The sequence below is a fragment of the Echeneis naucrates genome, chromosome 5 (genome assembly GCF_900963305.1).
Source record: "Echeneis naucrates chromosome 5, fEcheNa1.1, whole genome shotgun sequence".
Taxonomy (NCBI): Eukaryota; Metazoa; Chordata; class Actinopteri; order Carangiformes; family Echeneidae; genus Echeneis; species Echeneis naucrates.
The window spans coordinates 9,531,671-9,775,463 of NC_042515.1; the positions used below are offsets into that span (position 1 = coordinate 9,531,671).

A 243,793-nucleotide genomic window follows, 5' to 3' on the forward strand; every position below is an offset into this window, starting at 1 on the left:
TCAGTGTTTTTGTGACAGCTGCAGTGACTTCACCTCTATTTGTCATCGCCCATTTTATTCAAAATAGTTATATGGCCAGATAGTCCAGCATAACCGGCCAAATAGCAACAGCTATAGAGATAACGTCTCCACTCTACTTTTGAGTGTTGGCATTATCCCTGTCACCACTATATGAAAACCACCCATAGTCCCTGTGTTTCACTCATCTCCCACTTCCCAACACCACCTGCCCTTCAGACGCTTCACTCTTTTCGGCCATCAAAGTGCGATCATGGATAAAATGACACAAAGAGCCCCAGGTGGGATAACAGCTCAAAAAGTCTCATCTGAGTGTAGCTCAGTACTTGCCTGAAAAAGGCAAGCTGAGACGGTTTGGTGATATTCTTAGCTATTTGCTTGCAGTTTGGAGCTGTGATGTAACCCTACTCTCCCGGTCGTGTTCAGATTTTAAGATTTTATTTATGATGGCCCTTTTAGTGGAGGCAGAAATAAATAGATAAGCTGCCTTGAGCGAAGGTCGGGCAGCCATAGTGGGGGGATAATATGCGAGCACAAGAATAGTTACTAAATAAATGCAAACCTTTGAGAATATAGTTTGACATTTTGGGAAATACACATGCTTTGCTTTCTTGTTGAGGGTGTGATGAGAGGAAAGATACGGTTCAAAACTGCTGCCGCAATAAACGCAAAGAACTAAGCTGATAGAAAACCGTTCGTATCCTACAGGTCATCATTTCTGCACTCTCTGTATTCAAACTAATCAGTTGAGATATGGCGCAGTGAGCTTTGGAAGTGCTGTCTAAGGCTACCCTTAAACTGAGCCAGAGAGCCTGTTATCTGCTGAGGCGAAAAAACTGCAAAATCGTGATATCGCTGCAACATGCTGAGGGAATTTCTTCAAATTTCTCAAATAACATTCCTTTGGACTCAAATATTTCACACCACGTCGGTGTTTCATCAAAACTGGAAAGCCTTGAGACAACAACCAAAGGGAATCATGGGACAGCTCTTCATTTTCAGTAAATTACAAGACACTGTGGATTTGTTTACTCTCTGCCATCACTCTCTTGCATGCTAAGTCAAGCACTCCTAATTCATTTGATGTTATCCACCTGTTTCCTCCTCTTAGGGAGGGATGTATGTGTTCCAGCTGTTTGACGCTTATGCTGCCAGTGGGATGTGTTTGCTCTTTGTGGCCATATTTGAGTCCATATGCATCGGCTGGGTGTACGGTAAGAGAGTCGAGACTCCATTTAAAACCTAACAGGAGATCCTGAAGCAGTGTTCATCTAACTCCTGCCATGAAGATGTTTGTCTTTTTCCAGCTGAGTAACTGATCCAATTGTCGTTCCAGCACAGGAATACAGAGCATTGCACAAACCTTGTGCAATTTGTTCATCCTTCATGTAACAATAATACATCTTCTCTGCCCTCTGCTGGAGAATGGTCTCAGACACATGCAGGATTTACTGCTAAACACGGCAAACGATTCTTTGTACTGATGTGCTAATGACAACTTTATTTTACTACAACAATATGAAAGATGGCCATTCAGAAAGAGTGTTTCCTTTTCCTCATTTAACGTGCCAAACTTTCCTGTAATGTATTCATTTCTTGGAAGTCGTTCATGGGTATAAAAATCAAAACATTGAAACGATTTGCACCTGATTCTATTCTCACAGTTCTTTCATTCATTCTCATTCACCAATGCAGACTGATTGAGTCCATGAGACAAGCATCAGAGTAGGTCTTTTCCACATCCAGTCAGCAGCTCTGTCTAGACAACTACACTGATCAGGAGACATCAGTCATGTCATTATTTTGACAATCAACGCACTGATTTACATTTCAGGTAGTGACAGATTCTACCTAAATATTGAGGACATGATTGGCTACAAACCTGTCTTCTTCATCAAGTGGTGCTGGATGATCTTGACCCCGGGCATCTGTGCTGTGAGTCCGCTGCAGACACAAAACTAAGTGCAGCTGTAGCATCAACAACAGTGCATTGTGTCTTTGTTCTTTGTCTTATCTTTTTTGTGTGTGAAGCTATGGATCAAAATAATTTTGATAAATCTTCATTTATATTATTTCTCACGTTTTGTAAATATTGCTATAGGACCAGTTATGTAACAATTTCAGTTTGAAACGTCTCTTAATGCAAACAAAAACACTGAATATGCATCCCAAATGTAGCTTCAACTCATACCTGAATGGTAGTCATATATTACACAAAGCCCTTTGGCCTTGGTTTTAAATTCAGTAAATCAGTATCTGACTGTTATTGATCAAACCTGCCTTTCTGAAAATGTACACAACAGCATTTATAAAGAGATCATTTTTGTCTTCCAAAGGGAATATTCCTCTTCTTCCTTATTAAATACAAACCACTGAAGTACAACAACGTGTACACCTACCCTGACTGGGGCTATGGCATCGGCTGGTTCATGGCCATGTCTTCGATGGTCTGCATCCCTCTGGGCATTCTGTGGATGATCTGGAAGACTCCTGGCACCTTCTCTGAGGTACAAACACACAAATGTGAAAATTTACTCAAATAATGAAGAAAGATGTTGGTCGAGTTAATTGTATAACGCATATAAACCCTTAGCTATTAAATTTGTCCAATTCATTGTAAAACTTGTTACAGTACTCTTACAGCCATGGTAAATAGATGAGTGACATCCAACCAACCATGGTAGCTTCTTATCTTCAGTTGAATATCCTGTTCCACAGAAAGTTTTTATTCAAGGAACAGCACCTCCTTCCCATTTCGTGACAGAGAACTAGCCCCTTTTTTACATCATACCAATGGCATATAACATCAAACATGTAAAAACCCGTCACTGACATCAGGTGCCTCTTCATCTCCTTGTGGCTCGTGCGTTTTTCATTCAAAACAACAGCACGTCTGCTCTTTCTCACTTTCACTTTTGTTTTGGATTTGGGAAGGATTTTAATTTAACACTTGCCAACTTCTGATTGAATGTGCCTCATGAATCCAGTCGTATGATACGTGGCATCTAACTTTCTCAAAAGGCCTCCGGCACAATTGAATGCACTCTCATTGTTTGCTTCACGGCAAGCAAATAAAGACACTCCAGCTTTCTGATAGAAGATAATCAGTGGTGGCCCCTCGTCTTTGTTTGACCCGAGGCATGGTGAAAAATAGACAGCATTCATTATGTTTCAATAAACTAGATGAGTTTATGGATTCTAAGTAAGTATAAAAACTATAAAAATCACTCTGATGTCCACACAAATGAGGCATTGGTCAGTTGATGTTAAGGTAATTTAAAGAGCATGTTTGTTGTAAATATCAATCTAATGTTTGCTGGCGGACACATATGGATTCATATTTGGCTTTTTTTTTTGCCGCTGTGATTTTAATCTGAATATTATACACATGATGATGAAAACGAGCTCAATGTTCTTACTAGAAATAACTTAAATAACAGCCTCTTTTCTGGCGATCTTATTTCCGACTCTGCAGAGGATGAAGAAGTTGACGACTCCCAGCCCAGACCTGAAAATGAGAGGGAAACTTGCCGCCCTCAGTCCTTATGCTGCCAATGACGCAAAACTCAAGGTCGATGGGAAAATATCCACCATCTCAGAGAAGGAGACGCATTTCTAACTGATTGCCTGACTAGCCGACCAAGCTGCCTGCAAACAAAAACTACAGCAAACAACAACAACAGCAACAGTATCAACCACTACACAAAACAGGAAACAAATGACTTGGAGCGTTATTTTTCATTTTGTAAAAAAAAAAGCCGAAAAAAAGGGAAAGGTTATCACGTCATTCTGTAGTCTGCTTCTGTTTTGCACAAACTTTGAGTAACACATTTGTGGTTTTCAGTTAATATTGTGACTAAAGGAGCTGTTTCTTTCTTCTTCTAACCATTAATGTTTTAAAATCTATTTGGTGACATACAGTATATGGTTAAAACGTTTCCTGATACCTTGTCAGTTCTGGTCACACTAGTGTTTGTGCCTTTAGAACGATACCGAGGTATTGTGCTATGAAAGGTACACTGTACATTTACTGGCAGAGCGCTGCACCTCTCTCTTAGGTACTAGGTACCCAAATGTGACTATCTAAGATGTGGCAGCTTGGGGACCATTCTAAATTTCTGTGTGTTGAGAGAGGATACAGTAGCATGTCTTTGTTCTGAGGCTGAAGGAGTGCACAGATTTATCCTGTAAACAAATCTTAATGGTATATAAAGAGTTTTGCCATTGAAATCTGAGACGCTGTCTGAAACAGCTGTGACTGTGAGGGGTTGGGATTCCTTTTAGGCCTTTGGTGATTTTTATTTACTTGAACCAATTGTGATTTTGCAATTGAAGAAGAAACTCTGCTTACTGGATGTAACTGATTGATATCAAAGTAGGATTTTTAGGGTCTTTTGGTCTTGGCAGATTTTTTTATGGCATAACTCTTTCTAAACAGCTGGCGGTTTATAGTAAAAAAAATTAAAGGGAAGATAAATATATAAAAAAAAAAAAAGAGTCCAGGTTTTGAAAGCTGTAAAATAGATCCCCGCAGTTTTAGGCACCTGTAATTTTACATCTGTTAGGTTTGAGCTGAAAATCTGTACATGGCTACGAATAGCAGTGAGCAACTCGCAGGCTGAGTCTAAAAACACACCTCTCTCTCTCTCCTCTAGCCGCCCTCCTGTAAGTCGTGGATATCTGTTATTTCACAGTAATTATGCTGAGCCTAACACAGAGTGACAGACAGACGTGCTTCCACCCCTGCTTTTTTATTTCCTGCTCGCCCGTAGAGGGGAAGACGGATGCCCTTCAGATGAACATTTCAGAACCCATCTGTCTCCTCGTGCCCCCTCTTTTCGTTCTGTCCCCATCTCTCTTTTTTTCTGCTGTCCTTCCATCATCTCAACCTGTACTTGTCCTCCCCCTCAACTTCTTATACTTATCTTTTTGGCTTTTCTTCATCACTTGTCGGGCTTTGAAAGGGCCTCATATGAAGCTGTAGTGCCACTAAATGCTTTGTATTTCAGCACACATCCATGATCACCACTGGTCTTGATATTGATTAGTGTTTTGACAGCCTTTTTCTCCTCACATTGTAAAGCATTAAAACAATACAGCCTTTAATTCTTCTTAGTCGCAGCAGGGGTGAAAGCCTTCTGTCCCTAGAATCCATTTCATTGTGGTTAAGAGACAATGAGCTGGTCTCAATGTTCAGATTGATCTCAGTCCATTACAGTTTCATCCAATCAGCACCTGAAAGACACCTGAGTTGTCCTCTATTCCTTCCTCGCTTTGTCCGACTTTCTCGCTTCCCTTCCTGTCTTTCCTCTGTCCTTGTTTCCAAATGAAAATGCAATCAGAGGAGAGCATCTGAGGGGATGAAATGTGGAAGATTTCTTCTTGACAGTTTTTCAGGAGGAGGCAAAGAAGGCAGGGGAATAAATAAGGAATTGATGAGCTGAGGAAGTGCATGATCGAGTAAGTAATGAGGGAAAACGAGGAAGTGATTAGTAAACGAAGCCCCTCCTGTCTAAGCCGTGACATCCTCTTAAACATGTGATTGGTCCCTCTGGTGTGATTGCATTATGACATTATCATCTCCTCACTGATGTTTGTGCAAGTTAATAGATGTGTGCATCAGATATTCTAGCCTGCTGTTTAACACTGATCGTGCTGATACATATTTTTACATCTCTTTCTAGAAATCTGTTTTATTTCTTGAGATGAAAAAAATGTTTAAAAAGAAGCGCTGTAATAAAAAAGAATACATTCTCTGTTTTGTCTTTTGATATGTCAAAAGATCTTGTTATAGAAATATAATGAAGGGTGTTTTACTGTTCTGTACTGTTCTCCACAGATTTTGGTATTCACAGGACACAAGAACTGTCTGCTTACTCATTTTTAAGAATAAATATTATAAAGAAACTGAGTGCTGGCTCTTGTTTTGTTTTTTTTTTTGTTTGCCACTACTCAAAAGGAAAAAACTTCTCAGCTATATTTTAAACGTGTTTGTGATGAAAGCTAAAAATATAGGATGGCATTTTTGTGTCTTTACACAGACTCTTTACAAATCACATTATAGAAGAATGTCTGGGCGAGATGTACACGTATTAGGAAATACACATTGTACCTCAACATGTCTGTTCTTCCTCTGAGTGCGTAGTAACTGGATCTCAGCTGCACCTCCCTCTCCCTTCTGTCAAGTTCGTTGTAGCCGCTTTAGCAAGACAACTCACATTGTTAATGATCTGAAGAAAAGGTTTGAGTTTTGTGGCATCACAGACTGGACCTCCATCTGACTCGATGTCTCTGTAGGGAAATACACATTTTTAGCCATGTCAGTACAGACAAAGCATGTGTCTGAATAATGCAATGAATGACAGATGAATTTCATTCAGCTGCTTCAGATTCAGGGACCTGGTAAAGTATTGTGACTGCTGACTCACCTTCACACTGTCAGGATTTAATGGAAAACTTTTGCAGCACGGTTATCATTAATGTTAGTAATTCCTTTACAACGATAAGTCAAGAATGTCTGCTGTGAAAAAGACCCATTAAATGCACAGGGTAAGGCAGACAGTGAAATCTAACGATAATTATTGTAGTTATCTGAATAACTTGTAAAGAGATAAATTAACGAATTACAGCTGCTTCAATAATCCAAATGGATTTTCAGAACTTTATTTGTTCAGTTCAAGCTGGAGACCTTTGTTGTATGAACTTCAGCATATGTTTTTCTTTACTGTCTCCATCAAGCAAAGGCAACATGCCCAGAAAGAAAGGAAAAAAAAATGCTATATTTGTTGGTCTCTGTTATTTATGTGTTGGTTGCAAACAGCTGCTCCATCCGCCCTGATTACAAGATAGATGAATGTCAGTCAATATCTCAGACTCCGTTTACTAATAAAAAACACAAGATAGCATGTTTTTTTTTTCTTTTTCTGTGAGCTACACTATTAGAGGCCATTTTATATCACTGTCAATACAATCCCAAATATGTTTCTCTCTGTGTGTGCAGTCGTGCACTTACATCCAACTGCCACACATCAGCTTTACTTTCTTTGCTTTGTAGGTGACATCTCGACTTGATCCCATCGCTGTTGTGGAGTCAATCGTCCTTTGTTGTTGTGTCACATTACCACTGCATGAAAAATATAAACATTTTATGGCCTGAAGGCTTCTGGCCTCCTTAGATAAACCTGTTTTGAGTATTGTGAGGGTTAAATGGCTGTCTTGGGAACAAGCAGCCTATTTTTTTTTTCCCTTGCAGAGATAAGCTTTATCTGAAAACTTTATCTAAATCAATGTGGTTGGTTGATGGACCAATACTGTCTTTATTTCCAGAGGCATAAATGTTTTGAGTACAGCTAACTTGTTAGGAAAAACAGCACTGTGATGAACCTAAATGTTAGTTTTATCTCCGTGAGCAGCTTTTTAAAGGTTCTTTCTTGGGCATTTATCAGATTGGACAGTGAAGACTGGCAGTAAATTAAAGGACAGGGAGCTGGAGAATGTCATCGAGCAACAAGTCTGACGATGATCAGACAATTTGCACCCATGTGGTACACTCCCTAAGCACTCAGCAATCAGGTCGTCATGTAAAGCTTTCTTTAAGTAGATTTGTATTGAAAATATTGATGAAATTCAGGTTCAACTCATTAGCTCGGATTAACAGGAGTGTTGAGACAGATAAATGGACCTCAGCAGCTCAGCCTGAGACAACAATAAGATAAGAATCTTTTACCTCGAGACCTGGCAGTTAGCCTGGCCATGCCAAGTGAGAGGCAGAGAAACAAGCACATCCCATAATATAATGCAGAAGCAATTACAGATTACACACAGCACGAACAGGCAGCGTAAAATAGATGCAGTACAGGTGCCATAAGACAGACGAGCACACACGAAGCCAAAGAGCAGTCAGAGGGGGGGGGCGCTGCATTCTGCCCTGCAGTTATGGAGAAGGCATGGCAGATTAGTTGACTCACACACGGTGTTCTGGGGCATCACTTCAGGGCGAAGACAAGGTAGAAATGCAACACACCAAAGCAAAGTCAGCCTTGACTAAAGATCATAGCAACCCAGATTTACCTCCTGATCATTTGATAAAGAGTGACGAGGGGGAATTGTGCAAAAAAAATAAAAAAAAAACTGTCACCAGTGTTTGTTTAGTAAAGTTTTAATTTTTTTTTTTTTTTTTTTTTTTTTGGGGGGGGGGGGGGGTAGATATTAGTATGAGGGGGAAAATGACTTTCTGAAACTACTAACCATAGAACAGACTTCCTGACTTCATAATGGTGCGACTACTGCTCCTTCTATCTGCCTGTCCAAGCGTCCTTGGGCAAGGCACAACACCAAAAATAGCCTCTGAAGGGCAGGTCAGCACCTTGAACAATAGCTTGCTGCCATTTGTGTGCGTGTGTGTGCATGGATGCCGTAATGGGAAGCAAATGGCCCTGTGTGTTCTTCTTATCTTGCACTGTTGACGTGAGGCTCGACATTGTCAGCAAAGTCTATGAGTGAGATAGAAATGGAAAGAAGAGACAAATTACTTCAGTGGAGCAGTAATGTCGAGTAGGGGGTCAGTGACACCGTGATTAAGATCAGTACGAAAGCAGGAGTTCATTAAATATCTCATATGAGGCATGCAGCTAAAATCGTCCAGAGGCCATATTACTGGTGCTTCAAAAAGATTCTGCTTGCTCTTTTAATTGAAGAGTTTTCTGGTTTCTTTTGATCTCATTCTGCTGCATTGTGAGGCTGGAGTTATTCCTATAATTTCAGCAGGGGGCAGCAAATTCCAAAACACTGTGACTGAGCTGCCATCATAGCGGGTTTAAAAAAAAAAAAAAAGAAAAACACAGTACATGTGTCCGTGTGATTGTGCATGTGTGTGCAAACATTTCTGCATGTGAACACGTTTTTATGAGCAGGTGTGTAAATGTGCAAGTATGTACGTGCACTTGTAGGCGTGCGTCAGTATGCAAATTTTTCTACATACACGTCAATATGTCTGTTCATTTCTGTTATTGCTAAAACAGTAGCTTGCATGCTCCCCTAGCTTGACATGGCATTATGTAATATCAAGAATAGTTCATCATCTGCACGGTTGATGCCGTCAGCCGTCTCCTCCTTGGAAACTGGGTCAAGTTCATGTTTTTACACATACATGTATAAAGGGTGGAAAATGGACATGAAACATTTTCTGTGTATTTTTCTTGATTTGACTGTTGGTAACCGGCCGTATCATAGGACTACAGGCTTGTCAAAACAAAATGAGAGTTGGCTGTCTGGAAAGTGGAAGGCAGGTGGGAAATAGAAAGGTGAAATGAAAAGGCAAGAACGAAATGAAAGAGAAGGGCCGCCAAAGGAAATGGATAGGGGAGGGGCGTCGGTGAGAGTAAGCTGCTATGTTATTTGAGGAACACAAAGAAAATGGTTTCTGAAACTGGGAGGAAGAGAGTGGAGAGACGGGGCAGGAAGCTCAGAGAGAGAACAATGTCCATTGTCCTTTGTATGAAATCCACAGAAGCTGCTCCAAACAGCAGCTGATTGGAAATATCTGCAGTGCACTGTTTTCAGAATAAAATATCAAATTTAAACATACTGCTCAATAAAAAAAAAATCATTACTCTCTCAAAGCTCAGGAAATTCACTCATGAGACTTTGCTTCATTTTTTTTTTTTTTTTTTGCAAGCCAGCAAAAAGTTCCATCAATGATCTCGTTGCGGCCATTGTTCTGTCCGATGCTCGCTTGATATTCAGTACAGCCAATCCTGAAAGTGGTGACTGCCAGGACCTTCTGATCTTAACATCATCTACATTTTCATTTATGACCACATCATCAGCACCACAGAAGACTGAAACCTTTACTGCAGGTGCTACATTTTCCCTTATCGGCAGGTGAATTCCTACCTTTAGAGCTCTACCAGCTTTGCATCTGTGTGAGTTTAGTAGTTTAGAGTTCAGGAGTACAAAATCATGAGAGCAGTGTCGTTCATCCAAGGCGAGTGAATGTCAGTCCTGTTGTCTTGTAATGCAATCTAATTTTCACAAGAGGGAGAACTACCAATAATAAAATTAAATAGAGATTTGATCATTGGTGTTTCTGGCTAAAAGACTCAGCCATATATATTTTCCTCTGTGTATTTTCCCTTCAAAGCTCTCATAACAAAACACACAAGTCACTCATAGAAGCCTTCCCAGTACCTCCACAGAGGATGCCTTAATCATTCAAACCAAAGAATTTATTTGATTTTATTTTTGTTCTTGTTTGTGTACTGAACATACTATCTCTTTTGATACTGTGTAGCATTTTTGTTGTGCAGCATGATGCTAACTTAGCGACCGTGATGGGTCTAGTTAAATTACTTAAGAGTTTTGTTTTTTGTTTTTTTCCATTTGAAGAAAAAAGAAAATCATATTCAATATACTGGGCTCCTGTGCTGCTCAATTTTTAACATGTATATGAAAGAGGGAATTAGAATTCGTCTCTTCATTTTACTAACAGATTATTCCGTCAAGCAGTCAGTCGATAAACCAATCATTCTACTTTTACACAAATCAGTTCAACAGAAATGAAATGTCACTGTGCGGGGTCTGTTGTGGAACAATGAATGTTCTGCTACAGTGTAGTGTAACACATTCAGATAATTACACCTTTGTCTTGTCTGTGTTCATGTCCTGTGCTGCCTCTGTGTGTTCTATAATAGACTCATTCATTTCTACTGACATTATTAAGAGTCAATGAAAAGCTATTACACCGCATGGTGAACCTTGACCCACCTGTCAACATTTTCTCTGTGTAATGACAGTGCAGCACACATTAGCGTTGTGTGTGTTGGGCCGGGATAGAGAGGGATTGGAAATGTGCTAAAGGGCTAAGGATGTCAAATGGGACCCCACTTGGCACCTTCTTTGAGGTCTCAGTTGATGGGTCAAAGGACAAGACGCCTGAGGAGACCTCTTTCTCTCTTTTTATTGGCCATAAATTGAGAGCAACCTAAAATACTCAGCCCGATGCCATCTATTACTGTCATCTCCAGTATCTTGCATTCAATTGCATTTATTTCTCAATAAATGCAGTTTACTTAACTAGCCAAAAAGTGATCTAGTGATAACAGCAATAAGGATTTTTAAGCAGCAAACATTCCCGTTTTTATTTGCATTTCCTAACCTCCCTGTTTTTATTTTACTGCGGTCCTCACAATTTCATAGTCTGACGTAAATGACTGAAAACCAGGCCTTAATTTTCAACCTGTGTGCAGCTAGCGTGGATGGATCACTGTGAAACAGGCACGTGCCTGCTGTGAAAGGTCAAATTGAGCTGTGGGTGAATGTAGGAAGGAGCGAATGGAGGTGGGTCAGAGGCAGTCTGACTGCAAGGCTGAACATCTTTTAGAGAGCTTTGGTTTCTTCATGCCTCGTTGAGATCTGCTTACAGTAGAAAATTATATTATATACCTAAAAGCTTTGGAGTCTTTAAACACAGAGTTGATTTGTTGTGGCTGATCCTTCATAATAACGGTGAGTGAGCCGACTGTCTTAGCTGCTTTACCTTTTCATTTCTAGTTTAAATCATACAGAGTGAAGAGAGGACGTTATAACTGAGCAAAAAATTAAATAGAGATGTATTGGTATAAAATATATTTGTGTGATGCCTTTGCATTGCTCCCTTGTGTATAACAGGCCATACTCTATATAAACACATACTGTATGTTTATGTGCTTCAGCTCATGTCTGTATGCTCCATGGACTCATTGAGCGGTCGACACCCATTGGGCCAGATTTGCACGGTTCTGCAGTAATGGGTTTTGGCAGCTGTGTAATTTTTGTTGATTCGCCCCTGACCTTGGAAAACTCTTCTTCTGTGGTGCAGGTGCCATTTGTAAGACACATAAACACACTCACACATTTAGCACACAGATAGTATATAAGAAACAAACAGAAACAACACTTTTAAAGGACACAGTTACAGAATTTTCCTGTCTGCACATGCATATCCACCAGAGGGTGGATGTGGTTGTTCACACACACACACACACACACACACACACACACACACACACACACACACACACACACACACACACACACACACACACACACACACACACACACACACACACACACACACACACACACACACACACACACACACACACACACTTTTAGTAGGTCAAGTCACCATTCAGGTTTCCAGTTGCACTGTCAAGTAATGTTGACCGGGGAATGGGTCACTGGTTAGCTGTGCCATCATAGTAAAGACTAATTATAACAACACTAGTTGACCTAATGCCCTGATTACTATGATTACTACTTTTATTTATGCTCCCTTTTGCTTTTTCATGTTTGGTGTTGATATCATAGCAACAGAGAAACCAAAGTTTGCTGCATTTGTCACTACCATTATCCATTTTGAACACTGTTAGAATTTACTAGTATTGGACTATGGTTGTATTGTTCCACTGCTTTATCTCTCCCACTCACTCCTCACTCTTTTCTGTTATTGACCACTGGAAAAAGTCAATAACCTCCTGTGTTTCTACCATTATCGAACATCTCATAGCTTGAATGCCATGTGTGTCAATGTGGCCTGATAGTTGGCACATACTTGAAGTAAAATGTGGCAGCATGCACTTTAAAATGGAGGAGACTAGATGAATGTAGAGAATATAGTGTGAATGTAGAATGCAGAGGAATCAATAGTTAGCATGATGATGCAGCCCATAGTGCTATCTGGATCCATCTATAATTTACTCAGAGACTCCCAATAGGTTACGTGATTGAAAAAGAGATTCATTAACAGAGACGTTTCGGGGTAAATCGCACCTGGACCCTAATTATATCATTGATATCTCATTCTTCATGGGACTGTCAATAATCAAACTAAGAAGCAGCAAACTTTTCTGTGCTGCAGTGGAGACGGTGCTCCACAACCACAATAGTAACACTCACACAAGTGACACTGTGTCAGTCTGATTTACAGCCATCACTGCCCCTTTTTAATCCACAATACAGGTCAAGATGCCAAGTTAAGTCAAAGGATTCCTTTATGAGGCCATTAAATGTATAGCTGTTTGATATGTTGCATGTGTACGTGTGCTCCTCCCACCGTTTACTCATCTAATGCTCTTTTTATGGTACTGCCATCCAGCCCTCATAAAGCAGCTGTGACTGCCCATTGGATTTTAAGTCATTAGTAGAAAGTGTACAGTAGTTGGGAAGTTGTTCAATGCATTTCAATAAAATTTTACTATCCTTTCACAACAGCGACCGTTGGCAAGAAAAACACAACAAAATTTAACAAACCAGAGCCGTTCGTCTGTTTTGATTGAGGAGTAAAAGCTGCTATCCATGACTTGAGGCATTTTCATGAGTTTTCTGCATTTGCAGTGTGTTTCTGTAAAATGCGCGTATTGTCAAACGGGCAAAGAAGTTCCCTTCATTAGCGTGTAACCAGCTAAATATTACCAGCGGAGGGTGAACAGGACGGAACTGGGATGGCAGTTGTCACATACGACACAAGAAATTCTTAAAGAAAGAAAGAGCATGAAATTCTGAACCAATCTTGAGGAAGCAGACACGCATAACCACAAAAGACTAAACGGTGCTGCTCAAGCGGACTGAGTAATCTGAGGAGGGGTGAGAGTAGAACAGGCCTGAAATACTGCTGGCTCGATGCGATGATGGAGATCAGGTGAGATGGCTGCAGCAGTGAGGAGGACGTCTGGAGTGGAACCAGGGAGGAGCTGCAGCAGCACGCCACACTTCAAGAAACACATGGCGAGGGGGGAAACTAGAGCAGACAAAAGAAGAAAGGGGGATACATTTAACACCTTTACGCTAAACTATGACAGATCACTAAACAGTATAACAAGTAATGAAATTGGCAATTAAATTAAATCCATCTGAACTCAGGCTGAACAAATGTTGGAATGTCTTACTATCTCACCTTTCAAGGTGTTCTTGTAATCAGTGTTAATACAACAGATCTGACACGTGCAGGGAGTTTGGCTGAAAGCTCATTTTCGGCCTTTGACTGATTTGTGGCTGCACGCTCCATCCACACAAATACATGTGAGGTTTTATACATTTTGGCGTTTGCTGGTGGATTAAGCTTTCATTAGCTGACCATGCAGCACCACAACTTCCCCTTTCTGGTTTGATTTACATTAAGAGGACAGCATAAAACATGTTGGGGTTTCGTTGTCACTGAGAAGCTTCGTAGCTCTGGGCCCTTTACAGACAGCGCACATATTAAGAGAAGGATTCCTTGTATTGTTGTTCAAACAATCAGAGGTGTAGGGTCACATGGTGATGATGGTTGAAGAGTGAAAGGGGAATGACAGAATTAGTCAGTGTGAAAGAGAGAGATATTATCTGTCCAGAAACACCTTCGGCTATTCTAAAATGAAACTCTTCACCGTGGCTGTGACCTCTCGCCTCTGTTTTAGAGCACAGAGTAATTGAGGTTAACAATTTCATTCGACCTATGAATCTTCTGTGTGGATTTCAGCAGAAATTTTTCCTGTTAAACTGTGAAAACATAAAGAACCCCCCCCCGTTTGAATATGCTTATCTTTAGCTCCAGAAATATTGTAATGTGAGGCAGCGTATTAAAGTTACACCACAGAGGGAGAACGTTGCATGGAGGACAGATAAAGCGTTTTAGAAAAATTAAATGGACTCTGAACTCAGCGATTTTACTGGTAACTCTTATGATGATGCCACTTGATCTCACACATTAAAGGGCCGTCAGTGGTTTGAGCTAAAATTAGCTCCCCTCTGTAAATACTCATATCATGCAATGCATCACATTTTTTGGGCCCCATTCATATTTGACTGCCTCCCAAGAAGGCATATTCAACTACTGCGGGCATCCACCTTTCAGATTCTCCGGAGAACAGCGGTGCAAGTGCCTGGGGTGCTACAAAGCTACAACACAATACAGGGAATGGCTCCCGACACCTAAATGAACGAAAAGGAAAAATGGCAGCAACACCCAGCCTGAAATGTATTGCACAAAGAACACACATACAGACTGACACACTGGCACCTTTCGGAGTCCAGGGACTTGAAAACATGCATGTCAATGAGTTTGGCTGCAGGCATATATGCCTCCCTCTGAGTCACTTTTACTGCCACCTCGTCCCAGTGCTGTACACCTACTGCTTAGAAAGGTCACAATGTAAAGCCAGCAGCAAGAAAAGAAATGAAGTTTTTCCATGGGGTGACTTCAGTCTTGAGGTGTGAGTATGTGCTGTGGTTTGGATTGTGTCAGGATGTTTCTCGCTCTCTCTCCCTCTCTCTCTTTCTGTGTGTGTGTTTCTAATGGTAATTTGGGGTAATTTCATTGTGATAACCAAAAGTTAAGTTCATTGAATATTTTATAATAGAGGAAATATGTCTTTGGTAAATTACAGTCTAATTAAAGCAGCAATAGCGCTTATAATGTGGTCTAGATGGGTTTTAATAATAATTTAATTAATAATTGGACAAACCTTGTAAAAGTAAACATGGGTTTTAATTGTTAGCCAAAATATTTATCTTAAAGGTCCTATAGCTTTTTGTAAGCACAAATTCGAACTTGAATATTTTTTTCTTATTCCGTTTGATGAGTATAACTAAATTTTATATTTATGATGTATCTTAGGTCTGCCTCCATCTTTTACACCCAGTCCCTCTTCTACAGATAGTTTCTTCTTTCTTCCCCTCTGTTTGTCTTACTGTCCTTCTCTCTTGCTGTCATCATATTTATATCATTTTTTTCCCCTTTTCTGTTTTCTTCTATTTATAGCCCTCCCTTCCTCTCTCTGAGTGAAATGTGAAATCAAATTAATATCAAGGAGAATCCTTGCATCCCTGCAGCCTTTGGCCATCTGATAAGAAACTGCTTAAACTTTAAGAGAAATATTTATGTCTGATTTGTTGTAACATGAGGTGACACGCTCTGTGGCAGTACTAATTGCAAGAAACAAAAAAATGGTTGTAAAAGTTCTCTCTCACGTGATTGAAAATACTTTTAGCAGTTGTTAAAAAGATGAGCATCATTGCGTAACAATTTTGGATTTCTATACCAACACACGGCTCATAAATGGATTTACACATTAACGTGTGTCAGACAAATTAAAAACTTGCATGAGAAACTTCTGAAATATTTCTTAAGGGGCATTAATCCTGTCTTTTGGGTGATGAAACATCAAAATGAAGTCTGTCGGTTGTAGACAGAAGCTTTCTGTCCGCCCACAGTGCCTGTGCATAATCCAACTATTATCTGGGAAAAAAAAGATGGAGGCAAGACGGTATGAGTGTGTTTGCATGGGAGAAAAGAGAGAATTGATAGCCTGAAGATGGAGTGCCTCCCACAGTTATTTCAGCCACTATAAAATCATTATGCATACAGTAGAGCATCTGCATGACCATAATTATATGCAAAACACATACACATGCTGTATTATAGTTTAGATTGGAACAAGCTGAGTTTTATGGGACAAAATCTGTGAAATATTCATGATCAAATTTTTACCGGCAACAGAGATTGTTGAGCTGGTGAAGCAATTCAATGTGCCAGCACATTAAAGAGAAAAGCTAATTCTGGTGGCTGAATGCTTTAAATGCCATTTAACTTTACCGATATGTCTCTGGCGAGCTGGTGCAAAGGTGCCTCCAGTGTCAGCACAGTGAAACACATCTGCAGGTCAGGGAAGGCACACCAGGATGGCAGCATCAAAGCTTTCCCCTCTTCTATAAGTTCTTTTTAAACTTAGTCTAGTTCTCTTTCTTGCTCTGACATGTATCTATGCCCCCCCAACCATTCCTGCCTCCCTCCTCCCTCCTGTCCTCTGTCTGTGACATTCTCTGTCTCCTTCAGTAATTTTCCTGTTTTCCTCCCATCGGATTGGGAATCACACCATGCAGTTAATAGTGCTGTCATATGAGTACTCACCTATGCTCATCAAATCACAATACTGAAGGTTATTAGTCATTTTTAACAATGCCTCAGCAGTGTACTTTCAAAAATGGCATTACATGTATAGTTCATAGTTTTATCCCTAATTTTTTCCCTGGCTCTTGCATACATCTCTTAAGATGGAGAAGTCCATGAATCTACAAATCGTGGTATAGGACATTACCCAAATTCCCTATGCCTAATGGAGTGTCAACATGGATAGGCTATTAACGTATAATGATGTGCCTTGCCATAACGAGTGGATTATTTGGTTTACTATGCCATGAGTGGCTACACGGAAATAACGCAGGGGGAGAAGAGAGGAGGCTAATTCGGTCCTAATTCGATGCCCGAGGCGATCTGATCCGTTTTGTTATTGTATGTATGAAGTGCCTCTCCTCTCCTGTGAGCGCAGTACGGTGAAAAGCTATTTTAGAGGCTGTGGATGCAGTGAGAGCATCACATCCTTTCAGAGTTCCTCAGAACACATCAGATAGGACAAAATATTTTTTCTGCTTACTCTCTGCATACTACATGCATCAGCAAGTCGCCGCCTCTCTCTCTCTCTCTCTCTCTTGTGTGACGTTATGTTTCATGCTCATTAATGTGCGCTCTAGAAGACTGAAATTTAACAAATCAAACAGCAGTATAGATTCATTTAGTTTAGGCTGTCGCTGCTGTTTCACATCTCCAGCATATTTATTTTAATGTGGCTGCAGCACACTTGTCTTATGAGGTTGATTTTACTGAGTTGTAGGTTGTCTTTCCACTTACAGTCAGGAAAAAGTAAAATTTTTCATTTTGACCTTTAGTGGTAAAAAAACAAAAAACAAAAAAAAACCTAGTCAACCACAATGTGAGTCACATCTTTTGTTTTATTTACAGTATCTGAAATGATTTAGAAATGTGATGGGGGATTGTGTGTGATGTATTGATAAACCAGCTTCCATCGTTATGGCAAAGCTAGTGGGGGTATATTGAAAAAAAGGAATCGGTGATCAATTGATTAAGAATTTGTCCATTCCTGTGTATATATTATTGCATGTTCCTAGAGAAAGTCGGCAGGCAGGCACAACATGGCTTTGGAGGATGACGACAATGCCAAGTATATCTCTGATCACCGAAAAGATTTCATTCATATTTACAGTAACGTGCTACAATGACTTCACACAACATGTCAGAGTTAGAGACAGCTATTGTAGTAATCGCTCTCCTTGAGGCTATTCTTTATCCGTTGCATATGCAGCGATGCAATGGTGCACAAGAATGAAATGGAAACATGCAAATTTTGCATAACCTCCATCATTTGCATATCCAGGCATTTTTAAATTTCCATCTGCACGGGTAAATGCGTGCTCAGTTATGTGATGCGAGGTTGGTTGGGAAGGCTTGCCCTATAAAAAACGGAGGCGAGGCTACTTTATCGAGGTATAGCGGGAAATCTAAGTAGCTCCTTCAATTTTCCTGTGACAAACATAAAACAGCAGGAACAGCTCTTTTCAGCTCAAAAAACCACAAAGTGACTGCATCATCTCCAAGTCCTGTAACCTTTCTCAAATTTGTAAAGGAGCCTGCATTCACCAAGTAATCATGCAAGTCAGTAACCTTTGATTCGGATCCATTTGCAGCTACAGATGAAATTACAGTATATACATCACATGAGCAAGTGAGGCATGAAAATTGATTTTTGATCATTCTATAATCACTTTTAAATTCATTCGTGATGTGAGGGAGAGGCAAAACGATTCCCAGTTGTAGCCAATCCACCGTCAATCATCCAGCAGAAATTAGCATTGAGAAATTGATCCACTGTTAAAATTGGAGAACATATGAATTGATTGTGGGCTTCCACGGCATTGCTGATGCTTCGCCAGAGGCTATAGACCAAATTACAGCATGCCTCAGACTCTATGCTGTCAAGCTTTTTGTCAGAGAACAATGAAAAGAAAACATCAAAAGCTATATAAGATTTTCTCTCCTGAATTAATTAACTTTATGGTAGCTCATGTAGTTCAAGGAACTCTACAGAAGCTACTTTTTTTGTTGTTGTTCTAAAGGATGTTTTTTTTTTTTTCAGCCATTTCTAAGACACATATTAGCATACATAAAATCATTAGCATTACATAAAAGGCCTACATTATATGTTGGCCTTATATGTAGGCCTTTTACCTTTTAACTTTAACTTTAGTTAAACCTATCCACATGCGACACAGTATTTAGAAGCAATGAGTGAGGGATGATTTGTTACTTGAAATATGATGCAAACAACATAATACAAAAATATTTCTAAAAATGCATCCACAGTAAAATAAATAAATAAATAAATAACAAATAGCTTCAAAGCAACTTTTCACTTGGTGATTTGATCAGAAACGATACCAGTTTTCATTTGGTATCATATATGACCCCTGAAGACGCCAATCAAACAGCATACTATAATGCAGTCATCATGGGGGCCCACTGTCCTCTTCTCACCCTTCATAAATGGCAGTTTACTCCAGGACTAATGACGCAGCATCAGATAATCATCTGCGTGCATTTAAAGTCTCCATGTCATCCCGACGTCCCTTCATCCGATTTCTCTCCACCATTCCTCCCTCCCTTTCACTCTCCATTCTTTCCACCTCCTTACTTATGCTTCTTTTTCCTTATTCGTTCACTTCTGTCTGTTCCTCTTACTTTCATTTCTCCTGCTTGCTGCTTATGTCCACCTCTCCTCTCCTCTCCTCCCTATGCTATGAGTAAATCATGCCAGTCAAAGCCTAGTAGGCACAACTGTCAGTACTGCTCATGGTAACCTTTCAGTGATGTAGACATGCAATAGTTAAGCCAGCAGCAGTGCCGAGCTAACGTACATTCTCAACTGCCTGTTCCCCCTCCGACCCGCTCTGCAAGTCTCTGTTTCCATTCGTTGTCATTTTATCTTCCTCTTGTGTCACATGGCTGCTTTTCTTATTCCATTTTCCTACTCCACTTAAACAAGCCTCCAAATTAGAGAGGAGTCATTAAAGCCCCTTTCACGATAAAGGTCAGTGGCACGCACGTGGTTGTGGTTAATTAATCCGCAGAGAGGAACCTGAACCCAAATAACTGCTCTGCTCAGTGAGCCTCACTTCTTACAACTAGACCAGAAGAGGAAATAGTCCTTTAGCTTTGCTGAAACATGATGTGCGCAGATCAGCATAACATTCCAGCGACTACAGATGATCACAGATGGCTATTCTGTGCACTCAGTCATGGTTGTGGCTACACAGTAGATCATCGTATAACACTATGAGGTTGTTAAGATCTGACCTTTAAAATACTTGTCTTAATACATTCCCCATTAGTTTAACACAAAATTCTAATTTGGGTATCCATGTAGACTAGATGGTCATCAAAAGACTGAGATTTTGCTTTTCGCACCACACGCATTATCTCAGGAGAAGTGGAGGTGTATATATATATATTGGGAGAGGTGTAGATGATCACCACCTAGCCCACACAGACAGCAGAGGTTAACACCACTCATGCTGGTTCTCACACTCCGTATACTGCGCAGAGGTGAGTGAGTTTCAGAATCACCGTACTGCTGTTGACGTTATTTTTAGCTGTTCAAACTGCAGGTAAAAAGTTACTTTGCACTTTACGTTGGATTACTTTTATCTATATAATAGTGATGGAGCTCTCAGCAGCTAGAATTTGTGGTGCAAAAGAAACAACTTTGGATGCAAATGACAAAGTTGAATGTATATTAAGGTGACTTGAACAAATTTCCTTATGTATTTGTCCGTTTATTGTGCATATCTGTCATGCAGTCTTCTGTTTTGCATACGTCTACGGCAAACGTGACTTTGTATTTGACACAATCTGGGGAAAATGAATAACATGTCTATTGTCTCATATCTGATGTACCTGCTCCCTCTAGTATAAAATAAAAGTCACTGATCATATATAAACAGTGTAAATCAGTATTGTGATTTATTTGAAATTTTGTTTCTTACTTTTACATTAATTTAATGAACTCAGTGTTGTTATCTGTCACAAGACATTACACAGTCTGGCTGGACCCCTTTATAAGCCTGTGGGATCTTCAGGCAAGGTTAGCTTGGTCTTCCTGTGTGTTCTGCTTCGGAGGGTGGCTCAGCCACAAAACACCCGCTAGAAACTTTTCCCTTGTCATTGTCAGTCTACATCACAAGTTAGCCAGGCAGACAATAATCCTGTGAGCCATGTCACAACACATCTGCTCCTCAAACTAAATGTCTATTTGAGAAGTTCTGATATAAAGAAATGCTAGTGTTTTTGTCGAGACAGCCCGGGTTTCTCTCTGGCATCGACATAGATCTCGCGATTGTCTTTTGTTTCTGATGATAGAAAAATGGTACAGCGACTCATCTGTTTTGCCACAGGGGTGTGATGTGCCTTAATGCAAGCTGTCATCATTCAAAGGCCTCGACTGTTTTTGGAGGTCATTAAGACACTGAAGATCATTTCTTAATCCTTTGTTTTGCTGTTTAAAATTTAGGAGTGTCAGATGAATAATTATTCATCAAAATGCAATGTAAAAGTTTTTCAACACTGAAGAAAAATGGGAATCAAAAATATCAAGAAAATAATCCCACCATTACACCAAAATGGTTACTTTCTGCATACGTTATTATATTCCTTAGAAATGACATTTATATATATATATATATATATGAAAATATGGCAGCCAGATGAAGATCAAAGAACCAAGTTTCACACCAATTATCTTTTATCTGTGTCTTGATGTCTCTTTGCCATCAGGCTATTAGACATGATCACAGACATAGAGCTGAATCAGTGATAAGACTAACACTTCTAAGTATCCAAGTGCAACTTTCTGTTTGATCATGCTCTTTTCCACACTTGCTATTTTCCAAATTGTCTCTTTAGAAGAACAATTGAAAATTGGGAATTATTTAATTTACTGTTTCCCTCAAAATAATAATAAAAAAAAACAACTAAAATTCTGCAGAAAAACTGACAGAAAACTGACTGAGAAAAATTGTTGTATTGTAATCAGTTATTCAGCATTTGTAACTGAATTTGAAAACTGTATTCACGTTGACACATTCAGGACTATTGGAAAAAAAAGCTTCTTATCTTATAACTTACAACTAGATGCCCAAACACTTGCACCTTAATTATAAACAAATTCATAACTCAAAACTAACTAATGTACATTGGATTTTTTTCTCCCTTTGGATCAATAATCCATATCTCTTTGTGACCACTCGCGTTCCCCAGGTTGACAACTGCCTCCTACAGTCCATAATTATAGCAATGCATAGCCATTGACCTCTGAATGCACATAATGAACACTGCATTGTAAAGATCAATATAGCACCCTCATATAGATTTCCAAATCATCATTAAGAGCAGCACTATTTTTGTAGACCATTAATATCAGGAGGATACTATAATGATGGGACAAATCATTTATACAGAATTAGGTTAGAGCTGTATTGTATGTTCTTCATTGAAGAGTACAAATCAGTCAGTCTATGGTAGAAGAGTTGTTATGTGTCAAAGAAATCTTGCTGCATCACCACAATTTTTTTTTGTGTCTGTCTTTCTGCTTCTTCAGAGTTTAGGTTGAATTGATCTGCTGATGGATGGAGGTGATTGCATGTTGGTGTGCGAACAGACATCCTAACACAGCTATCAGTCATGAATCTGTCTGGAGTCTCCACACTCTAATTGTCACATATACTGACAGAGACAAGCTGTCACATTAAGGACAGTGATTTACTCCTGGGAGGATGTGTGTATCACTACAATTCCCTGTCCTCACATGAAAGACGGTAATCTGTTCCTTCCTGTATGTCTATCAATGAAAAAGGAATATTGCTTTATTTCGACAAAAGGTGAATTATAATTCAAACAAAACACAAACCTAACTAACACTGCATTTATTTCAACATCTGACTAAGATGTAACAGTTCAGAAGTGCTTAAAAGTGAAGGCACGGTCCTGACATCCTGATATCAGAATATTCTGTCATTGTAAAATCAATCACAAAGCATTTGTGATTGAAGTTTACAAGCCACACCAGGAGTAAAAGACAGGCTGGCAAGACATTTTTAGAATTCAGAATCTCATTTTCAGTTTCAGCAACTATGTTCATGCCACATGTTAAATAACAAACAATATTATGAGCAATCAACAAAAAGGATTCTATGGGGAGCTATCAAACAATTGAAACTGTTTCAGCGGCACGTTTCATTGTACCATTCAATCAAAGTGAAGCTGTGTCTCCATAAAGCAGTGAGCCTGCCACCTCCATCAGATATGATTTACGACTAACTGGCTGCTGTGAGCAAGTTGTACTGAATCAACAAAGCACTCATCATAGTGATGCACAAACGCTTATTCATCATGAGGCAACACCAATGGACATATGAACACCAAACAAGAACCTTGAAACATGATATTATATCCCAGAACTGAGAAAAGCGACTAACATCCATGTACACAGGCTCTCGTTTAACAGGCTATGAACACTAATCTCAAAACCAAACATTAATCATTTGCTAGCAATTACCTTAATATTTTAAGATTTCCCTGTATTTTCTGCCCCACAACTGATAATACATCAAAAAAATAGCTGGAACACCCATCAACACCTCTGCACATGCTAATGTATCTCGTTTTATACATGACAATGACTTGATATTGTGTGAAGCCCATATCTCTGCATCTTTGTCCTCAGATATCAGAACTTTTTAGGCATGCTGGGTTTACATAATCCCAGATTACAGTGACATAACTCACAACAACTCTGTTACTATTGAACCAACAAAGCCAGTTCAGCCGGAGGTGGAGCTGTCCACTTCACTGTAGTGCTGAAAAGATATGTCATGCAGAATTGTGTTGCCTTGTTTTTTCATTCATTGCTACAGACAGTCAAACGTGCGCTTGCTTCGTTAAAAAAATATTTTGTATAGATATGAATTCTGTAGGGTCAGAAATCATGACTTTGGGTTTCAGAAGGAGCTACACATCTAGAAAAATATGGCTTGGTAAAACAGGAAAAGGAAGATAACAGTACAGGATTGTAATTGAAGCAGACATATAGCTAGCAATTTAGCAAATGTAGCATATTGTTTTAGAATGGTATCATTAAAATTTTGTAAGACAGACACGCTTTAAAGTTCCAGCTGTTGCTCTCCTGAAACGTGATTTACCCCAAAGAAAAACATGAAATATTCAGGGTGTAACTGTACTTCCTCTAAGAAGCGAGCTTCCTCATAAAGAGTGATTCATGTGTAACGTCTTGGGCAAATATTTCTTGTTCCAGTCATTTTATTTATTTTTTTCTTTTTTCTTTTTTTATGTTTAAAAATGTGGTGAAACTGGAGACCAAAAGGTTTTCTAATCCCTCAGTGATATGTTTCATACATCCCAGGTTTTGTTCAGTCTTAACTTTCTATTATTTCCTTGAGCGGGTGTCCATTATGAGACCAATGACTGAAGGATTGGCACCAATCAGCCATGTGGCAATCCATCCATTCATCACCATAGAAACAGGCCGGGTGAATAGGGGATATTTTGGGGAACATGGGGAGATTGCTGACACCTGCTCTCCTTCATTTCCTATCAACACACAAACCCCCACACACACACACACACGCACACACACACGCGCACACACACACACACACACACACGCACACACACACGCACACACACACGCACACACACACACGCACACACACAAGTTAATATGTCATCTAGTTTTATGTATGCTATTAAGTTATAACACAGAGTTTTAAAGCCAGTGTTCAAAATACAAAGAAAAAAATTCTACCACACTGACCAATTCATGCTGCTGCTTTTTGCAGCCGAACATAAAATGTTCACTGCTGGTGGTCAGCAAATGTTGCAAGGTATCCCACAGAATGTAATGTAACTTTTCACTAAGCGTCTGTCTTTCTTTAAAAAAAAAAAAAAAGTCCCTTCCCTGAGGTGTGCTTTTGTTCCACAACAAATAATTTTAGACCTATTTTAGACTTAGCTATTAGAAAAAAAAAAAAATTCTAAAAATTGCTTTCTGAACATTTTTAAAATAAATCTACAACTCCCATGAAAAGTTCACAGTGTGTCCATATCCATATAATTCACCAAATAGCTCCTCCATGTCCTCATGTTTCTACGACATGTCTGAGCAGACCTCAACACCTTCACTGCTGGGAAATAACAATCAGTTAGCATCATTTAGATATAAATAATAATCTGCAGTAGATGCTGCTGAATCAGTCCATAGCAATGCTAACAGGCAATCATCCAATTTTTGGATTATTACTTATCAGCATTATGAGAAATGTCCCTGGGATTTTGTAATTTTCTAAATTTAATTCTTCTACACGAAAATCATAGAAGTATTTAATTTTCATCCAGCTGTAGCCACATGAAAGTGGAAGCACGAGCTGACACACACTTGAATGCCAGATGGATCAAATTATGTTCTGATCCACCGGAGCAGAGTGGAACTGCATTCACTTGATTATATTAAACAAGCAGCCACATTTGCATGATAGCAGATCACAAAAAATGTTTAAACTCAATGTCACCTTAGCATGCACGTCTCCTTTTAAACTATACTCTTATAATGAGTAAAACTGCAGGAGAAAAAAGCTCTGAAGAGTCAGTGGTGTGTAGTAGGCGCTCGATTGGATCATTACACAGCCAGTTATGCTGAACTAACCAACATCAGATATCTGAACAGAAAACTTCTGGTCCTGTGAAGGCAATAGGTGCGGGAGCACTGCACAATGCATTAAAAAAAACACAATTTAGAATCTAGAATTTTCTATTTTTTACATGAACACTGATTATAATGTGTTGAGCCACCCTGACTACCTAAGATGTGTTGACATGTGCCATCTACATGATTTTTAATCGTTGACTAACCCTAAAATTTGTAAATTGTAGGCAGCATTTGTGATTTCAGCAATTCTGAGACCACAAAAGCCTTTTCAGCCTTTAAGCTGAACAACACAAAGCGTTTATATGGAGCACATTAAATTGAAATGAACCCCCATAAACCTCATCTGAGGACACATAATCCACATTCAGTGAAAGTTAACACAGCTGTCTTAGCAGCTGATGCAGGAGTACCCGCTCTGACTCTGACTGCAGCCCCGTCCTCGTCTTCAGATCTCTTTCTAACTACCTGGTTTGCTCCTCTGCCTTAGTCCTTGGCCTTCAATCCAAAGATTAGAGTTAACTGTCTCCTTTACTCTAGAAGCCTATCTTTTACTTTGCTGTCACCTTTTTCACACAGTTTGGTTGCAACTTTAATTGAGATTTCATCTTATAGAGCTTCAGTCCATCAATGCAGTGCCCATCTTCCCAAAAACCAGTCAGCGCTTCAAGTCCCAGAGCCATCTCTGTCATGATGCAGCTGCCGCTCGCCAATATGAAAACCTTTTTTTTCCTCTGCAGTCATATAGCAGTTAATTATCAAAGAGATTTTTTTCCAAATCCCAGTCCCTCTGCATAGCCACCTCTCTAAAGACATTGTTATCAATGACCTTTGTCCTCATGCTGGTCCAGATGGATGTGGTCAAAAGACTGAGACCATTAAAGGAAACAGCTCACCGCTCTGTTGCCTAGCAACACATCAGCAAATATTCCATACATAGTAAAGCAGAGATTTACATTTAAACGCGTGTGGGAAATGAACTGATTCATTTTTTATTAAACTGCAGGCTTGTTTAAAAACTTGTGAGAGATTAAGTATTAATGTTGTTTTTTTTCCATAGCAGATTCAACCAAAAGAACTTTTCAACTTGAACCCCAATTATTTCTGATGATTACAATAAAGGTCAATGTAATCCACCACACTCAACAGCAGAGAAGAGGTGGAAGAGAAATCACCACCTCCACTTTTTCTACCTTCACTCTTTAGTTTCCCCTGCGGAGTTAAAAATCAGACAACCATGTGAGGAAGGTGCAGGCGGCAGCAGATGCAGATTCTCAGAAAGCCATTAAGTCTAAATATCAGTCTTGACTTGTGCATCACAGTCTGTCAGCTTCACTTACACTGACTGAGGGTAACTACCCATAAAACGATTTTGGGGGTTGAAACCACAGAAAAGATGCATCTACAGAGGATGTTATGCTTTTGTTTAAGCGGGGGTGACACAGTAACACAGTAAATTTACTTGAGTACTGTACTTAAGTACAGTTGTTGACTATCTGTACTTTACTTCAGTATTATTTTGGGGGGATACTTTTAATTTCACTTCACTGCAGTTGAAGAACAAATATTGTACTTTTTATTCCACTACATTTCTACTGATGTTCTCCTTGCTCGTTAGTTTTGCTCTAGTCTAACATTACTCGTTCATTTTTTTTATTATAATGTTGTTTTTGTAACACACACACACACACACACACACACACCTCTGTATGTGTTCCAGGTAAGAACATGGCCACGATGTATAATCCTCATCCTACCTGGATTATTTCTCCATAAAGATCGGCTCATTCTACATTATATATTTATTATTCATTATACATCGTGGCCGTATTATTACCTGGAACACGCATTGTATCCAGAGTTTGGATGTCTTCTGCGGACATCACTTATAACAACACTGTCCAACTCCTCATCACAGAATACAGGTCTGTCTGCCTGCACACACACACAAAACCTTAACAACGAGTAATGTCCCGGTCCTTGTGTGTGTTGTTGTGTCTGAATCGGTGGAGTACTTCTACATTTGCGGTCAATATCTTTGTGCGGAAATAAAGCCAACAAGTTAAATAAATTCCTCTGCCCCCCCCCCACATGTCACTTTCTGTTACCTGACTGTAAGTGGAGCCCTCTCCTCTCTGTGTCTTCCTTTCTGATGGAGCTACCAAACTCAGCTGTTTCTGTCAAAGATAACGTTTTGTGTCGGGCTTTAATACAAGCTAGGCTAATGGACTAGCAACCAACGAATGGTTAGCATTAGAGCTGGCCAAGTAGATTACCTTACAAGCTAACTGTGCTGTTTCTTACCTTGCTCTGCGTTTCTGGTCCCAAATTCACCGTCATCACCCTTTTCTAAATATTTGTTTAGAAAATTTCTTAACCCTTTAGTTTCTTATTCTCTTTTTTTTTCCTTTCTGATCACCGGATTTATGCGGACCGGTGTGTTAACCGATTTGGTTCCCCTTTACGCTGATTTACTGCTGAATCGTGCGTACTTAAGGAAGAAACGCAAATAGAAACACAGCTGGGTGTACGGAAAGCGAAATGGAACAAGCCACGTGTAGCCATGTGTAGGTTGCTGGTATGTTAGTTATTATATAAAAACATAAAGAATTCATTTGTACGGCCATTCATTGTCAATTTTTGTGTAAATGGATACCAGCTAGCCTAGCTGTGGGAGAGTAGCCTTCGTTAAGTAAACCTCACTGCCGGATCACTTACACTAGTTAGTCGCTTCGAAATGGACTGCTAGCTAACTGGTTAGCATGCTCGACTGACGCACTGATGACATTATTTTTGACATATAACGTTACTATTGCTTACCATTTATTTGGAAATGGACGGAGCACCAGTAAATGACATATTTCTGCTCCTCGGAAACACCCACCGGCTAGTGTCCGTATTTTTCATAATTTCATAATCATAATTTATAATTTCATAATAAATAACGAACTCGTTGAACACACGTTTGTCCATTTTACCATAATGAACATACACTCACATGACAAACGCTCATCCTGGCCGCCCTTTGGGAAACTGGGTTGGGAATTAGTTTATGTCCTGGGTTAGTTCAAAGTAAGTGCGTGATTTATACGAAAGTCAATGATCCATTCACTCAACACTTCAAATATTTTCAAATATAATTGTCACTGTGATGATCGACAAGTTAAACTGCAGCGAAGAAGAAGAAGTCACGTGGGGCGCTGGAGCCAATAAGAAGAAGTCACGTGGGGCGCCGGAGCCAATCCCAGCTCACTCTGGGTGAACACGTCATCACGGTTAGGGCAGGTGACGTAAATGTGACGTGGTGAAATAGCGCAAATGACTGGGGCAATTCCAGCAGCGCTGTAGCGCAGCGGTAACGCTGCCGACCCGCACCTAGGCGGGAGGGGTTCGATGCCCGGCTAGGTGGGGGATGTAATGTAATGTAATGTAACCCCGGGGTGATGTATATGATGTAAATGTAATGTATGTATGTAAACATAATGTATGATGTAATGTAATGTATATGTATGTATGTAGGGTCCATTCCCGGTGTGGGCACCTGAACATGTCTACGGAGTTAATTGGTTGCGAGTATTGGACTGGGCTAATGCAGATACGGCGCCCCCCCCAGGACCTAGGCCGAACCACACCAGACTGGTGACGGCACCCCTCCAGGAACGGACCGAGACGAGACCGGAGACCACAGACTAGACCAGTAAAAGGGCGAACTGAGATGATTTATTTTATCGTTAAAACTGAAATATGAATATGAGTTACATAGGCCTTCTTCATAATTGTAACCCCCAGCCTTCGCTAAGCCCCGCCCCCCATGGTTACTGTTGCTATGCTATGCTGCTGTTGTCTGTAGTTCGGTAGGAAAATGTCCGGTCAGCATCAGTCCGGTGATAAGAAAGGAAAAGAAAAAAGAATGAGAAAATAAAGGGTTAAGAAATTTTCTACACAAATATTTTTTAAAAGGTGGTGACGGTTAATTTGGAACGAAAAACGTAGAGCAAGATAAGAAACAGGGCCGTTAGCTTGTAACGTAAGCTAACTGTCCAGCTCTAATGCTAACGTCCATTAGCCTAGCTTGTATTAAAGCCCGACACAGAAACAGCTGAGTTTGGTAGCTCCATCAGAAAGGAAGACACAGAGAGGAGAGGGCTGCAGCTGCAGTCAGGTATGAGAGAGTGCAGATGAATTTATTAAAATTGTTGGCTTTATTTCTGCACAAAGATATTGACTGCAAATGTAGAAGGAGTACTCCACCGCTTCAGACACAACAACACACACAAGGACCGGGACATTACTCGTTGTTAATGTTTTGTGTGTGTGTGTGCAGGCAGACAGACCTGTATTCTGTGATGAGGAGCTGGACCGTGTTGTCACTGATGTCCACAGAAGACATCCAAACTGGCCACCTGAGAGGAACATCCCTGTGATTGCTCCAATCATTGAATCCTCTCTCAGACCAGCAGGCTCATTCATCCCAGTGATTTATATTTCTGTAGCTTCAACAGCTACAAGGAAATCAGACTGAAAGAGCCCCATCTCTGTTCAGCTCTGACGTTGAGCAAACAACAGCAGATTGATGTGAAACATTAATACAGATGTATACAGAGGAAACCTGTGCAGCCTGTGGTTATGCTATAATCACAGGCTGTGGTGTATTGATATTCCTATAACACGATCCAGCAGCCCTCAGGACAAAAGAAAGAACATTTTGTTTTGATTTTTAAGGGTAGGGCAATTAGTTCTGGTGTCTCCAGCCAAAATTGATAAAGATTGATAGTTTGACATTGAAGCATCCTCTTTGAGAGAAATACTATAATCTGGGTTATTTATATTTTATTTTACAATATTATGTTTATATTCAACCCTAACTCACGAGGAGAATTGGTGGAATTTGTGTTGATTTTTTTTATTTATCCTTTTAATGTGTTAACATTTTTATTTAATCATGTACCCACCTTGTGTCATCATGTTATATTACTTTAATTTTCTATTACAATGATGTGACCCACACACAATATGTGGTTACTTTTTTGTAATCTAATATGATGTATTATTTGTATGAAAACAAATAAAGTATTATTCAAGATGAGATTAGCACGCTGGTAAGTCACTGCCTGTAAAGATATCAGCTAACATAAATGTTAACATGGCACAAGAGTCATGGCCAATTGGTCACCAGAGAATCGAAGCCCTTCGTGCTACTACATAGGAGCTGCTCATTGCCTTTTTGGAGTGTATAACGAATATTATCCAGATAAGATTACACATTCAGCCAAATCAGAGCTAACGGGAGCTGTCTTCACAGAGAAGGTAAGATTTATAGCACCAACTAATAATAACAAACCGCCAACAACGCAACCCTAACCTCAAAAATGGCTGCAGAGAACCAGTTTGACTTATCTGACCAGGAACAAAAAGTTTCTGTCAAAAGAGCAATTTTGTCGCCAAGGAGACTGAGATAGAAGCAGTGGAAGATTTTACAAAGAGCAAAACTCTTGACAAATATTGGTTTCGATCATATCTCCAAATCATGTTCAGCCTTGCAGATGCAACAAGCAAATATGGGAAAAACGGGACAAGTCCTCAATGTTTACCAGTCCCTTGGGCTTGTCGTGAAACTGCCATGTTTGTTCTTATGAACAATATTTGATTTCCAGTAAATACAGAAGTTGCTGCGAAAACTATTTGGCCTGTTCAAGTTTCCAAATGCAACACACTAATCAGGGCCAGAATCCCACTGAATGCATGTTGTGGCGTATTTATGCTGTACTGACTGCATAACCTTTTGGAAAATCAGTGCAGAGCAGCCTGCTGTGTGAAACAGTGCAAAGCTTTCTCTATTGCCAATAGGCTTTTTTTAGAGCAATGTTGACCTCGGACTGATGTCAAAAGCTTTGTTGGCTCTTACTAGATGATGGTTATATATTTAAATGGTAGAGTAGCATATATTCCAAGACTGAGAATTCTAAAGCTACTGCCAATTCCTTATGTAATAGTACATTTCTGATGCTGGCAAGTGGCTGTCAAAAAATGGCTGGATATAATATAAAAACAGACATGCAGGTTTGTTTCTGAAGACACAGGGCTGCTCACACATTTGTTCCTGCATATAATTTGTCAATGAAGCCTTATGGCTTCCTAAAATATATTTTGGGCAAACTGGGGCCATTTTGCCATGTTAACGAGAAATTATAAGTGTTACTGGAGCTTTGAGAACAACAAGTGAGTAGTTAGAATATTAATACACAGATATTAAATTAGCTTCCTAAGAATGTTTAGAGTTTTTACAAAAGGCGGACAACATGCATTAGCTCCCTATCAAAACTTATCAGTACGAACAGATTTTCATTCACAATAAAATTTCATTTTATGTCCTTCCTATTCCACATCTGCCCAGATGATGGGGTCACCTCTTGGAATGAGCAACTACATAAAATTTAACTGGCTTTTTCAGCATTTCAGTGAAACACAGTAACCTGCAAAAAGCGCTATGGTTTGAAAACAAAACAGCAGATTGAACTGAGGCCAACTGCAATTCTCCTGCAATACACACATATGCATCTGTATGTTGAATAAATTCAAGGCTACACAACTGATCCAAATTCAGTTTGTCTTGGTGTCTCCAAGCGGAGTCACACGAGAGCTGGCGATGAATAAACAAATATGTAAATCCACTTTAATTACCATCCTGATGTCTCATCAGTTCATTCATGCAATTTTTTCACAAGCGTTTAATAAAAGCATGTAAGTGACATAGACGTGGCCACATAATGAGCATGTTTTAAATATTTTTTGACACACTCGTAATTCTAATTGAGATTGAAATAGGTAAACTTTAATGCAGAATGATTTCCTGCAAGGAAAACTGGTAAAGATGTAAATGGTACAAAGTGATATAAATAATTTGATATGACATTACATAGAAAGGCTGTCATTAGTCATGGAGAGTAAGTGTTCCTTTCCTAAGTGACCTTTAACCTTGTACCCTGGGAATGGCATGTTGCATATTCATCTACTGCACCTAGATAACCTTTTGCATCACCTGTCATTAATGTTGGAGTGAATTAAGACTGAGGCCAAATAATGTCACAGCGCAATTACAAACAATACATTATGTGTCTCATCACGTCTTTACGCGTCATTCAATCTGACACATCTCTGAAAAAAATAGGTGAGGAACAACTCAATTTACAACTGCCATTGGTTTAAAATTACCTTCCATTCTGGCATTTCTGCACAAATATTAAGTGAATAAATCTCTCAGCTCCATTAGAAGAGCTATTAATCTGAAAGTGGATGCAGCATGACAGTAAAACCTGAGTTTGATTTTGTTTTCCTTTTACACGCTCTCCCGTTGCCGGCTCCATTTCTCTCTGGCTGTGAGAAGAGTGAGGGAGGCATGGAAAGGGGCCAGTATTTGTTTTACTTTGCTGCTTTGCTTCCACCCTTCCCCCTTTTCTGTTTTTTTTTTTTTTTTTTAGAAATGCACCCTGGGTTCTTTTTGTGAATCACCCAGCAACAGACACATCACTTTGTCTCCATCTTTTCACTGCAAGCGGAAACGTGGCGTCGAGGCTCTTCTGGAGAGGCCTAGCAGCGTCCTACCTGACTGACTTACAAATGAAGAGCCAGACACATTCTATGGGTCTGCAGCGTTACACATAACTGGTCCTGACAACAGTCCCTCCCTCTGTGCACCGCCCGAGAAGAAGAGAGGATTCTTAGCTTTAAGAGACCTGAAAGAGCTGCAGTGCATAGGGTTCTTGCTCCCTCTGTCTGTTTGTTGTTTGCTAATATGTCGTTCTGTTTTTCGCTGTTTCTTTCTCAAATACACCAACACACACAAATTCACGCAAGCACAGACACACACACACCCTAACCCTTAAACTCACAAGTCCACGGCCAACTTATACCAATGCAGTAATAATTAGTAATGCAGTAAAATGTCTTCTTTCTACAAATTCAGGCTGCTGAAATGCTAAAATGCTTTTGAAAATGAATTGGGATGCCTATCTATCAGACCCAAAGCCAGCATGACCTCACTGTGCTGCCATAAGACCACAGTATAATGCAGCTTTTTGATAAGAAAACAGAAGCAGCCTAGCCAGACTCTGACCCTGTTTGGAGTGTCCTATAGGTCCAAAAGCAAAAACTCAACTTAGACCCAATAGACTGCTTGTGTCTTTTTTTTTTTTTTTAGTCATGTTTTTATTTGTTTATCTTATCTAATCTGCAAATTTGCTCAGGTTTTTAATTGCACTGCTCTGGTCCGAAAAAGCTCATCAGCTATTTGATGACATTTGGGCTGGTCTTTCATTCCCCTCTCCTAATTGACTAAACTCACTTCAGTGAGCCCAACATTTCACGAGCACAATAAATTAACATATGTCCCATATGATGGTTTATGACAAACAGGACTACTGACATTCCCATCAGCCTCCGCTAGACTTTTGATATGGAAAGCATGGTAAACACATTAAACATCAGCATGTAATATTGCAAATGTAAGCGTGTCAGTGTGCTGACTGCAGCTGGAAGTACAACCCCATGACCGTGTGTGTTAATCCACATTTCGCTTTATGAGTATCCAGACCAACTCTAACCCTCACCCGACTCAAGTTATATTTCTCTGAGCCACATGTGGGAGGCTGTCAGTCACGTTGATGGTACACAAATTTACATTGCACGCGAAAAAGTTTCACTACATATGTAAATCCCCGCAGAAACTGAGAGCGAGAGGCGAAATATGTCTAAAAGGCTCCGTACATATGCTGCCATTATAAAATGCATCTGTCATCATTATCACTTGGTCTCATCGGAATCATCATCTGCATCACAATTTTGTCTTTCCCACACGAGCGATAATCTGTTCTGCAGTTTGAGAGTATCATTTTTGTCCCCTGTGTCTGAGCAGTAGGACTGACAGGGGGACAGCTGTCTGCCTGTGTGTTTGCTTGTATTCCGCTCTCCATTACTGCCACCTCCTTCTGTAATTACAAGCTCCACTGCACACAGGCCCACCATCAGGTGGGGCCGGGGCCGTGAGCGCGGCGCCACGAGTTCTCATCAGTGTGGCATTTTGAATTCCCCACACAAACCCCCACCAACCCCCTCCCCCAAAAAATCTTGTGTGCGCGCTGCAGGCCAACAGGAGGCTTTTTGCACATCGGAGGTGCCTCAGCCTGCGGGCTAATCAGACAGTTGGGATCAGAAATGCTAAATTTTGTTTTGTATCATTAGAAGGTTAGCTCACCCCTTATTGATTCACCATCTGGGCATTCTTTGCTTCACTCTCAGTGGTTTGGCTTGTCACTTCCACTGCATCAGTGCTGCACAGCCCTACAGCAAGGCGGACGGAGATCAAATAGATGGAAGGAAACGATTTTTGTATATAATCACAGGGAGTGAGGGGGCAAGGGCAGCTAGGGAAGAGAGAAATAGAGAAGGTGGGTTGGGGTGGGGGGTGCAAAGTAAGAGGAGAAAATGGAAACAGCTTTCATTTTACAGTCACATTCATTGCATCTGATGCTACAGTATTCATCACCTGACAATAAAATGGCACCAACATTTTAAAAAGTCACAGTCACCTGACGGGTTAAAAGACTTTCCACTGCATTCAATGCACCATCACGGCTTTCATCAGTGAGCTGTCTGTCATTTCCGACAGCCAGTGGAACATTTGTAACATTGGTTTAATGCTCACACATTGTCAAGACTCCAACTTTATCTGCTAAACCCTGCGAGAGTCTAATCTCCCGCTGAGACCCTAATGATTTATCTCGATGTGGGTGAGTCAAAGTCTGCTTTAAGACTGCTCGTTTGGGATGCTCCACAAGGGTATTTCATTTTGGAAGACAGCGGGCTAAGAAGATTATAAGCACAGTTTTCAATTTATCTCACCCGCCCTGACTCCCATTATTGGCTGGGACCCCCTTATCGTGTTTTGCCAGGAGCTGGAGCAGCCACTGGCATCTCCCACTGTATCTGCTGCTGTGGAGTGGCTGCATTTGATCTCATGTCACTTTTGTGGCCTTTTTCCGCACAAACCGTTCCACATTAGTTACCCAAATGTCAGACAGAGGGAAGTTTAGAAAAGGAGTCTCATGACTCAAGTGTCAAAACTGTGCATATGTTTTATATATGGGCACTTGATGGAATGTAGTCGTCTTTAGAAATAGCTGCATCAGAGGCAAGTAGCCCATAGAAGTGTTTTATTACGCATCAACTGGTCCATGAGTGAGTGGGAAAGGAGGACAGAGAGAGGGAGACAGAGGAGGGGGGGGGGGGCAGAGAGAAGTTGCTGATGCAAAAAAAAAAAAAAAAAAATCTAAGGATATAAAACCCTGAGACAAGAGGATGCTCCTCTCTCAAACCCGCTGCCATCTGAGTGGTGGAAATGTTGCAGTTGGGGAGGGTCGACTTTGAGGTGACATTGACGCGCTGTGGATGAGAGTGAGGCTCTTTGCGCTCCATGTTACGTCCCTGCTGGTCTGCGCTCAGACGGCGGCAGCTCCTTTCCCCGTCTTCTCTCCCCTCCTCTCTTTCAGCACCTCTCCTTTAAGGACAGCACCTCGCTCTCAAAGACGCATTTGTCCTCCATCCTCTCCCCCCCCTCCCCTCTCTCAGGATCATATATTCTGTCTTCTCACCACCGTTGGATGCAAAGTTTTTCCACTCTGGTTTTATTCAATAAAAGTGCGAGGAAGTAACTTTTTTTTTTTTAATTCGGATTTTACCATCGAGGAAACAATCTGGGCAGGAAAAGGATTTAACTGTAAGTGTTCTTTTATATGCGTGCATTTCATATACACAGCAGAGCGATTTGTGCTCGTCCATATACTTCTTGTTTTTTTTTTTTCCTTTTACAAATGACGGCCATTGAGGAATTTGGTTCAGTGTGAAAATGAGCGCTGATGTGCGGCTGCACTTCACCTGATAAAGACGCAGACTTAATTATAAGAGCCGTTGGTGCATTTGATCATTTACTCCCTCAACTACATATTTTAAATGTATAAAATATAAATGAGTCACGTATGTGTTGGGGGGGCGCGTGTGTGCGCGCGCTCGCTGTTTGTATGTGTGTGTGTGTGTGTGTGTGTGTGTGTGTGTGTGTGCGTGCGTGTGTACGCATAATTCTTTGTTCCTTGAATGTCAGTTTGTTTTGAGTTTGTGTTTCTTTGAAGGCAAAATATGCCACACAGAGAAAGTATGAAATAAATTCAGTGAAAATCTAAAAAGATTCGGGACATTAATCTGAACATTAGCGTTCTGTCTCTTATTTCTCCGAACAATTACGCACACGAGGTGACGGACAGTGCTTGGCGCGCAGGCACTCCACGTTTCTTAAGCAGTAACATTTTAGCTTTTTCATCTCTAAGTTAAAATAAATATAAATAGATCAAAGATGTTTTAAAATAATACAATTCTGCTTTTAAATAAGCATTGTGTCTAATTGCGTCCCAATTAATAGTGAATCGATTAGAGTGAGAAATCAAAACGGCATATTTTGTGTCCTGTAGGTATTTGATAAAAATGCCCACCTTGGCTGTAAACTGCGATGAGTTACTGGACTCTGTGGGTCATTCATCACACATGATCGTCGAGTCTTCCTCTAAATGCATTTAATTGCTCTCCTCTTGTACCCAAGCAGGGAGAGGAGGGCACTTGAATTTAGAGCGTAATGAATCAAGCACAAGAGCAGGCTCTAAATTTCTGCTAACATGCATTCACTGCAGGCTGTTAAAAGTGATTCTTATTGCCTGACAAGTCTTGATTTGATCCCGTGGGGTTCACGGATCGTAGAGCAGATTGTGTTTCTTTCCCCCCCTTTCTTTTTGTTTCTTTATTTGTCTGCTTTGTTTTATTTTCCCTTTTTTTCCCCCCAACCCCTGAAGAAATGCAATTCAATTAAAACGGACGCATGCAAAATAATTCAGTAATTATTTTGCATGCGACATAGTTTGGTCTAAAATAAGGATTTTTTAAAAATACATATTTAATAATAATGATTAAAACACAAATTAATACTTATATTATATTACTTATATTAAGTAATTCCATTTTACGTAGGTTGAAATTCAGAGATTTGTTTTCACTGTGAAAAAAAAACCCAATTACACCAACGAATTTCTTGTTTTTGACACAAATTTTCACTTAAGCACGGGGAAGACGTAAAATTTTTCAGATTAACTTCTTGTTGCCTTTTTTTTTGTGTGTGTGTGTGTGTCTCCAGTGTGATCTTCTAACTCTGTGCACGTCTGTGTATATTTGCAGGGTCGCTGGAGCGCCGCTGAGGAACCTCGCTTTGCGCCCCTGATCGCCACAGGTCCGATCATCCGTCTCCGCTCGGCTGCTGTCAGGGAGCAGGGTGCTGAGGACGGAGAAGCTGCTGTCTGTTTATCTGTCTGTCTGTCTGGACCAGTGCTGAACCCCCCATCACCCCCTTCCTCCTCCTCCTCCTCCTCTTCACTTGTCGGGACTAACCCCGCACGCAGAGTGACCATGGCCACCAACGGGACCAAAGCTTCCGACGGACACGTCTTAACGGAGACGGTGAACGACGCGCCCAGCTCCACGCCAAACGACAAACCCAAAACCTTGGTGGTGAAAGTGCAGAAGAAAAAGGAGATACCCGAGAGAGAGACGTGGGCTGGGAAATTTGACTTTCTTCTGTCTTGTGTTGGATACGCAATCGGACTCGGGAATGTCTGGAGATTTCCTTATTTGTGTGGAAAAAACGGAGGAGGTAATCAGGAATTCTTGGCAATTTTTCCATATATCCATACACCAAAAGGAGAGTAAAAGGTCCCGGCATCAAAACCTTCCAGTTTGTTCCCGGAGGTTTCCAATTGAAATAAATCTTAAAGTGTATTCGCGCCCCATCTTAGCCATGCGTAATTGCGCGCAAGCCAAAGCCCCGTGCTGAGATCTGGGGGCAGGTTGAAATAACTCATCTGGATTATGTTGAATGTGAATACTTTGCCTTCATTTATAAGCCTTTACATGTCACTTCTCATTCAGGGGCCTTCTTGATTCCCTACTTTTTGACCTTGATATTTGCTGGCATGCCCCTGTTCTTTCTGGAGACGGCTCTCGGTCAGTACACTTCTATTGGAGGGCTCGGAGTGTGGAAACTGGCCCCCATGTTCAAAGGTAAAGGGACACTTTTGATGATAGATATCTCTAAGGCCAAAAACTGTGTGTTAACTGTGATGTTAATTTACTGCTTCATGAAGGCCAGGTTCCATAACAGATAAGGGAAAACTGCATTTTCACTTAATAAGGGAAAAGTATATCCCATGTCAACTGTAATTTATGAAACAACTTGGAAATGTTATTTTTCTCGCTTTATTTTAAGAAACATTCAACAATTTAACATGATGCCTATACTCTCCCATTGTTTCAGGTGTGGGTCTGGCTGCTGCTGTTCTCTCCTTCTGGCTCAATATCTATTACATTGTTATCATTTCCTGGGCTATTTACTATCTGTACAATTCCTTCACTTCTGTGAGTATTTGGTATTTACATTCATGCTGTTTGCAAACAAAGCAAACAATCAATGTTCCCTGAACGTGATAGGATTTATAAACTATTTGAAATTTTTGGGAGGAGAATCCTGAAGTGGTCTTGTTTTTTTTTTTTTTTTTTTTTTTTTTGGGGGGGGGGCGGTCCCACAGAAGAGGCCCTCACAACAAAGCACAGGTCTTTCTTTCTCTTTTCCCAGGTTGTATTTTTACATAAACCTTTTAGTTATGTGGCAGGTTGTATCTGCCAGCACCTCTTATCCAACAGTGCACAGCCCTTAACAGAGTATGACATTTATTACTTCCTTTCCCACATAATTAGCGCCTTACACAAGGTATTGATAAACGCATTTAACGATGAGGCATTCACTCCTCTTAGAAAAGCATGAAATCACAATGTCCCGAATAAGTATCATGGTCTTGGCTGCTCGACAGGGAGAGAGAAAGGGACCCGGCGGTGGGAGAGTGGTCCAAGTAAAAAGAGCTGTCTGTGCGATTTTTTTTCTTCTTCTTCTTCTTCTTCTTCTTCTTCTGTTTTCAAACCCCTTAATTTTTTTCAGGATCTGCCATGGCAGAGTTGTGGCAATCCCTGGAACACAAATTTCTGCTACACCAACTACAGCGTTGGAGACACCACAAACCTCACCAGCGCTGTGGTCGAGTTCTGGGAGTAAGTTGGACATAAGAGTGATTTTTAGATCGCAAGGATACTGCTCTGGTTTGAACAGTTTAGCTGCAAAGAAAGCTCATCGCTTGCTCTGTGGATAATGAAGGGTCACATCAGGTGCCAGAGACTGTTTTGTCCATTTGCATGTGAACTCTAACCTTCATTTAATATTTATCTGAGCCAGGTTATCATTAGCTCAGAAAAAAAGGGTCACATGCCCTGAATGGCCTCAAACAAGTCTGAAGGGGGAAAAAAAAAAACATTTGATGAGTGGAAGGAAATTTCGCGTGTAGACATGCATGCAAGCATGACTTTCCCCAGCTAAAAAAAAAAACCTTTAGGGGTGAGAAAAGAAAGGCTCTTTGTGAATACCCGGACATGTGTGTGCATATTTGTGCATGCACCCATGCCTGCTGCATGTATGAAAGCTGCATTTGTCTATTGAAGTTCACTTTACTCCTTCCCTGCAGACGTAACATGCACCAGCTGACTGATGGCCTGGAGAAGTCCGGGGAGATCAGAATTCCACTGGCTATCACACTTGCTATCGCATGGGTGCTCGTCTACTTCTGTATCTGGAAGGGGGTCAGCTGGACTGGCAAAGTAAGTAGAAGGAGAGGACAAAGATGAGCCTAAAAGGAGACGCTAAATCTGATTTGGTTTGAATTTGCATCATGGCAGTTGTAGGATTTTGCAACACGCCTTCAGAGTCACCACTCAAGGTCACAGAACTGGCACAATGGATTATCTTTTAAAAACAGGGATTTGTGATCACTTAAACCATTAGTTATGAATTTTTAGTTTGTTTTAATTCCCTTTTGGTGCAGGAGTGTTTCAAACTTAAGTTCAGGTTACAACAATTTTCCATTTAATATGGTTTACTCCCATAAAATATAAAAAAAATTCATGGACAATTATGACAACTCTCCAAGTCAAACATTCCCGGGACATATAGCATCAACTCCTCTACGCCATTTTACATGCCATTTCCCTTTAAATCAGAATTCAGCACCTATATTTTCTCTGATGGAAGACAAAAGCCAATGCTCAGTAAAGTGAGCTACAAACCTGTGAACTATGACATTCGCTTGGCTTTTGCTCGTTCTTTATATCGATGTTGGTCTAATTCTATTAATGCTTGTCAAATTTCTAAATGCAAAAATCAAGTGTATGACTGTTGTGACAGTGTCAGTCGCTCTCGATCTGTCGATTTTTATCATAAATCATCTGAAAGATGCTGATGGTGATAGTACGGTGTGAAATTATTTCATATAAGCAGGGAAACAGCACGTGGGGAGGGTGCTCAACCCAACCACTGTGGGGTCATCTTGCCTCAGGGGTATAGTTGACTAGGTCACTATGCTGTGCTGTGCTGTGGCGATGGTGCCACGTTAACACTGCTTAGTGTTGAGTAGAACAACTTTAAAGCTTTCTTTCACCTTCCTCCTCAGTTTTGTTGATTGCATGACTAATATTCTACTGACTGAGAGCTGTGTGTCTTCAAATGTTAGCTATGGCTTTGTCATACGTGTCCCACAGGTGGTCTACTTCTCAGCCACATACCCTTACGTCATGCTGTTCATCCTGTTTTGTCGTGGCATAAGTCTACCAGGTGCATATGATGGGATCCTTTTCTACATCACACCAGACTTTGACAAACTTAAGCAGTCTGAGGTATGTGCTCTCCTCCATCTCCTCTTCCCTTCTGTTGGTCCATTTGTTCTTGTTGACAAATATGTTCAACTCATTATCATTCACCAGGCTAAAGGTGGCTGCAGAAATTAAGGCTGATATTTTTTACTTGGCAAAGTTGTGCCTAATGCTCGCAGGCCCCACTAATGATATTGTCGTTGTCTCTTACCTTCTAAAATCTAAAGGAATTAATCCCTCTATGCAGAACGTAACTTTACATGACCAGTTTCTGAATAAGTGCACAATCAACACTGCAAAATAACATCTGTAACAATCCCTGCTAAGTGAATGGCTAGAAAATAGAACAAAGGATGTATATCGCCACATAGCAATAAAAAAAAATACAATTATTTTATTATTACTATATTATGTTAGTGTATTTTCTAACATTTTCCTATGAGCAACGGAACAAGCCTCTGAAACGTAGACTTTTTCAGATGGACAGAAAATTTGTTAAGTAGGGGTTGGCAGGTTAATTCAGGATTATTTAGTTATGTGCAGAAATAGGAAACGTGCTTCATATGATTGGCATATACATGATGCCGTGAATTGCCCGTGAATATATGACTTAGCTACACCGTGAAAGTTCAAGGGGCTCTTGAGGCCAAATCAAGATGAGATTGTGTAAAAGCATCAGAGTGGAATAGGACTGAGACAATTTTCTGTAAGAAATCCCAAATTTGCATCCTCATCAGTCAAATCAGTCAAATAGGCTCAAAACAAGGTCATATCATCAGTTGAATAAAATCAGCGTTTCTAATCGGCATCAACTTTTAGATTATGTCTACGCTTTATTCTTTATTTCTTCTTTAAAAAAAGTCTTTTTTAAATCTCTGTGTGCTAGGTATGGCTGGATGCTGCCACTCAGATCTTCTTTTCCTACGGGCTGGGATTAGGTTCTCTGATTGCTCTCGGAAGCTACAATACATTCAACAACAACGTATACAGGTAGGTGATTCATAAAATGTTGCAATTCAGGTTCATCTACGACATGAGGTAAGCACTCATTCAGAGGAAATGTTATCGTCCTTTAAAAATCAGCGCAGACACACCAGCTTTCCTGTGGTTTTTTGTTTTGCTTTGTTTTTTTTAAGGGTGCCGTCTCCTTGGGATTATTTTTGGTGTCCAGGCAACATAGTGTCTGCTGTAACATCTATTTTTGGACTATTTGAGCCTCCAGCTTGATCAGCTTGTTTTATTTCTGCTCTCTCCCCTGTTTTACACTCATAGGCAAAGAATTTGCTTTAGCTCGACCAGTGTTACGCAGCAAGATATTTGGTGGGCAGCGGCCCAGCTACTATACATGCACTTTTGGCTCCAACTATTTTTAAACTGCTTTAGCTCACTGCCATTTTAAAAGATCAGGTCAATATAAATGTATTCATCTTCAGTGTTGCTGCAGGATGCAAAATGGCTGTTCAGCGTTCCTCCCCACCCCCATGCCTCTCGACAATGTGTGACGGGTTGATAAGGAATTGATATAGGCGTGACAATGGCTGCCTTGTGCTTTGTCTCTTCCCTACAGAGATTCTGTCATTGTCTGCTGCATCAACTCCTTCACCAGCATGTTCGCTGGCTTTGTCATCTTCTCCATCGTGGGATTCATGGCCAATGTAACAAAGAGACCCATCGCTGATGTGGCAGCCTCAGGTAATTGCAATCAATGTTGAAACTTGATAGTGACAATAGGCACAGAAAAAGAGGTATTTGCAACCATGCAGAAATTAGCCCTTGATTTTTCTTGATGGGTTATTTGCACAGTCAGAAGAGCAGAGGCTTTAGCTTGTCACAATCAGCTCTGGTTTCTGGCTATATTAGAAATGACAAATTGCTCAGTGAGTTTGTGAAGCACTCTATCCTTTCAGAAATGAAAGATTAACCTTCTGGATTTAGTCTTTTTCTCTCAAGGACAGACTTCTTCTTGCCTTATCAAGTATTGCAATTGTTACACTCCAGTCAAATATGTGAAAGCAAATATACAAAACCAATTTACATGAACTGAACTGTAGGAAATCTCATACAACTAATCTCTTATTTGAGTCCTATTTGAAAAGATGGTCAAAATACACATTTATGTTTTCTTACCAGGACCTGGCCTGGCTTTTTTGGCTTATCCTGAGGCTGTCACCCAGCTGCCTATCTCTCCTCTGTGGGCCATCCTGTTTTTCTCCATGTTGCTTATGCTGGGAATCGACAGCCAGGTAAAGACAATCAGCCAAAAAAATAAAAAATAAAAATAAAAAATCAAATCAGATCAGAGTCTCAGATACGAATTTTGGACTCCAAACACTCCAACCAGTCAAGTAAAATGTATTGCTTCTGGGTGGAAACCTTTACAACTGTTTTATTAAAGTACAATGTCATTTTGCCTTACTATGACTCTTTTCATTCATGCAAGTTCACAACTTATCTAATGTTTTCATAGTGACAAGTATATTGCATAACACAGTTTCAAAGTGACTCTGCAATCGTTCCAGTTCTGCACTGTGGAAGGCTTCATCACTGCACTGGTTGATGAATTCCCTCGGGCTCTCCGAAACCGCAGAGAGATCTTCATTGCAGCTGTCTGCCTCGTCTCTTACATTATTGGACTGTCCAACATCACACAGGTTCAGATTTCTCTCTCACAGTATTATCTGACAAGTCTCTCAGTCTCTCTCTCTGTGCCAAGGTGTCACTGGCTTGCTTATTTAAAAAAACACTCACAGTGGTATTCTTACTCTTACAAGAGTAAGAAAAAACAAAATGGGAGGCAAATGAAAGTCGGCCAAAAATGCTTCTATGTTTCTCTACTCGGGAGTTGGGAACGATGAAATCACATGTTTGCCTGTGACACTTGAAGTCTCTGCACTGTCCCTCTACCTCTGCCACAATGGATTCCTATCATGCCTCATGCGCAACCCCGTAACACTGATGCGGGTACCCCAATAACTGCTCTGGCCAGTACAAAGAATATCGGGAGTTGGATTGGACCAACTGCAGCAGCTCCCTTTGAGCTGAGCCCATTATTTGTCTGATTGACTTGGTGTCTTTGAGGGCATATTTGATTGGCACCAGTCCTGTCTGCATCCCAAAAATCACACTTTCACAGTCCTTGAGGGAAGAGGGACTAAAGCCTGGGCACCAATTCTGCCTTCGCCAATGAGACGTCAATAACACACACAAGCCGCAGCCACTGGTGATCTTGTTTTTATTCCACTTGAGCGGTTTGGTGCTGTCCTGTATATCCAGTGCTATAATTGGCTCTGTTTTTCTCCTTTGTTCTTCATTTTTTATTATTTTTCATTTCTTTCTTCTTACAGGGTGGACTCTACGTGTTCAAGTTATTTGACTACTACTCAGCTAGTGGAATGTCCCTGCTCTTCCTGGTCTTCTTTGAGTGCATCTCAATTTCATGGTTCTATGGTAAGCCTCACTTATGTTTCAATGGTCTTTTTAATATTTTTGTCATTTGAAAATGTCTTGGTGAACAGAAACATAATTACTTGTGAACTGTATCTATATTTACACAATAAACTGTAACATTGCCTTCTATTTGGTTCAAGGGGCGAACAAATTCTATGACAACATTGAAGAAATGGTTGGCTACAGGCCCTGTCTGTGGTGGAAGGCCTGCTGGGTTGTTTTCACTCCACTCATTGTGGCTGTAAGTGTTGTATATAGGTAGCATGCAGGATTTAATCAGCATTGTACAGAGAAAATAAGAGCCCACCAAAAACAATATTTAGGCCAATATTTAGGCCTTAATCTAAATTGATGACTAGATGACTTGTGATCTTTGTAACTTCAACTTAATGGCCATGTGCATGCAACCAAAAGCCGTCCCAAAAAGTTTCCCAATGTGGCCAAGAATCCTTTAAAATGTAAACTTTTTAAAGCATTTCCTCATTTAGCTAGATCTGATAATATGAAATCCAAAAAGCCAAATTAAGTGGTCCATGGACAGGCACGGATGACGATGATGAGATCCACTTCTCCCATCTTTTTCAAATACAGGGGGTGTTCCTGTTTAGCGCAGTGCAGATGGTTCCACTAACCATGGGTGACTACGTGTTCCCAGCCTGGGGTCAGGGCGTCGGTTGGTGCATGGCCCTTTCATCCATGATTCTCATTCCTGGATACATGGGCTACATGTTCCTCACACTCAAAGGCACATACAAAGAGGTAAGGTTCTGTGTAATAGTTAATACGTTACACTTCAGAGAGAATACATACCTGCACTACGCTGTACAGAATTTATTGTTTTCCATTCAAGGAAAGCAAATATGGAAAAATGCTTATCACAAATTGTAAACATACAAAAAAAAAATCAATATATATGTATCCAGAAAAAATATTATTCCACTTGGTTGGTTTACTGGGGATATATGACCACAGATTACATACAGAATATGCATCCCTGTACCCACTTCTAGGCATTAGATACTTTGAATTTTAATGCGCAGCCAGCAGCAAAGTAAGCTCTGTATTTAAAAGTAAGAGTTTCAAGTGCATTGTTAAGTGTGCAATATTTTTTTATGTGTATTTAGCTCAGGAATATTACTCCATACTGGATACTGCAGGCCAATTGAGCACTGGGACACAGTGATGTATGTAGAGGACACTGATGTTGTGTGCAGATAATATAATATATATGTGATAGACAAACCTTTGGATTTTGCAGAGGAGATCACTTTTGAGCTTAAGTGAACATTATGGTCACTCTCTAGATTTTATTTTTCAAACCAACTGTCTTAAATATGGTGAACTAAAGTAGACTGATCCAGAATCATTCTTCATTTATATTTACAATATTTACATATGGCTGACGATGGAAGGGGGGCCTAAGATGTAATTCAGCAGCTTCGCTCTGGATGTGAAAATGTGCCGGCTTAGCCCAATGTGAATTTGCTCTGTGCATTAAAAACTGCAGTGAGGTACCGTGAGTGAATGGTGCTGTAATGAGCAGCACACAGGCTTGCTGTATAAAAACGTGATAAATTGCCGTGAAAAATAGAGTGGTGATAAAAGGATTAGTAAAATAGTTTCTAATTAGTTCTCTTGAATAATTTTAGATGCCTTTTTGCCATAACAACCACTGAGTCCTTTGTGAATGACATTCATTTACATGCAGCACAATGGTGCAGTGCATTTTTATTGGCCTGACGACTCAAATCAATGGCAGATAATAGCTTTTCCAGCATGATATTTACATTAAGAGCTTTTTGATTTGTAGCCATCCACAACGCATACAATAATAACCTTACATCTATACAGCCCTTGGTGACAGATATAGCTTTATAGCCACTGCTGACAGAATAAATGGACCATAATTACAGACGGTGGAGCAGAGGCTGTGAGAGGCGATGTGCAGGTGTCAGATCCAGCAGTACCATCAGATGGCTGATTGTCTAATTGTAGCAATCAGCCAGCTGATTAGTGCTCTGCACCCAGGCTGACACTTGGTTTCCCAAACACTGCATGTCAATGTCTAACGTGTCACAGTCCAATAATATCCGCAGTTTACAAGATTTACCACATTTGAGATGTTTACATTTGTGGGTGCAGAAACTTTGGCAAAGGAAACCTTTGTTAATGTTGTGAATAGGGGTCTTTAACATACTGTTGGATCACATGTGGTGAAATCTATGCACTGTGGTGTATAGATGATAGCCTGAAGTTATGCATTCATCAAGTTTGCTGCTGTGAAGCTGGTGTGTTTTGTTTCAGCTTATGAGTTCAATCACAAACTTTGCAGCTGTTTCATGACAGTCTGTCATTGTAATATGAATTTTCCGCACTGTGGTATCAATGGTGTTAATTCTCCCCTCCATGTTTTTCCCCTCTCAGCGTCTGCGAATGATGATCAAGCCGGTGGTACTGATGAAGGCTCAGGAAAATGGCCCCGACCAGCAGACAGAAAATCAGAACCAGAACCCTGCTAATGAGGAAGCCTACATCTAGAAACCTCCTCCTGTCTCTGTCTCAACAGCCAGACTGGCACTCTGTTACAGAAGAAACGTAATCACGGTTGGGAACGACCACCAGACTTCCACGTCTGCTTTTATTCACCTACCTCCTGGGGACACGTGAGACCAACCTGATTACACAGTTATTTTTAGGGGTTTTTCTGTTTGTTTATTTGTATAATACAGAGTTATAAAACTTAAAATGAAAAACAAACTACCCAGCAAAGTTGTTGTGATATTATGAATTTCATTATGCAAAAAAGATCGTCTTTTTAGAAAAGGAAACGTGACTTAGAAAATTACTGTATATTGAATATATAATTTAAATTTGGAGGCCCACGTTGATTCAATAGTAGGTATTGTGCTACTTTGAAAATATTAATTCATCTACTAAACTATAATTACTGTACAAAGAAAAATATTGGTTAAATGCATTTTGCTTGTACATGAAATAAATATATTAAAACGAATGCAGTGTAGTTGGGAAAATGCAATTTGAAAGTTTTGTTGAGTGAAAATTGAATATTGACCAATTTAAGGCAAACACAAATGGGAATGTGCAACAGGTAAGGCCAAATCCGCTTGTATGTGTAAGATATATTTTAGTCAGACTATCACTCCCTTGCAGAATCCTGCAGTTCGCCTGAAATGTTTACCACCCATGTCTGGGACTACCTTTGAAAAGCACAAGTAAAGTTTGAAATTTGAAGCATCCAGTTTGACTTGTTTGACACCTGCGACCAGAGCAAAAATAACTTACATAGGATTACATAGCAAGAGACTGTTATAATTGTTTCTTTATTTTCTAAAGAACAATAACTTTGTATGTTGTCTGAATCTTTTTTGTAGGATCATTTATAGGTCATTTTCTATATGTGAGCATGAGAAGGACCAAAATAATACTCAATTTTAAACATTTGGTGCAAATATTTGACCTGCTGATTATATCTGAATTAAATCAAGCATCCCCCTTTTGTCTCACTAGAACATCAGGGTAGTAAATAGCACATCCGCCTGCAAACACAACTTGGATCTGTAAACTACCGTTTCTAACCATAAAAGTGTAGCCGATACAGAAATCCCATATTTGCACTGTACGTACAATAATTCTATCTAAGGGGGATTAATTGTAAAATGTCCATTTTCCTTCTCCTGACAACCACTTGAGTGGAAAGAAAGTGTTGTATTGCAATAAGCCAATGCAAATTCAGACCCAGACGTTAAACTGTGAATGCATAGGTTGCAGTAACTGCAGCATTAGAAACTATATGATGGATTTCTACGATAGCTACCAGTATTCTGAATGGAACCGTTTACTTGTATATCTGTTTAGTAACCCATTCCTCAGGAACAAAGGTGGACGTGACCAAATTCTCTCAGATACTACCATGATACACTGAAACAATTAATGCGATGCTTAAAAAAAAAATCTAATTTCTGCCATTCTCTCCCAATAATCCAACATGCTACGTTAGACAACACAACAACACACATCAGATATAAAAAGTAAAACAAAACACACATTTTTGAGCTTATCCAAATTATTGCATCTATTCAGCATCACATTGTTTTCAGTGTAAATGAACTGTGATGGCCTTCCCTCAGTAAAAGTAGAAGCCATAGAGTGTTTCTATCCTGTGGCAAGTGCAGATTTCCAGTATCAGAGTCGGAGAGAGAAATTTTGACTCAGTCAGAGGACAAAGCTGGCAAAAGTACTGTTAACAACAGGACATAGCCACATGCTATATAGGCCAACACCACTGAAACTACTCCTTTTCATAGGGTAAAGGAAAACCTATTATTACATATCAAGTTTGCTCAGCAATATAAGAATATAACTGTATAAACTGATTTTGTGGCTGACCACAGATATCACTGTAATACTATGAAGAAAGATTACGAAAATTTGCTTCTGTGGCAGCTACATGCGACAGGAATCAGGTTGAATCAGTCCCCTTTCTTTTATTTTATATATGTTTTTTTTTTTTTTTAAAGATATGTGAATTAAAATGTGCAATGACTAAGGGTTCCGTGAATTTTGTATAAAGTTACCATACTGCAGTTTTCTCTCTTGAATGATGTTGTAAACTGGATTGTGTAATACATGTATCTGTGAATGTCCGTACAACCTGGGTTTTTCTTTTCTTTTGTCTAAATGTTGAACAAAAAATGTGATATTATTTGCTGTTTTCTGCAATAATATTATTATCTCAGAAACTAAAGCACACGTCTCTCTCAACTGTAAAAATTATAATTACGATAACAGAATAGATTAATAATATAAAGAAGATGATAATAATAATGTAATAGAAACGTCTAGTCAGAGAATATTGTTTTGTATATTTTTAGCTGTTTCATGGGCCTAATGTAAAATATTCAATGTAAAAAAAATATATAATAAATGTCTTTAGATGGTGTTATATGAAAAAGCATGATTGCAATATATGTTATCTGCAAAAATAAATAAAGACCTATAGATTATAATGTCACTGTCGTGATCTCTCTGTTGAGTGAGTTGTAAGTCAGTTAGGGGATAACATTGATTAAATAGGGACATGAGGTAAAAATATAAAGATCATTTTATTTGTTAAATGGCTGTGACTCTTTAAATGTCTATAAGTGCTGACACAAAGGGAATGATTGTCAAGTATGGTTTCTTCATTGTTAAGGGAGGCAGCTGTGTATGACTCTGACCTGCTCTTTATTATGCTAATCATTCATTCATTCATTAGGCAAGAGGAGATGAATATGCTACTAGCTCAATCACAAGATGCTCTCTGTAAACTTAGCTGATTGTTTCTTACAGTCACAATACATCCACGTCCCTCCTGTTATGATTCAGTCATTTCAAACATGAAGTGCTGTGTCTTGTTAGTCTGTCTTTCTTCAGCTCCAGTTGGTGTCATGCGACCTTCAAGGAGTGGATGTTCTTTTAGCTCAATTTAGTGAAGATTATGGAAGGACAGCACAAAAAATCCTCCCAGGCCTCACTGTGCTTTAAACAAATGACTTTAAAATTTAGTTGATCTATCCAAAGGGATTTGGGAGCATATAATATTTGTTTAGTAATTTTAATATGTGCTTTGTCTCACAGTTTTCTAATGTTTGTCCTCTTGTACACCCAGAAGGATGTCTCAAAGATATTTTGCATCTTTTTACAGCAACAACTGTTTTCAAGAAACTTGATGGAGCATATGTGATTAGGAAGTGGCGATGATTAGAATTTCCTAAAGCAAAATGAAGGGCCAGTGTCTGGTTCAAACTAAATGCTAACAACATCTAAAAGACCCTCTCTAATGACAAACTGAAAGCGAGACGTGTCTCACAGCTTCTAAAACAAACAGCCTTTAAACTACAGTGATCAGCTGGTCGTACAACGATGTGAAAGTAGGTGGTAGTTTGATAGAAAAGCCATAATTGTCAATGAGAAGAAAATGTCTGACAGTGCAATTATTGCTATCCCTATTTGCTCCTTATCTAAGATCACAAAGTCGTGCAAAGGTCAGAGCACTTGAAATGGAAAGGTTGTATAAAAAGAAATATTATTGTAGTAGTATTGGCATCAGAAAATCGTAACCAGACGGGGGCATATTTACGATGCCAAAAAAGGTAATTGTATTTCGTTACAGTTACAGAAAATAGACGCAATCACATCACAGGTACACTTTGTAAGACTTTGCATTGTTTATCAGGAATTAAACTTTTACACATTTCATATTATTTTATCATATTTTATCATTTAACAGCGGCGACGGAGATAAAACAACACGCATGCGCACACACTACGACGCAGCACCGTTACCGGGGAAACGTTGCGCCCACAAACTTGGCCTCTAGAGTCAGAAAATGCTTTTCCGGGTGGAAATATCGCCAGTAATTTGTGTTTCCAACAGAAAATCGGAACAGTACGACCGTATGGTGCAACGCCTGTCTTCCAATGGTGACGCTGATGTTATCCTCAAGGGACTCGACTTGTGGACATTTACAGGTAAGGCTGCTAATGTTAGCTAAAGTTAACGCAAGTTAGCTAGCGGACCTGTGTGGGGTGGCGTTCAGGGACGGGAGGGATTTGTTATGTTTTGTTTTGTATTGTATTTTATTGTATTGTTCAGTTAAAAAGTAGCTCTGGTTTGCATGCTCTGGGATGCTGCTGCTGTTGATATTACCAGTGTAGCTTTGAGTTTTAGCTTGCCTCAAAACGTTGCTGGACGACAGATGCTAGATGTTGGACCAGACCTTAATTTGAATTTCATAAAACTGCTGACTGAATTTGTGGGTTTCCGCTGTCGCTCGTGCATTTGTTGTTATTTTGAAAGTTAAGCATGTGGACGCCTGAGTAGTTAAAATTGTGTGACTGCTCTTCGTTCTAAACAAAGACAATTTTGTGTTTACTGTGAAGGGAGCAGACTGTGAACTGGTTGGTGGTGACCCGGCTATGCCTCTTTTCTCGGACAGTCGCCCATTCGCCCTGACTAGATCCCGGCTGCTCTGGGAGCAGCTATCCGGGGGGCGGTGGGGGGGCTCTGGGTGCTGCTCTGGGTCGGCCTGCTCCGACTGCAGGGGCGCTACACTGGCATGAGTTGCACCATTTACGGCGCAGAGTTCATTAAGTCTCACCTCCGTATCCACAGACAAACTGCTTCCATGACATATACAGTTAAAGAAGGTAGAGGAGTAACTGAACATGAACCTCACAGAGCAGGAGAAAGTGAGAAGGAGAGAGAGAGAGACGCCATTGCTAATCGGCAAGTTAGCAGAGCTGAAGAGTCGCCTGAGAGCTGTGCGAAAGCTAAATTATTTCTTCTAACTGTGAATTGGGTGACATTTTACTGTCATCAGATTTCACTTTCACAGATTAACCACAGAAATAAACACACGGAGATAGGCGACAGGAGTTCAAACAATACCCCCAGTGACCGGAAATGACGTAGCACGCTTACCTCAGCACGCGGACGTCCACCCTTCAGTTTGGAGTTCATTCACTGCCTGAGTTTACTTTATGGTTTTCATTGTCTTTCATTTGTTTGGCCTTTGTCGTTGAAAAATTTGTAGATGAACTCTGGATTTGGTTAAACCAATAGTATGCGTGCTTTTAAGCCATACTGTGACCTAAACTAGAGCCATGTAATAGGAGCAGATTTCTGTTTCTTAATAAATTGTACTTTGTGGCTCATTGTAGGGACTATAAGCTAGTGCTTAAATTTGGTTTCCTTAGTTTCTTTTATAAGGTTACATTGTTCTGTTGTTTTACAGAATAAATAAGTTAGTCATTTTATTGATATCTCTTTCATTTTGTCTTCATTATCATATTTGGTATTGAAGTAATATGAAAGTAATCAAGTTAAATTACTTTAATATTATGGTACTTGGACTGCGTTATTGACCAAATTTTTATCAGGTAACTAGTAACTGTGTCAAAATACAATTTTGAAGTAACCCTTCCAACTCTGATTCTAACAGTATTTACTTAAGAAGTGTTGTGTTGACACACATCAGATCAATTGAATAAGAAGATTTGATGGTGGCATCCCTCTAAATATTGCAATTTACACAATGCTAAGCACCAGAAACTATATGTCAGGTATGTAGAAGCACTGGTCTGCAGACATAGTACATATATTGTGAGTGCTGCTATTAGTGCATGGCTTAGTTCTACACATTGTTGTGGGTTTAATAATTTCTATCAACAACCCTAACCCTACAGAATAAAAGTAAAGTCTTATCCGTTTGGGCCTGGATGTTCTCCTGAAAGCAAAAAGTAGCAATCATGTGTGTTGCTAAAGAGAGAGAGAGAAATCTAGACGGGACAAGAGAGGATGTGATTTTATACCTGTTCAGAGCCTCAGTTGTACTAAAGTATTGATGATGATTGTACGGTTTAAACCACAATGAGTCTGTGATTATGTAAGTGAGTCAGCATGTCTTTGCCAGTATGCATCTGTGTGCACACAAACATAAGTCTATGTCTGGTCATGTGCGTATGCAGCAGTAGTGTGTTAGCAACTGTGGTGATGACACAGACATGAGCCAAGCAGCTCTGACAGCTCTAGTCTAGCAGACGTAGTAGCAGCTAGGAAGTCGGCTTCAGGGCCCTAACAACACACATACTGTGGAAATGGTAATATGCTTTCCCTCCCCGCCAGCTTGGCCAAGGCTCCCACTAGCATACATACTCTCCAATTGCATCACAGTAAGCGGGCACTGACATGCACAGCACAGGAGGGAAAAAATTCTAAAGAAAAGACAGAAAAATTAAAGGGTGTATTTTTCCTGGGCAGTTTAATGTGAATCATGCAGTTGGTTTATGCAATAGAAGACAGAATATAATACTGAATGGGCAAACTATTGCATGTGTTTGGCCTAAATAAGAAATTACAATCATAAAAATAATATGTACACTATCTCTTCACAAGTTATCTAGCTTCAACCATGTATTTGTCATTTTAACCATGAACATGAAATGAATAGTCATTTATCCTGTGTTACTACAAATGGCTTTCAAACATGAACGTTAACCCCAGTGCCACAAACGCCAGCATGCTTTTTTTTCCTAAAAATAACAAAAACTAACTTAAAACACACAATAGCATGAGTCTGATTTATCTAAGGTAATGTTTTCAGACAGTTCAGATAAATGTTGTCTTGCTGTCAGGACAGTTAGAGCTGAAAAGACATTTGTGTTGCTTTTAAGGACATGGAAAATGGCACTATACAGTATATAAGTGATTGATATTGGGAATAATTATTTTGGAGCAGGTAGAACCTGACCATGTAAAGGCTATCTAGTGTACACTGCCAAGCCTTTCCTTCACAAAGGATCCCTTTTTCTCCAGCTGACCAAAGCTGAATCAGCCATGAGCCTTCATGGCTTCCCCTCTGTTCACCTTTACAACAGGCTACTGATAGCATATCTGCTACCAGCAGACTGACAGACAGAGAGGCAGTGAGAGGAGCAAATGCTCTTATCACTGCTTGCCATATGATGGGATTAGCTGGAGTGTTGTCTAACAAAGCATTAATGAACAGTTTTAATTGCCTGCATGTCATACCCTGCCAAGCAGTGCCTGAACTACACACAGACGCACACAGACACTCCCTAAACAACACAGGGTTGTGACTAATATATGTCCCATCTGAAATGGTGTCCAGCGTGATGCAGACTTTCTATTCATCAAACAGACCACTAATGCTGTCATAGCAGTCCACCGGTGTACAGTGCCAGGGAATATTGGTTTGACATTATTTAAGTTCAAAGTCCATTCACTTCCTCACACAGTACAGGCTTAGCCGAAATCCATAGATGTTTATGGTTATGTAGTTTTGCCACAGTACTGTGGCAGCTGCCTGGGGACCACAGGAGTTCAGCACTGCTGCAACCTTGGCCTCCCTGATATTAAAGCCTACATAACGTCTTCCAGATTCCCAGACTTGTATGTCACACTGCTTAAATTACTGTCTCGTCATAAGCTATATGTTGTATATCAAACAAAAATCTAAATCACACAGATGGTCCAACGTACTGAGATATTTGGCGGCTTTTCAACTAGTCTTTTGGCCTAAAAGATAACTAGACATACAACATGGTGAAGCAGAGGTGCTTTGTATGTCACACTAGACAGAAGAGGAAGTGCCCTGAGTTCTCAGGAATACAAGGATCTAAGGGCTTCAATGACCCAAGCTACCCTTGAGCCTCTACTTAAAGCTGTCTACACCATTCATGTATCTACTAGCAAATGCGTGAAAGCATCAAGTACCAAGAATGATATTTTGACTGTGAAAATTGTTAGTAGCCTGTCCAAGTGGGTATTTCTGAACTGTAACAGGCCACCATTGGAGTTCACTGCACAAAGTTATGTAAGGACATGGTTGGCAAAGGCATGAGACCTGAAAATGAAATTGAAACTGAAACCTCTCACCGTTCAGCAGTAACTGACCCCAGAGTATGCTGGAACATTTTTTTTAATGCAGGTTAACGTCTAATTCTCTTATCATATTTATTAGATGCAGAATATAATTTAACATTAATAATTATTTGATCTTTTTGGCTACGTGTTGGTTTTCATTTCTCTCTTTGGCAATGAGCACTGGTCGTGTTTTCTGATTATTATAATTAAGTGTAATTGGCGACAAGTGATGCACTGGTTTAATTTACCACTAATGTTGGTATCCTCCCTGAGTTCCTCACTGTGAACAATTTTTTTTACTTGTGTGTCTCTGTTTTCCAGCTTCTGCCTGGAAAGAAGGACAGATATTGATGACAAAGCAGTCAAAGTACCTGGCAATTCTATTCAACCCCTGAATATATTATTGTCTTATTACTTATTCTTTCACCTCAACTAATATTTTTTCCTAAAGGGGGCAGTGTCAAACCTGGCAACACAGCGCACCTACGGCATTATTTACAACACAGTTACACTTGGTGATGGGAAAAATATAGATTGATTAAAAAGAAAAAAAAGGGCAAAACCAGCACGAAAACCGGGCGGACAGACAAACAGCATTGTAATGAATAGTGAAGTAGTGAGGATGAATAGTCTGAGGAAGCAGTAAACGAAAATCAACTTGAAGACGCCGAAGAGGGGATAAGCAGGCAAACGTCAGGTGTTCCGAGTTAAAAAACGTGTGGCTCTCCCCTTGACTAGGCTCTGCCAGTGTGGCTCTTGTGAAAAAAATAGTGAAGATCACTGATTTAGAGGGTCTACTCTCAGTGTCTTTGTGTCAGATACTACGTATCACTTTCACAGTTCTGAAAGGATTTTATGCCTTGATGGGTCAGGGCTTTTTTGGTAGTAAAGGAAGGCTCTAGATATTATCAGGTAGGTGGTCATAATGTTATGGCTGGCAGTGTATATTTGTAAATAGGCCACAGTATGAGGCTTGAATAAAATGGTGTTTGCACACCCTCTCTGTGTTTTAGTGATGAATGGAGACACAGGAGGTCTGTGTGACAAAAACAGGGAGCGTGACTTCCAACTGGAAGCAGCTCCTTTCTCCTGACACAAAAGATAAAGAGCACTAAACAGAGTACAACCCTCATTTTCTTTGCTCCCTTCCCCTTCCTTACTAAGTCTCTTCAGTCTATTCCCCACAAATCTCTTCTCTTCTCTTCTCTTCTCACCAGAGCCTCAAACCAATGAACAAATTTCATGTCTTCTAATCTCTGGGGCCTTTTGCCACGCCACATTTATTGCCAAATGTACCAGGAGCTCGATGGTGCATTGCGTCTCAGAGGCAGCCCCATTGTGGTATTTTCATCCACAATGAAGCAGAGAAAACAAAATGGCACATGAGGAAGTGTAGTATAAACGATGCATACTGTTTATTCCACCTGGGAAAGAGATGTGCTAAATGATGAGCCTACATTAGAGGTCTCAACCGAGTCTGAAATCTTATTATTGAAGGCTTAATTACTGTTCCATTTGTCAAGAAGCATCATCTCATCAACTCAATGCTGTCTAACTCAGCCAGGTTATTAATGGTCCAGAAACATTATGTACTTGAGACTATTGTCTGTTGAGAACAAGCCACATAACTGAAATAAAGTGCAAAACTGCATGTCTTTTCAGGATGACACAAAGCAGATAAAATAAATAAAATATCAGAACAAGGCAGCAAAATGTATGAGCTCTAGTGCCATCTATGAAAGAGATGTTGTAATATACTGGAAAAGTGAAAAACAACTACCTTCAGCTCAAATACTAGTGTGGCTAAAATGTAGATACAATGGGTAGCTGTCTCGGACTATGGGCTGCAAGTGACATGGCTACAAAAGTAGTATACAAACCAAATTTTAGGAAGAAAATACAATTGCTGAAAGATGACCCTTGAATAAATGTCATCTATGCTGCTGCAATTCATTGTTCAAGAACACGACAACCATCAATGATGCATCATATGTCAACACCCCCCAGCCTGTCTTCCTCTCTCTCTCTCTCTCTCCTTAATGCTGTTTATGCAGACAGGGGAAATCTGATGTCATGCCTGCCCGCCCTCGGCTGTCAAGCCCTTTGACACACACAAACACACATACATACACAGACAAACGTTATTTACAGTTTAATTACTTCCATGACAGTTAGGATGCAAGCCCATCACTCAGTATTATCAAACTACTGAGGCGTGTAACAGTCCATATATAATACGGATGGAAAAATCTATGAGTTCTGTCACAGATTCGCACACATACACCAACGATACAGCCTCTATAATCCTTCTTATTTCTACATTTTAACATTTCTGTCTCTGAAATTGTTAATGGTTCCTTCCTTTAAAGAAAAAAATCCTAAACTCATGGGTTGAATTTCAATAACAGAATAACCCAACAGGTCCAGATTTTTTCCGTTTTTGTATATCAGGAAAATCAGGCGGGAATTTTGCAGGAAATAGTGTGCAGGTGAATTTTATTTGTGAGTCTGAAGGCTATAGTTACTATGCAAATATGGTGTAGATGATTGAGTGATTGTACTCTCCCATCCTGCCGCTCTCCCCCTCCCTCCCTCTCTCGCTCTCTTAACCTGTGCCATTGGAGCAGAACATGCACTTGTCATTGCATCATGCTTCAATTTTAACTTTGCCTGGGGGCATGCTGAGAGAAATTGATTGTAATTAGATGGATGTTTGAGAGCCAGTTGGATATTAACATGGGTTTCACCACACGACATGGCGTTGAATGCTAGACGCGGAGCTCCTGCAGTCACTTTATGTTTGCAGGCAGATGTTCTTTGAAGACCCCCGCCCTGTCATAAAGTCCCAGGATGTAAGCATTTGGTTCCAATGTTGATAATATGGTTTCTTCTTGCTTTGGGCAAAGGTTGGTCATAAAAACCTAAATGCCAGAGAAATGCACCTTTATAAGCCACAAGAAGTCACTGTTTGTTTCTCATGTAAAAACAACTCTATTTCATTTATGCTTGATCTTATGACAACTTTAACCCTCTGTTTATTGTTGTGAAGACAAAGCTCTTCTTACCTTAAGGAAGTGCATCTTGAAACCTCCAAGCCTACCGTAACCGTACATTTTTACAACAGTTTGCTACTGTTACCATGACAACAAAGGATTAGGTTGGTTTATAGCAAATATAATGTTCGATGTTCATTATACAGTGGTCAACATAAATTACACTGTGTATCTCATAACATATAAAACCAACAATCATCAGCTAGGTACTATGGTTTGTGATGGGAGTACGGCTAAGAAGACAACAAGACTGAAGAACCCACACAAACACACACAAACTCACATAAAAAACCCTGAACAGGACATGTTTCGAGGAAAAATGGCAGAGACGGATTACAGATTAAGCGTGCCACATCCAGCTCTCTAACTCTCCTCTCTGTCTCTTTTCTCATGGTAAATGCTTTCCTTTTCTCTGTTCAGAGAAAGTAGTTGGAAACAGTGAGTCAGGCTGGAGTGCTGAGAGGTGGACTGGACTGTTAATATGCCTCAATGAATTAAGAGTTGGTTCTGCTGGTTTACCATTTGAATGACTGGGAGGCTTGGGAAGTTGGCAAGCTTTGGACACAAAGAGATGCTTCACAGCCCGAACGCACTTAGGTTCACATCTACATGTCTAAATATTTGCTTCCACGAACACAGGAAGGATGTTGTGCATATCTAGAAGTACATTATACTGTACACAACAAACAGAAAAAAAAGTTTCATTTTAAATTGTTGTCACATCATCTATTCACAAGCGGTTTAATTATCTTCATTCAGATTTTATCAGAAAAATTTAAAACAGTCTCTTGGACAAACTTGTAATTTTGTTTGCTTTAAGCAGTACTATGTAAAGAAAGGCCAAATCAAAGAAATACTTCCATATGCAATAAGCTAAGAAGCCTTTCTACTTTAGTAAAATAAAATAGGGAACTATTATGGGCCTGGATGAAAAACTGCCACTTTTAACTGACCTATTTTATTAAAAACACATTAATGCCTCTGAGAGTTTCTTTCCCCTGAAGCTGTTTTCGCATCTTCCTCCCAAGCTGAGTATTGCCGAATTCAGGTGCTGATGTCCACCATGTTCCTGCTGCTGGTTGCTCACACAGTGGCTCCACCGGGACATCTGCACATGAGACAATTGGTGGTGGTGGTTCGCATTAATTGAAGTGATACAAGTCTGCTTTTTGTCCACTCTGAAGATAGTTCCCCATTAACTCTATATAGTCTATTAAAGAAAACAGAACCAGCTTATAGAACCATGGGGGAGATATATAACCATAAATTCTTTTTTGTGATTTTTTTTTTTTTAGGTGCTGATTGTGGGATTTGGAAGTAGAATGGCTGTGTGATTGGAAAAATGAAAACTCAATGCAGGTGAGGACTTTATTTCCCAATAGGCGCTTTGCTCACCATCAGTGAGGCAAGCCGATCAACGAAGTCCTTGCTACAGAGTGAGCACTTTGCTGCTGCCTTGTATGAAACCCACTGACAGTGCTATATATAGCACACAAATGTACAAGTCACATTTCAGTGTGCCTTTTCAAAGTTTATTGGGGAGATCCAATGGTCAGTGTGATGATCTCCAAGTTAACCGTAAAGGCCATTCTCAACATGAAACCTGCATGTATTTCATGGTTAATAAAAAGGTGGTAGGCCTATTATACAATTTTTATCAAATGCACATCATCGAATAAATCAGCTGCAGCAGCTGAAGACTCCACAAACACCCGAGCTCAATGGGCATGCTACTTATTTTAACTTACATAATTTGAAGAGTCTGTGAGTCTGTTTATTTTGATATTTAATCAGATAAATTTTACTTCATGCAAGGATAGTGCAAGAAACAGTGGCAAAACATATACTACACACATATGGGACACGTGTTAATTCAATATTTATTACGCAGTGGGAAAAAGTAGATAAAAAAAAAGGCATAAATAATCCCAAGAAGCAAGAGTGTGGATGATCAAAATAGAGAGGAACTGGTTGCATCTGCTAATGGCACAATTAATCAAACTGGCCACTGCATGTGTCACATACTAGAACAACACATTCTTTTCATTTCCACGTAGCCAAATATTCCCCTCTCCCACTTCCCTTGCACTCCTTTCTGCTGCAGGAATATCTCCATGCAGCCTCCTAAGACAATGCCACACAATTACCCCGAGCAAAAAGCTCTGTGGCACTGACAAATTTAGTTTTTACAGAGCAGCAAACATTATGTTCTCACATCAGAGTTAAATACCTCCTATTTATCTTAGCCAAGGCAAGGGAGAGAAAAGAGCAAAAGGGAAAAGGAAGGCAATAGGGAGTGAGAAAGGCAGAGCAATCAAGACATACAGAAAGTGGGGGAAGTAAGCCGTGGGCTGTGGAGACATAGCAAGACGGTCCATGACAACCGAGCAGGAGAATTCTGAACCATTATGTCCTGTTACGAATGTCACATACCAAGTGAGGAATTGCATAGTTAGATGGTGCAGCTGACCTATACCTTATTTCTCACACAGAGATAAATGGTCCAGGCTATTTTGCGCAGCTCATCTGAATTCCAACTGTGGGAGTTCAGAAAGCTCGAAAGACATTTTCATTTCATGAGTGGAGTGTAAAGGTTTTGTCCTGAAAAGTCTCAGCATTGTAACATGGTTCATTTCTTGCATGGGTAAATTCCAATCTAATTTGAAGTTCTTCAGAAATAAATAAAATTGTTTTTAAGGTAATGAACTTTAATGATGAAGCATTTAAATCTGCTAAGGACTAATACAACCATTAAAACAAGTCCCAGGATAGTAATCACATACAAAAAGCTATAAAATACACACATTGTGAAGCTAATAGAGGCAGCAAACTGGCACATACACAAACACGCCAAATTACAGCATATAAATGCTATTTAAAAATGTCTATTTAGACATCACACTTCAATGATATCCAGCCAATACAAATGAAGTTGATTTAGGGAACAGGCATTGCTTGGGTACCACAGTGATGGAATGTATTTGTCAGGACAGTCAATTCAAATGCAGAGAAGAAATAACCTCATGGGACTTTATGAAGTAACACTGAGCTCTAGAAAAGCACTACAAATAAATATGCAAACCACATCCCCATGGTGGCAGATTTTCTTTAAGTTTTTGTTGTCCAATTTGAAATTCTAGGGAAAAGTTTCCTCAATGCAATCATCATGTGTGGATGATAACATGTTTACTGGGGTTGACCTACTGCCCTCTTCCATACCTCCTGGCTCATGAATCAAGGTGTTTGTGGTGACTGAAGCTATCAGTTTGGAAATGGGTCATGTTGGGGGTCATGGGCCATTATTTTTTGCTCTGCCTCTTCAGGCTCTGAATTATAGCTTTCCTTGGTCAAATTTGGACTGCTTCCGTAAGCTTTAACTTGTACATAGAAAGACAAGTGAAATGAGTGTTTCAAATTCTGTATGCTGCAACAAAATAACATTCCCTAATATTATCCTTACACGCTACCTAGGCTCACTACGGACGTATACATTCTACATTGTAATTTCAAATGTCATTTAATTAACAGGAAACTAAAGGCATCTTGCAGCGCCTCAAAACAGGTAACATCAAATTGAATGTCACGCTGGAGGGCATGACTCGATTTTCTGGAGCTACCAATTCCCCAGTGTAACAATAACATTGTGTCTTTGTGGTCTTTCATTTGTGAATGTTATTGAAATAAGACTGAAATGCTTCCCAGACATGCTTTCTGTTTGTGTGTTTGGTTGCTCTCCAGCAATCAGACATGGTCTTTCTCTTGTCTTCCTTTCATTTCTGAACCCCAGCACTGATTGTTTAAGTCTGGCCCCAGGAAATCACTGGGGGGTCACTGCAGGTTCAAGGTCAATTAAAGCTCTGAGAAAGGTTGAATGGGAAGCCTTCAGCCCTATCTCAGCTTTACCAAGCGCCCTCTGTAAACGCAGCCTCTCTGATTGCAGATAATTATGTTTGCAATGTGTTTTTTGGGCAGGGGTTTACTAGTGTGCTCACACTTATTTTTTGCAAGTGCTTCCTGTATTTGCCCAGTTCCTCTCTCTTCTGCGTGCCATCGTGTCGTTAAGATCATGTATCATGAGTCAAATACTCAGCCCTTGTCTGAAATCTGAAGCCAATATGATGTTTTGTCATTTCACATTTCACTGTGCAAATTGTAGAACATGTTCTTAATGGAAGAATACTATTTCACCCTACTGTGATACAATACTTGTGTATTTTTTCAATTTTTACTCTATTTTTACACAAGCAGCTTTATTTACATTGTTGGGTGCTAGCAAATATACACTATCTAGTCCCAGGAAAAAACTGACATTTGGACAATAGCAAGCATTTTGCACAACGGTAATCTTCAGTACAGAAACCCGTCTTCCAATCTCTGTGTCACTGCGTCAGAGTTTGTGAGGCTCTTGGGGCTTTCTGTGAGCTGAGGCATAACGCAAGAGGAAGCTGAAGGCAATGGGTATTTGAAAAGAAAGCTCTGATAGTATTCAGTCTTTAGCATTTAGAGCATTTCATAGTGCAGTAGGCACCAGGGGCTGGAGGAATTAATCCATGGCCCCTTTTATAAAGTTAGTGAATGCCCTAAGTGGCGCTTGGAGAAAAGCACAAGGCCCAGCATCGTTGGGAACTGATGATCCATGATGCCTTTATGCTATGCTGGTCTGCATCACTATGGCTTCTTCGTCTCCTTCTTCGTCTGTTGGAGCTTTATCTGCTGATGGAGAGAACCTGACTGCACTCCATGAATACAGAAGAGCTGTCTTAGTTATTTCCAGAAAGCATCTGCTCAAAGGCCCTAACAGCTCAAAATCCTTTGTCTTTCTTTCTGTCTGATGATCACAGCTTACTAATGCATGATGTTGTTAAGTGTTCACAATGACTTGCATTAGCCTCACTGGAAACACTCCATAGTACAGTAACAATGCAAACTTGAAGTTACAAAAGAGGCCTCAGGGGCGTTTACAATATGCCAAAGTGTGAAAAGAGTGAAAGCAGGTGGAAAACAAAAGGAATAAATTGACAAAAATGTACATGTATTGACAAAATGTAGATAAGTGTAGAAAAACCGTCAAAGGTAAAATAATCTCTCTTGGCAGAAAAACAAAAAACAAAGGATCTCCAAAATCTGTGAAATGGCAACATTCGGTCTCAGTGGGAAGTTCAACACAGTAAATCATCACATCATATAAATCAAATAAAATCCAAGAGAGTAAAAGCTACTCTCAACACTTGATTTAACATTTTCAGTCAGTGCTGAGTTAGTAGCAGTTGATAATACTTGTATTATCCCAAATACACATTAAAAGGTGTATTTGGGAGTAAAGAAAAGTTTCAGTTAATCTGTACCTCCAAAGATCCAAAGCTATGACATCACATTTGGGCTATTGCATTGTTCCAAACTTCTTCTTCTTGAACTCAATTCTCTCATTTGTCTTTTCCTTTATTGAGTTTCCTAAAAACTGAAGCATGTTCTTTGATATTATTTTTCACATTAATCAGCATCCCCAACACCAGTCATGAATTGAAGCCTGCATGAGAATCATAAAAATGACAGTAAAGATATACTCTGTATACCTAACATCTTTCATCAAGTTAATTTCCAGTCCTTGTAGTTGGAATTTCTGCACTTTGACACAGTAAAGCATGCTCATACTGTTTCAGTGTACATAGTAGACATTTTGTTCCAAGTCTCTAAGTGTTTCTCTGTCTGAGTGACCTCCCTCTCTTCATGAGACCCCCCATGAAGACATACTCGGTTAAAGACTTTACATTACAAATTCACCAAGTTCATTCAATCCTCTGCGTGCCTTTGATTTTCGACATTGTTGTCACAGAATGATCTGCGGTCTTATGCCTTCTGTAACATTCCCTCACATGGACATTACTCAATATGGAAATAAGATAAATACTATATTGGTATTTCAGTAAGCTGTGCAGTTCTGTCAGCCAGCATCCACAGCTATCTCAGGCTTCTTCTGCAGCCTCTCTAATTTCTCTGTACCTCCTGTAGGCTCGCCATGTCTGGTTGCTTCAGCCATCCCTTTTATCTTGAACACTGCTGAACCCTACTGCAACCTATTTTTATATTAGAAACACAGCTGAGAGGCTCACAATAGCTTTAATGTGCATGTGTATTTTGTGTCCCAGTATGCTGCTTTAAACACAGATACTTTCCCCATTTTTAGAGCCATTGACCAATTGGCAGTGGATTCAAAAAATACAGAAGCCAAGACCCTTTCCTCTGCTGAAAGGTTTATCCTCAGTGGAATACAAAGTGTCTTCCCAAACTGATAGCCTCCATTACAAAACGCACAAAGAAAAACACTCCCTTGGACTCTCAATGCCCATGGGCAGAATTAAGATGATATTAGATAAGAGTCCGTTGTGTTAGGCTTTGTGTAACTCAAGTCTACACCAGTCAACAGTGCTTCACTCCAGGAAACACTTCTTTCTAATCTAGAGAACACGATTTGAGTTTGGTGGATTTGTTAGCTGACATAAGCCATTTCTTTCATCTCAACGGATTTCTGAAGGTTGTAAACCAAACATATCATAAATTACTTAAATGTGGAAATACCAGAGAAAGGTTTTGTCATCATGACAGACAACCTTAAGTTTAAAACATAATTTGGGTGTAGATGCTGAAAGTCTCATTAAGATCCAAAGTGTGATATATTAAGTACTTAATTGTCTTTACACACTAGTACTGAAAGCACAGGCAGGTTTCTCCAAGAGGAATTTGGTCTCACCGGAGGACAAGTCAATTAAAAGCCTGTTACGCTTAGGCAACACACATCAGTAAACCTGTTTTATTCAACATATTAGGCCTCATGTGGTGAAAAGCACAAAATAATTGTTTCATTTTTCCATAATCACAAACTATCAAAAGTGACAATCACAGTTTTCTAATTTACAGTACGCAGACATAATCATGAAATCAGTAAATGTTGCTTCACAGCACCTGAGGCAAAGTCAGAAGCAGTACTGTTCATTTTAATGATCTCGTGCTGCAGTTAACTCATTACTCTTATTAATGTTTGCAGTCTGCTGTGTGTTCCACGCTCACAGGACCTTTGCTTTAGGCCAGTATACGAAAACTGAACTAGTTGGAAGCCATACACAGTATGGCATGGAATGGATGTGCCACACAAAGTAATGTACATATATCCAGTTAGTTGTTGCTGGTCAGGGCAGATATTATCTCAGAGACAAAATGACAAAATGTTGTGAGTCACCAAAGAGTTGTACAAGGTCTGTCAGTGGACATTCTCCCTAAATCTGTGCTGCTTCAATCTGAAGTAAATCCAAAGTTTTGTATGGAGTAACTTACAAGTCAGATGTGGAGCCAGGCAATAAGTGTCTGGTCAGTTCTGACTCAACCACAGACCATGCTCTTTTCACTTGTAATCATGAAAGAAGAAGTGTTGCTGAGGTGCCAAAATATGAGCCATGTCTGACAGATATTACAATGACATTTAATGCAGGAATCATGTCTTAGCCAGCCCATCCTCATGATTATATTTTTAGTCCACTTCATTAGTACTGTGCCTGCCAAACACTTCCCTACTGTAAGTCGCATAATATGACAGGACATGTGAAATATGATATTGGTAGATAGAGAAGAACATCCAGGGTGCAAAGCATGCAGTAACAAATGGAAAATAATGAGATGTGTATCCTGTTCCTCTACCAGCCTTTTACACACATTGATGTCAGGAATCTCATCATGGTGTTCATTTTACCCCTGACACCAATCATTCACTCAATACTACTGTGAGAATTTCGAGGTACATCATCCTAAAATAAGTAGATGCACCTGCTACACTGTCTCAGTAGTAAGAGCCTATGGGGACCATTGTTTGTAAGAAAGATTACGACAATTTTCCACTCTAGTGGACAGTAAAGTATTCCATGCTCTTCTCTTCTTCTACCATGTCAAATTCATACCCTACGGCAATGCCACGCTGATTAAAGGATCTGGAGCTTTAGTTTATGTTATTTCTGACTTACTCAAAATGCATAATAAATGATCGTTTCAGGAATACATATTTTTTTACGCCAAGAAATAATGCAGTTATGTTCAAGAGCTTCAGCATTTTCCAGTCATTGTGATATTTTTTGCAGCAAATTACCTTTTTTCCAAAAATTCATTTGATTAATTCTCAATATATGAAGCCCAACCCAAACCAAAATCAGTTTGAATTTTTTCTTCAGTATTGCAGCTAATATAGATAATGTTTTGCTTGATTGGCCTGACTGAGGACATTGTCAGGTTGTATATTACCACCAGCAAACTCCACACCATTGGGTCCCCCCCCCTCAAAAATAAAAATAAATGTCAGAGAAGCCTGTGCTAGATGACCTAAGGGTGCTTTAATAAAATGGCTGGATGTAAATGAAAATATCCAAAGTAGCTCACACTACCTGCTTACTCAGTGAACTCTTGCCGAAGAAAGCCGTGAGATATAAAAAGGTGAAGGCGCTCGCTGTGCCCTGGGCCCACATCAAGTCTCAGACCTTTGATCAGCTTTGTCACGTCTTGCCTGGTTGAATCTACTTTTGATTATTCACATGCTAGTAGCGGCCTTTTCACGGTGTTTCGTGCTCACCATTCACTCACTATAACAAATAGAAGCAAACACGTGCAACTAACCACATATAGTTGGATAAAGAAAAGTTGTGATATAGTACCAGTATATCCATATATCCGTACAAAGACTGAAAGAAGTCATTGTACAGATTTTGGGGTAGACAGGGTTTTGTTGGCCTGCTGTGAACAGTTAACTTGAAAGAATGGGTGGACTCTCAATTTACAGCAATTTTACATCAAAAGATGTCAATTTTGATGCATGTAGCAGCCCTCTGTCTGTTGTAGAAGAGCATCTATCTGTTAGTAGAATCATGAAGTGAAATGAAGGGTTGTCACTGCCAGAAGAAAAGGAAAGGGGGAGCCAAGAAGGAAAGACAAAAAAAAAAAAAGTTGTCTGTCTCCACAGACACAGCTAAATGCTAAAATAAGTAACATGGTTGCCAGTTACGGATCAGGTCAGTCAACACGCATAACGCACAAACAACATTCACAAAAAGCTTAACAGCTAGTGACAACATGACTCACTTGTCCATAGGCAATACAGAGTTATACACATCTTGTTTTTCAACTATTTAAACCGAATAAACCTTTTTGAGCCGAATAGGCATCGCTGTATGATTTTGTGGTTTGTGTGATGTTTTCTTAGTAGGTTCTTACACAGTTCATTGGTTCCATCAACAACATTTGTGTCCAGCTAGTCGAACCGGTCTAGTGCCCTCTAGCTAACAAGGAGGGTTAGCCTGCAAAGTAAACAGTGTGGCCGTGTGTGACAACAGGGGAGCATGGGTTAAATTCATAGCCTGAATTGTCCTCTTCCTGATTAAAACTATACTGTATGTGACAACAGTGATTATGAAATTGTTGCCAGACTGTGTTCAATGCAAAACAAATATAAAAATGTGCTTTCTGTGCCATTTCTCAACATTTAAACACAAGGGGGGAAAAAATCATGTTTCGATGTCTCCCCAACATTTTACTGAGTATGAGCTTGTTACTGCTCTGATCATTTGCTGGAACAAGCAGACAGTGAATACACAGTGGGTGATAGGAGAAGATGTCATGGTGAGCAGTGCTGCCGGAGTATGGTTGACGAGAGGAACTGGGGATGGGGTTGGACTTAAATAAAGACATAAAAGAGGATTAAAGGGTGGGGGCAGGGCTCTGTCATGAGTCAGGCTGTAGTGTCAAACATCTTTCTCTCTTCACATGAATGATGCTAATCAGAAGCTTTATGTGGAGAACTGAACTAATGATGACTGTGCATGCTTCTGAGTGCCACACAATTAAGATGAATTGTACTGATGTGATGTAGTTAAAACCAAAAATAAATGAAAGGGCTGTTGACAGACAAACCAAATTCTAAATTTACACTACATTGCCCTTGACATGCACATCAATCCCCATACCAGCTCATGACTAGCTCACTCAGCAATATGGGTCACTTATTGTAAACTTGTATTCTTACCAATTGGATGTATTTTATGGAGTATGCATGTTTATGTACTGTAGCACTAAACATGTAGACAAGCTGGTTCTGCTGCTCTCAAACAAGGCCGTGTCCGCTAGTATCAACTGTGTGTTTGTCTGTTAGGTGTAAGTCTAGATGGAGTCTGGTAGAACTGATTCAGTCTCCAGTGGACCAGAGTATCCAGACTAGCCTGACTGCCTCTGACTCATGGAGAGAGAGTATAGAGAACATGACCTCAAGTTTCCCCTCCATCCATCTCTCTCCATTCATCCAACCATTCTTAATGAGATACTCTAACCTGGCTGTTTAACACACATTAATGTCATGGCTTCCCTCAGCTGGAAGTTTGGCTTCGGAGGCTTTTGGCCATAGTGGTCTGTTTGTAGGGAATTATTATATTTCTTTGGAATGCCATTTTGTCGGTTCTTTTTCATTGATGTGAAATGTCTGTGGTTGTGGGAATTGTTGTGAGTAGAAAATGTAGCTTGGTTCTGTAAACAGTGTTCACTGTGGCTAGATGTTGAACTACAGCATCTCAGATCAAAAGAAATGCAAGTCAACAAGGCGTTCCAAAGCCCAATAAAAACAGCCCCTAAACATGCAATAAGAAGCACAACTGAATAAAATTACCTTGCAAATACCAGACACACCAAAAAACAGGGTAGCCATAACTATCAATATCCTCTGGCATTACTGTCGCAACCACTAAGCTGGTAGGAAGCCACCTTTCAATAACATTGGACTGTTGGTACCCATCTGCACAAATGATGGTGAATACTTCATAAACTTTAACACCCCACTGGCTCATCAGGAGCAGGAGTTTCTGTAGCTACACAGTAAATGGTATGCAACTGTGTGTGATATAAATATTTATGGAAATAAACAGTGGAAAAATTCTGGAAAAAAAAATTTACATTTCTGGTAAATATTTTAGGTAATTTGGGACATTGTGAAAAAGCGATTAAAATGAAGTACAACTGATAAAAAGAGAGGGCAAACATCTGTGTCAACACAGAACCACGGTGTTTTAATGATTTATGAACAGACTTCAAATTGATGCTAACCTTTCAGATTATCTGTAATAGCAAGCATTGGGTCAGATGTAGTAAACGAGCCTATTCTAGTCATTTTTAAAGCCAAATCCAAACATTTTTAGCATGTTAAAATGTGCAAATAGTTACAAGTAGTAACTAGTAAATGTAAACTAGTTACAACAAGTAATTCAGCCTAATCAAGCAATATTGGTGTCCACTAATGCAAGTGTAGCCTCGAGAACCTTCGTTCATTTACTTAAGTCTGTGGTTAACCTCTATCCGTGGATGATTTATGTTCCATCGCAGCAAAGAATTTGACCCAGGAACCAGGCAGCCACAATGGGGGGGTGCAAAGGACTGCTGATATGGTGCCTCCAGATCACTGCAATATAAAATAGGTGAAGGCTGTTGGTGTTAATGCTCTCATAACACAACATACCTACAATTGCCTACAAATGGAAACAATCCAAGCCTCCAGTATTAGAAAGGAGACACACTTTGTCCATGTTTGAGGCAGAGCCCCAAGTAAAGGGAAGAGGAACAGGGGAGGGTGTTGTGTAAATTATGATAAGGAAAATCTGAAGCCATCCATCCAAACATTATCCATACTGCCTAATGGACAACATTGGGTGAGGGCAGAGTACTTCCCAGACAGAAAGCTGAAGATCCACTAATGATCATAAAACATCCATTGATGCCCTAGTGTTAATATTCTCTCTATCAGTGCCAACCTAAATCATTACAATGTACATATTTGAAATAAAAAATGATAGTTACTGAGTAATTTTCCTCCAGTTATATCAACCAGCCTATATTCTCACAGCAGCCAAATATTTATATTTCTTTCACAAAAAGTGTCAGTAATGCGGTTGAAAATATTTCTAAAAAAAATGTCATGTTGGCATTGCTGTGAAGAATTATAAAGTAATAAAAGAAATTCCATATAAAAGAGCACATCCTACAGGAAGCACTGAGGCAAGATACATTTCCATGTTTGTTTATGTATTAATGATGAATATCCATTAACTGAGCACAAAATGAAATGAAGTGCTGTTTGACACTGAGTTCATTAATCTGTAACGAGGAACAGTAGGAGAGTGGTTATTGAGAACACGACTCCCCGCTGCTAAGCAGTTCTGCCTGGCAGGCATAATGATGTTAGTTTTACATTAACTTGATAATATTCTGCCCCAGAGGCACTACAAAATATGCTTCCATCAGGGAAGATTGTGATGAAATTAATTGTGTGATTGCTGCACTGGCAGCAGTCACACTATTGTTGTCCCGGTCCGCCATGTTTAGTTTGTTTGTTTGTTTTTTTTCTTCTTCTTTTTCTTCTTCTTATTCTTCCTCTTAGCGTTTTTTTGCGATTTGCTTCTTGTCCTGCAGTTACAAATGTGAATACAAAGACAAAGTCTTTAAAACTGTTGCTTATTTTACAATTTTGTTTGACGTATTCTGAAATGCAGAACTAATGAAGTAAAAACATTTTTGTCAGCTCACAAAACTCCCTTGTACACCTTTGTCCACACAAATTGCTGCCTGGGCTTTATTTAATTTCGATCTTGGATTCGTTGTTTTGGTCTGCAGTTCCCCTTTTCAGCTCACATTTGATTAATTTGAAACTTTGACCACCCTTCAACCACCCGTGGGTACAGATACTCTGGTGTATTCAGGGTTAAGTGGAAAGCAGCAATTACTCTGTCACTTTCAAAACAAGTCCTCTGTATATCAGAGGGGCCAGTGAGTTGCCACAACGCACCCACAATGCACACACAGGTTTACACACCCACACAGATACAAACCCCTCTGCTGCTTCAATGAGGTTACCTTCTATGAGCCAAGCAGTTAGAAATGTGTGTTATTGTTCCAGAGAGGCAGCGGCTCCCCTGGAGGCCGGGCTGAATGGCTCCCTTTGGCTTACAGCAGGTTGCTGCTCTCGTCTCCTGCTGTATGATTAATGGTTTACCACCATAAATGTAGGTCACCAATGACAGCGCTATTATTAACATTTTGTGAATTGATCTGCATTTTTGCTTTAAAAAAATGAGTTGCCTCTCAGGGAATACTCAACAACTAATACTAAATGACACCATATTTTCTAAAAAAAAAAAAAAATATGACGAATAGAAGTGAGTGCCCAGACGTCTGTGGGATGATTTATTTCAGTATTGCTTAGAATTGGTTAAATCTTGCTTCGCTTTTACCTGTACTTAGAAATAAATGTGAAAGAATTATGCAAAAACATGGCTACCCTATGTATGTACCTGTTCTGTGTTCTGTGCTCTATTTGTGTCCATGTGATTTTGGGGCATGAAGACAGCATTTTAAACGTACAAAAAATTCTTACTAACCACAAATTATATGAGTTTCTATTTTCCATTCATAACTCAAGATAAATTAGAGTATTTTGATATGTCTTGTCATTTTAAGGCAGCTAACCAATGTACTGTGAGTAACATTTTCCGAAAACCTCAGCCGAGTTATTGAAGAAAAAAAAAAAAAAAAAAAAAAGCAGGCAGGTTGTGAGCAGCATAATACCAGAAGTTCTCAATCATACTCAAGAGTCTGCTGGTTTCCGTTGCAGCCAACATCCAACACTATAGTCGCTGATTTCACTGATTAGAGTTTCAAATGTGTCCCATGTCACACGACGCCTTTCACTACGTGGATTTAATGGCATTGTTGATTCTGTTTTAAATGTAGATTTTCTTTCATTTAATGATAATACACCACATTACCTAATATTCAGTCAAATTAATCAAAGGTAAGTAAAATTGTGTGTGTGTGTAGCTCTGTATGCTCAAGTTTGACCCTTTCACAACACGAGAAGTCAATGGCAGTCATGATTTTATAAAAGCTGTTTTTACATTTATGGTTAAGGTTTAAACATTAAGATTAATCAAAGTGAGAATATGTAGATTTAAATAATTATTCTATCTTAATTTGAAATTAAAGCTACATAGACAGGCTGTCATAAAGTACATCAAATGTTGCGTGACTATGTTCACTTGGTGTTTCTTGAATGGAAGAAGAATCTCTATTTTGACACCATTGCTTTCCTTGCCCTCCTGCAGCAGATGCTCATGTGGTCTCTGACCTCAGGCCATGCTGACCATCACATTATTTTGGAACCAAGAAGGTCGGGACATAATTTTACCCCTCTCTTTTCTAACTTGCAGGGCCTCTGTCACTACTGGTCATGTTCATTAAAAAAAAAAAAAAAAAAAAGCCTGCCCGCAGACAGCATATCTCATTGTTCTGTCTTTAAAAATAACAGCACAGTCCAGTCACGTCATTAGGCCCCCACATCAGAGCCAATGCAGTGACTCATTACCTGCACACTAAATAGGACATCCCCTCTCAAGTACAACTTTTAGTTTGCCAAAGATACTTTTCCCTTCAGAATATTAGTGTCCACTGTTTATGTCCCCCTGGTCTCCCAACCACATCTTAGAGGCCAGCTGACAATAAAATGAAAGTGTGGGCCATGACGAGCTGTTTGCACACACAAACTTGCTTCTGTTGCTCATTGGAGACAGAGAAAATCATGAAATGATGCACCATATCTATAGTTCACACCAGCCAGAGAAGGTTGGACAGCAAAAATTGCTACCCAACAGGGAAATGAGGGGAAAATTGTGCATTTGCAGTGCCACTTTCATATCAATGCAAAAGACCAAATTAGTGTAGCTCAATGACTGGAAGAAGGAAGAAAGTACAGTAACTGTACTTTGCAATGTAAGCAATGTTTCTAAAATGGTGAATCTTTAGGAACTTGTGTTTCGCTGACAAACACAATCGAGCCAACTTTTAAAATTCATCTGCTGTTGCAGAATCTCTGGATTATTTCTTTACCTTGTCAGCACAAGGTCAAAATCTATTTGAATAATCTCAATGCTATCATTTTCTTCATTATTATGATAAATAGTGAATGTAAAATGTGCTGAACACTATAATGAATAGCCCATGGGGGGGGGCATTTCTGGATGACAGGGCCATTGTCAAAGTGGAATAAAGCTCTAAAAGGTAATAACTGTGTGCTTCCTTCTTTTTCTCAGCCAAGAGCTGGGCTCAAACCCATGCACAACAAAATGCTATAAATCAAACTGTCAATCCGTAGAACAAAGATGAATTTGATTGCACAGTAAGGGTCACTGCCCCCGAGTCTGTAACACGAAGAGAGCAAGAGTGTGCTTCTTTGTGGGTCTTGGGGATGAGGTCATGTGATATATTTTGGTCTGTAGACGTATGCGTTATATGGCGGGTTGCTTGCTTGTAGATGTGCATCTCCAGATTTGTATTTAATCATTACACAATGTGGCCACACATTTTATTATTATAAATCAGCCACTGATGTTGGGAGATAAAATCTGGCACACAGTCAGCAGGCAGGTGTTGGATTGGTCAGGGCTCCAGTTTTTCAAGTCCAGCATGAAAAATCCTAATCATCATCAGAAGATGGAATAGGTGTAACGGGACTGAATATTCACAACTTCTACTGAGACTGTAGTCCTCAATGCAGATAATAAAACATGTTGGAGGAGCAGCAACTACTTCACCACTTCTGTTATTCATTTTGCAACAGTCGTCTTATGTCACCTTGTCTCTACGCAGCGTTTCAGATTAAAGTAAATTCTCATCATAGTTATTTCTCTGATGCCAAAACTTAACTAAGTTAGAGAGAATGAGAGCGTGGGAAGGAAAGACAAAAAAGAAGGGGGCAATCCTCAATGCACCAACAATAACCACTTTCTTGGTACATATGTGCATATTCTTCTCTCAGTCCTTACAGAATAATAATCAGTAACATGTGTTATGATTATCTGTCATGTTATTTGTCACAGCACTCTGCCAAAACATTGCATTGCTTTTTTTCTTTATCTTTTTTTTTTTTTTCTTTTTTGCAAATGCAAAGAAAATCTTTTTCCCCTCCTTTTCAAACATTACTATAATGAATTGGCATGAATGGCATCAAGGCAGTGTAGTGGGAAGCTTTCTTGTCTCCATTAGCAGGTCCCGTGTTTCCAGAGAGCATCAAAAAGAGTGGCACTGCAGAACGCTGGGGAGGGGAGTGGATGGGGCGGGGGGGCAGGCTGTAAGCTTCAAGCTGCACACAGAGATAAAGCCCAGACATATCTGTATGTGTGTGTGTGTGTGAGAGAGAGAGGGAGGAGGGGGTTTGGTGGGATTAGGTCGACTTTGGCTGGCTCTTCTCCACTGTGACAGCAGCTCCTCGGAAGCTGCACACTGCCACATGATGGACAGGACTTGGAATTGCAAAGATAATGTATGCATCCATCCCTCTCTGTCTCACACACACTGTCTCACTCTGTCTCTCTAGGGTCTGTTTGATAGTGTCTCTTAGCCCAAGGATGATCAAGCTTTACATATTTGTGTTACGGAAAAAACATGCATCATAGACACTGAAGGTCATGTCTATTGAAACTGTGCAAACATGTCGGTTTGGTGAATTGTGTACATGTGCGAGTGTGAACTAGAAAAAAGGGTGAGACAGACATGAAAAAATGTGTGTTTTTGCTGTGTGTGCCATGAAAGGGTTAAGATGAAGAAGTGAAAGGGAGAAAATGAAAATCCAGAGAGGGGGAAGAGGTACAGTTTGAATAGGAATGAGCAAATAACATAAAAAGAGGCATCCAAAGGTAAAAAGCAGCCCTAATGAAGCCCCTTCTTCGAGCATTAGATGTTATTATACAACACGGTTTCAGGGGTTTCAGTTGTGCTTAAGTTGGAATGACATAAGCTTGTTGTCCCTTTCAGAGTTTTTAATGTTTGACTAAAAACCCTCTGCTAAGCCCTACTATGCCTGACCCTCTTCATTACCTTCATCACAAAATGAAATCAACTGGGACACATAATTCTTCCATCTAGGTGCACAAGTTGTGCACTGAAGCCTCATTGCTTCTTCTTTCTTCTTGCGAATTCCCATAATAATAGGGTTGCTTTTCCTAATGTAACCTGAGTGTAATGAATATGAGCTTGATGATAAATGAGCCAAAGAATATAGCTGTTTGAATAATTATTTTCTGGTGTACTGGTGTTGAGTGCTGTGATTCACAAGTTCCATTGGCGATGCACCATGTTTATTAATGATTTAATCTTTAGCCGATCTGATCTCCGGTTCATCTGTTTACATTTAAAAAGTTAGTTGTTACTGATGCATAGCCAATGTCGACATTAGCAGCAGTCTGTTTACTACTACAGGAGAAACTGGTTCAGAATCAGATTTCCTTTACACAACAACTATTTCTCTGGAAGCTGGAACCCAGTCCAGCTGGACAGTCAAACTATCAGAGCTGATTCCTGAAACAAAGAAAATTGTCAATATATCAGTGAGATATCAGAGGTTAGCCCCAGTGTCATGTGCTTTGGCCTTGTTAACTGTTGTACTGTGATAATAAGGTGAAGGCCAACTGGGAAAAAAAAAAAAATGGCACTCTCACCATCCAACAAAATGTGGCATGGCCACAAGATACACATATTTTATTGGATAGCTTCTGTTCGATCCAATCGTTCAGATCATTTTACAGATACCACACTCAGCTGCTTTTTTAACTAGCCAACTGGAAAATGTTGAATCCCTCCCTTTGTATGAATGGGGGGGGGGGGTTCAGGGGAAATCAAACAATTTATCATTAAAATTGTGTGAACAGTTAATGTAAAGTGCTTTCCAAAACTGTTTTTCTTTAACTCAACTGAGAACATCAAGAGGTTACGAAGGGAAGGATGTCAACGAGAATTCATAAGGACGCTTCAACAAACTGCACCACGCTCTTACTGACCTATTGGTTTGTGAGTTGCCTCAAGTTTGTAAATTAGTCATCACCGTGTTGGTTTTTTGAAGCCCTACTTGGAGGAGAGAGAGCCTTCAAGGTGCTCTGAGCTCAGAACTGCAGACTCTTTGCTTGAAATCACAATCCTGCCTGCCAGCAAGAAATTAAATGAGCGTTGAGAGCAATCGAGTGCCATTAGCATCACCAGATCAAGTCACCTTTTGCTCTGATGCAAAACATGAACATGTGTACAGCTTAAAAACAAATTAATAAAACGATTTATCACAAGATGGTCATTAGTGCCAATGAATAATAAAGTAAAAGCTCCTGTTTGTTGCTCAGCAAATTGTCTGTTCTTGATTTTACGGCTGCCACTACAAAATTTTACTGCATTAATCACTCAGTCACTGAATTGTAAAGACTCAAAAATAAGAGAATTATTATTTGTTCTATCACATTGTTATCAAGGTTTTTGGTTTTTTTCCTCTTCCTCTTCAACCACTAAAAAGTTTCATGAATTTTAGACACGAGGACTTTAAGTTTGGGTTTGGGTTTGTTTTTAACTCAGGGCAACGAGTTCGAAGTCACCCCAAAGAAACGTCACAGCTGTTGTGCCTGTTAAAGACCGAAGTGAAGAAACAAAAATGTAACTCGTCTCTGTACAACATCGAAAATATTTTTACAAACCCCCACCACCTTCTTACATCCCCAATAAGATTAAAAGGAATTATAACTGCTTTTCCCCAGTCGTCACTTTTCGATTCATGGATGATGCTCTTTCAAAAGGCAATGACATGAAGCAGCAATGTTTTTAATGTTTCATTTTTCATCCCAGCCAGCAGCAGGTATCATGGCTCAACCTATCAAAAATGGTACTTCTGATATGCTTTCATATAGAGGAGCTCTAAATGTGAAATAATGGGGCTGTGTGTGAACTATAAAGCCCAGAAACTGTTAATGGGGCCTGCAGGGTCTTGCTGTATGCATCAGTTGACATCTGTTGTGGGTGCATGTGTGTTCAATGCACGGCTGTGTGCAGCAACTCATGTTTGCCACTTTGTGTGTTTGCGCGTGTTCGTGTGTGAGAGGGCGAGGCTTTTGTCTGTGTCCAGTGCATTGCATTATTCTTCATTAGAAACAGATGAGTGACTCTGTCTATTTCAGGACTGCCCCTGGGTTCGTGTCAATCCACCACCCAGGCATCTGCGTGCACACACACACACACACACACAGTCATAGACATTCAGTTATGCACAGTGCAGACAGACAAGGAATGACTCAGATGCTCAGTACAAATACGCATTTTAGCTGTCTATCATTTCTGCCAGTTTTGTCGTAGTCAATAAAAACACAATATAAAGGAATATGGACATTTCAATGAACTTTCTAACTCAATAACAGTTTATATGGCTAGCAGACCATTTTAAATGTTCAACTTTGTCAGCATTGAAACCTTATCATAAAAATGTTGCTTAGAAATCCTCTAAGTAATTAAAGTCTGGACATTATCTTGTCATTATCTTGGTCTTTGATCATATTTAAAGTTTAAATTTAACACCCCCATCATATTTGGACTTTTTAAGTAGCCTAGGTGAAAAATAATCTCAAAAGAAATTAGCTTCTTGCAAAAAAAAAAAAAAAAAAGAGCAGAAATTAAATTTAAATGCAGTTCATATACTTTGAAAATACGATTCCTGAAGCCGCTCAATCAGCATGTTTTCATTCAGACCAGGTTTTCCTGAGGTGCATAAATATAAATTGAATTTCAGGATGGCTAGACTTGTACGATGAGCCTCTCCGCTATCTATCAGAAGGATTTGACTAAATATTGCCAACCTCAACATTGCTGGCTATTTGCTGGGATGGAATTATCCAATATATGAACACCCTAATATTTCTGCCTAGTCAGGGAGGATGAAGCTGTTGGTATCTCTGTGTGATTGCCCAGCATATAACAATGCATGTGACCATGTGACCATAATACCATAAACTATTTGCATAATTACGGTCGTGTTTCAGAACAAAAAAGTCTAACTGCAACCTCACAGATGAAATAAACATTAAAGGTAATTTGTGCCTGATATATTTGACTGACAGGCAACCGAAAAGGCAGGTTTACAATAGGCAAGGCAATTCAGCTGTGTGCATGAAAGTGATAGTAAATGATGCATTTCCAACAGGATTCCTGTTGAATTTGACTTCTGTAGCTTCCACATCAGAGTCAAATTTATGGCACTTTCAATGAAAGACAGACAAAGGAAGAGCATACTGAGTGAGCAGGTTACATAAGTCCTTCACCTCACATGCCTGGCTATGTGACTGCAAAATGCCCAAGAGACTCAGGGATGAAGGAAGGCAGCGAGAGGAGAGGGAGGTGGGGGAAGTGGAGTAAATTGGAGAAAATTAAGTAGAAGAGGGGAGAGAAGAGGGATTTGAGAGCAAGCCGTTTGAGCGAGAGGGAGAATGAGCCAGATAGAAAGAACGAGAGAAATAGAGAGAGAGGGCGAGGTTGATGAGAGGTTTATAAAAAGGAAACTGAAGATGATGCAGAGGGCGTATGGAGAGGGCCTCCGTCATTCTAGTTAATGCCCGTCGCCTCGCTTCAGTGACGGCAAAAAGGCTGCTGCCGCTGAAGAGGGCTCTGATATGCAGCCTGACAAAAGCACTTATCAGATGCAGCACAGCTCGAAAAAAACTGCTGACGTGCCAACTAAATGGTGAAAACAAGTCCATTGGAAAGCAGACTTGATGACCTTATTCAAACTGTCTGGCTCACAGAATGCATTTTGGAATCTTTTTATTTATTTATTTATTTATTTTTTACTCAATTTTAGAAACTGCTCTATCCTGCATATTTCAATTAAAAAGACAATTTAAGTGATGTGATGAACAGAAAATCTCCATATTCCCTTTGAGCTCTGAGTGGTTCTCAGGAAATGCGTCATCTAAATAAAATGACTACATGCTGAATTAACATGTATGAGATCTGAGTGCAGTGACACAGCCATGGCCACAACCCAAGTCACTGGTGCTGGTGAGGATTAAGTGTCTTCTTCAAGGACACTTCTAAAGGACATAGTTTTTTTTTTTACCAGTTCCCCTGGCTGTAAGACAAAGTCACTACTGACAGTCCAATGGTCCCTTTAGTGTTTGTATTTTTGTTACATTTTGATTGTAATGTATAATTTTACACGAGTACCATTTTCATTCCGGGATATTATTGTCTCACTAAAGTCAGTTATTTGGGTATGTTTACTTAAGTTAAGACTTTGAAAACATCTTTTCAGAAAATCTGATGTCAAAGTTTTGGATAAATCAACTGTCTCAATTGGTGCGGCAGGACAGAGCAGTTGCAGTCAAAGGGGTGAAGGGGCATCTAAATCAATTAATAAATATAACTGGAGAGGGCGAAGACGGGATGGTTGAAGGATGAGAAAAGGATGGGAAGGGGGGAAACCAACAGTAACAGAAGAGTAATGGAAGGAAGAGGAAATTGAGGTCAGCCACATTTGAGTAGATATAAAATGATGTCAACATCCTTTGTCTGGGTGTAATGACTAGATTCTCCTCCATGAATGATTTTAAGGTCAACCTCAGATTCAGTCTTAGAAAATATGTCCAATCAGAGTGTTGGTAGCAGAATAAATCCCACATGTGAAGGGAGATTATCTGGAGATTTTCTAGTCAAATGCATTTTCAGAGACATCGATCTACTGGTGAGTGTGAATGATGGTGGACATTATAAGACTGGCCGTCAATGTAGGAAGTGTTTGCAGAAGGTTATGTGGATACCAGCGACTAAGAGCAGCTTTGATCCTTTTTATTCTGCTGCCTCTCCTTTATAGCACATTGGAGCCATTATAAAGTTGACCAGTAGATGTCCCTGTTGACTTTCAAAACAAACAGGACTTTTTCTGCAGGGCTATTGCGAAAAATAAAATTGTAAAATTATTTAGGGAAATCATAAAACTGATATTTGACCAAAGATGTATTTGCATCATGAGGTTAATTTTAACGACATCACCCTGCAGAATAAGGCACTGAAACTGGCCCGTGTGAAGAAATCTGAAGTATTCATTTAAACACACTCAATTTCACTGTGTGCACAATCACTGATTACACTGAGTCTTTTCATTAAGATCCATTCAAACTGCTCCATCATCATGGCCACAGAGCAAACCTTGATGGTATTTGTTGAAAGCGAGGATTTTCCTTAAAGCGTTCCAGGAGTTCATTTTAAGAAAACCTTCTTTGGCTTTTTTGTTGACAGTTCTTAGACTCAATTTTGGCTTCCATTTCCTTTAAATCTTATCATCTCCTAGGGTGCACACAAACACACAGACTAAATACACAGAAAATTCTGGTGCCCTTCCTCCAAATTTCTCTGAACTTCACTTTTTCATCCCATCCGTTTTCTCCCTGTTTCCTAGCGCCCTTTTCTCCTTCCTCGTTATTTCCCCTCTCCTCACCGACTGCTTTCCCTGTAAACAAGACCAGGCATGCTCATAATGCTTTATCCATATGCAGTTTAACGATTTTGCTGGCGCATCAGCTGCTTGTACTGTAACAGACAATATAGTTGTTGAAGGTAATGAGCACCAAAAGTTCTTGTGCAAGAGCCTCAACTTACATAGCTGATGTGTCTGAGTATACCACACCAAATGTGTAACACTTTACACATGCTTCATGCATGTTAACAGTGACCCAGAGCCACTGTTAACATTTCCACCCCTCAGCTGTCTGGCAGCAAACTGACAGCGGCCACTGTTGTGCTGGTGATGTGTTGTTTTCACAGAATTTGAAGTGTCGGGCAGAAGTTCAGCGGGGTGCTGTTTGGTGGTTCGCAAAGGTCACCAAACTTAAACTACCACCAAAAGGTAGAACAAAACAAAGGGTGTGAGACTGAGGATTGGGCTCTGTACGTGGCCACATAGTCCCTGAGGAAACATCTGATTGGTCCAGAATAACAGAAAACAAATGTGTGGGAGTGAAATTGATCAGTTATCCAAGAATCAAAACAGCGTCAAAGCGATATTACATCTGACACTGATCAGCAGAACTGTAAAAGAGAAATTGCTGGCTAGAAGGCTAATTCAAACTGTTGCCTCTTGGCAAAATGTTAAGGCCATGAAATCAGTGATGAAGCCTGAAAACATGAGGGAGCATGAAGCAGCTGAGAGTTTACTGGACCAAAGCTACAGCATGCTAATTAGGAAAACTGACGCGCGTTAATGCAAATCTGTGTTAGTGATTCATGACATGGACAGCATGACAGCATGGGCGTTCATTATGGACCTTTAGGAAAATCATCCAGAACTCAAGTGTTCGTTTGATACCTTTTTAGTGCTTTCAGTCTTCTTCACCTTGGTCACATGTCGTCCGAGCAATACAGCTGCTTTGGTGTTGTCATTGTGATGTGATAGATTCTGCCCTCTAATTCAGTTACCAATCTGCGCGTCCAATCATTCTCCTTTTACAAGATGCAGAAAAAATATGAAAGGGAATAAAGTGATTCCCGCCAGTATCCTACTTTGACAAGACTTGAAAAAAATCCCTCCCCCTGAAATGATCGTCACCGCCGCTTTTACACACCAGCCATTATCGGGGAGAGCTCAGGAAAACCATTTGTTTGTTTTCCCAGATAATGGATTCATTATATCTGTTCTCAAACTAATAGGCTGCAACAGTATTATGACATAACCCAGCTGCTCCCTGTTTCCTCATCGCTCTGTACCATGTGCTTTGGAAATACATCCAAGCAGTTTTTACATGAAAGGCTGAGCAGCTATAGGCGTATCACCTAATGCCTGCAGTAAAACAGATAAATGTACCGTATGTCACATTAAAAAAAAAAAAAAAAAAAAAAAAAAAAAGGACAGAAGTGCAAGATAATAATAATTAGGCGTGTTTGTTTTTGTCTTTATAATCTCATCCATTTTTAGTTTACAACCATTCAAATTTCAAAGTATGAATCTCAAGCTGTGCAGGAGTGCAGCATGTAAAACCAGCATGTTTCAGAGACTGTATACTGAAGGGAAAACCTAACGACCTTTGTTTTTGCACCACCATTGGCTGAAGTTTTTATTTGACCTTCATAGACCTATAAAATGTCACACACTTCACATTGCACTTCACATGATCCTGGATGTCGCCCACCATGTGACTCTCACCTCTGAGGGCCTACTCACACTGGTTAATAAACATACATCACAGTGCCTCGGCATTTCCTGGATGCATAATAATCCAAAAAGGAAGTAAAGCTCTGGAGTTTTCTGACCCAATGGCCTTCCCTCTACAGGAGCACACATCAGACTTCCGTTGACCATGTTGCAATTTCACAATGAATCTGTGCTCACAGCTGGCCAGGATGAAGTCCAAGCTAATCCTCAGAATCAGCTTGCTGGTGGGATCATCAGCAGCCTCATAGTGCCCCTTCTATGACATGTGCTGCCTGTGATTTATTATGCCCTCCTTCAAGAGTGCCCATTGTTCTTGGACAGAGAGAACAGTAGAATTTACAATCCGCAGATGTCTTATCAGCTCAAACAAAACATCCTCTAAAAGTTAATTTGGGGTGTAAAGCGTTTGGCAGATTGGTTGAAGAGTGACTTTCTTTTAAGCTGGCTGTTACTGATAAACACTTTATATATCTGCTTCAATTCAAGGGAGTTTATTCAGTTTAAAAAAGGTGCAGCAGAACAATGACACCTGAAAACAAGTGTCATAAAGCACCATGGTGAGGTCAGGCAACCCTCCCTCTCGTCCAACCTTCACTTTCACTGCTAATGAGCAATTCCACCGCTGTTGCAGGCTAATTCCAGATGCCTTCCCACGCAAATGCATCTGAATCCAGCCTCACATATCGCATCTTTTTAAATGAGGTATGACTTAAATCTAAAACAGACTGATGCCAGACACCCAGTTACGCACACACATAACTGCTGCTGGTGGACATGCTGCCTGTAAGAGACCTGATGAGTCACATGCTGGAGACTCCTGAAAGGACGCTTTATGCTTCAACTGAGATTACATGGCACCTGCTTACAGGTCTATAAGACGGTAGTTTGTTTCCCTTTCTTCTATAAAAAACAACCATGCTGCATGGCAGATGTCATCACTCTTGTTGGCTGCTGTCATTTGAGGAACTCTTTGTGTTACAGTGGCCCCATGTTGCTGCTGTCAGCTGCATTTACTGATGCAGATCCCTGCGTCACTCTCTTTCATACTGAATTTCAGCCTTGAAACTTCAGCGTTTTAAATTGAGTCCAATTGCAGTGATCTCCACGCACAGAAGAGGTTAGAGTCCCTCTCTGAATCCCACACACTGAATCATTGCAGTGGCTGCAATGACGCGCCGCTCCATCATGTGAAACCCCCACAGTAAGAAGGTGTGTTTGTTTTTTATGGCTGCATCTCTTCAAGTGAAGTGTGTCTCCAGCCCTCAGAGGGAGGGGGAGCGGGGCTGAGAGCTGGACAGAGCTCGGTAGAAGGAAGGACTTGTTTCTTTCTCATGTGAAATCCCTCTGCCTTCTTCCACCTTCCCCCATTTTACACAAGCTGGAATGAGCACCGTCCTGGATGTTTACGTTCAGTAGGTAAGTCGAAAAAACTTCCCTTTTTTGCTCACGCACTTTGCTTTTGTTTGTACACTACCAAAAGCCTCTTCCTAGCCTACGTATTCCGATAAATATTTTTGGGACGCTGTTTCCGACCATTTGAAAGCCTAAAAGTTGTATTTTACGCGCGGCGCTCAACAGGTGGATCTGTGCGCACCGAGCGGAGCGGCGCTCTGCTCGCAGACTCCAACACAACCAGCAGTCGTTACAGGTAATCATGTTGTACAATTAGTGTTGGATAAGTATCATATCCTTTTCTGGTGCGATATGCAGAAAATGTGTAGCAGGTCTTTGTGTGTGTGTGTGTGTGTTACTCAGACCTCTTTAGCCTGTTATTCTTTGAGGATCTGGTGAGTAATGAGTCTCTTAAATATTTGTGTTGCGGAGGCAGTTATTGTATAAACACAGCGGCTGTAAACGGAAGGAGGGTCACCCATTTCATCTCATAAAAAAAAACAATAAGCATGATAAATCTGAATTGATCTATCACATGTCCTGTTTCTATTAGAGCTTCTGATGCGAGGCTAAAAATATTAGTCAGCAGAGAGGTAAACACTGCATGTACATGGAGGTTTGACATCTAAATAGTTTTTTGTTGCTTGTTTGTTTTCCACTGTTTTCACTGTGTTATTTTTGGAATATGCTGCTTCTTGTCTCCACACCTATTGAATGGCTTTGAATTTACCCCAAAGCTGGCAGGACTTTTGAAATATCTTTAAAAGCCATCATGAGGCATCCATTGGTTAAAGCCATAGTTTATTGACTTCCTTTTAAACTTTCAGGCTGCCTGGATTATTGGTTTATGTATTTACTATTTACTAACCCTAACCCTGAATTGGTAAAGGCAAGGAGATATACAAATGAGAGAGCCTGCGCTAATAGGAAATGATCAGCTGTCCAGCATTACCCTAATATGAAAATCATGATGATGGAGTGAGTCACTTTCTGAGGATACACTGCTAAAAACCTTTCAGCCCCCATTACAGCTGTGAGTTGCTTGGGGGGCGGGGTCCATAACCAGAGAGATAGATAGATAGATAGATACATACAGATGTAAAATTGCCTTTTCCATAAGACTGTTGGTGACTCTTTTTGTTGTTATATTGTAGATGGGATTTGTCATCCTCCACTCATGAGTGATAAAAGAAGGCAGCAGTGCAGTGAAAGAGAAAAGGCCAGTCAACTTGGCCCATTGATATTGAATATTCAAACCTACAAAGTAAACACACTACAGGACATGTTGAGTGTTATTTAAATATCCTGAATAAAAGAATGTGAAGTTGTGGTATGTCTTCACCATGTGTGCGTGCACTGATATATTTGCACAGCAAATACAGCCATGCTGAAATGTTCACATCATGAAACCTTTGATTAAGGAAAAGACCGAAAAGTGTCCGATTGAGTTGCCTAATCTGTGATGTTCTTTTTGTTTCCCAGGTATTAACTGTTCGGATTTATATGTCAAAGGGGCTAAAGGTCAACACAATCCAATCTGATTTCCTTCTTCTGGCTGGCAGTTATCCTTTAAGGTTTGGATCCAAGCTCAGCTGAAAACGACCTCCTAGCTCATCATGTTCTGGCCTAGAGTTGATGACACATTGGTCTACAGTTCTCCAGAAAGTGACTGGATCTAGAGGTGGAGATCCCATCTACCATGATGGAGCCTTATCCGTCACCTTCCACAGATCTGCACCTCAACACCAGCATCCACGTCAGCAACAGCAGCTGGAGTGGCTTCCCTGATGGTGACTCGCTCATGATCAATCAAACCCTCACCATCCACATCCCCTTCCACAACGCTCTGCTGGGAGTCTTCCTGGCCCTCCTTTCTCTGCTCACCATCATCATGAACCTGCTCGTTCTCTATGCCGTGAAGAGGGAGAAGAGCCTGCACACCGTGGGGAACCTCTACATCGTCAGTCTGTCAGTAGCAGATCTGATTGTAGGGACCACAGTTATGCCTCTGAACTTGATGTATTTATTGGAAGACGAATGGAAGCTGGGGCGGGCTGTCTGCCAATTTTGGCTTATTATGGACTATGTGGCGAGCACAGCCTCAATTTTTAGCTTGTTTATTCTTTGTTTGGACCGGTACCGCTCCATCAGACAACCTCTTAAGTACATAAAGTATCGAACACGGGGTAAAGCCAGTCTGATGATTTGTGGAGCCTGGTTGCTATCCATGATGTGGATTATTCCAATATTAGGATGGAGGTCTTTCACACACGTCGACCTTAAACCTGAGGAGGAGAACAAGTGTGACACAGATTTCCGCTTTGCTACGTGGTTTAAGGTTATCACTGCTGTTTTCAACTTCTACGTGCCCTCAGTTTTGATGTTCTGGTTTTACATGCACATCTACTTGGCTGTCAGGCAACACCTGAGGGACAGAGAGAAAATCATACATCCAACAGAGTTTTTTGGGGACAATGAAAATAGTCAAAATGTTAAAATGCTTGAAACAAATGCCAGGAAGAGGACAAAACAGCTTTTGCTGGACCAGAACACTTTAGATCAGGTGTATTCCCTTGAAGACACTAATAAAGCAAAAGCTGCTCAATCACGCTCTCAAAATAAAATTGGTGTAAAGTACCAGCAGACGTCATTGCTTTTCATCACAAGAAAAAAACTGAGAATGGCACAGAAGTCCAAAAGCTGCTCTTTGTCTCCAGAGGACCAGCAGCCAGATACAGAGATTGCCCTGAGTCAACTCTCAGTCCCACAGGACGTCATCTTCTCGGAGAGGAACAACGAGAACAAACTACAAGCATCTTTAAATGAATGTCCCATCGCAGGACCAAACTCAGTCAACGGCGTTTGTGATATCAATCAGGTTTCGGACATGCAGGGGTTCACGTCTGCACCCTGTGATAGCTTCGGCCACGGCCGCCCGCCACCCTGGATGGACGAAGGGGCTGAAGACGCCCAATTGGACCCAGCTAATGCAGTGACTCTGAAAAAGACGTGGCAAAAGTTTATTGTCCAATCACGTCAGCGCATCCAGAGCCTGAGGATCCAAAAAGAGCACAAAGCGGCCAAGCAGTTGGGCTTCATAATCGCTGCTTTCTTTTTGTGTTGGATTCCCTACTTCATAGCTTTTATGGTCATGGCATTCTGCAGAGAGTGTGTGCACCATGACCTTCACATGTTCACCATCTGGCTAGGTTACATCAACTCTACTCTCAACCCGTTCATATACCCGCTCTGCAATGGGAACTTCAAACGGGTCTTCAAAAATATCTTTAACATTCGTTTGTGACAGAACGTGACGGGAAAATATACTGAACAAAATCAGAGGTGTTAACTGATATTAACTAGTGAGGACAGGACAAAAGGCAAACAGCTGACTGGCTCTAAACATCTTAGACCCTTTTAAAATGTAGATAAAACGTTGCATGTGAGTTGTTTGTGTTTGTTCCTGATCCTGTTTTTGTAACTTTAATGCACTTGTCAGATTCATGGCAGCAGTTGAGTATGATGCTGGAATGTAATGCTATTTGTTTTGTCTATTCTGTGCTACAATAGTAATGAAGTGTGTTTTGAAAAAAAAAAAAAAAGGTCTTAACCTCAAAGATGTTTTATCTGAAGCCAGGGAGACGGTTTTCGTCTGTTCCAGAGTGGAGAGGAAATGCTCAGAAAATAGTCTTTTTTAAAGCTATTTAGTTACATAATTGACGTTATAAAACAGGACGCTGCATGCCGAAGGCCCTGCCATGCATTCTTAAGTATTTTTGACACGTTTTCACTGAAGCAGGATATCAGACACCAGTCAGCCCAAGAAAAATATAAACCTTGGCTGCTGTCTGAGCTGATTTGGCAATTCTCTTATTTAAGGTTTCTAAACATAAAAAAAAACAAACAAATAAATTCCATTATCTTAAAAAAAATGTACATATATAACCTATAAAAATCTTCTACTCCGTGTGTTTGTTTGTTGTATCATCTCTTTGCTGTCATCAGAAAAAAACCTGAACTGTCCACAGAACAGAGAATTCCTGTAAACAGATTAAAGTCTCTGCTGTGGTTTAAATTTGGCTCTATGTCTGAAAACAAACACGACTGTGCAACAACTTAAACCCTGTCATCAAATCACAGCTTGTTTTAAGCTTTTCACTCTCACCTGTTTTGTGATGCGGAACCTCTTTTCATCTCATCAGACAGAAGGCATCAATTATAATTTCACAATGTTTTGGAAAGACAGGCATAAATTAGAGGGCCAAATAATTTGTATTGATCACACATTTGGAACAAACACATAAAGCTTTTCCATCAGACTCTGGTTACAAAACATCACAGCAGTGACGCTTAATCGAAATAATTACTGTTTCTGTCAGTACAGTACTGTTACCCTTACTGACAAGAAAATGGGGCATGTTATTATTACTGCATTTATTAAACTGTTGTCACTGCAAACTCTGTCAGTTGAAGACAAAGATTTCAGGGAATTGTTGTCTGTACATGTTTTGCATTAGGTATCCATTTCAATATTGAATGGTACATATACTATATATATAACAGTCAGTTTTTTATTATAAATAACTGAATAAACTGTTGAATTTAAAGTTCAGATATTGGAGAAAGAAATCTTATGTCTCTTCAATGGTGGTAAATTTTCAAAAATGATGAGGTAATTGTTTCTTTCCCTTTCTCATTTATAACTAGTTAGCAGGGAACTCAGTGAGTAGTTCGGTTAATGTTTGTCGTCACTAGTAACTATAACGTTTGCTTTTTTAACGTAACATGCCCGACAGTGGGTGTCAAAAATAAAGACCAGGCTCTGTTGAAAAAACAAAGGCAAATGATGAATATTTCAACTTTCCTACAATATAAATATTAATGCATTCAGCTTTATAAGAACACTTTACTTTGATTGTTCATTTTAATATGTGAGGTATAATAGTTGAAATAGAGGTCTTTGTCCTGCTTTTATAAAATGTAGATCAAGACACGCACAATCTTTCCTGCGCAGAGTGAACACAGAGAGGTTGTGAGTCGCTACTTAAAGACCTGCGGCGTCAATTATGCACATGCATCACCATCCTCATATCCGATACCTTTTACATCATGCCACTGGGAAAAAACACAATTTGGTCACTTCAATACGACTGAAGAAATGGCAACAGGAGGCACCAGCCTTATGCTGTTACCATGGGAATAATAAAAACAATGCTAGCTCTGGCTGAAGGGAACTTAAGCACCAGTTGGGCAAATAAAGCTGACATGTGCCAGTTTGCCAAAACCAACACTGGTAATAAAAATGTGGAGAGGGAAAGCGTAATTATGGGCTGCACAGTATTCCCAGCTGAACCACAATATCCACTGCAAAACGGTTTGATCCAGATCCCCAATGGCTCGTCTAACAGTGTAGTGATATATTTACTTGGAAGTGGAATGAAAAGTTTGACTTTTTTCACTTTATTCCAAAGATTGTAAAGGGTAGCATGAAAAGAAATGTTTTGAACCCACAGCCCCAGCATGAACATAGTGGCCCTTGACCAAAAAAACATCACTATATTTCATTATAATGAATGTTATTGTACAAAAGCCTGCCAGGACCCAGAACAACACTTACTCTCACACACACACACACACACACACACACACACACATTGTTTTCAGTGAATGGCTGAAGGAGGACTTTTGCACTTTGTATCTCTTCATCACGTTTATTTGGTTGATTTACTTTAGGTGATTAAAAAATATGGATTCATGCTTGCTAAAAGCTAAGATGTTCATCATGTGTCATCTGCTGGAGACATTTTCTTTAAGTCATTGTGTTGAAACGGTTCGCTTTCAGCAACTTTTAAGTATAAAAAGGGATTTTTAAAATCTGAATCCGACGACCCGCAGAGACATTTCTCTACATCCCTGGTGTTGTAAAAATGTCATGGTGTGTTTATGATTTTTTTGTTTTCCGTGCGTGTGAGTGTAGGTGTGATGGGAGGGGCGCTGCTGTTGGAGAGTGACTGGGCGTGTCCTAACTGCTGCTGGAGCCCCGCCCATAATCAAGGCATCTTTTTGAATTTCCCGCCTGTTGGCTGTCACACAGAACCGAGGGGTGTGGTTGCTCTTGAAATTTCTGACTTCAGCTCACGCTACAGGTTAACTCAGAAGAGAAAAAAGAAGTTTGGCATAATGTCACCGTTAAAAAAAATATGTGCAGCAGCCATTTATGTTTATTTTTAATTTCCGAGTTTGACACCTCAAGAGCTCATTTTTTCCCAAGTTGCTTAGAATGCAGCCCTGTTCAGTGTTTGAAAGCCGTGCTTTTTCAGTCATTACTCAAATGACAGCTACAGCGCCGCACTGGTTCCAATGAACGAAATGAACGAAAGATTTGAAAAAAATGAATGAGATTTAAAGACCTTAGTCAGTAAAAAGATCCGAACTTCCCATCACTAATGTGAGGCAGTGGCTTGTTTCACAGATTTCCCAGGTGGATGTCATAGGATACTTTTACTGAATAAATTAGTTTTTTTTGTGTGTGTCAAGTATAAATAGGAGTTGTATGAGGGAAATCTACCAGACACAGCATTGCAGACCATTGCTATTCCTGCCAGTTACTGTATTTAAAACAGTCTCTAAAAATATATAGCTCTCCTGCAAGCCCAGTTGCTATGAATGACAAATCCTACTTTTCTGCATAAGTTATGCTGCTTTGTTTTGTTTATATGGCTTTGTGGAAGGTAATGATGACAGATGTGTGTGCAGGAATAGGAGCAGAATTTGATTTCCCGCCCATGGTTCAGCAGCAGTTTCTGGTTAGTTTAATTTAAACAATTTACCAATAATACCTCAACCTGATCAGCAAAAAAAATATTCAGTTAATAATTCATTTCTAAAAAACAAACAAAACACCTGGCAACGTTGAAATACAAGCAATACACGAAATACAATTGACAGTGTACACATGAAGCTCACTGTCAATGTGTTGCCTTGTTTCACTCAATCACTCACTCACTGGATGTCAGTGGACTTCAGATGAGAAATGAGTCCATGTTCAATAAATTCACCACTCATGATTTTTAATCTCAAAAATTCTATCCTTAATTTTCCTTCCGACCACCTTCACCTTCACAAACAAACAAAAACTTACTTTTGCAAATAGCTTATGTTTCATGTGAAGAACAGTGCAAAGCTCAGATATCTCCAGTTTTCAATAGCTTTTTGACCCCCCCTCAAAAATAAATAAATAAATAAAATCATGCAATCTTACATTTGAGAACCTAACAGAACACTTGGATGAACGCTTGGATTATTATTTTTTTTTATTAAATATTGTGATCAAAATATTTTCATTCAAATCAATTTTCAGGCCTACCTATCTGTTAATATCAGCCAATGCATTACAATGACTTTATCACTAATTGTCATTCACGATGTTCATGAAATAAAACTTTCCTTGCTCAACACACCTGACGTTTTTTCCCCAGTGGTGGAGTTTAGAGACGGTCCCTTACTCATACAGGCACGGTGGGATCTCCGGATGGAGGAGCACCTGATGTCCCTGAAACAGTCCTGGAGAAAATGAGCTCCTCGTATTTTCCTCGCACTCCGCGAACAGTAGGCTGTTAAGTTAGTTTTTTGGCTGGAAGTGTGTTTGGTCTGTGATTTCGCCGTTTGGTAGCTGGCTGAGGTGGAAGGGGGTGCACAGCTAACACACAGCGGCAACCTGCTTCGGCTCCGTCCGACATGAAGAGAAACGGAGCCTACAGGTTTCTGTCTGTATTCTCCTGCTTTGTCGTTTGTGTTTTCGTGTGCATATTTTGGTTCTTCATATTTTACTCTATGGTGCTTGCGCCATAAAGCACAGAGTGAAAACAACTCGGGACCGGCTAACGGAGGCTAACCGGGTAGGCTAATTACCCACAGTGCACCGCTTTGTTGACAAGCCTGCGCATGTCACATGACCAACATCACCAGGAAGTAAGGATTTATGGTAAGTCCACAAGTTTGGTAAAAGAAAAATTGACACAGAAACGTGAAATCTGGGTGTGTTTGACTTTAACCCGGACCCCCGGGGTTAGGATACAGTTTTTCATATCACTGTTTCGTGCGTTGCCGAGTTTGTTGCCAGTAAAATCGTCAGTAAAAGCGTCAGAGGAAGTAAAGCTTCTGCTTTGATTTGTCTGTGTTAACTCCCTCTGCAGTAACTTCACCACAGTTAAACTATTTGCCCAGAAAATGTGTCAATATGAATTTAAACGTACATTGACCTTTTTGTGAGGCTCCAAAGAGCATCATGAGAAGGTCTTTTAAGGTTCCTGCTGCTGTATTTCCCCAGCAGTTTAAACATGTTTGGGAGGACTTCACTTTATATTGTTTCGTTTATTTTAACCACAAAAAAAATAAAAAGTACTGAGGTGTTTTATATTTGTAGTCTTAGATCATTAAATGTTCATATTACTCCTCCTCTAGTGTGAAGATTTTCTATTTATGTCTAATTTATGTCATTACAAACTGAACTTGTGATATGTTAAAAAGAAAAAAGTCTCATGTACAACTTATGAATTTGAACGTAACTTTTTAGGTTTTGAGAGATTGCAGTGTCTGCAACAATTTAATTTCAGAGCAAAGTGCAGCCAGTAAGATTGTGATGGCATCTAATACCAGTGGAACAGAGTCTGCTGCTGCAGAGCTCAAGCTGCAGTTCGCTCCCTTCAGCAGTGCTCTAGAGGCAGGTTTCTGGCACCAGCTTACTCAGAAGAAGCTCAATGACTACAGGCTGGATGAGAGCCCCAAATGTATCAAAGGATACTATTACAATGGTGAGTAGTGTTGCCGTATGTTAAAATTGTAATGGTCACTTTTTTTTCTGATAAGTTTCTGTCCTCATATATTTTTACTATGTAGTGACAAATGCATAAAAACAAGTTACAAAGCCAATTTCAAAAGCCAATTTGTAGATCTTAATTAGTATTTTGTAGAATACTAACATTTCTCTTCCATAGGTGACCCAGTTGGTTTGCCCACACGTCTGACTTTGGAGTACAGTGCATTTGATGTGTATGTATATTGCAGCCCTACCTAATTCTAATCTTAAATATTTTTGTTTGCTACAAAATGTAGAAATAGAAACATGCCACCAACAAAACACCTGAACTTTTACATTCAGATGGGGTCCTTATATGAAGCAATTAAATCTAATGAATCTCATTAATCTCCAGAGCTGTGAGTTGCTCATTTGTTTAACTCAAAGACACTTATTGTCGTCTTACAATGATCACATCTGTTTTAAAGGAACATGTGTTTATACTTAGTAAATATGTTTATGAAAAGGTGTGCAAAATTTCATTGTGCAGCAAACAATTAGTGGCTAGGTAAGGTTCGAAGAGAATTTTTATTTGCTTACATATCGGGAATTTGTAACACTGCAACAAAACGACTGTGGAATATCTGTTGGACTTACATTTGCATAAATGTAAATGTATTCACGTTCCTGTGTTTTTGTTCTGCTGTTAGGGATGGTCCAACTCCAGCACGTTGCTGTCCAGCTGTTGGAACTCTGTATAACACCAACACACTTGATGCTTTTAAGGCCACTGACAAGAAAGCTCTGCTGGAAAAGGAGGCCAAAGAGGTAAAATACATCTGGTGTAAATTTGCTCAAAAATAAATGCACGTATTTACATCAAGTTGGAAATTATCAAAAATTGGATGAGTGAATGAGTGCATTTAAATTTTTTTTTTGTAGATATGGGATGCCATACAGTCTGGGGCTGCGTTGAAGGACCCATCTGTCCTCTGTAGATTCATTCTGCTGACCTTTGCAGTGAGTATAAAAGGTGTATTATAAATGCGTTAGTTGCATAGATTAATGTGTGGCTATCTTGCTGTCATTCAATGTTTTTGTATTTCGTTTATCCTTTTCTTCCTATAGGATCTGAAGAAGTACCATTTTTATTACTGGTTCTGCTTCCCGGCACTCTGCTTCCTTGAAGGGATAAAGATTGTCCAGCAGCCTTCTGTACTAGACCAGGCTTTGTCAGCAAAACAGGTTTGTTCTTTGAAAATAAACTGGAATAGTACTTTGAAGTTTTAGCGCAGGTGCATTCCTCATTCCCTTTCTGAAGTGGGAATTTAACGGATTGCTGTTACAAAATTGTTGATGCCTAGTACTTTTTAGCTGGAGGTTAATGATAAAATGAAACGGATCAAGGAGTGCCTCATGCCTCATTAAGAGAGAATCAGAGTGAATAATGAATAGTGTGACAACAGTTCCGGGCCGCAGATGTGATTTCTCCATTCTCCTCCCACTCACCGAGTCTGTCTCGACAAATAATTTGTGTTCCATAACATTTTGACAGTTTCCTAACAGAGATTTGGAAGCTACAAGACAACCGGTGCACCTGCCAAAGTGGTGCAATGTGGACTGTGAAAAACTTAAACAAATGCAAATACTGCAAAGACATTCTCCCAACCAGATGGCCTTGTTTATTTAACTTGTAAAAATATACACTGTAAAAAAAGTCATATTATGTCAATTAGAATTCACAGCAAAGGTTATCCATGTAATGCGTGCCATAATTTTTCCTTATCATTTGTTATATTTCCAAATAAAGAATCACAGATCTATGCCCTCTGTAAACATTATCTATACCCCAATGTATTTTATATATACATGTGTGTGTATAATAATTTAAATAAAAATCCAACATCTGCAATTGTCATTGTTAATGTACTGCACAGGGGGTTGGTGTAGATAGCTGATGGCCTCGTTATTTCTGTCTCAGATTTCAGCCTTGCAGGAGGCCTATGATGGACTGTTCAAAAAGGGGACCGGTGTAGTTCCATATTTCCTCATGAAGTACACTGATGACACCGTTCATTTGGCTCCACTTGGGGACTGGGATACATTCTTCACTGATAACAAAAAGGTAATGTTTAAATATCCCCAAATGAGAAGTTTGAAAATATATTTATTTTATATTTCATGCTTTATATTTTTAATATTTGAAAAATTTACATTGATACACTAAAAACACCATAATTAAATCTGCAGATACTCTTAAAAACTATTTAGAGATTCTATCGTGGTTTAAAATATTCGAAAGAATTTGGTCTTGCCTATTTTTATTTCTCATTTTATTTAGATTTAAGTGGGAATGTTAATAGGATTACAGTGTCTTATCTCTTCCATTAGGTTAGAGTGTGATCTATTACACTCGCACACAAACACATGCAGACACACTACTTGTAATGTAAACACACTTTGTTTGGTTTCTCTAGGTTACTGTGGGTGTCTATGATCCATGTACTCTGTCTCAACATCCGGGCTGGCCTCTGAGAAATCTACTGGTCCTCTTGGCTAACCGGTGGTAAAACCCTCTTCTCTCTCTCTCTCTGTCGGTGTGTGTGTGTGTCTGGGTGAAGTTTTAAAGAGGTGTAGATCTTTAATGTGCATTTAAAACACGTTTTTATAATTTTAATTCTGAGTATTTTCCAGCTCACATTGAGTCCTTTATTTAGGCACAAAACCACAGTGTTAAAGACAGGAAATCTCATCTTAAGTAATTTCCTGACCGTTAAGTGTAGGGAGGAGGTCACTGACATTGCTTGATTGTGTTACTGATATCAGCTTCTGAAGTTGAGGGTGTTCGGGAAATTCCTGTGTAGCTCACTGAAAAAAATCAACAATTTAAGGTTTTTCTGTGATACTTGGACTGAAAAAGGACTGTGACTGCTGCTTAATCAGTGAGGAAGAGATAAAAGTGATTAATTCCGCTTGTTCCTCTAAGGATCACATGCGGAATATGATTGATGCTCTTAAATATCACTACATCACTATTAGAATACACTATTTTGTTGTCTAAGGAGTCTAGTAGTAGAGAAGGAGGGATTCATAAAACTCTAGCAAACCCATGTACTCACTTACAAGGAAGAGTTTAGCTGCTGCACCATAGCTGTTTTTATACACCACCATATACAGAGTATGGGTATTATCTAATGTATCAGAACATGGACACATCCAGTATTAGTGAACTGCATAATAGTGTTGCAGGTTGGAAGGCAGAAAGTGTTGGCTGACTCATGTTGCAGAAATGGTGGTAGTGTGTAGATGCTTGTTTATGTTTTGTGGAGAGATACATTTTACGGAAAATGGTGAGAAATATTCCAACGTACCAGTGGGGAGTGAAGGGTGCGTCAGATTTATTTCTAAACATTTGAACCAAGCATCCTTATTTAAACATTTTAAAATGTTAACTCAAAGCTTAAAAATTAGTCACTCGGGCATTTTAATTCCATCCGGTGAGTTAACCATGAAGAGTTTTTCCCGTGATGTGATGAAATCTTATTTTTCAACTTCCACATTTGAGGTTTGATGGAATAAGAAATAAGTATTTAGGCCCAAAGGAAATTTTATACATTTATTGTATATAAGTTTTACCTACATTTAGCACCATTTATTTCACACTGCATTTAGTTTTTCTTTTTCTTTTTTACTCTCCAGGTAAATGCTTATTTTTATTACAATAAATTTTAGAGGTAGCCAGCTATCTATATCGCTCCAGCTATAAAAATAAATGGTGCAGGTACAAAACTAAAACATCATTTGGTTCAGCAAAGCATGGACACAGAATGACCTTTTGGCAGATATTGAGTGAGTAGCTGTTCTGACACTCTTTGAGAAAGGAAAAAAAAAAAGAACACTGGGTATAAATATAACAAGAACATGCAACTACTATAGTTATCTCATTCTTCTGTATGGGAAAAAACCAACACAAAAAACTGTGTTGCATATTTCATGTTAGGTTTGTTTTGAATGTTTCATTCTCAGTTTGCTCAAGCAACAATTTAGGCACCGGGGTCAGAGGTTTTATCCAATGCAAACCTCATCAGTCTTCTATTGGACTGCGCTTTCTGTCAGTGATAACACAGACTCTTGATTTGGGCTTAGATTGGGCGAACATAAAATTACAGCAGGCCACCACATTTCACTTGTTCAGTAGTTACACATTAGTTATTAAACTCCAATTTAGCACCATATTAGGGGAAATATGATGGTATTTGGATGTGTGAATTTTGTTGTTGTGAATGTTCATTCATCTCTCTGGCATTTATGGTACTCCTGGGAGAGACAGAACATTTCCAGTGTTACTGCTACTAATATCTGAGAGATTAATTATGTCATATTTTTTTCTTTGTAGCTTTTAGTATAATTGATGCATCACTTGGGTGCCATTTTCAATGTTAGTCTTTCACATTGCCTTTGTGTGTGTGTGTGTTTTTCAGGGGATCTAAACTAGACACAGTGGAGGTGCTGTGTTTTAGGGACAGAACTCTCCAGGGAAGCCGCTCCATTCAGCACAGTGTCATCTTCCAGGTCAAGCTACCTAATCTTTCTGACAGCTCGGGTAATCTTGTTTCCTTTCTATGTGCTTGTGCAGCTGATATCCCAATTGTCATTGCAGAATCTTAGTTCACCAATGAGTCATTGACATCTTAGTTCTCCAATAAAGCTATATGCTTCCTTTTCAAGCCACACAAATGTCACACAGCTTTTTCATTATTCCTTTCCTTGTTGATAGAAGGATGAAAGTACATTATTTTATAATAGCAGGATAAGAAAAGAAAAGTGGATTCATGATCTGTTTGGAGTTTTGAGTTCAGATGAGGTTTCTTTGTTTACCCTATTCTCCCTCTTCAGATCAGTTTTAATTAATTCCCAGATAAAATGCTGTTGTAGCAACAATCAATCAAGCTATTCTGCTGGGTTTTGCATAGATAATAATATATTAACTAATCCACTTTGGCCCAGTATTTCAGATACATCACACTCAGCTCCTTATAAATATATATCTTGTGTGAGTACTATCCATGTTATTTGGGTGACTATTAGATGTTTTATTATCTTGTTTTCAGCTTTCTTTACATTTAGTATTTTTTTTTGTTTGTTTTGTTAGTTTTAGTGTGTTTTAAACTGCACTAACATATGTACAGATTTTTGTACAAATAAAGGTTCAATGATTATTCAATATACTGTAAAATATTAGAAATAATATGAACATTTCCTTGTAGGTTAATATCCCCAGATATATAGTACAGGCCAAAAGTTTGCACACACTTTCCTATTCATTTGAATGAGAAGGTGTACTATAAATGAGAACAAAAGAAGTGATTGATGTTTTGTAATTTAGGGGCACTGACATTTCTACCACACTGTTTAATTTGAATCTCACTCTGTAATACAACTTGTACTTATTTTACAGTATTTATTATTTATATTGCAGTGTGTCCGAAGAGCGTGGGCTGGGAGAAGAACTCTAAAGGGGCCATGGGACCCAGGATGGTCAACCTTAGTGAATGTATGGACCCTAAAAGGTAACCACAATTAACAATTACGTAATTAAGTAACAGAAGCTCCTTTTACAGTGGCTATTTTGTTTGCCTCTCGGCTCAGTCCGACACACACACTTGCTCAGAGCGTTTTAATCAAGCATCTTTTATCTGCAGGTTCTTGTTCTTATAAAAGTGTCTAAGCCTCCCTGTGTGATCATAGATCATAGTTTCTTTTCTTTCTTCTTCTTTCTTTCTTTGTTATCCCCAAGCCAAGCAGAGCCACAGTGCTTCTGTGTTAACAACATAGTTCTGGAAAAGTGATGAAATAAGCAAGGCTGGGTGGCACAGTGGATGAACACAATACAAATATGTTTGATTACTGTGTGTGTGACTGGGATAACTGGATCTTTTGGAGCAGATATTCCAACTATATATATATGCTGAAAATTATGACAATAGGGGCGGTTAGCACTGTTGCCCCACAACAAGAAGGTCATGGGTTCGGTTCCCAGCCCTGGGGCCTTTCTGTGTGGAGTTTGTATGTTCTCCCCTTGCTTGTGTGGGAGTTTCCCCAGGGTACTCTAGTTTCCTCCCACCATCCAAAGACATGCATGTTCAGTTTAGCTTGTGACTCTAAATTGTCTGTAAGTCTGAGGGTGAGTGGTTGTTGGTCTCTGTCGGTCTCTGTGCGGTGGGCCTGCAATGGACTGGCGACCTGTCCAGGGTGTATCCCGTGCTTGACTTTCTTAATTTGTTGCCTCCAGGCTTGCAGAGTCATCAGTGGATCTGAACTTAAAGCTAATGAGATGGAGGCTGGTTCCTTCCCTGGACCTGGACAAGGTGGTCAACACAAAGTGTCTTCTACTGGGAGCCGGGACTCTGGGCTGCAACGTAGCCAGGACTCTAATGGTAACGATGGGAAAAGCAAGGAAAGGGCAAACAGATGGACAAAAGTTTACTGTAGTGCTGCACATTATTATTATTTAGTAAATTATAAATGCATCCTGAGCAGTGTAACTATGGTGTAATGTTTTGATGATCTTTGCATTATCAAATTAATTCTTCCATTGTTTTTATATAATATCAATAATATAAACATAACAAGCAATAGAATTCTAATTAGAGCAAGAAACTTCTGTTTTGTGTGACTGTGTCTGTTTCTAGTGTCAGTAAAACTAGAAAACCTTTCTAAGGAGCTTCTTTAAACATTGACTAACATTTAACTATTTTATTTGGCCTGATGTTTGATGGGATTCTCATCTATGGTGTAGTGTAATTGATAATGTGACTAGACTTCCTATTAACAGAAAGAAAAGTTTATAAAAAACAGCTAGTATAACTTTTAACAGTTTTACCTGCACACTGATACATAAGATTATTTCAAAATGAAAATGAGACAACAGTCTCTATTCATTTGGACACACACCCTGGTTAGAATAACCTCCCTCTGATTCTTAATGCCAAAAAACTTGTGGTATTTCAAGTAGGTTAAAACAATGTCATTTGTTTTTATTTTCGTCCATGCTCCCAGGGCTGGGGAGTGAGACACATCACATTTGTGGACAATGCAAAGATCTCATACTCAAATCCAGTTCGGCAGCCGCTCTACGAGTTTGAGGACTGTCTTGGTGGAGGGAAGTCCAAAGCCACGGCGGCTGTTGACCGACTCACCAAAATCTTTCCTGGCGTGGTGAGTACTTCAAGTCAAATAAGACCATTTAGACTGAGGAATATGATTGATGTATTCAATTTCACCTTGTATGGCAGAATTACTTCCTCCTTTCATATTGACTCTGAAATATTTGGGTTTAGAGTCGGCTCAGAGTAGAGCTGCTGCTCCTTTGCATTGAGAGGAGTCAGTTGAAGTGGTTCGGGCATCTGGCAAGGATGCCTCCTGGGCGACTCCTTTGGGAGGTGTCCCTGTGTCCCTGGCACGTCCAGTTGGGACGAGGCCCCAGGCAGACCGAGGACCAGGTGGAGACAGTATATGTCCACTCTGCCCTGGGAACGCCTTGGGATCCCCCAGTCAGAGCTGGCCGATGTGGCCAGGGAAAGGAAAGTCTGGGGCTCCTTGCTGAAGTTGAAGTTCAACCTTGAATGAGTGGTTGGGGATGGATGTATGAATGAAATATTCAGGTGTTGAGTTTTTCTCTGTGGGTTTTTGCAGACTCTTAAAAACTGTGCATCTCCACTGACATTAGCAATCTGAATTAGTTTAATCTTATTCCTCCTTGATTGATTGTATCTGAGATGGGATTGCCAAATAATGTGGGAAATGAAGGCTAACCCTAACATCTTCCATTTCACTATATAACTGAAAGCAAAAGCAAAAGCAGCTGCAACCTCAGAGTAAAGCACTGTTTTGGTGTGAAGAAGAGCACCCATATCACGTTAAACCAGTCAGATAAGCATTAAATGAATGCATATTTATAATGTGAATCAGGTGCATGTTAAATTCCAACAGAAGCCATGATTCACTTTTTCTCTACTTTCCCTCCCAATATTCTGTGAGACTAGGCTTCAGGAGATCACAAAAATTCAAAAGGTTTGGTTGTTTGGTAAGTCATTTTTTTTATTTGTACTGTACGGCAGTGGCAGGTATCACACGTCTCATAAACCTACCTAACACTCTAAATACCCTACTGGTGTAAATCCCAATAACTAATACTTTCTAATAACCAGTAATTGCAATAAATGGTAAGCTGTGATGTAATTTGCCTTGAACTTGGTAGGACTGAAGTATCAATTTAAATATACTGACCATGAGGTTTGTTCCTAAAATTAGCTTGGCCTCCAGCTGGTCGAAAAGAAAAGAAGACACGCTTAAATGCATCCTCCCACCTACACAAACAGTTGTCATGATGTCATCAACTTGATATCCAAGCTCTGCTCACTGTTTGTGTTTCCCTCTTGTTTTTACGTGACTACACTAGAAAGTAAAGGATAGAGGAATAACTCTTGACGGATGGCCCTGTGCTGTCATGATGTGTCTTGACGCTTTGTCTGCTCTCTGTTCAAGCTGCATCTGTACCGACTCTCCTATTTTTGTCGTTGTGGCCATGTGTCTGCTTCTTTCTCCCTCATGTTTTTTTCTTTCTTTCTTCTACAAATGCGGGGGCCTCAGGTGTGAGTTTGAAAGAATGAAAGAACAAGAAACCGGCTGCAAGCACACAAATTAATTAATTCAATTGTTTAAATAAGGTCGCTGTGTTGAAAATGTCAAAAGCAGATTTAATCTTTTTTCAGGGGACAAACACTGTCAAGTGACATTTCCAGGATACTTTGTAAATGCCAACATCAAGTTCCTTTTGTCTCCTTAAATTTTGTCAACGGTCAATTTTGAGCTGGTTAAAGAGATCAACAGTGGCATTGTGGAAGTCAAAATTTGATTCAAATTTTTGCAGCCTGAAATCACTCTGTGATTGTTACATGAACATCATAGTGACATGCAATTTCAGAACACTAAACACCAAAACATGCAATTTCAGTACATGGTCAACAGCTCCCACTCTTGAAATGTGGAGAGTGAAAGCAAAAGATCCACTGATTCAGTAAAAGTGGCATTTAGATCTCAGCTCTCACACCTCATATTTGCCCTTCTCCCTCCCTCTCTCAACTACGAAATAACTTTTGACTTTTCCATTTGCCTTGTTGTCAAGTCTGCAACAAATAGTCACAGTAATACAATTCTGGCAACGTACAATAAAATTGAGTAATTGAATCAAAGAAGCCCCATTTAGCATCCATTTTAATTTTATTTTCAAAGGAAGGTTTTCTTTGTGTGATTTTAAAGTTACTCTTCTTCACTATACTATAGTGATACTGCCAAAAATTAGTCAACTGTGGCAAGTAACACTGCGGGAATGTTTGGTGACTGGAGCTCCTAAGCTCTTTGCTATTTGTCAAGACTAGTTAGACACCCAGCAGCAAGCGAGCCAGGAGGACTTTACAAGTCATGTTTTCAGTTTCTAGACTCTCAGAACAGCTGGTTGGATCTAGAAATGATTGAAATAGAATTAAATTTGACATTTTCCAGATTTTCATCAACATTTTAGGATAACACTAAAACCCATTATATTGAATTTTTTATACTGTAGCTGTAGAAACCAGTGTCAGGTTAAGTCTAATTGTGTGTAGGTAAGCATCTGCAACAAAATAGCAGCATCTCACCACAAAGAAAATAAAAGCCGTCATAGATGTGTAGGTATTTTTATTCGTATCTAAATTTAGGTTAGGCATTTAGTTTATGTTAAATATTAAAAGTCAGCAGTGACATTTTCATGTTTATGTTCAAACCATAATCAATGGATGATGTGAGCAGAAAAGAAGAGTGAACTTGAGCTAAATTTGCCAAAACCACAAAGTTGTCGGCTACTATATTTGTCATCTCAATTTGTAAACTCTATTTTTCACCGCCTATCCTGCCTTCTCACTTTTCAGATTTCAGAAGGTTACAATATGAGCATCCCAATGCCTGGCCATCCAGTCAATTTCTCTCAGGCCACTCTCTCCCAGGCCCAGAGGGATGTTGAGCAGCTGGAGAAACTAATTTCAGAGCATGATGTGGTCTTCCTACTGATGGATACGAGGGAGAGCCGTTGGCTACCGACAGTGATAGCTGCCAGCAAAAGAAAGGTGAGAAGGAACAGTCACTAAGTGGAGGGTTAGAGGTCGAAAGTAGGATTATTAAAGATTAGAAATTCAGTGAGAGTAAAGTCCTTCATGGATTTGTAATTGAACATCCAGTCACAGGTATGCAAATACAAATGCAAAGATTTGGAATACTTTGATGGTAGTATTGAGATTTGCTTGGTCAATCAGTTGGAGCTTAAAAATTTAATCAAGTTGATTTCTCTCCCAGGAAATTGAAATTGCTTGATAAGATCAGCCACATTTATAGTTTACCGCACGGAATTGTATGAGTTGTTAGTCTGCATTAAATTTATTAAATATTGTATCAAGAACTTGTAATGCCTCCAGTGGTATCACTCATGCAGGTCTAACATTGCACTTAATATTACATAAGTGTTTTTTGGCCAGCTGATTCTGCTTTCCTCATCAGCTGCTCAGCTCAGAGGTTATTTAGCCATTAGTGCCATTAGTGTAGACTGTTTTTCCAATTTATTCCTGTTTATTTCCATTGTTCGCCTCAGAGTCGAGATGCTTTCAACAGTTTAAAGAGCCTGCTAATGTTTTATGCCACTGCATTCTGAAACAAGTCCACGCATTGCATTCATATTGTGTGTCTAAAACAAGCCATATAGGAAATTGGATGTGCTGAGCTTGTGCATATTTGAAAAAATATCCCTGTTCTTTTATTGCCACTGCTTTCTATATACTAGATATTACCATGATTTTTTTATTATTTTTTTAAACTCTCCAGCTGGTGGTGAATGCTGCTTTAGGGTTTGACACTTTTGTTGTGATGCGCCACGGCCTGAAGAAATCCCCTATCAGTGAGTCGCCCTCTGGGGGGGCAGAGTCTTCCGCTTCCTGTTCCTCTGCCTCCTCCTCGTCCTCAACACCAGCTGGCTCTGCACCCTCCATCCCAGGATCCTCTTTGTTCTCCAACATCCCAGGACACAAGCTGGGCTGCTACTTTTGCAATGATGTTGTGGCACCTGGAGATGTGAGGAAAGCACACAATCATAAAGCATACATTGGAAAACATAAATCAGACAGACAGGATTCTTTAGAACATATTAGAACACTAATTTATAGAGCTGAGTTCATCAAACTTTTTTTTTTTTTTTTAAAGAACTCCATAGCACACCACCTACCAACCACCCAGCAGTAGACAGGTGAAGTTAGCGACTAGGGGGCTTCTATCTATCTGCCAAAGAGACATATTTCCCACAACACTAAGATGGCTTACATAACCCCGGTGCTTCTGAAAGTGACTTTTTCTTGACATTCAAGCTCTAGCTCTGTCTGTATTTTGTGGTCCTGACACTCTTTGTTTCTCCCCATGCTCATTTTTCCTCCAGTGCCCTGTTTTTATCAGTAATTCATGAAAGCTATTGATCAGTTAGTAAAGGCTGCAGCCTCATGTTGGAAGCTGTGCTGTTAACCTCTAGCTCAAACTTTAAATGCCATATGGCTCCAGCCCGATGTAACCGATTATGCAAATATTAACATTTCAATTATAGGTTACCCACAGCCTCTAAATATTAGATATGAATCAGAATCTGTTGAATGAAGGGAAAAGAAATTTGTAAATTATATACATGTTTCGTATTTTATATATTCGTCATCTCTCACTGGCGATAACAGATCTGGAAAAAGTAAACTCTTAGTTAAAGGCTGCATAACAGGTGTTCCATATTATGTGATCAAAACACCTGAATCACGCAACATAAGTCACTTTGATAAGAGCACCATCTGAACCTGTTCAACATCAAAATAATTATGAACTTGTGATAGGCACTGAGACTTCTCCAGCTGTTTGTGTCACTCTTGTTGTATTTGTAACAGTCTACTAGGGATCGGACTCTGGATCAGCAATGCACAGTCAGCAGGCCAGGTCTTGCCATGATTGCTGGAGCATTGGCTGTTGAGATGATGGTGTCCATTCTGCAGCACTGTGAAGGGTAAGAAAAGAGTTATAACATTTCTGCAGGTTATTTTGGTGGAATCACTGTGCTAGTTTCAAGTGTGTCAAACTGTCAAAAGAAAGAAAAGAGCATAATATCTCTCCCTTTTTCTTTGATTGAAGTTGTGGTTCTGTTTCTCTCTTAAATTGTTACAAGTACACCTCTGGATAGCATTGTACACTTTTTTAAAATTATAAAAAAGGGAATAGAAATCCACTTACAAAAAGATGTTTTTCTGTCTGAGTGCATTTTCAGAAAAGATTAAAAGTGCACCAATTTGCATTGACTTCAACAAAGTTAACCCCTTGTAAACCTTAAACACTTAAACACTCAAGCAACAAGATGAATATGGCTGCTGCATCAATCACCAGGAAATAAGTTATAACACAAACAGGAAGTGCTTCAAACATTTGGTGCTGTAAAATAAACTCAAATAAAGTCTTCAAAGTGCCACTACCAGCGACTGTAGTGGGCGTGCACTTGTGCTATGTTTTGGTGCGGCAATGAAAATGATAAGACTTTAACCAAAGACTGCTCTCCGGAGTCACACGCCACATGCCACCACCTACTATTTGAGATTTTGAGAATTTGAGAAACACTGGATTACAGCAAAAGCCCTTTGCCCTTTGGTTGAAAGTTTTCCTACTTTATATCTTGTCTGGCAGGTCAGTGGTTAAATGTACACTATATTCAAATATTTGTCATTTATGTTTTGATTTATTAGCTTTATCACAGTTAGAGTTGGACAGAGACAGGAACAAGAGAGGGGAATGACATGCAGGGCAGACTCAAACCTTTGCCACTGCGGTTGGTGATTCAGTTTTATGTGAACAACAAAACATGAAAAAAGAAGTCATTGCAGTCAGAGGTGTACACTTTTCAGAAATGCTTTCTTAATTCCTTATTCGCTAACATTTTTTTTGTTAACCAATTCCCATAATTCTGACTCAAAATTTTAAATTTCCTGCAAGTCAGACACTTACTGACTGACTGAGCAGCCCTGAGCACCAGTGGGTGCCTAACATTCAGGCATCAAACGCTTAATGCTTGTATCTTGCGCAAGGCTTAAATGTAAAGAAGATAATACCTTTGAGGCTCATAAACTTTCAGGAGGCTTTTGCTTTTTGGGGGTGCAGCACTGCAGCAATGTCTTAAAGTGCTGCAGATAGTAGATGTCCTTGTAATGCAGCTGCCCAAGTTTACTCCAGTATATTATTGAAGCTTTGTCATAATTCCCAGCCCATCTCTTCCTTTGATGCTTCAAAATCTCTACCGCTGCAATGCAGTCAGCTCTGAAGTTAATTTGGCAGCACAATATTCTCCTAAAATTGTTTTTTTCTTAAAAACAGTGTTTTGATGAAAGTCATGCTGAAGTGGGTGCTTGCTTTGCTCGATAAGACTGAAATTCGTGTTTCGAGATGTTGTAAGCTGTTACAGAGCTACTCTGCCTTTACTAGATAAAACACTGAGAAACCAAAGGAGAGTTTTCATGTACTTTTGCACCCATTTTCACAACAAACGTCCCCCTCTCTTACATCTGAACTGTATCTTTTTTTTTTTTAATTCCCAATTTTCATCTTTTTAATTTGTTCTTCCATGAGATCTTATTTTCTAACAACCAGAGGCTTTGGAAAATTGTCATAGAGATCAATGCGACCTTTTTTTACAGTATATCTGTTGATTAGGCAGGTTTTTCTTTAAACCTTTTGTTTTTTTATGTACTGAACTTTTCTTTTTTGCTACATAGAGGCTATGCAGTGGCCAGCAGCAGTGATGACCGAATGAACGAACCTCCCACTTCTCTGGGTCTTGTGCCACATCAGGTGAGACTCTCACGCACATACACACATCCGCATGTTTAAAATGATGAACTCTGTTCTTGATCCTCTCACTTTCACTTGCTCATCCCCTCCAATACACTAACTGTGTAACTGCTAACAGTTATCCCAATATCTATGTGTGATTATAGCCCGAAATTAACTTCTCCCACAGGTGGAGTTCCTATGGAAATAAATGCAGTTTTTTCATGGGCAAATACTTGGTTCTATATTTGTGTGTGTGTGTGCGTGGTTGGGTACATCTGTGTTGGTTTAGATTACATTTTGTCATACATGTAGCTGCTTAAATATCAAGCAAAATTGGTTCCTTTTTCAAATGGGATGGTTTAGCAACAGGGCTTACTGATAATGGCCTTCAGGGAATGGAAGTCATCATCATCATCATCATCTTTAACAGTGAGGTGGCCGTCAACAGTGCAGACAAGACTTTAATAACTATGCAGTTAAGTTAATACCACTCAGACACTGTTTAAATAAAACTATTGGCTCTGTACAGGGTCATTTCAAGGCTAGAGTGATGTGCTTGATTGTTATATCAAAATTTACAAGCAATCTATGTACAAACTCCCATAGAGTAGAAGCAACACATCAGACTGTGCTGTCCACATTTTAAAATGGCAGATGCAATGTTACTTTCTCTGCTATTGTAGTTTCTAATCTGGCCAGTTGACTTGTTAAAAAGCAAAGATGGTCCAGTAATGAGGGTGGTTCACCATAACAATCCATAACTTGATTTTATTTCATTTATTGATCTTTTTTTTCAGTGCCTATTACTGTTGTTGAGAACAAAATGTTGAAAATGAAAATTCTGCGTCAGAATAGAAATCTGGACACAGTGGCTCATTCAGTTGTTTAATGAAAAAAAATTCAGAGCTTGATATATAAACACAGTGGAGGCTCTGCAAGCTAATAATGTGTGTGCAAATGTGCTTTTCCAATTTTGGACACTCAATTAGCAATTTTACTCTGGTGATTTCCTTGGCAATAGCTTTTGTGATTATATCCCTAAACCAAACAGTCTGGTCTGTGGAAGGGTCTGGTCTCTGTGGTCCGGTGTAGTCTCTAGTCTCTGGAGGGGTCTGGTCTAGTCTCTAGTCTTTTCCTTGCCTCAGTCCATCACTCTTCACCCATTAACCAACCTAGACATGGCTGCCCACGCCGGGACGCAAACCCTTCTTACCACTGCAACCCTCTTATTTGCTCAGTGTCTGGGGGTCCGGTCTCTGGTGGTTGTGCTGTGTGTTACCTCGTGTTGATTAATAGACAGTAAACTATTATCAAACTTATACTTAGCTAAGAATTCAACCTCTTTTCTTCCCTTTCTTTTGTTGCTCCGCTAATCTAACTAAACGAAGCAATGTGCTCTAGCTCTCTGTCTCCACTCTCTCTTTCTGCTCCTCCTCTCCTGTCCTGTGTGCTACATGTCTAGTTCTTCCTCTACCGCCTTTTATGATAGTACTTCTTGTCATATATGCAGGATGATGGCAGAAATCTAGATTCGTTCACGAACGGATCTGTCTGCCACACATTCTCCGTGTAGGAATGGCTGATTTGTTCACAACTCATATAATAGGGTCTTCGGGTCTGAGTCACATGACTGCTGCGCATTCTCAGTGTAGAAATGAGACTCATAACTACATGTCTTTGGGGCTTTTGTTCATTATTCACATGGCTACAGCAGTAACATGACCAATGCTGTTATTACTGGTGGGGAGAGCTATCTGACGTTAGCATGAAAGTTAACATTAGCTATCTAGCCGTAGGATGGATGTTTAAGTTGCCTTTCCATTGGAACAAATTCATACACTACGGATCTTCAGTGACCAGGTAGGCTAAAGTCAATAGCCATCATAGAATGAGAATTTTTTTAATGATAGGCGGAGCGCTCTCCTGCCGGCAAATGAGGTAATTAGTCATTTCAGCTTTAGTAGGCTTTGCCCCAAAGGAGTGCTCAATAGTTTATATGCCAAGTGAAGCAAACCATGTTGCTCTTCCGTGTTTGAAAGCCGTGCTTTTTCAGTCATTGCTCAAATGACAGCTACAGAGGCACACTGGTTCCAATGAACGAAATTAACAAATGACTTGAAAAACGAACGATATTAAAAGACCTGAGTCAGTAAAAGATCCGAGCGACTTCCCATCACTAGTTCCTATTAAAAATCCTTTCCCCAAAACTACAGTTAAAAGTCTGGATTTGAAACGACCAAATTTATTCCTAATAGTGAATTTCCTTCTATTCATGAATTTGATTGAAAAGCTACATAAGGTGTGACCTCATTGCCTGCTGCTGTCACATGCTTAATAATTCACAGCCTTCATTTGCATCGCTCTCAGTATTTCAACCTAATATTCCAGAGGGGTGTGTGTGTGTGTGTGTGTGTGTGTGTGTGTGTGTGTGTGTGTGTGTGTGTGTGTGTGTGTGTGTGTGTGTGTGTGTGTGTGTGTGTGTGTGTGTGTGTGTGTGTGTGTGTGTGTGTGTGAGAAATGCAGAGTTAATCATTTGTTTGAACAGGTGTATGACTGCGAGGAAATGTCCGTACAGATTTTTTTTTACTGAAACAACATGTGATGGCTGAAATGTCTCCTCTACCACCAGCAGAGTGGAATCAAACACCCGGCTAAGCAGACTGTGTTTTCTGTGGTGCCACAGTGACAGCTTGTGGTCTTTAATATTAACCACATCATATTCAGTTTATTCAGATTTAACTGTAAGTAATCAGTTAACATAAATCTTTCTTTCTGTTAGTTTATGCAATATCAATGATTTGTTGTGTCTCTGCTGCTGGATTCCCTCTAAGGGCCTGGGAAATGTTGTGTGTTTGATGAGAGAGCCCCCTGACATGGATGTAAATAGATTAATAATAGATTAATAAATTAGTCCAGACTCATAAACAGATACATGACACTGAACTGCCATTTAGTGTAGTCATGTGACAATTAAACCAAACTAGCTCATTTACAATTTTGAAAACCAGGAGGACAAAATTGTCATTGATTGTCAAAATGTGTGAACAATGACACAAAAACAAGTACCAAAACAAGCACATACTTGGTTCTAAATTGCAGATACCGAGGTAATACATTTCAGCATGGTAATAACTGGTCTCTAATAGTTATATAAATAAACTCCTTAAGTGAAGTCTGCAGTGTGTGAAGCATTGTCCTTCATTTCTAGGTGTTATCCTGCATTGTAAAAATGAGGTGTGTGCTTATGACCAGCAGAAAAACACAGAAACATATTTATTCACAATACAGAACTATCTGAGCTCATGTATTCAGTGTATGATAAAGGCTTTGCAATTTCATGTACAGCTACCAGTCTGTTCTATCTGCATTTCCCAATGCGCACAGAACTTATGACTCACTCCCCCACCACTCACCCAATCATTTGTTAATTTATAAACTGGACATGTAGGTCTTGCCAAACTTTGTCACACGCTCATGTTATATCTGCACTGTCTCTTCTGGGAGAGACTCCTCCATCCTCCTCCTCCCCTCCATCCCCCTTTGTTGCCTCTTTCTCTTCATCCTTCAACATGCCATTTTAATTGAAATAATCAACACAAAGATGTCAAGATGTGATGGGCGAGAAGAAATTAATGTAAAAATAAGCTTTAATTTAGTTGCAAATTGACATGCAAGCTGAAGCACTTTGCCATACTAATTGCTCATCAAACAAACAGTTGGAGATGTAGCTAAATCCTCATGCATTAAGTTATCATGTAGACTGGATGTGTGCAATTTTGTCCCCATTAATAATAATTTAAAAATACAGAAATGTCATGCTGCTTGCACCCAAATTCCAGCCAAGAGTTGAGAGCTTCACTTCCTGTGCAGTGTGCCATAATTGGCCAGAAATGCTCCCGCTATTTGTCACTTCCACCACCATTGGAGTCACGAAGTCATTGCCTGCTCTGGTCTCTGTGTGTCACCTGGAAGCGTAATGAGGAATGAAAGAGTTGTTAGTGTAGTGTGTGTGTGTGTGTGTGTGTGTGTGTTACTCTTTAGTCAGTAATTACAGGTAATCAGCCATAACAACTGTAGCCATAAATAGGAGGAAGAGCTTTCAGCAGTGAGAGAAAACCTGCTGAAAATGTTTCAAAAATGTTGTTGTTCTTCAGCCTCTCTGGCACCAGATGGCGATCTTAGCTTGATTTTTAAAATGCTGAAAACAAATTCCTTCATAATTTGAATGAAAGTACCAGATTTAATGCTTATTTCTCTACTACCAGTACACTTACTGTTGTATTCAAGAAATAAAATGCTTTCTCTGACAAACTATAGACTATTTGGTTAAAATGAGAGACTATATGGTCATAATCTGTTGATAGTCACAAAGACTTATTTTTCCTTTTTAGTTGACTTGTTTTCATCAGCCTGTGTTTCCTGATAAAGTTTTTTTTTCCATCACATTATTGAAAGTGTGTGTAAATAAATAATGTGGGTTTGTGAGCATGTTCTGCTCCTCTGTTCTGTTTCAGCTAAGTTTGTGTTGTGTCGTCTTCTCCACAGATCCGCGGTTTTCTCTCAAGGTTTGACAATGTCCTTCCTGCCAGCCTGGCCTTTGACAAATGCACTGCCTGCTCACCAATTGTAAGTGGCACAAATTGTAACTCAGTCATCCAAATTATGTCTTCCAATCCATTATAGCAAGGAAGCAGTGTTGTTTAGAAAGATTGAAATATAGATGCAGATAGACAGCTACAATTTAGATACAGCAAGATTAGATTTGGTATCTATGTAACAACGTTGTTTTGAAACACAAATTAGAGTTTTAGCAGAAATGGTGGGGATTCCCATCTCTCTCTTTCCACATTGTTAAGTCAGTGGAGCTGTGTTGAAATGTTGCTCCTAGAGGAATACTGACAAAACACAGAGAGAGAGAGAGAGAGAGAAAAGCTGGTAAAACCATAAAACCATATGGTAACAATCAGGCAGCAGTTGCTCATTGATGTCAGTAAATCTCATATGAGTGAAATTAGCTCCTACCACTGTGTGTGTGTGTGTGTGTGTGTGTTTGTGGGTGTGTATATGATTGTATGCATGTGTTTGCAGAGATAGGCTGAAGGGTCTACATATCCCGGCGTGGCCAAGTTGAATGGGAGAAATTGCCTTCACGTCTTTTTGACCAATTTGTCATTGATGTCCACAGCAATCACTTCCCCAGGTGGCAGAATCCACCAATGTAACTGACTGGTGTACATTAGTGTAAGACCAGGGGGGGGCACAACTTACAGAGGGAGAAAGCAACAAAACAGAGAAAATGAGAAAAGGCAGAATGGTGGGGGGCAGAGATAAAGAGTGGATTTGCAAGGCTGAAGAAAGGGTGTTGTGATGAGTGGAGGGCTGGTTCACTCTCTCCCTTTCCCCCCTGATCTCAATGCAGCCTTTGTGTCTATAAAGAGGTCATAAAGCCCCAGATCTATCACTTTCATGTGAAGACAGAGAGAGAGAAACCAAGGGGCAGAGGGGGGAGGGAGCTGGCTTGCTTGTCTCTGAGTTCAAACTTTTCTCCACCTACGCGGCTTCTGGAAAAAAAAAAAAAAAAAGTATGAAGTTCCACCCCATCTGAAGGTGTCATGTTTCTGCCTGTGTGACTGATGAGATTATTCGGTCTGAACAGAGGGCTCATATGATTTGATAGGGATTGGGTGAGCCTGTGTAGTCAGGAACAATGAACAACATGATTTCGAAAGACGATCCTTTGCTGAGACAGGGATAAAGGTTATGTAGTGAAATTGGTGAATATGTTTCTGTTTGGTTCCACCCACACATCTTTTCCCTCCCTGTTTTGCATTTGCTTATCTGCCCTTCACTCTTTTCTTTTGTACCAGTCTTCTCCTATTTCACTGTTCCCTCTTCCCTCCATCTCTCAGCTCTATGTCTTACCTTCTCTCCCTTCCTGTTCTGCCCTCCCACCTCTCTCCCCTGGCTTTGTGCGTCCTCTTGTCCATCTATCAGTCCATTCACTGTAATGTATGTGTGTGTCTGTCTTTGTCTTTGCGTGTGTGTGTGTGTGTGTGTGTGTGTCTGCACAAACGAGTGCATGCCTGTCTATGTGTCCCTCCGCTGCAGTCAGCTGTGTGCTGCCAGGTCACTATGGAAACAAAACAATTCAGCCCCTGTCTAGGCTGGAGCAGTTCCTGTAGCGTTTGGGCTTTTTAGAGACTGTGTGTGTGTGTGTGTGCGCGCATGTGCGCGCGTGTGCGCATGCATGTATGTGCATGCGTGTATGTACGTGTGTGTGCGCGCATTAGTGTGTATTTCCTAACTCTTTCTGGGGCTGAAAGCCAACAAAGCTACACGCCAGAGCGTAAATCACAGCTGACGTGGCTTTGTCTAAAACCATGCCAGACACCTCGTACTACAACCACTTGTACTAACACTAGCAAATATGCTTACACTATTTATAGCAAAATTGATTTTATCAAACCTTTTGTATCATGTTAAAGATTCAAATTTTGTCCCAGAGGTCAAGTATCTTTTTGTTTTTGCTGTATGACTGATGGTATCCAATTGATGTGCACACTTCAAAACTTTCAAAGTAACCTGGAGTAGGTTGTGGGTGTATTACAGGATTGTATCAAAACAGCGATAACAATTTTTTGTGTGTCTTAGCTATAAATTGCTTTTCCTTCCCACTTTTGAGTAACTAATAGTGGTATTTTCCTGTTGTAAGCATTGGTAGTACTTAGCAGCACCCAGCTCCTGCATCAACAGCCAATAAGATATAAATAAGATAAGGATAAGGCCTGGCAGAAGATAAATAAGATGAAAGCTGTAAAACCTCAATATTGCATATATGCTATGTATTAAACTTTACATCAGAGTAAATTGCATTCAACAATAAAACCAATAGTTTGTCAGATAGATGAATTACTTAATTTTAAGATTAGCATCTCAAATATATTACAAAGTTAATATTACTTATAATTACATTTCTTTTGGGGGTTAGACAAAAAACCAAATAGTTGAAAAAGCTCACTCTGGGCAGTAGGAAATATTTTCTGATTATTTAGAAACAGTTATTGTAGTAATAAAAAGATGGACTTTGCTAATCATGGATGTTTTTTTCATCCATTTTGTCAACATTCTTTGTAAGAAATGTCAGTCACATTTTTTCAATGATACTAGCAATTATGTAAATACATCATAGAAAAGACTGTACATATACTGTTGACGTGTATGTCTGTGCCAAAGCATGTTAACTGTACATTCTTTATGGGCTGTGCTGTGGCTGTTTCTCAGAAATTGTTATTTCATGAGTCAGTATGGTGCTTAAATGTTTTCAAGACAAGTAGATACGTCAAAGCCACTGAGTCACCTGGGATATTTTGCTCAAGTGTCACTTCACTGCAAAACCAATACCTAAGAAATAGCTTTTGCCCGCCGCCATTCTTAAATTCTTATTGCTACTGCCAGTAATTCTACATGTGTTACTGGTGTTTGTGTGTTTACAGCTGAAATTCAAGCTGCCGTCAGCCACCAAGACCACCCCATGTATGTTTGATATGTTTAAGGATGCCTCACACAAACACAAAAAAGCTCACACATAACACCCCCTGTGGTAAGTGACACTTTGAGTTAATATCCACAGAATGAATCCTCAAGCATTTCCAAAAGCACATATCACCACTGTCAAATAAATCCAGCAGCTAGACATTTATGTGGCTTAATGAGGTAGGAGGCTTAAGGACAAGTGCATTTGTACACACATGTTTCCCATATGAGAACATTTATATCTATTTGTAGCATAGTGTGTAATCCAGATGTAGATAAGTGTGTCAACAGCATGTGATGTGAAGTGTAATCCATCAGGGTCTGCTAAACACAGCAAAAATCTTTCACAAGTTTCAGGTTTCTTCTCTTGTCAACATGTACATATGTTTGTGTATTTTCCCACTGTGTTGGCCACAGAGATACAAACTGCAAACTAGTTTGAATTAGTTTTTGATATTTCACTCCTCTGGTATCAGAACCTTCCCCCCCAACAGCATTCATTATCAACTGTACAAGGAAGTTAGAGACAAAAACCACGCATCATAAAAAATCTCCTTAATTTTTACCTTCGAACGGACAGTTTTCTTTGTGGACTTGTTTGTCTCATACAGAGAAGATTTTGTGGTGTTTTGAGTGTGTAGTAGTGTTTGTGTATAGCTGCATGTGTGCATTGCTTGTAGTGACTTTTTTAACATTATCACAAGATCATCACAGTTATCAAGTTTCTGTGCCCTGAGCTGCCTTATTTCAACAAAGCAGCTTTGGCCGTTGGCGTCTCATGTAACAGATCCCATACATGGAAGTTAGGAATCAAAGAAATAAAGGTGAAGGAAGGAAAGAAAAGAGAGGATGAAAAGATGAACAAGGGGACATGTCAGTGTGTATTGTGTGTGGTGTGTCTGGCTCCAGGACTCGACGCCAGGTCAGTCTGCAAACACACATGCACAGACAGCGATGCACACACAATGTGTGTTGATGTCTGAGGCAGAGGTAACCCTACACCTGCAGAGGAGAGTCTGTGGGTGTCCATGAGACGCTTTGCTAAGTTTAGGAAAGCAGTCAAGAGGGCAGAGAATCTCTGTGTCTGTGTGTTTTGGAAAGAAGGTGTAGGTATTTGAAGTCAGGATTGGTAGGACATCAAAGTGAATATTGTTGACTTGTGGTGTTTCAGGTTCGTGCTTAATGATCAGAGTTTAACTTTTGCACCTCAGAAAATTTTAAATGGTTTATGACATAGGACATGAAGCTTTTTTTTGCTCTTTTTGTATATCATGCAATTAGTCTTCAGGTTATAAATCAACCCAAAAGGGACACTACTCTATGACTGACGTATACTAAGGAGTCTTTTCTGTGTTATTAGAAAATATTGTTCCTAGATTTCCCCTTAGGTGACCTACAACTGTCATTTCTTCATGATGATTTTGTCTAGGTCCTGGATCACTATGAGAGGGAAGGTTTCGACTTCCTGTCCAAGGTTTTTAACTCTTCTCACTCTTTCCTGGAAGACCTGACAGGACTGACGTTGTTGCACCAGGAGACACAGGCGGCGGAGGTAAGTCCCACCTTCACACGCACCTGTAGTAACAAGTAGAGATGTGCGCACAAACCCACTGCAATAAAAGACACAAGCCACGGTACGAGGATGTATGTGTTTATATGTACACAATGTCGCAGTCAACACACACAAAACAACACTGCTATGATGAGCATGGGTGTGCTTGTGTTTTGTATAGTGCAAGTATTTGTTTTTCAACAAAGTTTTAGGACAAACTCTCCCAACTGAAGGATTAATGCCACCAGCTGATGAAACAAGCCAATATTTGATATTTTTAAAAGCAGGCCCCTGCATGGCCACAGCCTGGTTACATGAACAAATTAAAGTCTAGGTGGACCTCACCAAAGTCCTTCCTTCAGAGGTTGAGTAAGTTTTATAACACTGAAAAATCCATAATAAATTTCTCTTATGGTTTGAATACAGTCTTCCCCTTGAAGCCCTTTTGTAACAATTTCATTTACCAGTTACCCAATTACATTTTTAACAGGAGACACACAGTTTTAATTCAAAGGCTGAGATATTTTTGCCCTGTAACCTTTTTTTTTTTTTTTTTTCCTAATTGCTGTGTTGCCATAGCACCTCTTAGTTGTTGTCTGCGGAGCAACAAGAGGCACAAAGTTCCAGCAATATTTAGTGGTGGAATATGGGTGGTTTTCCTCAAGGCTCCCCTCTGACATTAGACAGAGGGAGTGGAGGGAAAGGCAGAAAACGAGTGTGTGCGTGGGTGGTGATGGGGGTTGGGTCTGGTCCTGCCGAGCTGTGGGAAAATCCCACGTACTTTCTCCCCAAATGCTACTCATAACAGACAGACGGAGAGGAGAAAAGGAGGGAAGGAATCAGGAGGGACATGGGAGGAAAAAAATAAGAATAGTCTAGATAAGAGAAACAGTAACGGGGGAAAAAAAAGATGGAAGTCAGAAGATGAAAAGAATGAAGAGAAGTAAAAGCCAATGAAGAAGAAAATAATGACAGCTTTGTCTGTTTTTCCCCATCAGGTCTCCTACTCCTTCTCCCTCCCTTGTGCCTCTTTACTTTTTCCTTACTTTTATTATCTCTATGAGTCATCCACTCTCCTGCTATCAGTCCACCTCGTCCCGATCACTCTCTCCATCTGTTGTGCCGATACCTTCTCTCTCTAGGAAAATATATAGATGGAGAGGGAGAGAATGCTCGACATTAATGGGCATAATGTCATATCAATATTGTAGCGTGCAAAGACGGATTAGGATGATAGATAAAGAGGCAAACTAATAACCAAACGATTAGGCAGCATACCACATAGGAGCATTTCATTCTACTTTAAAGAACAAAAAGAGAAGGTTAAAAGCTGTCCTGATATGCTCAAGTGTTCTGAGGTCCAAAGAGATGAGAAGAAATAATAAAGCCAGTGTTTGTTCTGAAGCAGCTCAGCCTCAACTGGCCTGGCAAAAGGAGATAAATTGGAGAGTCTAACTGGGCAGGAATCACTTCCCATATAGCTTCATTGCACAGTGTGGTTGAATAAGTCCGTTGCTTAACCTTGGCTGACATGCTGCATGGGGAGGAAGGAGGCGTTGGCCAGGATTGGTGTGGATTTTGCAAGCATTTTGTCGTCAACCACCTACTCCAGTGTGACCAGCTATGGTGAAATGACAGACCCAGCCTTCTTTATGTGTTTCTCCTCTCTGTTGGCATCCTTTGCTGTGATGTCTCCTCCCCAGCAAACCACAGCATTGGACACGCAGAGCATCTTGTGGCATTTATTGAAAGACTTAAGCGCGCTATCCTGCCCACCATCTCCCAGATGAAGTGTGTAGAAGAGTCTGGCGCAGGTCCGATTCTCATCAATCAGAAGATGGAGAGATTGTTTTGATTGCTCAGCCCACATAGCGCCAGAAGTCTTTGCGCCTGTTTCCTGTACACAGATTAGCTATTCTGAAAACTACTGCTCGAGGAGGACGTCCCTTTAGATTTTTTTTTTTCTTTCCATTTCCAGGAAGGGACAGAAGTTATTCCCTCACTTGTGAAAGCATATTATTACTTATTTCATGCGGGAGCCCACTAGAAACAAGCTTTTGGCTCATTTCAGGTCTTCACCCATATTTTAAGAAGCACTGGGCTGAAATAATGATAATTTTCAATGTAAAAATTAGGGGTTTAAAGAGTTGATGTTGGATACCTTTTTTATGCGTGTATATTGGAATTGTGTACAGCTGTGAGTTGTCATTGGATGGTGACTGTCACCTCCACTGGCTTTTACAGACATGTTGCCTTAATTTGCAGCCTTTTGTTGTCTCTAACAATATTTGGTAATTGCTGTTTTCCAATACTGTATACTGGTTGATTTTTAATCAACAACACTGTAGCACTGGTGAGATTTTACAAAAAGAGCAAGCATGGATTACCGTGGACTTTAATGTTTTTATTTTATACGTTTACAACGTTCTCCTTTTTCCTTTAAGCATTTTATTGAATTCATTACAGGCCATGTGTGTAACTGTGTGTTTTCGCTCGTGCAAGTGTGTGTAACCATTCTAGACTATAATCTACGTCACCAGATAGCAGTACTATGTACTTATGGCCTATTTTGGGCGAGTTTGTAACCTGAGAACTGCTTTTTATGCGGTCACCACAGGGTTTTGGGGGAGTTCAAGTTCGGTAAAAGTTTAGACTCCGTGTGTGTGTGTGACTAAGTGTTTGCATGCGCACAAACGACTCTGAATGGCTTCTTTGTGAGATCAGCTCTTGAGATTTCAAACCTCCTGGAAGGAGCATGGCAGGGTGGAGAATATACTATGAATCTGGTGTCTGGCAAATTAGTTACATGTATTTGAAGCTTTGTTGAACATTTGTTTTAGTATGCAGCATGCTGTGTCTTTGGCCTCATGAGACCTCTTTTTTTGCAGCGAGGAAAATCATACTTGACAGTTGATCTTTAAAATATTCATGATCTGATCTGTATGTAATGGATTTTTTTTACCCTCTTACTCTATGATTTGATCTGGCTGGTTTCTCTTGTACCCTCCTCCTTGTAACTGTTGCCTCCTCTGTTAGCCAGGGGAGACTGTAGTTGTCAGTACATTTGCAGAATGTTTTGTCTGTCTAATATTCTCTCAGGCCTCCTTACTTCCACACCAAAGCTGACAATTATGCAAACCAGATTAAGCTTGGTTTGAACGTTTCCCTGAAACTTTTTTTCGTGTTAGCACTGCATGTCGAATCCCTTAGATTGGAGGCCATCCTCTGCTACAAGTGTGTAAGAGTAACCAACTTTGTAAAACTGAGCATGTCAAGACTCCAAAAACCTGCTGCAACACAAATGAGAGAGAGAGATTAGGGATTCATATTGATTTATCCCGGAGGAGGCTATGATGCAATCCTTTTTCCACCATCTTTGAATGGAGGCTATTTGACTGCCATTCATCTCATTTTATGCGTCTGATTTTCTTCTACCACTTTTTTTCCCTTCATTTCACAATTGGTAAGCCAGGCAGTTCATTAAATGCAGCATTATAAACATTAACCATGCGCTACTTACCATGCCTGACAGGAATACTTATTCCCCACATTCAAGTCAATCATCCATTCCATTAGGTCAAAACCTGAGCTGTTTAGGCAGGTCAAACCCAATACTCTTGTTCTAGTCTAACAAGGACATCACACAGGTTACCTTAACTGAACTCAACCTTTTCTCTTAGTTCTTTAGTTTTTAAACCAGGCAAATGTGTGTTAACGTGTCAGAACAGGTTGTGTTGGGTGTCTGGCCTTCCTTAGAGTAAGCTCAGTGTAGAGGGCAAGATCAGATAAATCAACACACACACACTGAGATCCTGAAAGGAAATGAGTGTCTGTACAGGATGCTGTACCTCTGCTTTGATGGCCACCTACTGTCTTTGGCTTAGAAACAGATTATATAGAATACTGCACATATTTGGCCATACTGGAGCCTACACTGATCAAGTTCATCTAATTACATAAACAGACCGAAATTCACTTTTTTACATTATGGCAGTTCAATAATTAAAGGGCTGTAGCATAAGGAAAACACATAATTATGAAAAAAAAAACAAGCTATGGAGTTGATTATATTTTCGAATCAGTATACTCATGGTCACTGGTCCTGTCGTCATTTTCTGCAACGGATGCCATTTTTTGTGCGTATTTGTGTGTTCCCGCACCCATAAATCTGTCTCGATTACCCAAACAGAGGATGTGTGACCCTTTCAGTACAAAGAGTCTTTCTGCAGAAATTCACGCTCCACTCCCTTCCCACCTACTCCAACTGGCACTGCCAGTAAGTCACAAGATCGGGATGTTTGCATTGAACGTGGGGAAGAATGTGTCACTTGTCACTCTGTCCTCTTTGGGTTCGGTCTTGTGACATGGATTGTGTCATTCTCATTTGAGTACAGTGACAGATAATCAGTTTCTCATCAAGGATGTTTATAGCAGTTTGGTGCTCCATATGTGATTGATATGTGAGAAACTGTCCCATACAGACTAAGATACAGTCCACCAGAGGCTAGTGCAGACTTGCGCGTCATAGTGAAGATTTATACTGTGAATTTAGTTGTGCAAAAACGCTCGAGGGTGTAACCTGTGTTTTTATAACATCATCTGCTCATTTCTGTATTTTGAAGTGAAATCATTGTGAAATTGCCTCACTCCATACTTGATAATATGGGACCTTTCTGGAAATTAAAGCTTGTAGGACTCAAGCATCCAATAGATAAATTAGCTTAAGAGCACTCACTTTGGTGATTTCTCGCAAAATTATTTCAGCTTTTACCAGACGTTAACTCAAGTGTGACCCATTCTTGACTTCCATCCCAAGATAATATGACTCCTGATTAAAAAATGTTCTTTCCTCTGTTGACCTGACATGTATGTTAGATAGCGAAATATAGTCGGTCTGTGCACCATCAGATGCCACAAATTATTCCCAGTCACACTCGTGCCCTGAAGGAGAGGTTACTCAAACATTCACGATTTGGTCTGCGTTCTCTAAGTAAAACGGTTTGCTGACGATAAATATGATCTTAGTTACATTGGACCACCACCCTAACAGCTTGGAAAACAAAAGCTGCTGGAACATCTATGGACATGGTAACGCACAATCTCCCCCCACACCAATCACATGCTCACGCACACACACACTGATATACACATTTACTCCTGGAGCGTCAGAGGGCCCCCATGTATGTCAGAGCTTTATCCAAACACATCTACAGTTGCCTAATACTACAATTACTACCAGATGGGCTCGGGAAAAACATATTGGGTCTGCCTTTTCATTAGCACACTACTCAACTTCCTGGAAGACGGGAGAGATGGAGAGAGCGACATTTGAAAATGTGTGTTTGTATCAAATTTTAAATTGAGCATAACTGACCGCTTGTCCCTGATGATTGTATATTTCCATTTCAGTTTATGTCACAGTGAAATGTAAAATAATTTCATGTTTTATGTCTCACCAATCAACACCCATTCCTCTTTCTTTTTTTTTTCCCACCTTCATTATTTATAGAGTGCAGTTTCTGTAAAAATGGGGAATATTGGGGAATACTTTCATTTATAAAATGTACTAGACGCTCAGTTCCAGCCTTTTAAGTTAGGACATTCTCTGTTTTCACCTCCGGCGTGCTAAATTTGATCCTGTTGAATGTGAGAGGAAACGATCAGAAGATGTTACCCCATGATCTGTGAAACTGTGATGGGTGCTCATCACTCCTTTGTCAACATTTATAGACGAAATGATGAGAAAACCATGAGATTAAAACATGTCACTCATCAGCAGCCTCCTTTCACTCTGTAAATGCTGCTGATGGAAAAGCCGTATGAGCTTCAAAGGCGTAGTAAAACCCACTTTCACTTTAAACTCTAGATTTGGTGTCTTGCTTACGTCTCAGACCAAGTCCCCTTTTTAAAAGGGTGTCCTGAGCCAACATCTCATTCCAAGCAGAAACCGCAGAAGAAACTGACAACTCAACACCATTTCTTAAGAGCTTTTAATTGATTTACGGTGTGAGTAAGAGTAAGACATAGTGAGAAGAGTAGCCGTTTTATATTCAGTTTGGCTCACATTATCCAGCAGCTGTCATTGTTACTTGGAAAGAAATATGGCATTTATTCCCAAAATAAAGGCAGCATTCTTCGAAAGTTATGTCAGTTTTTGAAAGTGATTGTTCGATTACTGTTTAGATTTCCCTGAAAATGGTCAAATAAGCGTGCTTTGATTATGCGTTCATTAGTGGAAACTTTGGACAACGTGTCCCTTGTTTGAATTCTTTACAAGAGTTTTCCTTGTAAACTAATAGGAAAAACATTTTTACCTTACAGACTCGTACCTAATATTATCATTTACGTGTCCTTTCTCACCTTCACTTTGCATTGCACTTGTAATTCCATATAAATGATAAAAGTACAGTGGAGATACAATGCTTATATGTGCCAGTGTCCTTATGGATCACTGCTTCCTGAGCACGTGTGTATTTATGTGCTGAACTGTGCGCCAACTATGTCCTCTATTGCACTGCTAATTATAAATGCGTGCTCCACTCGCAGGGGTGCATGTCAGCTATGTACAGACACATCACACCTCCTGTCCTCACTTTCCTACATAGTTTCTGTTGCTCATACATACTATACATACAGCACTATACATAGTTGATCTAAATCTCCCCAGTTCTTTACAGGCTAAATTCAGAAGCTTTGTGTCAGTCAGTGGCTTGACTTATAACCTCAGTTGCTAACCTTCCTAACCTTCTGCTAAGTGTTTGAATGTAAATTTCTTTTCTGTATGTGTGAGTATTTGGTAGCACAGATTCATGTGCATCATTCTGTAAACAGCCGCCGGATTTGAAGCCTCTTCAGGGCTCTTCCCAAGTAAAAAATGTCTTAGGCATAGAAAGTCACCTTATAGTCCGCTGCAGTGGTGCACTGGAGCAGCCATATTAAATAGTATTCATTTCAGATTTTTATTTTTTTTATTTTTTTTATTTTTTTTATAGGCTGTGTGTTTTATCACTCAATTTCTTACAGACCATTTCTTCATCACCCATTTGTATAAATACCTGCAGTTAAGTCTCTGGCCAGAGTCAAATTTTTCACTCTGTACTCAACCTACATGTACACAACTTCTTCCCTGGAGTACTGACGTCAGTGGGTTAGTGAGCAATGACGAACGTATACAAAGAGGAATGAATATACTATTAGGAAAAGGAAAACAAGTTTCAGTCACTGGAACTCTTGTAAGAGAGGGCCATAAATATATACTTCTTTCAGAAAGAAAACATTGGAAAATAATTGAAAACAAAAACGGTTTTAAGTAGTTTAGATCTTGGTATCTATGATGAATAAAACTAGACACTCCTTGTCTTACTGCTGGTTCAAAACGAGTCAGTTTCCTTGCATCCAGTCACTATTTTCAATCGGGGTTATCCTGTGTCAGGGCAGCCACTCACTTTGGTGAGGTGGGACAGCGATGTTGTCTGTCCTTTAATCCCTCCTACCCTTCCTCTGTTTCTGTAGCTAAAAGTAATTCGAATCTCTGATTTAGCAGAGCCATTTAGTGTTTCCCAGATTACATGTTGCTATCTTCGGCGAAATACCTTTTAAATATAAATACCCACGATATTAAGAAAGTGTTAACATTTAAATATCCAATCAGTGATGTATATTCCTCTCTTGTCTCAATTTAAGTAATAAGCAAAACATCCTTACTGTGTAAAATAATTGCTTACCACATTACCTGTTCCCTTACATCTATCTATTTAGGGATATTTTTTTTTTAGTTTAGGCTTTTCAGTGCAGATTTGACATAAAGATATAACATATTGAGAAGAAGAAAAATGAAGGGAATTGTGTGAAGAATATCAGGTGATAGGATCTCTACATGACTCCATGCTCCTTTGGTGGTCTGTACATTATTAATCCACTTATGTACAGGGCTGGAGCCGGTCAAAAGGTGTTTTGTAGGTGGGGGGTAAAGGGGACACTTCGGCACCACGGACAGCTGTCCCCACATTTTGAGTCCAGAGGGGCCCCTTACAGTATTACCAATCATCAATCATGGGGCAGTTATTTTTATAAGACATATTTAGGACCCATAAAGCCAACTTTTCCCTCGCTACATGGGAAAACTTACAGCGGGCCAGTTCCTATACATGGCTTCTGCTCTCTGGCGCCAGACAGTCCAGAGTGATGCCAGCTGGCTGTATGCATGGACAGACAGACAGACAGACAGACAGACAGACGGACAGACGGACAGATGACTGGTTTGTGACAGACTGAATAGTAGTCTTGACGTCCCTGTTTAGCTCCTACTCTTCTTCGTCTTCGGCAGCTTTTAAGAACTATTTCTGTATCTGTGTCAGCATGGCACTTTTAGAATGAACTTTCACTTCCGAAACACCCCCCTCCAACACCCCAACTTGTTGGCGTATCATGGAGCTTGAAATAAAAAAGTATTCTTTCACATGCACATTTTTCTTTTCTGACAGAATTTTTTGTTTTTTCAATGTCTTTCTTATTTGACTCACAGTTATTCGATTTTTGTTTTTGGTTTTTCTTGTTCTTAGCAAAAAAGAAAGACAACTGCAAGTTCCAGGTATCTAGACAAAAGCAGCGCTGCATTAAAAATGAGTACATATTGGTCATGATCAGAGTGCTGTCTCTCAACTCGAGACTACATCCTTGGACGACAGTCTAATATACTTCTAAGAGGGATTTTATTCTGAATTGTAATGATCTCAAATTAAGTGGAAATGCAATCGTTGGCCTAGTGTGTATGCTATTTAGATGATAAATATCAGTGAATGCCATGATGCCGCTATTCATATGTAATATGTTTTTTGTCATTTTGGTTTCAAATGTTGAGTCCATTTTCAGCTACCAATCTTTTTTTCTGACTTGATGAGGGGTGAGGTCGGTGTAACTCCTTCATGCCTCTCCGTGCTGCTGAGGATGTGATACATCACTCCACTGAAAGCGAATGCCGACAGTGTGAGCAGCACACATTGCGTCCTGTTAATGTTCTATTGTTTGTTACAATGCAAACTAACACTCGCTTGATGTATTTCAGACTCTCATTTGAAACTCAGCATGCAATAAATTATGGTCAGGAATCCCAACAGTCTAAATTCACAGTACTATTTATATGAAGTCTAAATATAAAATAAAAAATTTATGCGGCAGGCTCTTTGTCTCTCATAAACAACTTATAATTACTACAACTTAAAATTGCTGTCTTAAAAGAAAATGGTTATAAAAATCATCACAGGGTTAAAGCGATTATATGAAAAGAGAACGTCTACTCGGTAGTGTCCTGTCTGAGTGGTGGACTGTTTATTCCACTGTTCCCGCTTCAGCTAATCTTTGATGCAGAAAAACTCTGCAGCTGCATTAAAGGCGTAGATAAGAACTGGCCCCCCCTCTATTTGTGTGTGGTTGTATGCGTCTGTGTCTGGATCTCATATAGCTCGATTCTGGCCTGCTGGACTGGTCACAGGTAATCTGCCCTGGAGCACTGGCCTGAAAAAGAAATGCGCACACATACACATTCACACACAAACACAATGTACATCTGGTGACAGTGCCAGGTCTTATCTTTTCCCCCTGATGCTGTTCTGCCCAGCACATGGAGGGCAGTGATAGCATCGAGCCTCTGGTTCAGATAATTTCCCTCTCACACACACAAACAGGAATAATACATATACGTACATATAGTAACATGTTTGCATTTGTGTTTATACAGTAAACTGTGTATGTGTGTGCACATGCCCCTGTTCTGTGGCACTCAGAAACACTTACTCTTTTACACACAGTCTGTGACTGGCATCATTTCCTCTGACCCAATTTTCTAGTGAAAACAAAAGAAGTTTAATTAAACTGAAGGAAGAAGAAGAAAAAAAAAAAAAAGACATCAGCAATCTGCAGGTCAGGCCGTACTGAATATGTGAACGTGAGACGCTGATCATTAGAACCATAATAATAAAAAAGGAAACAAGTCCAGCTTTTTTATTTTTCAAGATTCTCCTTTGCTCATAGTCAAGACTTACGTATGTTTTCTCTTAAATGTTAAAAATATTTTTAGTTTGTTTGATCATCGGACCAAGAAGGGTCGTGTTTTCCCAAATGATCTGTCATGTCGCCATCTCTGAAATGTTAGAATGTAAAGTTTTTGTGGTAGTGGTAGTTTCTGTCAGTGATTGATTCAGATTAGTCTTTGTAATGAAAGACTCCGACGGTGCGTCACATCAAAAGACTGTGGTTTACAGGCACTTTGCCTTCGTTCTCCTGTGAACTGTGAGTCTGTGTGTGTGTAGCTAATGGGGGAGCGCATGTTGCTTCATAACAATTAATTAGTTTGAATGCAATTTGCACTCCCTTTGAGAACTGATTGTTTTGACTTCATCATTTCTTCTCTCTTGATTTAAGGGTGTTTGTGGCATATGAAAGGGACCATATATGTTTGTCTCTGCATGAATGCCCTAATGTGCATGTGTGTGCTTGTGCTTGTGCCCGTGGGGCCCTACTTATGCTGCTTGTATGTGATTGCTCGTCTGACCACATGTCAGTATGTCAGCTGGCTTTGACTCACAGTTCTAATTAAACCAAGGGCAGGTCTGAACTGGCAACACACACGCACACACACAAAGTCTCTGAAGTTGAGCTGTTATTGCCATTTGGTTAGTTGCATGTGCTCAAAACGGTTCATTAGGAAGAGTTTGTACTGGTCGCTCACATGTACACACACGCTATTGCTTCACCAAAGGCAACGAGAAGCAACGTTAATGGAGGCTTCAAGTTATGGACTTCTGTTTCATGTTTTACAATAACTGTTATAGAAAGAATTAAGCTGCCATCCTAAATCCTGGACATAAATATTTAGACATATTAATAACGTTTTTGCAGTTTTTTCTAATACTGATGAGATGCTTGTAGGGTTATGAAACACTGCTCTGAGTCAGAGACCATGTTGATAACCCTCTGTAGTAGACAGGAAATGTGTCAGAGGGGAAAGGGGGCCCAGGGGGAGACACAGAGGAAGAGGGAAGGGAAGAGCAAGGTGGGGACTGACAGATTAAATCAGAGAAAGAACAGGAAAGTGGAATGAAGTTAATGGGAGATGAGAATCACTGTACTTTTAAGAGAGGATATGTAAGATTGAAATACAGCAACTAAGAGAAAGGGGGTTCGTTCTACTTGAAAGGGAACCCTGAGAAAGTGAGAGCAAAATGGCTAAATATTTAAGCAAAAGGAGGAGGCAAGGTTGTCCTGAAAAGCAGGACAAGCAATCAGTTGGTGTCTCAGGAGAAAGAACAGGACCCAGCTGTTGCTCCACAGGCCACCACACCCAGCTGAGAGACTCCATTTGTTGTTGTAGCTGGCCTCTCTGACTCCGAGAGAAACGACAGAGAGGGGTGCTGGTGGTCAAGGAGTCTGACCAACTTTGTGAAGAAACGAAAAGTAGGGAAGAGGAGCAGACGGCTGCCCTCTTTTAATAGGAAATAGGAAAAGGAGGGAAAAGCGAGAAGGATGCTGCCTCACTTCCTAGTTTGCTGTTACTCTACTATGACGTCTGGTTCCAAGGTTTGCTATCTGGGCGAATGCTAGTGAGTGTTGGTGCGTTGTTTGATTACCCTGAGACTCAGGAGTTTATGAAAACAGAGCCAGGGGACATGACCTCAGCTGGGACCTACACACTATCGCTGTTCCCACCACAGCTCCTCTAAGCCATCTCTTCCCCTCTTTCAACCAGTCAAATCACTCTCACTGCCTGCCCTGTTATCCCTCACCCTCCCTTTGACGTTACTTTTCTATGTCTCTCTTCGACCTTTGGGCCTTTTTCAGCTTAACCTCTCATCTCCCCTGTCCGTCAACATTTCCCTTGCATCATTCGCAGTCCTCTCCCTCGGCCTCTGTACTTTAATAGTAAAATTTCCATGTATGAACCAGTGTCAGCACTTTACTGTACAATAAAAATGTAAAAGAACTAGTTTGTGGTTGGTAAACAAATCCAACACACAGATCATGTCAATGTACCACACTACTATGTATAGTGGTGCAAGTTAAAGGGCAATTAGCATGGTATGCTAGCATCTACCATGGAGAGAAAGTTTTTTTTTTGTTTGTTTGGTTTTTTTTAATGGACTAACAGTCAAGTTGCATCGTGGATACTAAAACGTGCCGGCTTTTGCCAAAGCAGAGGAAGCTGTGTTGGTGTATTTTTTTAAAAGGGTGATCTCTCTGGTACTGTTGTGCCCATCAGTGATTCCGAAACACATATGTGTTGTCTGCGTCACCACGTCTTGATACTTATTCCTCTGTGTCATTGGAAAACCATTAAAAACCCACCAACAAGTCACACTGACGACTGGTGACTTTTCATATTCAATGTGTGTGACCCATTTTTAAAATTTTAAGTTCTCAACAGCAACAAATGGCCTCAGGTCTGAGAGCCACAGACAGGAAGGGGAAATAGAAAAGTATTAAGGCACGGACCAAACACATTTGGCTACTGTTTTTTCACGTTTGGGGTTGTGTTAGATAGAGGTGAAACATAATGTCAACTCAGTATTATATGAGCGTTTGTCCTGTAAAGTCTTTCTTTGTTGTGTCGTGCCTTTTTCTGTCTAATTGAACGCTCCAGGTGAACCACCACATTAAACAGCATAATAAAATGAATCAAGAGTTTTATGTTTTTCTGAGTTCAGTAACACAAAACCACTCAAAAGCAGGCACCTACTATGTGGAATCTACCACACAAAGACAGTGTACAGTACCATGATGTAATACCAGACACACTTTTTTATGATCAATCTGATCTGTGATAATTCATTGTTATTGGCATCGGAGTCCATTCTGGGTGTATGGGTAACTTTTTGTAACCCGGAGGGCAGAACATTTACTGCTGAGAGGGCAGGTTAGGTCAGTCCTCTTCCTGTCTCCACCCATGTCCTTTTCCTCTCCCTGTCTCCCATACACACACCCAAACACACTCGCACACAGCCTGTCCACTGTGTCCTCCCAGAGAGCTGTAGCTTTGTATTGAACAAAGACTGAAAAAAAGTGGAAGAGCACAAAATGAACCTGGTTGTGGTTAAATTTCAGATGAAGAGGTTCATGTTATCGACACCACGAGTTGAAGGAAAAGGGAAGTAAAGGGCATCAAGTTTGGGCTCCAGAGAATCACATAGTGTACCAGTTGGACAGGTGGGACAATAGAGACATTGCCCTTCAGGAAGTATGAGATGGATAATAGTGTCCAATATGAGCTACTGTTTTGATTTACAACAATTACACACGTTAGAGGAAATAATTGTGATGTGTGGGATTGATAGATGTCTCTACATCCAAATCAGACACACCTGCAGCTTGGAGTGTGGATCACAGTCCCAACATCTTATATGAATCGAGGCATCTGGAATTACTTTATCAAATGAGTGTTTTTACTGCAGAAAAATATTAGCCGCAGCTCTGCTTACTGTGTGGAACTATACATGCTGCCTGGAGCCATTCCTTTATTAAACAGAAGGCATTAGGAGATTTAGGGTCCTTCAGTTGTGTGTTTTTATTGCTGAGTGGCTTTGGATGGCCTGAAGTGGTGATGAGTACAAAATACCTCAGTAAGTAATGTATGACAACTCTCCTCACATGGCCCCTGACTTGTGTGTTAAAATTTTAAATGTACATATTTTACGGATCAGTCTTGTTGAAGTGGTTTTAATATTACGACATGCGACCTTAGTCCAAAGTTGTTAAAAGCGTTTGTATAAAACATTTGTCTTGGTCCTGAAAAGTAAAATTGGTGACCTACGTAAAAGATTTGCTTTCAAAAGAAGGGAAAAAGTTGCCATAATTTGTGATGGACTGACCCCTGAGTGACCGGTTCTTATGTAAACACTGAGCTGAAATTGGGATCAGATTATGTCAGATTAGTTTGTACTCTGGACTCCATTACTTTCAACAGTGTAACTAGCTGTGTTTGAGAGTTTGATTAATGAGCAATATTTAGTTTGACGTCTTCTAATTTCTACATCTGCTTTATATTGAACTTTTTGGTGACCCTGCCACGGCCCCTCCCACATGCTACAGATTGTATTTACACTGTGTACTATATGAATGTGTGGCCCGTGAGACTGATGAGAAACCCAGACTTAGTGGGGAAACAACAAATATACATGTTTCCATACAGTCAACAAGCCCGGTGCTGTAGCCACAGATTTTAGGGGTTTGTAGAAAATGGGCCAAGATCTGTGAAAGCTGTTGCAGCAGCTTGTGGTGTAAAACCTGATATCCATTTTATCTTGACTCTGTCACCAATCTGTCCCGTGTAGCTGGGCCGGATTTATTTTAGTGTTTTTTCTCCCATCGCTTTTCTCGCTGTCTGTCTGCGTCTCACCTTCACTACCATTTCTGTTAGAGCCTACATTTTTCTTCCTGATTTGGACTGGATTTGACCTTTTACCTTTACACCCTCTTTGCCAGTGAAATCACGACACAGCAAACTCCTGCCACATTGAGCAGGAATGTCTGAGGGGAATTCAGGAATGCAGTTGGGAATGCAGAGTGCTGCGTCGGGCTGCATGAGGTCATTTTCTCTACTGACATTGTAGCTGATGCACTCGTCAGGTGCCTGTGTGCATTTGTTGCATGTACTTGTGTGTGTGTTTTGCTGGAAGCATAGACTGGTGAAAGTGTTTACTAGTTAATCTTTATCCTTTCTTCCCAGCGTTTATTTAACCAATTACATTCACAGTCGGGTTTTCCTACAAATTGTGTAAAGGCCATAAAGGATCAGAAAAGCTACACAAATTAATAATAAATTAATAATTTGAATAGATTTGTTACCAGCCCGTTCTAAAAGTCCCCAAAGACAATTGTAATTTGAGGATCTTGAATGGATTCTTTTTTTCCTCAACACTAGATACGTCGACTCTTCATGTACAGATACAACTGTCAACCATGTGGTGCTACATCATAGATAAAAGGATCAGTAAGGTTGATAGGACAACAGACGTTGCTATCCCAGAAGTCCTCTCTGTAGGAGGACAGTGCTTCCGGAGATGATACACAAAAAAACTTCCTACGAAACATGAAAATGAGAAATGCAGCAAGATTGTGACGGGGAAGTGAAGGTAGCTGCCATTTAGGAGCTAAAACTCAAAATATGCTTTTTTTTTTTTTTTTTGTATCTGTTATTTTACTATTATCTAGTTTGAATTGAGCTCAAAGTTAAGACTGGAGAAAAAATTGGCTGTGTGTTTTTGTGCGTCTTTCTCACACTGACTCAGGTTCCAGCTAAACCAGATAAAGGTTGTTCCTTCAGCTGCCCCTCAGGTGATTGTAGACCTTATCACACCTTTGTTCTTCAAAGTGCTGCTGTTCACAGCTGAATACTCGTCCGCACCGGAAACCAAATCCCCAGAACGGCCACACCCAAAAGACATTATTTATTCACATCAACCAGCCCGAAGCCTCGGCTCATTTGGCTGTGTGTGTATGAGTAAATGTGTCTGTTCATCAGTAGGTGTGTGAGCAAGACTTTGTGTGTATTTTCAGTATGTGCGTGTGTTTTCAGTACCATTGGGGCAACAGAAACACACAGACACAAACAAACACCTGCTGTTGCTTTTTTATGGAAGTTATTTCCACTGCCGCGTGTTTTGTAGGCATTATGAGTGTTTCCACGGTGAGTGGCTTGTGGTTCGGAAGCGGAGAGGACGGGAATGTAAAGGAAAAGTGTAGAAGAAAGAAGCTCTAAAGAGAAAATGGATTGAGAGTGGAAACTTTTATCTCCAAAGAGTTTTTTTTTTTTTTTACTGCCAACCTTCTGTGACCCTAAAACATGTGACAACATGTCGATTTGCTTCTTTTATTGACTTTCCAATGAGTTCATCGCTCTTTGATTTTAGAGGTAGCTTTGTGGGTTTGCCTCCCCCCTTCCTGATGTGAAACCTGCCCTGAGGGCGTCTTATGGACGGATGAAAGGGGAAGCATCTTCCCACAAGCTCTTTAAGACAAATCATCAAATGCTTCCCTGTGGCTAACAGATGTTCGAGGAAACAACAATCTCCATGGCTGCCACCTCTTTCTTTGAACTAATTACCCTGTGCTGACATTTCTGCAGGCTCCTACAGTTTACAAGAAGCACTTTGAAACAAGTCCCATATTTTAGTGTTTTTTTTTTTGTTTGTTTGTTTGTTTGTTTGTTTGTTTTTTTGTGTGTTGGTGGGGTGTATTATATCTTCAGTGTGAATACGAAAGTCTCTTTGCCAAAGATCCAATTAGTAATATTAAGATTGAATAAAATCACTTCCTGGATCTATCTGCTCTTACTTTCCGACATGAGTTTTTTTTTTTTTTTTTTGCTGCTGTGCCAACAAAAGCTACTCTAAGATATGCCCCTCATTGTTAGCAACAAAAGGCATTTTTTTCTGAGAGGTAACAATAGCAGTGTCACATTCCATAACACAACACAAGTTTGACTCACTAAAATAAAAAGCAGAGTAAATAAATATCTTTTTAACATCATGCCCAGTTTATAGTTCAGAGATCCTTCTGTTAACTTCTCTGTTACAGTGCTGTCAGACCAACCTGAAACGTTTCTTTTATTTTCTTTTACTGTAATCTGTGTTTAGGCCTGTCATTTTCATACTATTGTTCTTTTCACTTTGTAACTCTTTCTAGAAATGACCCATAATCTCTGAATGAAACCATAATCAACACGTATGTCATATAAACACAAGCCTGGATGACAAAGCCATAACTTTAACAAACCGATGGAGCCAACATGGTTGTGTTTCCATATCTGAGAAGAGTTGTATCATCTCTCCACAGTGACTCACTGTCTTTAGTGACAGATATCAAAGTCCCTTCACAGTTTCTTCAGCTTTGTAAAAACTTGCATAAACCATCCAAGATCACAGGAAAGAAGCATAAATTCACTTGACAGGATTTTTATTTTTCCTCCTCCGTGTTCAGGACACAGTCACTGTTGTATCCAGCAGCCATAAACCACGTCACTCTGTGTGGTCCGCTAATTGTATATCAGACGGAGCCATTCTCCATGATGAAAGCTTGACTTTGCGCTTTGTGCTTTGGTGTCACGTCTAATATGTAAAGCAGATGTGTGTTTAACAGCAGAGCCCAGTGGTGGTTGTGTAGCGCTGCCTGGCTGAATGGCTTCAGAGGGTGGATTCCCACTGGGGCCACCCGCACTAAGGATGTATTCCTGTAAGAGGGCTCAGTATTCTGTATCGACTCGCCTGAGCAACGCGCCTGCCGCTGCCAATGTCATTTAAATCCCACTTATCTGAGCAGTCCTCCTTAATAAACTGTCATCCCAGCAAATATGTTGTAGCCATGGTGTTACTTTTCCAGAAGAAGTGCTTTGACACAGGACCGCAGAGTGGTAAATATTGCTAAAGGCTATCGTGCTGAGGCTTGTGTTGTATTTCTGGCGGGTGGTGGAGGATGGCAATAATCAGCAGCAGCACAGAGTTGGCCCTAACTTCCCCAGCCTCAGCTTCCAGCTGAAACCTTCTCTATCTGATCAGATCTCGGCCTTGTTTCAACAACTAGCCTGGATTATGCTTGTCATTATCAGCCGGAGCCCAACTGATTATGAACACAAACACATTCGCACAATGATTACATGCAGCTTACTGCTGGAGTTTATGAAACATCCAGCCGTTTTTTTTTTTTTTTTTCCCAACCTGCAGTGGCTTAAGGTCCTGAGGTGATAAGACTGCTTCAAAGTTAAAGATGAATCAATGACTGTGCTTCTGCCAATCCCTTTGAGCTGCTGTCATGGTGTGTATGTATGCTTTTGGACATTGTGTGCTTAGTGTAGAGGTCAACCACCCAAGAATGATTTAATCCAGACAAGAGCTGAAACTAACCATTAGTTTTACTGATTTTCATTATTTCCCAGGTTAGTTGTCTAGTCTTTGGAATAGTGAAAAATGTCCATCAAAATTTTCCTGACATCAAACCGACATCTTTAAATCAAATATTCACCAAGCTGCTTCGGAGTAACAGTTATTGTGCTGCATGAAGGTTGTTGTTCTTAGTATTTCAGGTATGATTGTAGGAAAAAAATATGTTTAACTTAAACTTGTCCAAGTTATGTTGGAATTAAACTTGTTTGTTGGCTTCTTAGCTCACATACTTAGACTTCGCATAATTCAGTTTCAGTATGGCAGAAAAGTCTGAGGATTGGAGGACAAACCGGGTTTTGGCCAATGTGACTCTGCTGTCTGCTGGGATCTAAACGAGGACAGCGCCGCTAACTTTCAACTCCAAGATGGCAGCATCGTTTATTTTCAACCTGTAACCTGTAATCTACCAAGTGGTACGTTAGTTAGCTGGCAGATGGACACGTTATTAATGGCACCACTCTGAGTTCATAGGCATCGTACACTCTGTTTATTCAGCCGCCTGCCAGGCGCTTCAGCCATCGTTGTGTTTACGATCCCTGAGGTCGCAATACTGGGCTGGACTTCAACAGAAGTAAAGAAGTGATCGCAAAATCTAAGAAGTGGAGGAATGAAGTGTGGTGCTGAACTCTAAACAGCTGCTAATGCTAAAATTGACGATGTAGCAATAACACAACTTCCAAATAATTTGTTTTTGTGATTGTGGATGTGCAAAAGTTAAATACTTGACAGAATTTGGATAATATTACTCCACACACCTAAACACAGCAGATTTTCACCTTCAAATTTAAATGGTGAAAGATTGGATTCACTTTCTGAAGCCTCTATAAAACAAAGTCTTACCGCTTGATTGATAGTTTCTCGTCAGGTTACATTGAGGTTCACATTATCGGCTTAGTTGGTTCATTTTTGTAAGTTACCTGATTGCAGCGTGGACAGAAGTCATCTATTTTCCTCTGTGTTTTGCAGAAATCTACTTCTGTGTTGCACCAACAGAGGTAAAAGGTTGAGAAACATCCCAGGCATTCAGCCGTGCCAGAAAGACTGTAGTAAAGTTGTTGGCCTCAGTTTGCTGCAGCTATTCACGTTACATAAGGTCTCCTTTCTTTCCCCCCTGCCTCTTTCATTCTGCACAAAGGATTTCTCAAAACACACACACACACGCCATCAGATCGGCATGGCAGCCGTCCAGAGAGGGGCTCCAGTGTCGCTTCATTTCAAAGAGCTCTTTGCTTGCTGTCCTTTTGATGCTCACTGCCCAGCAGCAGTGGAGCAGAAATGCCGAATATCCAGCTTTGATAGAAATTTGTCCTCAATTCTCCACGCTGCCCTGAAACTGTTCAACTACACCCAGTTTGAGAAAGCGTCACCTCAAGACGGCAGCGACTTAAGACCAGAACAGCACTGAGCTTTCCCCGTCCTCTGTTAGACTGTTGTTGGGTTATCGTGCTACAGAACACGTCAGACAGCTTCTTGCAATAGTAACTTGACTTTTGGCCGAGCGAGAAAACAAAACATCCTTATTGAAACAGTTTCAGAAGGCCAAGAAAAATAAGAAAGTTGAAATAAAATGAAAGACCCTGACTGTGATCAAACTTCACAGTCAGTTAAATGTCAGCTTCACCAAATTGGGCACCTAGAAGACTTACCGTCTGAGGGGGTACGGCTTATTTTTTGTGAATTCGTTTCTCAAAATATTGAAGAAGGTTGTGGGTTCGGTTCCCGGCCTGGGGCCTTTCTGTGTGGAGTCTGCATGTGCCTGTGCCTGTGTGGGTTTCCTCCCACCGTCCAGACATCATGTTTGGGTTAAGTGGTGACTCTAAATTGTCCGTAGGTCTGAGTGGTTGTTGGTCTCTGTCTGTCTTTGTGTGTCGGCCCTGTGATGCGCTGGCGACCTGTCCAGGGTGTGCCCCGCCCCTCGCCCCGAACGTTGGCTGGGATTGGCTCCAGCAACCCCCATGACCCGGAAACAGAAAAGCGCCAGCAGATGGATAGTACATAGTTGAGACAAAAGCCTAATCCCCTGTACAGAACCGAATGAAGCTTCTCGGCTTCACTGAGGCCGACACGTGAGGTTTGGCCGTTTCATATGATTTGATTTATGACGTGGATTGTTTCACACTGGCCGCTGAAATCTGGCTCTTTCTCTTCATACTCCAGCTTCTTCTCACAAACGTGTGTTTGGACAACAGGCCTACATGGTGGAGGCACTGTTGTGATAATTATTCGGGAAGTTATGGAAAATGACAAATGAAAGTGTCGCCAACAAACAGTTTGGAAACGTTTAGGAAGCACTTAGAAATTCAACATTACAAACATTTTGTGTGATTTTGAGTTAAAAGATTGAGTTGAGCAGCAAAATGTCACTTGTTCGGTATTTTTGATATTGGTGGATCATTGGGGGGTTTTACTTTGGACGGCATCACCTGAAGACATCTGAAGGCTTCGCTTTGGGCTTTTCTGGCGTTTTACAGACTGAGTGAGAGAAAATAATGTTTGTGTGTGTTCAGGCTTCTGTGTTGCAGAGAATCAGGCAACCGACAGATTATTACATTTTCTTTTGGTTGTATTTATTCCACTGGAATTCCCATGTCAGCTCTTTTTGTGGTGAAGCAGCACATTCAAAGGAATCCTGCATGTATGTGTCAAAGCTGTGTGTGTGTGTGTGTGTGTGTGCACGCGTGCATGCTCCCCCATCTGTGTGTGCCTGTGTGTGAAACATTCCAGTGTTAGAAGTATGTGAATTACGTCTTGCAGAGCGGGAATGTGAAGCATCTGCTGCCATGAGAAGGCTGCTGCTGTTTACTGACACACTATTGTAAAGCAGGTTCATGAGGTTGTGTGCTTGTGTGTGTGTATTTGTGTGTCAGTAACATGCTGCTGTCACTTCCTGGTAAGAAAGCTTTTAGCTCTGATTAGGAGTTAATTATTTTCAGCATCACTGTGCGATCAGTGGCTGGAAGAAGGCCCTTTTTTAAATTAATACAAACAATCAGGGCTGTTAGCGGACGTGTGTTAAATCTGCACAGCTTTTAAAAACCCAACACAAAAACATCCCTTTATGACCAGCACTGGTTTTATTATAATAAAGCTTGCATTGTGTTATTGCCGCGTTGTTATTGTTGTGTCGATGATACCTGATGACTTCCTGGTCATGCTGTGCCTCAACAGGAGGGCACAACATAGAAAGGACCCAAGAAATATATATTGACATTTGTTGGATCTCAGGGACACCTTCTATAGTTAAACTGTGAATGTGAACGTGTTGTTTGCTTCCAATAAAACAACATAAACTGTGTGTGTGTGTGTCTCGTCAGATTTGGGACATGAGCGATGACGAGAGCATCTGAAGGAACTCCCGTGTGGATGGATCTTACATTTCCAACGGACGGCTCAGCGAGGACTGAGGTTCTGGACACAAACGGGACACTCACCAAGTACGTTACATCAAAAGCGAGCACATCAAGCAAGCTGAAATTCTTCATTTGGACTCAAATTCAGCTAATGGGTAGAAACTCAAAAGGGTATTATGTTTAAATAAACTTGATAAGCAGTGATTGTGTGTGTGAGAGAGTGTGAGTTAACTGGGATTAAGTCTATATTCAGCGTTGTGTGTATGAAGTAGCAGCTGTTTCTTTAACGCCCAGAGTCACATTTACTCAGTCTGGAGTTGTTTCCTTGAGTTACAACACAATATAACACTCCACATGTGCACTAAAAACACTTCACTTATTGGTCACAGGTTCAGTCTCTCCATCAACACGTTTTATAGATTTGCTGAAGAGTGTTTTGACAGGAGTTTGGCCCGCTCACTCATTCAGTGTGGAAAAGCGCTTCAGGTGAATTATGAAAATAGAAAATGCAGTTTTAACAGTCTCTCCATCTGTTTGTGTTACGTACAGTTAGTTTAATACGGAGAGCAGCTCTGTTCCTTTAACATATTCCTCACTGTCGCTCAGCTCAGCTGTGGCTCCTGCTGTAGAAACACTTAACTGGCATTCTGGGAAAGCTGTAAAGCAGCCAGCAGAGAAAATGAGGCTCTTAATGATTTATTTGTGTTAATGTTCGCATGTGCTTATCTGTGCAATTAGTTTTTGTTTTTTCCTTTTTTTACAACATGTGTGTCTCATCTGCTACCATGCAGGATATTCAACAGTGACTTGGCTGCCTGTGTTGCCGTGGGAAACAAAATAAAGTCAAAATCCCAATCTGATCTCACATGTGAGATTAAACTCTAATTTTCTTTTCTCAGCTGTTTCTGTTGCGCTAATTCTCGTCACGTATTTAAAGTCTAACTGGAATAAAATGCTACTTCTGTTTACATCTGTGACCTTTAAATGATTGTGTATTTTTTGTATATTTTTCTGCTCTTGATTAACCTAAACTGCATCCCTCCGTAATCAGGCCACATGCATCTTTGCTCCTATTTGTACCTCAAAGGAATCATCCCCCTTGTACCATCAGTCGTAACCAAAAGCAACCAGACACACAAAGCGGTCAAGAGACAGAGACCCGCACACACTGACAGTGGTTTAAAAGCACTTTATTGTTCATCAAGGCTACTTTACGTACAAAAAAGGTGGCCTGCCAAAACCTTTTTAGTAGGAGACACAGAGCCACAAGTTGACTGTTTTCTTGATACATTTTTTCTTTTACAGTTCAGAGTACTACTACCACTAAGTACATGCTACTTCACTTCAAAAAAGGACCTGGAAAATGTGGTACAGTCAAGAGTTTCAACCAACTCCGCTGATTTATCGGCACAAGTTCCATGTTGACGTTTGCAAAATGGCCTCCGCAGATGGGAACCAGGACATCCCCAAAGCTCATTTTCTGCTCAGCTCATGTCAGCCTCACTGACTGTGAGATGTACGAGCCTGAGTGAAATATGCTTTCAGACTTCCATCAGCTAAGCTTGTCATGTTAAACCGATTCCACACGTTCTCAAATAGACTGGATTTACTTGTTCACTTCCCATCTGTAAACCAAAAGCAGTCATCGAAAGACTTTCAAAACACAGTTTGTATTATTTACGTGCCTGCTAGCCCACGATTCATGTTTGTTTTTTATGGCTGACTGGAAATGGCTGGAGAGATGCACTGGGCTAGTGGCAACATCCTTCTGTTCCATCAATGCAAAACATGCTAACTGATCAAGAGCCCGTTAAAAAGGACAAACCCTTTTGGCTCACAAGTCAAACGTTTGATCACATGTCTAAGGCATACGATCAAACACAATTTTAATGATTGCAGAACATTGGGGACCAATGGAAGTAGCGATTGTCACCGACACACCAGTGGCTTATTGTGGTTTCATTCGTTTACCGTGCTCCTGCACTTGAACCTTTACTCTAACAAGACAAACTCTATAAACAAAAAAGATCAACTTTTTTCACATAAGAGAAAATGCAATGATTACAATATAGGACAGGGAAAAACAACAATTAAATAGCTACATATCATTAACAAATTAATTGTTCCTCAAAAAATACCTACGATTTTTTTCTCTGTACATTCGTTACGCACAGCGTAATGATGGTCTTATAGTTACCTATTATAAAAAAGTATTTTTAAGTGATTTTCCTACAGTGTGTAGGGGAGTGTGTGCCAAAGCAGAAAGAGAGCCTCCTACCTACGGGGTGGTAGTGAAATAATGATGAGAAAGAATAATACTAAAACAAAACGTTCTGGACACCAAGCCCTTCTCTCTAGTTTTCTATCAAGTTGCTAACTACAGCCTATCTTCATCAAAATCAACTGAACCTAACAAGGAAAGGGAGGAAGTGGTGTCACTGTGAAAAGACTGAGTGGCAGATGAACAACTCGTGACTCAACCTGTGCTAACAGAAGCTCAGCTCCTGAAGCTCCAGAAATCACCCCTCAAACCACTGAGCCCCGTCACAGAGAGCACGGAAACCGGAGAGGACTTCTTTGTTGTACAAATGAATTCACTGACTTTTGGGATTTTGGGATCCTAAAACATTTACCACCCATTGTGGTTTTGTCACATCTGACGGTTGAAGATGGAATGTGGGGTCATTATGACACTGATATTCCACACAGATACTCTGTAAAAGGGTAAACCTCCACTGAGACATGAAATTATTCTGTATTTTTGTACAGAATGACACCAAACTTTTTCCAGCTCCAGTTCTCTCTGAAAGTCCCAAATTAAATATGGCACAGGTTGTTCTTTAGTGTTGTGGGATGGATTTGTGGCCAAAAAGAGCTAAAGTGGACACTCTGCTGTTCTGGTAAAGTTCGTAAAGTGTGTATGAGGCCTTTACAAAGTTCCCTATTGGAGGAATGTATGCCACCTTGGCGCAGGCTCGACTTAAATCCATTTCTTCAAACTGCAGCAGTCTAGCTTAACTGCAGCAACAATTCAATGTTGTTCAGAAAACACTGAAAAATATAAAAAAAATAAAATAAAAAAATAAAAAAAACTGGCTGGACACCAAGTCAGGACACAAAAAGTCGACTCAGGGCTGAGAGCTTGGAGAAGTCTTCACAGGTTTAGCTGATCACTAACCAAATGTTGCTGTTTGCTTGCTCATCTCCAACATTTTACAATACTGTTTTTGTCTTATTTGCAATTTTGTATGCAATAATTTAGGGTCATCATTTTCTCCCGCCGTTTTACCAAAAGCCTGCGGGCTTGTCCTCTACCAAGTGCTGTTTGGAGGGGACCAGTGTGGAAGAAGCCACTTCATCTCAGGCTAAGATGCCTTTCGTGGACTGATTTGTGTCAATTTGGTGTCTCAGCTCAGTCACACTAAAGGCTGTAGCATCCTGTACCACCAATAGATCAACATCTGAAGAAAACCTTAACAGGCTACGTATCCCAAAGCCAGCTCCACACCGGAACAATCGTGGCTCTGCTGTGGAACGAGCTAAACCACTCTGTGCAGAGGTGGTATGAAGAAACGCAGCACTCACCATTAAACAGAGCCTGTCCGGAGGCTGTTCCACTACTGATGCTTGTTACCATACTGATATTAATGGAAAACAAAAATACAAAACTGTAATAATAACAATAATAATATGGAGTACAACTGACCCAGCAGTGAGTGTATAGTGTCTATGTCCGTTACTAACAACAAAAGAAGTAACAACTAACGTCCGAATGAAAAGGATAATAGTAGTTAAGATTGAAATGTTTAAAAACACTAATAGATACCAGCTATTAAAAAACAACAACAAAAAAACAAAACAAAACATGCATCTGTAAAAGCATTAGTTTACCCTTCAAACCTTGTGGAAATACCAAACCACAGTGTGCAGGTAAAGGAGGAAGGGAAGTATAGCAGGGTGTAAGCCAAAAATAATTACAGCACCCATGTGCCCCAAGAGTTAGAAAAACAAAGGCTTGTTTGAAGTGATGTGAATACTCTTCTCTCTCCAGTTTGAAGCCGAGACCTTTTTCTTTTAAGCACAAAGTGACATGCAGTGTCATCTATCCCCTCATCACTGTCAGCAGGTTGTTCAGCTCTGCTTTCAGTCTAAATCTCTCGTGGTTGTCCATCAACATCAGACTTTACTGATTCAAGAACCATGCAACAATTTGGCACAATTGTCTAACTTTCTGTGTTACTGATATTTGTCTGCAACATGTTTATCAACATGGATTAGTTCCCAAATTGCATGCTTGGATAGTGGATCATACATGCTGGCTATGTATGTAGGGCTGGCAACACAATCACAACAAAATGACGGAGAAAGGTGGGTGAGGAAAGGCAAGATATTCTGGCCACTGCATTCCTTAACTGCAGTCCAGTTTAACTGGTCTCAGATTTTTGTCTTTGGAGATTTTGCACTTGCACCAAAAAAAAAAAAAAAAAAATGCACTCATGTCAGCCGTAGGTTTGATAAAAAGGTGGCATTACTATACAAAAAGGTTGAGACATGACTTTCTCCTCAGTTCACCTGACCTACACCCTCATATTAGGGATGGTGTCCTGGGAAGAAGTGGCCTGATGTAGCAGCTGGGCGACTAATGCTTCAGTTAGTATCCATGGTGATGGATATTTGCTTAAATTGAAGAGTGGCCAGTTCCTCCCACAGTGCACCTGATTGTTTATACCCCCACCCTTAATACAGACAGCTCTCTGCGCCGCAAGTGACTTAATGGTGTGGGCTGATAGTCTGTCAAGTGCTGGTGGGCAGAGATCTGTTTAGTTAGCTGGTTTTAGTCAGTGGTTGCCAAAACAGACAATAAAAACAGCCCTTTTTCCACCCACCTTCTCCAACGATGGAAATATGTTTCTTTTAACAGATGTGATAATTAATGTTTTTCTATTTGTGCTGCCCGACGCTGCTAATATTCACTTTACATTTTTCAGAAATGCATTAAATAATTGAATAATGCATATTAAAAGCATGAACAAGCTGTCATGGGCAAGTTGAGTAAACTGTGACAGGAATTCACTGGCGATCGAACTGAGGTCCCAAAAGTTTTAGCTCAGGTTTATCAATACCAGTGTGTGCAGTGCCAGATTACAATGTTGACATGCCAGCCTTTGCCTTCTACTGCCGGAGTGAACGTCAGACCCAGTCAGTCGCTGAAGCAGACACATGCAGTAATAATATTACCTAATTACATACAGAGAAAAGAGAGGGAAGGAGAGAGAATGAAAAAGAGGGAGGCAATAACCAGATGGCTTTTTTGTCGTTTTGTTTGTGACATGGGAATTGTCATCTCCGTCTAAGGTTTCTTTGGTAGCAGTCGGGTGGTTCGAAATCAAGTGTTTCTTTCTTATCTTTTCTATCAAATGTCAGGCATCTCATAACGCAGAAGCAGTACACAAAACTACCGTTAAAGAGACAAAAACAAAGAACAAAAGATAATTAATAATTAAAACATCGCCTCCACTCTCTTTGTTTATGTACATATAACTACAGACGCTCGCTCAGCTCCAAGCTTGATATGCAGGGGTGATGAATGAGGAGAGGGAGCAGTTTGATGCGCCACTCAGTCCCCAAGTTGAGCCCTCATCATTCATTGCTGATTATTCACTGGCATTTGCATACCAGAGGACAGGAGGGAAAAAGCAACCTTTTTGTTATTGCTTGATTGATTGATCATCTATGAGCACGTAGAGAGGGAGCAGGCTTGAGGGTTGTGGATGTTTTTAGCAGACCAGCAGGCAGGCATTCCCTCTGGGATGCTGGTGATGTGATTGGTATGGCTGGGGAAACAGGGGGCACATAACTCTAAAATCCCTCCCTGCTTCAGGAGACCACAGATGGGGAGTGGTTGTGATTGACCATGTGACTGTCGGGAGAGGAGTTTGGGCTGCTGCCAGACGATGAGGGACTCCCCTTATTTTTGATCTGCAACCAGGTCTCGCCCAGTGCCTTGGCAAAGTGGTCGTCCACTGAGCCTGTGATGGACACCGAGTTGGTGGCGGCAGGCTCTGGCTCCTTATAGTTCTTCCCAAGACTGCGGCGGAAATGCTCCTCGATCACTGGGTCACAGGCTGTGTTGGCTAAAAGACACAGGATAGGAGGGAGCGAGAGTTAGACTTTTTAGTTCCCATAATGAAATGAGATCTCCAAACCTCACTTGTGTAACAGTTAGTGGATTATTTATTGCCCAGCATCAGCTTCAACACTGGTTGTGTGCATTTTAGGCCAGTGGAAAAATACTAACTCCAACATCTACTTTGCTTTTTCATTACAGTTTTAAATTTCACTGTTAACCTCAATGAGATCATAGGGATTTCAGTGGGATTATAAAAAACAGCCACAGTATAGTTATCAACCCACAGAAAACATGACTGATATTCACACAGAGGACAAATGAAACATATGTGATTGGGTGAAGCCTCAAATGCATTTAAGTACAGAGATAACATGTAAGGCAGTAAATAAAGCATCTGATGTGCCATAAATAGAAACTGTAACTCTCTTGAGAGAAAATTGGGATGAAAATGGAGTCAGTAAGTCTGAATACAAAGAGTATGATGTGCCTTGTTTTGTCTCAAGAGTGAAATGCTGTCATGGTAGGGTTTCCCACAGATGACACCAAAAAGGATTTTTTTTTTGTTTATTTCTAAAATTATGCTCACTTTTTGAGTCAAATACACACAATAGCATTAGCCAGATAACAGGATATAAAGAATTCAGGTGTTCATCCACATGCAGTTCCATAAACACACTCACTGTTGATCCTTCTGTAGTTGTTTGCAAGGCTCGAGCAGCCATTGTGGGAAACAGGACAGTGAGACAGGTTGCAGTTGCGATTGTTGGCTGGGGCGCATGTGATCACTGAAGGACGATTCTGAAACGCAAAGACAAAATTCAAAGAAGGAAGAAACACACCAGTAAACCTACACAGTCCAGAAAGTTTAGGGGAATGATTCGGTTCCCACCTGGGTTAGAAAACATTTTTGGCTAGCAAGTCAAACAGGGGTTAACTTCTCTCGACCAACTGAGGAGCTAGGCTGATTAAAGCACCAGTAACATTATTAGAGGGACCCATCAGAGTTTAAACCTACCTGAAAATCAGTGAGAGATATTGCCAATAAGAAAAAGGATGTGCATCTCACCTGCTGGCGTTCCACAGCGCTGACTGTGTGCGGCACTGTTGTCATTGCTGCTGTGCTGCTACGTGCAGACTCCACCATGCTGTTTTTGGTGAGTGCCAATGGCTGATCCATTCCGGCTAAACTGGCCAGGTGGTGGTGGTGATGGTGGGCGTGACTGTATAGGTGGTTGCTGTGTACTGCCAGAACGCTGGGCACCACTACGCGTTCGATGGGGCTTCGGCTACGGTCCTTTGAGACTGTAGAGCTGCGATAGTCTCCATTGGGTTTCCTGGAAAATAAAATGGAAAGAAAAACAAAAAAGAGAGAGGAAATGTGATTTAACATAAGCCAGACAACATGACACCGGATCCAAAAAGCTGGCTATCAAATACCTAAAGAAGATAAGAGAAGATTAGTGGCCAGTGGAGTGGAAATGTACTAAATGGACAGTGAAAAAAAAAAAGCGTAAGAAGAGTTCAGACAGAGAGAAAAATTAAATGAGGGAAATAATGAAAATGATACTGCTTAAAATTACAATTGTTCTCTTGTTTGTGTCAAACACTGGACAAGCGGATGCTATTAATTATGAGCTCATATTCCAGCTTCTCAGATTGTTGGAGGGTTTGATAAGACTATCTTGTAAAAGCACTTGCTCACATACACTCACTCTCTTTTCTAGGAAAGAGGCAAAAAAATGATCCAACATGGATGAACTGAAGTTACCCCTGCAAAGGGTCTCCTCTGTACCAAAATCAGCTTTATCTGTCCAGTGAGCCTGGAGCCAACTGCAATGACTGCTGTCATAAGAAAACCTGGAAACCTTTGTCCAGTTACTGCAGCAGAGGTGCAGCCTGGGGATTCATCTCGACCTGCAGCTCACTGCTGACATTTGATTTTATCTGTCAAACCTTTAATTGACATCTCTCTCAGCTTTTTTTTAAAATGTATTTTGTTTCCCACAATGCATAATCACAATTAGAAACTAAATACTCGAGATGAAAAGCGTGGGCTGTCCACAGACTTTCCATATGAAAGATTACACCCCACTCCTGCACTCTCTAAACTTTGAGCTCATGTTTTAAACATTAAAAAAGTAGAGATAGAGATAAGGAATTACAGTAATGACAGTTTAACACAACACACAATTTGAATTTGTTTTTTTGTTTTTTTTTTCAGCTTCCAACTCTGATAATAATGACTTTAATGTGTAGTGAAGTGGTTGTGCCTGATGCTGTGCACACTTATTTGCAGTTTAACAGGTAGCAATTATTTTGCTCAGTGCGTCAAATGTGGTCTGTGTGTGTTCAACTGTGTATTACACCCTTCCTGCAGCTCCACTCCCCTCCTACAATTTGAGGCCCAGTTTGAGGGAGCAAGATTTAGTGTACTCCGCTATCTCTTCTTTTCTCTCCAATTTCAAGCAGTCTTCTACATGCTACAAGACAATTAAAAAAAAAAAAAAAAACCTTAAGGTGAGCTACACTGAAGCAATGGTTGGCAGAATGCTGCATGATATTCCATTTTCATTCTGTAGTAAAACTTTTTATTTTTATAATTATGAATTGCAAATTTGTTGTGAAAAACTGCAGCAGCCCTTTAAGGTTTGTTTGGATACAAAACAATAAGTTCAGGCAAACAGTTGTAGATCTATGTGACCAGGCAACCTGACTGCTGGGTCAAGCATCTGGTCCCACAGCACCTTCGCTCAACAAATAAATAGTCTCCACAGAATACCGAGAGGGGGAGAGGAAAAGCTGAGGAGAGGCGGGCAGGGGGTGGGGGTCCGGACATAAGAAAAGAGTGAGGTTGGTCGTTTCCTTCGTTTGTGCCGAGAGCTTACATTAGCAGAGACCCCCCTCTTTTTGTCTTTCTTTCTTTCTTCTCTCACAATCAGTAGCTAACTTCCTGAGGGTTAAAGAGGGAGAGACTTGGCAGCTCTTACATAAACCCTGTCTGACAGCACACCAACAAGCAGTCGTTTTTCATAGTGGCATCAAATTTCTGTTCCCATATTTATCTGTTCAAAAATTTGCTTTAGGGAGTTAGTCACATATAAATTGGCGTGTAACAACATGAAAATATGCTCATGTTACAGTTGTTGCTAAAGGAGATGTAAACTTTTAATCAAGTGCTACAAACCAAAGTCCTACTGTATGGTCTCTTATCTTCAACTATATACAAACCTCGATTAGCTAAAAGGCAAACAGATAATGAAGGTCTTTCACTCATCACCACCCAGCAGCTGGGTCTCGAGTTAGGTTGTGGAAGTTGTTCCAAACTTTAATCACTGCCAAATAGCAGGCATGCCCACATCCTAACACAAGAGGGGCCGTCTCAAAAGCCAATGAACGAGATCAACAAATCTGACCAGTGAATGGTCTAGCTGTTGAATCCACCACCGCCCCCACCTTCCCCTCGCCTGATTGCCCACCAAACCCTGGACCACAATTCATGCCAGGGATCAGGCATTCAAAACCCTCTCTGTGTCTTTGTCTCTCTTACTCACCTCTCAATTATCATTAGGGTCGCAGCTGGGGAAAGAGGGGGAGGATGGGAAGGGTGAATGTTGAGGGTTGCACACTAGAGCTGGGCATGGGGGTGGTGAGAAGGACTAGGCCGAAAGAGAAGGTTACCAGGTCTGAAGCTAGAGCACAGGATGAGAGCTAAGTTTGGGAGGCAGCCTTTGAAAAGTAAAGAACACTGAGACTTGGCACTTACACAAGGTACAGGGAGACACTGAATTAAACGAGGAAGCAATAGGAGAAGAGATCAGAGAAATCAGACAGCGGAAGCCGTTGGGGATCCAAGCCAAACTAATTTCGGTGCATAGCAAATTACTTTTCATCAAGCATCAAATGTGGCATAACGCCACACAACAGTGACTTGAAGCTCTCATTTTATAATGTACGTACAGGTGGAAAAATGTCAGTTGCACAGAAGAATGAGCTCTCAATACCACCACTTTCAAAAGTGTTTTCCCCAGTTGAACTAACTGTGCTGGCAGAACAATTGGTTTTTTGGGTCAAAACAATTAGACTGAACTCTTCTGACAGCAAATACAATCCATAGCACGAAAAATAAATAAATAAATAAAATCACACTTGCCTAAAAGATGGCTGGTACCAAACAAAACAAAAAAGAAGAAGAAGAAAAAAAGACTGTAATGTTTAAATCTTTATTCTTTTTGGATTGTACTGTATAGTGGTTCAGACTCATACATGTTAACGTGAACACATTATCACAAAATGCAATGAGCATAGGGATGTTCATTTTAGTTTTGTTTGTTGCTGAATCGCTGATTAAAAATGTACTATTTTGTTACCGTTAGTGCCAAATTAAAAATACATAACAATACACTTGGGTTGAAATTGAATGGAACAACTTTGAGCAGAGAGCAACACCAGCGAGAAAGAAGTCCCTCCAATCACATAAAGCAATGGTCCTTTTAATTTGATTGTTGTAGAATAAGCCCCACCTGTTTACTCAGGAAAAGACATAAAGCCCTCCATGATAAATTTAGGAGGTTATAAAATAACATGTGTTTAAGAAAGAAAACAGCAGCATTGCTTGCTGAGCAACACAGAAATGTCCTTCTGGTGTAAACAGCCGTATAACTACTCACCCAACATATAGTCACGCTGGCATTAAGCCGCCAAGTGAAATAAACTACTTCAGACCCCAGCATAGCCGACAGCTTGTCTAATGGGTCTGCTTAAATAGAAACGTGTCAATGTGGGTTAGTGTCTGTTTTCAGAGGAAACAGAGGCGGGGAATACCAGAGCGGCTGTTACCAACGACCAAGGACATTTTAACTAATGGTATTAATTTGTCAAAATTCTTATTTTGAGTTAATGCATACAGGGTGAATTACAAGCCTCTCTGAGAGTAATTGTTTTGGGTACACTGTAGAGGAGCTATATTTTGAACATGATTCAAAAGTACAAAGACTAAGAAGGATGATTATCTGTGACACAATGAAATATGGATTTTGAGTGTTTTAATATATCTTACCAAAGAATGGGTTATGTAGAGCCTGGCATTAGTGGTAGTAAGTGGTGGGTACTTACTGAAAGATCCCTTTATTTAAAACCCAGTCAGTCTAACCCTCAATACATAAATGATATAGTCATGTGTCTTGAACAATATTACAATCATAAAATCTGTCATTATGTGCTGCCTTTTAAATAACCATTCATATGATATCATGTCTTCAAGTGAACCTCAATTTAAAGATCATGACTGGGATTATATGTTAGACAACCTAAGACATGGTAAATATTTAAGACAAAATAGAGGCAGAGCAGCTGTTAGTTGTTATTGTTGTAAAATGTGAAAACTTGTTATTTTTGCTAAAATGCTAATAGTCAAAGCTAAATAAAACGAGTATAAGCAAATTAAATTAGTAAATGCAACAAACCTTAAAAACATGGTTTGGTTTTCTAAAGTGTTCCTGGTTTAGCTATACATGAGTCAATCTGGTCAGTTCTATTTTACTTTGAGGCAAAGATACAGGAGCTATAAAAATTCTATGCTTTCTCTCACAATTGTGCTCCAGAGTCCTCAGAGAAAAAAAACCTCACTACAAATCTTTGGCTGGGTTGAAGCTCATATCCTACTCCTTTAAGAAATGAATAAAGAAAGAGCTAGAAGAGAGAAAGAGATACACACAGGAAACATCTGGGAAAAATCAGGGTGTAGAGAGAAGACGTTGACAAAAAAAGAAAGAAAGGAAAAAAAAAAAGAAAACAGGAGGAGGAGGATGAAGGCTCAACCACAGGTTACAAGCAGCCTCATACTCTGCGAGGTCCAAAGAAACCCACCAAATAAATATACACACATACAGAAATCGAGCCACAGGGTTTACCCAGGCTATGTATATAAAGTATACAAACAACTCAACGCAGTTTAATTCCAGTCTGCAGGATTGAGACAGAGTGGAAACTAGTAAATATATTTGTATCCTTAGAACTGTGAAGTGAAACAGAGGATATCTTCCTAACATATATTATGCAAAAAACCTTACAAAAACATACATAAACATACTTTGCCAAAAATGCCTTCCTAAAACAAGTAGACAGAAACACCATTTCAACGCAAGACTACTGATAAAAATCCAGCCATTTTGCAGAATTTGCATTTTACAGACTGTGGAAAAAAAGACAACTGAAGAAAGTCCTTTGTTATCAAAGCTGGGACAGATCGGATATGGGAACAACCACAACAAGAAGGCAAAGATAACATGTGAACACACACAGACAGGGAAAAAGTCAACCACACGCTCTCCTTCCCTCACATACTCACACATTACATAAATAGTCCAATGTAAAACAAGAGGATGACAATGACTTAACCAGCTTTTGCCATGCTCACACCCTTACACGCACAAACGCACACACAAATGCACACAGACAGAGAGAAAGAGAGACTCTTCCTCTCTTTTATTTTCTCCCCATTTGGCCTCTGGAGAAACTTTCATGAGAACAGCTTACTGTCGAAGTTCCCAGTGAAAACCAGCTGCAGTTTCTGTATGCCACTGTAGTTAGTGCAGCAAACGGACTCCTTTGGATTTAGCTTCTGTATCTATGTCATTATGTTCAGGAGTAACAACAACATTCATGTGAAAGATGTAAGAATGAGACCAAGCAATGCTCAGCTGGTATCATTTGGTGAAAATCTTAATTCATTTCAACTACCCAGATTGGTAACAATCTGACTTTGTGTTAAAAGTGAATTACAACAATATTGTTGCCATGAAAGTGATTTGTCTTAATTTTGATCTCCATTCCAGCTTTCTATCTGAGGAAATCAACAAACTTAGACGTGGCTACTGAAAACACACTTTGCCTCAGTTATATTTCGCAATTAAAAGCCCACATTAAAACCTTGCTCTGTGAGACTAACTCTTGGTTTTGAGGGGGAATGCTGAACAGCTGAGCAAGAGGACTTTTATACTTGCAGGTCTACAACTCCAGAGTGGCGAGCAGGCAGCAGCAAGCTTCCAGCTCGCAGACTCCAGTGAACAGGATAAGGCTTCTTTGTTCGAGACTCCTCCTACTCCTCAGAGAAAATGAGAACCCAGTCCCTGCTGCCTGACAAGGAGGCCACTCACCAAACACATGCACACACACAAAAACAGATGATCACAGATGGGCTAGCACACATGCATGTATAGACAGCCTACGCAATGACACATGTGCATACCTGCACAAACACAGGCTCACTCAGTGAAGACATCAGCTTGGTGCCAGGACTAGCAATGTTTCCATTTTGACTTTTATGTGCAGATTTTATTATACCATAAACTTTTTTTTGCCTTTCCCGTATGTACTGACCAATGTATGTGTGCATATATGCGTGTATGAATTCATAGAAAACAAAGGAAACCTGCCACCTTCCTAGCCTGCCAACATCTAAGGTGTCAGGTGTCAACGCTCACTAAAAACGACTGAACTTACAGACAAGAGACAGCTAATGACAAGCAACCATTAAAAAAAAAGCAGCTGATGTAGTCACAACACAGGAACAACCAATATTAGTATTTTTTAAAGAGGACAATGAACATAGAATCCAGAACATAGAAGCCTTTTCTAAGTCTGCAGAAACTGTTGACATTGAGCAGAGCAATAAGTGCAGACCAAAAAAAAAAAAGGGTACAGAGACAGAAGCAGCCAGCAAAATCCAACTACTAGAACGGTATCAGATAACCATCTCTGATGTTAATTTTTCCCAAGAATTAAAGCCATTACACCTATTTACTGTTCAAACAATTAACTCATTTGTTAAACGAAGTAGCATGATAATGTGTGCTAAATGTAGAAGAGAGAAGAATCAACTGTGAAGGGCCCATACATTGCTTTTCTTTATCCATTATTTTTAGCTTCTTTTACAGTGACAACCGATCATTCTCTAGTTTAGTGTAATCATTGTTCTTTGGACAGACAACGAGAAGGAAAAGTAAAACTTTGGAGACTGACTCTGACAGCAGGTTTCAACAAGTTAATTTTGCCAGGGAACATACCCCCAGAGAAAGTCATACTTAAATTACTAAAAACATTTTAGATACTTATAAGATGGCTTTAAGGCAAAAACACTGCAGTGTAATAAAATGTCTTGATGAAGCTTTATGAAACAGAAAACCTTAACTTGGCTCCCACCAAGTCAACTAGCAATTTACTTTTTTAGAGTAAAAACCTCAACTCAGAGGGTCAAAGAGAAATTAAATAAAGAGTGTACATCTTATAATGGGTTTCTTCCAGGAAATAATCATGGATGGAATAAAAAGCTTTAAAGTTTTCCCCCGTTCAAATTACATTGCTTTTATTTTATAGAAGCTAAAAATTGCTCCACCACCTGAAAGCTGATACGACAATAAGTCCCATTGTACTCTGGCACACCAACTTATAAATCCAACTTGCAAATGCGAAAGTAGGAAAGTTTGCTGCTTATCAATGTATGCAGAAGTTAACCGCATGGTGCATGAAAAACATCTCACAAAGAGTGGCAAACAACTGAAACAACTGAACACAGTGGGAAGATGGATTTACTGCCCAGTTTGACTGCAGAGTATAATGTTAATTCTCCCACCAGTGACACATCCAAAACAGAAAACAAGATGAGTCTGCACAAATGTCACAATGTGCAAGCTAATCCTCTGTTATTTGAGCCAAGAGGGTCACAAGATGAAGGAACAAAGACCCTTCCCCTTGTGCCACTTCATTTGACAGTCATAACATTCCTTCCTGCAACGCACTATACCCCTACCTTGTCACAGTCAAGTCAACATATTTAGTTTGTGTAATTGTGTTGGCCCTTAAAGCATTGTGGAATATACTGGACCCTTAAGATCTGGTGATTTATGTATAAAATCGCTTCTCTGTACGTTCCTTCACCAAAATTCTGGAAATTTACAGGTACATACTGAACATATAGCTCCTCAGTAGAGAATTTGGATTATACTGATAGGGCAAACTCACTTGTCCTGGTTTGCCTTTGAAATCCACTGTTATTTCTGTGAATACAACAGAGAAGTGCAGCAAACTTTTTTTAGATTCAGTCTAAAGGTTTTGAATTAAATTGCTGTGACAATCTGGTTTTCATGTGTGCAAATCATCTTGTGTCAGATACAAATGTGTGCTACATTTACATACAAATATTCATTTGTGTGGTTGCAGATGCATAGTGACATAAATATACAGAAGGTAAATGTGCTCTACTGTTAATCTAGTGCTTTCAGTATATTTAGTCTACTCAGATCTACTGCGTTTCATTGTACCTCACAGCCACTTGGGTAACAAATGAAAATGAAGTAGCCTGAAAACAACACCAACTGTTAATTCTGGGTGTTATCTGTATCTTAAGCAACAAAGAGTATGGGTAAGAGACTAGCATGGAAACTGCATAGCTCCACCTAACACCTTCTTGACTATCTCTGCAATAAATAACCATGGCTGGAGTCCCATGACTGACTCAGTCAAACCGAGAAAAAGAATGAGGGCGAGAGCTCTGACACTGCTGCCCCTGGCCCCAGCGCTTCCACTACCAATTGGCACACCAGAATCTCTGGAAGTGGGAATGTGGGAATGCTGGAGATGTGAGTAATCTTTCTGTTGTGCAGAACCCTGTTTCCAAGCTTCCAGAGATCTGTGGCTTTATGGAGAACTCTGTGGAGCCAGCTACACTTGGCTTAGCACCCTGGAGTCCAAACTGGGAGTTCGGAGAAAACCTTTCAGTGTATAACTTCACTGAGTGAGGATCCCACAAATATATGGCTGAGAGAAGCACAAGTAACAAAATTACTTCTTTTAAAAGTAGTTTTGTGTGTCTCTATGTCTATGTAGCTCTGGGGGAACAAGGTGACTTTTTCATGGAAAGACATAGGCAAACAAAAAAGAGAAAGGTGCAAGGATTGAAAATTGAAGATGCAAAATGAGTGAAGGGAAAGTAAACTCATTTCAAAGTCTCCACAGCTAAATGCTTTTAAAATGTGTGTTCATTCATGCCTCTACAAATGAGTGCAACTCAGAGTATGGACTCACAGCTGTGCAGCAAACAGTCGGCTCATCTTTGCCACATGTTCGTTGTCATCCATGTCACTGTCTCCTTGTTCCCCGTTCAGCTTTCGCTTGGTCGGGCTGATGGGAGGGGGACCTGTCCTGTGGCTGGAAATGGAGGAGGAAGATGAGGAGGATGATGACGAAGAGGAGGATGATGAGGAAGAGGATGAGGACAGGGACAAGGACTGCAGTCTGGGATCCCCCCTCAGTGCTGCTTCACCTGAAATCAGGAGAAAAAGACTTTTTAGTTATGTGTAAACTCTCTAGTTGAAGCACATAACAAAATAGAAGTGTTTTTATACAATTAGAATATTAATTTGATTTGTAAAACAATATTAGACCATAGTTTTAGCTAATGCAAACGTGTACGACAGCATTGACAGTTGAGGGGTTACTGTCACATGGCTACACTTTAAACAGGATGCATAGCTATAACTGTAAATTATGGTAATTAGTTAAAATGATGGTATTTTCAAGCAGAAGGCAACTGTTTTATTGCCTCTTTAAACAGTCTGACCACAAAAACTGCTTCATGACAGTGTTTTACTGTACAGTCTGCGCTTCAGCTCAAATTTTGGATCTTGTTGACATACAGTTTTCTGAGAAAGGCACAAACCTCTGGCATAAGCAGAGGAGTATCTGGTTATGAATGTTTTGGAAGAAATAGTTGTGGATGGGTTCTGCATATGTGTGTGTGTGTGTGTAGCGTGAACTATTTCTCTCTCCATGTCAGACTCTTTCTGCTTCCCGTCGGTCCCTGATACAGAAGGCCTACAGAGGCCTCAGTGAGTGGGAGTAAGAGAAAAAGAGAATCAGGAAAACTACCACTGGCTCCGTCTCAACATGGGGACTTTCCACTGCTTCTGCCTCATGTATCTGTCTGACTTTTCCCAAACAAAACATTAACGATGGACTAAAATTCCCATTACAAATCACAGCTTCTCCCTATAACTACTTCAGTACTAGGGAAAAAAAAAAAAAAAAGTAAACAACACCAGACCCCTAGGATGCAACAATGACTGGCTCATGCTTTGTTCTAAATTGTTTTGAGTGAAAACCAATATTGACCTGCAGTGATGATTATATTCTGGATATTTATTTCCTACATTTATGGGGTAGAATTGAAATAATATCTGCATCAGTAGAGCAGCAGTGCAAAAGAAATTTTGACTAGAGATCAGCATTAGTTTAAATGTTTTTGGCTTTTTGGCTGTTATACTTCCAAACTGCATTGCCTGGACAAGCAATCACACACACGCATACAATGAGCAATCAATTGGCTCTAGGTTGTATCACTCTTTCATTTCTTGCTGGAAATAAATAAACAAATAAATAAAAAATGCTGTCTTCATCAAAATAGAAACTTATTTGTAAACTACAGATAATTATTCCTGGAGCAGGAAAACAACAAACTTGGAAGCGTAAGGTTAAACAAAAAATATGGGCACAAACCAGATTGAGCTGATCTGAAAACAAATGTTCAGTCAGCCATTCAAGAGGAAGTAGCCCATACACACACTGAAAAGGCTTTGTAAAACAAACATATATGTGCCCTATTCAACCACCATTCCCCATGTATGTTTAGTTTTACCATGGCCTCCTAAACAAGACAGCCATTTCTCCCCTTTCTCTCTGGCATGTTCCTGCTCACCCCACTCTGTACCATGGAAACAAGGGTGACATCATTGTTTTTGGCAGGACAGAGAGGAGGCAATAAAAAGGATTGTGACACCACATTGTCCAATCAGGACTCATGACACAGAAGAGCTTATCAGAGGTCCAGGAGTGAAATGCTCAACAAGGGGTGGATTTGTGACAGTTGACTGTGTGCATCAAACACTGTTGGTCAGACTGCACAAGTTAACGTTACACTCAGTTACTTATATCTATTTGGCAAAGGCTTCATAAAATGGTAATACCGTCAATAGTTAAGTGTGTATTAGTGTTTGTGTCACTGTAAACTGTAACAGTCTGCAAGAGGCAAATGCAAAATTTGGCAGCAGTTCATACAGCATGTATGATAACAAGGAAAATGACAGTAGATCATGGGCATACAACATCTATATTACTACATAACTACTTATTTGTTCACCACATTTGAGCTCCACAATAGTATACTTTTTTTTTTTTCCTTGTTGAACCAGCAAGCAATAAGTAGAAACGATGTTCTGTCATGAAGGTAAAACTCCACTCTCTTCTTTTCCCCCTCTGCTCTCTGAGTTCATTAGGTCCACATGATCAAAGCCTATTTGTCTTGACAGAACTTCAAACAGCTTGGAGTCAGGATGAGATTGGATTACAAATGGAGTTGAACCTATCTAGCTTTCCTGTGTGCTCTGTTTCCCCCATCAGATACTTAAAAAAAAGATAAGCCATAGCATTTCTTCCCCTTTCCCTGCGTAACAGCAAAATAAATATTTTTGCCTGAGATTTTTTACAACCTGGCCCTCTGAATTGTCTTAATTTTCCAAATCTGCAGAGGTTTTAGGCTCTAGATGGTCGAAAGGAAAAACAAAAAGTCAAATAGAAAAATTCTAATGGATGTGATATGATGGGATATCTACAGATGCTAGATTGGTGTGATCTCAGAGAGAAAAGAAAGGTGACTAAAGAAAGGGACAAAGAAGCACACTAACAAAAGCACATAACTTTGAGGAAGTTTTCAATTTTGTTTATGTTGCCCTGTTCAGCAGCAAAAAGGGACTATTACCATTCCCATGCACCCCCCTCTGTCAGCCCTACAACTGGTAGCAGTTTTACAGAGGGGTGAAAGGGAGAGTAGAAGAAAGAGAGTTGAGCATATTGACTAACAGAAAGAGAGCAATAGAGTAAAACACAAAAACACTGCTGGGTATTTAAAAGGCACATATGCTCTAACAGGGTCTAAAAGCATATTAACTGCCGAAAAACAAACATCACAACTTAATATGGTTGAGAAACAAAATGCTCTGGAATTAAATCGGAGCAATACTTGAAATTGTATTGCAGGACACTTGAGCCTGGTTGTATATTTGCAGTGACACTGATGTAGACTGATCAATGGATTTTCCTCATTAGCTGTATAATAATTTTTGAATGCTACTCATGGCCAGCTTTCCTTTACTTCAACACAACATGGTTTGACTCCACTACCCAGCATCCTAATCACTAGGTGCCAGCACTGCAAGGCCAACACCAACACACAACTTCACTAATGCAGCAGTGTGTTGAACATGAATAGGGTTGGGTCCTACTCATTATTTGGCATACATTTCCAGAAGTGTTTTGCCATTCAAAACCATGATTACATATGCAAACTTATTGTACCCATCATCTTTGCAGACAGCCGTTCATCAACTGAGGACTGAAATACTAAAAGGCAATGCAGCGCGTATGTATGTTTGTGTACACTGGTATGAAATAACTGGTTAAGTGTTATATCTTCACTTGTTCATAAAAGCTGTTCTTACGGACATTTTAATATGGGTGCTGATGAAAATGTATTTTGAGTAGGAGTGCTCATGCATATACTAACAAGTCAGAACACCCACAATATCACAAAGCCCCTCAAGCTCCTTCTTTGCTTGACATGTTTGAACATGAAGGACTTTTCTTTCACTCTCTTTACTGATTGGCGAGTTTCCCTGTTATTTTAATCTTTGTTGTCTTATCATGCCGCTTATAGTCAAATTTTAGCTCAGAGAGCTTTATAAAAAAAACAACAAAAAAACCCAAACACGTGCATGCACGCACACATCCAAAAAAAACAAATAATTGGATAATCCTGCAGAGATGAGCTTCCAGAGATAAAAATAAATTCTGTGTCTGGGTTCATTATGACTAAAAGACACCTGGAGGATATACAAGTACAAAAGTACCACTTAAAAAAAAAAAAAAGAAGAAGAAGAAGAAGTCCCCCTCCCCACTTCACTCATGTAATTTTTCTGCTGAGACAAACAGGATGAAACCTGAGAAAGGTGAACCTTGGCAGAGATACAGATACCCCATCCCCCATTCTGATTGGCTTCAATCCCAAATCCCAAGTCTTATCTGGTGCACCATCTCTGATTTAGCTTTAAGAAAACTGTCACTAACATTTTCTACCACCACCATATGTGCCTACGATGAGCAAAACTTTAACAAGTTACAAAACAAAAAGCAAGAATCTCATATGGAGTTTGCCAAACAGGAATTACAGCAAAACAGCACTTGTTCCCCAGTAAGTATTAGAAACAGAAAAAATAAAACACTGCTGGCAGAGGCTGTAATTACATGCTCAGCCACTGAAACTGTGTGCTCCTGCTGCAACATTGTAACAAATCATTATAAGTATTTATCAGCATTGCAGCTTTATCTCATTTGCCTGTAGGCGTTCCTAATTAATACTACCTGGCCACCTTTCTGGCCCTCACTACAAATTACCAAATGTAAGCTTGTTAGAGCAAGAGTGTTATTACAATTCGGTTAAATGTTGGCAGAGAGGAGTTGTTCACTGCTCACAGTTACTACCGTGTTTTATGTCCATATACACATCCAAAAGGTTTAATTTACATGCGAGTTCAAAGAAGTGTTTCCTCAGTGCAGCCTGAGCAGGACACAAGACAGAGGAGGGAACTTGCATTTAGCCCCCAGAAAGACTGGATGATATTACAGTAGCTGTGAGTAATAAGAGTAGAGGACAGACAGGAGGAGAGCTACACTACTCTGTAGTCACACACTTTGCAAATATATGGAAGCTCCAGCTCTGTGTGTTCATGACATAACATGAAATCCTGCCCTATCCTAGAAATATCTCAATCCACACAGAGAAGAGATGAGAGGAGAATAATAATAATAATAAGAAGAAGAAGAAGAGGAGAAGTTTTAGCTTTTATCTAACAGACTGATTTTCAAATGCAACTTCGTGTTTCTTCTGCTGGACAACAAGTAGTTTAACAACTCTTTGTGTCAACCCTGGAGACTTTTCCAGAGTATGGTTGCCTAAATGTGGACTTCTGACCACAAATATCGGAGTTAGGAAAGTAAGGGCTTCAGATGAATAATAAAAATCCAGACAATCAGAATAACTTGGCAATTAGTAATGCACAATGAGTCAGCCACAGGAGGGGAGCTATTAAAGTCACATATCGCTTGCAGCCTTTGAACTCAACCAATAGCCAATAATACACAACTTTATAAGAGAGGCTTGTAAACACACAAAGTCTGCTGGATACCCAGGCGGCAGGAAAACTGAAGCTAATGTGGCTAAAGCTAAAGTCGGAGAAATAAGGCAGGTTGGCGTGAAGTTCAACCGGCAGAAAAGTTACAACCGGACAGCGACACTGAAATTCATTAAATACGTGAAAGTGGACTGAAATAAACAACTTTTCCGCCGCTAGGCTCGGAGTTAAAAACTTGGATGTTCACGCAGCCTGACGGCAACTTTTGAAAACAGCCGTCGCACAGCTCACACACTGCTTTACCTTCGTAGCACAGGATGCCGATGTTGTTGTTCATTTTGTCCAGGTACTGGTAGTTCAACAGGTCCATTTTCGTTAGTAGCATTTATCGAGTTTTTACACACGAAAAAAGAAAAGAAAAGAAAAAAGACCCGCTTTCTCTCTCTCTCTCTCTCTGCTGAAGCTACGGTCAGTAAGCTAAAGGTCCGGCCTCCAACTTTAGTTTCCTACAAAACCCCCCTGGACTAAAATAATAATAATAATAATAATAATAAAAAAGAAAAAAAAAATGAGTATCGAAACTGGATTGCCCCAGTTGTTCTAATGAGTGCTGGACACGTTTTGAAAATAAAAAAAGGGAGAAGCGTCAGTTGTCCTCACAGCCAGCTGTAAGTCGACTGCACTGACACGCAGGCTATGCTTGGTATGACTCCGATGCTGCTCCAGCGGTTTCCTCTGCTGCGGACCGGCGCACTGCGCATGCGCCCCAAATCCCAGGAGCGCCTCAAATATCACGGATGTTTTACGCGCAAGATCAGCCTCTCCAAACACAACCAGAGAAAAGAGTGAGACGGAGGTTAGGGACACACACACACACACACACACAAAGTATCCCGGTGCTGTGGTTGTTGCCAGAGGTTATTAACATGGCCACCATTGATAAGGCCCAACAGATGTACAGCAAGTCCCTCTAGGAAATACAAAGGTGATAACTGGGGAGATTAAAGAGGTCATAAAAATATGGAAAGGTTTCTATAAACTTAGGGTGGCGTGTGAGTCTCTGTCGGGAATATTTAGTTGATAACACGGAGGCTATAAAGGTCGATAAACCAGTGTGGGAATAATGATGTGATGGTTTAAACACGGCGATATGGGAAATAAAAAGAAAGATAAAAGAAGCGGGAAGAACTTAAAAAAGTCATAAGAAGGACAGAGACAAATAAAGGGCCACTGAACTAAAAATATTGCTCTTTAGACTACACAGTTGATAACAAAAAATGGTCGCAATAGATGATTTGATAAAGCAGCTATAATATAACATAAACAGACTTTTATCCTCGAGGAGATAGAGTATACACCAGTGCATGTTTGTCAATTCTGTACACATCGAAGGAAAAACAAGTTTGACTGCGTTGATAATGGATACAAGTTACCCAATCCCCTGTGAGGTCTCTCCATTTCCACAGTGGCTCTCTTGTGCCCCCTGGCGCATAAAAAGTCTAAGACCAGGAAAAATAAAGAGACAAATGGGCCGAAAAGAGATTCAGTATGCATTGCAGATAAATAGAGTGCTATTATGAGTGTCATGGCATGCCACAGCAACTTCCCCTGAGAAACTGGCTGACTGAGACCACGATGGGCAGGGTATGTCTTCACGTCATGGCGCAACTCTACACACAAAGTATGTGCTCATTTTCATGTAACATGTAACTTATAAACACACAAACCCGGAAACAGGCAACAGCCCAACAGATTCAGGCAAAATGCTAAGAAGAAGAAGAATCTAAGGGAAAACATTTAAACTTCAAGCAGGTGGATGCACTTTTTTCCATGTTGGAAAAAGGTTTATCAGTCGACTGGCTGAGCTCTTATTCAACCTCGAGGCTGCTGCACTGACCCGTCTCACAACATGGGTCTCTCAAAATGTTCAGCACTGCTTAAAACGAGAGTATCATATTAATTATACATTAAAAAAAAATTGGCCCAATTTTTCAGCCCCACTGTCATTTGCATATACAAGTCACAACCACAACCACAAAACATACACAATGCGTATACAGCCATATAGATATTTAAAAAAAAAACAAAAAACAAAAAAACGAACCCTAACCCTCACACTACGCTGCTGGCTAAACACACTTCAGACTAGACACCTCCCCCCTTCTTTTTGTACACACACATACAAACAATGGCCTCTTCCCTCCTCCCTCATGACCTCCCCCTCTCGTTCTGGCTCAGAACTAAGGAACATGGTTCTTGTCTCATTGGATGGCCATCGTTTCGAGTTTCACATATAAAAAGACCAAGTTCACACAGAGAGTCCATTCAGTGCTACTGCAGCTACTACAGCTGGTGCTTCAGGTTCAGTGTATTTCCAAATACTGCCCTGTCATAAAACACATCGCTGAAATGAAACAGCCAAACAAGTTCAGATGGCAAGTCCAATACAATATTAACCAAACATTAACATTTTAACACACTTTCAGGCTGAGGGAGACTAAAAAGAATTTATTTCACAACAGGATGAGAACAGACTAACACCCCCTTATGGTCATTCATAAACAGATGATGGCTATTTTAGAGGTTAGTCAGATTTCTCACTTGACCTATAAAACTTCTTGTCATTAATACCAGAGTTAAAAAGCAGAAGGTAGAAATACTTTTGATGTTGAGCAAGATACTTTTGCCTAATTTAGATAAAACACAACATTCAAAGTTATTTTAATAGGAAGAAATGTGTAATATAGAATACAATGTGGACATGCTATAAACTCATATTTAAGCATTAATACAGCTGTGAAGAATGGTTTACTGAACAATTATTTTAAATAGGTTAAAACTAATTAGTGGGCCAAGTGGCAATTCCAATTATTTGTTCTTAGTTTCCTCTTGGCTGGGTTGGTTTTGCGTACATCAATCTTCACGTGCCCTGATGTTTTTTGCCATTTTTATTTAAACATAGCTTACAGTTATCCCTCGTGACTTAAAATTTACTTGTGAAGGCAAACGAGCTCTCCAACACAGTGCCTTTGTTCTGGCCTGCCGGGCTGTAAGACTAAGCATCCTAAGGAGATTATTTGTTACACAACAAATTGGTGAAATTCCACCTTTTCTTCCGTAGGGACAAGTTCTTACACACATAACTTAGCCTACTGTGGTGAAAACATTTTCCTTCCACTGCCCTCCCCCCACTCTCCCCCCTCCCCCAACAGCCTGACTCACAAGTGTCAAAGTGAAGGATCGCATTGAAGACCGACAATGATGTCAGATGCAGGAAAAGACAGGTTGTGTGACTGTTCTTACTAGATAATAATAAATATATCTGCATATATATAAGTAGCATAGGTAGCTATGAAAACAATCATTGCCACTTAACCTTAATTGTATGTATTAATCATCCAATTAATACATTCAGACATGAGCTCGTTTATAAAACCTCAAACATGGTCTGCATACAGTTAGACCTTTATTATCATGTTTGAATTTAGCTGAGTAACTATTTATCTTTTCACTTAAATGGATAAATGATCCTCAAGTACATCCACCCACACAATAATCTTTCATTCACTCCAACCCATCATCTTTCCTTTTCTCTCAACATCCCCCATACTTCCTGACTGCTATGTATTTGTCTGTTCTATCAGGACAAGGCGCTACCAATAACACTTAATCTCCTGCAGTGTCATGTGTCTCTTTTGGAACAGGTCTGGGCTTCTCTGGGGAGTAGGTGTGTCAGGATAACACCACCACACAGGCCAGGTGGTGATTCATCCTAATGCTTTATTAACACACTGCAGTGTTGTGACACAAACACCGACAGAAAAAAGGCAGTGAGGTAGAGTGTTAAAAACAAAAAAAGGAAATTTGAATTTCATTCACTTGTCTCAAATTCCATTCTTTCTGATTTTTCACTTATCACACGAATTAATCTAGTGGCCTTGTTCAAAATGGATATATCAAGAAAATCTCCAGCCTTAGACTTGAGTTCTCCATATCCCAGGGTGGTAGAACAACTGTTACACTGGCAGAGATCAAAAGGTAAAGTCCTCCTTTACTTTATGGCACTGTGTGTTGAAATACCAACTCACCATTACTGTCTTTGTTTACATTGTGACATAATGGATAAAGAAGGTTTATCCATTCTAACATTTGTTGTATAAGCTCTTGGTATCAGGGTGGTTACTTTGCTGACATTTCCACAAACCTTGAGGCTTCAAAGGTTTAATTACAGGTGTAATGGCTATAAAACCTGGAAGACTATATAGGAGACTGTATAGGCTTTCAACTTTTTATTTTTTTAATCAGGGGCAGAATTACAGAGCCGCAGTGAATTAATGAGGGTTTATGGGAGCGTTTGGATGACAACTTTCTCAACACACACTCACTCAGGAGGAAATATCAGGTCCTTACACCAAAACAATGACAACAGGTGATTGTGTGGAAGCAAAGCCATTCGGTCATTTCCCACCTTTGTGCATGCTCACATCATTTGCTGTGGGTGTGTTTCGTTTAAACGATTTCTTAGTTTAGATACAAGAGAGGTCATTTGCAAATTGTAAGTGGCATAAAGAATTTCCTTTATAACATAAACAGTCTGGCGGCTCTGATGGAGTGGTTAGATCATGTGTCATGTAAACACAGCGCTTTGCTACGTCATTCCCCTCTTTCTCCCTTTTCCCTTTCATTCTCTCTACCAAATACTAACTTAAATAAGGCAAAAAAAAAGCCTCAAAACTATATAAAAAAACAAACCAAAAAAACTGCTAACTTTTCAGAATGGAAAAAAAAATTAATTATGTTTTCTGTTCAGATATAGAGTATCTTATTTTTATCTGATATAAAATATGTTTACCTTCTTATAGAGTAGAAATAAACAGTGAGAGGAGTTTTAATAAAGATTCCTGTCTGCAATCAAACTACATACTTTGCCCCAACATGTAAATGTTTCTAAGCCTCATGAGGGTTTGCTCTGTTGACTCACTGTCCTGTCTTATAAAATAAAAAAAAAAGATAAGAAAAAGATGTTGAAAGGACTTTGCATCTCTAATGAGTCAAGTACTCAATCGTGTTTGTGCTTTCAAGAACTTTTCTAATCCAACCTAGTAGTGTGATTTAGTGGGAACCGGATCAACAATCATCAGTAATCTGATATAATCTGCCATGACAGAAAGAAGATCAGTCAGCTGTGACCTGTGCAAAATCTGAAGCCAAGACTTTCTATTAAAGCTTATCTGTCCTGCTCTTTTGCCACTTGAGGAAACTGTCCAACCTGACTCTTAAAATGGACCTGCTGTCTATTTGTTACTTTTCCTCCCCTGTTTGAGTTTTCTTTCTCTCATGCTCTAAATAATGCAGTAAATGTTGTTACAACATAAACACAATAAATGTAAGCCGTTTTACTCTCGTATTCTGGTGATGCAAGATTTGGTATCTACAATGTGTTTTTAGAAATATGCAACAGACCGGGACCCAAACCAGATCAGACAGCAAGATGCCAATCTTTACCGGCCAGCACGTTGAGACTTAGATGTCTCAAATAAAAAGAAAGAATTTGCTTTCTCTGTGTACACAGCGACATCAGCCCAAACCTGATCATTCAATGTACAATCCAACTTCAGTACTGAGGTTATTTAGGTTTGCTTTGTTACTAATTAAAGGAAGTTCAACACTTCAAAAACACTGCATGGCTGGTGATGGAAAACAATCACTGCTTTCATTGGCCAGTGGGACCAATGACAACATTCTTGCCATGCTAACAATTAACTGGTAGAAAACTGCCCCCAGGGGGTTATCATATATTGGCCAAGGCTCCTCCTACATGGCATAGCTGGCTGGGTGCCACCGCAACTCATGTTCTGCTTCTGAGCCTCAGTATACTGAGATGTCATCAACACAACCTTATCACTGAATGCCAAGGCTTCAAATGCAAGACATATTTGTCTGAGGAGCAGGTTCACAAACTGGCAGCTATTATTACTACACGTCAGCCTTCCAACCTTCTCCTCCCTTTTTGTAGCGCAAAAGTCTAACCTTCTTTGTACATTCCCTTTTAAATTTCTTTTTGAGTAAATGTGACTATCAAAAAGAGAGGAATTCAAAGTATGCATGGTCAGCACGACTCTGAGAAAGTTGCCATACTGATACAGCAGAGTTAGTATGTGACCAGAAAGCGTAGCATTTACTTCAAATGAATTCTTGGGTGCTTCAATATTTTCAGTCTGGATACTAACATGAAGAAAAGTTGCTTAGACCACGGCCCTAAATTCCAGAAACTATGATTAACAAACTGATTCAGGCTCTTGTTGAGGAAAACTTTATGTACACAAAAGGCTGGGAAGCACCACAAAAAAAAAAAAAAAAAAACAGAAAGAGGGCTGACTGATACAACCTTATTCTACTGGTGAATCATGTCACAGGCAGGTTTTTCCTCATTTTTAGAAATTAAACAACTGTCCTTTCACAAAAAGCACGTTATGTAGATGGAGCATTGGTATGCATACATGTGGAAGAAAACCTAAAATATACATTCTTAAGTCAAAGTACAAAACAAACAAGTGAGAAAAAGAAGGGTTATTTGTATTTATTTGTCTTGGCCTAGAAACCCATTGACACTTGACCTTTGACCTTGTGATCATGTTGGCTCCTTGCCCATCTAGTCTTAATCACTGCCTGTTGAACATCTCAAACAAAGCAGTGATGGTGACGTAAGTGTCTGTGTGTGTGAGTACATGTGTACGCGCTTATGTGTGTTTGGGACAACAACACAAAAAATTGCAGAGGTAACCATCAGAAAGATGAACTGGGAGGACAGGTAGGCAGCTAGAAACAGACGATAAACAGATGATAAGGGAAGGTTACTGAATTGTCAGTCCTGTTTTGAGGCCTTGGTCAAAGTTAATGAAAGGATTTCCATATAATACCGTAAGTCTCCTCTGTGATGAGGGAAAAAAAGCGATTAAATGGGTGTAAGAGAACATGAGCCTGAGTGTAATAATCGTGTCAATGTAAAAGTAGACGGGTGGTACCCTGTACACTGTCTCTACGTCAGCGACGCAGTCATTCATGAGATCTTTATGGCACTGATAAAGCCTTTGCTCTATCTCTACTGCAGACTCCTTGACCCGCTCAGAGAGACACCGCCAAGAGGTGCTATCTCACCTCCATTAAAAGTAGACAATTAATGACATCATGCTAGATGAACATGTCTGCATGATATATGTGGCGCAGCTCAAGAGGTTATGAGCGTGTTAAGGAGCGCTCCTGATGATAATTAATAACCTAAAACACATCTCACACATTTTTCTTTGTTGTGAAGTCATGTGACAAAGACATGCAATGTCTGGATCATGTGCTAAATTTATGTTCATTTTACTTTCAATCATCTTAACAAGCCACGCAGAGAAAGCTGCCTGCTACCTTGCTTACACCATCACTTCTAGTTGTTTGACCTACGTGTGACATTGCATGCAATGTGATGATAGAAATCTGTTAGAAACCTCCACAGGCGGAAGGAAAACCCAATGTTCTGGCATATTACCTTCCACTTCAATTACTGTTCGCTTCAAGTTAAGTTTAGACAAAGTGCCCTGATGCAAGAACTCCGATTTCACTTTCACCCAAGTATAGCCCACCAACAAGCTTTGACTAGTTTTGAGTGCTCACTCGCTAAGCGGACTAATTCCTTATAAGACTGATTAACTTTAGAAATGCAGCGTTCGAAGTGGCCACTAAAGACTTGGACGAGGGCGGGATGATATCAGCTCTGCAAGACCTTCCAGCACACAACATCTTGGGCAGATATTTTCATTCTGCCTGCCCCACATAAAGATTTGCTTTCATAATATCAAACCCATGAATATGAAAAGGATAATATGATGGCACAACACTTTAGAAGGGTTAAAGTTTAACCCAAGGTTGCCATACAAGAAACAAAACAAAAGGAAAAGCTGAAAATCCAGCAGAGGTTGAAAATTCAATTTAGTTCTGTGTAACAGCCAATTTGTTCAGTCATACCCGGTGCTTAAGGTATGCACAGGCACAGCTCTGTCTGCTGAGTCATTTCAGGACTTTCACTTAAAGATGGAGTAGGTAATCTGGGAGATGCTAGCATGAGTCAGCTAAAATTTGAAAGTATCCAAACAAAAACAAACCTCTCACTCTCCTGAGTTTTCTCCCCAAAGTCAGACATTGTCTGTGTGATAGCCAAAGACAGAGCAGCACATCCATCTAAGAACACATCTATGACCAGCTCACCAACATAGACAAATGCATCTAACATGGGTTAAAAATAATTCAAGCTGATAATAATAATAATAATTCAAGCTTTACCATGCCCTGGCTAAACCATTTCATCCAGATAACCATGTTTAAATTCTATAGCAGATGAATCAAATCTCATTTTGAATGAGCTCTATGACACTTCCAAAGCTTTCAGTTCATGGTCTATCAGAATATATTATAATAAAAGGTGTTCCTATTAATTTTCCTGTATTCTCTGCTTGGGCCGTATTGAGTGCAGGAGCGACAGAAAACAGTATAGAAGCATCTGTCTTAATGGACTGCCTCCCTTAGAAGCCCTTCACTAAGAGCTGGAAAAAGACTGCTGATGTTTGAGCAAACCATGGAAACTATAACAATCAACAGGGGACTTTGTGTGTGTGTGTGTGTGTGTGTCTGTCATTGTGCATGTTTTCTCCAAACAAACAAGCAGTATTTCTGTATACAGAACTAGAGCAGAGGGCACTCAACAGATCTCAGTCAACCACCTTCTCTTGGCACTGATTCTTCTTTTGTTGTTGTTCCTGTCATGAACGAAACGGTTCAAGGGCCCTAAACCACTGGACCTCTTTTTGAATCAAAGGGTTTGATCTTCCATCCAAGATTAAAAAACGTACTCGAAAAATGCTCAAAAATGTTGTATTTTCGAAAGAAAAATAGAGAGATGCAAACAAAAATATCTGCAACTGTCCTTTTAGCTGGGGTTTGTACTGGAGACCTGATTGTTTAAGGTCGATTTCAAACGCAGGTTTGCCTACAGGAAGGGTGGAGCACACTGCAAGATCTTCCAAGTAGCCACCCAAAATTACTATGGTGGGTGAGGGCAAGTATTAAGCATTTCCACACATTCACCATTGAATATAGAGGCACATATTACTTCACTGCCTTTTCAGAAGTGTGTAATTACCCCATATTCAAGGCCAAGACTGTCTGTCTTCAGGCCTATGGTTTTTTTTGCTAACAGACAACATTAGGATTTACTGTCAGCAGGAATCAGTCCTATTGAAGTGTGTGGGAGAATCAGGCAAGACAGAGTGATGTCCTCTTTTGGGATCATATCACATAATTAGACCCAAGTGGAAAAACTTGACATGAGCCATGAATCAAAGAGCTATCTGCGATGTAATAAAGCCACTCATAGTAATGAGCCCACAAAGACTTATCATTGACTCTACACCTCAACTCAGCTCAGCTCAAGTCCTGTTTCAGCTGGTCCATTACATATATACAACATGAATATTTGTTTGTACTTTAATTAGTCAATATCTACAGACTTTTGAACTTGTGAACTTGCAATGCAGAGTTCAGATGCCTGGTATTTCAGATTCTTCTAGCTATGACTTGGCACCTGCCATGCTGTGCAATTAAGCATTCTTACATTTATGAAAATAATTTCTACTGTTGCAAATTTCTGAATATGTGAAAATCCCAAAGGTTTAAAAAAAAACAAAAACAAAAAAAAACGGTCAGTCAATACTCAGAATGGCTATATTTTTTTTTTTATCTCTTAAATTAGTTTCTATTCAAACTTCCTTGATTGGTCTGGACCAAGGCCAACAATTCTATTTTGGATATTTTTGTTTTCAGACCTATCATTTCAGAAGCAACACAACCTCAGATCAATACATTATTCATGTACTGTAATTTTGTTTCCCAAAAAAACAGAATTTGTGCAATTACATGAGGAATCTATGTCCGAAAGAGATGAGTTATCTGCAGGGGTGTGGTTTAAAAAACTGAACAGTGCTTTTTAGTTTAAGTTTTATGCAGCATTGGCCCTGACAAGCCCCACTCAGTTGCTCTGAATTCAAGCGGCTGTTGGCTCGGCCAAGCCTCTCCCTGTTCTGTGGCAAGTGCTCTGGTGTCAAGTGTTGCACAGGCATTACAAAGGCCTGCCATAAATGCAAACAAGCAGCTCGAGCTGGTGGAGTCAACTGTCTTTTAGACCCAGTTGGCTGATGGTCTAGTTAGTTTGGAGGACTAGGTAGTTGGTTGGTTGGCTGACGAGGGCGGCTCGCTCACTGGCTCAACCATTTCTCTGGCACTATTGTGGAAACAGGTCGAGCATATTGTCTTTGGACAAAGAGGCCATGCACGACCCACAACAAAAAGTGACATCAGTGCAGAGGGCAAAAACAAAAACACTGCAGGGGAGCGAGGGAGCAGAGGAGGAGGAGTTCAGAGCTCCCATGCCATTTTACTCAGAAGTGCAAGGAAGCGGATATTCAGCTCATTTGAGATGAAGCGTTATGGGAACATGCTGTTGATATAAGAGACAATACAGCTCAAACTTTCTGAATATTCCCAATCTTTCAGTGCACCAATGAACACAATAGATTATCGAATAGTACTTTTAGACTATATGGTCCAAGTTCGAACTATTAAAAAAAAACTTTTAGTAACTTGTTGGATGCTTTTCTAATGTGAAATGGGTATAGCTTCAAGCTTCACTCAATTAAAATTCATGCTATTCTTAATAGCATTCACTGCATCATTAAGCCTCATTTAAAAGCTAAAGTACCCAGTTAAAGTAGCTTTAAAGTCCTCAAAAACATAAATATATTCATAAAAATTAATCAGTCGATCCACCCGTTTGTCACCCCAAGCTCGTTCTACATTAGTGCATTTGTTGTAAGTGCTGCAAAGTACAAATGAAATATCTGACACATGATCAGTAAAGCTGATGTAGGGAATACTAAAAACATAATTGCCACCTCCTAATGTTGCAGATTAATTTTCAGCGGTATCCACTGAATATTAAGTGTCCTCATATGTTTCACTCAGCTGCTGAGACCTGCTGAGAAGGGCCATTTCTCCTTAATCTTGGACGGAATTTTTTTGGCAGCCATGCCAGAACTTCTTAGAGTGGATAAGGAGAGTAGGAAAGGAAAAGACAGTGGAAAATGCAGCAGGAGAAGAAAGGAAGACAGGGAGACAAGGAAAGGAACTGAAAAATTGATGAAGATGGACAGAGATCAATGCAACAAGGGACAAAGCCGGAGAGTTCAATTGCCAAAAAGGAGGCACTGAAAAACCAAACAGAAAAAGAAACAACCCTCTTCAGTTCCAGTGAATGCAAGTTAACTTAGGCAAGCAGCTGGTTAAAAAGCAATTCTAATGGCAGTTGACTGCCGTTGGTCTCATTTGCTTATCTATCGCCAACTTCAAGGCTGCATAAAGATGCCTATTTCCTAAAGTCAGAAAACAGGGCTGCAGCTCGTGATTGAATGTAATGTTGCATTTCATTGGTTTGTAATGCAACTCTAAGTCATGCAAGGGGAAGGTGGTGGGTTTAACCACACTTCTACCGACAGCAAACACCGAAGGAACCACACAGCATTGTATGAAAACTTACTCTCTTCTTCATTCGCATGAACAAATGATGCTGCTCTTGACAGAACATCCAACGGGGTCTCCATGCTTGGATGTCTGAAGGACAGAGGAGAGACAGCAATGTGTTGACAATGCACTGTCATCGCTTTGTAGCATTTTATACAGAAACTGAACTGGAATTTGATGTATGGACCCACGCTATGGCTGGATATGATTTCATTTTTTGATAATGGTGCCAATATGACACTGACTTCCAGTGCAGATAACAAAATGAGACTAGCTGAAACTCAGATTTTTGGGATGCTGTGGCTGGGGGGAAATAACTATATGTGTTTAAACGTGTTTTGTACATAAGAATAATAAAGTGAGGTTCTTGTAGTGAATAAATTCCAATTTATTTTAAGTTAATCTCATTACCTGGAACGAATCATATAATTTGGTATTATTACAGGTAATGGTCTTCTGATCCACTTACAATGTAAGAAACATTTGGGAAAGAACTAACCCACAAAGCAAAGAAATAAAAATATCTGCATTGCTGCATATTCACTCACACGGCAGTTGTCTAAAACTTGTAACTGAACTTAATTACAATAAACATCTAACCAAATATCAAGAAAAAACAATTAGCCTTAAGTGAAGTCTATAATATTAGACCAGTCATGTTTTAAGTGGGAAAGACACTCAAAACCATCAATACTCATCACTGTAAGCAAGAAAAATATGAAATATTATATTTGTCTGGTTATCATGCATCAGACACAACTTAATGTTTAGCAGCACATACCACTTTGGTACTTCCAATATGAGCTAAAATAAAGAGGGTGTATATATACGTATATATATGTATGTAGGTGTGTGTGTGTGTGTGTCCTATTATCAAAATATTTACTTTATTTTTGGTTGCAGTTTTAATGATCTCCTAAGCAGTGGCATCAGTACCAATTAAAATGATTAAAATACAGTTACAGTTAAAATTAAAATGATACCATATTATGACTCGGTTGAAGAGCATTCCGCAGAATGATTTCTATAAACAGTCTGATTCCACTTTGCTGATAAAAGCAGGTTTTGAAATCAGGCCTCTCAGTAGTATTTCAATTGCTGTATTGCTCCACTTGGGTCTGAATACTTCTCACTCATGTGCGGTCCTTTATGACCTTCCTGTGATGTTTGGAGTCTATCTTTTACCTTGTTGTGGCGCTTTTAGGATTTTTGCAGGGAAACGTAGTGCCTTCAGTCTGACTGTGCTATGAAAGGTATTTGTGGATTTGAAGAAAAAAAGAAAAAGAATAAACGCTCCAGCGCGCTTCTCTTCCCTCTTTCTGCATTCCTCAGATACCTTTCCCTCATTTGTCAGAGAAATGCAGGATTGTACTTTAACACTCCAAACCAAAGTGCACAACATGTCAGGTTTATCGTGGCGCTCTGTATGCGGACATGCGGCAAACTTCTGCGTGTTGAGACGGACTCGGACGAAATAAAAGCGATTACATTTGGTAGCAAGTGCGTCCATTTTTATTCCCACCAGCCGAGTATAGTATTTATATCAGCCTGACTCACTGCTTCCTTATCAGTGCTGCCTTCAGAGGTATCCAAGAAGGTCTCCAGACAAACAGCTCGACAGAAACCTGAGACTTGGATTTTAGACTTCTCTCTCTCATTTCATGTCCTGCTCTCAGAAAACAACAGAGAGGCGACAACATGTTCAGAAATCCTTAGAGGAAAGCATGCAGAGGAGGAGGGGGAGGCTTGACATGAGAAAGTTTGGGAACCCGCCAGCGCAGCTTCACATTGTGAATGAACATTTTTTTAACGCTCATCCGCCCTAAATGATATTCTGTGTGAATATTTCCCAAACGCAAAATGACCGAGTTTGACCCACAAGGCTCCGCTGAGGAGCGCTCCCTCATCCCACAAACCCGAAACAACTTCATGTTTAAGCAGCACATACCTCCTTCAAACGCCACTTTGGTATCTTCCAGTATGATTATATCCACAAGACAGATGAATTAAAAATAAAAATAAAAAGGAGGAGGAGGAGGGGGGGTATATTCCACAGAGGTACAAGAGTAAAATTAAATCAGATGAACCCGCAGCCAGACGGGTGTTAAGGAGGGAAGACAATAGTAGCTGAGCTGTCCGAGCAAACTTGGTTGTAAACGAGGAAGAGGAGGAGGGAGGAGGAGAGGAGGGAGGAGAGGAGGGAGGGAAGGAGGGAGGAATGCCTGGAATGATGGAATTCAGTTCCTAGCAGGTGGTGAAAGTGAAGCGCGCTGATTGGCTGGAGAGTCCGGGCGGTGATGTCAGTGTATATTATGATAATGAGGCGTGACGTCACGCCCCCTCAAGGTGAGGCTGCAGTCCCGACCCGGCGGTGATGAACCGAGGGACGTTCAAGAGCCTCCAAACTGTAGGTCATTACAGTTCTTCGGTGAGTGCTGCTCATTTCCAAGTGGACTGTGCGTGGAGTTGGGAGGTGAAAAGCGCGGACAAGTACAGACAAATTATGTGTCCACAATGACAGTAGGTATGACTAATGATGTAGTGGTGAATACAAAGGGGTGTAAGCAAAACAAATACCAGGAAGTTACTGATACGTTCATCTCTGACTGTATTCGTGACTGTGATATGATCAAACAGAGAAACCATTCCGGCCTACACTGTATTTTTTGTACTTCAAATATAAATGTATGGCTATTTTTGATACAATATCATTTTCCAGAACAATTAAGAGCATGAAGATCTTTGCCATAGATTTGGCAGCATATTCATATATTCACATTTATATTGACACATAATGCTTCTTTCTTTGTACCTCTGTGTATGGAATACTACATATAACCTACAATAGTCAACATTTGATCAAAAACAGTTAAGTTACTAAAGAGGTGTAACTGAGCTATTTAATGGAAGCTTTGTACTATTTTAATGTTCCAATAATTTCCTGTTTTAAAGTGTCAGTATGTCCACTGTAAAAAAAAAACTGATGTCCTATAACAAAATCACAAGGCAATAATGTGCTGTTTATAATCAGAATTCAGTGAATCTGTATGCTCCCTCAGGGACAATTAAAATTAATGAAACTGTATTATATTATCTTGGAAATCCAGTGTTTAATGTGACAATATAATTCATTGTGGAGAATATTTTCATGGACTAAACAAATCGTGACACTGAAATCAGAGTGACTGGAAATGCTATTATGTTTAAAAACATGAACTACCTATTTTTTAAAGATGATTTTTTTTTTAATGCAGGGGGTGTTGCAGTAAATGTACCTAAAGGGGACAGAGAGGTGTAACAGTTTCTTAAGAAAATTAAGAGCATCTTTTATCACATTAAAGGATAAGACAGACTCCTTTTCAATAGCTTCCCAACAAAGAGAAACGCTATCTCTGGTTTAAGAGTGCTAGCAGAGACATTGTTCAGCCACCTTAACTTGAAGATTTGACTTTTTGACCAATTGTGATCTTTGGCAAGAAGAGACAGATATTGTATGTATAACATGAAACACCAGTACACAGATGAAACCAAAAAAAAAAAAAATCAATGTCCTTCTTACAGCTCTGAAAAATGTGCATAAAAAAATATGTTCTGGATCTCCATTGTAGCTGCCCATCACTTGTCATCTAGGTAGCACCATTCATAGAAAATTATACACAGACATGGCCTATTCAAAAATCCAAACAATGAATTTCATTGTTTCCTCATTATACTTGCAATACTTGCAGTATAGTCCATTCAGTGGTTCCTCACCAGTCACTGTGTGTATGTACACGTGGGCGTCATCATCTAAAGGCCCAGTGTGCATTACTCTGAAATGTCAGCCATAATTCAGCCTTTCTCATGAAATGTCACCCTTTATTCTACAACTTTTGCAAATTGCATGATAAAGGGCAGTTGCACAGGTGATTTTAAACTCTTCAGACAGACTTAGACCTTGTCACTAATTCCATTTCTAAATAATATAGAGTGACACCAACAGAGGTTACTCCACATTTCATCCAGCCAGAGTTTGTCAAAATAAAAATGAAAGGGTGGACGTTGATTGTCTGACAGTTTTAAAGACAAACAGGTTCCCAGTGAACAGACTGGTTCAAGACATCTGTGACACAGACGGCTTCCTCCTCCACCCCTTCCACATCTTCATTAGTTTCTTGGAGCTGTATGACACTGTCTTCCACATGCCTGAGGGGAACACATAAGACAGAAACTATTAATTAGCCAAACTAAATGAACATCATAATACAGTCCTGTGTCTCAGATTATGTACTTCTATACTCATACCTGCTGTTTGAATGCATAAATGTGTTCAAACTGTCATGGATGCAACATGCAGTGTACTGTAAGTACCCAAAAGGTGCACTCAAAAAGGTAAAAATGTTTAGTGCAAAACAATGAACACTTCTCAACCTCAACAGTTGCATCTTGGCTCTGAAGTGAATAGGGGAAGGGCTGTCAAAGTTGAAAACTGTGACCAAGGATGTTGCAGCTGTCACATTGGACACCACACTACACAAATGTTATCAAGCATACTGTCGCTGTCACAGTGTAACACTTCACTGTTGTCATTAAGGAGCTGTTAGTATGTTGGTTTTTGTAATGAAAAAGTTTGCTCTTGCTAGTTGGGATAAGTGCAGTTCATTAGAGGCACCTTTACCCCGATGAAATGCATACACTCCAGTGGTGCAGAGACTGTGTATAGTGCTTTACATGTGAGTGTGCTGACTGAAGTATCCAAATAGTGACAGTATAAGAAAAGAATTCTTACCAGCTGTAGCAATGCCCTTGATACTCTGTGTTATACTGGAGGATTTCACAATAGATGAGATACCTGAGGAGAAACAAAAGCCTGTGCAATCATGGAATAAAAATGCATTTAATATCTCACAATAACATCACCACAAATGATATTGGCCTTGATCTGTACATCTTGCACTGTATCACAAAACCCACTCTGCAAATTATATTGACACATTTGCTAATTTTTCCAGCTGCCTCCCTGTTTTCCATCCTTGCAACCTTTTTGTTCATCCATACCTTGCTGAACAACGGCTCCACAGTCTGGGTCCTGAGCCACCTGGAGTAGGATCTCCTCCACATCTCGGTTCTTCCCGGCTGGGTCAACCAGCTTTGTAATTCTTTGCTGCAGGGTACGTGGCAATGCCATCAGTTGGGTAAACTGGCCTTCGGGGCTTTTGTCTACCTGCAGATACAAAGATATTTTTGCACTGAACCTTCTAACCTTATGCCTTAACAGTATACCACCTTTAATTTCCAGTATTTTAAAAATTTGCCTGAAAATATTATAAACTCAACAAGAATCTGTTGAACTTTTGTAGCCAATTCATGTGAGAGAATTTGATCATTTATGAAAAGCATTGATATTCAAGACATGTAGCGCCTGGTGCTATGACATTTACGTGAACAAGGGGAGACGGTGAAATTATTCTGAAAATATTTGGTTGATGATTTGACATGGCCACTCACTTTGAAAGATCTTCTAGATAAACAAATCACCTGCATATCTCTCTGCAGATGGTTCCTGATTACGTGAGTTCTGTCAAACTGCTTACTGACACAAGTGTGTCTCTCAAATACACAGTTCACAGTCCACAGTTCCTGAGAGCACTGCTCATTGCTGAAAGAATTACATGTTTACATGACACAAGCAATAGGAATACTGCTTGCTGATCCTCCTAACAACTTACTCAAAATGTTATTCCAGGATGGTGTGATGCCTGGGGTGATGGGCATTTCCCTAGTATAACAGGGTGTGATGGAAGTTTAATGGTTAAAAAAAAAAAAAAGAAGAGGAAACTGTCACCAGAGACAATGCAGAGGAACATGTGTTCATGGAATTTAAAATATATACATGCAAATACAACACAAATAAAACAGGTGGTAAGAAAATCCAGAATAATCTACTGTAGAATATGTCAGTTAAAAATGGAAAAAATGTGGGGCATGGTGGAGCAGTGGGCAGAGCGCTCGCCTATAAACATGAGGCAACAAAGTCCTTGTTGGCGACGCTAGTTCAGTTACAACCAGCATCAGTTGCTAGATGTCATCTTTACGTTATTCAATATTTTTTAGATCGATTTTATTTTTTGGTCTAACAGAAATGCAACACAGTGTAGACTGCCGTAGCATGAAGGCTGGGCTGCATACTGTGTGTTGTGTTCTGCATATTTTGTTTACCTCAAGTTTTCCTTGCTGAGGTTTGTAGACTGCTTGAGGGCAGTCCTTCAGGATGTTGCTGTATAGAATCTTGAAGTGCTGAATGTTGTCTTTAACAATGTTTGCCACCTTAGATTTGTCTTCTCCAAGGACCATCCTAAAATCCCCTGCAGAAAATATTTTTCCTTTGCTGTTAACATAACTGCTATGATCTTTGATTTACAGCTTTTTACATTTACTTAAGTGCCTTATTAATAACAAAGTCTGGGACAATAAATTCCTTCTGGTGTTCAATTGTGTGCATACATTGCCTATGAATTATGCTACTGTATCTCATCTTTCCTTTCGACTCATGAATTATGGCATTATTTTGGCAACACTTGTCTTAGCATTTTCAGTCATCATGTAAACATTTGTAATGTTAGCGCATGTGGCTTTCATTTACTCACCTGTGTTTCACTAAATTACATCTGAACAAATCAATCTGATTAGATTTGTGTCTTTGGGGTACTGCAGCCATCAGTCTAATTACTTGGAGACAATGCAAATAACAGTGCAATACTTTACAGCCTAATGTGCTTGCATACCAACAGCAAACAACTTGTGTCCTTTCTTTAGGGTTACATGGCTGTGTTACTTAGTTACCAGCATAGGAAAGGCCAGCTATCTGTAAGAAGAGGTCTTCCTCGGTGAAGCTCTCTGGCAGCATGAGGAAGGAGGCAGTCACTGCACTTTTCAGATTGGCCACCAGAGCAGCACGGAGCTTTCCATTCTCACTCTGTGCCAGCATTTTTACCTGCATGGGATAGAAAGAAGCAATTGTGGTGAGGCCTTTTGGCGAGACTGAAAAAACAACAGATTGGACTGAGAAAATACATTTTAAACATGAAAATAATCAGCTTTAGAAAGTTTGGTTTATCTAACTGATTCAGTCAGTGTTATCTTGATACTGACTGGTTTGTGCAGCCGCCCAGCAACATACAAGGTCTTCCAGTGCATCAGGTCATCTATTAGAGACGCTGTACTAATTACACCATATTTGATTATCTGAGAGAAAGAGAAGAAAGTTATAGACATTCCTAAATGTACAGTTGTGTTAAACAAAAAACAAAAAAAAAAGGCGTGCGTAATATTTGGATGATTAGATATCAGGTTTATGGAGAAGGCACTTGTTTGCCTTTTTTTTATATTTACATTCCCTTTTTTATTTAAAAATGAGACTGGTCTGATCTCTGGATCAGCTGGACAGTGTTGGTTAAATAAACACTATAAAGTCAAACCAAACAAAAAAGTTCAAATCCTTGAGAAGTAGGCTAACTTTACTAGAGTAACGATAGGTTGCACAGACTGAGATTTTAGAGGAACATGAGAACTGTTCAGATCCATCAAGTAAAGCTGTCAGGACCAAGTGGACTAGGACAAAAAAGAAAGAAGCAAAGACATGGCATTTACCCTCCCATCCACAGGCACCAGTGTGTTGTAGTATACCGCAGCTCCGTGTTCATTTTGTATGGAACTTATTTTTGTAGGCCCCAGCAACTTGAGGATGGAGTAGTGTTTGCGGTTTTGCAGCAGATTCAAGGTGTGCCATGTCACTGGGTCGTCCACCGCAAACACAAAATCCAGCATGTTCTTCTATACATGATAAAGTGAGAACAATACATTTTTTATACAATATATTCAGAATATTGACACACATCAGAAACTTCCCAATATATATAGTCATTGATTTTAATATAAATGAATACAGTGGTATTGATTTTGAATACTCATATTAATGCATTGGCAAACACAATGCCAATCCATTCATGTTCTAATATTTTGCCACACTCCTGACAAAACAAAAATCAGACTTTTTGTGGCATTGGGCTTGGCAAAAACGGGAGGTACAACTAAAGTACTCTTTGTCTTTTAAGCTTTTTAATTTATCACAGCTTGCTCTTCAATAAAGTGATCAGATCAACGTATGAACAGAGGATTAACATTTACAACTATACGCTTGATGGACTAGTGCAGAATCTTTTCTTAATAGTTTATCAATGTTTAGAGGTGAATAACTTTTGTTGATAACTAATTGTAAAGTAAGACACCCATTGCTTTTTACTAATTACTTATTAACTTTATTACCTGGACACAAGGTGACTTATTAAATAGTAAAAAAGTATTCCCGTTGATGACTAACATTTATAAACATGACAGCCATCAACATCCTCATTAATTTAAGTACGAGGAAGAGGATTTTCCACAACCCGGCAACTCAGAAGTAAAATTGTTATTTCTGTATAGCTGATCTGTAAATCATACTTGAAAGATTTATTTAATATTCATAAAAGGACAACAATTATATTTTGTAAAGTTGCGTGAACATAAAGTAGTAGGGCAGGACAAGGGTCTCCTACCTCCATTTGACCTTGGCTGGTCCCGTGCTGTTTGAAAACTCCAGATCCATAGGCAAAGGCTAAGCTAATATCCTGGGGAAACTGTGACAGGATCCTTCTGTAGAGCACGCCGGTGTTGTGCACAGCTGGAAGAGTCATTTTCAACTAGCTAGGCGTGTTTTTAAGCAGCAACGCCGGGTAGTTTAGGAGCAAAATAACGAGCCAAACAAACTTTCAGAGGCATGAAGTAAGAAACACATTTCAGACGGAGGGACTCGGTGCCTCTTAGCACGACCACGACCCGGGATATCGATTAATGTGTCAATTTTGACGCTCAACTACGTAAATTAGATCAGTTTGGGTCAGATGTGTGGTTTGAAGGTCGACTGAAATATACGTCACAGATTCCGACGCACATTGAGGGCTGACGGGATATGGAGTCAGGGAAGGAAGGTAAGCAACGGGAACGCTTCAACTGTCGTTAAACTTTCTGTTTCATTAATACCATGTCATTTATTTGCACTTAAGTAAGATTATGGCTTATTGTCGGAATTTGAACGATACAAAACATTAATGGGATTTACACCGGCTCCAGATTTAGCCAACAGATGGCGGCGCTTCACCGACATTAGCGAAGCGGCGGCGGCTGTGTGGCCGTTAATGATGAACGTGTGAACTCACATGGTTAAAATCAACACTTTCTGCTTCTTTACACATTGTGAAAGTGCTTTGGAGAAGAGTTTTGAAACCACACAGTGTGACGTATCGGCTGTTTATTAAGTATTCCAATCTGAGCTAACACAACACAACACAACACAACACAACACAGCCTCACACAATCTCTTCGTGAGGACTCTGTTCAATGTCAGTTTTTGTTGTTTGTTTGTTTGTTTGTTGTTTTAAAGGTGTTGATTGAACTATGTGTTTTTGGATAGTATCGGCTGGTGTTTGCATGATTTATTTGATCCACAGAGTGTGAAACCATTCTCATTCTTCATCCCAGCATTAGTGCAGAGGCGTATAGGCCCAGTGGGCACATTCATTTGAATGAATAAATATTGAATGTAGATTCAAGACAGTTAGCAATATGTTTGCAGCTCAGAGATTCTCAAGCTGGGACAATATTATCTTCTTCGTGATTGCCTTGAGCTATGTATTCAGCCAGATGAATATTGATAGGATCACTGAATCAGTACCTGGTCAATTCAGGGATAGTGACGCAGCAGTAGTACGAAGGTATTTTTTCATTTTTACATCCTATATTAAATCCTTTACAACCCTACATTATGAATTAAGCAGTTTAACCCACAAAGCTGTTGATGTTTCCTATATACACATCAAACACAGACTGCATTGGCAATCAGTCCTTATGAGACCAATATTATCCCTCCCTTTGTTTGGGGGTTGGTTTCCACCTACCTCTTGGGGCAATATCTTTAATTTTGTGATTATTCAAACCAGAGAGTGACTACATCCCTCTTCTGTCTGGTATTGGGTTGGTAGTATTTGTGGATAATCAATCTGGAAACAAGCAGTGACATTGAACCAAAAGTGTAAAATGCTGCACCCAAAGACTGAAACAATGAGCTGAAAGACAACCGCTCTGTTGAACTGAAGGGAACTGCTGTTTCTATAACAGACATGTTTCACCTGACACAAAATCATTTCCTTCATAAACGTACAAATATATTTTACTTCAGTTTTTCACCCGTCGCAACTGATTGCTTTTGCCACTTGGTGGCAGTGCAATAAAGTAAATCCAGTTAATTTTAGTCTATAGGAGAAAGCAGTTACAGAGCAACCTTACGGATCACATCACCATAATAACAATATTCTGAAGTTAGATCACTTACATTACTACTATGAATACATAGATCATATATTAAACATTAGGCCTGAAATAGAAGTTGCTAATATTTTAGTTTTAGTGAGCTAAAGAAAGGCAGGTAGAAAGGAAGAAATTTGTGAATATATTTTGCCAATTAAAGTGAGAATCTGCCAATCGCACCTCCATCTCTCCTCATAATCTTTGTGTGGGCCAGTGTGAAACTGACTGTGGTGATAGTAATGAAAGCAAAGGCTGCCGTGTTAACTTCTTACATCAAACAGGAACAACAAATTTTTACTGATTCAATTGTTGTGGTGATTGCAGATTGATTCTCCACTTTGAAGTAACTTCAGCAATGTTTCACTTCCGTGGTTTGGCAAGTGAATGCCTCAGGAATAATTCATTTAGATGTCAAACGCTTCGACAGGTATGACTCGGCAAAAACTGCATTTCAGTTTGAAAGTTATGCTGTTTAAATTTAAATATTGATCAGTCCATTAGTTTACAGGAATTTCAAAGGCCAAATAAAAATAAAACTAAACTGCATAAAGAGGAATGCAGTTGAACACTAACTGAATTTACAAATCCTCACAGGCAGATTAAAGCTCAGCTAAAATCTGTTGTACAAACAAAAATATGAACACACACACACACACACGTGCAATAACTAGGAAAATCTTTTCAGCTTTTGCACGCCTGTTGCCATGGAGATTTCCTTTGCTGCCTGTGGCTTGTGATGGAACATCAAAGGAAAATGCACCATTAACCACACACACACTGGTGTAGATGCACAGCTGCTGCAGAGACCCGAAGGAGGAGAGCAGAGGCTGCTACTTTTACCTTACTATAGAAGAGCTAAGATGTTATAAAGGGAGTAAGCCAATTATATTGATAATATAGGAATCAGGAGAAAGTGAAAGCCAGACTGAACTTTAGGGTGATGTCAGATGTTGAGTGACCAGTTTTAATCATTTTAAATAGTTACAGTTGATTTTTAATAGAAGGAATATTGTTTGGATTATACAAATTGTTCAGGTCAACAATGTATTTCAGTGACAGAGTGGTATAAAGAAACTGGCATAAAGTCAATATATGATTATCTGGCTGGATGACTTTCCAGACCCATTGACGTGAATTATTTTGGCTGGTAGGTGCCGGTTTTTTTCTGCTAATAAGACCCTAGTGTTTATTCGTTGTCTACACAATATATTCCAAATCTATAGATATAATCACAACATACTCTTCATAATTGCCTGCCAATGAAAGATTTTTGGAATAAATTGATGTTGCAAACTTTACTGTCATAATATGTGAAGGCCTTACTATGTAGTTGGTTCTAACTTTTTTTTGCTGGCTATGAACTGCTAATCAATGTTTATAATTTTTTGTGGTGCTTTTGTTGTTGTTTTCGCAAACAAGCTTCTGTTCTACTTGTTGCCATGGCACTTTTGAATCTTAAATTCAGTGCTGTGTTTAAAAAAACAACTAGGCAGAGCACAAATGTCAGCATCGATGTGATTGTGTGTATGTGTAGGGTATAGAAGGCATCAGATCATATATCACTGTTAAAGTTCTTTGAAAGAACATTTTTTTATAGTAGCTTTTCTGAATGTATTCTATTCCCAGAAGTTGTCTCAGAAACTGCAATAGACTTTGTTGCCCTGTTTTGCTTTCTTTTTTGTTACATATTTAAAAAAAACTCAACTTGCGATGTAAGAAGCATAGTGAGTGAATTCTGTGTGTTATGCGTGTGATGTGCGGTATCACAAGACCTTGTGTTAAGAACAAGACAAGACAATAGCACGGGCACAAAATAACGTTGTTTTCTAGGCTGTGCCACCCTGTGTTTTCAATTAACCTGCTGGTAATTTCCTGCCAAAATTTCCATTTATTCAATTTTTATCCATCACCATTAGCAGCCCAATTAGATGTAGTCATTAAACAGGCATTTATCAAGCTAATAAGACCTGAAGTGCATTGGAAATTAATTTAACAGTTTGAAAAATTTCATTAAAATGCTGAAATTTGAAATTGTAGCTGTGCATTATTGAGGTTGTAGAATGAACTACTATTGTACTACTACTATTGAACTACTAACAACTATTGTTTGACTTTGTTTACATTTTTTACATTTACATTTAAATTGAGCCAATGAAGTCACAGAAGGTTGGCCATTAGATATTTACATAAACACACTCTATATGCAGCACCTGACCCAAAGCAACATTAAACAAGACATACATATCCTAACCCCATATACACACGGGTCTTCCGGTATTTCGTTCCTTATTCACACGGTTACAGCACTAACATGACCAATGCTGTTATTACTGGTGAGGCGAGCTATCTGACGTTAGCACGCAAGTTATGTGACAAGTGAATGAGAGAATCAGACCCGAAGACCCTATCTTATGAATCATGAACAAATCAGCCATTCCTACACAGAGAATATGCGGCGAAACGAATCTGAGCCTATGGCGCGTATGCGCTGACCAGAGAAACCTAATCACCCATTGAAATGACTTCTTACTCCAGAGTCATACAAAAAATTAGTTCAAAATGAACGAATCGTTCACGAATGGCACATCACTAATCATAAGGCAGAAGCAGTGTTTTCATTTTACTCAGTTTAATTTCATGAACTTATACACACTGTATTATGTAATGGCTGTCAGGAGACATGTTTTGTGTTGTGTGTGTCATGAAACAGGATGCGCTTAGGATGCTGCTGCAGTTCACGTTAAAGCTCTGTGACTCACTCTGGCTACTCTTCTGGTTGACTAAACACAAAACCCCAACCCCATCCCCCAGGGGGCTTGACTCATCGTGACTCGGAACAAATGTGTACCCTGCATTAGCAATGTGAAAAACTCTGTTCAGGACTGACCAGAATTCATATTTGTGAATGATTTAACTCTATTTATGCCTCATTTCTGAATATAAAGAAAACACGTGCCTGGTCACATGTCATTGGGCTTTTTGCGTGTGTGTTGATATTTTTTTCCCTTTTTGTTTGCACATTTTCTGTCATGCTCTTTCTAAGTTTTAGGTGCATTAGCCTTCAGTAAATTCACAAGCATAGAGGTTTATGGCAGTTTTATGTCCAAAAAGGGTGAGCAAGAGCTGCTGATAGAATGTGATGCAATAACATGCAATAATCAATCTGGAAGCATTTCATCATGAGTACAAAAACCTAAATAGTGACCCACACAAAAGTAGCTGCAGGATGAAAAGAGATGGCCGTATGAACAGCTTAGAGTACAACTGAAAAGCAATCTCTTCATAACATAAAGGTCAAGGAATTTATTTCTATCCAGAGAATACACCAGAGCCAACCAAATCTATGTCAAAAATGAAAGCAGAGAGTAGCCAGAAATCTCAATGCTTGGTGTGGAATGAGCAGTCAAATCCAGCAAATGGGCTGATGATGTCCCTAAATGAGTGTCTCTGGAGCTGTGCTGTTGTATCTATTTCTTCCTCTTCTGCCGCCTTCTAATGCCGAATCGTTTGCCTTAGTGTGGCCCAGATTTGGCTAATCGTATCTCTCTCTCTTTGTCTTATCATCACCCAGCTGTTTTTTTTACGTAAAGCTTCGAGCAGCCAATAGTGCAGACGCTTCTGAGGCTTGTGCTGCTCTTGACGGCATTTAGAGATGATGCTTTACTCGTGCCTTGGAATACTAAATTTGCAGTGGAGTAAGACATGGAGAGGAGATATTAGTGATATAAGTGAACAAGACAAGAGAAATAGTCCAGAATAGAATTTGAATTTGTAGTTATGTACCATGTTTTGTTATGTGCTGTTTTTTTTTTTTTTTGTGTTGTTTTTTTTTTTGTTGCTGTTGTTTGTTTTTTTTTTTTCTTTATTTTTTTTTTGGGGGGGGGTTCTGACTGTATAGAGACAGCAGACTATACATGTGTAGTAATCGTTTAAATATTTATACATTGATGCTGTTATGCCCTTAAGTGCAATATTTGGAAAATCATACTGTATTGCTGATTATTCACAGATCACAGAGATCAAAATGTGATCACGATTAGCACTACAGGGCCTTTTCGAGCTTGGTTACTCATGATCAACTCCACCATTACACATCATTATTTGCTTTCTTAAGCTACAGCGGGGACACTAACACATCATTGAACAACATCACGTTTCACTGGAGGAAATCATTTGACTAATCTGAGCTCCTCGTCCAAACACACACACACACACACACACACACACACACACACACACACCTCCTCATGGTGGTTTAGATTAAAAATCAACACTGCCCCATGTCACCCCACATTCTTTTAATGGCAAAATATTCTCAGAGGGTTTTAATCCACCAAGGAAATGCAGCAGGACTGTCGCATACATAATCTCACAATAGAGGGAAAGAGATCAAGCGATGAAAGGTGGAGAAGGAGGGTGAGAGATGGTGGGTGAAGGATGTGGGGCTTGCATAGCAGGGTCAATGGCATTTCCATCTGTGAACACCACCTCATGCTCACTCTCAGGAAACCCCTTCCACTGGTTGCACACGGCACGCAGCACTACAAGGATGCAACACGACACGCACACGTAGTCCGTGATGTAGGAGGATGATGACAGGAGAGAGAAGGGAGGCGAAGGGGGGAGGGGGAGACAGCCACTGAGTGTGCTTAGTGAGAGAGTGAGCGAGCGAGAAGAAAAGGGCAGAGAGAGCATGAGCAAGTGAAAGAGTGAGATAGGCAGAGAGAGCAGTAGCATCTCCTGGGCACATTCAGCACGCAGCAGTGCAAGAGGAAGGCAGCCAGAGTAGAGTAGAGGGGGTACAACACCACACCTCTCTGTCGCAGACACACGTCACACACAGTCGTGAGGAAGACGTGAGGCTTAGGGGGAGGAACAACACGCAACACGCTGGCTGCTGTTTTGTGTTTTGCTGCCGTAGCTGTGCTTTGGAGAGCTGTCTCTTGAAGACTGGACCAGAGCTATATCTATCGCATCATCCATCCTGTCCTTCCTGCTCTCCAAATCCTCCAACACAGAAGCAGCTCTCCCCCACCTTTCCCTCTATCATTTGGACTGATTTGCTCACTGTCATTCATCTAACCTCTGATCAGTGTCTTTCTCTGTATCTGCTCTCATCCACTCAGCAACGGAATTTGGAGACTGGCTTAGAGAGCATCTAACTGACCGTCTGAGGGGCCAACCTTACAACTGCAATCATGAACTTCCTCCGACGCCGTCTGTCTGACAGCAGCTTCATGTCTAACCTTCCCAATGGCTACATGACAGATCTCCAGAGGCCTGATCCACCTGCTCCTCCTCCCCCCACCGCCACCTCACCTGCCCAGCAGGGTGCACCCCCTGCCACTTCATCTGTCCCTGCCCTCTCTCCAACCAAAGGTCCAGCGCCCTTCCAGGCGCCAGCCAGCTCACCCGCAGCTCAGGAGCGTCGTCCGACCCAGCCGCCTCAGCAGCCTCAGCAGGCCCAGTCCTCCACATCTGGAGGTTCCTCTGGGTTCTTCAGCTCCTTCAGCTCTATAACCAACGCAGTCAAACAGACGGCTGCTTCCGCCGCCGGGTTCGTGGAGCAGTCTGCTACCTCTCCCTCCCTTTCCAAGAAGTTCAAGATCCTGCTGGTCATTGACGAGCCCCAACATGAGTGGTGAGTGTTAAGATACAAGCAATTTGTTGAATTTGCCCCACTTGACTGGTAGTTCCACAGTTTTTAGGGATGCTCAGTTTGGTTTATAGTCAGCTAGCCAGAACATGATGTTCTATTAATACAAAACTGGTTGAGTAATGCTGACCATTTCTACGTTGATCCTAAAAACAGTAATTTTGGATTGATGCAATTAATGGGTCACCTGTTGCATTGCATGAGTTACTTGCGCATTATCATGATTCATTCTTATCTCAGAAAATCTTAAAATGTATTCTTGCATCCTTGTGTCCCCATCTGTTATTTTTGTTTATGCCTGTTGTCCTTATGTTGAAATGTAATCTCTTCTCCCAAAATAGAAACAGTTCTATGGGCTTTTAGAACTGACACCTGTCTCAATTTTATTGTACTTACGTGACTCCTCATGACGTTATGTGTATATAAATGTGTGTGTGTGTGTGTGTATAGAGTCTTAGAGAGCTTTTAGTAAGTGTTTCCATTCTCTGACAGTACTAGTTTGCTAATAGAATGCTATCCTTGTGCCATCAACTCATACATCATACACTGTTCAGGAGCATGTAGTGGTGAATAAAACATCACCGTAAAATGTGAGGCCTGTAATAATGCTGCTGTCCCACTCACTGCAAATCACATTTTGCAAATATAAAGATTTTCTGTGTGGATGTTGATGATGGATTTTGCAGTCAGTCATTGCTGCCATTATCATGGTGTAGTTTTATCTCTGCAGCCTTGTATTGAGGTCTATGTGATAAAGTGACAGTCAGATTAGACGCTTTCGACCTTTTCAATTTAATGGACGTTGTTGAGTGTTGTCGTGGCAATTATTGTTTCTCGTCTCACAAAACTGAGTGACTTCATGTTAAAAACCATGCGATGTGGCTGAAAGCATAACAGAACAAGTCAATAAGTGGATGTTGAGTTCAGATCATTGCTGTTTCCAGGGCCATGAATGAAATGTCTTAAAAAGCTTTTAGGACAAGATAAGAATCTGCACCTAATTGGCATCCACATAAACTCCATTTGCAGTGGAGCATGTGATATAGTCAAAGGCTGTAGAACAAGTGAGACAAAGATAATGTCTGGTTTGTGAACTTTGCATGGGCATGCATTGGCAAATTATGATTTTTAGAAATGGGATATTCTACTCGGAAAAGTATCCATTCAGTTGCAAACAGAGACTATAACTATTGGTTTCCAATTCTGGGTCAGTAAGCCTTTGGCACATGAATATCCATAAACATGGTTTAGTTCCCAAAAAGAAAACAAACACAGCTCTCTTGCCAGTACAGGTGTCTGATACTGAGTTAGGGTGTGAAAATATAAAGTGCAGACTAAATCCTTTGTCACTATTAGTCATTTTGGCACCAGTGCTAATTTTGAAAGGGCAATTTCTGTTATTTTTATTTTTAGTCTTTTGATGAAAATGCCATTGAGTTTTTGTCATAATTTAGTCATCTGAAAAACTTCAGTTTTTGACTAGTTTTGTCTGTTTACTTCCAAAACAAATGTGTGCAAAGTGAAGGCTTTAAAACACAGTCATAAATAAATCCACATTTTCATAAATAAGCCCAATTTTTCACCCTCTCTGCTGCACCCTAAGGATCCTAAATAATTTAATACAAATGCCTGGGACAAATACAACTTCAATGATGCAACAGAGTTAATAAAACCTAACTTGCAGAAAATGTAAAGCAATGAAATAGCAACTTTAGTTTATTGTGAGAAGTCCTCACATTTGGTTTGTAAACAATCTTTCATCCACTCAGCTCAGCATTAATATTAATGTTTATTTTTTGAAGGTATGCTTGCAGACAGGAACCTCTCATTAAAGCAGATAGTATTGATTTTCCGCAAATAGTGAGACTGGATATCCCCCCCCAGCCCCAACCAATGATGCAATATGTCCACATCAAGCTATATTCTGATCAGACATGAGACATTTGAGACATTGTCTGTTTAATGTCACTGGTCTCTGAACACAAGTTTTTGAAGTTAGCACCAGCTGGAAACCAGACATTTGCTCAGCGATCCTCTTTGTTGAGATTAATATCCTTTATTTCTTTTAGTCTGAAATGACAAAGTTCATATTGGATTTCTGAGGTGTAAAATGCCAAGAGCTGAAGGTGACTGTTTTTTGGTCAACTTAAATGACTCTTAAATGAAATTAATTTGGCAGATACTTGAGTTCAATAAGTACATCAAATGTCCTTGAAGTCTGAGAGATTTTCAGCCAGCCAATGGTTGAAGATGGCCAGTGACTCTGCTCTCTCACTAAAATAACTGACTGTTTATTGCACTTTTCAAAACAAAATATGTGTTTTTTTTTTCTCGGTCTCTTCTCTCTTTCACTCTGCATCCCTGCCTTTTATCATGACAGTCACTGTGTGTAGCTCCAGAGAAAGTGCTCTGGGTTCATGATGCGATGAAGTAATCAGAAGAGACGTGATGATTCAGCAGTTTCTGGCCAAAGGCCACATCTGCTCCTTTGCTCTCCATATCTGTCTGCATCTCTCTACCTCTTTTTGCTCTCCCTTTCTTTATCTGTCTATTTATCCATTGAGTATGTACTCTGCAGTTTCTGCCAGAGTAGCAGTAAGTGTATTTACCACCGATATTGTATAAAGTGCCCATCTGAGGATATTATAGGACTGTTGCTTTATGATTGTGACTGTTTTGGCTTTTTTATTTATTTATTTATTTTTTTGACTGTAGGTTGACACACAGCTGTGAGCTAGACAAAGGTTGATGTTAATGTCACACAGTTGAGTTTTAACTCTTTGGTATTTAATTCTGGTGAGCAAACAAGTCACAGCAGTTGAAGCTCATGGAGGTATGGAGGTATGGAGGCACCAGTATAAAAACAGAAAAAAACTTCTACTTATTTATATACTTTAATTACATGTCCATATATAGTTAATCTCCAAAAACACAGTTTTGGACATAATTATACAAATATGCCCATAATTTGATTTTGAACATAACATGCTGTACGACCCAAATAGTCTTATTTCAGGATAATGCCATACTGTAAGTGATTTATAGATTTTTACATGAGCAACTTTGCTTTCACTAGAGCCACACAAAAAATAACCAAAACATATTGTTTTTACTCCATCATAGTTCCAGTGTGACGGCAGTGACGTTAATTGGATGTAAACCGGTGCGTTTGTTTGTGTTTGTGTGTGTGTGTCTGCGTTTCAGAAAAGTCGCTCTAATTATCTTCATCGCTTGTGGAAATGGGAGTGCACAGTGAGAGCAGGTGGGGAGGTGGAGCTTTGTGTGTGTCGATTCACATCTCACACATGCACATATAGAGCGCACACTTTTACAAGCACCTGCCTTCTGTCCCAATTTTCACCCGTTTATCAGGGGAATAAAAGTATTTCCTGCAGAATTCAGCAGATTTTGGACGATTGGTGAAGTTGAATGCAGCACAGACACAGATGGTTAAGGTTTTGATTTGGCTGGCCATAGATTTGATACCTCAGTGATTAGAGATTATCTGTTGCACTATAGCTCTCAGCTGAGAGGTCACATTTCGGAACACACAGGCTGAGATCTGACCTTATTACAGCTGGTGGCAATGTCATGCTGACTATGTAGGGTGCTCTTGGTTTCCACCTCCTAATGTCTTGTAGCTCTCAGTCGTTGTTATACCAGACTGGTGGCATTTTGAACGCCAGAGATGGTACTGAACCAACTCTAATTCAGGTTTGTCGTAGTTTTGGTGATTTTCTTTCATTTTTATTTTGTACAGTTTTAACAATTGAATTTGAATTAAATATATTAGAGAGTAAATGTGTTCAACTACAGTTATTTAAAATTTATTTAAGGCATATTAGTAATCAATAATGATGTTAAGAGCAGCTTACATCAATTTATTAAAGGGAATTATTTTTGTAATTTATATTCATTATTTTTAAGGGGAATTATAAACAAACTTACCTCGGCGGTATTCCAGAGAAAAATCTGTTACTATGTATGAAGCATGCAGATACCTAAGAGGACCATAAATGGGACCAATCAGCACCACATCACTGGTGAACTAACCCACTGTTGCCATGGTGACAGGTGATCTTGAAAAATGAAAAAAAAAAAACATCAATGTGATGTTTACCTCAAAGTAATTACACTCTAAATATGTTGATTTATTTATTCTGCATCGGTTGAGGCAGTAAAACAAGGTCACATTTTATTAAATTGTAAATTTAACAAGATGTGTAAGTCCTCATCTCACATCTGGCTTCTTTGTTTTCACAGCATAATATAGAATTGGCAACTCACACACCCACGATTTGACAACTATGTAAATGTAAATGTTGTAAATTCTGCATAATTTTGACTTGTTAGGTGTCAAGTCTTTTTTATTGGTCATCACTGCCAAGGACCTTGATATGAATCAGCCAAAACGCAGATGTGCTTGCTGTCACGTAATGTGTATGCAGACGGGATATGTTCCCTTGTCTCTCTCTGCTATGCCTGAAATTAAAGGAGAAGAAGATAAACATGTATAATTCCTTGATACAAAGATATACTGTGCCAGCAATGTGTAGATTTGAAGCTAAAAGCTACGGTGGGGCAATTAAACTCCTCAAAAATGAAAATGTCCTTTAGCTTCAGCCTGACTGAATGCGTTCTCCTTTTGCGTATTAAGCTTGTCAAAAAAGAGATCACGTGATTATGTTCTTTTCTGAAAGGAATATTAGTAAGTCAGTAAATTTTAAAGCCATATGATAACTGTAGGTTTTCTATATCACTGTGGACCTTTGGATATGTATGGACAAGCGCACACAAGCACAGTGAAAACCTGCAAACACACACTGTCACACAATACGCAATGTTACACCATTTCAATATTGACAGGTGTTATTTATTTTTTCTAACCAATGTGATTTACAAGATGGACGATTTGCAATCAAACTGTCCACTGCATATCACCATGGCTGTACAATCTGATAAATCACAATATGCTGTCAGGTAGAGGAAGCCCTGTTGACATTACAGAAATCAGAGGATGCATCTTATTATTCTCCATGTTAACATGACTCAATGTAGATGCCTCCTTAATATCTGAACAGCTCTGCTCCAAGTGAGAGGACATGCTATTTGAACCAATTATTTATCCTTTTATTTCGACCAAATGGAGCACAGGTCAGGGGGCACGTCATCTTGGGGCACAGCAGCTGCAATACAGCAAACACTTAATTTAAACATGTTTAATGAAGAAAATGATTCACTAATGGAGACTTTGCTTTGCATTTTAAGAGCTGGCACACAACATACTCTTTATTGTTGTCATTAGTGTACAGTTGGCCTGCAATTTCTGTGAAGTGTCTCAGGAGACAAGCTTGACTCAGAGGATGAGCAGATACATACCTACTGCGCTGTAGTTACTACACACTTTAGTGCGCTCATGAATTAACATGGACTACATTTTCTACTCATTTTGGACTCAGCGGGTCTTTTTTCATTGTCGTCTTAAACATCACTTTGTTTTTTCTGTCACCACACCCTCTGAACTGGACTAACTGATCATATTAAATCACCTAATATACCTGATATATACCCTGATTCATGTGAAGGTGTCTTCTTGAGATCCGAATATTGTATCTGAAATTGCCATAAAGAGCTTCCTGTCATTGGCAAAGATTAATAGTTAGGATTTGACATGGCTGACATATTTATAATACCATCAGAGCAATGCTGGACTGTACCAGTTACAAATATAAATGGCCAAATTTTAATCACAAATTTAAAAGAACATGTCTCTGTAAATTGACGAGCCATTATGATGATTACATAGCTGGCAGAATATGATTTTGCGCTAACTTTTGGTTCGAGTATCCAGTTTTAAAACCAAATCTATTTAGTTTGCCTTTTCAGCTCAGACTGATGTCTTGTGAATTTCATTACTGTCTGTGAGACAATTCCAAATGCAAGAAATTTGCTTAACTTTACAAATGATCTAAAATCGCTTGTGAATGCCCCCTATGGAAAAATGGGTTAACAGAGTAGTTCCTGTGTGAGACCCAGTGTTCAATGCATCCTGCAGCATATGCCTTTCGGTTATACTCTAATTGTATTGGAAGTACTCGTAATTTGATCCATGCAGCAGCAGTGTGATACATTAAGATGACTGAGCTGAGGTTTTTACCCGCAGACTTCCCTGTATGGACTCAGAGGACTGTACAGACCTTTGGAAAGGAGCAGCAACCTAATGGCATATAGGTTTGCTGTTTTATTGAACAGGGCTGAGGGCTTCTGAAATTAACTCAGAGCTTCTGTGGATTCCCTACGCAGAGTTTAGCAAATGGAAAGGCACTTCTGCTTGGTGTATCCCTTTTGTCTGCGAGCTGTGAGAGGAGAAACTTCAGCCCGGTTTTGTTTGTCCTCCATTAGGCAAAGGTCGATGTGAGGTACTGCTTGTTTTGGAGTCAGCAGGGAATCGGGGGTATCTGACAGAGGAAGGAAGGCACAAAGGGGAGGAAGTGGAGAGAAACTGATTATAGTAAAATTGGAGGGACAGACATGAAAGAGAGAAAATAAACTCAGCAGATGGAAAGATTGTCAATCCCTGTATTACACCCATAAGTATTAGCTGTTCATGGTGTATAATAAGGAACTGTATGAAACAGGACTCTAGGCTAGTCTCCCTTGGTAACTATCTCTATCTACTGTCTATTTCTCTCTCTTTGCTGATTTTTTTCCAATGCCTCAGCTCAATCCATATAATGAGAAGTTCGGATCCATCACAAGCTCTGATGGCTCCAAGCCATACTCAGCTGATCAGCTCACATATCTAGTTCCCAACAGGGCTCTTGTTTGCCAACAAGTACTGTAGGGTGATGCAGTAAAAAAAAAACATTTACTATGTCTAGTATTTATTTATTTGACCAGGAAATCTCTGACAAATTATATTTTTTCCTCGAGAAATTGGGCCAGAATTGTTGCATATACACCCAGCACAAAAGAGCACACAAAATAGATCCTCAACTTTCGCATTTAGTGCACACCCTAACCCTAACCCATCATGTTTGCAAATGTATTAAAAGTCAGAAAGTATTCAGACCTTTTGCTGTGAAACTTAAAATTTAGCCTCGGTGTGTTTAGAAGAAACAATCAGAACTCACTGGCAACACTAAGCAATCAGGGAGAAGGACCCTTATAAGAGAGCTTGATTGTCAAGACAGAGAAATGTCCTTTTTGATATTAACAGTCGGTGAAAAATATAATATAACTCTTCTTCCACATCATATTTAGCTGTGTATACTGTATAAACTCTTTATGGTGATGCAGCAGTTTGGACATACTGTGCTGCCAAGACAAATGAAGGTAATACATGATGCTCCGTAGAGCTAACATGGCCATGAAATCTCCGCAAGTCCAGTACGTAAAACATATTCTTAACAGCCAAACCTCATAGACATCAGGAGCTACAAATTGTCGCTTCAGTGATGTAAAGGTGGGGTTGTACAGTGGCTGCTGTCATGCTGTAATATTAATCAGATTAAGTGTTTTGTGAAAGATGAAGTGGCTCAGATAATGAAGTAGCTCTGACCTTGGTTCCGCAAGGTTTTTGTCATCATTTTCTACAGCAGGCCAGTGGACATAAAATACCACATGAAGGAAAACTACAGACGCTACACATTTACTTGTGTACAATGCAGAAGCTGTTTCCAGCCCCACATTTTTTGCCCATTAGTTCTGCAGTGTCTGCCAAATTCAGTATCTGCTGAAGCCTCTTCCTCCCAGGATTGATGCAAATACTACACTGGAATGCTTCCCTAACCCTAACCCTCCAAAGGAAGCAGACAGTACCATTCTAGACCATTTTATTATGAAAAGATTATATAATCTTTACAGCATTTGCTCAGTGAGGCAGTCCAAATAAAGAAGAGGGAGGTGGGACCCACATTCACTGAGGCCCGATTCACTAGCCAGAACCATAGGATTTTAGCCAAGTGCAGCTTGGCCATAAACTATAATTCTGAGGTCTTATATGGTTCAGTTGACCATATGGTGTCAGGTACAAAGGTGGATTTTTGGCAGAAATTCCACATCACATCAGATCGGATCACAAGTTAGCGATAAAAGATAATAATGATCATAAGATAAAAAATAAGGTAAAAATAAATTATAATAACAGAATGTGATAGTAAAGCTTTAATACAAAAGTATTCACTCTTGATACTCCAAAAACATTTGATGAGTATAGAAAAAGGTGTTGGGCAGTATATTCCTCACATTTCTGACAAAATGGAGAATGCATCAAAGTCAGTGACCATTACTAACATAAACACAGGCTGGCAGAGGAGCACTGCAAGTAGAACTGACAAACGCACTGTAAGATAAGTTTCAACAAAAACAGTGGTGTTTGGTTTTTTTTATGTTCCAGACTTAGACAGCAGTCCATCCACAGTTATGTCAGACAGCAGACTTCCATAGAATTCATACAAGTATACAGTGGAGTGCACAAAACTAAGGTGAGCAGTAGGGGTGAGAATCTTTTCGATATCTGGGGCTACTATTCGATTCAAAATCGATTTTCGATTCATAACGATTTCTGCTTCAATCTATATACATGTGCAAAGGATCCTCATGATCTTCTAGTCTGCTTTGCAAGACAGCATGACAAATGGAGACATTCAAGTGTCTTTTTCACATTTATTAAGTTTTAAACATTTATCCATGCTTAGAGACTAGACCAGGCCAAAGACCAGACCCCTACAGAGAGTAGATCAGAGACAGGACCTCCCCAGAGACTAAACCAGATCAGACCAGACTAGACGAGACACCAGGTTTATTGTTGTTGCTTAAATGTGTGGAAGCATTAAAGTTTTCAGTTATAACTGAAGAAACTGTCTATATTTCATGACTTAAAACACTGTCTCATGGTTAAGTTTACGTAAAATGCTAAAAAATTTAATTCTCAAAAATTAAAAACTGGAAGAAAAAAAACCTATTAAAAATAAATTTACACAGAATTTGGGGAAAATAAAACAGTTTCCTCGTTGTTTTAGTGCATACAGTGCAAACGTATGTTCCAGAACGGGCTCTGTGGTGACGTCAGGATGTCCTGCATACAAAATGAAGGCAGAGAGACTGTGAATTTGTTTTTTGTTTTTGTTTTTTTTGTTTTTTCTTCTCAATTTTGGGACATTTTAAATCGATTCTGAATTGTAGTAAATGAGAATTGCGATTCTTATACTTATCAATTTTTTTGGCACACCTCTAGAGATCAGGCACTCACACCTTACTAACACATTTACAGAAATTACTGTACTTATGAAATACGGTATTCACAGCTGGAAAACCAGACTTCTGCCTCTTTCCTGGAGCATTAAAATGTACAACTGGATGCTACAACAAAGCTAATGTGTGCAACTCCCGATGGGAGTACCATGCAGTTGACTTCTCCTACCAGTCAATCCACTGATTTCTCATAAATGCTGCTGTGACTGAGGCATTGTGTGGCAAACTGCGCTTTGAAGAAGTGATACATTTGCAAAACCAGTAGACCTAAACTTCAAACACAGAGATAAGCAGAATACCCCAATACATTTGCTGCTTCTTTGTCTCTTTGCCTCAGACACACACATACACAATGCACAGCTTGACCATGACACGCAGCTCTGTAGTAGGTTTAAGTGTCAAACTGTCAATGTGGAGAAACAACAAACTGCAAAGGCCAAGTGGGTCATTACTTGCCCTCCACTCACCATCAACACAAACTGTACTGTACACACACTCAATGCTTGTGGACTATCTCTATGCATACCCGCATGGAAAGATGCATATAAGAATTTGTGATATTGTACCAATTGTGTAACTGCTAACTTGCTTAGATTGCTAATGGTATGATTAAGTTTTATAAATCACAGAGAACAATGCACCCTAGCCATCTTCCTTCTTTCTGGTTGTTTTTCTAACTGCCTCTGCATATCACTATGATTCACCATGTCTGCTAAGACAGGCCTTATAAATCAGGGGTTAAATAACCAAGCCACTGTTTGTAACAGTGGAGCTCGGCTGTGACGACACCTAAACTTTCCACCAAAGGGATAATTACAGCTACAATGAAGAGATTAGGAGGGAAGAATGGCGAGAGTTCAAGATGCTATTTTTGAACCTCAAAACTAATTTAGGTGGCTGCATCTGGTCTCTATAGATAAGTGTGTGTGTGTGTGTGTATATTCTAATATATGAGTACTGTAGGTGTGAGTGTGTGTGAGACTGTGTGTGCTGTCATGCTAAAGGCTGCTTTCTACATGTATAGTTTAACCACTACAAAAGATGTCACATGGCACTTTTCTAAAATGGTTTAAAGAAAATTACGCCAGCAGTACGTCATCACTTAGCTGAATGTGTGTGTGTGTGTGTGTGGGCGTACACGGTAGCATGTGCAGTGTGATGTCTTTGAGTCGTGACCAGAAAGTATCCTCCCTCCTGAGCTTCATCTCAGTCACCCACAGTGAGGTTTTGCTGCTGCTGAGAGGGAACTGCAGTGAATTCTGCACTGTGCGTGTATCCGCTTGGTTTTCTGTAAGATCAGACAGGAGTAAACGGCAGACAGAATGCGCTGGTGAAATTATGGGCAGCTCTGTTACACCACAGGGATCCTTAAAACGTTGACTTCAAACTGGTAGAAGCCCAGCTCTTAGGGCAGTGCTGATGAGGCTTAGTCGGTCCAAACATCTGCCTTCTGCCTCTTCCTCCTGGTGCAGTTGCTGTGGAGGTTTGGATTTCTAGAGGAATGGCACTGTCTTAGGAAAACCTTTTGGTTTAACCCTCCAGCGTGAAATTTATCATGAACAGGACTGATGTGGGGATCTTCCTCTGTGGAAGAAGACTTCCACATCTGGTCCAACCTGATTCACATTTTCATTTTCACTGACTTTTGGCCGTCTCTTATATATAACCTCTGTCATGGTGGACTAATTTAGTTTTTTTTGTTTTTCATATCATTTATCATTAAGCCCATCCATATACTCCTCAGCCCAGCAGCTGTGGAGTATCACACATTGTATCACAAACCGCCACTCCAGTTGGCCAAAAGCAGAGGGAAAAATTGATTCAATTTTTAAATACTTCTCATCAGGTCCAGGGCTATATTTTCATTTTGTTTGAAATCATTTCATCACTGTATTTGGATCAAATACCTCCACCATCCAGTGGGAACTGGCTGGGACACATTCACCTCCATAACACTCCTCATCTGTTGCTGAATAATCATCACCGCACATTTTAGTTGCACATAATAGCACATCAAGATGTACATTCATTTATGTATAACCTTTAATGTAAAACATGGCATCTTCATTTCAGATTTAGATTTCTCTAACAATTGTGAATATAACATGGATATTTGCAGCCTATGTTGTCAGATGTTTTCTAAATTTGCCTGCATTTTCTTACCTTTTTTTTTTCTGTTTGCACTTTACCTTGAGCTCCTCGTGCCACCATGGTCTTGGTCTTCTGTCCAGCATGCCAAATTTGACATTAGTTTAGCCTACATGAGCTCCTCAGATCATTGGATTAACAAGCCAATTAAAAGAGCTGCGCATGGCAGAGGTCAGGTACAATTCATCTTGTTTTATCCCCTGGGACGTGTAATGTCTAATTTTGTGTTATGAATATAAAGTTAGCAGAAGCTGAAGGAACTCAGCTGCAACATATTAGGTTATTAGTACTAGGGTTCTTTCCCAAGTGGCTGAAATGATCATACTAGCTGAACAGGAGGCTATTTACTCAGTTTGTGAAAATGAACTCATCAAAAGTAAATTGATGGAATAAAATGCATAAATACAAAGTTTATCTGGTATTATTATTTAGTAGTTATAAGTCATGAATGAAGGCTTATTCTGAATTTTTAGAACATTGTGATCGAAAAATTCCCAAAAGAAGTTATTAAAATCTAAATTTAAATCTACAGTTACATGGCAGGAAAGCTCTTTCAGCTAAAGTTGCTTGCCATCAACTACAGTTTAATGTGATTTTTGATAACATTGTTTTACCATTTTTTAAATTCAGATTTTGCAACCTAAGATAAGTATTTTGCCCCTGAGAGCAGAGACAGTAGCACATAAGTGTCTCTTAGAAATTATACCAGTTCTGTGTTTGGTGCTTTTCAAGGGCTCTGGTTGATATTGGGCTTATATTGGCAGATCTATTTGGCAAATAAATCCTGTATTATCTAAAAGCCCCGTGCCTTTCAAAATAGCGCTTCTTGTTATTGAAGTAAGTTTTGTTCTCAGCATTTTCAGGGTTACAATTTGTTCCCCATGTGCAAAAGTCTCAGAAAAAGAAAATCATTGTATTAAATTTGATGTTTGCACAGACTGTGTTCTGTGAAAATATGTGTTGTACAAAGAATCGTGTGAAACAGCAACAGAAACAATAGTTTTTCTCTGATGTTGTGTCACTCATATCACAACACACAGAGGCATGGCTTTAGCACTAAATGCACGCATAGAAGTGTAAACATTTGTTCGGCAGGAGATTGATATAACTCCTCACTTTATCATCTGTGATTTTTCATAACTGACTAACAATCCTGGGAAAAAACATGCCAAAGCAAAAAAAAAAAAATACTATCTATTTGCTGAAGCCTGTGGCTTCTAAACTGTAGTTAATGTGTGGTGTGGACTTGTGGCCAATGTGTCTTTAAAATGAATAATTTCAGCCTCTAGGATAGGGCAGGGGAAAGCAAGTAGACCGAAGAGAGGGGATGATGACTGGAGTGCACCAGCCAGGATTTGAGAGAGGAAAAAAAATAGTGGAGGAGGAAAGGATGGGGCTTCACCGCTTGTCTGTAATGTCACTAGGCATTAGTAAAATGAGAATAGAGGATGATCAGAAGCGAATGGAGGACAATCCACCTGCAAGGACATGTTTTTATTTGCCAAAGTGTGAGAGATAGTGAGGGGTGGGGAATCAGAAAACCTCTAGGCTGGAGATGGTGGTTTGACACGGAAATATAGAAATAAATGAAGGGAGACAGGCGAGAGTAGCTGCTGAGAAAGCAACAAAGAGCAATAAAAAAGGCTTAGAAGGACATAAAAAAAGTATGGAGAGAAATCGTGTACACATGTGTATGTGTTCGTGCTTCCATGTGTGCATGCCCGTGCGTGCGTGTGTGTGTGTGTGTTTGTGAGAGAGAGAGAGAGAGCAGAGGGTTACAGGGAGGGGCAGGTTAGTGCTGAATGGTAGCTGGAAAGATCTGTGACACGTGTCTCCAGCGTCCAAGAGAGAGCCACGGCGCATGACTCCCCCAGGGCTGCTGCACTCTGTCATGTCATGGCTCAACGATCACAACACACACACACACAGTTTGAGAGCAACTGGAGGATGAGAGGGTGAAAGAGTGAGTGAGACTAAAGAGAGAGAAGCAGAGAGTGAGAGGCTGTAGGACCAAACAAATGCCGAAAGAGCTTTACAGAGATGAGGAGCGAAGGGAGGCAGCAGTTGGAGATGAGAACGTCACTCCAAACGCACATTTCAGATTCATGTGAAGATGCACCAGTGCAGCAGGAACTCCACAGGAAGACAGCTCCATTGTGATCTACAGTATGTGTGCACCAAATGCTGCAGTTACACCGTTTGTCATGACTCATTCATTATTTGTGCACAGGTGAGCCTGAATGTCCTGATAAATGACAGCACAGTGTGACTGAAGAGGTAGAGTGAATGTTAAAACAGCTCAACTTTTCTTGTCCAAAATGTGTTTGATTGTGAATGTCACAGTCTGAATTGAAGCTTGAAGCTTTAGAGGATGTTATATTAGTAGACATACAGAAACCTTTTATAATGGCCCCATAATATTCAAGTTCCGGTCCTATTTTGCTGTTTGTTGTTGCGTTACATTATAGCACTTATTACCATCCTAAAAATCCTGCTAAATCATGTTAGCATGTACAGCTTTGTATTTGTAGTATTTGTATTAACAAAAATGTCAAGCAATCATGATTAAATTAATAGTTTTCATAACCGCTCAACTGAGATTTTTATGTTCCCAAAATGAATACAGCCACATTAATTGAAACGCTACAGCTTATTAACTGTGGGGAAACAGGTAAAGTTGGTCTCATTCTGATATCACAAAGTTTTTAAGCCCACAAGCCTAGTTTGCCCTTTAGTGAGTCACTGTTGTGACATTTAAACTACACTTGAGTTGTGTTGAGTCGTGTTTTTTACACATCACGCCAGTGTTGGCCTAAGCACGTTGGCTGTTTTTAGAGTTCAAACCAGTAATTGCACACTTCACCCTCCGCAGTCTGATGAAGAGGGTCTTCTGAATACTGACTGTCCTCAGACCCCCTCAGATTCACTGAGGGGGGGGTTTCTCATTTTCTGACCTTCCAAATTTTTTTTTCTTTAAATGTGCATGAATGGAGTAAATTCAAAAGATCATGGAAGAATGAATGAAAACTATGTGTCAATCTTGATCCCTAAAACTCTCTTTACTTATGCACTACAAGAGCAGAATTCTAAATGTTGTCTGTGTAGTTAATTCTGTAAGCACATAATCAGCACAAACATCTTGCTGACATTTAGTGTGATTCTCTCTGTTTTTAAACTCTTTCCTTCTATTTCTGACACACGTACACTCGTGCCCATATGATGCCCTATACTGTATATTCCTGTATGAGTGTGACATTTCTTGATGAATGGTTACCTGCAGTACAGGTTTTATGTCAGTTAGCCCCGATAAAAGCTGCTTTTACTTCTCACAGGTTCAACAGAAAAATCGGATGAATCTGTTTGAAATCGTAAGACAGCTTTTTAATGTTTCTTTCTCTCTCTCCTCCTCTCTCACTCCCACCCTCTCAACACCTTCTCAAACGCCTCTTTTCTCAGTTGGAGAATTCGAATAAACCAGTGAAGGATAATAGTGTCATCTGTTACATTACTTAATTAGCATCTTTGGGCCCAAATGCACTATGACACCTGGACAGATATAGATTCAACATAACACTGAGCTGAGCATAAAGCTGCAGATGCCCTGTGGTGCCGTTTGAAAAATGTCATCAGCAGAGGCATCTGTGAAACACAGATGACCTGCTCTGCATTTTAACACACATAGAAAATAAGGCAAAGTAACCTTCCATCACATTCATCTGTTTCTACTTGCATTGCATAAATAAAGCAAAAACAGACATCAGAGAGACATCACATTCATAAAATTGAAGGATATATATTTCGGATTTTGGATGGCATTTTGTGCGTTGGTAGTACACTCATATTTTTCAAAATGTCAGGAAGTTGAACTGAACTCAAATTTGATTCGAATTTGCTAAATTGTAGTCATAAATTAATTCTAAAATAAGTTAGAGATCATCTGCATTGCACAAGCAGTCTACCTCTGAAGTCAGGGCCAGGAGCTGTGGTCAGCAGACTAAATGTAAAAGAATCATTTCATGATTCATTGTCGACAAGATTATCCTGCTGTTGTCTATCATCAAGTTTAATTTCTTTCATGTCTAGTCTCATTGTGCATTTCCTGTTTTATTTTGTACTGTTCTCTCTTGTTCACTTCCTCCCTTTGTGTGATTTTCCCACCAGTGTGAATGCCAAGCCTGCCTCTGATTGGCTTCACCTGTGTTCCCTACCTCATGTATAAATAGTTCTTGTCTCCCTTTGTCTTGTGCCGGTTCGTTTTGTTTAGTCCTGCCAAGCGTCTCACCCAGGTTTTAGGTTCAATCCCACTTATGTGTTGCTAAATTGAGTTTATTTCGTGTTGTATTTTGTATCCTCCTTGTGAGCGTTTTGTTTTGTACTTTGAAAATCCTCCCTGAGAGCACCTTTTGTTTGATTACATCTTCGACTATTAAAATATTTTTATCATAACGTCCTTCTGAGGGTCGAACATTTGAGTCCACCAGTTGTGTGCCCAAGGTCATTACACTTGCCATAATGAGATTGGATGAGACATCTGTAGCCCCAAGGAGTGATCCATCAGTACATTTGGTTCTGAGAGCACGGATTGCTTAGCCATGAAAATTATCTTTCAGAGAAGGCTGCCCCATTAAGAAAGCACAGACAGTACCTAAACCCTGCTCAGCTTATTTACTATAGCCAAGAGTGTAGTATCCTGAATCCAATAAAAGAGTGAACTGCAGTACCAGCGCTTATGTAAACCAGTTAAAAGCAAGTGGCTCTAATTAACTTTATTTAACTTTAATCCCAATCCCAACAGTAATGTGGTCATCTGCTTCTTTCTCTTATATATCAGTCATTCAGTGTAATACTGCACATCTGATTTTTACACACATCTTTTTCATATGGACTGATTCATTAACCAAAGAAAGAAAAAAAAAAGTTAAATCATATACTTACAGCTGGTTAATGTCTAACCTACTTAAACAGAATTTAATTAAATGTTTGACTGATCCCATTTTTGCATAGAATGTTGCTTGTTGCTTACATGACAGCAAGCCAAAAGAGCAGGGATTACATTTCGTCCCTTTATCACTGCTCTGTCTGAATAAACAGTCATTTATAAGACCACAGTAGTAATTGAGGAATCGACTGGAAAGTGAACAGGCCTGTTAAAGGTCTGGATCCCTGCCAATTCTCACGACCAGCACTGGATTGATAGCGTTCGTTGCAGTGGAGCAGAAAATTATTAACATGGTACATTACTATATTTTCCTTTAGAAGAGGCTTAAATGGTGCACACATTATGCTGTTTAACTACTGATGGGATAGCAGAAAAATCAGTAACGGGGGTATTCTAAACTGCCACACGAAGTACACAGTGGTCTACACTAAAGTGGAATTTAATACCTCATTTTGGGAAATCTGGTGTGGATTGGCCGTTCTGTTGCTCCAAATAAACGTCCCACATCAGTTGTAGTGGAGGGGATGAAGATGTGCTTTATGTGCCCATTTCGATATGAGACACAAATGTATTTTCCCATTCAGTGTAATATTTTCATTTGATTCATACTTCAGTGAATGTGAAATGTGACATTTAATGTGATTTAGTGTGCACTAACATCCATTTATCAAAACAGCTTGAACTTGTGTTCTCCTTTCTTTTACCATTAGTAACTGAGGCCTGGTGTGCCGATGTAAATGTAGGCAAATATCCATCTATCCATCCATCTTCTACCGCTTTTCTGTTTCTGGGTAACAGCCAACATACCGTACACCCTGGACAGGTCGCCAGTCCATTGCAGGGCCAACACACAAAGACAAGCAGAGACGAACAGCCACTCAAGCTCGCATTCAGACAATTTAGAGTCACCAGTTCCACATCCTAGACGTACATGTCTTTTGGATGGTGGGAGGAAACCTACGCAGACAACCAGGGAGAACATGCAAACTCTGCACATAAAGGCCCCAGGCCGGGAACCAAACCCGCAACCTTTTTATTGTGGGTTAACAGCTAACCATTACGCTGCCGTGGTGCCCATGTAGGCGAATATGATGAAACTAAATGAAACAATTAATTTATTCAACTCACTGTGCCGTCTTGAGTTAAGGAAAGACATTTTAATTTGGTTACTGTAGTGGTGTAGTCACCTACCATCTCATTTATAAAGGTAGTATAAACAGTATCATAAATGTCAATGATGATGACGTCCATATCCATGGGAGCATTTTTCAAGTGTTGTGTGCTCTGGGCCAAAAAAACAACCCCTCCCCCCTTCTGTTCCATTAGGAAACTCTTGGCTGCTGACACTTGATAGTGCCCCCACTCACCCACTCCCACCTCTCCAGTAGGTGTTTGCTTGGGTTTGTGATGTTTTTGGAGGCTTAGCAGAAGAAGCCCCGAGCTCCTCAGCTGAAAACAGGTGCCTGCTACAGATGGAGACAAAGTCATTGAGCACAATGAGGCGTAATCAAAACAGTGAATTGGTGGAAACAAAACTAAAACAATTAGCTGAACAATACGGCAGTAAAACCCTCTGTAGAACTGCAGAGTTAGAAATGATGAAAAATGAGCCCTCACATAATATGAATATGCAGCAGAAATACTGATTGAATGATACTGTACAATATATTCAAATTCACAACATTCTACAATTCGCCGTTTAGTTTCTTTCCATAATCACCAAACTATTACAATCATCTACAAATAAGTAAACCAGTAACAACAGTCTTCTGTTTTCTGTGGCTCTCACAGTGTAGTGCATGTCAAGTCACTGCAGAGAGCACATCTTCTAATGACTGAAGTTGAGTGATGGCAGCGGCAGTAACTGCACATGTACCATGAGTCTCCCCCTTGCTGGCTTTTCATCTATCTGACGATAGTAATGTGGAACTTTTTTTTTTTTTTTAAACTCTTCCTATTAGGCGGTATGCCAGTAGGCAGGTCAGCATTTTCTGTTCCCCCTTTCACAATTTCTCTGTCCATCTGTCTGCCTCCCTCTCGCTCTGTCTCTCTCTCTCTCTTTCTATCTGTCTGTCTCTCTACCTCTAAATTTGAACATTTTGCTCCAAGCATTGTCACGACAGATAGGCAGCGGGGGCGGTGGATACATGCAAGCGTGCACACATGAAACCACATACCCCTAATATAAGACAAGTTCTCAACGGAGCAGAATAATAACTGCAGTGATGATGACTTTGCAAACAGTGACACAGTGATAATGAAACAGTGATGAGTGCACAGGGAGTTGTTTGTGCTCGTGTACTGTTTTAATATGTATGTGTTCATGTGCATTTAAGAGAAACAGGAAAGCAACTGCTTCACTTCACTTCACAATGCGTCAGGACCACTCTGTGAAATTGCACAGGAAATCAAAAGCATACTACAAAATAAACCACAGAAGTACCCCATTCAAAATCAGAAATACGTCCCCTTCCTCTAGGGAGTCTGACAGCAGTGGGAATTAATAATATTGCGTATCTTTTCGTCCCGCATTGTAGATGGATTAATGGTCCACTGCTGTAGTCTCTCTGATCCACTAGGGTGTTATGAAGTGGATGGTCTGAGCATTTTAAGATGCCGTCGCTCCCCCAAACCCCCCACTGAGTCTAATTAGGTTCCAATTACAGAGCCAGCCCTTTCCACCGGTTCGTCGAGCCATCTTGCATCCTTTTGTTTTATGCTGCCTCAGAGCAGACTGCAGCCTAGTACAACATCTGCAGCATCTCTGAAGATCTCTAAGGATCTGAGCCTCCTTGAGAAAAAGAGGCAGCTCTGTAGAGTGCATCTATGTTAGGAGATGAGTCCAAATTGTCCAGGTGTACTGCCAGACATTTGTAGATTGGCGCCACCTCAATATCCACTCCATGAATGCTCACTGGCTGAAGAGGAAGCTTGGACTGTTGGATATTCACTATGATTCTCTTTGTATTTGAGCTGTTCAGTAGGAGGCAGTTTCATCACTCCAGTCACTGAAGGCTTTTATCAGATTCCTGTCCAACAAAAGCAATACCATCTGAGTATCACTAGATGTGGAAGTATTAAAAGTTGTAATTGAAAGGTGTCATTGGGTTGGTGTGGCTGCAGTGTTAAATGTGTTGAAGAGTTGGTTCAGTTGTTGGTACTGTCCCCGTCACATTAACGACAGTCTTTTCTTTTTATTGTAGTAAGTATAATTTAGTGTCTCTTGAGAGGCCCTGGTTAATCTGCTTTATCTTACCACGTCAAGAAGCAGTGCTGTTATATTATATTTTAATTCATGTGATAAGGAAATTCACAACAAGAAGTTCACAGAGGACATGAGCCTGAACCCAAGAGAGAACTCAAGTGCTGAATCACTGAATCACTGATACAACTTTGGAGCAGACTTCAAAGCCAGATATAGTCCTCTTCACCATGCGACAAAGTGGTGGTTCTGTTTACATATGCATGTGTTTAGGAGTGTGCTCTCAGGTGTGAAGAGACAGATAGCAGGACACAAAAGGAGACATTGGTGAGACAGGCATCTGAATAAAGCCTACATAAAGTCTCATTTGTGCCAAGCCACAGCAGTGTTGTCTCAATGATTTATCTGCTGGGTATCTTGCTGCAGTCAGACAATAACTTCAGCTGCCACTACACCAGGATCATTACTCACCTTAGTTTCACCTCACTAAGCGATAATTCAGTGTGTGGCTTTCCTTTCAAGCCTGCTCAACTTATTGCAAAGATCAGAGGAAATGATTTTGTATTTGGCAAGTGTACACTCAAGATTTGGACTTCTGACTTTGAGTTATGCAATTCCCTGCTACATTGGGATCAAATTACTTCCCCTGTGAAATATAAGTGTCTGTTACTGGTTAAAATGGCATTTTTCATGGGCTCCGCTGCTCCATCAGAGGAGGGCCTGCTTAGATGCACTGCTTCTCCAACATCAATAAGTTGCGTAGAATCCTTGTATTTTTCTAGGATTTCTGCTCAACTCTGGATCCATCTCCGCCTTTAAACCACTAAATAAAACATTGAGCTGGAGCGGAAAAGCCAATCGTTACTACTAAGAGGCACAACTGTTAATTTTGAAACCCTGTTGTGCCTGGAGGGCATGTGTCCCTGACTGTCAGGGCACAGTTTGGTCAGGTGAAGGTAACCACACTGCTTAGCAAGGTAAATTCGGCTCTTTTACCTTTTAACATTTACCATGGGCAAAGTCTTTCTGACTGAAAGCCTCGAATGCAAGCCTCATCCATGAGACTCCTGGCAGACCAGTTTTGGAGAGAGAATGATATGAAGGGCAGACTCTAATTAAATATTTTTTCAGCCTAAGAAATTTTAATCAATTCTAGTCAAGGAGTCTTCGGAGCATACCTTACTATTCGTCAGTTTAATTCTCACTACTGTCAAAGTTATGTCACAATAAGACCATGATTAACATGCATTACGCATCAAAGCTCTCTGACACAATTTAGAGCGACCTCAGATGCAAAGCAAATAATCGGCAATGGGAACATACAAAAATTTCCAACACACAATTGCACGATTTAGTAAAATAAGATTTTTCTAATCTTTAAACTATATTACAACAGTATAAGACAATATTGCATCAACAGTTTAAAAACAAAATAATTCTCGGAAAAGAATTATCCTTCACTTGTGTTGTTGTCCATGTGGACCTTATCCCCTTGTTTGAATATGTTTTCCAGTGTTTGTTGCTCCAGTTTGTCCCTGAGAATAAAATGGGCAAAGTGAGTAAAAATGTTAGCCAATAAATAATCTGCTCTCTGTGATTCAAAGATTCATTAACGAATTCAGCTGTATCGTTGACTTAATTCATTCTGTATGAGGTCCTGGCCCATGTTTTCTTTGGTTTTTTACTTTATTTTTTGAAGATTTCTAATTGAAGACACAAATACAACAGTTCTAGCCAGACCATATTACACAGTCAGAGGCTTTTCCTCTACAAAGATTGGTTTTCTTCTGCCTAGAGAACCACATTTTGAAATGAGCAGTCATGCCCCACATTTGCCTGTAATTGTTTCACTTCGTCACCCCCCTTAATTAGTGAACTGAAAACCAAATACTGGTACATTCTTCCAGAATGAGAACATTGCAGGCTAACTGGCTGCTTGGGTCACATTTTGATAGGCGCCAGTAGAGCAGAATATTAATACTATGGAGCCAAAGCAGATTCCAAATGCATCGGGTTTATAATATTGTAGACGGAATTCAGGTTCTGATTCATCATCTTAATCCATCGCCATCATCTCCTTTCTAGCAAAGTGTATGTTTATGACTTTTGTCTTGAAAAACATTTGTCTATTTTCTCATTTTTCATTTCTCAGTGAGTTGCTCAGTTTATCAGTTTATTTATTCTCACAGCAAATCAAAATAAACCAAGGCACTTTACGCATAGTGTTTAAGGAGGGTGGCAACTGCTTAAAGCTTAACTTTTAACTACAGCGTCTGAGGTAGAGGAAGGTTTTAAGTCTTAAGGAAGAGGACCCTTATAACTGAAAGAGCTGCCTCCTGATCTACTCTGGGAGACTCGAGGAACCACAAGTCTATATCCAAAGAGCGAAGTGACCTCCTGGACCAGTAAGAACTACAAGCCGTCTGAGATATGATGGAGCTTGGTTGGAGCTTTGTATGCTAGCAGAAGGATACTGAATTCTATTCTGAAGTTTACTGTGAGCCAATGAAATGAATGAAATTAAGTAAATGGGAAGTTTTCCGGCGTAGAATTAGCCTATAAAATAGAATAAAGTAAAAGTAAAGAAGTAAAGAACTTGAGTTAAGGCACTTCCCAGATCTTTGTTAGGGCATAGTTTAAACATGACAGGATGCACAAAGAAAGGGAGGGTAAATGAAACAGGGACAAACTGTGCGGTAGTGGAGGCTGCGTGAGGAACAAGAGGAGGGACAAGAGAAAAGCAAAGAGCTGCAACATTGCCTCAAAACAAAGCAACCAAATTACAAAGACAAGACAAAAAAAGATAAACACAATAACTACACAGTTGCACAGACACAGAACCGACCCACACTGCACACATGCACCCACACAAACACACATTTGAAGAACAACATCTCAGTATTTGTTGGTGGCACTCGATGAAAACAAGCAACTCTGCTGCTAGTTTGAAGATGATGTTGTCTAGACACACACACACACACACACACACACAGCCTGCCCTGCGGGTCATTATTTATCACAGTAATGTAATAAACCTGAGAAGCAAACCACAGATACTGATCCCTGTACCACCACAAACACGCATATCGTCTCCAACCTCCATTTTCAAACATACTGTACAAACAGAAAACAAATGTCACACATGTTTCTGTCTTTAATCTCAAAGTGCAACGCTTAATCAGCTATTCACAATAAATGCTAAAGCTTCATAGATCAGTAATAAACACAGAATCATTACAAACAAGAGCACAAGACAACTCATGAAAAGAGACCCTGATAATACAGAAAACCCCAAAGGGACACTGGAGCACATAAAGTCACAGTGCATTATTATTTAATTCTACCTTACACTACCAATGGTAAATTCAGATTCCATTAGCTATGGGCCTCTCGCTTTTTGATGAATGGTAATAGGTTTAACTGTGATGCAGCGTTTTCTCAGTGCATATCGAATATCGAATTTAAGTATTTAAAGTATCACTGAAATCAGCCAAAATTTTTTCCAAACCTGGCAAACCATAAATTGTTTTTGCCAAGTACCAATTCCAGATCTGTTTAGGAAGTTAAGGCAGTAGCTGCCATAACCTTGATCAAATGACATCAAATATTAAATGTGCTCAGGGTAAGGGTTCTTGTTTTTTGAAAGTTAGAAAGGAGAAACCGCTGTTTAACTTGTGAGTAGCTGTACTGTATTTTCTGCAACTATCGGTTTTTGCCAGACACACTGAAGCAGCACATTGACTGTGCATTCGAGGGGTGCTGTCCTTCAGGTACCTGCATTCCTGCGTGGCTGAGAGTGAAGGGTAATGGAAGGGGGAGGTGTTACAGGATCATGTGCTGCATCTGACTAATTCAAGCAACATCCTCACCCAAGACTAGAATACACCAGCCAATAATAGCCAGAATTGAGGCTTTTGGCATGCTGTTCATGCTCAGGCAGCCAACCACGACTATGGGTCTTCTGGATGTTTTTTCTCCCCACACATAATTTGGACAGAGGAAGAATAAAACATTCACAGACATCGAAGGACAAATGTTATGCTGAATTCAAAGCTTCTGCTTTAGCTTTTCTTAGTGACTTAGTGATTTTTATTTGCTTCATGGTTTTTCATGTTCTCAGCCATTTTGCCTTTAGTCCAACATGTATGCAGATTTTTAGTTTGTGAGGTCCCGCTGTTTTTCACAGCGTGGAATATTAAGTGGGTATAATCCAGTCAGCCTTCTTTAGTGTGCAGCAGCCTCTTTCCCTCCATCCTCTGAAGGATCATATCAAAACATTTGTCTGCCTTGCTCTCTCTTGGTCGGTATTGTGCTTCTGGCCACATCCCAGCTATTGATTTCACAATGTTTTCCATCAGGAGTAAAACATCTATTTTACTGTCTCAGATGTGGTCTGATGTGAGCCAAATTTAAACAGTTTGGTGTCTAGACCTGTCACTCTGACACATTCACAAACAAGAATACAAGGAATAAAAAAAGGTTAGTTGCAGTCTGAATGTTGTCATTGATTTCTGGTCTACAACCCCCCACAGCTTATCGCCCCCTGTAGTTTTCCTCTTACTGTACTCTCACTTCCATGCCCTGACATCTACGTCGTCTGTCTGCAACCAAAGTAATTAGCATTCCACCTAGCCAAATAATAGTCTCACACTGCACCAGAGCTGTCAGGACTACTCAAACACTTTTTGTGCTCTTTCACCCCAATGATCAGATTTGTTGTTTTAGTCTCCACAATGAGAAGGTATAGCTTTGCCAGAGCCATTGTGTGCTATATCAGGGATGAAGGCTGTATTATTTTGTATTATTTTTGTATTATTTTAAGTTTGTTTGCTCCTTTAGTCCTCCATTCCCTCAGTATTGCAAAGGATGATGAGAAATATGTCGGATATCTGCATTTTAATAATTGACACAATATAAAATACAGCCTTCCTTGTGCAATCACTCTAGCCTCACTAACACTATTATGATGCAGTTATCACACACCGTCCATTTGTATGTACGCATCCAATTAATGTGTGTTCACATTGAATCAAAGCGGTAACCAGAGGGGGGAGAGACAAAAAGAAATGGAACAATGATGGATTTAGAGTGAGAGGGAAACCTTAGGAATAGGAAAGAAGTGTGGGAGCAAGTCACAAAGAATATAATGTCATAATGTGAAGCACAGAATGCCTTAACAGGCAGAAGACACAGTCATTACATTTCTTGTGTCAACTGATATGATACTTCAAACCATATGAACATAGTGTAAGGGGGATGTTCGCGAGCTTGTTAGATTAATTCTGAGCAGTGGATGAACTGAAGGAACGAGCATTCTTGTGTAGTTATAAGGATTTTCTTGCAGAGCTTTAGAGAACAGAGGAAACCAGTACTACCTCTCCTGCGTGTTGCTCTCTCGTGGCAATAGGCTTGATTATTGATTGTGGTCATGATTCAAGCTTTATCAAAATACATTGCTTGATTAGCATAATTAGCCTTCTAATGCCCAAGTCAGCACAGCAATTATTCCTCATCCCATCCGTACTTCATGGACTCACTGTCTCGTTACCACATAGATTCCACTCATTTGTCTTCCGGTTTCCTTCCTCATCTCTGTCATCTATTCTTCTCTCTTTCTCTATTACTGTGCACAGATTTGAAGGTTTCAGTTGGCCAAGACTGTGTCTGGTTCGGACTCTGAGTCTCCACAGATCAATTGTCAACAAATGACCCTGAAAAAATTGAGTCAACAGAGCTCAGCTGTTGAATGCACTTTCACTGGCATCCTGTTACCTCCGTAAACCTGCATTAGAGCTGTTGTCATATAATTATGTGCTTCTAATTCATCCATGTCATTGTAGTAACAGGGATCATAATGGACAAAATATTAAGCTTTACAGAATGGCATGAGTGGTGCACATATATTAAATTCTCATTCAGAGACTCCACAGCAGCAGCTTTGAATACCTCTGCTATTGCTAATAGCTTTCCATGATTAATTTTCTGTTTACTTATCATTCCACAATTATACCTTTAGTAAACCTAGTCCTCCAAACTCACACTGCCCCCATTCCTCAGATGTTTACTCCAGATGTCTTAGCATAGCACTCATGAGTTAAAGAGGATATTCTGTCTCTCACACTTGTTTTAAACTCTGCATTACAATATTTCAGTGACATTTGGATAACAGTGGGATTGAAATTTAAATCATATCACACACACATTCCCTGAGCAAATAAATATATATATGCTGCATTAATAAATCGGGATTATAAAAGAAAATGTGATCATTTTTGGATGTGGGGGCAGCAACGTTGGGAACAAAATTCAAATTCCTCCATTTTGAAATCCAGTTAAACTATAATTGAGGTTATGCTTGCATCTGCATTATGCGTTTTTGCTTTTTATACCTCAGGCCTATGGTTAGAATATAAATCTAAGAGAATCACACAGAAAACACACAAGCATTTGCTGATGCATATCTCAGCAGTGTATTCGGTCCAGGTAAATGCAGATGCATATTTAATGCTGTAACAATATAGCATCTGGGCATTTCCGAAAAAGCATTCAGACTTGTCTGATTAAAGTAATTTTTTTCTCCTGATGTCCTGAGTGTGAGTTTTATTGTACACTGTTGGGTGCTACAAATCTAAAGCAGCACAGCAGAGTGTGTGTGACCTGTCAGGGAGCATTAACTCTTGTAGCATCCTTTAGCCTAACAAGGTTAAAATCTATAGCCCTGTTAGCTGCTAACAAAATTATTGGACGGATGTAGCAGTGAAAAAGTGAAACAAAACAGCTAGCTGTAAACAAACTCCCAAAGAAGCGACTTGGCTCCTCAAATTAATCAAACAAAGGCTCATCAGGAGGAAGATCCAATAAATCGGCCGAAAAGATCCACAGTTTTGAGAGGCTGTCTTTGTCTGACAGTACAGCCGATGTGTGTTTGCCTAATGAAGGAGAAAGAGTTTTTGCTGTTTTTCGGTGGCAGCATGCCGCATTAAATCCGCATGACAAATCCAAACCTTTCATTCACTCTATTCTCCCACTCTTTTGTTATATTCTGACCGCAGTTTTTATTATTATTATTATTATTATTATCTTTAATTATTTTTTTCATTTATTCCCGGACAATGTCTCTCTTACCATGTCGGAAGAGCTCGGGTCGGCGCGTGTGTTTGAGTGGGGGCGTGGTCGGGGGCGGTATCCAAGGCAACGGGGTTGTGTTCTGGACGGAACCTAAAACGGGACAAACTATCCCATTTCGCTTTATTGCAAAGAGCCGGGAGATATAAAGGGAGCAAGGCCAGCACAAACACACAGCTACACTTCACAAATAGCCTAGACCAGGGACCGGACCAGACCGGTTTCACACCAAAATAAGATCATTTTCATTATTTTCATTTTGTTCCACTGACCCCTTGTGGCTAAAAAATTAGTAACGCCGATGTCTGCTAAAAGGTGCCTTTGGTTGTTTTCTCCCCATTTAATAATAATGATATATTTTATTTATAGGTACGAAAAAGCAGTAAAATAAACAAACAGAGTAAAAAAAAATTAATGAGCAAAGTCATTCCAGTCCCATATGCACACATAAACCCATTAAAAGCCTGAAAAGGTGCGTTGAAGGTGGTGAGAGAGGTGGGAGGCCGAGCAGCTCAACCCCATGGTGGTTAAGTGAGCATGGTGGAGGGTGAGTTGGGCAGAGGAAGAGACCCTGAAGGTATTTTGGAATGAAAGAGCTCAAGAAGGTACTGGGAAGTGATTTTGCATTAGTATGGGGATAATAATTTTGTCCTTTGAAATCCCTCGATCAAGCATTGATTTCAGGTTCAGATTCATATTGGCCAGCAGTGTGTTTTGGTAGCTGACATTTACTTTATGTTTTTGGATTACATGAGGAAGCAGCGTTTGTGGGCGTTCAGTAAAACACTATGGGATTCTATGTATTTGTTTGTATTGTGTAATGCAGACATTAAACTCGTGTTGAATGCAGAGCTTCATTTGCTTCTAGATCCACTTAACAGCAGTGTGGTTAGAGAGGCTTTTTCTGAGATGCCATAATGAAAGCATTGAATTACATCTGCACTGGTGTCAAGTTGGAATCAGAATGAGGATCTTTGCTTTGTGTTGTTCAGTGGTTGTTCGTGTTAGGTGTAATTGCAGCAACACTGTCATGTTTTGAAGCAGCTGCTCATGCTGAAATACTAAGGTCACTAGTTTTGCTGGCATGGTTATTGATAGTTGGAAGTAAGGCATCATACTCTGAGTGTTTCATTTTCACAGATGGTGTGATCCTAATAAACCAGACTCACAAGCCAGATGCTTCTGTACTGCACAAGAAATCTTCCACAGATTTAAATTGACACAATAAGGTATTTTAATTTCAGATTGTGGTACATAAACCATGGTGCTGGTGTGAGGTGGTAAATGATATTAATGAGAATTTAAGACTTTTTGTGTGTCAAATTATTTACAGGACTGTCCTAAGAAGAAATTACATTTTACACAATATATATTATAGCCTCTGCATGAACAAAAAGATAGAAAATGATAAAATTGTGGAATTTTTCAATGGTAACGTACTGTACAAAGTATCTAAAGTTTTCATTAAAATTCAGGAGTTACGGGCTCGTGGCTACTGCTTCATTTACCTTCAGTGTATGGGCTAATGAAGGATATAGTATAAATCATCTGGCATTCATTAAGTCCGTAAAATGAAATCAGTGTGTGTCTCTCTGCTCATCTCATTCTCCCCACCAGTCTGGCTCTGTGTGTCTGCCCTCCATCTGCCTGCCTGGATGCATGTGTGTTGTTGTAATCTGTTGTTACATCAACCTTTCATGAGTGGCAGCTAAAATAGTAGGCTATTACCATCAAACTCCACTTTTATTTGGAACATTTATCATTCACACTGCAACTATTTTTTTATTATTTGCAACAGAATTGTAGTCATATATAAGAATTTAATGTCACTGTCCATTGACACGACACTAATTGCAGCAACCTAATCCCTCTTTTTCTTGTCAATGGGTTCTAAAAGCTCGGAACAATAACCATTCCCCAATAGGTGAGAAAGTTTGGGCAATCATACTGCACAAGCAGGCCTCCATTTTCTTTCTTTCTTTTGCTCTACAGGGAGTGTAGTGTCCAGGAGAGGGCAGCACAGACAGCTCAGAGATTTCAGTGTGTAACTGGTAACCTAACTGAATTCTCATCTATTTGCTTCCAGGGCCAAAGTGTTCCGGGGAAAGAAGGTTCTTGGGGACTACGACATCAAAGTGGAGCAGGTATGATATTGGCATGATAGGTCTGTGATACTGGTGGATCATTTAAAAAAATGTTCATTTAAAAAAACGTTCAAAAAACGTTCAAGCGTGATCAGAGCAAAGAGGGTGGACTCACTCCATATTGATATTGTGTTTTCTATTGGAATGCATAGTTTTCAAAGACAAGCTGAAGGACTGGTGTCTAAACGCAAATTCAGTGAAGATTTCTGCCCCAAAAACTCCTTAAGACAATCTACACTTTCTCCTCCACTTATGTTAAGGAAAACAAGCCAGTTACTTCTAAGAACTAACTACCTGGTTGGTTGGTTCAGCACTTTCTGTTCAGTCTGAAATATCTTATTTTCTACAGAATGGATTACCTTGAAATCTTGTAAACATATTCAGTTACACTGAATATGTTACAATCCATCCTGGATTGTAACGCCTTAGATGATCCCCTGAATCCAATGCTGAATTGCAGAATTACTGACATCCATATCATCATCTGCGAGCATTACTGTGGGCTGTGGTTTCATACAGGCAGATATGAGAAATGAAGTGGTGGTTTGGATTCTCGTCTGCCTCATTAAAACTACCATGTCATTTTGTTAAGCTTCAGCTGTGTACATTTAACAGTGGAAAATAGCCACGCCTCCAAAACCAGCGGTTCATCCAATGGGAAACAAACCAGGATCTCAGTAATGTGGCGTAGTTACTGTTGTTATTCATTAACAGTGTCTTTTTTGTTTCATATCATAGATAATCCAAACCATTTTGCAGGACTTGTTTCTCAAATGTCTCACCTAGCTGGTTTCGCACCAAGCAGTTTCACACGTAATAGATGTCGACAGTGAAATTACAACCTCAGGCCGCACTAAAGTAACATAAATAGACACCAGAACAGGAGTCTGCAGCTATGATTCATAGAGAAACCTCAGTATGTTTACAACCACACTAAAGATTAGTATACATTCATACCGGAATAATGATGTGGTTTATGTATACAACAGTAAGACTTTGTGCCCCCGCAAATACATCAAACTTTATTAAGTGTATATAAATAAATAACAAACACAGATAAATTCAGATGTGTATGCAGCATTATACTCTATTCTCATCTCTACTGTTTTTGCTTTTTACTGCAAAGGATGTTTGCCAGAAGAAGTAATTCAGTATTTAATTTTGTGTGTTTTGCTCCCTGTTCATTAATTGAAATAAAGAAAGAATTAAAAGGTTGGTTTGAAATTTTCTGTAATTACAGAATATAAATGGCACATTATACATTTTTTCTTTCACCGTACCCATAAACACTGAGAATATTATTGTCTGGTTTTCTGCTTCTTGTGTACAAGTTTTTTAGTTATCGAAGGAACCATCTATGAGATATATATGTATAATGAGTTTTGTGTTATTGCTCCATCCTTTAGGCCGAGTTCTCAGAGGTCAACCTCATCTCACATTCAAACGGGACCTGTAATGTGGACATGCAGGTTTTCAGGGGTGGGACCAAGGTGGTCAGGTCAGCACCGTACACAACACACTTACATCCACATGGTTCTTCTATTTTTGAATTAAATCCTAATAACAACACCAGCCACTATCCCGACTTTGCTGGGAAGATGAATCCGAAGATCTTGAAAAAAAAAATTAATTAATTAATCCCAATACCCACTTTCTAAGTACCTTTAGTATAAAAGCACCTGCTCTTTGTGATGAACTGTGTTCCCAAAGTACAGCCAACATGAAAAAACTAAAGATGGACCTCGACCTCACCCTAAGTTTAAAACCTACCCAATGCTAATATGCTATTTAGATCAAAAACACCACTTTTTGACACGATGTGTCTTCATGGCATTGGTGGCGAGGTATATTTAGACTAGTTTCAAAGTATATTATATTTTATTATTATGATTTGCTTCATGATTTTTGGCAAAAGGCAGTCGTTTAAAAATGTACCCCCACATTGAATAATTATGGTTGTTTTTGTTATATGTTTTGAGGGCATTTCTTTGTCCCAAAAAAGGAGCGTAAGAACTACTGGACTTGCTTAACTTTCCAAGCCATCTGATTAATGGAAAATGGTGAGCGCTGTATGGCCATGACCACGACCCACAAACTGACACAGGAGATCTGCGTACAAGCATGTGAACATACTGTAAACCAGACAACCACACAGACACACTCAACCCCCACAAACCACACAGATCCCACCATCCCGGTCGAAGACCGCCAGTCATTAAGCAAAACAGTAACTCCCTCTGTTCACCCAAAAAGAAAACCAACAGGAAATGAAGACGGCAGCGTCAGTCCGATAATCAGAGTCTCTGCCCTGCAATTACACTTTATGACGGGTTGTTCCCCACATGCTTGCACACAAACACACTCAAGAGTGACCAACGCCTGACTTATTGCGGAGTCAGGGAAACTTTGATTCATCAAAGTAGACAGAGAGGTTCAGGTTCACCTGTCCTGACAATGTCATGTCAGTGGACTCATTATTCTTGTACATGTGTCATATGAGCTTCTGTCATGCTGTGCCGTGCTTTCAGACTCACCTGATGTGGACTCACTGGGAAAAAATGAATGTGCTGGCATAGGCAATCAGCAGCCTGTCCTGTCCTTTGTCTGAATTCAACACAGAATTGAAAAAGAAGACTTGGACAAAATTATCTACATTTGTCTCTGTAATTGGAATGTATTCATCAATTTGAAATCAGAGTGACAAATCGGCTCACCACCAGTGTCTGTGTGTTTCTGAGAAATCCTCATCCTGATAGGAGATGTAATATTTTCTAAAGCCTGAATGTGTTGCTGCACAAACTGCAGCTCCTCCGAGACTACTGATGTAAAACATAGAAAAAATACATTATTTTTAACTGCCCTTTCTCAAAAGCTGCCCTAACCTCTCAGAGGTCAGAGGATTTGGTATTCAATGAGAAGAGAAGCCTGCCAACCACTAAATGTTATGATATTTGAGCTAATGTACTGTGGGTGTAACATCTGTGCACAAAATAGGCGTAATTTTAAAACGTCCAAATTGCAAATTGACTCACACTGATTTTGGCCTGGCACACCCTGGAACATCTACTTATATCCTTTATGCATACAGGCTAACTTCCATGTGTTTATCCAATCTCACGTACCTGCAGATTAAACGAGGACACGTCACATTTCAGTACAAACAACTAAATACAGTTGATAGAGAACTTGGTTGTCCTCTCAGCCCTTTTGACCATGCTTGACCATGCCATTTCTCCATTTGTCCATAATTACATTGCTTCCCATGGTTTTCAATAAATACAGTCAATCCAATAAAGACAGACAAAAAATATGTAAGGATGACTCTCAATGCTTTGTCGTTTGTGCTTGTGTCTGTCAGCTCCAATCCTGTTTGTTCCTACTGAAAGCATGAATGTTTATCAGAGTTTGCGAGTATATTCTTATTTGTATTCCATAACAACTGGGCCCTTTGGTTTTAAAGAAGGATTGTATTATTCCAAAAAGAGAAAAAGGTAGCCTAGTTTTAGCAGTGGATTGATATGCTTTGGTCGCTCGAATGAGCATTTACTGCAGTCGGACTGTGTGTGTGTGTGTGCGTGTGTGTGTGTGTGTGTGTGTGTGTGTGTGTGTGTATGAGATTAACTCAAAATAAAATATAGTGCCCTAGTAATCAGAGTAGCATTGCTCAGGGCAACAGTGCAGCACATTCATGTGTTTTAAATAATCAGTAGTCATCAGTAGAGGAGACAGACAGAAAGAGCCTATGACTCAGTGGAATAAAAAGATTTATCCAACAGGATAAGCTGCAACCTACAGTGCTGTCTTGGGAGCCCTCCCCAGGCGGGTTTGCCCTCATACACACCTGGGGGCATGTGATACCTAGGCGTCACAAGAAACCAGGGAGGGGGGGGCAAACACTCTCAGCTCATGTGACCTTAACGACTCACATGATGCCTAGCCAGAGGATCACCCTCCGGTCTTCACCACTCTGGGTTAAATAACTGGGATTCCCACACTGAAGCCTTTTGGATGAGAGCTGAAGTGTCTTCAAACAAGATAAGAAGTCCAGTTTCTTCCTACTAAACCCTAATCCATATGAACCTTCCCAGATATCGAATAGGAGCAAATCATTGTTAGTTTCTATCTTCTCATGGGATTTGCAAATACAAATTTTAGAGTTTATCGCACTAGTGAAATGTCTTAAGTTGTTGGTTAGCTTGAATGTTGTCAAGCCACACACATACATTCAGTTGAAATGAAGAGAAATAAACAGGTCACAGAAGGGAAGTGCGGTCCCTTCACACACACAGAAGGGACCAAATATCAATTTACCAGGAAAGGTTTTTTTTTTTTTTTTATCAATTGGAAGAGTAATGTCTGTTTCAGTTAAGTGCTGCTGTCAGAGTTTTGTTACTGTTGCAGTACACAGTGAAATGAAAGATACAAAATGAAATTCAGTTAGGATGACCAGGACCAGGATTTCAAGGCCAGAGTCAAGAGTAAAGACCATGTGGATCTTCATTGCCTGCTGTCAGTAATGAAGAGATTACAGTACGTAAATTGCTGTGTGCTCCTTTCTTGGAGTAGCTGATTAGTATTCTCGTTGCATGAAGAGCTGGTGGTGGTCACAGCGTGCCAGAGTTTTCTCTTTCTGTCTGTCTCCTCTGTCTCTCACGGCGCTCTATGTCTCTTTTACTCTGTATTTTCTGTCTCTGTTCACCCACCCATGGTTTTATTCACTTTCCCTCTAACTCCTCCACATATTCAGAGACAAAAGGGAAAAAATAACAGGAGTCATGCCCTGTCTCCATCAATATTTCACTGAAATCAACTAAGCCAAAGTCCTATGGTAGCTACAAAATTCTATTTTTTCAGCACTAAATTGTTTTAGATCACTGGACCCCAAACTCCTCTTCACCGTGGTCGTTGTTGCAGTTCAGCTCTGCTGCTGTCCTCAGGAAGACAGCAGGCATTTGCCTTCATGACACACGTCACCACAGAAGCTTAATTGTTTCATCTGTCAGCGATGAGGTTACCCAGGACAACATGTGGGGGCGGATCACGCTGCACCCTCCTTTCTCTGCTGTGACCCTCCGACCAAGCGCAGACAATGACAGAAAACCTTGGTTTCAGCTTGATATCAAGTAATTACCCTTTAGGCCATAGGAGCTTTGTCGTCATGGTGACAATTATAGCCATGAGGTTAAGTTTACGGGCTTATTGCAGTCAAGTTTTAAGAATAAAAGACGCCCACTGTCAGTTGGAAATTGGAAACAAACATTCATCCCCAGTGTTTTAGTAACCTATGTATCCACCCCAACTATCCTGAGCTTTTATCCTCCTTCCTGAGACACAATGAAATACTATTGCTAATGTGTTTATGTTATGTGCTCAGTTTTATTAAAGCTTAAAACTCTCCAGGATCACCAGGTTTCAATTTAAAAACATGGGCATGCACAAAAAAGCTTAGTCCACTTTGAATCATCAATTTCCTCACGGCCGTGTTCTTTACAAACACACACATATACACTACCAGTCAAAAGTTTGGACACACTTTCCCATTCATTTGAATGAGAAAGAAGTACTCAATAATTGTTTACTTTGTCATACCAGGTCTTTCAAGCCTGACTTCGTCCTGGTGCGTCAACATGCTTTCAGCATGGCACAGAATGAGGACTTCAGGAACTTGATCATTGGCCTGCAGTATGCAGGCATCCCCTCAGTCAACTCTCTGGACTCCATCTACAACCTCTCTGACAAACCTTGGGCCGTAAGCAAAACTCATTCACATCCCACATACTGTTTTATTGGCTGTAGATGCTTTTTAATGGAGCAAGTGGCGGTTTCAGTTTTAATCAACTTTGGAACATTAGATTTTTATGGTAAAAACGCAATGGCGCCAAATGTTATGATATAAACAAAATACATGTACTTTATAAAACTGTGAATTACACGTTATAATCCATAATACGCTCACTGCTCATAGTTTTATGACAGCCAGTTGAGCCTTTATTCTAAGAGTCCTTCTCTGCTCTTCTTCATTCTTTTAGTTTTCCCAGCTGATCAATAATCAGAAGCGGCTGGGGTCAGATAAGTTCCCTCTCATTGATCAGACTTTCTACCCCAACTACAAAGACATGGTAAGAATTAATTTTTTGTCTCTAAAATATCCACTTTTCAAAGGACAGTGTCCCCACTGATGAGTTTGAGATTTAGTTGTCAGGCTATTTGTCTGTGCAGTGACATGTTTTCTAAAACCCCGGCCAACGTTTTAATGTCTCAAATGCCCTGTGGTAAGTATTGTTATATTTATTGCAAAGAAATGTGTTTCAAGTATACCAAAAAGCTCAAAAACTTTTTTTCTTATGTTTGGTTCACCTATGTGCTCTCAGTGTAGCACTCCAATATGTCTTACCTGTTTTACATTTTGGTAATTGAAGTAAAGAAAGAGTCAGTGACACTTTATTCCATTGTGACATTTTATATACAATCTTTTTTGGTACACGGAAATAGAAAATTCTATTTAGACAGAAACAGAGACTTAAATACAAACCCAAACAATTTGTTCAGTACAAAACAAAGATGAAACAGTTTTATAGTACCTCACTAAAGCCATACAGCTGCATTATGATCATGTCAGACATGAAAACTGTAACCGATATTTAAAATGTGGCACGTGAAAGCCAAAAGTATTGTTGAATGTAACCATAACGTGGCCGAAGCATGAGGATAAGATGCAAGAATGCATTTGGATCTGTATGACTTCAGTGAAGTAATCCCGTAACAAGACAGGGGTCAATTCAGATTTGGGTCCTTGAAATTAGGCTTGTGTTATCATATTAAATAAATCCTATAGCGATAACACTTTCATCATGAATGAGGAGTTTTTTTGTGTTTTGTTGGTTAACACTTTATGTTTTTGCTCTGGAAATTGAACCTTCAGGAAATCCTCTTCCTTTTCTTCTTAAGGAGTTAAAATGCTGAATAGAACCTTCTCCTGTTCTGTCATTTTCTTTAAGGAGAGAGAAAGGGGGCTTGAATTCTACAGGTGGCAGTGCTGTTGTTAAAGCGCTGGATTAGATTTTTGGCACAGGAAATAGTAGAGTTCAACCAAGGAAACTAACTGCACAAGACCATAAGAACATCTATATGCTACAAGATACAAGCTTTTAAAATGTTAATTTGCACTGTGATACAATATTTACAGTCTCATTAATGAAAGAGCTAAAACTCTTGATTTAGATCCCATAAAATTCGTGTGTCAAGCTTTCGTCAAAATAGAATACAATTCGAGAATATCTGGGGCCACTTTCTTCGAGATGCATACCGTGCATTTTCATTTGAAAGGGACCGTATTGGATTTTATATCAACGTGACACAAGTCAACACCAGATTGTGTGAAGAGAAGGTGACACCGCTGCAGTATATTTGCACGGGTGATGTGCATGTAATCACACGTATTCGGTTGTGGCAGAATTTGACACCTTTTTTTTTTCTCCCCTCTGATTTCCCTCCTCGTGTTTCACATTACTTCCTTCCCAAATTACTACATAACTTGTAAGTTATGAATAAACAAGTAGGTCCTGAAATGATTCTCTTCTATGACGGTTGTGTATTTACTGTCAGGCCTGGAGAGAAAATAGATAGATTCACTGTGGGTTGAATAATCTGCAGTGGCTGATCTGGATTGGATAGAGAGTGAGAAAGCTGCAGATTATAAATACTTTTCCTAGTATTGCAATACCAACCACTGGAAATTTGCTAACAGGATCTTGGCGGCAGGGGAAGCTCCCATGAAAATAAAAATCAGCCAATTTTTCAGTGAAATCAGTTGCTATTGTAAACGCCAAATCTGAGCTATATAAGCCAAAAGCGGGACATATTTTTCTTGAGGCGTTTCAGGAGTCAGATGGACTGAAATCAAGCTCAGGGGTACAGGTCAAGGGTCAGTCATGTCCAGGAAGTCTTTCTCAGGCGGAGGCCCACCCCGGTACCAGCTACAGGTTGTGTCAGAGCGGCGGATGCAGGCATACTGCCGAGCCTGCTCCCCATTTAGGCTGTTATCCAGCAGCCAGTCAGTCCACAAGCACTCATTTTCTCCTGTAGATGCACACGGCACTGTGTAACACGTGTTGATCTGAGGAGAGAACATTAGATCTAGTCACACGAGTCATCGTGTCATTGTTTCAGAAATTGGTCTTGACAGTGATATGAATAAGGCATGAAAATCTTTTGCACCAAAATGGAAAGGAAGTCTGAGACTGAGCGTAAGAGATAAGAAGACTTCTTTGACTTAACAGTCAGGGTACTTTGTTTGTTGAGCCCAAACTCACGTTGGCAGCTCCAAAGCAGGCTGAAATAAGTCCTGCGAAGATAAATATGTATGCAGAGTGAATGAAGAGTCTTTACTTACTCTGCATTCACACCCCATCTGATATCTGTAGTTGAGATTCTTCTTTTGTGACAGTGATAAGTTGTCCCAGGACTCGACCAGATCACATTGACCAATAGAGATCCTCCCATCGCTCCACATACTCCCTATTTAGTGACATCACACACATTGTAGTGTTGTAACTAAATCAGTGTTTAATAATGTTATAGAACATAAATACAATAAATATAATTTCAATATGACAAACTATTTCTCTGAAGGAAAATCCTTTGTGCTGCTTTTTCTGGGTTTCATCTGAAAACCAACTGCGTTATAACAATACCTGAGAGAAGATAGCCTGCTTTATTGTTGGAGTCCAGTTTGACTCCACACAGAGAGGAGAAGACTGGAGTGTACACATACTGGATATCCTTGGCTTTGTCAAAACCTTTGAACATCTGAAAAGAAAGATGGAGAAGAGAATTGAAAAAGGGAAGTATAAGCCTGGCCTCATACAGACTTAGTTTAATTCTCTCTCTCTCTCTCTCTCTCTCTCTCTCTCTTTCTCTCTCTCTCTCTATATGTATATATGTATGTAATTTATTGCTGAGTGAGTAATAATGAAAGTAGAACATTTTCATGTCCCTAAGATATGGCATGCTCAGCCTTTGTGTCAGTCAACAAGCGCGTCTGAGATGAACTCTAAAATGTAGAAATATAAAGTAGCTGTAATAAACAATCCCTAAGCAGATACTCTTCTCGAAAGCAGCTCCGTATTACCATATTTTTTTACTGTAACAGCACCGGCTCGAAAGGAAACACATTTAGAAACATTTGATTATTGTGAACTACTCTCCGTCTTATGTTGGATTTTATCAGGACTTCTGTCAGTTCAGCCACTGTAAATGTCTCTGCTGCTTTTTCCCTGAAGGATGGCACGCAGACAATGTCCCCATAAACCAAACAGCTGTAAGACTGATGCATGTTAGCAGCAGCAGCAGCAGCAGCAGCTGGCCTGACATCTCACCTTGATCATTTTGATTTCGTATTGGATCATCTTCATGTAAGGTGAGGAGCTGTTGCTAGGTGACACAATCTTCTCTCCAGAGATCTTTGCCCTTATCACTGCCAGAAAAAAAAAAAAACAATCAATTGAATGCCTTATGGACAGACAGACTTGTGTCCACAGATAGAGAAGCAGTCTCTCTCAGTAGTGATACAGGATGTGTCCCTCCTCTCCGCTGGGAGCAAAATCAAAACCCACATTGAATACCAAGTAGCTTTCTGCTTGCACACTTCCATTAAATGACTCCACACACACGAAGACACACATTTATAGATACAGTACACCACGTACACACACACACACAAAGCATGCACAGATAACTGAATCCAAACCGTGTCTTGCACTGCATTATTTTATCCCACACTGTAAAGCAAATGTGAGGACAAAAGCTGTGCATTGCGGTCTGCGGTTCTCAACAGGAAGGTAATGCTGAAGTCATATAATTTTACAGCCTGTCATTAAGTGAGAAAATACCTATTATAATCAAAATATTATAAACATTGTAGGGTTTCCTCATCCAGACCACAACATGCAGCCCACTGTGCCAAATCAAACCCTGGTATTATAGCTTTTATTGCTCCTAATATCCTTTTTTTTTCTTTCCATCAAATCCATGAAGCCTGCACTTATTGACATCTGTATTCTTCATAATTTTAACTGACAAAATAATTCCACTGTCAAACTTTGAGTTTTAAATAATAATAGCCCTTTAGCTCAATACGTCAAACATAATTAAGAGCATTACTCCAGCTGTCTTTCAGGCTGAGCCTCTGTTTTCCTGAAACCACAGGCCTTACAGTCAGATCTGAAAAGCGGTGGCACACTGGAAAAATATTGAACAGGATACTCATCATGTAGGGGGGTTTTAATGAGAAAACTTTATATATTCCGTTCCTCCATTTCACACTGTGTCTGAAATAAAGAAAAAGGTCGCTTTCAGATTCGTCACGGGGAGATGGAGGAAGACAGAGAGAGGAAAAAGTGAAGCAAAGGACCTGGGTGAAGGAGACAGAGAAATGCTCCAGTGTTAATCAGGGGGAGAGAAAGTGTGGCCCAGCACCCCTCCTCACCCACTCACCCCGTCACACAGCTAAGCAAACCACCCCCTTGTTTTTGCTTCTCGGTCATCGCATAACTACACCACAGTTTAGTCTGCTGGTAAGAGGAGGAGAAGCTCAGCATGTTTTGTGGAATCGCTTCAGGAGAGAAAGAGGCTTTTTTTTTTGTCTGTTGAACATACAAAGAAATTGAAAGGCAACACAAGATGGCAAGGAAGCATACAGACAAGTTTAATCGAGGGGCGTTTTACTGCCACAGCAAATCAGACAGCTCGGGGACGTCCACCACGTGGAAAATGTCAGAGAGCACACTGTTAGATGTCTGCTCAATACAACTTTGATAGATACCATTGTTTCATGGTATAATACAAGTAAAGCTTGACAGTGCATGTGAAAACATTAAACTTCAGATTAACACATTGCATGAATACAGTGTGGTCAGGGTTATGGAAGTGAAGTAGAGAAGAAACAGAATCCATCTTGAGTCTATGAAAAATCAGGTGGAGACAAAAAAGGGAGACTGGCTAGTGACCTATAATGTGAGAAACTGTTAAGAGTAAATATAAATTGCTAAACACGCTGAGTTTTGCAATTCACCGACAAAGACTTGAAAGATCCATGCCAGGAATTTGGGCTCAGTGGGAGTGAATTGTTAGTACACTGGAGGGTTAGATATACATATTAAAACTAAATTAATCAAAAAACTGCGTAAATTTGTGTAAGGCTCTGTCAAATGTGGCCAGTGAGTTACTGACGTAGCTGCAGCAGTGAAGTGCTGTGCACTTGCTTACTGTATTAACACGCTTATTTTCTTTCACTTTTTACATGATGTGCATATGGTAAACATTACACATTCTTTTCTTTTGTAATAGAGCGTAGTACTTTCAAATGCTGGAACAATTTAGAAATGCTGCCTGAAAGTCAATGTAATAATAATAATGTCTAACATGATGAGCATCTTATCTTACGAATGCATGTCGAGCTTTCTAAGACTAAAGTTTGGAAAATACACGTTTTTGCCAAGCGTTTATTGAGAATCGAGATATGCAGCCTGTTGGTATAGATTGGCTAAATCTGTGTTTACCAAGCAGGTCACCAGAAAACCATGGGTGTGATATTGGTCACATTTAGTCATTTTTGTGCTACAGCCAATTAGCAGGTTCTGATAACACAGAAAGTGTCTTTGGGTTGGATCACATTCCACGCATTATAGTTTTTTACACAGTTTCAATGAAAAACTCATTTTAATCCAAGCTTGTTGTCTGTTGATTCTCTTGGCCCAGATTGTTTGCCCCCCCCCCCCCCCCCCCCCCCCCCCCCCCCGCCGCCCCACCTAGACGTCTTTTGAACTGCGCAGGCTAGGTTACCCACTCAATTCAGTCACTGCAGCTGTGGAACAAACAGGAATAAGGACAAGCATGCCTGCAGAGTGAAAGTGGCCGTGCATCTGCCTCACAGCTACATAACCAAAGAAATATTGCAAACTTGTACCATGAGAACTGATGTAGTAAGTAACTTCCCCCCTCCCAGATGAATCGGCACCCTTGTCATGCTCACAAAGCTGGACTGTCAGCGGGCTTTCACACTGATATTGTTAGTATGCAGCTCATTAGACCAAGCCTATAGACATGGAAATGAAGTAGGGAGAGCAAGGGAAAGAAAGAGAGAGAGATGGATTAGGCTGTGTTGGCATGGCTTGGCCTCTGTCCAACGCACGCTCACACACACACACACACACACACACAAACACACACAAATACACAAGCATGGCGAAGGAATTGTCCAAAGTTTGTCCAGATGGGATATTACTCAGATGTACAGCTTTGTTCAAAGGGTTCGTCCACTCTGACACGACTGTCAGGTCAACTAAAGGCCACCACCAGTTTATCCTTAGAAAACAACCAAGACAGTGGAAGCTCAGATGCCACCAAATGAAGAGCATTCTTAGATGCGCTAATTGTAAATGAGAGATTGGCATTAGTTATTATTTATAGGTGCAGAGAGTCACATCCTATCTGAAAGGGTACCACTGACTTTTTGTCCAAATACAGACTGAAACATTTAAAACTGACGAAACGGGGACCTAGATACAGAAGAACTTGTCAGTTGACTGTATTCCAAACTCTGCCCTCACAGTTGTTCCTGATACACCTGTTAACTCTGCGATTTATCATATAACACATATTTATTTTACCTTTCCAGTAATTTTCATTTTGGCAGCTATTGAGTCAATGGGTCATTGATTTGAAGTCAACAAGAGCTGGCTAATTTCACCAACTAATCATCATTAGCTTTTTGACTTGGTTGGAGTGACTTGCTCTAAAACCCAGTAAATGTGTCCTTAAATAGGTCAGTTGAGGACTACATGCGTGCAATATCATATTAAAACACTGTTGCTAATGCTACAGAGTGAAACCAGCGGGAGCATTTCATGTAGCACAGGACTTGGAATTGAAACTTGTGTAAATTCAACTTCTGAAGGGGCTTGTGGTGATTTAATATTATCTTAATGTTATAACTATGACCACTGTGCTAGTTAGGCTGACGTGCTGACCTATCCAGCTTACATCAGAGCGGATGAACAGGGTTTATTCTGTTCTTCACACATTTGGTCTGATGTTTCTGATTTTAGAAAGGACTAAAAAAGAAAAAAACACCTTCCCAACTCAGTATACAAGTTGATGTTTGTTCCTCAGCCTCATGTCTCCTGCTTTAACACTTTGAGAAATCATAAGTTTGTCCAGTCTGTTTGCAGTTATTCAGCTATTATTCTATCATTCTTAATTATTATTCTATAATTGCTTAGTCCTTTGTTTTTTTGTTTGCTTCTTTGTTGGCAGTAGGCTGATTTGCATTAACTTTGCATTAACTTACATGTTATTCATATGTTTTTAAACACCTTTTGTTTCTATTGAACTAAACCAAAATCCAGGGAAAAAGGTCTTAGAAAGTGGTGAAAGTCAATCCAGCTATTGAGATTGAAAGCTACTTTGCTTTAGTCATATGGTTTGTCTGCAAAAACAGAATAATCATTCTTGCACATCACTCACGGATGACAAATTTCATATGTAAAACTCTGTCCTACAAACACTGCCCCAAATAGTCTACCCAGAGTGTTCTCATAACCTAGATCTAGTTTGGCGTGATAGAGGTTTTGAGAACAGGTCTCAGCTTCCATTTTATCCTGACTTTCAAGGCAACAACCACCTGTCTGTATGGAGATACAGAGCAAACAGGACTGACATAAAAAAACTGTGTCTTCTCCTACTTTCTCTCTCCTGCTATCCTCTGCTGGAGTGTAACCTTTGACAGAAACACATACACCAGCTTTCCACAGCCTGGAGCCAAGTACTCAAAGTCAGAGTAGTGTTGGTTTTGGCCTGTGCTGAGACCAGAAAGAAGTGGATGATGGGGGGCGTCAGACAGAGAGACAGGCATACAACCCGACAGACAGACAGAAAGTAGGCCAGGGCTCACTCAGCGCCCACTTTTTCGAGTTTGTTTTTATGAGATTAAGGCCGAGAAGATTCAAATATGAACCAGATAGTTTTGTTTTCAAATAAAAACATGGAAATATTTAAGAAATAGAAAATATGATATCAAAAAACAAAGCCTGAGAGAAAAGGGTGCATACACAAAAAGAAAGTCTGTAATACATGATGTTAGTCAATAAATCCTCCACTGACAGCCCAATGCACTAATAATTTACAAGCTGATATAATAAGAGCTTTAACAACTTGGACTTGTCTGCATACAACTTGTTTCTCTGAATATAATTGGAAAACACCACAATAATAAATCAGCTGCCATGAAAAGCTCAGAAAGCCTTATTGATTAGCTCTTGGCTTATTACCTTCACTCTCACAATCTGTCATTAAGGTGAGCAATAAGCCAAACCATCAAAGAGTTCATTTGGAAGAGAGACGAGGTCTTCCTTCCAAACTACTGACAAACACTTCACAGTGCGGATGTTGCATTCACTGCCTGGAAAACTTCAAATCAGCTTTTCTTCTATTATTAAATGCAGCAGCTTTTTAGATTTATAACTTTTATGGGAGAGAACACAAATGAAAACGGATCTCCAGTCAACAACTCACCGATCTCAGCGCTGCAAAAGAGCTGCTGTGGGTGTGCTGGGTGGCAGCTACATCCCTCCACAACTTTTTCCATGCCTGCACCAAGCAAAAGGAGCACCAGGAGCCCCAGACACACACTCTGCTCCTGGGACATGGCCATGACAACTCTGGCTGCCTCTGACTGCTCCACCACTCGATGAAAGAAAGCTCGGCAACCTCTTCTGATCCCGTTAAGTTCCCTGGGAAGCGAATCAGGCTGGCAGACAATGAGGGAGGGGGGGTGGGGGGTCGGATAGGACAGTTGAGTTGAAGTAGTAAGATGAGCTCTTCCGAGCTGAAGGGCAGCTGTGGATAGAAATGTTTTCATAAGTTTAAAGAACACCTCTGAATTAAAACTGGAGCAAATAACCTGAAGGGCAGGCTGCTACTGTCACTACTTCGTTTCTCTTCTTCTTCTCGCTCTCCCTCTCGGTAGACAACACACAGAGAAACTTACAATAGTTGGATCCCCTCACACTCTGGTCTTGAATGCTGAGAGGGTCGCACACAGGGAGCCTCTTATGTACTCAACAATTTAGGGACAGCCTCCTCAAACGCAGGAGAAAAAACTACCATCCTTTGCCTCTTCTTCTCTTTTTGATGTCCTCTCTCTCCGCCCGTAGGCTGAATGAAATTACACATTTTGTGAAAGAGTCATCCTGTATTAAATCATTGAAGCGGATATTTAGCAGCAGAATTTGATGAATGAGTATAACCTTATATTTAAGCTTATATTATTATTAAGTTGGTTGTCGCAGATATATTGGTATGTATCTTGGCCTCCATGTTTTTCAGACTATTATGTAACACTTCATTCATTCATTCATTCATCTTCTACCAGTTACCCGTTTCCAGGTTGCAGGGTATGTAACACATGGACTGGAAATATGTCAACTGATGAATTACCAAGAAATGTTGCACAGATATAAGTTCCAGGAGATGCATCCTAGTAACTTTTATTTGGTTGTAGCAGCAGATCATATTTTGGGAAATACCTGAACTGCTTTCATGCATCTGTTTTTCAATGAAATTCAGATTTTTCATTGAGAGCCAGTGGACATTTTAGGTTTCATTTTCGGTCTTGAAAATATATTAACAGCAATTAAAAGCTTTGATTAAAAAAACAACCAACAAAATAGTTTACTGACCAAAATCTATCTGTAAAGAGTGAAAGTTCAGCCATTGTGTCGCATTGGCTTCTTCTAAAATGTTTTCACTGCAGCGTTTTTCTAGTGTTGTATTACAACTGTTGTCATTCCATGTTGGTGATATTTACTCATCCTCCATTTATGATATTTATTTTCAGATAACAGCACCAGGCTTCCCAGTAGTGGTAAAGATTGGACATGCCCACTCTGGAATGGGGAAGGTAATGTTGACGCTTATCTCACTGTCTAATCTTCAACTGCAGTCTATTGCAAAAGAAACTTTGGTTTGAAACACTTTTTAAATCTTTTTTTAACTTTGTTGCCTCACCCCAGTGGGAATAGCTGGACAAAGATGCAATCATTTTTGATCAATACATGGCACACAGGTGCAATGGATTTCACTTCTAGGACACTGACTGTAGCTCCAGCAGAGAGCATAACAATACTCATCTGGTTCTAAACTTCAGAGTGATCCAGATATTTGAACAGGGCTGTATTATTAATGGTCAGTTTCACTCTGGAGGAGCAGTATAAAGGTTTGGATCATTTAAATTATGAACCTCTTGTGTTGTGTTGTGTTACCAATAGATTTTTTGCAGAATTAGATAAGAACATTGACTCACTTCTGTACAAAAAGTATTAATAGAGCAATTTTACAATTTAACTATTTAGTTTGACTTTCTACATCTCTCACCAGGAAAACACAAAACAACCATTTTACTCAAGACAAAATTGAATTAAAACTGCCTCTTTTCTTTTTGTTTGGGTTTTCTTACAAACAGTTAAGACAGCGCAACATCATAGGAAAGTTTTACATGAAGTCGTACTGGTTTAGTTGAAAAATTTGGTGCAATCTGTAATCAACATCTACTACATGTATGATTGCTCTGCAGGTCAAAGTGGACAATGTGAGTGACTTCCAGGACATTGCAAGTGTGGTAGCCATTACTCAGACCTACTGCACTACAGAGCCTTTCATAGACGCCAAGTACGACATCAGAGTCCAGAAAATTGGCACCGACTACAAAGCATACATGTAAGTGTGTTCTTTCTTTGCAATGCAGGCTCGAGGAGAAGTTTTTTTTCTTCATAGATTCAGTGCATTCATGTGTATCTCTAGTATGACGCACTGAATTCTGGCTCTGTACAAATGTTTCAGATCAGTAAGGGAACAGAGCTGACAGACTTTTGCTTTAAGAGAGGATAACCTTCACAATTTGAAACGTAAACCCTGCAGTTTAACACACCAGTTCTTTTTTATTCTCATGCCTTTTGTTGTGTGCAAACCTGTTTACCTGCTATGAAACAAAGATCATTTGGCCGCTGTCTTATTTGTCAGGATGCTAATCAGCCTGAAACCCTGCATCTGTGCTTGTTGCCTGGTTGCACAGGTTGTCACATTCTGCCTTTAATTTCCTGTATGTATAACTCCTGAAAATAAAGAATGTCAGCAATAATGGAATGCACAATTTCCCCTTTCTTCTTCTTCCCTCAGGCGAACGTCCATCTCTGGTAATTGGAAGAGCAACACCGGATCTGCCATGTTGGAACAAGTAGCCATGACTGACAAGTGAGCATCACTTCCACAATAGTCACACTCAGGCTGCCCCGGTGTCACACAAATCGCTCTGTCACAGTTAGTCACACTGTATTCACACAGGAGAGTCATTCAGCTGAAAGCAGTTCACATGGGTAAATACATAGATGCTGTGAGTTGGGGTTGTGATGGCATGAGTTCATGGCTAAAATGTGGCTAAGAGAGCCTTTTTAAAGCCCGCAGCCTGACCTGTCACAGCAGGGACATCACAGGTGTCATTTCTTTGTTAATAGTGCGTGCAGCTCACAGCCATGGCTTACTAAAGAACACATATAACAGAGCCATCATCAATGTTTCAAAGCTACATCAGACCTCTGATTTTTCTGCCTATAACAAGTAGTTGTATATGTGTTGCTGCACCACAACATCTGCTACAACACGAAATGAATGTGTGCAATACTGGCTTGAAGTATATGCAACACTATCAAAGTAGACATTTTACATACACTCGGAACAGCAAAGACTTACTGAATGTACGGCATAAAAAACTTCCAAATGAGAGCAAATGTTCTAAGAATAGAATTGTTCAGCTACATCCATATTGAGCTCTCTGTTTGGTCTGAGTAGATTTTGCACAGAACACCTTTATTGGCTTAAGCGGTCCCAGTTTAATAACAAGTTTGCTGTAAAGTTAAAAGCCCAGAGGTGCAACATTTGCACTACCATACAGCGATGAGTTGATGTTATGGCCACAGTAGTGTGAAGGAACAAAATGTATTTACAAGCTGCAGAAAAAGCTCTGTTTTTAGCACCACTCCTGTTTATACTGCAAAGTGAAAACTCCCTCACTCACCCAAAGGGCCTCTTTCACATCTGCAAGAAAGTTACTGCACATAGTAACTTATGTATTCTCTTTGTCTATGAACAGATTATCACTTTTATTCGGCTAAATCCAAGTTGTTGTACCTGCTTCTGTTTATGACAGGTTTAAGCTGTGGGTTGATATCTGCTCAGAGAGTTTTGGAGGGTTGGACATCTGTGCTGTCAAAGCCATCTGTGGCAAGGATGGTAATGACTACATCACTGAGGTAGGTAATATACGCAATGGAGGGAGAGAGGAAGGGTGGATATAAGAAATTTTATAGACCCCGAAGAAGCAGTTGATAAATTAAACCCTTAATGCAAACACAGCTTACTTGCTGTATTATCTCCTCATTTATTGACTCCTGCCTTTTGTTTGAAATTGTTCAGTGTTCACACTAACCCATGGGAGCTGTGATTCATAAGAGCATGAATTAAGAACATAAATTTAGCCCATCTGGCCTAATTTGTACTGCAAGGGCCTTAGATTGTCTGCCTGGGAATAAACCGATTGAACCTCACCTGAATACACATTATGGGATACTGCAAGACGAATACACTCACCGCTGTTTATCTGTCAGCTTCCTTTCTTTGTATTAATCTTCACTTTATCATATTTTTAGTATGTTGGTTTCATGTTTCATGGTCTTGAGTCTTGAAGTCATGACAACAATCATCGTTTTCTAGAACATGATGACATTTAGTGGTTATGTCTCAGTATGAAAGTCAAAATATTCTGATACCAGCCATCAGTGGTGAAAACAAGAAGAGTGGGTGAGGTGAGTAAGCAAGAAGGAGACTGCATTAATGTGAGTACTGGCACAGCATACGGCAAGACCTAGAAAATGTTGGATAGCCTCTGCCCACCTTAATCTGTTGTAGCTGTAAGCAACAGAAAGCAGGAACCACATTCAGAATCCGTGGCACAGCTGGTAGAGATGAATTCAAAGAAGCAGGTCAGGAGTGAACAAGTGAACATTGCTCAAGGTTGTAACATAGAGCTGAGCTGTCCTGACAGGAACCAGGAGGATTTCTTGGGCAGTGTGGATGCAAGTTTAATCGAAGCAAACCGAATGAAACAGACAGGGGATGATTAATGGAAAAAAACAGACACAGGCAGAGGCACGGAAACAGGCTTCATGTTGAGACAGTGCAGGCACAAACCATGACAAAATCAGACAGATTTATATTCAGACAGAGGTTCAGGCTCAGTTTGAAAACAAGACACAGATAGGCTCACGCAAAATTAGGTTCCGGATTAGAAACAGAGACAGAGAGAGGTTGTTTGAGTACTTGGAATCAGATGGAAACATGAGCTCAAGCTCAGGCAGAGATTCATGTTAGAACACATAAATGGAGACAGGTGAAGCCTGATATAGAGACATTCATTCATTCATCTTCTACCGCTGATCCGTTTCCGGGTTGCAGGGGATGCTGGAGCCAATCCCAGCTCACATTGGGTGAGGGGCCACCCTGGACAGGTCGCCAGTCCATCACAGAGCCAACACACAGAGACAGGCAGAGACCAACAACCACTCACACTCACAGTCAGACCTACAGACAGTTTAGAGTCACCAGTCAACCTAAACGTGATGTCTTTGGACAGTGAGACACAGATCTCCAAATGTAGATTTTTATTTAGACTTCAGCGTCAGATGTGATCATTTAAATATTCATTCACATACTGTACAAATCATCAGTGGGCTACTGTGATTTATAGTTGCATCCACATTTCTTTCAGTTCTCATCCACACACATTGGTTATAGTAGTGAGGAGACAATTACCAGTTTTCAGCTACCTTTGCTCACTCATAAACTTCACAGGGATCAGAGACATGCGGGGGGAAGTATGGGCAGCCATTCACCGTCCAAGTTGACAGAGGGGGAGGATCACAAATAGACTCAGACAGAGAGACAGCTTAATAGTAACAGAGATAGAACATAGAAGGATATCCAGAGGGATGGCTTGTGGGAGAGTTATAAAAGAGATATCCAAGGGTGCAGAGGCATAGAGGCAGGTGGAAAACTACCAGACAAATGAGTCAGCAGTATGCAAGAGAATATCTAAACTGAAGAAGTAATCAGACAGGAAGTAGGAGAAAGTGGAGAAGTGGGAGACCTAGTATTTGGAGAAGCAGCCAATTTGCCCACAGGATTGAAAGGCCAGTAATTCTAACAGCACTAGCAGCATCCTGACAAACCAGCCGTTTAAGAACATAAGCTGAAATGCTTAAAAAAAAAAGCTGCATCTCATTGCTTTCCATTCTTTCACTTCACATTTTGGCAGTAATCACAGAGCCCTTCATTGAGCTGATCGACTCTGCCAACTCACCCTTGGAAAAAAAAAAAAACTGGATGATTTTTGTCAAAATTATGCTACCTGGCACGGATTAGCAGAACAAGATAGAGACAGTGATACTCCACATATGGTTAGAGACAGTGTTTGGTCAAGGACTGCCAATTAAAACAGGCAAACCAGTTCAATGGTGGTGATACACTGTTACGGAACTGTAAATTAACTGAGAGTAAAGGGAAATAAACTGAGATTTGTACTGACTAGAGAGAACCGCTGAGGAGATCATGTGATGGACAGTAGTAGAGCAATGAGTGGAGAAGAGAGGCAGATAGGTTTGGAGGAATACATTTAGAAACAGAGGGAAGACAAGAAGATGATGTCCAAGACACATTCCTAAACGTCCCATGGAGCCTTTCACCTCAGAATCAAATATGTAGTAATTTCATGGATGGAAAAATGTGAAAGGTGAATATGAGTGTATGCTGAAGGGCATGCACACATTTCTTTGCCATTGTATATTATTATTCGTTACTGTATTAGGTAGTTCTGTTGGGATGGGTCAAAGTAATCTTGCAATGTAATGCGTGACAGTATGATGTCAGACATTGCTATAGGCCAAACCATAGCTCTGTCTTACCATGTGTTGTACCAACATTGATGGTATCCAGAATTGTTTCCCAACATTTCAGCCAAGCTCACATTGTCTATGCTTTCGATGTCCAGGTTGTGGGCTCGTCTATGCAGTTAATTGGTGACCACCAGGCAGAGGACCGCCAGCTCATATCAGAGGTGGTAATCACTAAGATGAACCAAGCACTGGCTGACAGATTGTCCAGTGCTTCCCGCTCACCTGCTCGCTCCCCTCAAAGCCAGAAGCCAACGACTGTGCAGCCCCAGCAGGTAGACCTGTGGGAAAATACACGTCTGCATTCATATTCACATTCATTGCTATTCATGTACTTCAAATCACAGAAAGGGAATCTTTTTGTTGCAGCCTTTCTCGCAGCTTCACTGCTGAGTCTTTACCAAAACCTTCATTGATTTTCTTTGTGATTCTCTCCTTTGCTTTTCTTTCTCTCTGTCTTCACACCTCACTCTCTCCCAGAGTGCTGCCTTAAAAGAAGGACTGGCAGATCCAAACAGGACATCAGTCCAGCGCCCTCAACCTCAAGGTTGTCTTAACACTTTTCACAATTGTGATAGCCCAGTATTTGAAAAAGTAATGCTCTATTGTCAATCAAAAAATGTACTCAAAACAAATTGAACTGTTGATTAACTTGAAGAAACTGACCTGTCAATGTGTGATTTCATCCACTGAGTTATGTATGATTTGGCATGGTCGTACAGTGTTCAATATACAATCAATACAGAGATCAATGACTGAGATAAAAATCATAGATATTATGAACATGATGCTCAGGCAGACTTAAGAATTCACCCACAGTACGCTGTAGAGTTTGATTTTCTTACTCTTGGAAATATACTTACTCGGTTTCCTGCAAATAATTAGGTGAGAAAATTGAGGCTGCTTTAATAGATGCACTAAAACTGCAAAGTTGGAGCCAGCGCCTGTTTAGCTTAGCTTGGTATTTCGACTGGAAACATCAACTCTGTCCAACGCTAACAAAAATCTGCCTATCTCTTTGGTAAGCATGTTTACTGATTTCATCAAAAAGTGTAAAAACAACACAGCTTGTTTCATAGATCTTGTAGCACAACTGTGGATCACTGGTAAGACAAATCTGGTACATAGCCCCTTTGTGAAACCATAATATATCATTTTTACACTTCAGTTTTTTTCCAAAATAATTAAACGGGTGAAGATAAACTGCATTAAGTGAACTTTGGGTAAAGCCAGACTATTTGTTTTATTTACTACTATTTGAAGCTACACACTTACTGGACAGACATGATGGTGATTTGAACCTCCTGTCCTTTTATCTCCTGCCACATTAAAACCCAGAGTTTCAGAGTTTTTGTACTTTGTCTGCCTCCTGATCTCTTTTCCTTGAAAGAATCAATATCCATTCTCATTCCCTGAGACTATTGCACTGGTATCATACCCGATATTCAAAAATTGGGAATTCCTACAGTACTGTAGGACAAGTAATGAAAAAGGCCTCGGATATACTTTGAAGCTAAGGCCATAACAATCAACTCAGCCCGACATTTGAGTGTATGGAGAGAAATGTAGCGTCCTAGTTTGCCCCTCGTGGTCATTGTGTAAATTTGGGTGAACTGGGTTGGGTTTCAGTGGTTAATGCTTGGCTGTTGAATCCCTTTTGCAGTAATATTTTCCATGGTTCATGTAAACATACTGACTTCCTTTCCTGATGCATTTGTGTTTTGTGAATAAAGGCCTGGTGTTATCATAGTTTACAAATTATCTTACATGATAATGTTGCGATTAAAAAACCTGATCATGTTTTGAATGAATGCTCGTTTGCTATTTGCTTGGATCCAGACCACTGAATTACTGCTTACTTGATCCTCATATATCATTTAACTACTACAATTATTATTATTATCATTATTAATACAGCTAATAATAATAATGATTGTCTTTCATTCTAATCTTTGGTGCTTTCTCGCTACTCACTGCCTCTCCTTTATCATCACACTACCTCCTAATGGTTGTATTGAGTGTGAATAATTGGCATGATTGGCAACACACTACGTCTCCTCACTGTCGATCTGTTGCCCTCTGCTGACCATTGCAGTCCAAACATTCAGAGCCTGCATTCCCTTGGTCGGTTCTTAAAAGGTGTTTTAACAAAGCTTTTATGGATGTGAGAGGTCATTAGGTGGGCATGTTTAAACACCAGCTCATTATCTCTATCAAATTCCTGTTTCGTCTGTGGTGATCGTTACAGACACCTCCATTTCTAACTGCTCCATTGAAATGTGCTAAATGTATAAAATAGTAATGCTCATTTTTACAATTGTATTTTTTTTTTTTTTGCTCCATGTGGGAAGATCACTTTTAAACAATATCTCATATCTGCAACTTTTAGGTGCACCTGTGAAATCACAGAGTGTGGATCCATCAGCGGAGTCAGCTAAGAGAGCATCTGAACCAGTATCAAAGGCTGGCCAGGCCCAAAAACCTGGTCCAGGTCCAGGTCAGAAACCACCTCAGGCTCAGAAGCCAAGCCCGGTCCAGAAGGCTGCCTCAGTCACAAAGCCTCCAGTGCCGAGGCCTCCCCCAATGACGAGAGCCCCATCCATAGCAAAGCCAGCCCCAGATTCTGCTCCGACCCCAACCCCAGCCAAATCTTCATCATCCCCCCCAGCCAAAGCAGCAGCAGCAGCCGCAGCTCCTCCAGGCTCCCCTCCAACCAGAGCAGCAACTGCAGGCCCAGCTTCATCCTCCCCTCCAACCCCAGCTCGGGCTCCAGCCTCTCCCACATCAGAGCAGCCCAAGCCTCAGGGCAGCCCATCCCTAGCCGCTGGCAAACCGAAAGAGCTGCCCCCCAAACCCACACCGCCTGCAAAGCCCATCCCACCTGTACGCAGGAATTCAAAGCCACAACTCCAGCCAAAGCCACAACCTGCACCTCCTCTCAAAGCTTTACCCAAACCCCAACCCTCTGCCCAAGCCCCAGCCCCTGCTCAGGCCTCGGATACTGCCTCAGCACCGGCCCCAACACAGGCTCAGTCCCCCGCAAAAGCCAGCCAGTCCCCACCTATCCAGTCTCCAGCTAAGGCCCAGCCCCAAACCAAGCCAGCTTCTTCTTCTCCAAACACTGAGTCGGCCCCAGCTGAAGCAGCTGCGGCCCCCGCTGACCCCCAGGTCCCTGTGGAAGAACAACCAGCATCCCAGCAAAAGAGTCATCCACTGCTGAAGTAAGAGCCATCTTATCAATGCACTGTTGACATGCAAGACATGCATTACAATGGGCCATACTTTGTGTTTAGGAAGCAAAGTCAACTGATGATTTAACTCCACATTTGATGACATAACACAAAGATCCACAAAACTTCAGTCTAATATGTTCAAAATATAACAGTCCAACTGGCTGAAATGATATATTCAGAATATTTCTCAAGGACTGTTGTATGTATTGTATGTTCCCTCTTAAACATTTCCCAGTCTGTCTTTGGTCCTCACTTACTCCTCACCAACTCTACTGATGTTCACATGCCCCTCTTTTCCCTTCCTCTTTACCTCTTCTATCCCATCACCGATCCCTCCCTGACTCCCTTGTTCTGATCCCTCTCTTTTTCCTCTCCTTCCACTCCCCAGTAAGTCCCAGTCCCTGACCAATGCCTTCAACGCTTTCAGCGATTCTTCTTTCTTCCGCGGCGTCTCAAGCTCCGGAGGCGAGGGCCAAGAAGAGGCGAAGGCAGAGACAATTCGCAACCTCCGAAAGTCCTTCGCCAGTCTTTTCTCTGACTAGACACAGCCTTGGCTGTGGTCCTGGTACATTAGCAATTCTGGCCCACCTGCCCTTTTACCTTTGGCCAGGGATAACTTGATTGACATTAAATGTGATCCAGTCTGAGATTAAACTTTGTGTGTTAATTGTACTGTATTCCTACTGTTCCTGTCCCTCTTCTCCTCTGTGTCAGTAACAGTGACGCCTGCTGGGCAGTATCTTCAGTGAATGATGCTGGCCACATTAATTGGACTGAAGGAGTTACGTCATTGATATAGAAAAGAATAAAAAGAAAATGTTATTTTTCCCAGAACTCAGTTTATGAAATATATATATATATATATATATATATATATATATATATAAAAGAATATAAAATGATTATGTTCAGGACTAGAGATACAATGTACATACAGAACATATGCAGAAGATAAATCTAAATATAACTATAAAGGGATAAAAGCTAATATTTATGAAGAAATACATTAGCACTTTTCAATTAGCTTTGGCCAGTGACCTAACTCTTTCACTCAGCAGCTGGATTTCTACATATTTTAAAAGATGATCAGATATTTGACATTTGATGGTTTCTCCCCCACAGTGAAGGATTTGTTCCTGTGTAAGTCTAGGAGGTTGTCATTGCCGCCCCTTTTTTGTGTCTACAAGTTCCAAGTTGACTGTTGTGTGTGGGAGTTGGAAATGTGTGTAAGTTCACGTGTGTTCAGCTGATATGCATGGCTCCACCATATGGTTCAGTGTGACTTCAGGAGCAGAAGGATGATCTATCAGTGTTGAGTTTCGCCCTATGTTGCCTCTCCTTCTCTCTCTCTCGCCGTCTCTCTCTCTCTCTCTCTCTCTTTCTCTCTAGATGTTGTAGCCTTATTGTGAACATGTTTTCAATTCACAACTATGTTTGTTAGTTGTGCAGACTTGGTACGTTTACAGCTGGAAATCCATTCATTTACTTTGACTGATTTAGACTGGGTATGACACACTGCTCTCAATTTAGTAGAGCTTTGGGTCCTAAAGGTGCCAGGCTGAATGAATCCACATTAAAACGTAAGTGAATGCATTTCAAACTGTTACACGTCTGTTGCTGTGATTTCCTGCTTCACCTCTGTGTAGATCTAACCACAGTAGTGTAATTTGTTGATTATTCTCATAAAAAGACATTGAGACAGTAGTGCAATAACACCTCAACATGACTGTTGAGTGCTGTCATCCTATTATACATATAAATATGATCATACATACAGGACCTGTGTATCTGTTAAGTACCTTACTCTCAATTCCCTAAGATTAATTTCAGTGGTGAATTTCCATGTTGCTCTTTACTTGAGTCAGATTCTGGGTTCAAGATAGATATGTCATATTAAAACTGTCAGATTTACAATTAATCCTATTTGTATTATCGGAGTGTTTTTATGGCATCCTGAACCTTGACTGCTCATCTTCAGTTGAGTTATTGCATTTTAAGTCCATATGTGTTTAAAAAAAAAAAAAAAAAAAAAAACCTCTCAACACTTACTGCATATCAACCTGTCCGCTTATCTGTCATGAGTACTATGTTAATAGTAAATTATAACATATTGTATTTGTATGTATGTACGTGTCATCTCAGGAGTTTATTTTTTGTAATATATTGACTGATTGATTTATTTTTTGAGGCTCCATATTTATGGTACAGTATATTCTTTGTTAGTATTATGTTTTTATTTGTAACGCAATACTGCTTTGCATGATCCAGTGACTGATGGTTTGTTTTTTTTTTTTCCTGTACATAAAAAAAGAATTAATAAATATGTGGTTCCATCATTTCACTGATTCACTAAGTGAGAATTGTGTTGTTACCTGTGCTGCTCTTTGAGGAACTGGTTTCTATTTCACACCCAGTAATGTCACACAGTATTGTGGTCATTAGTCGTACATATCACTCATCACAAGTGTGTAAAGTCTCCTGTTGTTCTGGAGAAACTTTGTCAAGTTTGTTAAATAGCCCTGATGATGTTGGCCTGAAGACGCCCGAGTTCTAACAGAAAGTAAATTAGAAATAATGTGGGTATTTATAAGGCAGGAAGTGTCTAGTGAAACAACCTTATTGAAATGCATGATGGTTAATGCAGGATTTAGTGGTTTTGAACCATACAATACAAAGAATCCTGGCCTTTGAGCCTTTCTGTAAATCTTTTAGCTTATTGGAAGTGAAAAAAGGTGAGTTTCAACTATAACAGACATGCAGCTGCTGCTGATAAAAATGAACCATTTCAGAGTGTAGTTATGGAAAGAAGTCTCTCTCTCTCTCTCTCTCCCGCTCTCAACCCAACCGGTCGAGGCAGATGGCCGCCCCCCCTGAACCTGGTTCTGCTCGAGGTTTCTGCCTCTTAAAGGAAGTTTTTCCTTGCCACTGTTGCCAAGTGCTTGCTCATCGGGGGATCTGTTGGGTTTCTTTAAATAAATTTATAAAGAGTTTGGTCTACACCTGCTCCATATGTAAAGTGCCTTGATGTAACTTTGTTATGATTTGGCGCTATACAAATAAATCTGATTTGATTTGATTTGATTTGATTTAGAAGTGAAACTAAGTCACAAAGATTTTGAATAAACATTGAGGATTATGCCTGCCTTTTCTTGGGAGCTGACCAGTGGACAGCTTGTGTCTTTGAGAAACACAATGTGAGTCCACAGAGGAGTCTGATATTATGTGTTTGATGATTTGGCCTCTCTTATAAACTGAGGATTTGACAGTGGGTGACCCAGTGATGTAGGTCCTCACCTGTTCTTGTTTCTCCTATATTTAGAACAGGTACCCATGGGTTCATCTGACTCATTTTATTAATGCCATTCATATATACAGCTCACTTTTCCACAGACTGGAACAGAGTTTATGATTCACCAATCTTTACAATACATCAGGGGGGTAGGTAACATTTGAGTTACCTTAGCTTTTTATTTGTTTTCAACCCCCCCAAACAAACAAGTGGTTTGGCCACCGAGCCTTCGCTAAGCCCCGCCCCCCTTGGTTATTGTTGCTATGCGAGGAAGTTTTCTGTTGTCTGTAGTTTGGTAGGAAAATGCCTGGTCAGCATCAGTCCGGTGATCAGAAAGGAAAAGAAAAGAGAAAATAAAGAGTTCAGGAATTTACTAATCAAATATTCAAAAACGCCGTGACGGTAAAGAGACGGACGAGAAACGTAGACCAAGGTAAGAAACAGGGTTGTTAGCTTGTAACGTAAGCTAACTGTCCAGCTCTAATGCTAAGGTCCATTAGCCTAGCTTGTATTAAAGCCCGACACAAAACGTTATCTTTGACAGAAACAGCTGAGTTTGGTAGCTCCATCAGGAAGGAAGACACAGAGAGGAGAGGACTGCAGCTGCAGTCAGGTATGAGAGAGTGCAGAGGAATTTATTTAAGTTGTTGGTGTTATTTCTGCACAAAGATATTGAATGCAAATTTAGAAGAAGTACTCCACCGCTTCAGACACAACAACACACACAAGGACCGGGACATTACCCGGTGTTAATGTTTTTTTTGTGCAGAGTACAGACCTGTATGCAGCTGTGAGTGATGAAGAGCTGGACCGTGCTGTCAGTGATATCCACAGAAGACATCCAAACTCTGGATACAGGCTGATGCGTAATACAGCCACTATGAATAATGAAGAATGAGCCAATCGTTATGGAGAAGTAATCCAGGTAGGATGAGGATTATACATCGCGGCCATATTCTTACCTGGAACACGTACAGAGGTGTGTGTGTGTAACAAAAACAATTCCAATTAAAAACAGTGAACGGTAATGTTAGACTAGAGCAAAAGCAGTGAGTAACGAGAGCATCAATAGAAATGTAGTGGAGTAAAAAGTATCCCCCAAAAATAATACAAAAAATAATAAGGACAAATACTCAAAAACTGTACTTAAGTACTGTACTCAACTAAATTTACTTCATTACTGTCCACCCCTGCAATCAACTATCTCAAGTTGTTGGCTGGGCAAAAGAATAAAGGTGTCTTCCTTACATGAGGTATGCTGTTACCACTCACGAAACAAATAATCAGTCAACTGAACCAAAGTCGGTCCCACTTTCTGCTTTGCTGTCTTAGCTGTGATGCTAGCCAGCCAGTTAGCAAGATTCGCTACCCGGTTAACAGACAACTTTGTCGCCA

General features: G+C 40.0%; 8 protein-coding genes across 17 annotated transcripts in view; 5 read left to right on the forward strand and 3 right to left on the reverse strand.

The window, feature by feature from the left end:
* slc6a11b (solute carrier family 6 member 11b) overlaps positions 1 to 3,637 on the forward strand; it is an 18,801-nt gene extending 15,164 nt beyond the window's left edge. Inside the window, exons 11-14 of the mRNA XM_029501495.1 lie at positions 1,130 to 1,232; positions 1,853 to 1,953; positions 2,355 to 2,525; positions 3,494 to 3,637. Coding sequence (XP_029357355.1) covers positions 1,130 to 1,232; positions 1,853 to 1,953; positions 2,355 to 2,525; positions 3,494 to 3,637 — 519 coding nt within the window. The remainder of the gene's footprint in view (positions 1 to 1,129; positions 1,233 to 1,852; positions 1,954 to 2,354; positions 2,526 to 3,493) is intronic.
* A 34,522-nt stretch (positions 3,638 to 38,159) lies between these two features.
* On the forward strand, positions 38,160 to 47,483 carry slc6a1b (solute carrier family 6 member 1b). Its single transcript, XM_029501496.1, has 14 exons — positions 38,160 to 38,403; positions 38,679 to 38,810; positions 39,064 to 39,164; positions 39,742 to 39,851; positions 40,319 to 40,451; positions 41,388 to 41,522; positions 42,385 to 42,488; positions 43,066 to 43,190; positions 43,629 to 43,741; positions 44,018 to 44,149; positions 44,843 to 44,945; positions 45,086 to 45,186; positions 45,537 to 45,704; positions 47,370 to 47,483. The coding sequence occupies exons 1-14, from the start codon at positions 38,160 to 38,162 to the stop codon at positions 47,481 to 47,483; spliced, it is 1,815 nt and encodes a 604-aa protein (XP_029357356.1).
* Positions 47,484 to 83,888: 36,405 nt separating this feature from the next.
* On the forward strand, positions 83,889 to 87,546 carry hrh1 (histamine receptor H1). Of its 2 annotated transcripts, none has more exons than XM_029502694.1 (2): positions 83,889 to 83,925; positions 85,384 to 87,546. In XM_029502694.1, exon 2 carries the CDS (start codon positions 85,601 to 85,603, stop codon positions 87,203 to 87,205), a length of 1,605 nt encoding a protein of 534 aa, XP_029358554.1. In that variant the 5' UTR covers positions 83,889 to 83,925; positions 85,384 to 85,600; the 3' UTR covers positions 87,206 to 87,546. The 2 variants fall into 2 exon arrangements, with proteins under 2 accessions (XP_029358554.1, XP_029358555.1); XM_029502695.1 differs by lacking the exon at positions 83,889 to 83,925 and adding an exon at positions 84,088 to 84,157.
* A 3,879-nt stretch (positions 87,547 to 91,425) lies between these two features.
* atg7 (ATG7 autophagy related 7 homolog (S. cerevisiae)) lies at positions 91,426 to 140,056 on the forward strand. Its single transcript, XM_029501425.1, has 19 exons — positions 91,426 to 91,885; positions 92,517 to 92,714; positions 92,898 to 92,952; positions 93,409 to 93,526; positions 93,641 to 93,718; positions 93,827 to 93,943; positions 94,680 to 94,823; positions 95,176 to 95,264; positions 97,180 to 97,301; positions 98,178 to 98,268; positions 98,991 to 99,135; positions 99,758 to 99,916; positions 102,667 to 102,861; positions 103,610 to 103,855; positions 104,701 to 104,816; positions 106,567 to 106,642; positions 111,170 to 111,250; positions 115,587 to 115,709; positions 136,951 to 140,056. The coding sequence occupies exons 1-19, from the start codon at positions 91,846 to 91,848 to the stop codon at positions 136,981 to 136,983; spliced, it is 2,226 nt and encodes a 741-aa protein (XP_029357285.1). The 5' UTR covers positions 91,426 to 91,845; the 3' UTR covers positions 136,984 to 140,056.
* Positions 138,162 to 172,108, reverse strand: vgll4b (vestigial-like family member 4b). 4 transcript variants are annotated; one of them, XM_029501428.1, is made up of 6 exons: positions 171,917 to 172,108; positions 169,985 to 170,058; positions 153,197 to 153,434; positions 144,183 to 144,450; positions 143,797 to 143,914; positions 138,162 to 143,120 (listed from the first exon to the last, which is right to left on the reverse strand). In XM_029501428.1, exons 2-6 carry the CDS (start codon positions 170,046 to 170,048, stop codon positions 142,864 to 142,866), a joined length of 945 nt encoding a protein of 314 aa, XP_029357288.1. In that variant the 5' UTR covers positions 170,049 to 170,058; positions 171,917 to 172,108; the 3' UTR covers positions 138,162 to 142,863. The 4 variants fall into 4 exon arrangements, with proteins under 4 accessions (XP_029357288.1, XP_029357289.1, XP_029357290.1 ...); XM_029501429.1 differs by lacking the exons at positions 169,985 to 170,058; positions 171,917 to 172,108 and adding exons at positions 148,745 to 148,765; positions 158,656 to 159,030 and having other exon boundaries at positions 143,791 to 143,914; positions 153,212 to 153,434; XM_029501430.1 differs by lacking the exons at positions 169,985 to 170,058; positions 171,917 to 172,108 and adding exons at positions 146,638 to 146,640; positions 158,656 to 159,030 and having other exon boundaries at positions 143,791 to 143,914.
* Positions 172,109 to 172,620: 512 nt separating this feature from the next.
* Positions 172,621 to 178,898, reverse strand: tamm41 (TAM41 mitochondrial translocator assembly and maintenance homolog). Of its 4 annotated transcripts, none has more exons than XM_029502240.1 (8): positions 178,545 to 178,898; positions 177,598 to 177,777; positions 177,100 to 177,192; positions 176,791 to 176,941; positions 176,167 to 176,312; positions 175,006 to 175,171; positions 174,737 to 174,799; positions 172,621 to 174,153 (listed from the first exon to the last, which is right to left on the reverse strand). In XM_029502240.1, the coding sequence occupies exons 1-8, from the start codon at positions 178,680 to 178,682 to the stop codon at positions 174,062 to 174,064; spliced, it is 1,029 nt and encodes a 342-aa protein (XP_029358100.1). In that variant the 5' UTR covers positions 178,683 to 178,898; the 3' UTR covers positions 172,621 to 174,061. The 4 variants fall into 4 exon arrangements, with proteins under 4 accessions (XP_029358100.1, XP_029358098.1, XP_029358101.1 ...); XM_029502238.1 differs by having other exon boundaries at positions 178,512 to 178,898; XM_029502239.1 differs by having other exon boundaries at positions 172,622 to 174,153; positions 177,598 to 177,780.
* Positions 178,899 to 185,549: 6,651 nt separating this feature from the next.
* syn2b (synapsin IIb) lies at positions 185,550 to 239,797 on the forward strand. Its single transcript, XM_029501533.1, has 13 exons — positions 185,550 to 185,992; positions 214,763 to 214,820; positions 216,227 to 216,318; positions 220,413 to 220,569; positions 220,850 to 220,939; positions 230,716 to 230,778; positions 231,451 to 231,593; positions 232,053 to 232,127; positions 233,080 to 233,182; positions 235,975 to 236,151; positions 236,357 to 236,423; positions 238,266 to 239,097; positions 239,498 to 239,797. Exons 1-13 carry the CDS (start codon positions 185,550 to 185,552, stop codon positions 239,649 to 239,651), a joined length of 2,454 nt encoding a protein of 817 aa, XP_029357393.1. The 3' UTR covers positions 239,652 to 239,797.
* Positions 221,270 to 229,877, reverse strand: LOC115043246 (metalloproteinase inhibitor 4). Of its 3 annotated transcripts, none has more exons than XM_029501535.1 (6): positions 229,780 to 229,877; positions 229,392 to 229,626; positions 224,198 to 224,295; positions 223,514 to 223,628; positions 223,213 to 223,337; positions 221,270 to 222,936 (listed from the first exon to the last, which is right to left on the reverse strand). In XM_029501535.1, the coding sequence occupies exons 2-6, from the start codon at positions 229,528 to 229,530 to the stop codon at positions 222,739 to 222,741; spliced, it is 675 nt and encodes a 224-aa protein (XP_029357395.1). In that variant the 5' UTR covers positions 229,531 to 229,626; positions 229,780 to 229,877; the 3' UTR covers positions 221,270 to 222,738. The 3 variants fall into 3 exon arrangements, with proteins under 3 accessions (XP_029357395.1, XP_029357397.1, XP_029357394.1); XM_029501537.1 differs by having other exon boundaries at positions 229,753 to 229,859; XM_029501534.1 differs by having other exon boundaries at positions 229,392 to 229,824.
* Positions 239,798 to 243,793: the final 3,996 nt, after the last annotated feature.

What these genes read in the sequence shown, in the direction of transcription:
- LOC115043246 (XM_029501534.1), bottom strand. Translation starts at nt 229,737, where the DNA reads ATGAAAACATTTCTATCCACAGCTGCCCTTCAGCTCGGAAGAGCTCAT. An exon ending in ACGAAATCAAAATGATCAAG is followed by an intron (nt 223,629 to 224,197) that starts GTGAGATGTCAG and finishes CTTTCTTTTCAG; the next exon opens with ATGTTCAAAGGTTTTGACAA. An exon ending in AGATGGGGTGTGAATGCAGA is followed by an intron (nt 222,937 to 223,212) that starts GTAAGTAAAGAC and finishes TTCTCTCCTCAG; the next exon opens with ATCAACACGTGTTACACAGT.
- hrh1 (XM_029502694.1), top strand. Translation starts at nt 85,601, where the DNA reads ATGATGGAGCCTTATCCGTCACCTTCCACAGATCTGCACCTCAACACC.
- syn2b (XM_029501533.1), top strand. Translation starts at nt 185,550, where the DNA reads ATGAACTTCCTCCGACGCCGTCTGTCTGACAGCAGCTTCATGTCTAAC. An exon ending in CAAGTAGCCATGACTGACAA is followed by an intron (nt 232,128 to 233,079) that starts GTGAGCATCACT and finishes TGTTTATGACAG; the next exon opens with GTTTAAGCTGTGGGTTGATA. An exon ending in CCAGCGCCCTCAACCTCAAG is followed by an intron (nt 236,424 to 238,265) that starts GTTGTCTTAACA and finishes TGCAACTTTTAG; the next exon opens with GTGCACCTGTGAAATCACAG.
- tamm41 (XM_029502238.1), bottom strand. Translation starts at nt 178,682, where the DNA reads ATGACTCTTCCAGCTGTGCACAACACCGGCGTGCTCTACAGAAGGATC. An exon ending in AGCTGGCCTTTCCTATGCTG is followed by an intron (nt 176,313 to 176,790) that starts GTAACTAAGTAA and finishes TATTTTCTGCAG; the next exon opens with GGGATTTTAGGATGGTCCTT. An exon ending in TGGAGCCGTTGTTCAGCAAG is followed by an intron (nt 174,800 to 175,005) that starts GTATGGATGAAC and finishes GTTTCTCCTCAG; the next exon opens with GTATCTCATCTATTGTGAAA.
- atg7 (XM_029501425.1), top strand. Translation starts at nt 91,846, where the DNA reads ATGTCACATGACCAACATCACCAGGAAGTAAGGATTTATG. An exon ending in TAGCTGCCAGCAAAAGAAAG is followed by an intron (nt 102,862 to 103,609) that starts GTGAGAAGGAAC and finishes TAAACTCTCCAG; the next exon opens with CTGGTGGTGAATGCTGCTTT. An exon ending in ATGTTGTGGCACCTGGAGAT is followed by an intron (nt 103,856 to 104,700) that starts GTGAGGAAAGCA and finishes TATTTGTAACAG; the next exon opens with TCTACTAGGGATCGGACTCT.
- slc6a1b (XM_029501496.1), top strand. Translation starts at nt 38,160, where the DNA reads ATGGCCACCAACGGGACCAAAGCTTCCGACGGACACGTCTTAACGGAG. An exon ending in GCTGTGGTCGAGTTCTGGGA is followed by an intron (nt 39,852 to 40,318) that starts GTAAGTTGGACA and finishes CCTTCCCTGCAG; the next exon opens with ACGTAACATGCACCAGCTGA. An exon ending in CGCTGATGTGGCAGCCTCAG is followed by an intron (nt 43,191 to 43,628) that starts GTAATTGCAATC and finishes TTTTCTTACCAG; the next exon opens with GACCTGGCCTGGCTTTTTTG.
- vgll4b (XM_029501429.1), bottom strand. Translation starts at nt 158,737, where the DNA reads ATGCTACTAACGAAAATGGACCTGTTGAACTACCAGTACCTGGACAAA. An exon ending in GTGGCAAAGATGAGCCGACT is followed by an intron (nt 148,766 to 153,211) that starts GTTTGCTGCACA and finishes GTAGGATATGAG; the next exon opens with CTTCAACCCAGCCAAAGATT. An exon ending in TTCAACCCAGCCAAAGATTT is followed by an intron (nt 144,451 to 148,744) that starts GTAGTGAGGTTT and finishes TTTATTTTCCAG; the next exon opens with GAAACCCAATGGAGACTATC.